General features: G+C 39.0%; 26 protein-coding genes, 2 non-coding genes and 1 pseudogene across 68 annotated transcripts in view; 17 read left to right on the top strand and 12 right to left on the bottom strand.

Annotated features, from left to right (window-relative positions):
• Positions 1–1,886: 1,886 nt before the first annotated feature.
• Positions 1,887–4,926, bottom strand: LOC135627340 (cytochrome b-c1 complex subunit 8-like). The gene is made up of 2 exons (XM_065133407.1): positions 4,690–4,926; positions 1,887–2,159 (listed from the first exon to the last, which is right to left on the bottom strand). The coding sequence occupies exons 1-2, from the start codon at positions 4,857–4,859 to the stop codon at positions 2,111–2,113; spliced, it is 219 nt and encodes a 72-aa protein (XP_064989479.1). The 5' UTR covers positions 4,860–4,926; the 3' UTR covers positions 1,887–2,110.
• A 6,432-nt stretch (positions 4,927–11,358) lies between these two features.
• On the top strand, positions 11,359–17,948 carry LOC135627030 (filament-like plant protein 3). 2 transcript variants are annotated; one of them, XM_065132971.1, is made up of 4 exons: positions 11,359–12,205; positions 13,971–14,166; positions 15,368–17,274; positions 17,469–17,948. In XM_065132971.1, exons 1-4 carry the CDS (start codon positions 12,101–12,103, stop codon positions 17,664–17,666), a joined length of 2,406 nt encoding a protein of 801 aa, XP_064989043.1. In that variant the 5' UTR covers positions 11,359–12,100; the 3' UTR covers positions 17,667–17,948. The 2 variants fall into 2 exon arrangements, with proteins under 2 accessions (XP_064989043.1, XP_064989042.1); XM_065132970.1 differs by having other exon boundaries at positions 13,968–14,166.
• A 757-nt stretch (positions 17,949–18,705) lies between these two features.
• Positions 18,706–18,777, top strand: TRNAQ-UUG (transfer RNA glutamine (anticodon UUG)). Its single transcript has one exon. It is a non-coding gene; the product is annotated as a tRNA-Gln (tRNA).
• An 861-nt stretch (positions 18,778–19,638) lies between these two features.
• Positions 19,639–47,791, top strand: LOC135627440 (sister chromatid cohesion protein PDS5 homolog B-like). Of its 3 annotated transcripts, XM_065133541.1 has the most exons (30): positions 19,639–19,830; positions 21,652–21,849; positions 22,084–22,265; positions 23,344–23,464; positions 23,964–24,080; positions 24,976–25,188; positions 25,271–25,487; positions 25,570–25,715; positions 25,784–25,941; positions 26,020–26,169; positions 26,246–26,294; positions 28,545–28,736; positions 29,609–29,791; positions 31,639–31,781; positions 32,530–32,656; positions 33,911–34,057; positions 34,206–34,268; positions 35,867–36,003; positions 38,266–38,383; positions 40,247–40,381; positions 40,532–40,737; positions 40,865–41,012; positions 41,105–41,245; positions 41,348–41,428; positions 41,755–42,231; positions 45,038–45,124; positions 45,209–45,237; positions 46,491–46,621; positions 47,443–47,528; positions 47,625–47,791. In XM_065133541.1, exons 1-30 carry the CDS (start codon positions 19,738–19,740, stop codon positions 47,652–47,654), a joined length of 4,305 nt encoding a protein of 1,434 aa, XP_064989613.1. In that variant the 5' UTR covers positions 19,639–19,737; the 3' UTR covers positions 47,655–47,791. The 3 variants fall into 3 exon arrangements, 2 of the variants coding, with proteins under 2 accessions (XP_064989613.1, XP_064989614.1); XR_010492607.1 differs by lacking the exon at positions 47,625–47,791 and having other exon boundaries at positions 46,496–46,621; positions 47,443–47,465; XM_065133542.1 differs by lacking the exon at positions 23,964–24,080.
• Positions 47,792–48,512: 721 nt separating this feature from the next.
• LOC135627029 (magnesium transporter MRS2-F-like) lies at positions 48,513–55,335 on the top strand. Of its 2 annotated transcripts, none has more exons than XM_065132968.1 (6): positions 48,513–48,997; positions 49,356–49,610; positions 50,618–50,746; positions 51,267–51,412; positions 53,333–53,468; positions 54,020–54,669. In XM_065132968.1, the coding sequence occupies exons 1-6, from the start codon at positions 48,608–48,610 to the stop codon at positions 54,296–54,298; spliced, it is 1,335 nt and encodes a 444-aa protein (XP_064989040.1). In that variant the 5' UTR covers positions 48,513–48,607; the 3' UTR covers positions 54,299–54,669. The 2 variants fall into 2 exon arrangements, with proteins under 2 accessions (XP_064989040.1, XP_064989041.1); XM_065132969.1 differs by lacking the exon at positions 54,020–54,669 and adding an exon at positions 54,743–55,335 and having other exon boundaries at positions 48,550–48,997.
• A 3,088-nt stretch (positions 55,336–58,423) lies between these two features.
• On the bottom strand, positions 58,424–69,916 carry LOC135627027 (polypyrimidine tract-binding protein homolog 3-like). Of its 5 annotated transcripts, none has more exons than XM_065132959.1 (15): positions 69,804–69,916; positions 69,363–69,496; positions 69,200–69,271; positions 69,031–69,107; positions 64,556–64,640; positions 62,107–62,239; positions 61,811–61,875; positions 61,678–61,727; positions 61,544–61,585; positions 60,482–60,533; positions 60,295–60,349; positions 60,196–60,209; positions 59,928–60,035; positions 59,706–59,849; positions 58,424–58,966 (listed from the first exon to the last, which is right to left on the bottom strand). In XM_065132959.1, the coding sequence occupies exons 2-15, from the start codon at positions 69,417–69,419 to the stop codon at positions 58,577–58,579; spliced, it is 1,344 nt and encodes a 447-aa protein (XP_064989031.1). In that variant the 5' UTR covers positions 69,420–69,496; positions 69,804–69,916; the 3' UTR covers positions 58,424–58,576. The 5 variants fall into 5 exon arrangements, with proteins under 5 accessions (XP_064989031.1, XP_064989032.1, XP_064989034.1 ...); XM_065132960.1 differs by having other exon boundaries at positions 69,363–69,485; positions 69,804–69,904; XM_065132962.1 differs by lacking the exon at positions 60,295–60,349 and having other exon boundaries at positions 60,496–60,533.
• Positions 69,917–72,752: 2,836 nt separating this feature from the next.
• On the bottom strand, positions 72,753–74,557 carry LOC135627464 (S-adenosylmethionine synthase 1-like). Its single transcript, XM_065133571.1, has 2 exons — positions 74,235–74,557; positions 72,753–74,168 (listed from the first exon to the last, which is right to left on the bottom strand). Exon 2 carries the CDS (start codon positions 74,160–74,162, stop codon positions 72,993–72,995), a length of 1,170 nt encoding a protein of 389 aa, XP_064989643.1. The 5' UTR covers positions 74,163–74,168; positions 74,235–74,557; the 3' UTR covers positions 72,753–72,992.
• A 2,464-nt stretch (positions 74,558–77,021) lies between these two features.
• Positions 77,022–78,806, top strand: LOC135627459 (chalcone synthase 2-like). Its single transcript, XM_065133566.1, has 2 exons — positions 77,022–77,229; positions 77,757–78,806. Exons 1-2 carry the CDS (start codon positions 77,052–77,054, stop codon positions 78,746–78,748), a joined length of 1,170 nt encoding a protein of 389 aa, XP_064989638.1. The 5' UTR covers positions 77,022–77,051; the 3' UTR covers positions 78,749–78,806.
• A 7,746-nt stretch (positions 78,807–86,552) lies between these two features.
• LOC135627626 (transcription repressor OFP13-like) lies at positions 86,553–87,233 on the bottom strand (annotated as a pseudogene).
• A 1,493-nt stretch (positions 87,234–88,726) lies between these two features.
• Positions 88,727–90,882, bottom strand: LOC135627025 (protein S40-7-like). 4 transcript variants are annotated; one of them, XR_010492520.1, is made up of 3 exons: positions 89,476–90,882; positions 89,111–89,187; positions 88,727–89,045 (listed from the first exon to the last, which is right to left on the bottom strand). XR_010492520.1 is itself a non-coding variant. In XM_065132955.1 (2 exons), exon 1 carries the CDS (start codon positions 90,170–90,172, stop codon positions 89,480–89,482), a length of 693 nt encoding a protein of 230 aa, XP_064989027.1. In that variant the 5' UTR covers positions 90,173–90,882; the 3' UTR covers positions 88,727–89,187; positions 89,476–89,479. The 4 variants fall into 4 exon arrangements, 2 of the variants coding, with proteins under 2 accessions (XP_064989027.1, XP_064989028.1); XR_010492521.1 differs by having other exon boundaries at positions 89,111–89,175; XM_065132955.1 differs by having other exon boundaries at positions 88,727–89,187.
• Positions 90,883–91,038: 156 nt separating this feature from the next.
• Positions 91,039–94,131, top strand: LOC135627026 (ubiquitin-ribosomal protein eL40 fusion protein-like). 2 transcript variants are annotated; one of them, XM_065132957.1, is made up of 5 exons: positions 91,039–91,202; positions 91,294–91,380; positions 91,490–91,592; positions 93,525–93,591; positions 93,715–93,935. In XM_065132957.1, the coding sequence occupies exons 1-5, from the start codon at positions 91,100–91,102 to the stop codon at positions 93,757–93,759; spliced, it is 405 nt and encodes a 134-aa protein (XP_064989029.1). In that variant the 5' UTR covers positions 91,039–91,099; the 3' UTR covers positions 93,760–93,935. The 2 variants fall into 2 exon arrangements, with proteins under 2 accessions (XP_064989029.1, XP_064989030.1); XM_065132958.1 differs by having other exon boundaries at positions 91,041–91,202; positions 93,865–94,131.
• Positions 94,132–97,343: 3,212 nt separating this feature from the next.
• On the bottom strand, positions 97,344–98,551 carry LOC103972469 (uncharacterized). The gene has a single exon (XM_065133234.1). The coding sequence runs from the start codon at positions 98,031–98,033 to the stop codon at positions 97,719–97,721; it is 315 nt and encodes a 104-aa protein (XP_064989306.1). The 5' UTR covers positions 98,034–98,551; the 3' UTR covers positions 97,344–97,718.
• A 2,504-nt stretch (positions 98,552–101,055) lies between these two features.
• Positions 101,056–102,193, top strand: LOC135627455 (uncharacterized). Its single transcript, XM_065133563.1, has one exon. The coding sequence runs from the start codon at positions 101,235–101,237 to the stop codon at positions 102,015–102,017; it is 783 nt and encodes a 260-aa protein (XP_064989635.1). The 5' UTR covers positions 101,056–101,234; the 3' UTR covers positions 102,018–102,193.
• A 2,660-nt stretch (positions 102,194–104,853) lies between these two features.
• Positions 104,854–108,666, bottom strand: LOC135627024 (glucan endo-1,3-beta-glucosidase 14-like). 2 transcript variants are annotated; one of them, XR_010492519.1, is made up of 4 exons: positions 108,508–108,666; positions 106,484–107,514; positions 105,723–105,843; positions 104,854–105,242 (listed from the first exon to the last, which is right to left on the bottom strand). XR_010492519.1 is itself a non-coding variant. In XM_065132953.1 (3 exons), the coding sequence occupies exons 1-3, from the start codon at positions 108,566–108,568 to the stop codon at positions 105,793–105,795; spliced, it is 1,143 nt and encodes a 380-aa protein (XP_064989025.1). In that variant the 5' UTR covers positions 108,569–108,666; the 3' UTR covers positions 105,355–105,792. The 2 variants fall into 2 exon arrangements, 1 of the variants encoding a protein (XP_064989025.1); XM_065132953.1 differs by lacking the exon at positions 104,854–105,242 and having other exon boundaries at positions 105,355–105,843.
• A 1,664-nt stretch (positions 108,667–110,330) lies between these two features.
• LOC135627023 (transcription factor TGAL5-like) lies at positions 110,331–124,014 on the top strand. 12 transcript variants are annotated; one of them, XM_065132942.1, is made up of 21 exons: positions 110,331–110,702; positions 112,162–113,412; positions 114,937–114,971; positions 116,988–117,156; positions 117,359–117,630; positions 117,791–117,955; positions 118,037–118,221; positions 118,334–118,441; positions 118,548–118,732; positions 118,836–119,050; positions 119,647–119,735; positions 120,036–120,109; positions 120,233–120,433; positions 120,880–120,933; positions 121,180–121,239; positions 121,334–121,411; positions 121,480–121,525; positions 121,669–121,940; positions 122,029–122,268; positions 123,045–123,187; positions 123,629–124,014. In XM_065132942.1, exons 10-21 carry the CDS (start codon positions 118,941–118,943, stop codon positions 123,717–123,719), a joined length of 1,458 nt encoding a protein of 485 aa, XP_064989014.1. In that variant the 5' UTR covers positions 110,331–110,702; positions 112,162–113,412; positions 114,937–114,971; positions 116,988–117,156; positions 117,359–117,630; positions 117,791–117,955; positions 118,037–118,221; positions 118,334–118,441; positions 118,548–118,732; positions 118,836–118,940; the 3' UTR covers positions 123,720–124,014. The 12 variants fall into 12 exon arrangements, with proteins under 12 accessions (XP_064989014.1, XP_064989018.1, XP_064989020.1 ...); XM_065132946.1 differs by having other exon boundaries at positions 110,331–110,657; positions 116,988–117,630; XM_065132948.1 differs by having other exon boundaries at positions 114,942–114,971; positions 116,988–117,630.
• A 2,003-nt stretch (positions 124,015–126,017) lies between these two features.
• Positions 126,018–130,544, bottom strand: LOC135627022 (pentatricopeptide repeat-containing protein At2g27610-like). 7 transcript variants are annotated; one of them, XM_065132937.1, is made up of 5 exons: positions 127,180–130,544; positions 126,802–126,928; positions 126,625–126,704; positions 126,386–126,549; positions 126,018–126,305 (listed from the first exon to the last, which is right to left on the bottom strand). In XM_065132937.1, exon 1 carries the CDS (start codon positions 130,450–130,452, stop codon positions 127,867–127,869), a length of 2,586 nt encoding a protein of 861 aa, XP_064989009.1. In that variant the 5' UTR covers positions 130,453–130,544; the 3' UTR covers positions 126,018–126,305; positions 126,386–126,549; positions 126,625–126,704; positions 126,802–126,928; positions 127,180–127,866. The 7 variants fall into 7 exon arrangements, with proteins under 7 accessions (XP_064989009.1, XP_064989007.1, XP_064989006.1 ...); XM_065132935.1 differs by having other exon boundaries at positions 126,625–126,945; XM_065132934.1 differs by having other exon boundaries at positions 126,625–126,928.
• Positions 130,545–138,530: 7,986 nt separating this feature from the next.
• On the top strand, positions 138,531–140,291 carry LOC135627282 (cytochrome P450 94C1-like). Its single transcript, XM_065133320.1, has one exon. It carries the CDS (start codon positions 138,614–138,616, stop codon positions 140,162–140,164), a length of 1,551 nt encoding a protein of 516 aa, XP_064989392.1. The 5' UTR covers positions 138,531–138,613; the 3' UTR covers positions 140,165–140,291.
• Positions 140,292–143,930: 3,639 nt separating this feature from the next.
• Positions 143,931–149,567, top strand: LOC135627272 (histidine-containing phosphotransfer protein 2-like). 2 transcript variants are annotated; one of them, XM_065133295.1, is made up of 6 exons: positions 143,931–144,079; positions 144,602–144,732; positions 144,823–144,891; positions 146,595–146,666; positions 146,943–147,015; positions 149,242–149,567. In XM_065133295.1, the coding sequence occupies exons 2-6, from the start codon at positions 144,635–144,637 to the stop codon at positions 149,284–149,286; spliced, it is 357 nt and encodes a 118-aa protein (XP_064989367.1). In that variant the 5' UTR covers positions 143,931–144,079; positions 144,602–144,634; the 3' UTR covers positions 149,287–149,567. The 2 variants fall into 2 exon arrangements, with proteins under 2 accessions (XP_064989367.1, XP_064989366.1); XM_065133294.1 differs by having other exon boundaries at positions 143,974–144,201.
• A 1,864-nt stretch (positions 149,568–151,431) lies between these two features.
• On the top strand, positions 151,432–153,183 carry LOC135627020 (probable glycosyltransferase 2). The gene has a single exon (XM_065132932.1). The coding sequence runs from the start codon at positions 151,501–151,503 to the stop codon at positions 152,878–152,880; it is 1,380 nt and encodes a 459-aa protein (XP_064989004.1). The 5' UTR covers positions 151,432–151,500; the 3' UTR covers positions 152,881–153,183.
• A 3,074-nt stretch (positions 153,184–156,257) lies between these two features.
• Positions 156,258–157,130, bottom strand: LOC135627625 (uncharacterized). Its single transcript, XM_065133749.1, has one exon. The coding sequence runs from the start codon at positions 157,128–157,130 to the stop codon at positions 156,258–156,260; it is 873 nt and encodes a 290-aa protein (XP_064989821.1).
• A 2,903-nt stretch (positions 157,131–160,033) lies between these two features.
• On the top strand, positions 160,034–169,804 carry LOC135627018 (polyadenylation and cleavage factor homolog 4-like). The gene is made up of 7 exons (XM_065132925.1): positions 160,034–160,596; positions 162,651–162,752; positions 162,908–163,162; positions 165,945–166,070; positions 166,181–166,765; positions 167,187–169,198; positions 169,329–169,804. The coding sequence occupies exons 1-6, from the start codon at positions 160,222–160,224 to the stop codon at positions 169,167–169,169; spliced, it is 3,426 nt and encodes a 1,141-aa protein (XP_064988997.1). The 5' UTR covers positions 160,034–160,221; the 3' UTR covers positions 169,170–169,198; positions 169,329–169,804.
• Positions 169,805–170,854: 1,050 nt separating this feature from the next.
• Positions 170,855–176,014, bottom strand: LOC135627019 (splicing factor U2af small subunit B-like). Of its 5 annotated transcripts, none has more exons than XM_065132927.1 (6): positions 175,685–176,014; positions 172,847–172,933; positions 172,682–172,763; positions 172,401–172,527; positions 171,922–172,316; positions 170,855–171,809 (listed from the first exon to the last, which is right to left on the bottom strand). In XM_065132927.1, exons 1-5 carry the CDS (start codon positions 175,922–175,924, stop codon positions 171,947–171,949), a joined length of 906 nt encoding a protein of 301 aa, XP_064988999.1. In that variant the 5' UTR covers positions 175,925–176,014; the 3' UTR covers positions 170,855–171,809; positions 171,922–171,946. The 5 variants fall into 5 exon arrangements, with proteins under 5 accessions (XP_064988999.1, XP_064989001.1, XP_064988998.1 ...); XM_065132929.1 differs by having other exon boundaries at positions 170,855–171,227; XM_065132926.1 differs by having other exon boundaries at positions 170,855–171,158.
• An 88-nt stretch (positions 176,015–176,102) lies between these two features.
• TRNAL-UAA (transfer RNA leucine (anticodon UAA)) lies at positions 176,103–176,185 on the top strand. The gene has a single exon. It is a non-coding gene; the product is annotated as a tRNA-Leu (tRNA).
• A 520-nt stretch (positions 176,186–176,705) lies between these two features.
• LOC135627016 (uncharacterized) lies at positions 176,706–188,100 on the top strand. Its single transcript, XM_065132924.1, has 5 exons — positions 176,706–177,079; positions 179,037–179,217; positions 185,783–186,248; positions 187,297–187,362; positions 187,461–188,100. The coding sequence occupies exons 1-5, from the start codon at positions 176,993–176,995 to the stop codon at positions 187,966–187,968; spliced, it is 1,308 nt and encodes a 435-aa protein (XP_064988996.1). The 5' UTR covers positions 176,706–176,992; the 3' UTR covers positions 187,969–188,100.
• A 249-nt stretch (positions 188,101–188,349) lies between these two features.
• Positions 188,350–194,687, bottom strand: LOC103972458 (uncharacterized). Of its 5 annotated transcripts, none has more exons than XM_018821011.2 (10): positions 194,512–194,687; positions 193,926–193,995; positions 193,019–193,156; positions 192,145–192,208; positions 191,993–192,068; positions 190,834–190,918; positions 190,695–190,754; positions 190,041–190,145; positions 189,389–189,459; positions 188,350–188,891 (listed from the first exon to the last, which is right to left on the bottom strand). In XM_018821011.2, exons 1-10 carry the CDS (start codon positions 194,613–194,615, stop codon positions 188,525–188,527), a joined length of 1,140 nt encoding a protein of 379 aa, XP_018676556.2. In that variant the 5' UTR covers positions 194,616–194,687; the 3' UTR covers positions 188,350–188,524. The 5 variants fall into 5 exon arrangements, with proteins under 5 accessions (XP_018676556.2, XP_009385077.2, XP_018676558.2 ...); XM_009386802.3 differs by having other exon boundaries at positions 190,695–190,751; XM_018821013.2 differs by lacking the exon at positions 190,041–190,145.
• A 3,321-nt stretch (positions 194,688–198,008) lies between these two features.
• On the top strand, positions 198,009–200,242 carry LOC135627015 (S-adenosylmethionine decarboxylase proenzyme 4-like). The gene has a single exon (XM_065132923.1). The coding sequence runs from the start codon at positions 198,509–198,511 to the stop codon at positions 199,793–199,795; it is 1,287 nt and encodes a 428-aa protein (XP_064988995.1). The 5' UTR covers positions 198,009–198,508; the 3' UTR covers positions 199,796–200,242.
• A 5,137-nt stretch (positions 200,243–205,379) lies between these two features.
• LOC135627414 (F-box/kelch-repeat protein At1g16250-like) lies at positions 205,380–206,500 on the top strand. Its single transcript, XM_065133510.1, has one exon. The coding sequence runs from the start codon at positions 205,403–205,405 to the stop codon at positions 206,498–206,500; it is 1,098 nt and encodes a 365-aa protein (XP_064989582.1). The 5' UTR covers positions 205,380–205,402.
• Positions 206,501–207,429: 929 nt separating this feature from the next.
• Positions 207,430–215,570, top strand: LOC135627013 (protein STRUBBELIG-RECEPTOR FAMILY 3-like). The gene is made up of 16 exons (XM_065132919.1): positions 207,430–208,117; positions 208,200–208,329; positions 208,403–208,474; positions 208,621–208,686; positions 208,788–208,859; positions 208,941–209,012; positions 209,088–209,159; positions 209,242–209,307; positions 210,394–210,459; positions 210,668–211,017; positions 211,107–211,384; positions 213,087–213,358; positions 213,438–213,576; positions 214,226–214,362; positions 214,461–214,617; positions 215,133–215,570. Exons 1-16 carry the CDS (start codon positions 208,039–208,041, stop codon positions 215,193–215,195), a joined length of 2,091 nt encoding a protein of 696 aa, XP_064988991.1. The 5' UTR covers positions 207,430–208,038; the 3' UTR covers positions 215,196–215,570.
• Positions 215,571–216,379: 809 nt separating this feature from the next.
• LOC135627014 (3',5'-bisphosphate nucleotidase AHL-like) overlaps positions 216,380–218,479 on the bottom strand; it is a 4,870-nt gene continuing 2,770 nt past the window's right edge. Inside the window, exons 2-5 of one of the 2 annotated variants that reach the window (XM_065132922.1) lie at positions 217,741–218,428; positions 217,036–217,393; positions 216,568–216,953; positions 216,380–216,451 (exon numbers count right to left, since the gene is read on the bottom strand). In XM_065132922.1, coding sequence (XP_064988994.1) covers positions 217,090–217,393; positions 217,741–218,428 — 992 coding nt within the window. In that variant the 3' untranslated portion in view covers positions 216,380–216,451; positions 216,568–216,953; positions 217,036–217,089. Of the gene's footprint in view, positions 216,452–216,510; positions 216,954–217,035; positions 217,394–217,740; positions 218,429–218,479 lie in introns of those variants that run through there. The other variant, XM_065132921.1, reaches the window with a different exon arrangement.

The raw sequence follows: 218,479 nt of genomic DNA, 5'->3' as shown, positions 1-218,479 counted from the left end.
TATCGCTAACAAGGCAACCAGTGAGCATGTAAGACTTTAGTAGCAGCAGTGGTTGAGAGGAACACCCAAAGATCACAAGGCATGGACTCCCACTACAGCAGATGTGACACCCACAAAAGCCCTTCTGTCCCAGCTTAAGCTGTGTTCTCCCCACCTCGTAGTAGTTTAAAAGGTTGCAGATTCCTGTCCTGAAGAGAGAAGTTGAGCTGGTCTTCTCTTTGTTATGAGCTGGTTGTAGTTGGCAGGGGCCTCCAATGCTCTGGTGCTTTGAGATCCTTTTCGTTCTTTAGTGACAGCAACAACAACGAGAAGGATTTGGATGATCTCTTCACACTTTCTTCATGTATGAGATGGATTATTAGGATGGACCAGATAAACTAAGATTCAGGGTGCTTCAAGAAGAAATCTCAGTAGTAAAGAGAGTAAAGGAATTAATGTATGTGATTCTGAATCAACCTAACTGGTGTAGGAGATATATATATACGGGACTGGTGGTGTGGTTTCTGCATGAACAACTTGAACTAGAGCAATTACAACAAAAAACAATGATCAACTTCAACTAGAGCAATTCTTTATATGACAATAGACAAGTTCCAAAACCACCTCCAGCTATCTTTTTTTTTTTTTTTTATTGATCGATGTATCACTATTTCCTGGCAGTCTGCAGGAAGAAATAGGATACAACTTCTCTATAATTCCCATCAGAGAGAGATGGTTAGATCATCAAATTATTTGTCTTACAATTAACTTGAGCAATCTTGTAAAAATTGAAGCTTCTTTCATGCTACATGTTTCTGTAAAGCTTCAACTTACTGTCCAAAGAAACAAAAAAAGCAATGCAAGGCCATCTCTGACTAAACAGGTTTTATTGATTTCATTTGAGAACATAATGCAGCCAAATGCATTAAAAGTTACAAATATCAATGAGGAATAGTGTATTAGACTCTATTCAGACTGCTTTAGGATCACATGCAGTTGTAAAACCACAACGCTTAGTGAGGAAAAAAAATCTTATCTATATATTATCAGCTACCTCAGAATAAGGGGAGATTATCCCTGAAATTTGCTTGCACCATTTTTTTGTGGCAATGGCAGAGCAGCTTCTTGTAGCACTAATGGAGGTGGAAGCAATAAAATGAACTGACAACTAACAGCTCAATTGTCCTATCCAATAGACAAGCTAAAGGAAGGAGTCGATGTTCTAAACAAACACACAGCCTTTACCTAAGACAAAGTATCAGGCTTCCAAGATCATTATTCAACAGTTAATCACCAATGTATACTTGTTGCAAGGATTATCTTCCCCCTTATCACAATCATATCCTTGAATATGGATATGGAGGATAAAAAAGCTGGTTTATCCTGCCTTGACAGATGGAAGAAGATGGCCAATAGGGCTGTCGTGCTCCTGGGCCATCTGGGCATGAACCTAGAGCAGATTGCAGTCCTAGTCAAGGCTGGATATTGTCAAGTCATCACTATCAACTCTAGATGTCCAGACAACATAACTAATAATTGTGTTCTCATAACTCGCTGAGAAATGAACTAAATTATGAAAATTGAAAAAGCCCATCCTTTCAGAGAAAGCACATGAAATGTCAAAGATATGTGACCGAACCTACATGACAATATGTACATGACAGCCAATGGAACGACCATTCTCATCAGCCAGCTGACAACCTTTAACCCAAAAGGTCTCAGACATGCTACATTGGCATTCCATCTGACCTTTCACAAAAGACTTTTAACAATAAGATACCACATAAAAGACGCTTGGTCGACAATGTTTTATCAATAACCACATCTAGTATCAAGCTGTTGGCATCCCATATGTAGGGAAACGATCAGTACATTAATAGTTGGCAAACCTACCAGCTTCCTCAATATCAAAAGAAGAAAGCTTAGTATATTGCAGAACCCCATAGTTATATCAGAAACTGTAACAATATACTAGTATAATGAATTCACATTCTCGATTATTTTAAACAAAACCAATATAAGTTCTGCAACACCAGGTGAGTTTTCTGTTTAAAAAGACGACAACTCAAGATACTGCAAAATAAATTTCAGAACTCCTTTCTGAACAAATGAACCAAAAACCATCTCGTCCTTAGTACCTGCGTTCCAGCTTCTCCTTCTCCTTAGAGTTCAGAGCATAACTGCACCAACAAATATGAGGTTGACACAAAAATTTGAACATGACAAAAGAGACATAATATACTGAAAGCATATATGTAGAATAGTTATATTATGCAAAAAAGAATACGCTTTTTATCTAATCTCCCATTTTAGAAACATAGCATATGGGCAGATCACATTGTAGGACCACATCTTAGCAAATGTTTTGAACATATCCGCTCTCTTAACCTAGACATACTGTGGCACCCCCATAGAAGGTCGGCAATTGAACAGCAACTCCTAACTGACAAGGCTGAAAGAAATATTAAACCAAATTTATCAATAAGACATGAGTTCCTGGAGGATTGGTTCTATATTGCTAGCCCAGGCAACTTTTAACAATGTGTAATACCATATTTCAAGATTTTTTATGCCTTCAATTGGCAGAGAAGAATCGTTTTCCGGAAGAAGTGAAGAGATCTGTTTAATGGAGCAAGATGTGTCGGCAAATCGACTCATATACCCATGTTCACTAGTATTTTCCTCGATTACCTACTTCAGGCTACTTAAGTACAACACTATGTTCCAATAGGAATCTTTGCTTTTTTGGGCATAAATTTTCATTGGAATGTTGGATTCCTCATCTTGGTAATACTGGAAAATTTTCTGTGAGATATTTAACCATACTTCATGGCATGAGATCAAACTCAAATGCTTTTAAGAAGTTAAAGACACTCACGGTTCACACTTCACAGTCATTCAGATGTTGCTTCAACTTATTTGCAATCTTACTCCATTTTAATTTTATTTCAGGGAAAACAATGAATAAATTATCTAGGATCTCTAAATAGCAAGTGAACCCTGTTTATCTTTAAGGTTTACATAGCTTAGTTGATCATTCCTCTTTTGAGTTGAATTCTTAACATAAAGCACTATTTCTGTTACAGGTATGATGAGAAGTCCTCTCATACACTATTTTCTGATTAATTTTGTCTCATTTTCACTACAATTTTCTTTCTAGTAATGCAAACAAGTTTATTTTAAAGATAATATGTTATGTGAAACTAGAAAGAGTTCTGAAGCCCACCTTCACAAGTGATGTAAATACTCTTATTGATGGAAATGGTTACATAACAGATTTTGCATTATATGTTAGAGAGAATAATTTGATTAGCTATGAATCAACTTTAGTTGAGAGGGAGTTGTCAAAATAGCATGAATTTGGAGACATCTAACAAGTCTTTGTATCTGGAAATATGTCGTTCTATATTGAGTTAACATAAAACAAAGTAATTTTATGTGAATTCTTCATAATAATTTTGCAAACGTTCTTGGCTAGTTAGTTAGCCATTGTTATCTCCTGTCTCTAGCTTGTTTATTTACTTGTTTTAACATGTTTCTTCCCTTCACCACATCTACCTCTTCATCGACTAAAATTGATTATGACCATTACAAGTTCCAACGATGCAGGAAATCAAGATATTCTGATAAAAGTTCACTTAAAGAAAAGGTAATAAATGAAAATCTGCCACTGGGAGTTCAGGATTCCTATCTTTACAGACACAGGATCCTTGGTTTATATCAGATTTCATACTTCTACTCTTGAAAGCAAACCAAGTGTTGTTTTACCAACAGGTTAGTAGCTACTTGAGCCATTTGATGAATATATCAAGAAAAAGCTCTCCTACAAATATAGCTCTCCGGTATTTCCTTTCCACTGGATAAAAATTTTCTCCATTCTTTTGAACATTAGAGAAACAAGAAATAATTTCCCTTAAAACAATTCATAATACAAACTCCTAAATATCATAGACATCAATATTATTTTAACACAGTATACAAATGCATATAATGCATGCATAAATACATGATATGCTGAAAAATGAACAAATGTATTCAAAAACACAAACATGTGTGCACAACATGGTCCTGATGCCCAAGTGATGAACCGAGGGTTGACGAGATGACTACCTGTGACAACAACTAATATTTCGAAACCGACAGTCCTCGGGAATTTACTTACAGCCCGTAGGTGTTATTCCAATAATGAAGAGCATATTGTTCATGCGTTTCAAATAACTCATGCAGACTGAGATACCACTTCAGATCGCTCAAGACTCGATTGAAATAGGTATCACTTATGAAAGTGATATGACAGTCACATATAGGCCTGTAAGCCAGAAGGCTGAGAACTCTCCGGTTCTGATACTCTGAGTAATCCACAAGTTTAACGGCGAAGTCAATAAAGTAGAAGGTGAAATAGAAGATCGGAAAAAATACAAAAGATTCCAGCTGCAAATCAGGTTAACAGATAATATCCTTCAACCCTGAAGTAAATTTAGGTGTTTTTCGGTAAATCTAAAGGGTAGGCATAAGACAAAAGCAATCTACAACATGGAAGCCCAACCAAATCTGTCGTCTTTACTTCGGAAAGGGAAGCCACCAAAACCTAATTTGACGCCTCCCAATTCAATCAAATGTGGAACAAAGCTGAAATTTTGCGCCATTTCCTCCAAGGCATCATCAACGGAATAAGAAAAAAAATGGAGGGGGAAGAGAAGAGAGACGTACGAGTAGGTGCCGATAACGGGGGTAAGCAATAGGGTAGCACTGAGCCAGTTCTCGGAGACCTTGTGGTGGATCTTGCCGGGGAGATCCTTCCACAGCCCGGGCATCACCTTCTGCTGGAACGGTGACAGCGCGTACACCACCGCCTTCATCCTCACCGGCGTCTTCCCCATCTTTCTCCTCTTCTTCTCTCCCCTTCCAAGCCGGCGCGCCGCCGCTCACTTTTCTATCGAAGCTCGCCAACAAATCTTAATAACGATGACAACCGGTTCATGGACCAGTCCGACCCAGCCCAATGAACCGATCCGGTAAGGCCCAATAATAATAAATGCTAACCTGATATGGTTCGGAAACCAAAGCAGATTCGCAGCTCCTGCGCGTCGCAGGTGGTCTGAAATATCACACTCGCTTGTGCCTTGGTAATTGTTTGGCTTCTGAGCTCTTTACCAAATCAAACACTGCAATAACAAAAAATGTGTTGACTTGAGAAACAATCTGTCGAGTTTTGTCCAGTTCCTTTCCTGTCTGTTTAGTTTGTACAGGTTCAATGCCCCATGCAGATCTCAATGCTTTCATCGATGGTAACTTTCTTTTGCATCTGTTGAGCTGGGAAACTGCAGATCTTAGTGTCTAAACCTTCAACTATCGTTTGATGTAAACGCAGGGAATGTACCAAGCTGATTGAGTGCCACTGCAATCTTTCTTTTCCCCAGAATGGCTTTTGGTCAATGCTGCTTGAATGCTTGCCAGAGCATTCGAGAACATGACATCACACGCTAGACTCTACTGAGCTTTGTACATGAAGGCTTCCCCATGTTCTGGTTCTCTTCCTGTTCATCTGCTGCTCCGGACTATTAATGATTCCTCTTTTTCTGAGGGGAGTTTGTCCACTGGTTTCTGACACTGCTGTAGCAGTGGCAGACTTCTCATGATCTTGGCCAGCTTTCGGGGATTTGACACTTGTGTCTTCTTTCATCTTTCCGTATGTCATACAAGATTGGACTGCAAAATTCTAATGTAATATGAACGCAAGAATTGGTGAATCCTTCGAACTGGATACAAATAAGAAGCCAAGAAATATGGAAAGATATCGGTGAGGGGGGCTGACAAAAAAGATTCTGAGCATTTATTGCGAACTACCTCTTTATTTTGCTTCGACATATGGAGCATTATCACAAATGAGGGGAGGTGGAGACAAGATGATCTAACCTTTCAGAAGCTCTGTGCTGTGCTGATCTGCAATGTGCTCTGCTGAAGTCAGACACGGAAGCAGAATGGACTACTCTACTCAGCAGGCCAAATAATTGCCTATAAAAATGAGAACATCTGGACAAGTCGATGATTCTTAATTTGATTTATAGGGAGGGAGAGTATTGGGTGAAGAAGATAGCAAGGAGTTTTGGAATATTGTTTTTGTAATTCTCTCTCTCTCTCTCTCTCTCTCTCTCTCTCTCTCTTCGGTTTAGTTGCAGCAAAGAGTGTCATTCAACTTAGTGATCAAAAATATAATTCAAGGCAGAAAAATCTGGTGCATATCTCCTAAAGTCATTCAAATTAGTGATGCAAGTAGAAGCTTATGGATCTCCGGCCGGCCAACTCACGAGTGCTGCTGTTTGTGAGGCTTCTCATCAACAATGGCTCATGCCCAGCAGTGTAAAATGATGGACTTCCTTTCTTGTCACTCGACTCTTTTCATCTTTGTAACCTGAGTGGCTTACATATCCACTGTTAGGATGCAGGATATGACTTTTCATGTGCCCGCAGGTCCCAGTTACGTTCATCCGCCATGGACACAGGTGAGAACTCAAAAGTTTAGGTGGCCTCAAGGCTCCTGTTAGCAGACGAACCTTCTCAGTGACTTGGTTCGATATAGGGCACCATGACCCATAAGCTAAGAGATAAAGAGTGGCTTTGATCACTTGGCATTATAAAGATATTTTTATGCTAGAAAAAGCGCATCTGATCAATGAAAAGAAAAACAATTAGGTCTTAAGTTCTTGGATAGTTTTAGGACCTAATATCTTGTCATCATTATAACATAATTAGTCTCACTTTCTTGTGTTTAGGATGAATGCATCATCATGGTGTAATGATCCTACATAATACATTTTTCTTGGGGGGGGTTTCGGAGTTTCCATAACGTGATATCAGCACTCTCTTCCTCACAATGTTATCCACATAAACACAGAGATTATCCACAAGAAGTGCAGTTTAATCGTCACCATTATAAGTAGTAAAAAGGTAACCCATTCGATCCTATCTCCCTATCATTGGATGCAAGTTGCATGAAGCGTGACAAGAACAAAGACACTAGTACATCGACATTGATATCTAAAAATGAGATGGTACTGAGAGAGGGAGAAAGAGAGAGAGAGGACAGCATTCACCCCCGGACGATACCACGCAGAACATACCACCAAAACATCCATTTCAATCCAAGAGGCAGTGGGGGAAACATTTGAATGCAAAGAACATGATCGAGCAAAGAGGCAACCCCCTCCCCACCACACACACGCAAAGGGTGGGGAAGCCATGCTTCTGTGGCTTGCAAGGACAGCAAGTCTTTATGGTGCCAGTTGCTACTGGTTCTGAGAGAGATGCATGCCCGAACCACCACATAAACTAGTGATGTGAATGAATGAAATCATGTGCCCCATTTTTCATATAATATATGAAATAATTGTTTGCTTGTCTTTATTCTCTCTCTCTCTCTCTCTCTCTCTTTCATATTAAACGTTGATGATAAATGCATGGTATATAACGTGTCCATAGGATTCATACAGAAAGGGAAAGTATGGGGCTATTATAACCCATTTATCCAAGGAAAGCATTAATAACTTTTGTATATATCATTTTAAATATAAGTGAAACATATATGTAAAAAGGGTGAAAGGCATCTGCTTTATATAGAGCCCCTTATCTAAAGAAGCTAATTCAACTAAGCTTGCACGGTCATGCTAAGCTGCTAAGATGTTCTTATCCTGCTTATCGAATCGGCAACATTGGCTGAGATTACATGACACTTAGTCAAATGTATTCGAATTTTTTATTCATGTGAACTTACTGAACATGAAATTAAGGATTTAATATACGTAATAAACAGAAGCACCCAATTGAATGAAGAACACAAGTTGATTCCGTGTCATGTTCTTCTTCCATACATATCATCATCCTTTGGTAGGTATGGCCGACGAGCATATGATTTGTTAAGTACAATAGCATATACAATCCTAATGACAATATAGTTAAGATCTAATGGCATGCAACATCGAAGTTTATCAACAGTGATATAGGTGCGATGGCGGCCATCAAGAATTGGAAAGCAAACAATTTATGATTATATTAACCCTAGGAGGCGTAACACATCAAGTTTGTTCCTAGTTTAAAGGTACTAATTAAGGAGATTAGATGGCATGATTATGGTTAGTATTTGGATTGGATTGGTAATGTTAGAAGAGTTTGGTGGCGTATGCATGTCATCGATCGCTATCGTGCATGGAAGCAATTGGATGGATGAAGGCATCAAACGAGAAGGCTGATAGAGAAATTGAATTGACTTATTTTGTTTGTGAAACTTTAAACTTGCGTATAAGTTTTTAATTTTTTATTTTTACTATATATATATATATAGTAGGAGGACATCAACCCGACAATGCTTGTAAGAATGCGAGCAATGCTTGTTAGAATGCGAGCAATAGAGAAAGTTAGAATAGGAGTAGTGAACAGAGGATGAGTGGGCTCATACGTGAAGACGACTATGGGCATGATCAAGTACGCAAGCTAACCCATACATGGAAGTGTAAGTAGCTAAAGACTTACGACCACTTGTGACCCCCCCCCCCCCCACTTTGTCATCATTTTTAATAGAGATAAGGTGAGGTAGATGACGATGTAAGATAAAGGTGCAAGTAGCCAAAGGCTTATGTCCACTTGTGACCCCCTCCCCCAACACCCTGTCGTCGTCCTTAGTAGAGAGGAGATGATGTAGACGACAATGTACGATGGAGGTGCAAGTAGCCAGAGACTTATGTCCACTCATGACCCTTCCCACCCTATCGTCATCCTTAGTAGAGAGGAAGTGAGGTAGACGACGATATATGATGGAGGTACAAATAGTCAGAGGTTTACGTCCACTCGTGAAGCTCCTCCCCTATTAAATCAATATTGAAATGCTAATGATATCCTGAGATAACATTAATATTTGAGGATTTCTCATGAAAGGTTAGATGCAGTTAAATTTTTTTTTTATCAAATATCAAATATTGTGTTCCTAAACACATCGTGTATTCTCTCTCTAATTATAATTGATATTATGAACCTCTATTTAAATAATCATGGAATATATTATAATGATCGTGTATATAAAGGTTCATATTGATGGAGCTTTTTTTTAATATCTTATTTGACATTTTCATGGTGTTTTTTCTTAATATAATGTATAAGATAATTAAATTTATTTTCTATTTTTTTTTCTCTCAAGCTTAATTTTCTTTTCAAGAGAGCGCTCCATTAAATTAGGTTAGGTTGATAATGTCAAGCCAATGGTTGAGCTCCATCATGCCTTTGACAAATAAGATTTTCAATTTAATTTGTTCTATTTTTTTAATTTTCCTAACACTCTAGTGACATAAGGAAATTGAATTTTAACATAACTCGTAATCTTAATGTAGTTCTGATACCAATTTAGTAAAAATAAAAGAGGACATGGAAAAGAGTGATGATCGATGGAGAGATGGTGGGGATATAATAATACATAAAAGAATCCTCATATAATTATATATTATCCATAACTATAATTTCTCCATAGATCTGAAATCATAAATGTCTATCTATTTATAGGGATTGCGTGACACATTCTAAAGGTTGTATATTAATTTAGTCAAACGTCCATACACCTTCTTGTGATGACCCTATTAAATATAATCTTCCGTTGCATCTTTTTATTCTATCTCTTCAACAATGTATAGGATAATTAAGTTTCTTTTCTAATAGATTCATCGAATTAGATTTAAATACTCTACCATCCTTCTAAAATAAACAAACAAGCTTTATATTTTGATAATAGACATAATATTTTATTTATTTTCAAAATATTTTTATTAAAAATAATAAAAGGTATGGTTACTTTTAATATAACTATTTTGTATATAAAAAATATTTTTATTTATAAACAATTAAATGTCGCTTCGATAGATATTCAAATATGAGAAAATTATTACGAGACCTTTGAATTTGAATGTGATAGTAAGAGATGAAATAATTAACGTTAGTGATATAAAGAAAGATAAAAAAAATATAAAATTTTAACAAAAATTATAAATAAAAATTTAAATACTTTAAATTTAATTGAGCATATAATATTCTACATATCTCAATAACAACAATTATTATTGACATTGTTATTATTATTATTATTATTATTATTATTATACAAAATTAGATCTAACACAATGGTCCTCAAATAATTTGAGCATTATAATTTTTTATCGTCCAACAATATTGCATGTTTCTCCATCATTCTCGCAAAAATTGGTCAAAATCGTACCCTTACAAATGTATTATAAACCCTAATTTATGGTGTCATACTATTGATGATCTACCTACTCCGAGGTGGAGTTGGCTTATTCTCCGATTGCTAGTCTTATGCTTGTGTTAAAACTAACTATAAATTCCAAAGCGAACGTGATTCTTAGTTTCTCAATCCTACCATCAATCATGCAATAAAATAAAATAGCAAAGAAGTCAATCGAGAATATTTCTTATGTTGGATTTATGATTCGATTTAGCCATTTGCATGTGGGGAAGGATTTGGTGGACAGAAGACAAGACATAAGAGGAGGAGTAAGCTACACTACTTGCACTATTTTCCCTCAACCTATCCTCCCCACCAAAGTTGTGATGACATTTTCCAGGAAGAACTCAATTTTCTCGGGTGGTGGTTTTAACGTAGAACACAAGCGATAGGGGAGGGGGATTGATAGACTTGGGTGTTACACGACAAACCCTAATCCTAAGCCTAAGCCCTGAAAGGCAATTCTAACATCCATGGAAGGAATAAAAACTATTAGAGATGTATTTCATGTCTTTTTCTTGAGCTCACAAATCTTATTTTACAAGGAAGAGGAAGATGATGTGGTTCAGTGTTACGTGTAACAAAGCTTCTATTTTAACTAATAAAGTATTAAAACTACATAAAAGTAATAATAAAATATTATCTAATAAAAAAATAAATTGGTAAAATAAGTTATCCTTTTTTTTGGGGGTATAATTTTGTTCTTTAAATCCTTGATTTATGAAAAATGATATATGGGGTTATAATGTTTGATATGAAAAGAGTATTATGATTTTTTTTAAATTTATAATAAGTGATGAATGTGAATTTTGATCCTATTATTTTGTGATAATCTTTACCCATCAGACTAGATAAGCATTTTTATTTTCTATTATTATTATTATTATTATATATTTTTAACAGCTAATTTGCCGTGGGGATTTATTTGCACACAAAAATCGAAAATTTAAAGGGCATATTCATCATTTTCTAACAAGTAAATGAAATTTCTAATGGATTTTTTTTTCTTTTGCAAATATTAAAGAATTATAATCGACTAGAGAGAGAGAGAAAGAGAGAGAGTGAGAGAGAGAGAGGCTGTTGCGTTCAAAAGTATCAAACCTTCTGTAACAAAGGAGGGGGGATATTTTGAGCGTGGTGCTTTATGAGGAACACAGACACCGACCCCCACCTGGGGCGGGAATTACGCCGACGCCCGTTCTCGGATGACAGCGAACCGGCGTCCGCCTTCTCCTCCACGAAGCAGCAGTCACTGAGCAGCGGCGCCCAGCAAAAAGCCTTGATTTGATCCCACCTTTTGTCTCCTCTCGACCACCCGATTAAGAAGACCCCTCCCCTTTTCCCCTCTCATGATCCTATACTAAGATCGATTATCTTTCTATTGTATAATCTGGACGCTGAATCATTCAACCCTAGAAAATGAGTGAGGGCACAAAAGAGTGATCTTCAATTCAAAATGCCTTCCACCTCTCTGCATGCCCGTGTTGACAACCCAGCCCACTCTTCCACTGTCTCACCGTTTCAACGCCCCAACTCCGCTTCTTTCTCTCTTCTTTTCGATGTGTTACCTTAGTTTTCTCTGATTAGCGTTTGCGTCTCACCGGGTCGGGATCTTGACCCTCAGATCGCTCTCTTTACGGGTCTCCTGATGCTGGGGGTTGATTTGCTGAATGTCTTTTGATCTGTTAGCTTTCTTCGCTGCGGAGTTCTTTGGAGAATGGTTTTGGTCATCCATGAATTCGTGGGATGGGGGGTCCTGCCTTGCTTGTTTGAAGGCGTTTGATCGTTTGGGATCTCGGCGGTGATGATCTGGGAACCCAGTTGGATTCTTCAAGTCGAGAGATGGACCGCCGGAGTTGGCTGTGGAGGCGGAAGCCGTCGGACAAGAGCCCTGGCGAGACCGAGAGCTCGGGATCGGTCTCTTCGGAGATGCACTCCGGAGAACAGGTTTGTTCGTCACCCTGTCCTGTAGGTGAGTAGAAATCTTTCTCTTGGTTCTCGAATCTTATCTATAGGCATGGCGGAGGAACCTGTGATTGGGAAAGTCAAAACATGAGTGAGGGTTCGTAGTGATCGTGCCTGGCAAAAGACGATGCTTGCAGAACCAGAAGCACCAGCGTCGGATAATTATGTCGTCTTCTTCCATGATATGCGGTTTGAACTGCCAGTGTTATCATCAACCGTTAACTAAGACTTTTCTGAGCTCTGGCTGAAACGTTCCACAACAGCAATTTTTGCGGACTCGTTTCCGTTCTCCATCTTGATGTCATTCCTAGCTGTGACTTCCCTGGCCTTTGAGAGAGCTTCTTTTAGTTTCATTTTAATACGCTAAACGGGCACCATCGTCTTACTTTCCTTGTTGCTCATGGCTTAATTTTCCAATTTAATATCAGCCTCATTTTGTATTTGGTGCAAATTTATGCTGTAAAGCTTTCCCTTTTCTCTGCTGGTTGATATTCTCGTCTTAATGAAGAAAATATGTTGCCATCTAATGATACTAATTGTATCAGTTTATTTCTCGATATTTCAAATAGTATGTTTCCATTTTTCTAGGCTGTTTATTTTTATAAATTTTCCATCAGATTATCGAAAAATATTTTTAACATTTCATCAGAATATTTTTGCGTAGCATGATTTTGGTGTTGAATATCTGTCGTAAAATCATAGATGAAGCGTTATGTGATCAAAAGTATCTCACCTTGTTTTATAAGTGCACTTCCACATCTTGTTTATCCATGCTGAAGTCATTTTAAGCAGTTTCATACGTTTTATCCATGATCAGCCCCTAGTTTCTCGTGATTGCTTGCACTTATCATTTTCTTTTTTCTAATATTGAACATCCATGTCTTTTCTGCTACCAACTTTTTGGATATGTTTTCTCTTAGCAACCATAAATTATTGGTGATGAACAAAAATTTATGGCCATGATATGCACCTCCTTTACGGTGATCAAATTCACTTAATTAAGCAAACAGCTTTATCATCCCTGATTTTAGAAAACTTCCATTGCTAAATGTAGTTGAAAACCCAGATTACCTCCTAAGGATGTGGACTTGACAGGTCCTAGATTTCCAATAATGCACAGGAAATTCTACTTCTGACCAAAATCTTTTAGGTAAAATTTTAAAAAAGATTTAGAATATGTATCGAAATTATGGCAGCTAAGCCTACACATACTTGGACCATGTGAAGGACTGACAACATTTATAAGCTTCTGCTTATCATAGGTTTCTCTTTAAGAAGTCTGACTGCTGACGTCCATATTCTTTCATTAGTTTATCAGGATCATTCTTGGAAGAGTATGTCATTATTATTTTGACTATCAGTTTTTCTGAGTCTTACATGCCGAAAAATTTTAGCCCTGTTGGTGTTTGATCATGAGATAGTATTGTATCGTTTAGTTTGCGGCACGGCAACATACTTAATACAGAACGTTCACACTTTTGTCTCTGTAAGCATAACCGACAATTTTATGATCAGACAGTCTGGAACTGCAATTTTCTCCCCTTGTGCTATCATTATTTTCTATCCATATTTATTGCTACTATTTCCATGACACTTATTGAGATAATCCATCAAATAGGCTGGGGAATGTGCTTCTGGAAGCACAAAGCTGCTTTACATTACAAGAGGCATTCTCTACGTATTTTACCTTTTTGCAATAATTATTATAAACCCATCTAAATAACTCAATTCATTTATTTTATAGCAGGAGGTACTGAAGACTTCAATTAATTCTTCTCCAAATCATGTTCAATCACCAGAGGTTTCGTCAAAGGATGTCAGCCATGAGGACAATGAAACTATAAAGCTTTTGAATGAGAAACTATCAGCTGCTCTTCTGAATGTTAGTGCTAAAGAAGATTTGGTGAAGCAACATGGAAAAATTGCAGAAGAAGCTGTTTTAGGTAAACTGCCTTGTTCAAACTTTTCTGAAGGATCCTTGTTCAAGCACCATAATTTTGTAGTGCTTTGAAACAAGGGGATATTTGACATTTATACGTGAATTTGAAGCTTCAACTCTAATATACTCCATAAATTTTCCAGAAGGATAGGTTTCGAGCAGGTTTGTGATTTAAGTGAGTAATTACTTGTTTCATTTAGTATCCTTCTTTAAGGTCCATTCCAGATAGAATTATGTTTTTTTTTTTTTTTTGCTGCTGATCTATTGAAGGCACACTCAGTCTAAATGAATGTAAAATACAGCTCTTTTTTTCTGATAGCATGCAGAGTGATTCAATATCTCTGACGATTCTGATTACTTGCAGAATTTAGTATGGCTCTTGATGATAAGGCTACCAGTATATTGCCATATCATTGACATACATTTTCAGTACTTTCTAATATCTGACACGCTTTAGTGTAACCTTTCTATAACTCACGTGTAGGTTTTTCAATCCTCCTATTGTTCTGCTATATTTTAACACTGTGATAGCTTATCTATGATTAATCACTACAACCTGTACCAATGTTTTTTAAAAAATATTAAGTTCTAAATCACTAATGTGGATGCTTTGGTGCTATTTGTTTATCTGGTGTTAGACATGTTCAATTCCAAATCTTCTGCACTTAAATATGGATATGACAGCATATTTGACACTACATGGAGCATGGTCTGGAAAGAAGAAGAAATCTATATTAGAGGAGTAAATAGAAGTTGATGTGTTTCAATGGAAGACAGAATAACTATCTGCATTGAAAGAAATTAACTTGTTTCATTATTTCCTCTTGTACTATTGCCTGTAAACCTTAAAACTTTTATATGTTCATTTTTCTTGTTACTCTCTTTTCAATTAGTTTGACGATACCTAAAACTTGTTTTGGATTTCTTTTCAAGAATTCAACCATATTGACAGATATATGGCACAAAATATGGCCTCATTTTTCAATCATCACTTATGTTCTGTGAAGTTGCTAAAAGCTAACATGTAGCTGTCAATAAACAAGAACTAAGGACAAATAATATAGTACAGAAATAGTTCAATAGGACTTCTTAACATGTAAGGCATCTCAGGCTTGGTCATTGTTCACTTATGTGAATATTCACATAATTATTTCATGCTACTGGATTGCCAGTTACATGATGGAATTATTCAACTTTCTTGCCAGGCTGGGAAAATGCAGAAAAGGAGATTTCATCTCTGAAACAGCATCTTGAAGCTGCATCAAGGGAGAACTCATCCCTTGAAGATAGAGTTGTTCATCTTGATGCTGCCCTCAAGGAATGCGTCAGGCAGTTACGGCAGACAAGAGAAGATCAAGAACAGAAGGTCCACGATGCCATCACCAAAAATACCCATGAATGGGAGTCTGAAAAATTGGAGCTCGAAATCCAGCTTACTGAGCTTCAAGCCAAGATGGAAGCTAAAGCTGAAACTACCACCTCTTTTGACTACAGGCTTCGCACAAAGATTGAAATTCTTGAGGAAGAAAATTCTGCTCTTAAAGTTGAACTTGATACGCTTACTGGGAATCTTCAAATGCAGACAATAGATTTGGAGCTCAGCACCAGAACAGCAGAAGCAACTAGCAAACAACATTTGGATAGCATAAGGAAAGTGGCCAGGCTTGAAGCTGAGTGCCGTAGGTTGCGAACTGCAGCACGTAAATTATCATTAGCTAATGAGCACAAGGTCATTTCTAACTCACATTATGTTGAATCTGTCACTGATAGCCAGTCAGATGCAGGTGAACAGTTGTTAAGTCTGGATAATGAGCAAAGTTGTTCAGATTCATGGGTATCAGCTCTAATCACAGAGCTTGATCAGTTCAAGATGGAAAAATCTAGCACGAAATGTTTCGCCACTTCCGTAGAAATTGACCTAATGGATGATTTTCTTGAGATGGAAAGGCTTGTTGCATTGCCCGAGGCTGACCATGGAAATTCTAGCACTGAGCATGATGATGATTTGGACCATGCTTCCAACAGAGACAGCTGTTCAAGAAAACAACTTGATACCGTCCATCTGCGTATGGCTGAGTTGCAAGAGAGGGTTGAGAAGATGACAACTGTAAAAGTTGAAATGGAAATGTCTTTAGCTGTAACGAACAATCAACTGAAGGATACATGCGATCAGCTGGTAGCAACTGAAGGTAAGTTGGTTGAGTTGCAAAGGCAGCTCAATTTGGTTAATGGGGAAAAACATGATCTTGAGATAGAACTAGAAGCAGCTGAGGGAAAGAAAAATGACCTGGAAATTCAACTTGAATCAGCAAATATAGAAAATGCTAAGTTACATGAGAGAATAAACATATTAGATAGGAAATTTGCAGCAGAGGAGGAGTTGTCTGCCATATTGAAAGTGAGGTGCCAAAATATAGAGGTAACAGAATCTAACAGGAAGGAAATAGAACTTCAGCTTGAGTTGGCATATGGTGAAGTTGCAGAGTTAAAAGGAAGGATTAGTTTGCTAGAAGGAAAACTTGAAGAAGAGAAAGCTTTGTCCACGGAACTGGCATCTAGGTGTTGGAAAATGGAAGTGATGAAGGGAAAGAAAGAGGAATTGGAGTGTCAGCTTGAGTCAGCAAATTTGGCAATACATGAACTACAGCAGAAGGTTAATTCACTTGAGATGAAACTTGAGGAGGGAGAGACATTTTCAGTAGAACTTTTAGCCAGGTGTCAAAGTATGGAGGCCATAAATGCAAAGAAAAAGGAACTGGAGTCTCAACTTACTGGAAAACAATTAGAAGTAGGCAAGTTACACGGGAAGGTGAATATATTGGAAGGAAAAGTTGAGGAGGAGAGAGCATTGTCATCAGAACTCGCGGCTAATATAGAGGCTGTAGAGGCAAAGAGAAAGGAATTGGTGGTGCAACTTGAGTTGGCACATGTGGAAGTCGGGATCCTACAGGAGAAGTTGATCATATTAGAAAAACAAGTTGAAGAGGAGAGGGCATTATCAGCAGATTTTGCAAGAAAGTACCACCAGTTGGAGCATGAACTGACAAGCAAACAGCAAGCAGCTGAATCGCATAGATCTACAAGCTCAAGTAGAGTGTTGAAGGCTAGACAGGTAACTGCAGTTGCTTTTTCTTTTCTTTAATTTCGTCCTTTCAGCTTAGTCTTGATGCCTGGTTCCTTGGTCATGTCGTGTCACCTAAAAATCCTTTTGACAACTCTTTTGTTGTAAACGAGGTGCAAACTTTGTTTCATTTAAGTTTCTCGCTTTTCTTGATTGTTTGCTGAGCATTATTGATTTGTTCACAGGAGAAAAATATTGCTCTTGCTGCTGGGAATTTTGCCGAGTGCCAGAAGACAATAGCCTCTCTTAACCAGCGGTTGAAATCTTTGGCAAATTTTGATGATCTCATGCTTGAAACAGAGCCAGGGTCGAATGCAGATCTATTGGGTATTAGAGCGGATTCTAGGATATTGGATCCTAGTAAAGAGAACAGCTTCCCATAGTCATCTTCATCCTCCTGGCTGGACATCCCATAAATTCCATATATCCAAGTAGAAAAAAAAATACTCATAGAAACCAGTGAAATTGTACATTACTGAGGTGGGAGAAAAACAATTTTTGTGGAGTATGTGTTGACCATGTATGTAATAGAAATTGCTCGACGAACTTGACTTCTGTGTTGAGCAGCAAAATAGAGGAAACTATATGAAGATTATAGTGTTACTGCTACTCTTTTGTATGATTCCATCTAGCTGAATCAATGGTGTGATTTGCAATTTGTATTCGTTTACCTTCACCACCCTTGCAGTGACCAGAATGGAACAACAATGAGCAGCCACAGCAAGACACGAGTAATAACTGTCTTGAGCTTACTGGTACTAGCTGCAGCTGTTCATGTTAGTTGGTGTGTGGGTTGATTTGATGAGTTGCACTTATTGCTGTAGGTCGCATTGCAAACTTCTATTAATAGTGTCGGCTTTGATGGGTCCAGGTACAACCTACACCAGACCTGTATCATTTTTGGCAACGAATGTACCCAATATATTATCCAGTTGGGTTCAGGTGAGGCCATGATTTGCAGGTTAGGGAACGGGAAGCAGCTTCCTGCACCATCTATTTTCTAAGCTATGATGGAAGAGTTTTCAGTAATAATAAGATGAAGTAATAATAATATATAAGAAGTAAGAGATATAAGAGTCAAGATGATTCATATCAAATCAAATTCGAAGATATTAGTATCGATCTTATGTAAGATGGTTTTTATCCTTGGATCATAAGAAACTTGGTTAAAGACATTTGATATATTATTGAGAATTCTGAATCATTTTTATATGTCTCATGTACATACAGAATGAAATAAGACTCTTAATTTTCTAGTAACATATATATATATATATATGTATTTAAATAGGGGAGTGGTCTTCTCAGGTTTTGTGAGCTCGTCTCGTGTTTATGTAACTTAGTTATTATAGTTTTTTGGATATACATATATATACAAATATAACATATATATAATAAAAGTTTCAGCCAAACTCCAACAACGGTTCCATGGTGTAGTGGTGAGCACTCCAGACTTTGAATCTGGCGACCTGGGTTCGAATCCCGGTGGGACCTTTTTAATAAGACTATTTTTAAACTTAATTTGTCGTTTTTATTTTTTTCGGGGAAAACATATATATATAGGTCCTGTTGCAAATTTTCTCAGGGATATGTAAATACAAACAAACAAAGAAATAAATAAATCTATATATTATATGACCATTCTCTTAGTTTTTTTTAATTTCTTTAGGAAGTATTTCTTTAATTTTTAGTTATTTAGTCATAGCTGATGCTGTTTATTCTTACTTCCAATTTTTTAATATTAATAATAAAAATGGCTATTATCATCTGGAAACAATAATATTATGACAATGAAATTTAGTATCAAGCATTTCAACTGATAAATATGAGAAATGGGGCGTCGACATAAAACAAAACTAAAAATTTAGGTCTTTTATATGGTTAGATAATAAATTTTGAATCATGAAGAAATTCAAAAAATAGTTGCAATGAATAATGCAATTTATTATTTCAAAAAAAATATTATTTTACTTTATCTATATGATATATTTTCATCGGAAATATCGATTTATTTTTGTGCTCGTTTCATCCCGGTAAGTAGATGCTTTTTATCGCGACATAAAACGAACCATTACGAAATCGATCTTTTAAAGACGCCGATATGAAACACGTCCATATTTCCAGCGACACTCATCTCACGTGCTTCACTGGGCGGGAGCACCAAATTGCCCGATTCCAATGCTCCGCCGGAATCGTTTGAACGTCATTAATCTGATTGTCTTTACACTCCTAGCGAAAGTTAATATCCTCCAGACAATAAATTTAGAGTGTGCCGAGAGTACATCCTACCATCTCGCCTTCTCCACCGTCTAAATAACCGGCATGGCTCGCCGAGCAAAGCGGAGAGAACTAGAGGAACCCCAGCAGGCCTGAACCCTAGAAACCTTGACGTTGCGATCCCTCCCCGTGGCTTCTCATTCGGCAACCTAGGGTTTCTTATCCCAATCCGTCGGCATGGCCGTGCCTCCCGAGCGCGTCGTACAAGAGGTCGGGAAGAGCCTCGTTCGTCCTCGACTCAGCAAGGACTCTCTGGTGAAGTTCCTCAAGGTAACACTAGATTTCGTGAACCATGGGCCAACCGTGGACCCCAGCCATTCCTGTGTTGCATTTTCCGCTCCTTGATTGATTTTTTGTTCGTTGTTGAAGAATCGGTTCCTTTTGTAGGATCGTTTGTGCTTTTGCTACAATCTAGGTAAAGATTTGACTGATGGTACTCGCTTGGCTGTAGAAATGTCATGTGGGCGCACAGCCTTGCTGTTTCTTTGTGGTATCTATTGGGTTATTTCATTCTATTAGTTGCTTTTTTTGCATTCTGAGAAACTGTACACGGAATTTGGCTGATGGTACCCGCATGGGTGTTGAAATTTCATGTGGGTTCACGACTGTGGTGTCTAATATTATCGTACAATGTTGGTTTTGATTTGACTGTCTTATGGGCTTGATATATGATAGAAGCCGATGCAATAGGACAGTCTTCACTGATGCCGAGTTGTCATGATGCTAACTATTTTTGTTTTAGGGTTTTGCGACTTCTATTTAAAATAGTGGAAACCAAACTTGAGGTGAGAAATGAAACATAATCTAGGGGTGATCAGTGTTCCTACGAAACAAGTCACACACAGTACGAAGTATGATAGGTTGGATGGTGATTGACCCAGATGCATGTTGAGCAATTTGTTTTAGATGTGCAGTGATCTAAGGCAAACACTTTCCGGCTTGAAGGGATGTGGATGAGTATGATTTGTGGCAGCACATGGTTAGCAAAAGAATATTCTCTAGATTTTTGACAGGTATTTTGGACGAGGTGTCAATGATTCTTCAGTGCATGTAAACTTGTAAAATGTGACAGTTAAGAGAGAGAAATAAGTACACAAAGTAACAGTAGTTCATCAAGCAACTGTCAAAAGAAAATGGCGGAGCTGAAGAATGAAGCCCATGCGGCACAGATTGATATTTTGCAGCAGACCTATCTAGTCAAACGTGGATTTGTGTTGTATCTAATGTCGGCCATCTAACATGTCATCATGTTCGAGGTCAGAAGCATTCTGTCTTTGTGGACGTTTGTGGCTAATAAGGGTTCAACCTAAGGTTAAGTGCTTTTTTAAGAACAAGCTGTTTTGACCATGGGCTAAATTGGATTTTCCTCACATGGGACATAATGCTAATTCTCTATTTGCATTATTGGCATCTAAGACATTAGACAACATAAACTACAACGATTGGATGGCTCCGTTGTGGTATGGAAAAGGAAGGGGATAAAAAATCTGATGTTGGTGCGACATCAAGGAGGCTTGTTTTTTACAAGGGTTTACCTTCCCATGTTTATAGAAATCATTTAGTAACTGGAGACAAATAAATTATCTTTATTGAATTTCTAGTTTATTATTGACCTTCTTTTTTTTTTTAAACTTCTATAAACAATCTCTAAGCCCCATTACCACTTTCTTCTGAAAGTTGAGGATGTGATAGGGTGTTACCATTACAAGGACATGCCTGTTTGAACCTGGAGGAGAGTTGTGTTGCAACATCAAATTCATGGTTGTTCATATGTAAGTCTTTTTAGACAATTAATTCCACATTCTGATGTGTCAGACTATGATGATACTTGGTGTCCTTTTCCTTTTGCTACTCCATATGTACATCTACTGGAAACATGTAGTTGACCAGAGTGCAATTATTCCTGTTTTTTATAAATTATTGCTACCTTGCTGCACTTTTCTCGATTTGGTAGTTGACAATTTAACATTAGGTGAAAGGATATTGTGTTTGTTAATTTTCCAGTTTGATGTTTTCTGATTTCACCGTAATATTTTTTGCAGAAGTTTTTAACTTTCTGATTTTTCTCTCCCTTCCCTTCTCCCTGTGCAGGAGGCTGAAGACGCTTTATCGAAGTTGAATCAGTCTTCTACTTTACAGATTGCATTAGGACCGTTAAGCCATTCTCTTTCTCAAATTAACTTACTTCAGCATAAAGACAAAGAAGTTAGGTTATTGGTTGCAGTGTGTTTCAGTGAAATCATCCGGATCCTGGCACCTGAACCACCTTTCAGTGATGAGATATTTATGGTAATGTCTCTCCCCTGGTTACTTGTTTAATTATCAATTGCTTTTACATCCAAAATTTTCTCTTTGGTTGGTTACGGTGAAAAAAAAAAGTTGCTTGTACTTCATTAAGCACTGATTATTGTGATTTTTTTAATGTGGGGATCAAAGGCATATAGGAAGATCTCTATGCAATTATTAGATTTGTAGAGTCAATGATTCTTCTAATTCTGTCTCACATGTGCATCTTATTTGCAGCACATTTTTAGGCTTATTATTGGTACTTTCATTGACCTGGCTGATACAGCGAGTCCCTATTTTACAAGGAGGACAAAGATATTGGAGAGTTTTGCTGCCTTGAGATGTTGTGTGATTATGTTGGACATGGGTTGTGAGGATTTAGTTTTGGAAATGTTCAAAGTTTTTTTCTCTGTTGTCAGGTATGTCTTTTTTGTACTTGAGAACGTTCTTTTTAAATACCATGCTCTGGAATAATTGAACTTTTAAATTTGAAGTTGTATGGCTTAATGCAAGAATTTTCATATTTTTGTGATTCTTTGTTAGTGTAAACATTAAACTTTTATCTAAACTTAGATTTCAAGTTAACATGCAAAATTTTCTTTTTGTTTATTGGAAAACTATGTCAAAACAATGATTCTGCAGTTGTTTTATAAAGGGATCCAACTACAATGCTGGAATTAAAAAATACAGTTTATAGGAATCTGATCCTATATCGCAGTTTAGAGGCTGGTACTACGACAATGAGACATTAGCTTGCTGTTGCCCAAAATTTGATCCTAGATTATTTATAAAGCAAGAACAAATTATTCTACATGCAATGCTTACTTCCATGTGTTACCTTGTGTGCCATGTTGTTTCACCTTAGAGATGCATTGATTTCGTGGCTCACAATCATTTTTTTGTTTTATGAATGAATTCTAGTTGTTTTTCTGAATCGCTTATAGATATTTGTGTCATGAGCATTCTTAAATTCTATCTTTGACAAACTATAATTCCTATTACACAGAATGGGTTGTTTGCGTCTGATAATGGTTTGCTCAAACGAGTCTTGACCCATCAGTGGGTCAAGATTTCTTGATCTGAACCTATCCTGTCTAGCAACTGGGTTTGATTGGGTTGGGCTGGTGGGTTTAAGACAAGTCTTGCTTTATTTTGTATAAAAAATGTGAGGTTGAGTCAGTTTGTACCTTAATATCAAGGGGGCATTTGTTTCACCCATGATCTAACCCAACCCGACCAGTCAATGGGTCATCATGGTGGATTGGCTGGTCAGATAACCTGATGGGCTGAGAAGGAGATTTTGACTTCTGTTGGTTTTTTACTTACTTGCAAGTGCATACATTTATCAGATTTCTTGATTGACTTTTTATTGGTGTAATAAGCACCCTCTTCTATTTTGATTCTGTCTTTAGCATGTGTGTTTTTATTATACTTTATGATTATTTAACAGATGCTTATTTTTAGCGGTTTTCTAATTAGTGTGCTTGTATCTTTTAGACAAAGTCATCAAAGAAGCTTGATCCAAGCTATGCTGTCTATTATGACACTTGTTATTGAGGAAAAAGTTACTCAGCCGCTTCTGGGCATTGTTCTGCAAAATCTAATGAAGGCAGACAAGGTTTTTATTCAAAAAAAATATTTTAATGCATTGTATCAATTGTGGTGCTATTTATTCTTAATCCAAGATTTTTTTTCATTTTAAGGTCAATTCTATGCCTTTCTAATGTCCAACTTGTTAACAAGAAGATCCTAAACAATGGTGATCCTGAAAAGATTTTGCTTGTAGAAGAAGAGAGCTTTTTACCTATTGCTTTTTTATTCAATCAATGCAATATTTTTCCATTTTCATCTTTTCTTCTCTGATTTAGTAGGTACTTGCTAGTTGCTAAACATTGTTCTATGGGAATATATTGAATATTTCAATATTATATGTCTTGCATAATGGTGTAGCATCAACATTTTAACTTTACACTGTAGAGGGTAGGTCTTGATGCAGGATATATTGCTGCTCCATTTCTGTCTATTTCACATGATAGTATATGCAAGTGCCTTGAAAAAGGGTTTAAGCATCTTGTTCTTCTTTGCTTTCATGTATATCTGACCAAGTTCTAAAACAGAGACATACATTTCTTGCTTGGCATGATGCGGAAATAAGGACCAGATTACCAATGTTTGCTTATGTTACAAAGGGTGGCGCAGTGAATGAGGCACCGACCACTGGGGTTTTATGGAAGGTCAATGCCCAGTCTTACTCTTGCAAACGGAGAGCTTGTTTACTTATGCTATAAGCGACTTCTAAATGAATAGATGTTTATCTTTGAGGACCAAATCTAACATTGCAAAGAGCATGATGGATCAAGTGAGTGCGAGTAATGATGTTAAATTAATTTTACATATACTGAAGAAGAAAACAGTAGATCTAATGTTGCCTGAGAAATTCTGTAACATGGCACCTTTTGCACAATTGAGGAGTTAACTTGCTTATGTTGGTGGCTTTTAAATGTATATATGGTAAACTGGCTTGTTCTGGTAAATTAACAGTAACCTAAAACTAAAAGTATGATGTATTTTCCGTATAAAGAGGTTTCAGTTTCTTGCTATTTAGTGTTGATCCACAAGGTTTCAATGCTAATTTTTTTTTATTCAGGTGGGTTGACTTGATAGTTGTTGTTTTGTCCCTTTCATGGGTACTGTTTCAAAAAACCTCACCCAATATTTTTTTTTCTTATAATTAAGTGTGAGGGAAGATAGATCAACAATCATGCTAGAACTTTCAGAGTAAGATGTTCTTACGTATCCTTTTTGTTTGGTATAAATAGCCTTTCTCAAGATTTACATATTCTTTTCATTGATTTTATATTTTTAGTTTTCATCTTGCATTATCGGGAACTAATAAATCTACGTTGGATAATTGTGATTGTTGATCTCTATCTATTTGTTATGGGTGGTTCATGGATGCATGTGGCTAGTAGATATCATTAAGTAGGGATTGTATCTCATTGAAATCCTAGAGAATGTTCTGGCTCACTGATCCTTTAGCCTTCTTATTGAACAGTTAAAACAACATGTAAATGTAAGATGTATTTAACAATCTACATCTACTGACTTGCCCTAACTACTTATTCACAGGGTGCAGCCTCCAAACTTGCCGTATCTCTGATCCAGAATTGTGCTGGGAAGCTGGAGTCCCCAATTCATGGTTTTTTAACTTCCTGCATTTTTGACAATGATGCCTCTGCAAATGAATTTAAAAAGTTGTACCATGAAATTATATTGAAGTTATATCAATGTGCTCCTCAGATTCTTGTAGCCGTCATCCCAAACTTGACCCATGAACTACTAGTATGTACTGAGAACCACTGTTATATTTTCGCTTGAAGTATTCTTGCATCAGATCCTATTATAACCTGTGTTTTATTGGCAGGTTGATCAGGTCGATATTCGCTTAAGGGCTGTTCACTTGGTTGGAAAGCTTCTTGCCCAATCTGAGCTCAACTTCAGTCAGAAATTCCATACAGTCTTTGTTGAGTTCTTGAAAAGATTATCTGATAAATCCCTAGAAGTTCGAATTGCTGCAATTGAGCATGCTAGAGAATGCTATTTGGCTCACCCATTTGGCAGTGAAGCACGTGATATTCTTGGTGAGATCATATATCTTGCCGTTAAATTCTTGTGCTAAATGTTGTATTGCAAATTTTTTACATCTCATATACTTGCTAGCAGCTGCACTTGAAGGAAGATTATTAGACTTTGATGATAAAGTGAGAACAGAAGCTGTGTTTGCAGTCTGTGATCTTGCTAAATCTAGCTTGACATGTTTTCCATCTGAGATAATACTACAAGCTGTAGAACGGCTTCGTGATAAAAAGGTTACTAGCTTTCAGTTCCTTCAAAATGAATCGTCTGCGCTTGTGCTTTCTCACGTATTGTTCTGCAGGTTTCTGTTAGAAAGAAAGTGATGGAAAAGCTACTAGAGTTATATCGTGTATACTGTAGTAGGTGTTCTGAGGGGGTCCTCACACTCAATGATCACTATGAACAAATTCCCTGCAAAATGTTACTTTTATGCTTCGACAAGGAATGCAAGGAATTCAGGTTTGACTATTGTCCTTTAACCCTTTTTTGATTTGCTGCTTGAATCAATTTGTGTTAAAATGTGACAAGATACCACAGGCCACAGAACATCGAACTGGTCTTTGCAGAAGATCTCTTTCCAGCATCACTTTCCATAAAAGAAAGGACAAAACATTGGATTGCTTTTTTCTCGCTTTTCAAGTTGCCTCACATAAAGGCTTTAAAATCCATCTTATATCAAAAGTGGAGGTATAAGCATGTCTGTGGTCTTTTAAGTTTTAACTTGAAAATGTGGTCTTCCATATGTGATACCAATTGTTTTCAGGTTGCAGATGGAACTGAAAGTATATTTTGCTCTGCGAGATGAAGAAAAGGTAATAACCACTTGGCAGTTGATAGGGAAGTAATGCAAACTGCATTTGCTTGAAAGTGTTAGCCTGTTAGGTAACATCTACCAATGTGCATACACATCATCTGTTTTTTGCTTTATTTTGAAATAAAGACTTGCATAAGCACTGGCTCTGCCATTACCATAGGTTAAGTTGGTTCAAATTTTTAGATTTGCCCAAACACATTTCAAAATGTCCTCAACGGTTTTAGTTTCTATTTTAAGCCTGTGTATGTTCTATCAGCACTTTCAACAGCAAGAAATATTTTCTCTACATCTCCTGAGTTGTAATGTTATGGGACATAATGTGGTGTGTTATAGAGTAATCCTTTTTGTTTTCTTACTAGTCTTGAGCACTGTGGATATTACTTGTTCTACAGTTTTGATGGCTATTCCTTGTTTACTTTCGTTCTACTATATGGCTTCACCTGTGTGTGCAACAGCATTTTGTCCTCTCTTTGATTAGATCACTAGCTTTTCATGATTGTTTTGCTCACTAGTCTGTCATTATGGAAGGTAATTAATTATCCACATAGCATATTTTATTTTTAAATTAACAGTGAAAAGCCAAAAACTGCAAGAAACTTTGCTTCAGTAGACATTTTATAAAAGAGCAAATCATCTTCTGAGTTTTCTACCCTATGTTCTCATTCCTGTGACTTTGGACTTCTAAATTACATTAGAAAGTTATAACATAAGATCTTAGCCTTTGTATTTACAGACTTGATCTTAATCCTAGAAGAAACATTTCCCAGTTGAAGATTGTGAAACTTCTGTCATCTGATGTCTACTTTAGGTGTGCTATCTAAACTAGTGACATACTTCTTACAACCAGAAAATAAAAATTTAGAGGCATGCTCTAAACAAGGCTTTTTTTTTTTGCCTTTTTTGTTAAAACAACCTTTATTTTGATAAATATTTTTGAATTAAAATCTTGATTTTTTCTTATCACTTCTGAAAATATTAGTCCATGTTTTGAGATTGAATCCCCATTCTACACATTTTTGTTGACATCTGATCCAGTTCTTAAAGGTTCAAACTACTTGCATATGGGCCTTCTTGCAAGAACCGTTAATTTTTTATGTGCACTGTTGTGTTGCATGCATTAGACCCATTAATCTTTCATCTGACTTGTGTGTGATGGGTAGTGTATACGAGGTTGTTCCTTTTCCTACTAGTAGATCATGAATTTGAATCTTTGCTCTATCCCTATTTCTTTACTATTTCATCCAGTATTTGGTTGGAACATATTAATTTTTGTACAACTCTATTATCCTTTAGCTGTAGATTGTCATCTCTCACCAAATTCTTTGGTCATTAAGTGGTAATTTTTTTTTAAGTCTTAAAATGTTAACTATCATCTTTTTTGTTGATCATGTAAAACATAAGAATAAATAGCATATATCTCTTAATCTATGTGTCAGTTCTCCTTGTTTGATTTTGTAACATCTAAAAATGCACATATCTAGCAAATTTAGTTTGTCCTCCAAAAAAGGTTTCTCGCAAGAAGGTTAACCATGCTGATGCCATCTTTTGTTTCAATTAGGGTACAAAATGATTGTTCTGGACTAGTGTGGTGTCTGTATATGGTATACTGACCCATAGCAACTGGTATGCCACCTGGTATTTTTGTAAAAAAATAATAAAAAATAATACTGGCTGGTACTGATCACTTTGTTACAAAATATTGATCTTGGAGCAAGATTTCCAGGAGGAAAAATTGCAGTATTAACACTTAGGTGGCATGCTTCCTAAGTTAATCTAGTTAAGAGGCCTGTGATGTCATCATTAGATTTTCTGTGGCTAACATCCATTTGGTGCTACTTTATTATTGTTGTACAATATAAAGAATTTTCATTTAGTATTTTTCATGAATTAGACAGTTTGTGCATGTTGTATATGATGATTGACCTGGCTTTATAAGAATACTAAGCAAAGCATTCTCTTCAGGGGCTATTTCTAGAAGTGGTACAAGTTACTTTGTATTGTCTACTTTAGGTTTTGATTACATAACATTCATCGCTTTTAAAATGTCACTCTTATTTTCGTCTTTCATCTTTCACAATCTTGCTATTTACCTACTATCTTGCGTCGTTTCTCATACTTCTTAGTTCTTTAGTTTAGAGTTAAGCATTCTTCGGATCCTGATACTAGTGTGTAATTGCAGAACAAAATTCTTGATATGTTTATTTTAAATTGAGAAGTTACTGAATTAGTAGTTAAACACAAATTTCAGGAGAATGCTTCAGAAGAAATGCATATGAGAATTTTGACATCATTTATGAAGATGTCTACCGCATTCCTAGATTCCTCTAAAGCGGTGGAGTGCTTTCAAAAATTGCATCAGATTACAGATAGCAATATTTTTAAGTCATTGCTTGAATTGGTTGATGAAGACATGTCTTCTTCTGCTGCCTACTCTACTCGGGTACGATTTTTTTAAAGCATTCTTCATTTACTTATAAGTGTTGGAAATTATGGTAGTCCTTTGATTTTCCTTTTGCTTTGTTGCGTTAATCAGGTTTTGGTTTATTGTTAAAGCTGTTAAGAATGCCTTCATTTCATTCATTCACCTTTTTATATAAACTTCTTATAGTAGCCTTCTATGTAGCCATTAGGTTTACCTTTTTTCATGCAATACTTCCTATAGTCACTCAAGGTTGGTGGTCCATATGTTGGTCTTCATAGCTTTGTATCAGTTACCTCATCAGATGTTATTGGAAGCCATATTTTTATTGGAACACAAAGGGCAATGAAGGAAATCATATAAAAAAAATAATGAGTGGACATTGATTATATCATTGCAAATAGGAATGTTATGCAAAGTCAGTGAAAATATTTTTTAATGAAATGATTAATATGATGTGTATTATAAATGAAATGATTAGTATGATATATGTATTGGACAACCAATTGATTACTTTTTTCATGTACTATTTTGCAAAAGAATAAATTTTCCATGATGGATGGCTTAGGCTTAAGAATGGTATTTAATTATATTTTATTATTTGGGTTGATGCATAGCTTTAAATTTTTAAACTAATATAAAACTTCATTTTATGATGTATCAGTCAAAAGCTCTCCAATTCGTCCATATTGAATAATAATTATTCCTGATTTGACATATAGCATGTATGTCTGGATCCTTATATATATCTTTACTTTATAGCCCTCTGTTCACAGAGGTTGTTGATAAAAAAAATCATATTGTGGTGTAAGTTCTTTTATTTGCCACTTAGTTAAGATTTAAATTACTTTATAGTGTTACTAGTCTTTTTATTCATTTGCATGGATTTATAGGTTTCATTGCTTAAGCAGCTTGGGGATAAACATCCAACTTATGATTTTCTTAGTACACTTTCCACAAAATGTTCGTATTCAATATTCAGTGCCGAGCATGTTCGTTATATTATGGAAGAAGTCATATCTGGAAACGATGATCGAACCAAGTACGCGCAAGTTTCTAAAGTAGATCTTCTTATTGTAAGTGCTTTCTTTATTTACTTCATGGGATGCAACTTTATGCATTGAAGTGATGTTTGTTGATAATTTTCACCAAAGCATGCTTACGTTTGAACAATCCATATGTATATTTCACATTTATCATGCTAAATAGAGTTAAGAGCTCTCAAGTCTCAACTTTGGAAAAATCTTGATAACAATATATATTCCTCAATATTCATGTATATGCTTGGTAGCAGGTTTTCTTATTTAAGACATTCTTGTGGGAGAAGCCAATTAGCTGCAGATAGAGAAGACTTCTTCATTTCCTTGTTATGTTAAAGTTCTTTCCTATTTTTGGTTTTTGATTGTCTTATGACAATGGATATATTTATGAGATTTTTGTCTTGCATTTTATTTTGTTATGCATTGTTTGCAACTTGCTGACAGTGATTTTTTTTGTTCACCGTTATGCTTTTAAACCTATATATTCATATGTTTACAAGTAGAAGTGATTTTTTCTAATTATATTGTAAAGTAGTGTAATTAATGCTGTTTAATTCACTCTATCTATATTTTTGAATAAAAAAGTCAAGAAGCAACAGAGTGCACTAGATGTATGTCAAGTGCAGAAAAGTTTTATATTGTAATCCTTCAAGTTACATGATTTTTAGTTATGAATTTCAATATTTGAAAAGAGCAAGTATGTAGTTTGTGTTTCATTTGATTAGTCTCTAATTGCTATCTTCTCTTAATTGGAATGCTAACTCCATCCATCTCTTTTAACATGACATGACAAATATGAAGGTTGACAAAGTCCAGAGTATAATAAAGAAATACAAAACATTACTTATTATGAGTTGGTCATCAAATCATTATAATCTTACCATCATTAGCCTGTTGTTTGGTTAACTATAATCTCTCTTTCGCTCCTTATTTCTAATAAGAAGTTGGAACTGGGGTTTTAATCTATTGTTTTCCAATTTGAAGGGTGGTGGCTTACATGGCTTTATTTGATATTCAGGTGCGGATAATTGTGTATTTGATATTTTAGGCACCTGAGCTACATCTATCCATATCTGTCATGCCTCCATGTACAACTCTGTACTGATATAATTGTATCATGCGCAATCTACCCATTTCAAAATCCATAGTTCGAGAGCTTGCTTTAAAAATAAATATAAAATAAGAATATATTAACAATTATGTTGAGTAGGAAGCTTTGAAAAATAAAAGTATTTTTTAATACTCATGAAACAATTTTAATTATTATATACTACCACCTCCCTGTGAAATGAAACTAAATCAGTTCTTTGTCATATTTTTGCATCAAATTAGAACTTATGAATCATTATAAAGAATAATAATTCTTATGTAATAAATGAAATCATGCATCAATTTCGGTGCAATATAACACAATGTAAATTTCTGTCAAGTAGCATCCACATATAACATAGTTGCACATCGGTAATCCAGTGACACTGTCAACAGCGAATGAAAATACATTACTGCACTCTGTTAACCTTTCAACAATAGATGGAGATATTTCATATCATACTTCCAACGGCAAATGAATTGATATTTCCCATCAGTCATAGTGAGGATACGTATTAGTTTTTGTCAATTCTTCTCTCGATTTTGATTTCTGTTTTTTTGTCAACACCATTTGAGTGGGAAAAAGGTTTGGAAGCCTAGTATCTTTCATACTGTTTGCATGCTCGTATTTTTAATTCATGTAACATATTGCATTTTTCAGGTCTCCTCTCAGTAGTGTTGGCTTATGTTATAATCTATAAAATACTCTGTATAGTTAGAACAATGATGATATATATATGTTATTTTACTTCTAGTTCATGCTGAGTGAAATGTGGATTCTTTGTCTGATGTAGGTTATTTTATCCATATACCCAACATTGCTAAGAGGAGGAGAAGACTGTCTGCTTAAATTGTTTTCCATGAATGCTACATTGTTAAACGAAAAGTCTCTTCAGATTTTATCAATAGCTGGTCGCCATGTTTCTATAGCACTCAGGTAACAATTTGAAGGTATTCAAGTATGTCATGGATGATCGCATTTGTTTCATGTTGTGCATATCCTTTCTTGTTTTATATTTGAATTAGATATGTAAAAAATCCTTTAAACTTGATTTATGAAAAGTGAGAATTGATCCACAGATTAATTGAAGGCTAAGTATGGTAGCTAACTAGTCAAATGAAGAACACTAGATTTTAGCAAGAGCATCAATGTTTAGAATGTCAGCTGCTGCTGACATCTTCCCAGTGTTTGCTCTAGCTTTCTATGTGCATAAGAAACATTCTGGGGCTTTCTGATTTAGTAACAATATTTAGATGTCATTGTGGCTGTCGAGTGCACTATATCTTCAGCATTTGATGAGAATTATTTCTTAATAATGTTCTGCATGATGTTGGTGTTTCTGTTGGTATACAAATACATATTACTGTTTTTTAGCCTTCTAGAAAATTTTCCTAAATAAGGATTTCAGTTATTTGTATTTCTTCAATTTATAATTTGTCAACATAAACTGAGAAAATTGATCATCCAATTACTTTGCTTATTATTTTGAAATGTCATTTCAAGATGCATGTTTCATCGAAATCTTATGTTTGCTATTGATTAACATAAGAAACAATTGTTGAAGATCTTTTAATGTACCATTTCTGTATTAACCTTCATTTGCATTCTGTAAACCCTACTCTACCTCACGACATTTATTCGAATACCAGAAAGCTAACTTCCTGTATCTTATCTTCATGTTCAGTGACATTTACTTATTTCTGGAACGGAAATGCATTGAAGGAACACGCACCGAGTCTAAATATGCTGTTTCTGCAATATCTTCTCTCATTCATGCTCCTGATGATCCTATCTTTTCCAACTTATGCGAGGTAATGTAACCAAAATAAAGAGGTAACGGATTATCGGTTATCATCCTCCGTTAAATTGAAACTTATGCAATGCTCTTTCAGTTTATTAATACTACATTCAGCTAAAAGATCCTTTTTTTCACATTCTGAGTTTTGATTGTGAATAAAAATTATCATGTCATGGCTGATTGGTAAGTCCAATGGTTGTGACATTCATCCCCCTTGTGGATTGTTGGAGTTGATTTTCTTTTATGCACAGTCAAAAAGAAAGGCAGCTATGTATTAATTGTAACACCTCTGATTAGTCCCACATCGGAAGTGGGCTAGATTGAGATTGGCTTATAAGGGTTTGATAAGTGTACTACTATTAACTTCAACTTAAGCATTTTGGTCAGTGGTTAGGACCAAACGGAGTTATAGGCCAGTTAACCCATCAGACTCGGGCCATGACATTTGGTATCAGAGCCGACCTAGTATTTGGGCATGGTGAGGGGGCTCGAGTAGGAAAGGGCTACTTATGGATGGAGTCAGAGGACTTGTCACGGTGTGGAGCCACAATTGGGCTATGTTTCATATGCATGCACTATGCTAGGGTTTGATCCGGGTTATGCTGGGCCTTGACGAGGACGTCGAGCCTTTGAGTGGGGGAGATTGTAACACCCCTGATTCGTCCCACATTGGAAGTGAGCAAGATTAAGATTGGCTTATAAGGGTTTGATAAGTGTACTACTATCAACTTCAACTTAAGCATGTTGATCAGTGGTTTAGACCAAACGAAGTTGATATGCCAGTTAGCCTATGAAGCCCGAGCCATGACATTAATTGTTTAAAAATGTAAAGTACAACAACAGAAGGGAGTGGATGAGCATCCTGGGCTCTCCATTAGATTGAAACATTAAATGTTGAGCTTGATGTTAACAGCTAGACTAGAAGATGAGATGGTGGACAGAGGGACTTAATGAATTCAGCCATGCTTGTTTCTTTACTTATTGATGTTAGCACAATCATTAACAATGGGTATTATGGTGCTCAATTCTACATAAGCTGAGTGTTGCCATTTGTTAAGTCCAAGCTTTGAAAACTGTTTCTCTTGTAAAAAATGGACACTACTCTTCGGCTAAACTTGCTTTGTGGATGAGCAATATTTGTTTTTGCAGGATTCGTGATAAGTTTGCTGGTGATTTAATTATTTCTTTAAAATACATAATAAATGATGCCCTTGTAAAGCTTGGTAGTCTGTGAGGTGACTAATTTAATTCCAATCTTTTCTTCCAGAAAGTTGTGAACTCTCTGTATCATGGACGCCATATCCCGACTCTGCTGCAGTCTTTGGGTTGCATTTCACAGTATTCCCCATCAACATATGAACTATACAAGAAGCAAATAATGCAATTCATTATCCAAAAGCTTTTATGTTCAAAGGTGGTAATCTCACGTTAATCTTGACATACTCATCCTGAGTTGCTTATTTTATTAGAACAGGATTATAGGGTCATCATTCTTGTTCACCATATTAAATTCAAAGGTTTAGCTTGAAGCTTAGGCATTATTTACCTTTGATTCTATATAGGTGGACTCAGATCAAGCATCCTCCAATGATGGCGCTTTATGTAGCTTATCCTGCAAATTGAAGGTTTGTGCAAGATTATTTAGTAGTTTGTTGAATGCATGGATTGTTTCCAATGATTGAGTAGTATATTTGGTTCCACAAACTCTCAGGGTATTTCCCGACTTGGACTAAGATGAACTGCTATTGACAATTAAACAATTATTGTGTTACATTTAATGATAAAGTTGCTCAGGAGCTGGTAGATAAACAAATGGATTAAAAAACATATGTTATCAAGTCACTCACTGTATTGCTTTTTCCCTACTTATGTTGCAATCCTTTTTAGTTATACAAATATTTCTATTCTTTGCCAAATGGCAACCTTTTCTCCTTAGATCATTGTTTTGTAAACTGTTTGGGTTGAGCAGATAAATCTACTGAACGGCTGACCTCTGGGCTAAGACTGTTTGGGTCACATTTGAACCCATCACCTAATAGAAAATCAGAATGTTCCTCAAACCCATTGATAATACCAGTTTTAGATATTATGAATCATAATTACATATGATTTTAACCATATATATTTGGTATCTATTTTGCACCATTGTAATATAAGTATTTTACTTATTGAACACTAGCATCCTTTGCAGAATAGGAAAATAAAGATGAGCATCCACAAATTTTGAAGTCGAAAACAAAGTTTGAAGTTTCTTTGAGATTAGTATTGTTGTTCGAATCGGTATGAGTTTGATACACACTAATATGTTGATTCATGGTGTGATGACTTGATGGTCAACTCAAGCCAAAGAGAAAGAGGGAGATAAGAGGGGATCAGTGTTTTCAAAAGGCGCTTAGGCGAAGCGAGACCCAAGCGCCTCGCAACACCTTGGGGCTTTGTCTCTCCTCGGTTCACCTTGGGGCTTTGTCTCTCTCTCTCTCCTCGGTTCACTGATGCAACTTCGTCTATTTATTGCTGTAGCTTTGTCTGTTGTCCTCTCCAGCTTCATCCATCATCGGTTTCCACCTTCCTCCACAACTATTTGTCGATTAACTTTTGTCACCATAAGTATTAAAGTATTTTTTGTGAGGGAGCAAATTAATACTTAATAGCTATTTAGTTGCATGCATTGCCTTCTAATTTTGGGACCTTCTTTGTGTGGCTATAACTAGATTGTTTGGGTTGTCAAGGAAAGTAATTATATGCAACATAATATTTGGCTATAACTAGATCGTCTCTCTTATCCTTGCATCTTTGTAAACCATGAGCTGGAGACTTGTCATTACCAAGTTCAATAATTATCTGTAACTTCCCAAACTTATAACTATGTTTTCATCAAAATTGATAGTCTAAATATTCCTTTAAGCTATTCTAGTATCATGGTCCCGTACTTGTTTGTTGTGTCAAGTCTCCTCGAACTTGCAAACAAACATTTTGCATTGTAGTGAATAGTAGAAAATATTGTTGCTCATCCTATGATAATAACTTTTCCATCTTCTGATCAAGTTAGTGTATGGTCAATGCCTAGAGATTATACTTTTTTATTGGTTTCTCATTGTTCTTTTTTAAGTTTATTTGAAGTATGGAATTATACTTGAACAACTAAGTCATGTTTCTATCACTAATCATATTTTACTAAATCATATAATATGAGATTTGGTTGGATCTTGTATGATTCCTTTAGATGTACGGGTTGAAATCAGTGGCCAAAAGTTTTTTGCCACATGAAGTGTCACAGATCCGGCATGAAATAAAAGAATTCTTCAACATCCTGTCAGACATGATACTTGGAATTGGAACCATCAATGAAAATATTTTAAGGTAAGAAGCAGCAGAATTCAAGTATGATTTTCCAGATTAGTTTTTGTATTCGTCATTAATTTTGTGCTTCATCAAACTTGCTGTTGTAATCCTTTTTACAGTAGTTTCTGTTTTCTCTTTGAGTGTCAGTTCTATTGAATTTTTTGGAATGTTTCTAGTGATTAACCAGCTACTGGTCTGGCCAATAGTTTTACCAAGTATGCTGTTTTAGCCCAGGGCTACACTTCATCCTCTGGACAGCTCGTCTTACCTTTTCTCTACAATGTTTGTTTTCTCAATTTTTTTGTACATAAGCATTCTTTGTATGATTTTTGGATCCTTATTGTGAACATATATTTTATATGACAGGAAATCCAACTGGAGATCAGACTCCTAGTAGTCATCACTAAATTCCTGTGTCGTTGGTTGCAGTGTATAATTTTTAGTTTGAATCAAGGATTCATACCAATCAATATTTACTAGTCCAACAATGGACTAGTATTGGACGATATGGTCCATTACAGATCATTAGTATTTTCAACATTTTTGGTACTGGGTGGTATAAGTCGGTATACTGCCTGGTACACCATTATTGTACTGGTCTAGTACATTGCCAAACTTGGTATTGAACCAAGATTTATAACATTGATTTGAATTTTTATTCATGACCATTAAGCCAAACTTTGAAGAGACACCGTCCATGAGTAAACTGAAACTAGTGGACTCAAATGAATGCCATTGCCAACCTGGAAATCTGAACTAGGCATGGCGTTCACATATTTATTGATCCAGAATCTATCATGCAGAATGATTTGTCTCCAAGTTATTAATGATGATCAATATTTTTTATACTGATCTTGTACATCAATTCTAATAAATATCAAGAATTGCAATTTCAATTCGTATATGTGTACTGAGGAGCCCTGCTCGGTACGATATGTACCGAGGTATATCGACAGTACGTCGAGGCTTATTGACAGTACGTCTAAAATCATAAAAAAATCTTCAAAAATATCTGAAAATTTAGATTAGAGTTTTTAAGTTAAAAATAAATATAAATTTAGTATAATTTTAGCAAAAATAATGTAAATTGATTCAATATCGATCAAATTTTGATTAAATCATCATTAAAATCATTAATCATTGCATTAAAAAAAACTTAATTAAACTTATTATACCATCACAAACATATGATTCAATTCTTAATATGCATAAAATATAAAGATCTGACCTATTGAGTGTCTAATTTTGAAGAAATCAATATTAAACACTAATCATTATATTAAAATTCATAATTATTCCTTAATTAACAATATTCTATCATCAAAAACATATCAAACAATATATTAGACATTAAGTCATATACCACATAGAATAGGTTTAATCATTCAATAAAAAAATAAAAAGTGGATATATATCTCTTGATTAGAGTGTTTTTCCTTTTAATTCTCCTAAATTTGATTCAATCCATAAATCATAGTTTTGTTGAGTTTAGGAGAATGAAAATGTGAGAATAAGAGAGAGATGTGAGTGAAGAAGATTATGAGAGAGTGAAATAAGTTGAATGAGAGAGAAGGAAAGAGCTTAAAAACCTTTTCTAAGCCTCAAACGGTTAAATTGATCGTTTGAAATAGGGCAATATCAGCCCTTGATCGGTAATGATCGAAATCCGACTGTTACCGACTAGTACAGATCAGTAACGATCAGATTTTGATCGTTATCGCTCGGTACAAACCTCATATCGCTCGATATGGGTCAAATAATTGGTACCTCTTGGTAGAGGGCGGTCCACGTATTAGTATCTTGTTGAACCGGTGCGTACCGCTCGTACCAATTAGTATGTATTGATCAAGGTTCGTCGTATCGTACCGTACCGGCGTTTCGACCCGTGCTCGGTACCGGTACGGTACGGTATACTGCTCGGTACACCCAGGTGTACCGAGCGGTACACTCACGTGTACCGAGCACTGTGCACTGTTATAGTGTTACTGTACACTGCTACAGTACTCGGTACGGTACGGGGCGGTCCGCGTACCGTTGGCCTGTCAGACCGGTACGTACTGCCCGTACCGGGCAGTACAGTCCGGTACGGCAAACCTTGGTATTGATACAGCAAACCCAGATAAATATTAGATATATTTCTACGTAGCTTTTTTTCTGATGAACTTGGTAGCTTTCTCTTATGTTATCCGGTGCTTATTTAACTTTCACTTTCTTCCTATATTATCGATATATTTCTATGTAGCAAACCCAGACATTTTTTTCTTTGAACTTTCTTTGCAGTCAAAGTGACAAGGTTCACCTTAGATTAGCTGCTGCAAAATGTATTCTTCGACTTGCAACAAGATGGGACTTGCATATACCACCAGACATTTTCCATTTGGTTATAATGAGTGCAAGGGTATGAACAACTTACTGTGTATTTCATGTTACAATATTGGATTCAGCAGATCTGTTACACCAAAAATTAGGCAATAGATATGGATATGCATCACACTCTCTTTGACATGTGAGATGAAAGCAACTTTACTCTCTTACGGCAAAATGCTGTTGTGATGTGATTAGTCATCTTGGAGATATTCCATATCCTTTGTGCATGGTGGAATCATATTAATTCTGCAGAAGTCTTGTCAACACAAATTGGCATAATTCAAGACAAGGATTAAAATCTCAATGTGATATTGTTTCAATAATGTATTGGTGTGGTATAACATCCGAACTGGTTGCAGTCATCCCAAAAAAATAATAAAAGTATTATTTGGTACAGGACCATGTACTCTCCATGGACCGGTAATTACTGATTGGTACATGCCATACCATGTGCTAATTGGTATCTGAAACCATGTTCAAAATAACCATCCTAGAAAGTTATTAGCACACAACACACTAACTAATGCCAGAGGTGGGCATGCTTCCCGTGACTGTATCTTAAGTGGAAAGTATTGTGATGATCCCATGCCATTGGACATCAATCCTGATTCCATATACTACTGATCAACATGTTGCTGGTTTCTGATATTACTAGTTGCAGTTCTACCATGTGATGTATCTGAATTGTACTTCATGTACCATAATTTAACATTGTGTATTTTCAAGGTTAATTTTTCAAGGATGCTTTTTTTTCCATGATAGAATTTATTTATTTTAGTAATATATCTAATACAGTGTGCAACTGCTTATTTCCTTTATTGATAGTACTGGAGTGATGTAGCTTAAAGCCTTAAAGTAATGATCATCATTGGAACTGTTGTGATTTTATTTACAATATTGTAATAGACATCGTGTTTTTTTTTTTTTTTTTTTTTTAATTTCTGGGAATTATTGGAAGTTTTGTAAACTGTACTGTCTTATGCTGGCTCAATCAAATACTGGCAAGGGTTCTGTGCAATGTCTAGGATTGTGTACTTCTATTCTTATTGTGTATCACTCTTAAGTTATGTGGACTGAGATGCTGGAACTAAATGTGCTTATTTCATCATCATCATCAAGTTGTCCATGCACTAGTTTACTGTTGCTGTTTTATTTTCTCGGTGCTTATTCTCTACAAGAGCCCCTCCTGACATCTTCTCCTTTTGCATATCTTTTAGCAGCCTTTCACTAGTCATATATCCTGACCACTGTTAACCTGTTTGGAGGTAGGATGGGTTATTTATGCAGAGTTTAATTCATGTATATGTAGCTAATTTACATAGACATATATATATTTTTCAATGAACATGGTATTAGGCCATACCAATTTTCAGAACCAGTGGTTTTGGTTCCTATTCCCCAAAACCAGGAACTGTAAGCGAACCGGAAACCGCCAATTTTTTTTATTATTATTTTTAATAAAAAATTAAAATATAAAATTCATAAATTTATTTTTAAATAATGAAAAAAATAATTTAAAATTATGGAACCAGTGGTTTGCATCGGAATCGCTGGTTTTGGAACCGACGGTTCTGATTTTCCAAACCTAGGAATCGAAATTGAGTCGCTCTATGTCGGTTCTAATTTGGTTTGGAATCGGTGAATCATTGGACTGGTTCGATTTTGGTTTCGGCCCGGTTTGGTTCCGATTCAATTTTGATTCGATCCGAACTATGGTCAGGCCTACATGGTGTACGAATTGCAAGCTTTGAAATTTGGATTTTTCTTTAAATCCTGGCATCCCTCTTCTAGATCCACCAAAACTTTCTTATTCTTGGTTGAGCCTCATCTTTATTTACTCCTTTTATGTTCTTAACCACATTTCTCATTAGATTGTGAATTCTATGGTGTCCAGGATCCTTCTTCAACTGTCCGCAAGTCATTGCTCTGTAAGATACATAAGCTACTAATGGAACAAGCTATACCGGACAGATATGCATGTGCTTTTGCATTCACTTCAGTTGATTGTATTGGAGATATCCGAAATGATGTAAGTTCTCTATTTTATGTACACTAAACATGTTCTCTCTCACTCTATCTGTGATTATAATATAGTCAGTGAAGTTCCTCACTGTAAATATATTTTCTGTCTGGCTTTATCTGTGAGTATAGTACTTCTGATATTTTTCCTTTTTTTCAGTCAGTGAAATTCTTCACTGCATTCCTGACGGCACGTAATAAGAAATTTCTTATCAACAAGAATGCTTTAGCACAGGAGACAGATGGAGTAGCAATCACAAAACATCCAGGATATATTGTGGTTTTTGTAATCCATGTTCTTGCTCATGATAAAAACTTTCCTTCTGATAATTGCCAAGATCAAGATGTTTATGCTGAGTTTTGTAGGTCATATCTATCTTCATACTTAAAATTATTTCTGTTTTGATTTTTATTTTAGAGCTATGATGTTAAAATTTAGAAATGCTGCAATTCACTTCACACCTTATTTGATGTACTTTCTTTTCCCTGGCAGTCCGCTCATTTTCATCATACGTGCTTTACTGAATTTAAATTGCGGCCGTAGCAATCAAAATGATGCCAGTTATATGGCATCATATCTACTGGGCATTTTTCTTGCCATTCAGAAAGCTGATGATGCTGTTGATGCTAAATTCACCCCTGTATGTTCATGTCTTTCTTGTAGCGAAATTATTTTCCTTGTCTCTTGTCTTTGCAGATACTGGTTTTTGGTTTAATTTGTTTCCTGTTACAGAAATTGCATATTCTCTCAAAAATATGTTTGCTTGCATTAAAAGTTCTTACTCAGCATTGCAAGTCCCCATTGGATGCTTCCCATCTCGTCTTGCTTCCATCATCATATTTCAAGGCTTGTCATGATGCAAGGAAAAAAGGAGTAAGCAGAACATGCTTGTGTCATCATATTTAATTGCAGCATTCGATAGGTTATACCAGGTGGCATTTGTTTTCTCATGAATTTGTTTGACGTAACATCCAGGCATCTCTTCACGTTGCTAATTTCGTGGATAAAAGTTTTGTGAGGAGGATCCTCTGTGCGTTTGACTCTTATATAAACCAGGTGGCTTATTGTTACCTTTCTATTTTTTCCTTTGTGTATTTTACTTCAAAAACAAGGTTTTAAATAGTGGTCTGATTCTGGTTTTGCAACTTGTTGGACTGGTAGCGTTTTGGTATATCCATATGGTATCACTTAGAAAATAGTGAAAAATAGATTTCGGTTGGTATTTATGGTTCGGTATGGACCTTGATTGGGCTGCTAAACACTGACCAGTATGTACCAAACTGACCAATATACAAAATTATGATCAGAGCAAGTTTATACAAGCATGTTGTGATAAATGATTTTAACCTGTTAAATGCATTTCGTTCTTCTCCACTTGACAGGCTTCAAACTCATGTTCTAAATGGAATCATAAGGTTCAAGATGTTGGCGATTTGGATGTTATGAAGAACATATCAAATGCTTTAACCATGGACAGACAAATTGATCAATCACTTGGTAAAATGAAGAAAGAGAAGGATAATCTTCATCCTAATACAAAGAGATCTCAGAAAGTTTGTTCTGTGAGAAGTCACATGAATTCTGTGTCACATTCTTCTTCGATGTCAACAGAATTGGTTCATGGGATAATAAATTTAGAACCAGTAAATGCTGAATATGAAGAGAGAAAAGAGCAAGTATCTTCTTCAGATTCTGTTAGTATCTGTCTGGTGATTCCAACTTCACAGGTTTCTACCAAGGCAGTTGCATTAAAAGGATTCATGCCTTCAACGACTAATGAGAGATGTGTTACAAACGGTAGCAGTACCTCTCAACCTGAAACTTCAAAAGCAGATATAGAGTGTCCTCTGGATTCACAGGTATTTGTTTCTATAAATATGTAAGTAAATATAACATTATTAATTTCACACTTTAGCTTTCTAGCTCTATTATTATAAATTGCATTTATGTCATTGTTGATAAAAGGAGCCTGTCAGTTTGGATGAAACATTTGTTAAGAACAAGATCGGACTGTGATCCCCAATTGATTTATGGCAAGCTCTCTAATTTCAGATCTGATTACTATTAGTTTTTCTTATGAAAACAATTGACAATTTCCTTTGTGTCTTGGCTTATTGCAGTTATAATATGGGTACTGTTGATTCATATGATTCTCAAAATAGTAAACGCAAGGCAGGATCTCACAATTTAAAGAGTTAGATATAAGATCAACCAGCTTCATCATGATAATATTTAAGCTTATATTATGAATTAAATATCGAGTTTCCAGTATTTTCTACTCCTTCATTCAATAATATTTTGGCCTCTGTTGTTCATATTCTCATTTCTGGCTAATTCGACTGGTCCCTAGTTTACTTACAAGTTCGTCTAGTAACAAGTCTGATTACTGACTAGATATAAGATCAATGTTTTATTGCTTGCTAACAAGTTCTGTTCTCAAAATTAAGTTTTTTTATATCGGACTGCTTAACTCATCCATCAAGAGAGGTTGGTCTCTTGACTCAATCCATTTAACACCACCACCACCAGTCTTTATTAAACTTCTTTTCCAGCAATGAGGTTTTAGAAAACAAGCCTAGTGACTGGGTGGACTAACTGTTTTAAACATGCAGAATCATGGAACGATACTCTAAATTGTAGTAATGGACATATACCATTTCCAGATTGCAAGCCATCAACTTGTACTTAGGTCTATATTTTCATAGGGTTAACATTTGGTAGTGCCAGGCTATGGTGCATCAACAAAGCCTATGTTACCTTTATGTCAGTATTCATCAACTCCATGGATATGTTGGCTTATAGGAACTCAATTGAAAATTGCTAGTGATAGTGACATGGTCCTTGGTTTGTCGTTACCAACTATAACTGATTTTTGAAGATTCCTAGTCAGAAAAAGCTTGTCTCACCTGGGTCGACTTTAGTTGTCTTGAAATATGTAATTTAGTCTGTGAAGACACCAGCATGAAATGTTATAGTTTTGCTGAATTGAACTAGCTGCAGAATAGGGGTTTCAAATATATGGTTAAACAGCCAATCTAGATAAAATTTCTTGCCAGGGAAAAGAAATTTATTTAATGGGATGTTTAAGCAGCCAATCAAGATAAAATTAAATTTTAAAAGGATGTTTTTTTGCCATTTTATTTATTTAATGGGCAACTGGAGGCTTATTAATTTATGTTTAGGTTGATTAAGTGTGATTAAGGCCTAATTGGTGGTAATTGAGGAATTTAAGCACATTGCACCATGATTTTTTTACTTTTGACATTATTTTATAGGTCATTCTAGCATGTATTAGCCAATTTTAGGCTTTTTATTGCATGATAAATTTAAATTTATCTTTATAGTTCATTCTTATTGAAATTTAACCTACCACTACATTATAGGTAATTCTTATTTAAATTTAATTTGTATACCAATAAATTAGGATAAAAAATCCCTAAAAAAATATATATTTTGCTTCTGCTGATTTTCAGCCCTTCTTCAGTTTATCTATATGTGCCAGTGTATCAAGACATGGTACACTGCTATGGATAGGTACATATTGGTCTTACGAGGGACCGCAATGCTTGGTTGGCCATGTAAGAACAGCAAACCATGGGCAGAACATGGAGAATTTGTATAGTGGTTTGTCCATGTAATTACTACTGATTGGCTTTTTGCTGATCTGGCATCATACAAGCCCAGCCTTCCTTCTGTTGCTCATTCCCACCAAAAAGGTGAATCTTCAGAAAAGAAGAAATACAAGAGAATTTGACAGACCACACTATAGCTGTCAACAATGTATTCCCACCAAAGAGAACGGCGTAGACCTCTTGCAAGAGGGGGAGTCATCTGGTTGCTTTTATTATTTATTGTCTTCAAGGAGAGAGGTCCATTTTGAGATTGTGATACTCTTGATAAATCTAGTTGGTGATAGATGCATGTCTGGTGCTTTGCTGAACTGTAGACAACTCCTATGTGTTCTGTATGATTCTTTAAGATAGAGAGAGAGAGAGAGAGATGGGGACTCCTTTATTTTACTGCTGCTTTTGGATAATAAGAAAGGCTAGTGACATCATAATGAATTATGATGATACAATTCTTTTAGAGTTTAGATAAATAAGAAAACAAATATTAGTTAAAATTCTTAGATAAACTAAATATTAGTAAAAAATCCTTGAATACATTTTATGTTCAAATGTTAACTCCTTCAGATCTACACTTCCATCACTGATCAAATGTCGTCTTCTCGATTGTTGTATTTGTATGATCTCAGTCAGAATGATACTGACAGTTTCATCTAAAGACTGTTCAAACTGATTGAACCGTGCATTTAGTTTGGTTCATTTTCTGGTTTTTTTAGAATACCTAACCAATACTTAACCAAAACATTTGGCTTTTTCATCTTTATAATTGAAACCAGTCCGGTCTACCCTCCTAAGGCATGTCACATGGTTGGCATCATGCTTTGTTGTAACACTAGGTACATACAATTAAGAAAACACATGAATGATTGTGCTTAGTGTGCAGCGAAAGGTTCTTGTTCAGATTTAGTTATTAAAATTATGTTTTTTCCTGAACTCTGATCTGTTGATAGATCTTTCTTAATTTGCATAAATTTCTTTGGATGGATTACATAAACATAGTTCTATACTGACTTGATGAAACTTACATTGAACTCGCAAGGTTGCCAATGGTAATGGTGATGTAGAGCTTTTGGACTCAGAAGATAAGACTTGGGAAGCCATCAATGAAATGCCTTTGCTGGATAAGGTTTGTGTGGGATCATTTACCTTATACCTAGCTCTTTGTGTAATTATAGTTGCTTGCTAAATTCAAATAACCGGCTTGCTGCAGGGTAGATGCAACCTTCAACCTGATGAAGGGTGAGTGAGAAACACATCCTTTTTCATCTTTTAATTAAATTATTATATTTCATTATTAGTCTTCATTATTTATAACTAGAGAACATAGTAGGAAGGAAAAAAAATGTGACAGATAGGGGATCAAATTTTATGTAATATACAAAAGTTCTAATGTCATAGAATGCGATGGACTGGAAGATAGATCATATAAAGCCACAAAATAGGGGGATTTGACTTCTGGACCATAAAATATTGTGATTTAATGATTGGTCACTGAAATTTCAACTTTGTCTTGTCTTGTTTGAAATTTTAGTTACCTATAAGCCTGAAGGGAAAACCATAAATTGGCTATAATATAGCCATGGTCAGTTAAAATTGCCAAACCAACCAGGATCAATTAGATGTGGCTAGCACTTGGCTGAAGTCTATCAGAGTTGGTCAAAAACATTTGGACTTGCTGCAATCACTTGGAGCTTGTTGGTTTTCGTAGGACTGTCTCAGCTATATTCAAGTTGAAGTTGGAATCATAAGGATTCATTTAAATTCTAGTTGATTTCAGTAGTCATGGTTAGTTTTGGTCAGACTCAGTTGAGTCTAGCTGATACTTCGAAGAAATGGGAGGTTTTGGTGTTTGGACCCTGCTAATCTTAACCTCGACACAAATAGGTTTGATGCTGCAAAGCATAATTTATTAACCCATGGTCACGAGTTCAAATAGAATGAGTGCCTAAGGCATACACCCTCAATCTTGTGTATAGAATTGAGAATCAAGAGTGATGTTGGTTTGGGTATGAGCATATAAAACTTGGTTAACAGACATGTCTTACTCATCAAACGGAGAAGTTAACCTTATCCACTTCAATACTGTTAATTTGCTTTGTTATCATAATAGCTTGTGCTAATGAGCCCAAGTTGCTTGGTGTGGATGGGTGGGATAGTGGAGTTATGCTGGTTGGCATTTCTTTCTAGAAATGAGCTGTATTTAACATTCCCAAATGTGGACATCAAGGTTTCCGCATAAACTTCCATGTCATCTTCAATGGTTCCTTACCATATATACTTCTTTGTTATCTACATAGAAGTTTGGTTTAGTAGACCATAGTTCATTCTTTAGGAAAAGGTTGCCAAAGAATGCTGTCTGATTTTGAATCTGCAAAATCACCCCATGCAGATACTTCTATTTTATGGTGAGAAGGATCTATTCGTAACCTTGTACTTTCTGTTCTGATTTTTTAATTAGAATACTTCTAATTTTTTTAATCTAATTTGTTTAGGTTAGATTCTTCTAGCTGTAGTCCTGAGGAAGTGATTCCTACTGCCGGAGATGACAGTGATAAAACAAATCCCGCTGCTTCAGATGAAAGAACAGAAAATTTGTGTGCAAGCACGAACTTGTCATCTGTTGGTAATGCCATTTTAATAATTTGCATGCTTATCTTTTTGTTTATCTTGTTGGTGTCTATGTATTCCCATGGATCAATTCTCTGGTTATCACTAGTGAAATCTGGCATTGAGAACTGACTACCCAGAAATCAATGTGTTTGCTTCATTGCTTACTCCTTTGTTGAAGGATCACACATATTCAGCTCAAGACTGTAAAAGATGGGTTATACTCAATAAAGTAAAGAGATGAGAGAGTGGTGTTAGAGTTTTGCTTGCTGCTCAGCAACTTTAATAAAAATATCCATATATCGAAGGTGTATGTTTTAAAAACTTCTAACTACAAGGTGCAGTTTTTAGCGTCAGAGATTGATATTCTGGAATTAGATAAGATGATCATGTTCTTTTCTCCTTTCGAAATGGTTTTTGTGTACCTTAATGAATGTTTGAAACGTGCTACTGATAGATTACAAAGAAGCACAAAGTTTTAAGCTAATAATGTGTTCTAGGAAGGAGAAAGAGGTAGTTATTGTGGATCCATTTTAAGGAATTACAAAATTTCAAAAGCAGTCTTCTTGTTATGAGTGGTTACTGTGTTTCTTTGAATTTTTTCTGGGGTACCATAGCAAGTTTTTACAATTTAGGAGCTACAGGGTTAAAAGCTAAAGCTCCTTTTGCTATTTAAAGGTTTGATCTACACCTCCTAGGTAAAATATTCTGTCTGGAGAAAAATATTGTTTAAACTTGTGCCTAGGAATTCTTTTTGTTTATATTGGGTAACAGAAGATAAACGACAGAAAATGTGCATTATCTAAAAAGCAATTGCTTAAGATTATTTTTCTACAGGTGCTGGCAAAGGAAACAAGAGATTGCTACCAAGAAATGCTTCAAAGAACTCTTTGTCCGATTTAATGGACGGAAACATGAGTAATGTAAGCTACTACACACCATGATCTAACTGGTTTTTTTAGTTCTTTTTATATTAATGTATTATTTTATGACTGATTTTGTTGAATTTTTTTCTCCAGTCTCGAAGGATTCAACCACGGAGGCAGTAGATATCCCCATAATAGTTGCCACGACATTTGATTCGAGATCATCAACCGTACTTTTGTGGCCATTTATTCTCTTTACAATTGCAATGAATTGTGATAAATATTTTTATATCGAGAATACTCTAATGTGTTTTTGCACAAAAAGTATGCTGTACATTTTGGTAAAGCTTTGATCAAAGAGACATTCATGTGGCTTAACCGGATACCATTCATGAGGACACTTGAATTTGAACAGGAATAGCTACTTTCCTTCGTATATAAATTTGTTGTGTAAGTTTATTTTCTTGCATGAATGGGGACATCATCTGAACTAAGGAATGAATTTTACAGAGAATCAAACAAATTTCTATTGAACACCATGGGTTGCATGCCAAAGATTCGCCATCTAGATGAAAAAGATATTTTGTTGTGTGGAAAGTAAAAAAGTGCCGATAAGATAATCTTCTGTTAATTGAATCGATCATGATTGATTCAGTTTGAGATTCCTTTTGATCGGATAACTTTGTTATGAGAACTCCTTCATAACTGCCCAATTGTCATGAGAACTTTCCGCTAATTTTCTTCTTTTAATAAGTTCATCAATTTTCTGCCTTGTTGCGTCAATCCCATGTTGCAAATTCTACGTTGTGAATGGAAACTCTTCGAATTTGCTATTTGATTCGAGACGCGTAGTGCAGTTTGGCACCATGATGATGGTAATTGTTCCTAGTGTAAACCGAACTCACTCTGCTTCGAGGACCAAGTCATCCTCTTAAGCCCACTTTATTGGCTGCCTTTGGGCCTAAGTCCTCGATGGATTGAGGAATTTTAGTGGGCCCTCGATTTTTAGTGGGCTCTATACGGCGAGGCGGTTAAGCCGCCGACGTGCGTCTTCGACTCCATCCCTGTGGCGGACAAGTTATAAGATGATCGGGCGCTCTCTTTTTCTTCTTCTTTAGGTCCTTCTCCCTCGATCGATGGTGAGGTCGCCGAAGCCAACGCCGGAGGACGACGTCCACCACCGGGCGGCCCCGGCCGCGGCAGGGAGACGGAAGGGTACCGTCAACCGGGCGTGGCTGGTTTTGTCGGACTCCGGACGGTCGTACCACGAGGAGGTGGGGAAGCACTCCATCATGCGGCGAACGGGGCTCCCCGCCCGCGACCTGCGGGTCCTCGATCCTTTGCTCTCCTACCCGTCTACGATACTCGGACGGGAGCGGGCCATCGTCATCAACCTGGAGCACATCAAGGCCGTCGTCACCGCCACCGAGGTGCTCATCCCCAACTCAAGTGACCCCTTGGTCGCCCCTTTCGTCCAGGACCTTCAATCCAGGGTCTCCAGTTCCTACGGCGCCCCTCAGCAGGAGGTGATTGCGTTCTTCCCTTCTTTCAATACCATTATGTTGTTCCTGTTTGCTTTTTTGTTACCACTCTCGCGGGAAGATTTCGTTCCTTTTAGCAGTAATTTTAACAGCGAGATTCCTGTTTTCTATTAGTTCGCCACAGTGATCGTTGAGATTTCTCATTGAACTATTGGATCCAGTTTTTTATCAATTGCTTTGGTTCATGTAGCGCATAAACTTGGAAAAGTTATATGTTTCTGATGCTTGCTGACTGTTCAATTATAAGTACCTTTAGCTACATCTAGCTCTTTGATTTTGATTCTATTTGATCGATGTCTATGTTAAAACATAAATCTGACTTAGATTGTTGTTATTCCTAAAGGCTCAAGACACTGGCGATTTAGATGGGGAGGTTATGGGAAAGTCTACATCATGCTGGCCTTCCTTTCCTGGTCAGGAAATGAGACATGGATCTGGAGTCTCTAAAGAGCATGGTTCCTTATCTGGTGATGTGTCACGAGGCAGCCCAAGTCCTGAATTAGATGTCACCGATGATGGGAGTACCAAGGTGGCACCTTTTGAGTTCAGAGTTCTTGAAGTCTGTCTTGAGTCTGCTTGCAGGTGCCTTGAGTCCGAGGTGTGTTTTCTGCACTGAAGTGCTTGGAGCTTTCGTGTTCTGTTATCTTCTTTTAAAATTTATATCATGTCAACTGAGGATAAAATGAGGGAGAATCATCCAAGATGGTTTAAACATATTAAAAAGGAAACTTAAGATGTTGTTCTTAGATGAGTTGATTTGATTAGTTTTAGTAGTGTGAAGAGAAGTGAAGGAGATCTAAGAAGATTTTACTAGAAACAATAAAAATATTATTTAGGTGATTTTGTTTTAACTAGAAACTTAATATTGTACATATCTCAATAGTGGAAGAAGATCCATGCAGTTGATCCCGAATAGTTGGGGCATCAGCCTTATTTAATCTTATGCGCATTGCGCCTTGTTATTTTGTCACTTCTCCTGTATCTTTCCTGCCTTCTGTTTGTAGTTGTTCTTGTCTCCCTGTAGATACCTGTTGTCCCAACCAACTGAACTAGAATAACTGCAACCTAGCTCACTTTACTTTGGAACTATTTGCTACCTATCCACTTTTTTTATAATGCTATTTATGGTGTCTGGCTCTTTTTTAATGCTTGAGCCATTTCTCTCATATCCATTTTTTAAAAAATTCACCTAATATTGATTTTAATATTGTTATAATCTTTGGGCTTTTCATGCATCATTCTACTTTTCTTTAACTTTTTTTTTCTTTTCTTTCTGACTCAGTTTGTCAAATTTAAGGGTATATCTTTGCCTTTTATTGGAGCAAATCACATATAAGGACCTTTCTGTTCCTGTATCGCATACCAGTTTATTCTCTAGGATAATAGACCATGCGCACACAATATTTTAATGCCTATAGTTAAAGTGATTCAGTTACTTCTACTAGCAAACTTTATGAGAGGAAAGCATTTTCTGCCATTGATAGTGAGTCCAGTATAAAAGTGATGTAAACTACCTTGTATGTTCATGTTCACAAATTCACTTTTATTGCTGATGAGATGCATTTTTTTCTTTTTCTTATCTTTTCTTTTATTTTTGATGTTCAGACACTAGCCCTAGAACAAGAGGCATATCCAGCTTTGGATGAATTGACTTCGAAAATAAGCACACTTAACCTTGAGCGTGTAAGACAAATCAAGTCTCGCTTGGTGGCAATATCTGGGCGCGTCCAGAGGGTAAAGACCTGATTACACAAAGCTGAAATGTATAGTGGCGTATGTACATTTATTAAAGCTACTCTGTTACTCATCCAGTTTATTATTTCTATACTATACATCTATTCTACTTTAAGTTTGTAAACCTCCTGAAACATGTATCATCCATCTCTGAAGATTGCCAGATTTGACTTAAGACCATCCCTCATTGTTGTCCTGTGCATGACAAGAAATTTGTTTCCTTCACCAGTGTCTCAGGGAGGCATTTCTCTTTTTCCCAGTGAAAGAGTGTGAAGGAGCAGTTACTCAAAATCTTGGGATATCTTTCTTTGGTTTACTGACACAATCTAGAATAAAAAATTACCATAATTAAAATTCTTCTCTTTTTCTTTTTGGTGAATATCTTGACATGTTTAGATTCAAATCCAATTAAGTTGACTATGTGCATATCATGTCATGTTATGGTGTAGCTCACTTGGTCCCCTAGACAGCACTTGTGTCATGTTATAGCGTTGTCCTCAGTGTCACTACATGATCACAGGTGAGGGATGAACTTGAACATTTACTGGATGATGACATGGACATGGCTGAGATGTACCTAACAGATAAGCTTGCTAGTCAGCGAGTTGGTGAATCTTCATCTAGAATTAACTTGGATAATGATGCATCTGAGCAGGCGGATGATGGGTAAGCTATTGTTGGTTTAATAAATAGTGAGAAAGAGAATCAACTATATTTCATTGCTATTTGCCTTCAACGTGCACACTAATCAGATAACTTCGATAGAAGTTGATAACATGGCACTCTTTTTTCTTCTGCACAATTATACACTTTAAAGTAGCTGTGTAGTTTCTGATGAATGGTGTATCATTGCCCTTGTTTTCTTCTGCATTGTTGCATGCATCAAAGAAGCTGTATGGTTTCTGATGCATGGTGCAATGCATATTAGTAAATTAAGGGTCATCCTAGTCACATTAGTTATGCTTCAAATCTTGTGTTAGCTTTCACAGCATTTTATTTTTTAAACGGAACTTGTGAATCACATACAAATAGTTTACTTGGAGGAATGGTAACTTCTGAAGCATTTATGACTAGGCTTTTAATTATCCTGCTTCCATGGCTTCTGATCACCACAATGACTTCTGATTACCACATTGGTTATAATATCATGATTATATTTTGACATGTTAAGAAGCTTTATATAACTGGCTGGTCTTATTGATGCCACTTGCTCTAACAATGAGCTCTAACAAGCAACAACTACTGGTTGCATCATAATGAGGTCCTATAAATAAAAAAGATCACAAGATGTTGAATCCTTAACTGAGATTTAAGACATTGCTGAGATAAATCAATCCGAAGAATATGGGAATTTAGATGATAAGGTACATTATTGTGCTATTTCACAGGACCTGATCATTTATAAAAGCTGGTTGTGATTTATATAGAACCGCAAAAGGGTGAGAGAGAGTTTTATAGTATGGATTCTTGAGTTTCTCACTTTTTTTCAATATTATAGTATGGATTCTATGTGGTGTAAAATGAAAGAAAAAGAGTATTATTTATGTCGTTTAAAGTCTTGGTCTGGTACCAATGCTGGTTGGTGATTGGACCAGTGCAGTATTGGTATCAGACGACATATCGACACTCTAAACAGGTTGGGCAATGGAACATGAAAGTATGAGAAGGCAACACAGACGAGGAGGTGGTAATCACTCAGACAAGGACGAGAAGGTGTGGGAGGAGAGAGAGAGAGAGAGAGAGAGAGAGAAGACCAAAAAAAGATAAAGTTGTTCAGCTTTTAAACTGAAAAAAATTGAGAAATACAGTTTTTCATTCAGTTCATTTTTGTGTATTTTTTAAACCGAAATGAAGCATATGCCATTTTGCATATATTACATTTATTTTTTGCATTAATAAATAGTTATAATTTGGCCTTTGTATAAGGCTTTGGTCGAAAGCACTGAGAGTTTAGTCAAAATGCATTTGGTCCAAATTGTATTAGAAACCAGATTGTGAACACTCTGATTTCATTCAAATTGGTTTATATGGTGAGACAAATTGTTCTGTTGAACTTTTCATCAATGGTTTGGATATATACATAGAACAAGCTGAACCAGACAATGCACACCCCTAGCCCTGGAACTATGAAGTGTCTTAGCATTGTGATGCCTTTTCGCATGCTGGAAAAGTTGTGGTCAAGTTCAGCCCCACTGGGCATATTTTGCAGTAAAACCTCACACAAGTGTGAATTGAGTAGTGCTTAGTGCTTTCTAGATATTGATGTATGTTCTTTCTTGTATTTATATTGAATGGCCACACAACAACATGTCTAACTTCTTGATAATTGCAGTCTTGTTATGATAACATATTTCAGCTTTTAATGTGAGCTTGAATGGCTGCTCTAATTAATTATGGATAGCATAATCAAGGGCCAAAAGCTAAAACTAACTGTTAGCTATTTCTGTAGTTTACTTGGTTATTCATTAGAGCATTTGCATAAGACCTCTATTCTTACATAATGTCTTATATATTGTGTTTAACACGCCATGAAACTTCATGTTTAATCTTACTAAGTTCTTTGCATGAAATTTTATGCATGTTCAGGGATGATGAGTTCAGAGTTGAGACAGAGAGCTGCCGTGAAAGTTTTGGAGCCTTAAAGCCTAATATTGAGGAGCTGGAGATGCTTTTGGAGGCTTACTTTGTGCAGATTGATGGCACTCTTAACAAGCTATATCATGTATGTGTTTTCCCTTCCCATTGTAATCACCAACAAGATCATGAACACACACACACACACGTATATAAAATCTTTGATATCGGTGACCGTGATGAATCTTGAATTATAATTGTGAGTATAATGGACTCATGAACTGTCACCACTGGATAAACTATTGGTGCACGAGTTACTATGCAAATGAACCAAACTGAACATTACTTCCAATGAACAAATATAATCCATAATCAGACAGTTTCTAGGCATTTCTATTTGGGTTTGTCTTCATGATATTAAGATCATCCTTGTGGCTGTTCAACAGATGTTTGGGATGTTGATAGCCTAAACTCAAAACTTAGCCAAATAGGCATTTTAGGCTCATTTGTCAGTCTTTGGAGCATGCACGTCTTGATGAAATGCTGAACTATGCCTGATAAACTAGATGATCATGAACATGCTCCAGCTTATTACTTGTGAAAATATCTTCTTACCATATTACTATTCTTTTCTTTCTTCTTTTTTTTTTTTCCTGCACTGCTAACTCACCAGATTATTTATTTGCCACCTCTGCAAAGTTGAGGGAGTATGTGGATGACACTGAAGACTACATAAACATTATGCTGGATGAGAAACAGAATCAACTGCTGCAGATGGGGGTCATGCTGAGCACTGCAACGGTGGTGACTACTGCTGGTGTAGTGCTTGTAGGTCTATTTGGTATGAACATTGGCATCGATCTCTATAATGCTCCATATCACAAATTCTGGGAGACCACCTGGGGCACCATTGTTGGCTGTGTGATTCTCTATGTTCTAGCAATTGGGTTTGGAAAGAAAAGTGGGCTGCTGCAGTGACCACACTAATTCTTCTCATTTTATGACCGAGAAGGTGCTGAATGATTCCAGTCCTGAATGGTAACTCCGTGCTAGCTTATAAATCAGGAAAGGACTGCTGGAAAAATAATTTCATGACACTGGGTAACTCAACAAGAGAGCTTTTCGACCTTGGGGAAGTCTCTTATTTTTTCTATTACCTAATTTTCGTATACTTTTTAAGAGTTAACTTAGTCTTGCTAGTTATTTGATATTGTGCAGTTGTTTAAATTGTTATGAGAACTCTAGGAATGGTGTCTGTATGGTTTTTAATAATGTTTCATATTGTTATAAAACTCTTATTGTTTTCATTTTTTCAAAAAAAAAATCTGTCAATTCAATGATTGAGATCATATGTTATGCATTTTTGGTCGCTGGAAAATGTATCAGTTGTTGTCTTTGACATGATTATAATGCATGTGACAGGTCGTATCAAGTCGAGAAAATGTATCAGTTCTTCTGGGTGAAGATGCCGTGGGCTTTGAGAGCTCATCTTTGAGGAACGGTGAGCTGTTTCCCAGACATCGATGTATTCCTTTTCAGTTAAAGCAGGGGATGGTCGCTGGTGTTTCTGAGGGAGAAAGCAGTTAATGATGATGGCGTAGATGAAGCGAGACTCGACGCCGAGAAGACCAAGGCAAGTGGATTGATCAAAAATGAACTCTTGGAGAGAGATGATGGAGATGGTAAGATGTAGCAAGTGGATCGATCAAAAAGACGCAATCAGTGCAGCAGTTGGAAATATGCAGCTGCTGAAGTGGATCTCATGCTGGCAGTTTCTTCTTGGGGTCTCCAAAACATCTAGCAGCTCTCCAAGACATAACCTTTTACGATGCAATAGTGCAGGAGTTAAAAATAGGATTAATTTAGATTAATTTAATGATATTAGTCTAAATTTAGATTAATTTAGACTAATATCGTTAAAATAAATAGATCTAGATGTTTCACTTTCATAGTTATAAAAATATCAATATAATTTTTAAAATATAAAAACTAAAATACTAAGTTCAACGTTTCAATTGGTGGTGGCGGGTGATGACGTGATTAGCATCGACGTTGATGTAGTGGTTGAGTGTTTCTTTTGTTTCTTTGTATCTGTATTTGCGTTTCATCATCACGAAATCGAAGTCGTTATTAAAGCCATCGTAGAGATTCGTTGCTTATCAAAGCAAGACCCGAAGATGTGTACTCCCCTCATCGATGTCAACATTATGCCCCTCCTTGCAATGTGCTCCTCAACCACCTCCACCACCACTCGTCTATGATCGAGGCCTAAGAGAACGTCGTCGCTGACCTCCTCAATCTCCCTATCTCCACTTGCAAGACACTTGTGTGCACCCTTGGCATCCTTAATGCCTCCATCATCGGCCAGCATGCCATCGCAACCTTTTATAGCTTCCCATTCGCCCGTCCACTAGTGCAGCATGTCATCATAATCCTATATAGCCTCCCCTTCGCTCATCCTTCACCACCAGCATGAAGAGGAGTGGCACAATGCGCAACTCGACGAGGGCATTGCGGTTAAGTAGGTAAAGGGCAAGGCTAAAAAGGGCCTTGAGCGTGCCCTTGATGGACCTAGTCAATGTGTTGGGGGCGTCGAGGAGGCTTATAAGGGTGACAATGTGGGGTTTCTTTGACCCAATGATGGAGTGATATGCTTCAATGAAGAGGAGACTATAAAGGGTTACGGTGGCATGTTAGGCGGTAGTGAGAAAGAGGAGGTGGAGGATGAGGGCATCAAAGATGCCTAGATGCACATGAGCACCTCGCAAGCATAAATGAAAAGGTTGAGGAAGTTAGCGACAACGTTCTCTTGGGCTTCAACCATAGACGAGTGGTGGTGGTGGTTGAGGAGGGGCACGACATCAACAAGGGGGGGGGGGGGGCACACATCTCTGAGTCTTGCTTCAATAGGTGATAGATCTAAGTGATGGCTTTGGCAATGGACTTCGATTCCATGACGATAGAGCGCTAACGTAGATGCAGAGTGGCGAAAGTATCACTCGACAATTATATCGGCATCGATGCTAGTGGCATTATTGTTCGCCACCACCGACATCCACCACTATTGACATCGTCAGCCACCATCAACTAAAATATTAAATTTATTTATTTACATTTTATTTTCATATTTTCGTTAGTAAAATTGGCGTCATCATGGTAATAGATCCAGATATTTTACTTTCATAATTATAGAGCTACCAATGTAATTTTTTTTAAAGTGTACGGACAAAAAAGCTAAATATAGCTAACTACAGGGGTATAATTAACCCTTGAAAATATGCATCAATTGCCTCATCATCATTTTTCTCTTGAATTTCATGTTTTAAATTTGAATTATCAAAATCGATGGAAAGGAGGGAGAGAAGAATGGATAAGAGAGGAAAGGAGACACTAAAATAGGAAGAAGAGGAATAATACGTGTTCGAAAACAGAGTAGGAGCACTGAAAGGGCTTCGACGAGGACTCAAACAGAGCAGAGTACCCAAGGGCTTTGACAAGGACTCGACTCTAGGTGAGAAGGAGAAGAAAATGGAGGCAACGGGTAGGGAGGAAAAGAGAAAAGAAGAGTGGAAAAAGAAATTAGAGGTGACGAAAGGAGAAGTAGAGATGGGAGGAGAGCAGAACAAATGAATGGGAGAATAAAAGAAGAGATGATCGAAAGAGAGGGTTCGAGAGGAGAGGAGAGGAGAGGTCAAACAGTACCTGCATGTCTCCTCGTCGTTTCTACTAGCTACGAAAGAGAAGCAGCTGCGATTCCTCGTTCTAATTAGGAATTAACCCTTGTAGTTAATTATCTTTAGTAGCACAGTCCTTATATTTTATAAAAATTATATTGATATCATTATAGTTAGAAAAGTGAAACATCTAGATTCATTTATCCGATATCAATTTTACTGATAGAAACACAAAAATAAAAGATAAAAAGGTAATTCTAACATTCAATGGCAGATAAGCATCGTTGGCATCAACACCGATGCAATTGCTTGCCCACCCCCGACGATAAGGTATGCTCTCACTGTGATGCCACCCGCCCGTGTCACTCCACATTTGCGATGACAATGACGCAATTGTCGAGTGAGAACTATGTCGGCGTCAACATAGATGGTAGAGGTCATCATCACATCTACAGTGAATATGGTGGTGATTTTACTGTTGACCCATCATGCGAATCTCAACCTCGATTCGAAGCTAGGATCATCAAGCTCTTGCCCTCCCCTCGCTGTCGCATCAGTTTCGGTACCACCTCTTACTAAGCGACCCTTTCATCGCTCTACATCTGAATCGATGTCGATACAATTGTCGAGCGACGAAATCGACTTAGATGTTTTACTTTCGTAACTATAGGAATACTAATATAACTTTTTAATATGTAGAGACCGAAACACCAAGGCTAACTAACTATAAGGTACAATCTATAATTAGCTCGACTCCACGTCACACGTCGGTTCGCGGTGTATTTTTGTTCCTTTCTTTTTCTATATAGTAAATTGAGTAGACATAGTAAATGCGTGTCGACTCACTCGAGTCTATCGATCTTACCGAATCAACTCGTGTAAGTCAAGCGAAACACGCCCCATTTATATTTAACACTTGTTACGTCGACCCGACTTGCCAACTCGAAAAGCCTGATCAATATGGCACAATCACACGATCCTACTATAGCCCACTTCGCGAGCTAAAAAATATTGATTTGTACGACGATCAAACCGCTCCCCGCTTAAGGGCAGGGGAGGAACAGCACATGCGACCACGCTAGTTACAATAATTAGCCATTATGGATTTGTCGCCGATTAGGCCCACTGTAGCAAACAATGACAGCTCCATAATTATCGGAGCTCAGTACGATCTACGAATTAAGACTCATCTTAGACTAAAGTTGAACCAGATATCGATTAAGCCGTGTTGAAAACACTGAAAGGGAAGGGAATATCAACTTTCTAAAGCAGCAACTTGGCAGAATGGATTAGAACCCAATCATTAAATGTTATAGCTTCGTAGATAAACTCTAGTACATGATCTTGCCAAACTACTGGAGCTCCCTCCCTTCCAAGGAAGAAAAATCAATCGGTGGACAACCCTCCGGAATGAAATAACTACTCGCCATTGACGAACTCCAAAAAAACTAAGATTAAATAATCCTTCAGATTAAAGATACAGATCTAAAATGTGCTGAAGCCATTATGGGATATCAATATTTGGCAATGTCACATACAAGAAAAATGATGAAGCAAGGCCACAAAGATGGAACAAAGTCTCTTAAATACTCTGTAGCTGGGAGAAGGAAATACGGATGACTGACCGGTCGATGGTGTTTGCATGCTTGCACACGAGAGCTTCGGTGGCCTGTTCCTCGTCCTCAAACAGGACGAGAGCCTGCTTCTTTCCATTCACCTCGAAAAGCTTTACATTCACAATCGTGCCATGCTCCTCCAGATGGGTCACAATATCCTCCTCCGAGACATCTTGTGGAAGAGATGACAAATGAATCATCTTTGTCGGGGAACAACAATACTTGTAGTTTTTAACTGCATTGTTGTTGAAGCGGTTGAGACTGGACCCAGCATATTCATGGGTGTCAGCTGCTGGAGTTATGTTCGGATATTTGGAGAAATTTAACTCCAACCTCTTCCCGAACAACAATGCTCCCTGCACGTTTAGAATTATCAGAATTTATTGCAAGTGCGTCCAAGAGTGGTAACTCGACCAAAGCAAAATTGTCAACAGCACTTTCCGGGTAATATGAACATATGACCAGGTCGACAATAGAATATTCTAGGGAATAACCAAACCATAATTTTGTTGATGGAAGCATATACAGCAGGAGCAAAATGGATAAAAACATTCTTATTAAGGACATTGTAAGAATCAGCAAAAGAACCAAGGAATTTGCGTCTAGCTACTTAAGCAGGGGTTTGAGGCTTTGAGCACTATGTGATGCAACATACTCAACCAAGACCAAACATACTGACAAACAAAGTCAGAAATCATCCAATATAATGCTGTACTTAATAAATATAAAGAAGGGGGCCTCTTAAGAATATAAATCAGATGCATGAGAATTTTAATCTGCCATGTTTAAGAGAAAACAATAATAAATATAATGAAAGCATTCAGCCAAAACTGTGGAAGTTTGATCTGCCAGGACTCTTATGCAGAATAACATTTTAAAGAAATCTTAACCATATATAGTGATGTTTCCATTTACACATTTGGAAAGGAGTCACAAGTCATATTCATTGTCTCAGAAAATATTTATGTGTATGCATGTGTCTGGAGAGCCTCATAAAATATTTGCATTGCAAGCAATTCAATGTACATTTAAAAGCGTCAACATGAAGAAAATGATGCAACACAATAGAAACTAAGCAACAAAAGACAAGCAAACCTTCAAGAAGTGTACAGCCAATTCTGCCTGAAAGCCATCCCCCATCTGAACAAGTGCATGATCCGGTTTATTGCGCAGCAGTTTTATTCTTACAATATTCCCATATATGGAGAACAAATTAAAAAGCTTATCTTCATCAATTTTCTGCAGTGAAAGTAGCACTAATGGATTACATATGATTCATTTTAGGAGGAAACATCGAGCAAGGAGGGCGGAACTTACATCAGGATTCAAGTTAGTTGCTAAGAGTGTGCACCTATCATTGGTACCGGTTACTCCAGGAGGCAGACCACTGCTAAATGCAGCTGCAATTGCTGCAGCATTGCCCATCTAATCAAATAAAGTATTAGAGTGAGTGTAAGTATTAGCACACAAATATAATTCCATCAAACTGTGATAGCAATTACAAGATCATTCAAATATGAATGAAAATGTTGACAAAATTAAATTGGACAAAAAACCTTTATGGGCAAAACATCATAGCACTCACCTGAGCAAATGCAACTGAAACAAATGAAAAGAAAAAAAGAGTTGATCAGCAAACAGATGGTAATTTGTGGAGCTAAGAGAGAGTCAGAGTAAGATGGACCTCTGGCACCAGATGCTTGAAGTGCATAGAGACTTCCAGCATCACCATAACTATGCTGTTGCACGTAAGGTAGGCAAAGAAAAGAAACAATGATATCAGGAAATCATTCTTTGGAAGTGGACATTGCCCTGTTATTACAAACATTTCACATGGATAAATACAAAGCAAGCCAAGGAAGGCAACTCACTTGTGAAGATTTACCTCTTTGTTCGGTGGGCAAAGATGGATTTGTAAAATCTCTGAAACACAAGCAATGGATAACTCTCAGAAAAAAATATTCAAAAAAAGGTAATGTCAGTTTGGGCAGTTATTACCAATCTCAGCTTGTATAATCTCTAATGCCAATAGGTTAGTCTGAAGTCATGGGATCAAGATGTATGCTATTTTCACGGTACAGTTGCCCATCTCCAGTTACAAAGTGCACATTGCACAAGAAAGACTTGAAGTGGGAAAAGGATGATAAGACACAACTAAAGCTTCATAGGAGACAAATTATGGTTCTTCAAAATTAGTTTAAGTCTTGATCACCTAACCCATGTCACTGAATCTGGCATGCCCAATATTTAAGGATGACTTGATCTTTAGGCAACAAGGTGACACTTTCATGGACTGGAGTTCCGAACATTCTCCAGATATTCTTTTATATGAAAAATGTGCCTTGAAAAGTAAAGAAACAGATGAAATGGCCAGGAGAGGGAATTGTGTCCATTGTTTCCAAATAAGAATAAACCTTGTCCTGAGAAACCAGGATAAGAGCTGGAAAGATGAATAACAAATTTCGTACAAAAGTGTCACTGTTTCTGTTAGTGTATACCTATAGCTGTATATTACAAACTAATCAAGAAAAATATTAGCCTTTTCAACATTCATGTTTCACTGGGTCAAGATTCAAGCTGACTGGTCTTAAAAATGATGTTGGGCAAAGCATAATCATACTGGAATGTTGCCCGTTGAAATCCTTTCTAAACAAAGTTATCTACATAGCCGGTTACCCTTTCAATTTAGTCTTCTGTTCCTACCTCTGTCTCAACACTCATTAGAATGTTATACATAATTTGCTTTTATCCACTCATACACTAAAAAAAATGATTAATATTAGTTAGCCAACAAATCAGCTGTTACTGAATTTTTTCATTCAGTTGGCTAGCTCACCAAGCTATTTTCTGTTAGGTGCAACTTGGAATCAACTAAGTGAAATAACACAACACTTTTGTCAGCAACAGATACAATAGAAGGTGCGATAACATACCTAGACCTCTCATTGTTGTAATTCACTTGCAACTCATTAAGACTGGTTTTAACAGAAAAAATGAACAAGTAAGACATTAAATATAAAAGACAGGAAAAAAACCAAATCAATACAACATTGTGCCAGAAGCTTACTTCGAGAATTGGATATCTAGCTGGCAGCAGCCATCATAAATATTGCGTCCCTAGAGAGGTGACAAAACAATAGCAAAATCAGCATATACAAAGACTAAACATCAGAAAACTTAAGTGAATACAAGTTACATACTTGCAGAGAACTTCTTGCTTGCAAGGCACTCTGACGTGACTGATACTGGATAAGGGCCTGAAAACCTACAAAACAAGAAACTGGTATGTTATTTAAATTTATCGAAGCATTCTTTATGTGACAAGAAATTGTGACTAGTTCAATCATGCAAGTTGTACAAGAAAAAGACAATAATTATCCTGAAAATGAAATCAGATGACAATTCAAAGAGAAGAAAAGGATTTCTAAGAACTCAAAACAATGAGAATCAATTATTAGAATCTGAAAGACAAATTGAGAGAGTTAAAAAAGCTGACCAGCTGACTTTTGGAACGTGACAATTTTCTCCACAAATCCATAAGGAGAAAACACTTGATGCAGCACTTCAACTGTGATAGGATAGAGCATGTGATGAATTGTAACTAAGAGGATTCGATTGGGTTGTGAATCCTGAGCGCCCAACAGCAAGCCATCAAAGACAGTCGAAAGAGAGAAAAGAAGGGAAATAAGCAGAAAAAATGCATAGTCTAACGAGAGACAAAAAAATAAAAATACAGACGGTTATAGTACCATGAATATAGGTATAAGTAACATGTAATTAAGATGCAGAAAGTGAAAAGGACAAATTATTTTAGTAAGTTACATTTACTCCATGCACAAGTTCATATAAGTTTCGTATCCCTTCATGCAATTAACCTTCGATCACTATCCCTCAACATGAACAGTCCTCGAAACACTTTGTATAGAGGTTAGGCAACACAATGATACAAAATACAGCAAAGAACCAGTCACTTCTTCCAAATATAATTGTCCTAGTTAGTTCAGACGGTGGTGAATTAGCTTCCCTTCAAAGGCCAAAAAGACTCGAAAGTATATCACATTTGAGTTATTAAATGTAAAAAGAATCACATAATCCCAATAAAGTTCCAGAAAATTGAAAAGAGCAACCAATCTTGAAACACCAGTCGACCTAAACATTCATGTAACTCAATTTTGACCTAATTTGACTCAACACACTGACCCAGCCTGCATCAAACTTCTAATGTATATATCTTGACCTCAAAATATTCTGCATATCTATAAACCTTGAGATGTGAAGATGACAATTTCATCAAGAGAGACAGATAGGCTTTCCTTAAGACTTTAATTGCTTGCTCCAGTTTATATTTGATCCTTCACAGTGAATGACTGCCTAACTTCAATCACTAGGTCCAGCTTTCCACAATGGATTTTGAAAATTGATAGCTAATTATAATCTTCATATTAGATGGATATCTGTAATATGTAATTAGATTTCAATAGACAAATCTTTTAAAGTCAGAACACCTTCAAATACCGCAAAGTTTTTGATCTGATCCAGATCAGTTTTCACCAAGGTGTCATTTTAACCTTTGATAGACAAATTATTACCAGTAAACTATTTAAGCAGCAATTTTTCAATGTCGCATCTCTTATGTAATCTTGCATTGATTTCTCCATCAATTGCAAGTGCCCATGCAATAGATTGGCCAGGATTAACTTAAGCTAACAATAAATGAACATTAGGTTCCATCAAGTTGACATAGCTATGAACAAGGTTTTAAATACTGGACTAATAACAATTACGGTAACCAATTGAACTAATAAGGTACCAAGATACCAGGCTAAACACCTTGTACCACCCAAAATCATTGAATAAAATATAATATAAGAATGAGGTTCATCTGGATGGTAGCAAGCTATACATTCAGATACCGGTATCTAGTTGGACTGGTAAATAGCAGTAAGTACTCATAGGTCTGCAAGGTATTTAAAACCTTGTTATGAAAACGATGATCTATGGCCGACCTTGGTGTCTTTGATGGACGAAAAGCACATGATTGGATATGTTGTTCTGGTAAAAAGCTGACACAGGACTCTTAGGGTATTAACCCAAAAAAGCAATCAACTCCAAATAAAATTAGCTAATGGATTGAATTTTTCTAAGAGCATACAGCAGCTACCTCGATTTAGAATGGGGATACAATGGGAATTAAGAGTAGAGAAAAAACAGAAGAAAACAAGAAGAGGGCTTGTGCCCTGCAAAGAAATATTCCAATTTCAATGAAATACAATGTGTACAACTTCACTATAATCAGCTTAAAGCTCTACATTAAATATAGTTAGACTAATCCTTACCACTAAATGTGGGACTCACAAGATTATAGTATTAGAAAATAATTAGAACTCCACTTCCTAATTTTCCTGCTCAGCCATCATGAAAAGACAAAACTTAAAGCTGTTATAGGACTATTCTGACATCAATAAATGCTGCTGACATAAGCAATAAGACAACTGGACTACAGCAAATCAACATAATAGAACATAAACTTAGTACAGACCAAATTAATTTAGTAGGACAACTAAGCAATAAATGATACCTAAAGTTTGATCAACATAAATATCTAACAAGAGAAACATAATTTAGTAAACGAAGTGACACCAAGATGGTTCTGAGCTCAACATGAATGATCAATTATGACAATTATAGCATCATTGAATTTTGCTTTAGTTACATAATTTTCTGATGCCCTAAAAGTCATGATAATTACAGGATCTTAGGGTGCAGTTTCAAGTGGCTAAATTCTAGCTTCAAAGAACTGTCGACGGAAGTCAAAACTCAGAAGTATATTTAGAATGATCAGCAGGCAGAGCAATATGCAAACTTGATTCAGAATTTTGAAATATCAAGTCACGACAAACCTCTCCATACACAGGCAATGACAATCTAATTATCCATTTATATACCTGATCACCTTTCCTCCCTTGAGAGTTCTGGTCTGCTGTTGTCAGTTCCTGATGTGAAGAAAATTGTATATAAACATTTCTTCCCCTGAAATGATACAATCAAAATTTAGGTAAGATCAGATAAAATAAGTTACAACTGAATTCAGAGCAGAGGGCTTCTTGCAGTGAGAATTAGTGTAGTCATTTTCATTTAATATTTTTAAAAGGTAGGCCTTTATGAAATATGAATATTTTCCAACTTCTCCAGTTGAGGGCTTAACAATATTACATATTCAATTTCTGATATGCATAATCAGCACAGAACGTCAGAGGAAAAAAGGTACAACAGATCACAGATTCTGCATTTGGCTTCAAGCCAACAAAAAAATGCAACAGCATTTCTTCCCACATTATGGGATTGCTAAAATAGATTTTCCATACAGCTAACTATATTAAAGGTTTCATCCCTGAACAATATAAGGAACATTTGTTGTTTTAAAATTGAATCTTTTTGGTCTTCTCTACCTCTGTTAGCACAAATGATCTGAATTCATTCACCTTGAAGGGTCTTCTAAGGATATTTAAATAACCTTGAATAAGTGGATTTCCTGTATATTATCCTTAAATGGTTCTATCTCTTATGTTTAAGGGATGCACCATTTCAAAGTTTTAGAAGGTTTGAGGCACCAAATCACAAGCTGAGCAGACCCCTCATTGGAGCAAGGCTCACTTGAAAATTTACAAAATATAAACATATAAGAATCAATACTACCCTTACAATTCAACAATATACAAACAGATAGACATTTGTACATTACAGTTTAGCATGGAATAGAAAAGGAACAGCACCTAATGTAAAAAAGAAAAGGGGAGAGGAAACAACAACAGTGGGGTATGGTGCCTGTAGGGTAAAAACAGATGTGCCAGGAAAGGGAAGATAAGTGGGAAAAAATTCTTCTGTTCAGTCTCCCCTTTCAAAAAAAAAAAAATCTTAATGAGATAAATCAAGCAATATCACTTAAATTAGATTATTAGAAGAAACTGTAGACCAAAACAAAAATTTTGTAATGCACATGGCTTTTAACATGGCACTTCTAATGAAACCCTGGACTCTTAATTGAGGCATTTAATCAGTAAGCAAGAACCACAACAATCTCCTCTTCCAATGATTTGACAAATAGAATTTACATAATTTTTTATTTTTGGAAATTTCTTGCCTATCGATTTTGACTTTACATGTATAAGCTTTCTCTTTTATGTTGTTGAAATTGTGTTATATGTTCGATCTTGGCACTGAATCTAAAACCATGGCTTTCCATGACCTTTTATATATAACACTAATTCATAGTTTAACCTATTCTACTCTCATAAAGGAATTGATGTCATAAGTAATAACACATACCAAATTTTATCTTGAATGTGTCTACATCACAAGAGTGCTACTAGATAAGAACGTTAACCCTTGATGGCTTTATGCAACCATATAATGAGTAATAACTCACTTGTTGCACCTCCTTTTCTTGATCAAAAACTATTCTATAAATCTCTAATCATATACGTCATTTTGTGGTAACCATTGGTTACACTCAAATGTAATTTAAGACTTCTAAGTAACAATGAAAAACCTCTTACTTCTAAGATACATCACATTATATCTCTAGACCCATATATTTGCTCCATTGATTGTCCTAAAAGTAAATAGATTCTATATTCTATAATTTGCTTGATTCATAGATACGAAGAATGGAGAACAATGCAGGATGTGATATAGATGTGAGTACAGGATAAGCCACTGGCTACGTGGTAAGCAGGGGTTAAGATTGTTTCCTTCATTAGTTTATACTGTCATGTACATTGGGTCACATAACTAAGTTGCTAGCCACATTATTGAATAATTAACTAAGCTTCTAACTAGATCAATAACACTAGCAGTGAAAACACTTGAAAAACTCATTGAATTTTTTCCTTTTCCATTTCATAATTTTGTTCTTTAAAGCTTTTCTTGAGGAGTCTTCTATCTAGAACTAATTTGTCACACCATTCTATCAATTGTTATCAAAATGCTTTGACATGCTTTTAAATTTTTATCTACAACAATATCCGCTCTGCAAACTCCAACAAGTTGTATTGCTCCAACCGTTTTGAAAATGAAATTTGTTAACACGATAAGAAAAGGCATATATCAATACCAGCTCTATTCCTTTGTTTCTATTGTGTATGTAAGTTTGTAACTTTATATCCAATAGTTACAATTTCTCCAAGTTTTCCCAATTGAATCAGTACAAACAACTTATGTTGATTTCCATTCCGATCACATATCTAGCGACACCAATATCTTGCTTAAAAAAGTCTCGTCATTTGATTTTCTAGATAGGTGATGTTTCAACTGTCATGGAAATTTTGGGTCGTGAGCACCAATGTTTCAAAAAAGGCGCCCGGGCGCTCAAGCGAAGTGAGGCGAGGCAAGGCCTAAGCGCCTCGCACAATTGTTGGCCAACACACTTCAATTGAACTAACCCTTATGTCACGGACTTAACTGGTTTTGCCTAAATCGTGTGGCACCCTTGCATATCCGTCGGCAACGGATCAACCTCCCTGAAACCTCTTATGGTCCATTAAGGACCTACAAAAGAGAAGACGAGTTAGAAAAAGCGTTTAACTCGAAATCCACAAGCAACCATTTCAACAAACATTTGATAGGTAATGTAAATTACAAACGTAGACTTCACAACTCTGAACGGTCACGTAGCAAAAGTTCCAAGTCGTTCGCCATGACCCAAAGGCCCCACAAGTGCCTACATGACACTGTTGTGGAACAAGATAGCGAACCAACCCTAGACACTACCTGAAAGGCCCATCTAGTCATGTGCCACCTGGGTAGCTCCTGGGTATTGTACTAGCTGACACTTCGCACCACTCTACCGAGCTAGAAAGCCTCCAAAATGATTGCCTGGATGGCTTATTTTTTGACAGTTTTGCCTCTGCGCAATGACTACACACAACTTGTGTTTATAAGCCTGAAACGACCATAAAATCCAACCAAACTTGGGCTGTCAAACCTATCGCAAGCCCTCTGCATGTTGTGCAAAGTATGAACAAAACCCAAAAACACAGGCATACATGAGCATTGCATCAAACACCCCGTTTACAGCTTTATTTGTGACACTTAGTCGATTCAATCGAACCAACTAAGAATAATAGTAAAACACCCCCACCCTCCCCAACCGCATGACCCCTATGTACTTCGTCGCCGCGACTCACCTCTGGTCCTACCATTGCCTTCGTGCACAACCGCTACGTCCGGTGCTGACGCACAGGTTCGACGCTTCCTTTGTCATCGACGGATGAGTCTGAAGGTCCCGCTATTGTAGCTTTTGTGCATAGTTCCCTCAGCCATCGCTGCTTTCGTATGCAGCTCCTTCCACCGCTAAGGGACAGGACTACAGCTTCCTCTGTCACTAACGGACACATCTGAGGCTTCCTTCGTCGTTGCTACCGTTGTCACCATGCACAACTTTCTCTGTCGCTGTTGCAACCATCCACAACTTCCTCCACAGCTGCCCTGTGACGGTTCCTCCATCATCGTCGCCGCCATCCGAAGGTTCGTCTGTCATCATCGCCCTCTCATTCCCCATATTCCATCGTCGGAAACTCCTTTTCTCCCCCTTTACTGTTATGACTATTGTTAACAGTGAACTAAATACTATTAATAGTATATTGTTAATCATTAACTGATATTAAAACTACTGATAAGTGTTAACTATTCTTATTATATAATAAACTAAACCTGGTATTAATGCTTAGAACTATAAATCTATTTAGAACTAATTCCTATTTAGAATTACTAATCCTTATTTAGCACTATTAATCACTATTTAGAGTTGTTATTACTCTCTATTTAGCACTATTAATCTCTATTTATTTAGAACTATTATTAGGGTTCCAGGATTAATGACAAATGTACAAAGCAATTCAAAAGATTCATCAAAAAATTCAAGAATCTTGCTTTGAAATACAATTATCTAAAGGATCCTAAAGATTGTAATGCAATTACTTACATCTTTTGTGATAAGATTACTAGAGATGACATTTTCCATGCAAAGCAGCATCAAGTAGGGAACTTCAAGAATGCATCAGCATGCAAGAAGTGTCCACCTGATGTAAAAGAAGAGTTGTTATCTTATGGGATTTTACCCGACGATGAAGTTCTACATATTAGAGATGATGAAAAATAATATTATTCCACTCCTTTGTTGGAGACAGTTACATAGTGAACATTGCCCAATTTTTCTAATTATTTCACATAGATCTTATAGGACATACTTAAATTTCTGTAAGTGAATAAATCAATCTTATGAAAGTCTCAGCGGAGAGAAAGGCCACAACATTGTCATAGGAAAAAAATGGACTCGTTAGTTTTCATAATGCAGCATCTTTAAGAGGTGTTGACAAGAACCCAGAAATGAAAAGAAAAGAAAAAGCACTCAGGAGCGCACCGGACACTTGGTTGAACACTGGTGTAGTATTGCAGAACATTAACGGCAGAAGTCAAATCGTGCATCTGGAGAAGCGCCTATTGGACAAAAGCGAGAGAAGAAATCACTGGAAGTGGTGTAACAACAGAAGGTGAAAAGCCTGGCCACTAAAAAAGAGGGAAAACGAAACCTGGTTTTTGGCTCGTAACATCACAAGCTTGGTGACAACTCCAAACGGCTGCACTAACTGAAGAAGATCATTCTGTAGAAAGAATGTATCTCAGACTCAACCACAGAAAATAATTCCCTTTCCATCAAGGCCCTAAAAACGAAAATTTATAGAAGAAACCCACCTCAGATATCTCATGTCCAACATTGCGGATGTGAATTACTTTGGAGGGTTCCGTCATTGTCGAACTTCACCCTCTAATTTCAAACACGAAGCGGAACAGCCTCAAAAACTACTCCTCGACTTCCTTGTAGAATACTATCAACAGAAAATTAGATCTTTATTGTTCCAATTCCATACGAAAATGCAAAAAAGAAAAACAAAAATCAATCACGGAGGATAGGCGGGCATCTAACGAAATTCAATCTTTGATGTTTCAATTCCACATAGAAATGCAAAAAATAAAATGAAGACCAAAAACAATCGAGGAGGCGAGCCGGAAGCCCTAACCATCCGCGAAACAGATAGTTAAGACCACCGTCGGGGAGAAAACACTGAAGTCCGAATCTAACCCGAAAAGAGAGAGGACGCGACGAAGAAACGAGAGGTATGGCCAGAGCTTTACCTCGACCGACGGGAAGGAGGATCGCGGCGTAGGGTTCTTGGTCGCAAGAGGCCCGAGCAAATGAGATCGATTACGTAGGAGAAGGCAGGCTCCGATTAGGTTTTGGTACCGGCTCTCCTTCGGATGAGACAGTAATCTTTATCGTAGTCCGGGACCCGCAGTAAGTCTTACAGCGCTCCTCCGGAACACCGAAACCAAATAATGCCCTCGCAATCGACGGCCTTTGACTGATTGTTGATCCATCGTGCGCTGTTACTTCACCGTCTGATCAGATCGTTCGGCGTCTCAAATTTTAACTTGCGAGGTAGGTTATCAGGCAGCGACGTATAGGTCTCCATTCTCCATTCTCCAATTCGTAACTGCTTTCCCCGAGGAAGAAAAGATCCGTCGGTGGCACGTGACCGCTTCATTGTTATTAATGTGCACGCAGGGGATCGGTATGGCGGGAATTGGAAGGGAGCGTTATATGGTTTCGCGACAGGTCTAAATTCGGGTGCACAAACTGTGTAAGATTACGTTAAATCTCAATGACGAAAAATAGAATACTAAGATATCGATATCTTAGTTAACTCACTTATTTAATAAAATTATAATATTCAGAAATATATTTAATAAATAAATAAATAAAAATTAGTACTGATTTATAAGAATAAGAAAGGCATATAAAATTATTTAAATTATAGAAAAATAAAATCATTAGTCATATTATAAAATTTTAGAAAAAAATTAAAAATAGAATAAGGATTGAAACAAATATATTATTTAGTTATATGCTTGAAAGATTGATCATAAAAGTTATTTATTTATTAAGATAATTAATAAAAAATAAGGGAGAGAAATAATATTTGTATATGTTTTTATTAAACTAGAGAAAGTCATTTCGAGAGATTTATTATAGTGATTTTAAAATAAAAAGTATATCTATTGATTATATTAATTTTATTAAATATATGTATGATGATGTGGTATTAGAATTATAAAGAATATATCTAATAAGTTTTCTGTTAGCATAGATTTATATCAGGAATATGTTTTGTTTTTTTATTAATAATTAATGAACTTACTAGTTATTTAATATGATGGGTTGGTTAATGATAAAATTATTTTGGTTGCAAGGGTCCAAATGAAATTAATTATAAGTTTGAGATGGTAAGTCTAAATGTTTTAGATCAAGTAGGACTAAAAAAAAATTTAATAAAAATTTGAAGTATCTTGGATTAACTATTTAACAAGACAAAGTAAAAGCGAAATGGTTAAAATAATGAAAAAGTCTTGTTTGATTATTTGATATATTTAAAATCAAAATAAAAATTTGTAAGACAATTGTGACACTAATAATACTTTTATAAATCTGAGTGTTGGGTAATTAAGAAATAATATATACAAAAAAAATATATTATCAAGATAAAATATTGAGATGGATGTGTGAAGTTATCAAGAAAGATAAAGAAAGAAATATTAAGCATCGACGATAGAGAATAAGATAAAGTAAATTATCTAAGATAATATAAACATATGTTTAGGAGACATTCGGATACGAGAAGAGATAAAGAAAGACCAAAGAAAATTTTAATAGAAATTATGAATAAAGAATTAAGTAATCTCAACTTAACTAAATATATAATAGTTTAAAAATATTAAATATTTTGAATAAAGATTATAATAGAAATTATGATAATAAATATATTCATACAACTAATCTCAAATAATTGGGACATTCAATTTTAGTTTTATAGTAGTAGTAGTAGTCGTGGCTTTATAAACTTTTACAAAATTGAAGTTGGCTTCGAATTTTTTAAGAACAAATACTATCATGTTTTTTAGTTCTTTTCAAACTTGACACGAACATCTATTTATATTTATCCATGAATTGTAACATCAATTACGCACATTAACTGGTCTTTTTTTATTTAAATGTTATGTTTTTACCTATAACATGTTGATGCATGACAATGTCATCAGATCCAAACTCAAGGATGACTTATTAGTATCAAAATTGATCATCAATTTATGTTGCTAGATCGATGAGACTTGACCTATTTTTTTAGAATTATATATATATATATATATATATATATATATATATATAATTGTTCAAGGCGGATATATAGTGCTAAGGAGAAACTTTGGCTAGTCCAATGATAACAGCAAACACTCTCGATGCATTGTTTGGTTATGACACATCAGCCACTTGATATTGTGTCAAGTGCATAGAGAGCGAGCTTTGGTGTATCGCATTAGACACGTCACACATACACATGTTGCTCGATTGGAATGCATCAAATACAATGAAACACTTTAACCAGCCACAATGGACAGTATCGAGAGAGTATGAAGATCTCTAATCGACAAGGAAACATTTTGCCGAATGAGAATGCAACAAGCACAAGAATTTATTTTGGCGATAAAGGTTGCATCAGATGCTTCTTGAGAGGGCTTTTCTTTTGTATATTAGGTAGCATCAAGCGCCAGTGAATCTTTTGATGGTGAAGAATACCTTTTTGTATACTCCACTCTGGTTACATCAAATATTTCGTATGCTATACTTGAGATTAAGATGCATCAAATGCAATGAGATTGCATCGAACAACGCTTTGGATCGACTCCTAAGGCACTGGGCAGAGTTGAAGTGACCTGCCACTGTTCTTCGACAAGGATGATGCTCTTTCCGACTGAAAACCCAAAGCAGCAGCACCAGTAGGGCACAGCCAAAGCAGTGCGCAGAGTTTTAAGTGACCTGCTTCTGTTCTTCAGGAACTCAAAATCCAAAGCAGCAGCGACGATAGGCACACTCATTTTGAACCACGAAATGTTTCGAGACGAATAAAAGGTGTGCAATCTAAATCACTAATGGCGCACTCATTCTCATGCCTACAGGCACACATGATGGATTCAGATGAAAGGTGCTTCCGATCATGGATGGGAGGACAAAACTGGAGCGAGTTGGTGGGACGCATCAGGTGCTTCATTCTGCACATTCAAATGAACGGGAGAATGCTTTCATCCTGGTGCAGAATGATAACAAAGACAAAAGCGACGTCCTCGACATCGATGGAAGCAGAGGCAATGGATCACAGAGAGAAGAAGACTAAAAGCAACAACATGGTCTGCTAGAGCTCGTAACTGGGAAGAATCCAGACTGGTGGAGTTGAAATGCGAGCATCAGATTGATGCTTGGTGGCTCGAGCCTTAGTTCGCTTTCAGAACCTTGACTTTCTCCCATGTGAAGTCAGGATCGTCGCGGCCAAAATGGCCATAGGCTGCAGTTTTCTGGTACCTCAAGTTGCCGCCCCTCTTCAAGTCGAGGTTGATCGCGATCATCCCCGGCCTGAAATCGAAGCTTTCTTTGATCAACGCCAGTATCTCTTTGTCAGGTATCTTCCCCGTTCTGTAACTGTCCACGAACACCGACAGCGGCTCCGGCACGCCGATGGCGTAGGAAATCTGAACGATGCACCTCCGAGCAAGTCCAGAAGCCACCACGCTCTTCGCGGCCTGCCTCGCGATGTAAGCGCCGCTGCGGTCCACCTTGGTCGGATCCTTCCCTGAGAAGGCGCCGCCGCCATGGGCTCCCCAGCCGCCGTAGGTGTCGATTATGATCTTCCTGCCGGTCAGCCCTGCGTCGCCTTGAGGCCCGCCGATGACGAAGCGACCCGACGGGTTCAAGTGGAATATGGTCCTGTCGTCGATGTACTTGGCGGGGATGACCGGCTTGATGACATGCTCTTTCAGGTCCATGGCGATCTGCTCGTTGGTCACAGACTCGTCGTGCTGGGTGGAGATGAGCACGGTGTGCACCCGCACGGGCACCATCGCGCCGCCTTCTTTCCGGTACTCGACGGTCACCTGAGTCTTCCCGTCGGGCCTGACCCACGGACACGTCTGGTTCTTGCGCACCTCCGTGAGCTTGGCGCCGAGCTTGGTGGCCAGGACGTGGGTGAGGGGCATCAGCTCCGGCGTCTCGTCCGTGGCGTAGCCGAACATGTGGCCTTGGTCGCCGGCGCCGATTTCCTCGGGCTTCTTCGTGAAGTGCCCGTGCACTCCCTGGGCTATGTCGGGGCTCTGCTCCTCGATGTTAACAAGGACCTTGCAGCGGTCGGCGTCGAGGCCAACGTCGGCGGTGACGAAACCGATGTCTCGGCAAGTGTCACGAACAATCTTCTCGTAGTTTACCTGGGCCTTGGTGGTGATCTCGCCAAACACCATCACCATGTTGGTCTTGGTGCAGGTCTCACAAGCGACCTTGCTTTCAGGGTCCTGTTCCAAGCAGGCATCAAGTATGGCATCGGAGACCTGGTCGCAGAGCTTGTCGGGGTGGCCCTCGTTGACAGACTCCGAAGTGAAGAGGAAGCTATCCATCCGTAACTAAAACATACCGATCCATCAAGAACAAGGCGAACATCGAAGTGACAGAGAAAGGAACTGCCGTACCTGAGAGAGACAGAGAGAAAGGTTCGCTTTCCTCGGCGTTGGAGAAGGAGGAAGAGGGCAGGAGCGGAAGCAGGAAGAAGCAGTCCCCGCCACAAGAAAGGAAGTCCGCTTAAAACCGTGCACGGCGTCGCGTGTGACTCACTCACCCCTTACCTCTTCTTGCCGAAGAGTGACCGGAGTCCGGAAGAGAGTGGATTGGGTGCGGCCCGTGGCCGCTACCGCTGGTGGCTGATAACGTTCCGTTGGTTTGGATCAGCGGCTGACACGTTATCCTCTGGTTCGGCAAGAGCGAGTTTTGGGCGATGACGGGCTGCCTTGTTCTTGTTTGGTAACAGAGGGAATAAGAATATATTTTTTAAATAAAAGAAAATAAAATCCTCAAATTTATACTATTAAAATTATTTATATGAAGCTATACATATGTTTTAAATTGGATAAAAATCTTTTTCTAAAGCTCATCGAGATCCGATTTCAAGATCTTACTATCTACATTGAAAATTATAATCGATATTATAAAATTTATGTATCTAACTCTCAATCCCGACAAATGGATCACTAATTTTCTAAGCATTAAAATTGATCTAATGATATTTCTAATCTCAAATTTTTCTTTTTATCAAAATTTTTTTTGTATCAATTTGATAAAAAGCTGATCAAATAGTTTAAGTCCGATCAATTATGATAATTACATTTTTTTATTCTTAAGTATGCAAATAGTTAATTTTAATTATATTTTAGATAAAAAAAATAAAAAATATATATATATACTCTATTATTAATTAATAGATAATCGGATGATATATATTTGAGTTTAACTCGTAATCTAACGACTTAAGCCTTTGTGTTAAATTAGTGTCTCATTATTAATGTTCTATCAGAATAACCTTGCGATTGTGAATATTACTAATCATCATTAATGGAGTTAGATATATTGATATAGAATGAGTTTGTGAATATTAATGACTTCTCCAAACTGAGCATTAGAACAGTCGTGCTTGGAATTCCGGGGGAGAAAGACGATAAGATCATTGCAGTTTGTGCTGATGATCCTAAGTTTCGTCACTTCAATGACCTTGACCTTAATGAGCTATCTCTTCGTCGTCTTTAGATCCGGAGCTTCTTTGAAGAGTACTGCATCCTGCCAGATCCATCTTTTAACATAACAATCGAGCTTCTGGTCTTTTTCGGTTTAATTTTTTTTTCTGCAGCAGGAAGAAATGCCAGAATCCTTGACAGGTTCTCGATTAATTCTCGCCTGCTAGTACTGCTCTTATGATCTATCTTTGCGGCCCGAGCAAACTCGTATCTCCTCTTTCCCAAATTAGTCCTTTTTTTTTTTCGAATTAATTTTTCGGAAACTGGATGGTTATTACGGTGATGATCATACTTCTTTTTGCTCTCTACTTTAACTTTTGTTATCTGTTGGATAGATGCTCGTTATTTAGCTCGTGGTGGGTTTTAATTACCTACGGTTCACTTTAGTTTTAACCATTTCTCGTTTAATCTAAATCTTAATTCTTTTAACTAAAAGATGTGATGACTATCACATGAAAAGGGCCAACGATGACTGTGAAAAAAAGGGAGAAACAACAGTGATAGTTGAGAGTAAAAAATAAAGAGAAGAAAGAAAATACAATACAGAATCATCTAGTGTCCTCGTATCAAATTAGATTAGATTTACAGTGAATTTTTGCTATTATTACTCGGGAAGATTTTGAATATTGTGCACGGTAACATAATTCTTGTATCTCAATTATTCTTTTATGATTATTACTTAGATTTTGAGCATGAGATTTTTGTATTCATTATTTTTATAGCAAATTTTCTCCATGATATTTATTATATCTTAATGTTCTATTTGATTATAATTTTTATTTAATTCTATCATGTATTAAGACGTGCTTATATTTGTTTGTATACAAATTTTTTTCTTATCAAGTTTATGCAGATGTAATTATAGTTTCATGTGGAGGTAAGACACAAGATGGCAACAGTTCATTCAGTGTAGATACACAACTTGCTTAAAAAGTAATTAAAATACAAGATGTCTGAGTAGGTAAGAAAGGTCCTTTATAGTTTTTAAAAATGAGAATTTGTAGGTGTACCCGATCGATAATCCATCTATAATCATTTTATTCACATTTTTTTCAAAGGCGTTTTTATGGCAATTGATTGGTATTCACAATATATACTCAGTTTTCTTAAATCACAATGTACGTCAAAGAGTAGAGATCGTTATCTTCTTGGAGAACGTATCTGGTGAACTTACCCGTAGGCAATGCTCTGTTAGGTTGACTTTTCTTGTATTCTAAATGATGAACACCAGATGAAATGAAATAAGCAAGATTCCCGAGTTCACGGTCAAAGAAATCAAACCCGCCCACCAATGACTCTTCGATGCTGACTGCAAAACCGAAATAAAAGAAGCATCATTGCGTGCTTAACGAATTATATCCCTAGTTAGAACTCAGATCTATATCACACCCCTAAAAAAGAATTCATAGCGATCCACTGTTCTCGTGAGATGTGCAGGTGATAGATAGTTGTGTCACCTACCACATGATCTTATCTTAGTGGGAGACTCGTTGATCGATCTCCATCAAAAATCGTTGAGCCATCAGCGACACTGGGATTGTAATCTTTCCAAGACGTGAAGAGTTTAGCGTGGTATCGATTAGTCGTGCTATCTATCACCCGTCTCTTCTACTTGACTTGGTGTATGTGAACTCGTCGGTATATATAGACGAGAATAGCAGGTCTGAGGTGCATAGCAGAAAGCGTTTCCTGGGCAGCAGCACAGCTCAGTCGACGTCTAAAATGGCGAGCTTCCGTGCCAGTCGCAAGGCTCAGAGCTCTGATGGCCCCGCAACCGTCTTGGCCATCGGAACTGCGAACCCTCGCAACGTAGTGGATCAGCTCGCATACCCTGACTTCTACTTCCGAGTCACCAACGCGGACGACAAACAAGAACTCAAAGACAAGTTTAAGCGCATCTGTAAGACCTCGTCTTCCTCCCCACCCCTTACACCATCTTGTCTCACCAGCTCTCTATCGCTTCAGCTGCAGCAAATACGCCACTAACGTTTGCGTGCAGCATTTTTGGCTTCTTGGTGGTTCGAGTATGATAACGAGACAGTAAGAACGAGCTAATTAACCTCATAACTATTACATAGTTATGTAAATGTTAGAAACTTCCATGTGTGCATGCATGGCTGGTTTCTGGATCTCAAAGCACTCGTGTCCTTGATGACCATGTCTTGACACAGACTTACGTGTCTTGTTGCTGACCTGTCGAGACGTGGTTAGTCGAATCATGATGTTGTAGCACATCTAACTGTTGCAATTAATACACACAACATAGAGAGAGAGAGAGAGAGAGAGAGAGAGAGAGAGAGAGAGAGAGAATGTATGGATTATTCTTAGGTGATAGGTTTGAGGTTTCAGAGCTTCTTCTATGATACCGTTGACGAATCTAAGAGAATCGTCGTAACATACATCATGTGTTTTGGCATTTGTGTGAAGGTGACAAGAGCACGGTGAAGAGGCGGTTTATCCACCTCAACGAGGAGATCTTGAAGGCCAACCCCACCATCTGCACGCCGGGGGCGCCTTCCCTGGAAGCTCGGCAGGACATCTTGATCGAGGAGTTACCCAAACTGGGGAAGGAAGCGGCTGAGAGAGCCATCAAGGAATGGGGTCGTCCCAAATCCATGATCACCCACGTCATCTTTTGCTCCACCGCGGGGTTCGACATGCCCGGAGCCGATTACCAGCTCATCAAGCTCCTCGGCCTCTCTCCCTCCGTCAGGCGAGTCATGCTGTACCACGTGGGCTGCTTCGCCGGCGCGTCGGCCCTCCGCATCGCAAAGGACCTCGCCGAGAACAACCACGGCGCTCGCGTGCTGGTGGTGTGTGCCGAGACCACCGCCATCACCTTCCAAGCTCCGGACGACCACAACATATATAACCTCGTCAGCCAAGCTCTCTTCGGCGATGGTGCGGCAGCGATGGTCGTCGGAGCTGACCCGGTCCAAGATGTCGAGAGGCCAGTCTTCGAGATAGCGTCGGCGGCGCAGACTCTGCTGCCGGAGAGCGAGGGCACGATCAAAGGCCACCTCAGGGACGTGGGACTCGACTTGCACTTGCGCAGGGACGTCCCCAAGCTCATCGCGGAGAACATCGAGGAGACTCTGGTGAAGGCGTTCGAACCTCTAGGCATCTCGGACTGGAACTCCCTGTTCTGGATAGCGCACCCCGGCGGGCCGGCGATACTCGACCAAATCGAGTCCACTCTGGGGCTGAAGCCGGAGAAGCTCCGGGCGACGAGAAGCGTGCTCCGCGATTACGGGAACATGTCGAGCGCCACGGTCATCTTCATCATGGATGAGATGAGGAAGCAGTCGGCCAAGGAGGAGCGGGAGAGCAGCGGCGAGGGGCTGGAGTGGGGGGTGCTCTACGGGTTCGGGCCGGGGCTCACCGTGGAGTCCGTCGTCCTCCACAGCGTGCCTCTGTGACTCCTTACGACTACTGCTGCGGTGGGCTCGCATCAAAGATCGGAGTGGAGTTGGTGTTCCTGATTGGGTGTGTTTGACTATGATTACAGTAAGTTTTATGTCGTGTTGTTCTGCTTGCAGTTGTTGATTGATGTTTGAATAAAGATGCACGTTAAAGCTGAAACATGAACAGCACCATCATCTCTCCAGCACCAATCTATGATGAATTAAGTGGCATGATATGTGCAGGCAGTACTTGAGCCTTACTCTTCATCAAATTAATATGATTTTTAATGCTAAATGATGCAAGGGGCAGTGCCAAAGTAGGAAGATAAGTTGCTTTTTAGAAACAGAAAAGAGAAAGAAGAAGAGATTCATATTAATATGTTTTGCGATTACAAGTAATCGGGAGGAGAGGAGAAGAAAGGAGATGAGGAAAGAGGGCAGGAGAGGAGGAAAGATGGCAGAAGATGGGAGGTGACGGGAAGAGAGGGTATACATAGGAGAGACAGGAACAGTTCCTGTGGGCTGCGAGATAGGAAATGTAGATCGGCGTCATCTTGATCGGCCGGCAGTGTTGGCATCAGGTCCTCGTCGCTAGCAGTACCCTCACCTCCTCATCACGAGCGGTCTTGGGCTCCCCTTTCCCCCCGCCCGAACCATGCAGCATCGCACGGCGCCTCGGAGACTAGCCGAGAACGAAGTAAACTCGAGTCGACTCGCGAGTCAGGCCGATTCCACCATTCCAACGTTTCGACGACGGGCCTGCCTCGCTAGGCCTGATCTGGGCCGTAAGATCTCAAGATTCTACGGCCCGGATTGCGAGTTTAACAACATTGGGTGGGACCAAATACCAAATCAGCACAACAATAGATCCGAAACTATGCTATAACGACCACAAAATTTGAAGGTATTATGATTCCGAAATGCATGAGGTCTTAATTAATGGCTTACCCAGCAAGCATACATAATTCGAGGAAAGGATAAGTTAAGCCTACATAATTCGAGGAAAGGATAAGTTTCGCTGCCAATATCATATGTAAATCTACGATAAGACTCAGGTTGATGTCAACTGTCCTAGATGATGTTTCGGTTGTTCTAACACTACCTGGTCAAACAGATCGGATCGTCGACCGAAGCACATTAACATCCTGTTCAGGTTCGATCCTGCTCCCTGCAAGCAGGCACATGAAGAAATAGTAAATTTCCCTATAAAAATCCTCGTGTTCTAAACGGGAATAGAGGAGGAAAAAATACAAAAACCCCCAAGATCATCCATTGATTTGATCATCGGAGAGATCGGGAGGGGTCGGGCGATCGACCGTCAATGGAATTCACCGTAGGTGGGTAACTCGATCTCCCTCTTCCTCTTTTGATGCCATGATGCTTTGATGTCGTACGACCAGGTGCGGATCTCGCCGCGCCGATTGCATCGGCACCGGGAGTCGCTGCTCACCACGGAGCAGTGCGATGTGGAGAGAAGGGGGAGCCGTTTCTCCTCGCCGTCTCGGTCTTCTCGGTAGGTACCGAAGCTGCATGATCACGGTCGATGTGCAGACGACTGCACCGATTTGTTTTGAGCGCGCAAGAACGTATGGTTCTTCTCCCCTTTCTTCTTCTTTCTTCCTCCTCGGGTGGGCGCACGTACGCAACGGTGGCAGCGACGTTTTCACCCGTGGAAGCAGTACCTAAAGATAGGAGATGTGGCCCGGCAGTTTGCCTACGAGGTCCTGCTTGCATACGCCACCAAAGCCGAGACACGGGTATCTAAATTACCACGCCCGATTTAAAATCGAAATAATAAAAGACTAATCGTGATTCTCTCATATTTTATTTTGTGATCCAACTTAATCTTGGAGCAAACAGAACCCTGATAACAGATAAGATTTTACCAAACCCTGATAACAGATAAGATTTTATCAAAAAAAATTTGTTTTATTGAGAGAAATCCTTATGTGAGGAAAATCCTCCCTCCAGTTATTGAAATATTTTTTTTTTATATTTTATTCTTTCCAATATGGTATTATGAGACGAGCGAACTTCACGGTCATTGAAATATGTCATTCACTTCCTATCAGACTCTCTTCTTCATCCGCTGTACAGCGTGTGACACCTTCGCTGCTACCCAACCGTTGCCGTGACCACACCCAGCGTTGCTATCACACAATAACGAGGGCATGTTTTGGTGCGGCGCTCGCCCTTGGTAGTGGATCCCTCTTCAACCCTTGCTCGCTCCTTCCCTCTTCTCCTCCATGCGACCTTCTTCTTTACCAACGTCGCCTGCATTGACCCCAAGCTCGGGTTGTCCGTCGTCGTAGCATCATCTTCATCTGATCTATATTAACTTTATCCTTTGCCTAACTTTCTCCTCTACTACACCTCTGCTACAGTTTTCTCCTCTACTACAACTTTCTCCTTAGAAAAATCCTTTTATTATGTTAAAGAGAATTCTACAATCTAATCTGTATAAATAAGAGACATTAATGTATTCGAGCTTCTTCAATAATTCTTTTTATCTTTGATTCTTTCCATAAACCCACCTCAATTATCGTTAAATAAACAGCACCCAACAATGAGCTAATCAGTTTGGTTCCTCTCGATTATGTCCGTAGACACCAATCGAAGAAGAGATACAGCGAAAGATCAGCGTTGCATGCACGGAGCTCACGTCGGAGTCCGGAGACGTGACGAAGGAGAACAAAGGGCTTATTCTCCTTGTTTTTTCTTTATTGTTACCGAGAAAAAAGGGAGAGGCAAAAATTATCTGACTGATATCCGTAACCTAAAAAAAATGATTTTTCTTTCCTATAGAAACTAATTCCCTATCACACAATTTATTTGTTCAAATAAGTTAATATATTAAATTAATTAGAAATACTTATGATATTTCAGATTTATTGAAACAAGATAAAAGAAAAAATATTTTTTTTTTATTGGAGGAATATGATAAGTAAATTTTGTGTTTTCCACTCACAATCCTCAACGAATCAAAAACATGCAGTTAAAAGTATATCACCAATTTAATAGATAAAAGTAATTTGATAAAGCAATTTCTTTTTCTTTTTTTAATATCCTATTGGAACCTAACCTATTTCCAATAGAACCACAACGAACTTGACTTCTAATCAAACTCCGCTAGTCCAAACCCCTCATATATATATATATATATACACCCCACCGGGCTCTCAAAACCGCTGCTTCGATTCCTAAATCGCCTCCGATCTCGCCGGTGACATGGCGACGGAATTGTTGGGATCGGCGGACGCCGTCGCTTATTTCCCCGTCGTGTACATCAATGACGATCACGAGATTGAGGTGGGATCTGTTCTGGTGCACCCGTCGCTCGGCTTTGATACGTTCCAGGAGACCATCAGCCAGATGATCGGCGTCGCTCGTCACCGGCTCTCCATGACCCTCGTCCGCTCCAATAATATCCGGGCCTTGGGGGAAACCATGCGCATGGTGGCTATCGACGAGGCGTCCGATTTCGCCGCAATCGCCTGCGAGCGGGACTGCTTCGTCCACGCCGTCCGCCTGTCGCGCCGGAAGAGGCGGGGCCGATCCAAGAGGAAGAATCGCGATCCAGGACCGGGGGAGAACGCGGGGCCGAATATTACGATCCTGAGGCGGAACCCGGCGGAATCCGACGTCCTGTACACGGTGGCGGACGGCGTGATGGTGCCTGGTACGGTGGCCGGGCTTGGGCTGTGGGATTACGAGGCTCCGCTCCGGGTCCTCGAGCGGCAGCGGGAGAGGTTCCCGTTATCGACTCCCGCGGCGAGGCCGTCCTGCTACCGGTTCGCGGAATTCGCTCCTCAGCCGGCGCCGCTCCTGTGGTGCGATAATTGCGAGGTGGCCAAGGCGGAGGGCCTTCCGCCGTGTTTTCACCGGTGCGTCCGCGACGCCATCACCGTCTGCTTCCGCTCGGCGGCGGGCCCCATCCAGCGCCCGTCAACGAAGCAAGTCGAAGCTTCCTCTTAGTTATATATATATATATATATATATATATATATATATATATATATATATATATATATATATATATATATATATATATATATATATATATATATACACACACACTCTCTCTTAAAAAAAAAAGACACTTAGGTAGAATTCCATTAGTGATGAAAGGGTTTAGTTTTGTTAGTAATCACAGAGGATTCTTAGTTCTTTCCATTCTTTGTTAGTAAGAAAATGAATAGTATAATTTAATTGATGTCATAATTTGAATTTGATACTTGATCCCTTGGTCTCTTATCTTTAAATCATATCTATAACATATAATTTATATGAACAATTATGGGTAAATTTTCTTTAAAAAAATTAAAAATATATATTTTTATCCTTTTTAATTTGTTTTTATATAACGTGTTGTATTTCCTAAGAGATAATATTATATTTTCCTATCACCTTTCGGCATGCAACCGTCCCTACCACTCATCGTTAGTCCATTGGTGTGATTAATTTTAGTTGGGACAGATACAAGAGACACAAGCCTCGTAGTAGCACATAAGTAATACCTCAATAATAACAAATGAGAAGAGAGCGTAATTAGTAAATGACGATGAAGATGATGACGAGAGATGGAGACGATAAGTAATGGATGTGACGATCAACAAGATGGAGATGAGGGGTAATTATATCAGTTAGAAGATAAGAAAAGCGAAACTAAAAAAACACTTTATAGAAAAATGTGAAATAATTACTTATGATTTAATTCTTATTATTAATGTTTTAAGTCAGGTCAAATCAAATTATATATATATAATTCAGGTCAATTTAATTATTAATATTTATTTTTTATCCAAAAACCATAGAATGTTAAAAAAAATAGCTACTCCGACCAAGATCGCTCGACTTACCACACCCCACCCTCTCTCTCTCTCTCTTTCAAATCTCAATATTATATTTATTTTATCATATATATATATATATATATATATATATATGATAAAAAGAATTATTAAACGAAGCAAGTTAAAGGATAAATGATGGAAACTGTTGGAAAGAATAGAAGATAAAAAGAATTCTTAAAGCCGGTGACGACGGTGGCTACGACGATGATGATAGCTACTGCGACGACGACGACGGCGATGACTGTAGTAGAAGAGAAAGCCATAGCAATGCCGCAGTAGAAGAGAAAAGCTACAGTGATGTTACAGTAAATGAGGAGGAAGCTACAACAGATGATGAAATTATAGCGATATTGCAGTGAAGCTACAACATAGGAGGAAGCTGCAGCGATGTTATAGTAGAGATGCAGCAGAAGAGAAAGCTGTAGCAGAGAAAAAAGCTACAATAGAGGAACAGTAATGAAGCTACAACAAAGCATAGGAGGTAGCTATAGCATAGGAGGTAATTACAACGATGCTACAATAGAGGAGAAAGCTGCAGCGATTTCGTAGAGAAACCTATAGCGATTTGGTCTTAGCAGGACTACACCGGTGAAGAATAAGGCCGCATGGAGGAGAAAAGAAAAAGAGCGAGCAGAGGTTGGAGAGGGATCCACTTCCGAGGGCAAGCAACCAACCGCACCAAAACAGGCCCCATTGTTGTGGCCACACCTGATGGCGACGCCGAGTGTGGTCACAACAGCGACTAGGGTAACAGCGAAGGCATCACACATTGTACAACGGTAATTACAACAGAGGAGGTAGCTATAGCATAGGAGGTAATTACAACGATACTACAATAGAAGAGAAAGCTACAATAGAGGAGGAAGCTGCAGCGATTTCGTAGAGAAACCTATAGCGACTTGGTCTTAGCAGGACTGCACCGATGAAGAAGAAGGCCGCATTGAGGAGAAAAGAAAAAGAGTGGGCAGAGGCCCCCATTGTTGTGGCCACACCTGATGGCGATGCCGAGTGTGGTCACGACAGCGACTGGGGTAACAACGAAGGCATCACGCATCGTACAACGGACGGAGCGAATGAAGAGGGGAGTCCGACGAGGAAGTGAGTCCAGCGAGAAAGATTTCCCAAGCTTCGATGGTCGTAGAATCTCGCCCGTCTCACCTGCTTTGATACCACGTTGAAAAAAATAAAAAATAAAAAAAATTATTGAAAATACTTGAATATATTAACATGTCCCTCTACTATTTATACAGATTAGTAGGATGGATTTTTCTCAACAGAATAAAGGATTTCCCTCGACAGAATAGAGAGATTTTCTCAAAAAATCTTATCAGCTATCATAAACGAGTTTTGGTTTTAGATGGTTTTAGAATAGAATCTGACATTATTTATTTACGAGTTTTGATCTTCAATTTTGATCCGCCCAACAGAAGCATTTACGATTCAAAATATAATTTAATAAAATTATTAATGTTCATTTGCAAGCGACCAACGTGGGCCGAAGAAGGTTGTCTTCTTCCGATGCCTATAATCTTTAGGATAAAGACGATGAGCTTTGATCGTAGAATCTAATCTTACGGTCGTCCTCTGAAGAAAATCCAATTCTTTACCAGCTGCTGAGTCATCGTCTTCGATTCTTGATCTGATGATAATAAAACATTATTAATGTTTGATTTGGACGGCATCGCAAGGGAAGCAACCAACGTGGGCTCAGGACCGGCTTCCTATTCATCAATAGTTCCTCGGGTGTGTCCACCGAAGCAGCGATACTGTGGCTGCTGTCGCCAACCCACCGAGCTGCAGGTTCTTCAGCGCACAGTTGGTGCTCAGAGCCCCAACCCACCCACCGCTGCAGGCTCTTCACCTGCGTCCGACCAAAACGCCACATGAGATCTCTGCATCATAAGCTACTCCACTCTACAGCATCGAGCCAGCATTCCAAGTACGTAACTACTGCTTCGTCGCTGCTACAGTGTGAGGTACGCAACGTGTCGACGATTGCATTCCGGCACACCAGCTTGCTCTACGGGCCGGTAGGAAGAGGCCGGTGGAGAATTTTGTTGGCAGCGTGGTCTGCCCATCGCACCGGAACAAGGGCAATACATCGCTGCCGCTTGTTGCTGTGGAGAAGCTACAGGCGGAAGGAACATTTGATGTTTTCTGATGCCAGTCGCTTGTAGCACTCACTGTTCATCTATAGTTTCATGTTGCAGACCACAGTATCGTTTGGCTCACTCGTAGCATCTACAGCTCTGCTGAAGGTATCTCCCTGTCTTTTCTCCTTGGAGCCGTCTGCTGCTCTGCGATCCTCGAGCACGCCGATCGTTCGATCGAATAACTAAGAGGCATGTCCTCCGACCATGCATTCGATTTCCACTTTATCTGGACCGACTATTCCTCAAGAATTTGTTTCTATTCGTCGAAAAATAATAATAACAAAGAGTGTGGTGTTTCATTTTGTATGATCTTCCAATGTTGCATTCGCTGCTCCTTTATTTTCAGATTTTAATTATGATGCAAATTCACTGCTTATGTATGTGTATTATCATCCTGTTTAAACTTACGAGCAATTCTTATTTCCTATTATCTGACATTAAGCTACGATCTTTTCTCATAGCTATTATTTGTCGTACACACCTATCGATTCAATTCAATGGAATGCCTCGAAATACTTGTCTATGCAAGACTCGTTTGGTGGAGAACTTCATGTCTTTGAAGTCTCTCTAAATATTGAATGCTTGCTATAGCAAATCGTCAACGCATGCGAAAACAGCAGGATCATTGCAGCAAGACGAATGGAAGTTTAAACAGCATATAATTCTTTTTTTACATATATATACATATATAATCATTTTCTTCTCTATTTTGTGTTCCCTCGAGAAGCTCAGATTGGCAACTCTATGTTGGAGTGTTGTTTCGATGGCTACAGCATTCACTGATGGAATAGAGAGGAAGTCAAACGCGTCACTTTATATGTTCTCTTCCTCCATCTCGGTGGCTCAAGAAGAATCGGAAGAAGATGGAGGAGAAGAAGAAGAAGACGAAGAAGAAGCAAGGCTTACAAGCAAGTCCACAAAGGCTCCTATTATGAGCTCGTGCGTCTTCTTTCCATTAGCTGTCAAGTACCAAACCAACATCTCCTCGAGCCACGCCCAGTCTATGACTCCATGAGCCGTCAGCATCTCCTCCATCGACTGCTTGAAGTCACGATAAGGGTCCTCCGACTCCACCGCCATGGCGATGCTCCCCTCGAACGGAACGGCCCCGACGTCCGCCGCCTCCACTATGGAGCTGGTCGCGCCTGGCTCGAAGAACAGCCTGTCCGACCGCAGCCCGCGGATGACCGCCTCGACGGCGTCGCCGCATGACGACTCACTACTCTTCGTGCCTACGTAGTCTACTACGCCACCGTCTTTCTCCCTGAAGGAGCGGGTCCTTGGGTGGCTGCAGGAAGGCCACGGCCATGGAAGAGGAGTAGGGGGAGAAGAGGCGTGGCTCGTGTACCTCGTGGCGGAGAAGAGAGAGAAGAAGCCTGGTTTCCTGCCCATATCGGATGTCCTTTTTATGTATGCGAAGAAGAGGAACAGGAGAATGGAATGCGGTGCAGTGCGGTGCAGTGCAGCACGAGATGTTGTTAATGGCGAGGGAAATAGCGGTGGCCTTCTTGAGGCATTTGAAGGCAGGGATTTGCAGGGCGAGTCACCGTGAGCGAGCCATAAATAATAGTTGGAGGAGGATAACAGTGACCTTCACTGCTCGCACTCAAATATGGATCGCTTCTGCTGTTGCGATTACCGCTTTTTGTTCGCTAGCTGCAACAAGGTGCAGCATTTCTTCTCACGAGAAGCTGCAACCTTCAACTCGGGCAGCTAACCGCTCCCTTGTCTTGCCTTGTTTTCCTCATGCTTGTGTATTTTGAGACTTATTATTCTGCCCATCGAATGGAATACAAGGCAAAGTGGAAAGCTGTGTGCGCCTGCTATCCAACAACAACAGCAGCGAGCAGCAATGAAATCTGAGATACCAAAAATAAATCCTTTTTTTTTTTTCTTTTCTTTTACCGGAGAAAAATATATTAAATAATTTGCACCCTTAAAGAAGGAGAGTGTGAAGTATAGTTTGATATAAAATAAACAATGATGAAAAGCTGAAGGCAATGCATTTATTTGTCTCGTTTGAATACATTATTATTTAAAAGTCATTCATGAGATGGACAATCAAACACAAGTCTCGGTAATGATAATGCCATCCATATGAAAGGTTCAAAGTATGCTATTACAAACCCATGATAGACATGAAGGCAAGGAAAATACAAAGAGTAGGTGATCGGAAGGAAACATTTCTATGCCCAACAAAAGTATCCAAGTTTCTGGGTTCATTTCATGATCCTCACTCTCACATGGCAGAACAATGGATTTAAAGGTTCCACTCTTGCTTGTCTTTGTCCGATGTGCTTGCATTCACCTAGCGAGCATCGAAAGATGACTCCTTCCCAGGAGAATCGATCTTATCAAGATCGAGAGGCCAATAATTCAAACATCAATGTCTCGTGTCCCTGCCTTCCATGGGAACATGTCAGCTAGCGAACGCTTAATGGCAGCCATCGTGTCTTCCCGTTCCAAACATGCTCTCTTGACTCCTCCTCCGCCTCCTCCCCAATTAGAGAGCTTTAATAGCCGGATTCTGAGAGGCATGTTTGTCCTCGTAATTAAACAAGGAGGTCAGTACGCAAGCAAAGCAACGAAGGAGACAAGAAGAAGACAGCATTCCTCTTCGACTCGCTTGTAGGTGTTAGGGTAGGGGATGCTTCCGTGCTTTATATTCTAATGGGCTAATGCAAGTCAACCACTGCCTTAAAACATGGCTTCGTGGTCCACCCGGGATTACATTTGCATTAATTGCTGATATCAAAATGTATATCTCAGAAATAGTGCAATAAATTTTAATTTTTATGTTTTATCATCTCGTGATATGTCAGTCAAATATATCGATCGACCGATATATATTTGAGTTAGGACGTGCTGGCTAATCAAAAGTAAACTTAAGGAAACAAAATATTAATTAAGTCGAATAGCAACGAGAAAGATTCTCGTAGTTAAGCTAATATACCGACTTAGATCACCAGATCCACCATAACAAGATATCCAATAAAAGTATTTGGATCGATGCGATTTCAACACACCATGACATCAAAATACTTGCATTTTACAGGAAATTTATCAGCTTTGTGCGAATATCAAAATTAGTAACTCGCATGAGTCGTCATTTCCGTGACAAAGGGAGGTTGATGATCCCCTTGCTCTACATAGTGGTTCGGTCTTCTCGACCTACGTACTTAGAACCACTAAAATGAAATGCTGTTGTCCTCCAAGATCTTCCTTCGCACATAAAATTTGGACTTGATAAAAAGAGCCAGAGAGTCTACGGCAATGCCCACATTCTTACTTGATCAATTGCATCAACTGCCATACGAAAATTTGTCTTGATCATTAGTCAGTCACGGATCAAAACACCATTTTCCGCTTACCAATTGCATGATGCTTTCTTGTTTCGATTTTGTCACTCTACTTTGGGCATCGTTCCAAGCTAAGACTGCACACACAACTGTTAGCAGAGACAAAACTCCTTTCAAGCATTTGGCAGAGATTAAAATCATAGTTTTCGAAGATGGGAAATCTAAAAGAATGTGGTTTTGCACGACAACCGTTAACGACATGCAGCAAGCAGTTCTATGACCCTCTGGCTTATGAACCCGTAGTGAAACTAAACAACAACAGACGACCGATCAAACGCCGATCGAAGACTTCCAACCGTTCATTCCCATCAAATTTATCGATTGCGGGAAAATGATCCAAACAAATCATAGACTGCTAACAAAAGCAAACAGCTTACCGTATCAATCCACAAATCCCGTCTGCCTCAACACTACGTCACGGACGCGCCGCAGATCCCTTCCTTTCAGCGTCCTCCCTGCCCCTTCCAGCACCGAGAAGGTTGTCATCCTCGATCCCTTCCCGTGAGTCCTCGCCACGATCTCGTGAGGCGGCATCATCATCTCGTGCTCGTCCCCGCCTCCGTCGTCTGCCCCATCGGCGCCCTCCACCCCGAGCCCCGTCGTTCTCCGGGGCACGACAGGCACATTGATCGGAAGCGACTGCGGTCGGTGCACTTTCCCCACCGGCACCGAGAGCGAGTACTCCGGCTTCGCTCTGGGGATCGCGGGGATCATCCGCGCCGCGGTGGTGGACGAGGAAGACGGGGAGTTGGAGGAGGCGGAAATTGATGGCTTCCGCTGGAGGAGAGGGGGAGCAGCGGCGGGGACGCAGCCCCCGTCGTCCTCCGGTAGGGCGGCGAGGATTCCGAAGCTCCGGTCCCTCGGGCCGCGGGGAGCGCCACGGGAGGAGAGGGAGAGGAAGGTGCTAGGGCTAGGCTTCGCCGTCTCCGGCAGAGACGGCGCCGGGTCGAGTGAGGTCCACAGCACATCGGACTCGTGGAGCTCGACCCCGGCGGGTTGGTCGGGCGGGGGCGGAGAGAAGAGGCCGAGGAAGCGGTCAGAGCCGGGGGATCGCTGATGGCGGAGACCCTCCATGGAACGAAGAGTCTATCGAGGCAGAGGGTGGCCGGGGGATCGGGCGGGGGCGGCGGCGGCGGCGATAAGGGAAGCAAAGCGGGACTCGGAGCGCAGCCGGAGAGCTGTGGTGGGAGAAAGGACGCCACTTGTCGTGGTCGTTGTCGTAGTCACTGTCGTTTATGGGCCTTCGCACGAATCAACCGATCGCGTCACATCACTTGGTAAACAGCACAACCGCGGTGAGAGGATTCGTGTCATATGCTCTATGGCAGAGATCTTGGAGGCGTCGCAGACGACACATCATTCACTACCTCCCCAACGAATGCAGCATGCACCAGTCACACGACTTAAGTCACGGCACAAGCATCGACAAATCGACGTGACGCGCGTCAAGGGAGCGTGAGACGCATGAGTAAAAAGGTCGCCATATGCATCACATCATTAAAAATATTAAGTTCGTGTCCTACTTGATATTGGAATAACGGTGCATAATTAAAATTTACATCGTTAGTGTCATATTCACTTTTGTTTCTACTAGAAAGGGATGGGAAAACAAAAGGAGGTGGATCGCTGCTATCGAGTTGGAATCGATTAGACTCGATCAACCCTGACAAATCACATATTCTCTGAGGGCGTTGTTGCGTCCGCGAGACGGGCCAGCACCTCGGGTTCTTTCGGTGCTGATTCAGCCCGGCTGACAAGTATGGTGGAGGCCAGCTACTACAAGACCGAACATGGTCCGCTGTTGGCCGACGCGGTCCGACTCGACCCAAGCGAGCTGTGGACAGGATTGGGTAAAACGACTGACATCGAAGGGCAACTTCGTCAGTATGGAACTGCAACATGGTAACCCTAAGATAAAAGTACTCCCGAACGGTGGTAGGGTTTCGTTTACGGGAGAGGGAGGGGAGGCGCGGGAAGAGGGAGCAAGAACGAGTGACAAAGATGCAGATCTTCGTGAAAACCCTCACGGGGAAGACCATCACCCTCGAGGTCGAGAGCAGCGACACCATCGACAACGTCAAGACCAAGATCCAGGACAAAGAAGGTACTTTCTCGTGGTTCGTCGATTTTGACTCGGTGGGATCTCGCATGTGGTTTCTGATCGTTTTGTGGGCCTTTTCACCCAACAAAATTAGGGATTCCGCCGGACCAGCAGCGACTGATCTTTGCCGGGAAGCAGCTCGAGGATGGACGGACACTCGCCGACTACAACATTCAGAAAGGTGATATCTTGTGATCATATTAGATTTCTCTTTTTTGTTTCATTTGTGTTTCTTGTTGATTGGTTATCAAGAGTTGACAAGAGTTGTGTTTTTTTTTGTGGTGATGCAGAGTCGACGCTGCATTTGGTGCTGAGGCTGAGGGGCGGTATCATTGAGCCCTCTCTGATGGCTCTAGCCAGGAAATATAATCAGGAAAAGATGATCTGCAGAAAGTTAGATATCGTCTAACCTTATTACTTAAGTCTTTATGATCTTTAAGTCTGTGAAAATTTTTGTTTCTGATCTGCGTACCATGCATAATTGCTTTCAGCAAAAGGTACTAAAAAATGACTTGTAGGTGTAAATATATTAAACACTAATTCGTTATTCGTTATATTAAACTTGTAGGTGTAAATATATTAAACACTAATAACTTTCAGCAAAAGTTAGATATCTGCACTATTTGAGTATAAAGTAGAATTTTTGAATGTTCATGGAGATGTGTCGTCGCAATGCCATCATTTTGCTAGAGTTCGCAACATATCTAAAATTGTACCACCCTTTGTGTTGTCCTACATGGATCAATTTTCTGCCTTAGGGCTTTGTACCCTTATTGTTGTCAACAGATGCAGTTTATTAGTTTGAAGCTCATATCATGGATGGGATAATAGGTGAGAATCTTGCGTTCTATAAGAAGTAAAGTTTTTTCCAATGGAAAATGCATAAAGAACTCTTACATGTGTAATATTTATTTTGTATTGTGATTAGTTAATTTGGTTTCTTTTAACTTCTGGGCTGCTGGTTTTCTTTGTGTTATTCTATTAGGCAACCTCTTCATGTCTTATTTGTCAGGCTTATCTTCTCTTTAATTGCTAGTAAAGCAACACAAATGCCTGCAATTCTTTTTCTAGGTACTTTTAATTGGTTATTTTGTTCAGCTGGATTTCTTTTAAATACTTGGTTTGAGTTTTCTACTAGCAACAAGAGCTAATTATCTATGAAGAAACAAAGATTTAATGAGGCTAATGGGCTATGCATAAACAAAGATATCTCCAGGGAGTTAGTAACCTATTAATAATTTTGACTTTCATGTTTCAATTCAGCAATGTTAGGCTGTCCCAAAAATGTCATCAGTAATTGTTCCGAGTATTGAAGCATTTTAAGGACACGTTATTAGATAGATTCCCAAATGATACAAGGTGTGCAATTTCCTTTCATAGCTTCAATTTTGCATTTGAGTGTTTTTAAATATAAATCATATAGATGATTTGCTATCTTGTGAAAATATTGCTAGCGATCCTGTGTGTTCTTGCCGATAACTTGGTAACCATTTGCTTTTGGTTGAATTATTATCATTCGGTATCTCAGTCTGTGTACTTTTTTTTTTGTTGATAATCAGTTTCTTATTCTGTGTTCTTTTTATTATTCGGTATCTTATTCTGTGTACTTTTTTTCTTATTCTGTGTTCTTATCCTGTGTTCTTATTCGGTATCTCATTCATGAAGTTTATAATTGTTGCTGATGTGGTTTTAAGCAAGACTGTTGTTTTCATACTGCAGGCAATAAAAGTTCTTGGAAGCTTAGTTTTTGTCTCATGATTAATTGTTACTCCAGGCTTATGACATCTGCGCGGATTTTTTGCTTTCATTGTGACGTTTCCTTTGCTGTTGCATCTACATGTAAAAATGGCTATAGTTTCTCATTTTCTGTTATGGATTTCCTTGTGTATGCAGTGCTCCACATAGTTGCTCTTCTATTTGCAGTGCCTGTTGTTGATCCTTTTCTTGTACTAGTCTCATAACACTGAATGAATTTGTGGTAATGGTTCTGGTGCTTCAAGCTCCTTGCATTAATGTCATGCTTATCTAGTGTACCCGATGCGCACTAAACAAAATTTCAGTTGACTGATATTTTTTTTTTTGCTGTGGATATAATTTGTGGATGTCTATATGGCTGCAAATTTGTGTTGGCTTGTTTGATAAGTGAAAAATGCTTTGAGAGTAGAGTACTATATTGTATATATGTTCTTTTGCATGCCTAAGTCCTTGAAAGGATATAGACATGGAGCAATCTACGTGCATTGCATCTGCTGGTTTTCTTATTTTGTTTAGTTTTACATAACCATTTGAGACTATGCGATAACCATCCTCGTTTTCTCCGTCCAGATGCTATGCAAGATTGCATCCAAGGGCTGTTAATTGCCGTAAAAAGAAGTGCGGCCACAGCAACCAGGTACCTCTTTATCTCCGTATTGGTTAGTTTGATTGGTTTTGTGGAAATACAGTGAATATTCATTCTTGCAAAATTCTAAACAATTTTGTGAGTTATTTAATTTTAATCTGTCTTGTTCCACAGAGGTTCCAAGTATTCTTCCCGTATATTACACCACCCCCTTACTAACTAATGCTGGTTTCCTCAAGGCAACATTGTTTCTTATTTTAAAAAACATGGGAAACAGAGATGATTTCAAACTGCTAGTAATCTCCCGCTTGTTTTGGTTTGCAGCTGAGGCCCAAGAAGAAGATCAAGTAAGCTGTTGGTTTGAGTTGCTTGATGCGTGTTCTGAGAAGCCAAAATGATGTCCCATCTAGATTAGCTGTCATCGGCTGTTTTCATTTTTCACATGAAGCTTATTTTTATTGCTTTGTTGCTGCAAACAAACGTGTTGGCACGTAAAAGGACCATGTTGTTTTCTGAATGTTTTGAAGTATCTTTAGCAATTAATATTTCTATTGATTGTTCTCAATCAAATAATATCTATCGATTTTGCCACCTGAAATTTGTATTAAAAAGCTACAGCCAAATTGCAGAAAAGGCAGTTGAGCTGCGCGAGGATCTTTCTTTCAGCAATTATCGATGCCAACCGAATTATTTAATGTGAACAATCTTGCTATCTCGGTCGTGTGCTGTAGTATGTGGTCTTCGATGTTAGATGACCACAGCGAGCTCTATATCTGTTTCATGTTAATTCACTTGGTTCGTTGTGTTATATGTTTAATGTATCAGAAAAGGAATATTATTAATTTACATGCTTACAAGAAATGGCTGTTCTTTCTTGTTCAGCATGAGAAATGGTGGTGAGGTACAAGAAGAAGGTGGCTGAGCAGCCCATCAGGAACGACAACCGAGATATTCCCGAATTGCGTTCTCTGTTTTCTCGTTGTGCTTCAAGAAAACAATGACTGCACCGACTTGTGCTGCCTTAACAATAGTTAACTTTGGTTCCATATTTTTTGGATGTCATATTTCTTTTTAATCCTTGCACCGGATAAGATGACGACGAGTGAGATCCGTTAGTGTAGACATGTGTTGAAAAGATTGATTTCTGGATATGATTGATCGATAGTAAAAAAATATAAAATAATTAATATTAATGATACGAAAAAAGATATAAATAATAATAATTATTATAAATACAAATTTAAATATTTCGAACTTAACTAACCATATGATTTTGACATAAGATTCATATAATCGATCCAAAATAATAATTGAGACTTACAACCTTATTGTTATTATTGTTGTATAACAATATATATATATATATATATATATATATATATATATATATATATATATATATATATATATATATATATATATATATATGTGAAATGCAACTATATTATATTTGAAAATCAGATATTTGATGACCAAAAACTAAAATATTAAACTCAAATAAGTTGGTGGCGGAGGAAAAATAAGTGAATAACAAGACTTGTTGTTTTGATATGAAAAGGAAAAATAAAAATAAAATGAATGATTGTAAAACAAAATAAAAAGGGAGCAAAAACTCAGTGATGAGAGAGCCAAATGAAGGAGGAAGTTGAAAAAAAAAGATAAAGAGAAGACTATATTTGAAAAACATCCCAATTTAGTATCACACTAGAGGTGAAAGAAATTTCAATATTAATAGCATGCGTTTGTTTCCATACACCTTTATCCTAATCCGTAACTACAAACAAGCTTATACCCATCAAAAAAATCCAACTGTTATTCATCATCCTACTTCGAATACATATCCATATCAAATATTCTCTCAATGTTATCTAAAAATTTCCAGTATTTGATCCATATACAGTGTGTTTTCACCTACTCCCAACGCATAAAGATCTGCTATATATTCTTCTTGCTTCTTGAAAGACCGAAATCAGATCCATGAAATTTTCTCTCTTCCCACAATATTTTGTTGGAGAATAATAGCATGTAAAAAGCGGCAACTGAGAAAGCTCAACTTAGAAGTTTAATTAACCGTAGCAGTTCTAACTACTACGGTCACACTGTGCCATTAGCTGTTCTAAATTCAAGGATTGGAACTCAAAGGAGCCATCTAATTAGAAAACAGCAAAAGTTATTCTTGTAGAAGCATGATAGATAATAGACAAAAAAATAAAAATTGAGGACTCGAGTTCCTTGCCTACACCAAATCAAACATGTACAGACAGCAAATGCAGAGTTGAAAGCCACTTTTCATCCCTAACTTAATAATCTTACCAGAAAACTGCATGATTATTGTTATAAGCAAATGCTTTACTGAAATAAAATAACAACAGATAAGTATCAGAGAAGCATTTGTTACTCTTAGGAATCTCTCCTCTGCCTATGGTGAACCTTATTATCTATTAAGATCCATGGAGGTGTTAACTGTGTTGTCTAAACTGCTAATCTAAACGGAACAGCACCATAACATGTGGTTTGACTGGGTTTAAACTAAATAAAAATGATAGATTAAAAAGAATTATGAGGAAAAGAGATTACATGTTGGTTTTATTATATACCAATAATATTTGTTCTCATACTAAATCTATATTGCATTTGCATTCAAAGTCCTAACAGTGATCATAACCAGAGCCTGTTTATTTGTTTATCTAGTCTGTTCTCATCTCACCACAAATCATAACTTTGAGAAATTAGAGAATTCCTAAGGATATATGCTGTAGGTTGGCTTATATAAATATGGAAGTTAAATAAAACTGAGCCAAACAATAATATGCCAGTTTGGTTTGGTTTCTACAATGAAATGTTTTGGTTTTGAAATTCTCAAACAGCAATTTATCTGGTTCATAGTCCCGTATATAGTAGTATACACCAGACAAGACCAGATCAAGCAGCTTGAAACTAATGTGAAGAGGACTTATACCTACGATGATGCCTCAGCACCGATCCTGTTTCACCAGCTTTTGAAACTTGCCTTGCCCAGCCAAATTTGACTACAAATATCTGTCATCCATCCATATCTTTTTTGGCTGTGAACTCATCTTGCAACAACAAATATTCCATTAGAGGGACAATCCTGCTTTTGCCATATCCAGAATTTCCCCATGTCAACAAACTATTGTTGACTAGGTTTGCAACTCATTCGTAAATGTAGGTTATAGTAATGCCTAAACTATGTTTGCGCCTCCATTAAAACTCTCAAGTAGTCCACAAAGTCATGCAACTATATAGATAACTTAACTTGCCCTGTCCAGTCTACTCCAATTATCAAACTTATTACCGGTGTCAACATGTAGCACGCTTTGAGATAGAAGAAGACAACAGGACACCTTGGTACAGACATTCTGCCGATGCAGCACTAGCATGACAGGGCTAAGATTTCATTGCTCCAGTCTGCACCACTGACCATGCTAATACAGTTCTAGCCTTGAAATTGCAGAACTCGTTCAAATATCTAGCCAATATATACAATATAATATCAAAAAAGTGCATCTGCAGTAAAATTCCTAGGAGTTGGACCTTAGCCTGATATCTCTTTATCTATTAATTTTAGAAGATATAGGCACAATACACTCCTTCAAAAAAAAAAAAAAACTCAGCTTGCTCTGTCGATTCTACTCCACTTATGTCTCAAGAATTAGAGCTCAAATCAATTACAAACATAGTGCAAATCAAATCATTAGTTAAGCTGAATACGTTGCAGATAACCCTTGTGGATTAAGAAATGAATTTGAAAATGGCATGTGATCTCAAGAAATGCAACAAGCTTAAAAATCACTAATAAAAATATGGATTAGACTGATAGGAAGGGCACATTACGGTCTCACACTATACGTTCCTCAACAGAACCGTCTAACCCCAGCATTACAAACCCTGTTCACGGAAGTTCATCAAATAAGAGCCTCCTTTAGTTCAATATAAGAGATGCAGTAGTAAAAAAGTTGTTGCGATGGCAAGAGAAAATTACAGAAGTTGCAATTTTGATCCCTTTTACTGCGTAATGTAGCAGAACTGAGGATTCTTCGGCCCAAAATGCTAAGCAGCTAAAACCCTAAATTCCAGAATATCACATAACAAGACCCAATAAAAACTCAAAGGAGCGGTTCAGATCGGTACTAACCGATTTCGAGGACACAAAATCCTTAAGAAGGCCCACGCGACTTGTTCGGCATCGAAGGGGCGGCCGATCCGGCGGTGCCTGCAGCCGCCGCCGAACCCTCAGCCTCGACGAGCGTTCGGAGGCGTTCTCGGAGGGTTCGGACGCGGTCCTCCGTCCGCCGTAGCTTCCGCCATCGGTAGGCGAGGTAGGCGCTGAGGCTGCCGTAGACTAGGATGTACGAACCCCACACGTACGGGTACGTCTCGGCGTGCTCCTTGATCCTCCGCCATTCATCCTCTACTCTCCCTTGCCATCCAAGCGTCCGATCGCTCGCCTCCCCTTCTCCCTCACCGGGCATTAGCCTCGCTCTCGTGCGTTTTTAGGGCAGAGAGGGGCTGTGGTGGACACATATATATATCATCACGGATAAGGCCAACATCGTCATGTAAAATATGAGGGCATTTATGTAAATCAGAAGAAGTCTAGACGGCAAGGGCACGCTGAGACGTCCTCCCAAAGGTATCCATGGATTTACTGAGATCGATCGATGAAGCAAAGAAGTGTTGGATTCTGAAACGCCTGCTGCTAAATGTTTCGATTCCTCTTCCGGCATCAGCTTTCGATACTCCAATTCTCTCGGCCGGCAGATGATATAAGTTGGCGCCGGAGACCAAAGGTGGATGGATTTACTGAGATCGATCGATGAAGCAAAGTAGTGTTGGATTCTGAAACGCCTACTGCTCGATGTTTCGATTCCTCTTCCGGCATCAGCTTTCGATACTCCAATTCTCTCGGCCGGCAGATGATATAAGTTGGCGCCGGAGACCCACTGAGCGGTGGTGACTTAATGCTCCATCCGAAAGCTTTAGCAAACCACTGAGCGGCGACTAAAGATTGGTGGCAACAAAGGCAAACATTATTAGCTTCTCCATGAAAGACTTCCTCACACCACCGACAACTCTTTGTTAAGGTTACACATCTAATCTTATTATTATTAATGATTATAGTCCAAATAATATTAATATTATTTCTATTTAAGTTTTAAGTCACTTTCCTTTTCATCTTATTCTTAAAAGGGTTTATATTGTTATCTTTAAAATTTCACTATCTAGTAATCATAATTTTTTTCTTCTTTCATTTTTTATGATAAAGATCTAATATCATAATTCGTCAAGTATTCACTAGGTATAAGTTTATAATTCTTATAAATAATATTATTTATATTTCTAGTAAGAAAAAAATCTATATGACTATAATTTATAAGTAATTAAATATTTATATCTTCTTTTAAAATGAGTGTTTATAATTATAAGATCATATAAAGTTGTAAAATTTAAAACCATACCATCATCTTTATTTCTCTCTCCATACCATAACTAAAGTTGCTATGCATCCTTTTATATTAACCATTTGTTTTTCCTAAATGATGATTTAAATATTCTTAAATTATTAAATTTTTTATTATAAGCATTCCTCGAATGATGTTACTTAAGCTTTCTCAATTTTTTTTTTTCGGTTGGATCATCTAATCTAATCTGAGAGGCATAAGTACTAATCACATTCAAAATATCATATCCTTTCGTAAGTTTTAAAATTATGATTTTATCTATAAATATTTTTATATTGATAACATTATTCATAATATCTTTATCAACAATAATTTTTAAACTATTTCTATGTTTAATTTTTCAGTATATCAAAATTTAAATTTAGCACTATTAACCTCTTCATAGTTTTTTTTCCCTTTGTTTTGCCTCTCGTAAGTAAATAATATTTATTCTTCTTTTGATCATTAGTATCTATTATTTTTGATATGTTTTTATATATTCCAAGTTACTAATTTAATTCTTAATTCTTGGACTAACTTATTTAGGTCCAAAATAAATAGATAACCCTTGTCTATTTTGCATCACATTTGGGTACTGATGTGATAGATTATTTCTGAGCGACATTTTAGCCCATCATTTATAATTTAGGACACTTAGATGGGAAAGTGTCTCGCGTTACTTTCCGGTGACAACGTAATTCTATACTGGAATTGATTAAAATCCATGTTTATAAGTTCTAACATTGTTTTATATTAGTTGTTAGTGACTTAACGTAACTCTTCATATTTTTCATCCAGGCTTGGGACCAATATTAACAGTATTATGCATCTTTTTTGTTATAAGTTTTTAAATATATTTTTACTATAAATTTTTTTTTATGTTATATAATATATAAATATAATTAAAATTTTAAGTATATTTTTAATTTAATATTATTTTGGGGATAATTACATATTATCTTATGTAATTAGACCTCATTTGCATCTCAATCTCTAGTTTTAAAAAATTTACATTAGAATCCATAAAGTTTTGAAAGTGAAATATCTATCTACAAAAGCATAAAAACAATGGGTAAAAAGATAATTTTATTGTTTCAGTTAATAGTGACGGACGACGTTGGTGGTGACGGATGACGACGTCATTGGGGGCTATTGTTGATGAGAAGAGTGATCCTCACCTCTCATTGTCGTTCTCCTCGTCTACGATAGTCATCCGCGACCTCTAGTAACAACATCATCCGCTATCATCAATTCAAATATTAAAATTATTATTTTTATTTATTATTTTCATACTTTCGATAAAATTGATGGAATTAGTGTAAATAAAATTAGTTATTTCACTTTTATAAGATTGTAATATAAATTTTTTAAATCTAACAATCGAAATATTAGAAGTTTTAACTATTAGCCATTTGTTTTGTCACCTGATTCGCTCGTCATCCAATCGGTGTACCAGTGACACAAGGTTTGTGGGGCCGGATAACGATGCACTCGTTGAATGGTTCCTCGGTTCAGCGAGTGGTGGTGAGCGTCCCTCCCCTTCATCCAACGTCTAAGCTTAAGCTCAAGATGGGCCTCCCAAACATCGGAAGAGGCGAATGTGATGGCCGTGTCCTACGAATCTAGCTTTGAATCTCTAACGTAGCACCGTGAATATGCCGTATCCTCGCTGTCTCCATGTTTGCTGATTCACTTATATACTGTGTTGAATTTGTCATGGTCAGGGTCAAAGTCACTAATGCAATGCCGTCACCCATGATGTCATGGATCCATCTTTAAATTATGCTTGAATTGGATTATTAGTGTCAAATCTTTTGACACCACAAAAGTCAAACAAACAAAGAAATAGTTGGTTTTGTGTCGTGTTTGTGTGGGTCGAAGCGCCAACTTGTTCCGACTTCTCATACCGCATATCTTTGCTTGACTTGACACAACAAATCGGACTCCTCATTGGCAGTAACTCCCGATATATATATATATATATATATATATATATATATCGGGAAAACGTTATTCTGCATCACCGATCTACATTGTAAGATGAGGGCGTCGTGTAGCGTAACAGACGGGGGCGGGGGACGGGGCGGTGGTGGAGCCCGCGACGGAAGATGGCGTCCATTTCCATCCCTAGCAATGCTTCTTCTTCCTCTTTAAAGCTCTCATCCACACTCCTCGGCTCTCTTCACGGATTCTCCTCTCAATTCCCTCTCCTCTCTCTCTTACTCTCATCCGATGCCCCAGGTCGACTGCGATACACGAACCCCACCGCCGCCGGAGGAGAAGGAGGAGGAGGAGCATGATCCTCACCTCCCGCGAGTGTCATTCGAGGTTCCCGTCGGGAGGAGTGGCGGTGGCCTCGGATACCGCATCTACGATCGCGAGGAGTCCACCAAGGGGCTCACCAACCCCAAGTCCGGCCAGGCCAACTCCAAGTCCCGGTCCAGCTCCGAGCGCTTCTCCGTCCCCCGGAAGCCGCCCATCATCGGCCTCCCCGCCAAGGTCCAGACCTCCGGCTACGGCGGGCGGTGCACCCGGCGGTCCACCCAAGGCCGGATCTTCCCCAAGAAGGGCGGCCGCGGGGGAGGGCGGAAGTCGGCGGTGCCGGAGAGGGAGCCGGGGTCCCCGAAGGTGTCCTGCTTCGGTAAGGTCGGGTCGGAGAGGGCGCGGGCGCGGCGCCAGCTGGAGCAGCAGCGCGACCCGGTGGTGGAGCCGGAGGTGACGGGCTGTTGTGCGGGTTTCATGGCCATCCTCGGGCTGGGCGGCGGCGGACGCCGCCAGCCGGAGGTGCCGGTCGAGAAGAACTCATCGCCGCCGCGGAGGAGCATCTTGGAGAAGACAGTGAAGAAGGCGTCGAGGGAAGCAACAACGGCGCCATATCCTGCGGGTCCGGGGTCGGGTCTGGGAGGAGGGATGAGGCGGTTCTCGTCGGGGCGGCGAGCGGCGTCGTGGGGAGAGGAAGCGGAGCTGGAGGCGAGGAACCGGGAAGGGGCGGCGACGGTTGAGAAGGACGACTAAGCGGGGCCCGCAACCCTTGGGAGTAGCTTCTTTGTTGCTGACTTTTATGTTTCTCGCGTGTGGAAAATTTTGGAGAGCGGTGCGTGAGGTGAGGTGAGGTGAGGGAAGTATTTGTTTGTACAGTGGAAGTCAATAAATAAATAAATAAATAAACAAACAAAACGTGATGGTTAGGATGTCGGTGGCTTCACTGTCAAAGCTTGTCATAGGGAGGAATCGATTTAGAATTGAAATATAATGGAATCATAATCGAATTCTATTTAGGATCTGAAATCGAAATCGAAATCGAAACCCGTCGTTTCAAATAGATTTCGAATCGATCATAAAAATAAAGCCCACCACCCCTCGAGCTTCCAACAACTTCATACCAGACCGAGCATGTCAAACCACGAGAGAAGGGTAATTAAATGCATGATAATCTTAAAATTTTATTTCGTATCGTTGAATCCAAAAATTAAACCTGATCGATGGTGATTATGTTTGTGTGTGATCCAAATCAATCAAAAGATGATTTTTTTTTCTTCTCCCTTTGATATCATGTTAATTGCATCTTAAGGCTTGTGATCACTATGTGGGCCTCTGCGGAGGCAAATTTCAGGCCCAAATAACGAGATCCATGGAACAATTGAGCCTCGTCTTGTAGGATAAATTGTCTATTGTGTGATGCAGCCCCATCCGATTTTAATAACGTGCACTTAGTTCTTCTTGTTTGTTTGCTGAAGTTTTCCGATAACGGTAGATTGAATCTATTCTATAATCAAATTAAAAATATTTATCATGGTATCACATTAGATAATAGCAATATTATGAGTTTCTTTTTGTAACTCCTTCGTGCCGATCTCCTATCGCAACTCCTCTATAGCATATTTACCAACATCTTCGATCGATGATCTTCCATCGTTGTGCAATCTTGCATAGTGGGTGTTCCCTTTGCTCCTACCTACTACCTTGCATCTTCACCAATATTCTCGTCCCCTTCACGTCAACCTCTCGGCGATAATTTATTGCCTTCCACTATCCTTTGGACTATGCTATGAACACTCGTGATCGAAAGAATGACTCAAGAAAAGAAAAAAAAGGAGCGCTCTCTTCTACACATCTCAGATTATATTCTCCCATGTCTCTTCCGTTAGATTATATTATTCCCTATGCACTTCTCTATCATCTGCACATCCAAACCAGATCACCAGTTAGTTTTGAATTTTTCTTATCCAAACCAGATCACCAGTTAGTTCTGAATTTTTCTTATTGGATCACAACATCTTCTCAATATATCATTCGCTTCTATTTTAAACTCCAATTATTGTTTCCTCATAATATAATAATTTATCTCAATCTAGAGAACTTATATATATTAATTGAGTAACTCTAATTCACTTCAAGCACTCCAAAGGTGGCAACTATGCATCTTGAGACGAGCATAATTCACCATTCTCTTCTTTGGATATGATATATTACGTTACATTGATAGCTCTCTTAGTTGTCCATCAGAAAATATTCAAATATTAGGAGAACCCATCCCATTGATAAATCTTGATCACAAGTTATGGTTATGATAAAATCCTCTTATTCGATAAGTTATTCAAGCCTCAGTTGTAAGTTTCATAGCATCATTAATCCCTTCGTGTAACACCACAACGGAAGTATAGTCTAAGTTATAAATCACCATCGCTAATCGCTCTTGCACTTACATGCTAAGTCTTTTATATAATCTAATAAACATAACATAAGAGAAAAATACTATTATTGATTATATGTAAAATCTAAACATTATTATAGATACTTTAGTTTTAATAGGTGAGTAATGATCAAGTCATTGTTCGTACTCTCACTAGCATAAAATGTATCTGAAATGAATATAAGGAATTAGCGATAACAATGTGACTCATCAATATTATTTAAAAAATTATATGATAAATTGATTGTTCATAACACTTATTTGAAACAAGAAAAGAAGAAGATAAGACTAACTATCATAATTTAATTCAATCAAAAATTTAAAAAAAATGATAATCAAAGTAATTAAAATGTTAATAAAGGATTGAATAAGATGTTTCTCGATTCAACAACCCCGTGACTTCATCCACTCCCAATATCCAAACATTCTTTATAAACTATAAAAAAATATTTATAGACTTTATCGAGCTACAAGAGCTAAGTATTTTTTAAGCAAGGCTTAGCATTTGAAAAGTCTTCTTCCATAGCGAAACAATCACGTGACATCACACGCAGGGAAAAAATCACTGAAACAATCTCACTTTCGCATGCCATAAGTTGATTTACCTATGACGCCAAAGCATCAATCATTTAAGCATTGTGGAACCTTTGGATGGTATAAACCAATTGGAGCTTCAGCTATACATCTAATAATAGATCTCATGACTCGATCATACATACAGTCGATGGTACAAAGGGCACTTTTTGCGTAATTTTATCTTTGATCATTTACAATTTATAAAGTTTATCAATTTTATTTTATAACATTCTATAAAGTATTTGCTTCAATATCTTCATATATAATATTAAGTTTCACTCCCATTAATCCCTCACTGCATATTTCATAATACCTAAAAAATAATATTTACTTGAACGTCGACTTATATGATTTTATACAATCACAAGACTTACTTCCACTAATTCTCACAAAATGTTAATTCATCTGGATAAACATATAGGTTATAGGTTCCACAAAATCAACTAAATTAAGAAAAATAAAATCCAAGAACACACAATTATTGTCGAACCGATTTCTTACGATTGTTCCATGTGTAAGTCAATATTCTTACGTCTAATAACATGCTTGAGACTAAACTAATAGCGTCTAAACCAATTCAAACTTCCCTTTCCAATGAATCCGAGGTTGCGATTGCTCTTTCAATTTGTCTTAACTCGGAAACAGATCCAATTAGATGAAGGTCCGAAAAATCCAGCGTCCACGTTTACACATTAAGCAGCAGAGACACCAAAAGAAAAGGTAGTGACTGACTTTGGAACACTATAACTCCCACCAAATTGTCTATACAATAATGAATCAGATTATATATATATATATATATATATATATATATATACTAAGCTCATCCAATTAAGCTCATCTATCTAATACTCTCTCTCTCTCTCTCTATCTGTATATAAGTAATCTATTCGAAAACAAAGCATAAGCACCGGGAGATCGTCCATAATACGCACCCATGAACAGCCACAAGCCGTATCAATGTCTGATATCTGCATCACAAACAACCATAAAAGCTCAGAGAGAATAAATTGCCCAGCACATCAGAAGAGCATCAACCTTTAATCACGGGGGATCTTTCACGAGATATGAAAGGCAAAAACGAAACATCAGAAGAAAAGCTTGGGCCGTGGACTACAAAAGGTGCAGCTTTCGTGTGGCCGCAGACAACAAGAATATGTGGCTTTCAGCAAGCCAAAATGATGCATTCACAGTTCGGCAGCTTGCCAAACTTTGCTTATACTCTGGTCGAATATTAACAAAGAGGTTCAGACATCAACGTCGAACCTCATTTTTGCTGAATGGATATCTACAAAGCAAAGAAAGGGACAAGGATATGATCAAAGGAAGATAGCATCTTCCCCAAATGATTGCTGCAAGTCAAATGTGACAAAAAAAAAAAGGGCCTTACTCTAATATTCATGTATGAACAGGTCAAGAAAGCTGTAACACAAGAAGAATATCTTCTTTACCTCCAGGTCAGGATAAATTTATGATCAATCAATGCTCGCAACTACCGACTATTGTAAGGAAGAGAACAACTTATATCATCATGACCATTGCGAAGATAAGGATGCCGAACCGAGACCATGCCTGCAACATAAAGAAACTATCAGTTTGCATTCTTTGCAAATGAATGTTTCCATTTTGCACATGAAGCATGAGCATTCATTTTGTTACAGAAAAAGGCAAGAATAGGTTTTCTACCAAAAAGACACCATTCCTGAATTTTCAAGACAAGTGAAAATCTATGTCAACTCTGGAAACACATTCTCAACCAACATTTTGCCCACATGCAATCACTACTTCTTGCCCATCTTGGTACATCAAACAGAGCTAGCAACTTTGGAAAACCCCCCTTCTTAGAAATTCCACACGGGAAGAACAAAAGAAAGTGTTCCTACTTTCTACCATTTCCACACCTGCATGTTCTTGGGCTTTGCATTAAGCATTAAACCTAGTCGATAGACACAATTATCCTAAGGCTAGATGAGCATGAAGTCATGGTGAATATTAATTGTTTCGATGTTGAAGCCCGTCACAAGCAACAATATCTCTTTCATAATATTCCCGAGGGAAATTTCTTTTGACACATTGTGCAAATATTCATTATCTACAAAATAGCAAAGTGAGAAAGATGAAAAGATGTATCATCAGTCATATGAACTTTTAGGTAAAGCACTGAAATAGAACAAAAAATCAATCATGAATTGCAAATAATTTTTTTCCTCACCATCAGTGTTGCAGAAGATGGCGAAGATAGCAGGGCGTGATCTTGAAAGCCGATATCATAAACAGGAGTTCCATCAGGATAAAAGAGCCCATAGTTCCTCTCTGACGTTGCACCTGGTTTTAAATCTTCATTAAACAGAGCAAAAACATGTACGTTAATGGGCACCGTAGGCTTCATCGGCGTGCCTTGGTTCATTGCAATTCTCCTCAGCAGATTCCTATTGTACTTTGCAGCATTCTCCAGTGTTGCCCCAGTCTCATCGGGGTCTCCTTTGGAAGGCCATCCAGTTTCAGATATTGCAACATCAATGTCTGTGTGACCCATTGCTTTGATTGCAGCATAGACTGAATCGATCTGAGCAAACAGCATATTATCATAGGTTAAATTCGTGTTTGGATCAGTGACTCCTGGGTTGTCCTGAAATAGTACATACTCCAGGGAAATACGGTCGGGGTTCCCTTTGTAAGCAAAGAAAGGGTAGGCATTGATGAGGAAGGGAGAGTTGATTTCAGAATGGAAGTTGACCAGCGGATGTATGTACTCCGCAAGATCTTCGCGAAAATAACCAGAGGAAGGAGGATATGAATTCCCTAAGATGGCAACGGAATGTGCTGACGAAATGTTCACTTGCTTGTCCAATCCGAGGGCAACAAGAGCTTGATGTACAGACTGCATCGCTGGGAGAAGGTTTTCCATCAACACAGTGTCACTGGTGGTCAGAACTTCATTTCCAACGGTCACGCAAGTTATTTGAGTTTGGTGAAGGTAAGGCTGGACATTCTGTTTAAGCCATTCCTGGGCTTTCGTCTGGTCGGTCATGTTCAGGATGTTCTCGTTGCCGATTGCAATGATAAAGTCGATGCTGGAGTTGCCGAAGGCAGTCAACACTTTAGGGTCAGCATCGTAGAGTTTTACTCTGCTGATGTTGATGGACTGGAGAAGCTTAACAACACTGGTGGGAGATGGTAGGTTGTTGGCTATCTGCCCATAGTTGATTCCAACGCCGACGCCAAGGGTCTGGAGAATTTGCCCTGCAGAAGAGTCTCCTTTAGTCGAATTACAATGGAATTAAAACACACAAGCTATGCTCTTGAAGGAAGAACTACTTTGTTTTAATGGACTCGATGATAATACTATATCTTATGCTCCAAATTGAAGCAGCGTTTATCTTAAGCAGCAATTGAATGCCCTTTCTCTAGATTAGATTTCAATGGAACAAATTCAGGATGATGGCTGCCAGACGAAACATGCTACTCTTATTGCCCCTTGAATATTTAAGAATTTAACGATGAAGAAACCAATCTTAACGACAAAACTTAGCCAATGATGAATGGGCTTAGCACCACATACTTACAGGACATGAACTAGACGATGTTTGATTATATATCTTCATGGCAAACAATTCGATCACAAGCACGTAACAAATTTCATACTGAAGGAGACTATTAATTGAAAAAGAGAATTCTGATCGAGTCAATACACACAACACTAATAATCCGACTTTGTGCTTCAAGATATGAAAACACCAAGAAGAAACGTTAAGAGTATATCCTAGAACCGTAAGGAGAGGTCCCTGGTGGCGTATCGCAGGTTAGATCAAGAAAACCCACAGAACAGAGCTTCGCAAATGACTTAATTACCACATGAATCCAAGAACCGGTCACAAAAATGTTATGAATCGATAGTATAGGAGACTGAATCCATATTTTAGATTGGTTATCTACAAGGATAACACCAGATCTGTGTGGAAAAAGGAGAAGGCATGACCGCGCCTTGCAATATGAACCCCAAGATCTCACCTTTAACCGAGGAATTACTGATGGAGCCAGGACAAAGACACTCACGACAAAAATCAAGGGATTTCCAAGGGAATCAGCGAAAGAAAACGAGGGTTCTATGAGAAAACATACATAAATTTCCCAACAATGACAAACGGCTGCAAGTGTGCAGAAAAACGGCGAGAAGAAGAGATCGGTGCTTGCTGACGTCCATGGTGGAAAGAAGAGGGAGAGGAAGGTTCGAACCTGAGAAGAGCACGCCGAGCGCAAGGCAGCAACCGAAGCGAGAGAAGACAGCCACGGCCATTCTCTCCGCCCGACAGTAGAGGCAGCCACTGCGGTTGCCCTTCCTCTATTCCGGTTTCGGCTCCCGCGCCCATAAATAGCCTTCGACGGCAGTGATGACGACCGCAAGCCGCCAGCTGACACGTGGACGCAGCTGTCGTGTTGCCCTCCTAGTCCGATTTCTCCTCTCTCTCTCTCTCTGTCTCGGTCGCTCCCGTCAGGGTGGGCGAGCGGTCGCGGACTCGCAGTAGAATTCGACCGTCGTGGCGTGCAGATTCTTCCTCCGCCCAACGCGACAATTCACCTACGCCATGTTTTTATTAGGGTTAGGGCTGCTAATGCGACCGGTTTACAATTCACACTAACATGGCTCGAGTAACGGGGTCGGGCAGATTCAATACGTGGCATGGATTGAGGGGAGCGGAGGTGACGTCATGCCGGCAGAAAGGACGGCTTGTAACCCGCATGATTACTTCTGTCACGGAGAAAGGGTGGGCCCACAGATGCGAGGCGAACCTCATAGGTGTATGGGAGGCGAACGTCGTTTCTGTCGACGAGTCCAAATGGGGATCGGGTCCCACAGAAGCGGTGCCGTGTGGGGGTGCGTGATCGCCGTCCAATCCCGTTGGTCAAATCCGACAGCCGGCCAGCGGGACCGACAGCTTCAAGCATCCGCAGCAGTCTCACGAATGCGATCGTTCTCTGTTCCTCGAGAGGCTCGTGTCGCTTGTTTTGACTCCGCCAGACCGCCTCGCGTGTGATCACTCTCAATAAAGGCAGGTAGGTTTGACCGCGTGATGATATGATGATTTTTAAGTGACGAGATAGCGAAGAATTCAAGTATGGGAGCAGCTCAACAATAATATAAAATAAAGTACGTGATGTGTTTGATCTTCTCACCCATTTGGTTGAATAGAAATAGGGTCATCTTCTCACCGGGTGCAGTCAGTAGGTATAATTAATCGACGATAGATATAGACATATAATTTTATCTAACATGTGAGTTTAAAAAAACATCTATAAGGATAAAAGAGACTTGATAAATTTATGAACCATCGATTCTCATATATCTTAATCAATGTGAGACTGAATGATTTTATCACAAAATAAATAAGTAGGATATGATAACATTCGAATAATGATATTCTCGAATTGATATTATCGAGAACCTAGTGATTCAATTTTATAAGAATTGATAATTCTTAAGTTAATCAAAGTCAGATCAATATCAAAAAGAGAATCTCAATTAGCATAGACCCAATTTTCAGACAATTTATTTTTGACTTAATAGTTTACTTGTATCTCTAAATAATTATATTTATCTCTTTCAATATTCTTGGATCAGAGAATTGGACTCGATCATCAATTCAGTACGAAAATATCCAGGACAAACTTTTTATATCCCACTTAACAGGACCTCTCACTTCTATGTTTAAACACACGATCGATCTAATTTCAAACGATCACAAACAAACCATCAATATGAATCTTAAAATTTTGATATTTTATCAACGTTTCATTTATTACTGTGACACTCATCATCGATCGAGTGAGATGCTTTCGGGTCAGAACAGCGTGGTTAGGACCACGTAGGATTCAAGTCCAAACCCGATAACTTCAGCCGTACATCCACGTTATTTAAACGGATTCAAAACCTAAAAATCCGTATCCTGAAAACCCCCGTTTGAATGATTACGAGAAGATGGCAATTCACTGTTACCACGTGAGATTCACGCGCCGCTAACAACCGACAATTCCTTCCCTTCCCTTAATTCTTTGCCCACGAACGGCATTTGACGCAAGCGCTCGGCGATAAGCCCCTACAAAAGCATCCTTTTCCTCGCTTGTCTCTCGGCTCCGGTGCGAGAGCATGTCTTCTAAAACCCTAGTTCCTCCCAGGGTCGGAATTCTCTTCCAGGACTACACCTCTCCTCCGTCGTCGTCGGCGATCCCGTTCGATCGCTTCCCACGGTCGGTGATGGAGTTCTTGGACGGGGACTTGGAACTCCGGGAGACGTAAGGCCACATTCGATCGGGTCTGGAGCCTTGCGTGGAACCCCGTGGACGTTGGCGTTCCCGGGATGCTCGCCTCTTGCAGCGGAGATAAGATGGTTAGGATCTGGCAGAAGGGGCCTTCCCGTTCCTGGGATCGCTCGGTTTGTGTTCCCATCTACAATTCATCTCCCTTGTTTGCTTCCATGGTTTACTGGATGTTTAGAATATCCGTATTATGGGAGGGTAACGAGAACTGTTATCGGCTCTTAACCCTTTTATGGTCTTGAAATTTGAGAGGAAGCGACTTGAAATTGTTTGTGTTAGAATTGATTTATTTACTATGTCGTAATTATCTCATGTGTGTGGTCACCACTTCATTGTTATGATTTAAATATGGGTTATGCAAATCATCTGCTAATCAAATCTGTCATCGTAGCTCATAGCCATATCCCTTTTTTCGTTCCTGAAAATAGTAATAGTTGTCGGTTATAGAAAATATATATTAATTGAGCTTACAAGTAGAACTTGAAACTCATTTAAATAAAAAGTACTCTGCCATTGTTTCTCTTCTTCACATGTCTTATCAACCACAGAAGGAGAGAGTATATTTCTTGAAGTTGTTAAAATATTTGAGTTAAAAATGTAATGGACTGCTTGATGTGTACTGGAAGCTACGACTGAGAACAACCTAATTCAAACTAATTTGGACTTCCAATTCCAGACATCAAGCTAATATGGTGTTATACATTTTTTTTTTAATATCTTATTGGTTCAAGTTATCAATGGATAGTTTGGTTTACTGGTTTCTTGAACAAAATCTCAAAATCTATAATATTGTTTGGTGATTGTATAAGAAGCTTCAGGTTTCTATCTATTAGAAGATAAGAGATATTTGTTGTTTCTCAAATTATAGGGGATTTTTCATTCTATACAAATTTGACCAATGGTGATTCAGGTCACACAATCTGAGTCAGGGTCATTTATAGCTGACCTGTAACTGCTCATAAAAATCAGCGCTGGATGATCCTGACCTATCTTGACAAAAAGAAACGACAAATACAAAAGAGGAGTAGAGGGCAGAACTATAAAAAGTTTATCTTGCGGGAGACATCAACTATCTTGGCATAGGAATGGCCTAGGGTGGCAGATTAAAGTTATTGGAGGGTCATTCAATTTTTGATACGGTGAAAGGGCATTTGGACTCCAATGGTGACTCCTTAAGATGTTCTTGATACTCGAATAACAAATTCCTCGAGGAGTCTATTTGTTTTAACTATTTTTAGAATACAATGTTTAGAACTTTATAGATGAAACCAATGTCTCAGATTGTAATGGAATTTAAAATTTTTCATTGCAGATTTTAGTATGTTGCTTTCTGTAAATGATTTTAAGGGCCAGTGAGTCATCCAATTCCCATCAGTTTCTTTGGATTGAGATAACGGCTATTAAGATTTTCCAGTCTCTATATTGCTAATTCAGTATTGTTGTATGTTATATTGATGCTTCTATTTTGCTTGATTCTCTCTTTGTTTTATGTCAACTTTTAATCGTGGCACACTTTATGGTGTATTTGATAATCTAATATTTGTCATGATTTAATAATTTGTATAGCTGTTGCAGGAATTGTAATTTTGTGGGAATACATTCTGCGTGCGGCCACTAGGTATTCTAAGTACAGATCTGTTCGGTCAATTTCCTAATATTCTAAGTACATAGGATGGCTGGGTTAGCCAAGTCCCAATGTAACAAATTCTTCTTTGGGACAGATTAGTTAGCAGCTGTCTTGCTTGTTCTAACCAATCTGCAGTAATGAATACCTCTATGTTTCAAAAAAAAAAGGAAAAAGGAAAAAATCATGATTGTAGAGAATGGGATTAACTCCTGAAGGCTAACATGCCACTTCAACTCTGCCTTCTCTTGTGTTATATACAAATAGAAGGCCTTTCACATTCTGAGGCCCGTACAAATTATTGCTTCTTCCACTTACCAAAAATGGAAGGAAGCACACAGGAAACACCTTAATGCGTTTTCTTTTAATGCTGATGACTGGTTCTGTGAACTCACCCAGCATTTGGGGAACCTCAATACAGATCACTTTTAAGTACTGTCATTTTTAGTGTCTTTCAATTCAGTAACATTGCCCAGAAGTTTTCAGCTGCTCACAGCAATTTCTTGGCTTATATGCTAGAGGAACAATACAGAATTTATCATGCATTGTTTGCACAACACTTAGTTGAACATGATGGATCAATGTGGTTGGCAGAACCTGGACATGATGGATTTGACCATAATTCTTTTAGTGGTGTTGAACCAACTTAACAGAGGTTTACATGATTGAATCTCTTCTCCTTAAGATGTGTCACTTCTGCAGCTGCCCGTCTAAAGACATTTGATGCTCTAGAAGTTGTAACATCAAATTCACAATCTACAGTGGCATTGAACAGTCAAATATTGAAGAGTTTATTTGCAAATCAGTGGGCATGGATAAGATCATTTTGGAAGCAGATAACCTTAAAAAATTATCAAGATTACACAGGCTAGAAAGACTACATCTTTGGAGGTGTTATTTTTTACAACGAAGATGAGATTATTGATTCAGAATATATTGCAGTTTTATTCCTTCAGCTTAGACATCTTTCTTTGAGTTACAAGTTAAGAGATGGATTGATCCATGATGGTCTGAAAGGATCATTACCACCCGAAAACTTGGCTGTCATGGAGCTGGGTTGGAAGTGGTAATTTAGCACTTGGGCATGGGCTTGGAGATGATTTTAAAGAAGTTCTCTATTCATGGTGTTCTCTTTGAGACAAACTTGTGAAGAATGTCATACGATACCAAATTTTTATCTCATCCATCTTTCATGCCATGAGGTAATATATTTATGTCAATGCGAAAATTTTCCCATCTAGCTTCACTTCTGAGTCTACCTGCAGTTTGTACAAATTAGATCAGGCTGCAGTTTTAGTGCCATAAGTTCTGGCTATTTTTTAAGCATTTACCTCTTGTGATATATATGTATGCTTTCATTGTGATCAAGGTGCTGACCAATGCACTTGATGATAATGATTGATACACCTGATACACATTCGTGATGAGCCCTAGATAGACAAAGTCGAACCTAGTATAAGTTTAGAGCACTTACATGTTCTTATAAGCTTTACTACTAGAGTAAGTATCAAAATGAGATATTTACTAAATCTATCTTTGTGTGTGTGTGTGTGTGTGTGTGTGTGTCAAAGGTATTAATAGAACTAAGATGGGACATATGAAATGTAATTTTAATTATACTAAGAGAAGAACTGAAGATATTAAGATGAATCTACAAGTTCTCTTAAATAGAAGTTTTGACATTAATAGAACTAAGATGGGACATATGAAATGTAATTTTAATTATACTAAGAGAAGAACTGAAGTTATTAAGATGATCTACAAGAAGTTCTCATAAATAGAAGTTCTCTAATATTTTAGATTTATTATTTGATGAGGAGATTGATGAAGATATTGTTTATAAAGTAAAAGTTCGATGGTTAAAGTGAAGAGAGATGTGGGAGATTTTGTGTGATCATCATGTGTCTATTATATTAAAAAAATTGAGACAATTGCAAGTCAACTATGTTTTATATGTCTAAGTGTTGTACAGATAAAACAACAACATATATAGAAAACAATGACTAAGATGAGGTTGTTGAGTTGGATGTGTAGGAATAATTAGAAAAGATAAAATAAAAAATGTCACTTATGAAGAATTATATTTAAGCTTTGATAAAGGATGTAATGAAATAAATCGTCTACTATGATTAAAAACATATTTCAAGAAGAATCAAAGATGTTGTAGTTGGATGAACTGAGGTGATTAATATTGATGGTGCAAGAAGACGTAGAGAAAGACTTTAAAGTTTTTACTAAGAACAATTTAAACAGAGATATTGAGCCCAAGGATGGGAAATGATCCATGTAACCAACCCCAACTAGTTGAGAAATTATGCCTTCTTGTTGTACAATATTATTTTCTTCTTACGATCGCATCCTGTTTAACATGTAATAATAAAAGGCTTCTAAGGTTTAACAACACTTTTCAGTTCAGTGTATGGATTTCAATTGATAGTCCTTATGCCATACATGAGTGGTCCTCTCCACCTAAAAGAACAGGCAAAAATATTACTGAAATGTAAACATCAGTTTAATGTGCACTTGCTATTTCTATCTTGTGGTCTGTTAGATTCTTTCATTAATATCTTGAGTTATTAAACAATTGATTTCTTAGATTTTTATAAATGTTTGGTTGATTTTTTGAGTTAGGAGGGTGTCTAATCTATCATTTAATTCATTTCTTAGGACTTTGTCACTCAAATCTACTATTATAATTTGTTTTTCATTGCTTTTTCATTTTGTAGGACAGAAGCATCTAAACCAGGGATCAATCTCATTGGTAAGTGCTATTCTTTAGGACGATCAGGTGATGTGTTTAGTCATTGGTATCATTTGCTCTTCTACATTAATCGCAAGCTTGCAAAGTTAACTTCTTTAAGTGACAAAGATATTATGGCATTATGTCAAAATTTGGCTAGTAAGTTATTTTGCAGTTCTGGAATCAATGATGTTTGAAAGAAGTACTCTTACAGAGCACTTAGATAACACAGCAGAAGAGTCCTTAAATAGCTAGGTTATTTACATGAGTTGATTGAATCAACACCCACTTTCAACAAACAATGTTGTTGATCTGATGAGGGAATTAATAAACAACTGGTGCTTGACAGATAAGTGTGCATTCATTGGTAAAGGATCTTATATCTGGTTCAGGATTTCTGGCATAACAATTTTGTGTGTTTTTTTTAAATGTCCATAGAGTCCAGAAGATCGTAGAATAATGCTTTCTGAACCTATGGTTCATCTTATCTACATGGTTTTATCTGTTCTGTAATATTTTATAAAAGTAGTTTTAGTGACTCTATAAGCTTTTGTCGATGCTAGGTTTCATCTTCATAACCACATAATATATCTCTGACCCACTAGTATATATTTTATCTGGAAAGTAAACTTCTGCCAACTGTTCCCACAATTCTTTTGGCAAGATTGTTGACCCTGTTAATGTTTCCTCCATTTGGAAGCTCCAATTTAAAAATTTTGGATCAGCGGATCAGCGCTCAGTGTTTCCGTTATGTTTGCTAGAATTTATCTGCTACTGTTCATAATAGAGTTCTCATGGGAACGGGGTGAGAGAGGCTGTGACATGCAATGGTGGAATTGGTCTGAGAATCTTTTCTTCCAAGGTTACTGAAACATCCGGCTAGTGAGTTTCTCAATGGAAAAATCTGTTTCTCTTCAGGGAAGTGTCAGAATCATGATAGTTAATGCCACGAAGCTGCTCCATCACCACCTTTTGATTTTTCAATCTGAAAAACAAGTTCACAAGATAATTATATAAGTACTTAACCTCAGATTAATTTCTAGTATACATCCATTAGTTTGCATCATGAACAGCCACTTGTAATATTGTCATGCTTTGTTTCCCAATCAGACTGAACATTTATCCATTTCAATGCCATGAAGGCAGCAACTATTTTGTTGAACATGTGAATAACTATTTTCCTGCATATTCTAAGAAGGTATATTTGACATATTGTGCATGAAAAATTTATCAAATCAGAATATTTTATGTTTTATGAACTTCTAAGGAAATGGTATTGTGCTTCATTTTCTTTGTTCTCCATTTCTGTTCTATCAGCTTGTCCCGTTGTGAATCGTCAGAACTAGGGTTTGAATTCCAACACCTAGCTTGCTACTTCGCCTTCCCCACCCCCCAATTGCTAATTACCCTATCTCTGTTGGTGGCAGTGGCAGTGGTTAGCGGCAGCAGATGTGGTTGGATAGCTTATTACCTCTTAGATAAGTTCATAATGACTGATGTCATATGAGCCACATATAAATGATAAATACATACCTGGCTGTGGGTAAATAAGAGGCCCAATTTTTTGTTATGGCATGACTGGATAATGCACAGCATACCATGACACCTGTCCGAAAATAATCATAGGTTACTTCCTGGTTCGCTTCAAGACAGTCTTCTTATTTGGAACTAGAAAGCTTGGTCCTTAATTTTATAGGAATACAAACAAATTAAAGAGCTATATATGAATACAAAATATAGTTTCATGACAACAGTTGATCTTTTATTTAAGGGATTGATATATTTAGTTGTGTTTAGAAGTTTTGGTTGGAGTGAGATTATTGGATGACAATCATTGTGGGTTGTCCTATACTTTGGCTTCTTGAATGATTTTCCGTGAACAATTTCCGTTTCTATAGTATGCTAATTACTTGCTGAATATTATATTAGACTTGTCTGGTGGCAATTTATCTGTTCCTTCCAGCTTTTCTATGTTTTCATTTGGTTAGAGACATGCCGGTGATGCCTGTGCTGATAGATGTTCCTTTTCTTTTCCAGGCCATGCAGGAAGTTTGGGGCCAATTTGTTGCATGTATCACTGCAAGTTTCCCATGCCTTGGTTAGGAAAAATATACAAACCATGTTATTCCTGCACATGGGATGCTTGCAAATTAACGGTGCGAATATGTGGACATACCACATTCATCTCAAATTCCACAGGCATCATGTGAGAAATTGTTGGCTTTGCCCTATGTATTCAAAGTGATATCTTTGCAGAATCTGCACTCAATTGCCATATATATATATATATATATATATATATATATATATATGTCAATTATCTAATGCTTGGAAGTGTAGTTGTTTGACTTTGTCGGAGGTTTATCAAGGTGTTTGTTTGACCCACGAAGCATTTCCAATTCTTGTAGTCGGTTATGTTCCGTCCCTGTGGTGGCATACTTGAAAACAATGCAAATTGGGAATGGACGAAGGATGAGTTAACAAGATGGTTTCTTCTAATCAAGGGGCCGCATGGTTTGTGGTGATTCCATCAGCTTGTCATGCAGATTTTGTAACATGAGATGCGGATACTGTGTTATGAAACCAATTTTAGCATGTTGAGGTTTACAAGGAAAGGGAAGCTCTAATGGATGCCATTACTTGGTATTGTCTGGAAGGAGTATCTGATTGCTATTCTTAGGTAACTGGCTCGTATGGATTGGGTATCCAGGGAGGGAGGATTTGTAACAAATTCTCCTTGGTTTTCCGTATAAGAAAGAATGTTCTTCTCAAGTTTGCTTGTCTAATAGATTATTTTGTCCACTGCTTTTCTGCTAATGCTCGCAACAATTTTCTTGCAGAAAGGAAAGGAACAGGTGTCCCTAACGTAATAATTTATCGTACAAGTGGAGGACGCGACCGGCGTTAATTATCCACCTTCCACAGCTGAAAGTGACTCTTCTCTTTTTTAAGCAAATAGCTTCGTTAGGCACGGCAGAGTTGGAACCCCTCAAATGTGTGCCCAAGTAAACTTCCTTATATTTTATAGGTGGAATCCTGTTGAGACCAGGTTTTTTTATTTTGATTTTGTTTTTTTTTGGTTTTAGACATGGCATGGATGCTGCTAACCCATGAGGAAAAAGATAATCTCAAACAAATCCATTTAAACCGGCAGGAATATTAAGAAAAGCGAGTCTGCTTGGTGGCTGATTACATTAGTGGTTTGCTTGGGATCGGCATGAGGCACATCGCAGTGTGTGCTTATCAACAAAATGCTATTTCTTTTGTCAAAGTAAACTCACACCCGCGTAAAGCATATAGCAGGGAATAAGACAAATCTTTTCTTGCCTTTTTTTTTTCTTTCTCTATTGTATTGAGTCTTGTCTGTTTCCTATGCAATGCAGGTTGATCGACTACTTCTTATCTCTCAAGTGGCAATGGGGTACCAGAGTCTGTTACAGGGACTGGCGTTGGAGACAAAGCTACTTCCTGCCGAAAAGATACCACCATTGGTTCTCTCTCTCTCTCTCTCTCTCTCTCTCTCTCTCTGGGGTCCCAAAAATTCGCAGACAATCCCACAAGGACAAGATCTTCTAAACACTACTATGGTTGAACTAGGGTGTTGATACAAGTACCAGTCCCAGGAGCAGAGAAGAGACGAGGCTCAAGGTCCACCAGATGATTCAGCTATATAAAAAGCACTAAAACCCTCTGGCTTCTTCTGAAGAACACTTGCACACTTTTTTTCCCTGTTTCTCTGTCTCTATAGTTGGAAGAACTTATGTTCAAGAAACCTGGGCTAGGTATATGGTACCATTTGACGCTACTGGATTTTCTCTCTGAATTCGAGCTAGGATCTCCTTTTCCTAAATCTGTTCTCAGTTTTCGTCCTGTCAATCACTGCAGAAGGGAAGAGACCATGGTAAAGACATGGAGCAGCACCACGCAAAGCTCGAGAGGTCAGCACATGGAGCATCATTAATGGTTCAGGAGGGAGAAGAATAGAGTTGGATGGCAAATCATAGAGTTGGCGAAACTGGCCTTCCTGATTCTGGACCTTCAACTCGGTCTCTTATTAACGGGGGGACTATCGGCAACACTCCATCTGCGACCAATTTCTTGTACTGGTTCCTCAATTACTTTTCTTTTTTAGTCTATGTTCAATCATCTTCTTCGAAACTCTTTTAACTTTGAGATTCATATTTAGCCTGATCGTATCCTTTGGCTCCAATATCAGGTGAGCTTCACAGACTGCATAGGTTTAGTTAATCATTCCTTTTTCTTCTTTCACTAAAAGACTGCCTCTAAATGACTAATCACCTCTTTCTGCATGTACCAATTTTCAAATAGATCAGTGGGCTCTTTATTCTGTTCTATCTGCTGCTTTTCCTCCTCAACTTCATAACAACCTATATGTTATGCCCCATTCTTTATTATACTGCACATCTGCCCATCAATTTCATAAAGTTTTGGCCTAATCCATTTACGTTTTCCTCTCAGAGTCTTCTATCCAGCCTTCCTCCTCGTTCTTCGACTTTATTTTTCTGGTTCCTTGTATCTATTGTCATGAAGGATGGAGGATCCATCCTACCTTAATTCTTTGAGTCATTCAAATATCGGCCTGGATATAACCCGGGGGTAAAAACAATTTCCTTTTGCTTTCTTCTTATTCTATGTTTGTATTTGATGATAAGATGGACTTTTATTGCCCACTCAGTGATCAGGAAGGAGCTGCTTACTTTGGAGAGTTGGAGGAGGCTCTCATGCAGGGAGTCGACGGCCTAAGAGAAACAGAAGACAGAAAGTGTAGGCCTCTCTCTCTCTCTCTCTCTCATTCTCTCTCATTTGGTTACTTTTCCACATCTAGACACATCAACAACAGATCACCACAATGATCATATGATGCCTTGAAACTAATTGACTCCCCACCCCCACAGATAGAACACCATCTCTCTTCTCAATTTTATTGTAGTATTTTATTAACTCTTTGCAAGTCCTAAAAGAGGAAGGAATAAAGTTCCTTTTGTAGCACCAACAACTGTTTCCTCATTTCTTTCTCATTTTTAGATATCTTTTTTGATCTTCTGCATCTCCTGTTTCTTGCAGCTTTTATCGCAACCAGCCCCGCAACACTAGAGATCTTCCCATCGTGGCCAATGAGATTTCAGCAAACTCCCAGTGTAAGGCCTTACCTGTTTGACTTGGGTTTCTGCCGTCGTAGTAAGTGTAAAACTGACCGCCAAAGGAGAAGATGGTTTGCCGCAACATTTAGGCTTTATGGCGCCTACTTTTGTTTCCAACAGGTGAATACGCAGTCAGCAAGAAGCACTGATTCCGGCGCAGCTCAAAACTCTCTATCTCATCTGGAATCGGACTTTCCAAATAGCAGGAAGGCCTCCTCGGACCAGTCGACTAACCACAAGCGGTCGCAAGAGATGATGATGGCAAGTGGTGCTTCCAGGACAGAAGCAGCAAGAAATCCTCATCCCTCTTCCCAAGAAGAGGTACTGTTTGATTGCTTTGTCATACACCATCTGTAGCTCAATTTTCCCAGATAACAAATTCTAAATCTGGATCATTTAACCCCCACTACAGGGACCCTATTCTTAAGCACTTTGTTTCGTGTCCGAGTCTCATAATACAGTAATTGTAGCTTTTGCATCTTTCAACAGTCAGATTATCGATCTATCTAAGGGGTTTCCTTCTGTGAGAGAAAAAGTTTGGATACTAGTATTCGCATCCACTTTAAACATGCCATTATCTTTTGTTTATTCTTGGGCTTTTGAACTTGCAACAATGGTAAATGTGCGTGCTGATATCTGTTGTTATCTGACCTTCACCGATAAAATTCTTCTCCTGTACATGCTTTCATAATGCTGTCAAGATAATAGAAAGATACGAATATTGACTCCAAGCTAAACAACCAATTTTTCGTTGCATGATGTTTCAGAGAAAGATGACAGGTTCAACTGCAGCAAGGGACGGAAAAGTAATTGATGCCAAGGTACTCTCTCTCTCTCTCTCTCTCTCTCTCTCTCTCTCTCTTTATATATATATATATATATTTATATATAAAGATAAAACATATAAAATTTGCCGAAAACAAAAAAGAGTGATTGTGGATCTATAAGGAAAAATCCTAATTAAAAATCCCCATCAACATTAATGGAGTTGGGCTGTGGATTCCAGATATAACAGCATGTTTGTTTCGTTAACGAGATTAGCTCATTTCCTTGAATGTTTTTACAAGACATTAAGGCGCCTAGCTCAAAATCGAGAGGCAGCCAAAAAGAGTCGGCTGAAGAAAAAGGTACGCTGTCCGAATCTTTAATAAGAAACAACCTGGCTGCAATTTATTATGTTTGTTTAATATTTGAGTCAACCAATTTATCCCAAATAAACAGGCTTACGTGCAACAATTAGAGTCCAGTAGGATTAAGCTTCAGCAGCTAGAGCAAGATCTCCAGAGAGCAAGATCACAGGTGTGGATTTATCTGTTCTTCTGATGCCAACAGTGTGTGGATTTATCTGATTATTTATTCCGTGTTAGGGCCTTCTCTTGGGAGTCGCAGGCGGTAATGCGGCTATCAGTTCCGGTAATGAGCCACACTTCCACCCATCGATTTCAACACGCCTTTCGTAGTAGTAGTAGAAGAAAAAAGTTGTCATTTCAGTGGCGGCTATAAGGGGGATCGCCACTTCCCTTTGTTTGCTGTTACCCAAAGCTTGTGCGCTGCAGGCGCTGCGATTTTTGACATGGAGTACGGTCGATGGTTGGATGATAACTGCAAGATCATGTCGGACCTCCGAGCTGCACTTGAGGCTCACCTTCCTGACGACAATCTTGGTGTGGTCGTAGATCACTGCATCAGGCACTATGATGATCTCTTCCGGCTGAAAGCCATCGTTGCTCAATCGGATGTATTCCACCTCTTGAATGGAATATGGAAGACCCCAGCGGAGCGCTGTTTCCTGTGGATGGGTGGGTTTAGGCCCTCCGAGCTCATCAAGGTAAGAGAGAGTTGAGCTCCTCCTCCTCATCTGCGCCAACTTTACGGAAGCATAACACTAGTTTAATTGCTGATGAGTGGAAGCGCAGATCCTGATACGTCAGCTGGATCCATTGACGGACCAACAGTGGATGGGGATGCGCGGCTTCCAGCATTCATCGCAGCAGGCGGAGGAGGCTCTCTCCCGGGGCCTGGAGCAAGTCCACCAGTCTTTGGCACAAACTGTTGCTGGCGGTTCTCTCAGCGACGGAATCGATGTTGGAAATTATGTGGGCCACGCAGCCATTGCTATGGGGAAGCTTGCCGACCTCGAAGGATTCATCGGCCAGGTTTGAACTATTATCATCTTCTTGCCTAGAGTTTCAACGAGGAAAACATCCAACTAATCTACTCCATCGAAATTCCAATCTAATAGAATACAAGTTAGATCATGTTCAAACCAAATCTACTAGAATACCTCAAAAAGAGTTCCCTTATTTTGTTCTTCTCTTTCCTTGTGATAATAATGACCTTTATATATTCTTTCTTTCTTTCTTTCTTTCTTTTTTTGATTTTTAGGTAATCAACTTATCCAACCCCCAATAATACAAAGCTATTTGAATTATACACACTGTTTCATCCGAACAGAAACGGACCAAAACTTGCTCGTCTTTCATTTCCATGGACAATGCGATTAGTTTGTCTGTATGGTCCAGTACAGTACAGTACAATACAATACAATACAAACATGCATGCTACTCATCTCATATTCCCAACTGATAGATATCCAACTAATGTCTGCTGTGTCAAAAGTAAACTTGGTCGATGTTATTATTTTGTTGCATGAGAATACCCTTAGAAAAGATCCTCTTTTGTTGTTTAATGTGACCATGAGGTGGAGTCCTTCTTCGTCGAAGGAGATACTAAAAATAAAAGACCGAAAGATAGATAAGATAGCCTTTTTGAACCATTACAATCCTCTTGAACAAGTCGTCAGATATATATCTTTGCTCCAACTCATGCTTCTTCTTTTTAACCTCCTCCCGCTGTGTTTTTTGCATGTCTATTCATCATGTCAAACAAGGTAAGAAGATAGAACAAGCTTCTACCCTTTTACCTGATGCAGGCTGACAACTTGAGACAACAAACCATGCACCAGTTGCGTCAACAGTTGACGACCAAACAAACAGCAAGATGTTTCCTGGCGATCGGAGAGTACTTCACCCGCCTACGTGCTCTGAGCTCCCTATGGGCTTCTCGCCCTCAAGAGTAAGCTGCTCATGCATGCATGCATTCTAGTTTCTTCTTGTAATATGCATGCATGCATGATGAATAGAACTAATCCGATCATATTTTGCTAGCTAGAACTAATCCGATCATAGTGCCAACCAAGTGGAGCTTCGTAAAATAGTCTGTTCCACGATGCGCAGAAGCATCCATCCAATTATATTATCAAAGGCTGTGCGCTAGCTAGTCACTTCGTGATCATCTTTTCTTTTTAGTGCTACAGATGCCTTGTCAATCATTGGGCGAATCCTAAATGGTTGACCGTTAGCTTCTTCTCCATTGTTTAACCTGTGATGATAGATTTGGCATATCTAAACATGTTCTGCTTTGCTTTGCTTTTCTTTTTCTCATGTTGTGAATTGGCTATATATCCTCCTCCCTACATCCACATGACTGTCTGCGTGTATATTTTACTCACTGCAGGAGCTTGGTTGCCAATGACAGTGTCGTCCCTGCCACAGCGGACCCGCATATAATTCATCAACCACTGCACAATCATTTTTCAGCCTTCTGATTGATATATCTGCGCATGGACGTGGAAGAGACAGAGAAAGGAGAAATATGTTGTATGCATTGTGATCGAGATCTTATAATAAAGAGATGGTGCCCCGCGAAAGCAAAAGGAGGTAGGAGAGTTGAAGGCATTTCCGATCGTGGCTGTTCGACAAGACCAAGGGTTAGCAGCAGCAGCAGCAGCAGCAGATCATGAAAGTAGAGACAAGAAAGAGATGTGCATATATATTTTTTTAGAGCAAAATAATACAACTAGACCTAACTTTTATAAGATATTAAAAGAATTGCGTGTGGTAGCTGCATAACTTACTTGCATTGGAACACGACAGATTTGACAAGTTATGATTTTAACAAATACCGAATTAATCATTTACCTGCAACGATATACCTTCAATATCGTGTATATGACTCTTCCCTTCGAACTTTACTTTACAACCCCACGCATGACCCATCCTCGATCCTTCGGATTCGATGCGACACACTTACACTTAACGTCGGAGAAGAAGATACATAATTGTTCCCAATATTAAACCATGATATCAAGTGCAACAATCCAAGAACCCTTAAGTATATTCTTTCAAAAGTCATTCTCTAGTACATTGACACCACTAACTCGAGAGCTAACTTAAGCTTTAAAGAGATTTTATCGAGTACGTCTCCGACATAATTTTAATTTTACAGGATTCAATGCATCCCAAATCAAATGATCTCAAAACTATTTAATTCTTTGACACCATCCCGAGACGGATGGATGCAGTATAAGATCTCAATTAACTCTGAATTAATATTATAATTAAACAATCAAAATTTATCTTAATAAATACTGATAATTATTAATATACAATAAGCATTGGTTTAGTGGTAATATCATGCCACAAAAAATATTCCAAGAAAATAAGTGAAGAAGAGTCGGCAGCGAGGTGACAAATATGACAACCGCGGTGGGCGATCTCCAATACAATTTTGGCAGGAAAATTTTGATTTTGGATCACAACATAAGAGACAAGCACTACTTGCTATCATATCTCTCAGTGGTGTCGGAGTCCAAATGTAGCCTATCATCACAAAAGGATATCAGGTAACGCGTGAAAGCAGCTCAAGATCTGACTAAACTACACAAAGATAACAAAGAAGCAGTTTGTTATTAATAGTCTTGTCGAGAAGCATGCATAAGTCACCAATAAGATCGAATCTCATCATATTTTACTTACACGAACAAAGGTTGACCCTTTGTTAAATGGAAGGCCGCTAAACCAAAGATCAATCCAGATGTTCCTTCAAGACCAAGAAACATTCTTCACAGGACCATTAGACTAAGCATATAGTTGATCATATTTTTCCATATAGATTTCAAATCAAAGGAGGTCTTCATTGTCACTTAAGGGAAGAAATAGGTGCAGCACAAACGGTTAAGCTTGCCTAACTATGCCAAGGTCATTGATCCAGAGACCCTGAGGTACACCGTACCTACTTACGACGAGTTAGTTTGTCGAAATCATCATCTGATAATTTTTTCAAAATGTTAACTAGTCTAGCCGGTAAAGAACTTGATAATTTTATCCACTCAGCTTTATAAAAGAAATATATGACTTGCATTTTTCTCATTTATTTCTCTTGCATGACCTTCGCTCCGGCTACATATGTAACCAAAACATTAAGAATTCAGTGATTGCATATGTATAACCAAGACACTAAGAATTCAGTGATCGAGGCAAAGAGCCAATCGTAGATTTTTGTATAGGGAGGCTTATGACCTAATCCTCCATATATCTCAATGGATTCAATGAATTTGGTGAACATCCCCCAACTGAAACAGCAGCAAGGGCTACAACAATAGTTCTTTCCAAGTGTATTAAATCTTAATTCTACTAGAAGGGCGTAAGTAACACAAAACATTTTTCGTAAAAAAATACGATAACAAAAAAACTTACCCGAAATAGAAAAGTTTGTGCAATTTCTTGCACCAACTTAAAAAAGCATAACATTTCTGCTTTCCACAATAATGCAACACCAAAGAAACCGTACAGACGTTAAGACTCGTTTGATACAAGAAAGTTCGTTCCATGATTTCATGCACTAGTTCAAAAACTTTAGTACTCGATAAAACTTGGGCATTAGAAAGAAATTTATCTAGATTATCTCTTTTAAATAGGATAGAAATAAGGAGCAAAGGCTAAATTCCAATTTGTAGAGATATACACCATTTTGGTCTCTGTTAGCTAAAGCCAACACAGGATTATCACTGGTTTAGATATCCTACGGATTCTGACACACTGAGAACCACAGGCAGTTGCAAATCTGAGAAACCATTACAGATTTAGATTCGATGTCACATTGTATATCGGTCTCTACACATGCTGTTGGGTATAGGTTGAATGATCACATCCAACAAAATAAGTTTGTTGATACATTTTATGCATAAACATGTTAAAGCATTAGATCAAGATCAAGTAAGAACAACGTGAATGACAGCCATAAAGTTTAAACATCAAGCACCATAAGTATGGGAGCAAACTCACCTGCTACTCTCTCTTTGAATGGACTTGAAGGGCCCCTCTGTTCCAAACAAGCCATGTCGTATGTCCTGCTGCAGAAGAAAATATACAAACACTTGTTAGAGCTCACACAAACAGTATTATGTGTTCCATATCTAACCCTGATACTAACCTAGTGATTGTATGCTATCGTCAAGTTATGCTTTTCCTTCCTCTCAGCACCAGCAAAACAGGGGATATCTGAAGCCTGTACAAGGATATGCATAGTGCAGGAAAGAAGATAGCTAAGAAGGTTTATCTTCTGATATGTGCAAAGCTTTCTACATCTTCATTCTCCTGCCAACAAAAATTCACTTAACCATCATCCAAAATTCCGGTCACAGAATTCCAGTTGACAGCAGGTACAGGTACCTCCAGGCCCTTGCTAGAGCTCGTTTGAGGTTGCTGCTGTTGAGTCTGTCAGATGCCCAGGATTGGCTATGTAACTTCAACTGAAATAAGGACCATAAAGACTTAAAGACTCCTGATGGTGAAGATCTGTCTGGTGTTGAACCACACACTAAGATGGCAAGTACTAACATGTACTACCATGAAATTGAGAACGCCCAAGCAGCCTTTAGACAGTACAAAGAGTGAATAGCCTTATTTATGCAAAATTCTAAATAATGAGAAAAGTTCCTTCATGCTGAATTGTATTCCTCAAATAACCAGCAACCTGAGAGATCAATAAAACTGAAAGATCATGTTGCCAATGAAATAATCAGTTCTAAGTTTATGAATATAAAAGAACAAACTTGTGAGCATATAGGTTTTCTTCAAGGATAAAGGACTGAATTAAGATAGATTTAGTTACTAGATACAAACATTGATATCAGTGTGGAACAAGAATAGGTCAATTATTGATATGTTAAAATTACCACATACGTTGCATAGACAAAATAACACAATTGGCACTGAGACAAGTACCTGAGCAAAACCCTCATAAGAAGTCTGGAAGTTTTCATGGAGGAGAACAAATGACGTTGCAGACTATTGAGGTACAGAACTCTGAGAAGAATGCATATAGACCAATGAGGTCTATTGAGCACCAGCATGTCTAGGACCAAATGGGTGCCACCATGCCTGCTGGAGGAGCATTGTTCATTATGGTAACTCTCCACTCAGTTACTTTATGTAAATGAACATAAAATTACTGATTTAATGCAGGAACTTTCCACTCGATTTCTGGAGAGCATAGCTCAATCATCGATAAAGTTCCTTTGTGTAAGCAATTCCTATGAATTACTTCTACCAGTGAACTGTTTTGCAAAAACAAGGTTTCAACATAGCAATTTTTGCCATCTCAGTTATGATTCTTGTGTAAATGTCCACCTATTCATATTTTGTGTCTCTGTGGCTCTTATGTTCAAACCCAACAAAAGTACCATTTTTTATGGCTAGTCACCACATCTTTGGCTACCATGTATTTAATACTATGTTTGTAGTTGAGATAATCTGACAAAGAATTCAATTGGCTGTATGATTGTAGTTCAGTTAGCAAGGTAATCCAAAAGATGTAAGCTCTTCAAATATGAATCAGTTGGCCCTACGATTTGCATTCTGTGCCTCCTCCAAGTAACCATAACATAGAATTTGGAAGATACTGAAGTCCAGTCACCAATAATCACCACAAGAGCAAGAGCCTCTATTAAAGTGGTGGAATCGGCTTGAGTCCCTGATAACAATCTCCCTCTGCTCTATTTCTGATATTAACTTAATCACGGTGTGGCAATCCCCACACACTCTAAGGTTCTTTACAATTTGGAGGGGTGTCCCAGGAAGCGTAGCTATCAGCCCAAAAGAAATGGCCAGTCTCTCACTGTGCTGAGCTAGCATGACCTCCTTATGCTCCTCTTCCATATCATGAAGCACATAATCTGTATTTGGTTGATACCCTTTCTCCTTCAATCGAATTGTAATGTCTTTAAGCTTTGTATATATCTTATCTGACATAGGATGAGTTCTATCAGAAGCTAAGAACGAATGCACTTTGTTCTTAATTTGAATCCAGCTGCATCCAGCTTCTTTCTTTACTTTTCTGGCATCCATCAGCTTCCTTATCTTGGCCCTCTCTGCCCATCTCCCAGCAGCTGCATACATATTAGATAAGAGCACATATGCAGCAGAATGTGAAGGTTCAAGTGACATTAACTTCTCTGCAGCGAGCTCTCCGAGTTCCACATTCCGATGAAGCCTACAGGCACCCAACAGCGTACGCCACACAGTTGCAGATGCTGGAAAAGGCATCTCCTTGATCAGACTCATTGCTTCTTCGAGTTTACCAGCACGACTATAAAGATCAACCATGCAGGCATAATGTTCCACAGTTGGACTGATATGGTGATTATGTACCATTGACTCAAAGTGCTTCTTGCCTTCTTCTACGAGCTCTGTGTGTGTACATGCTATGATAACACCAATAAAGGTGATTCCATCCATTTCAATGCCTCTAGATTCTATGCCTCTAAATAATTCAAGGGCCTTCTTAGAATAGCCATGCTGAGCATAACCCATCAACATAGAATTCCAGGAAACCTGATCCCTCACTGACTGCCTGTCAAAGACTCCCTGAGCACTCTCTATGCTCCCCCTCCTTGCGTACATAGTGACGAGAGCTGTGCTCACGCACAATGTGTTTTCATATTTAAGCTTGATAGAAATGGCATGAAACTGCTTCCCCTGATCTGCTGAAGCTGTTGGACTTGCACATGCATCGATCGCACTGGAGAGGGTGAACTCATTTGCTCCGATACTCTTCCTAGCCATCTCTGTGAACAGCTTCACTGCCCCTTCAGAATCACCTGCTTGGGCATAGCATGCTAGCATTGCAGACCATGCCACAATGTCCTTCTCTTTAATCCCCCTGAAGACACAGAAGGCTTCGCAAGTGTTTCCTAGCTTAGTATATGCTGCGAGCAGAGCAGTGCCTACAGAAGGGACTTGCTGGAATTTGGTTTTGATGACCTGGGCATGGATTTGGAAGGGAGATATCTGAGGAGAAGCCGTCAATAGAATAGAGTAGGTGAAATCATTCGGTTCAATAGCATCTAACCTCATCTGACTAAAGAGAAGTGCAGCTCGACTGACATGTCCATTCTGTATATACCCATTGATCATAGCAGTCCATGAGACCACGGATCGAGCTCCCAGCATGGAAAAAAGTTCAAATGCGTCATCCATTTCGCTGCATTTACTGTAAACCACCATCAGTGCTGTAATTACATTGGCATCCAGGTCGAACCTTTCTTTCACTACACAGCAATGGAGCTGTCGAGCAAACGCGAGCTGTTTAAGATTAGCGCACAACTTGATCATGGTAGCGAAGCTCGACTGTGTCGGTTTCAGGCCGGCAGCTCTCATGTGACGAAACTCTTGCACTGCTTCAGACTCGTACCCATTCAACACAAGGCCTGCAACCATCGCATTACAAGAAACAGCATCCCGGTTCACCATGCGGTTGAAGACTGCTCGAGCCTCTTCGACTAGACCACACCTGGAGTACATGTTGATCAGAGGATTGCACACAAACACTGTACCCTGGTATCCAAATTTGATCAATTGGCCGTGCATTTGCCTTCCGTTCTCAAGTACTCCCTGAGCCGCGGCCGATGCAAGAACAGTGGCAAAAGTGAAAGGATTTGGCTTAATTCCCTCGGATTGCATCCGGGAAAAGAGCTCAAATGCATCATCATGGAGTCCCTTCTGAGAATACCCGGTGAGCAAAGAGGTCCAACTCACCACATTTCTCTCAGGCATTGAATCGAACACTCTCACTCCATCATCCACGCCATCACACCTGAGGTACATATCAAGCAGCGAGGTGCCAACGCCGACCCCCGATCCGTGCCCACATTTCACACAGAGGCCATGCAGTTGCCTGCCAAGGTTTCGATCCCATAAACATCCGCAAGCCTTGAGAACGCACGAGAGCGAGGAATCGTCGAGGGGCTGCCCAGACCTCCGAGCTTCCAGGAAGAAACTCAGAGGTTCTCTGTTAAGATTGTTCCTCGAGTGCCGGAAGAGCAGGCGGTTCCACGGGGAAGGGCTCTCAAGAGGGCTTCCGTCGAACAGTTGGCGATGAGAGCAGAGACCGCGGGGACTCGGCTCGTTGGGAGGGTCGAGAAGGTGTTTGACGGCGGTCCCTAGTGTTCGATCGCTGTTTACGCTGCCTCTTGACCTCGCGAGAGGCCTGGGAATCATGAGAGCTTGTAACGTCTGCAGAGGTAGATGGAATCAGAACTGGTGGGCGAGGGAAATGGTGATGATGGTGATCGCGTTACCCACAAAGCTGAATCATGTATCATCGAGGATGCAATAAAATGGACGGTCGTGATCCTGAGATGATAGCGATGGAATAGAGAGGTGATAAGCGTGCAGATTCCAGAGAGGACATGTGAATGGCACGTGTTTGTTCATCCGGATCTGGATCCAACTCAATAATTAGATACACCAACTCAAACCTTAGTCCGACTCCATTATCCGCCGTTGATTACATGAGCTGGTAAGAGTCATACTTAAGAAATCAGACTTTGTGTCTTTGTTGAGAGAAATGATTAGTATATCATTATATAACCAATAGGTCTTAAATATCTCTCTTTTAAAAGTGATATATGACTTGATTAAATATAATGAGAGAGACAAATATTGAACGATAGGTTTTGTATTTCTTATTTATTCTAGTTCTCAATTAATTTATAATTTAAGAATCAAATTATATATATATATATATATATATATATATATGATTAAAGCAATGAAAATCTCTCGTTCAAACTTATATATAAATATGTATTACTTCAAATGAAATCATCCTCTTTCACAATCTTTATTATAACTCTCGCTATAATTGATTTGGTTCTTACTCTAAGGTGTCACCCTCTCCTTTCTCGTATCATCTCTTCCTATCATCTAACAACCTTTTCTAACTTTAATACTCTTATGATTATTCGAAATAATAGTTCTTCAGACACGTATCTAACTTAACTTTGATCCTTTTTAAATTTTTTTAAAGACAGTAATTATATATTTTGGTGAACTTAGTTCACGACATTCTCTTTGGATATGATTTACTAAGCTATGTTAATGGCTCTCTCAATTATCCATCCGAAAATATTCAAATATCAGTATAATAAACCTTAATATTAAATTATAATTATAAATTATGATTACGTTAAGATTATTTTATTTTATAAATTATTTAAGTCTTAATTATTGGCTCTATAGCATCATTAATTTCTTCATGCAACACTGTAATAGAAGCTTGGTCTAAATTACAAACCATCTTTATCAATCGTTCTCGCACTCATATATTAAATTATTTATCTATAATGATAAAAATAACCTAAAAGAGAGTTCTATTATTGATTATATATAAAATCTAAAAAATTTATAGATGACTTAGCTTTAATAGGTTATCCACTGAGTGATGAAGAAGTCATTGTTCATACTCTTAACAACCTAAGAGATGAATACAAGGAACTAGTGGTAATAATTCAAGCACGTGACTCACCAAGAAATATACGATAAGTTAATTAATTAAGAAATATATCTGAAACGAGAAAAGAGGAAGATATGACTATCTATCACATCTTAGTTTAGTCAAAAATCTAAAAAAAAAGATAATTAAAGTAATAATGTGTTCGATAGAGGATCGAATAAGATATCTCCCAAACTCAAATAATCCAGGAAATAACTTCAACAATAATCACTAGAATTATCAGTGGTTATAGCGTCCCAACAATAATAATTATGAAAAAAATCATCTGTTAGCTCTGTAATAAAATTAGATACATAGCAAAAGTTTATTAGTCTTGACCTAAGCTTATGACTATTCCCAACTGGCCTCAAGCAAACATTAAGACTACTTTGACCGCTCATCGAAGCAATTAGATTATTAACTCTATTGTTTCTTATCATATTATTTTTTATTTATAGAATTTATTCATCCACATCGGCCATGGAGGCAATGAAAAAAAATCATCGGCAATGGTAATGAAATCTCTAATACTCGTTCCACAATATTTAATTCATACTGCATTTTACACTTGATAGTGTTTTGTGTGCACTTGATAGTAAAAGGAACCTTATTTATATCTTTTAATTCTATAAATAAAATAATATTTCTATTGAGTTCTTTCTTGATTTGTATCTTATAGAGGATCTAAGCACAAGAGTATTATTGGTCTAGGGCCAAAATAAAGATAATATCTACGAGTGGTCGTTAGCTTTACAAATCATTTAGTTAATTATTTTTGCTTTAGTTACTACTCCAATCAATATATGGTATCGCTACCTTAGCCATATATCTATTTTTTTTTAATAATAGTTAATTTCTCGTTACTCCTTTATAACTTAATGTTTGCCTAATTAATAAAAAGCATAGAATATCTTTTAGAATATTTTTCACATTATGCGCCAAACCACTTCAAATTATTTATATTTTTGTTTAGAGTCCTACCCCAACTAATTCCTTTAATAATTTTATATTTTATGTTATTTTTATAGATTACTTCACTAAATATATAGGGTTCTATCATCTCAAACATAAATATAGAGTTACTCTAATTTTGACTCGTTTTAGAAAGGTGTTCGAAAACTTCTTTCAATCTATCATTAAAATAGTTTACTCTAATGGAGGAGATGAATACCAATCTCTAACAACTTATCTCTTACTATGTGATATACAATATCTCAAGTTACTAATGCACACATCTCAACTAGTTGGCTTTATCATATGAAAGCACTGATATATAATTAAAACTCCCTCCTACACCAAGCCTCCATACCACTAACCTTTTGATCAACAATATTTTAAATTACAATCTACCTCGTTAACAGTATGTTCACCCAATCCTACAATAATAGTTATAATTTAAAAAATTATTTTATAAAATCTTAAAATATTTGGTTATTTATATTATCGCTGGCTATACCCTTACATTTCACACAAATTAACACTAAGATCCAAGTCTTGCATTTTAATCAGGCACTCCCTTCAACACTAAGATCCAATTCAAAAGTTCTTTCTATTATGTTAGTTGAGTCCATTTTTTTCTTTTTAAGATCTTGCTCATTTAGCAATGTCAAAACCATCCATCAATATGTTCACAAGAGTACATCTCAAATCTCTCAAACGTATTTCTCTCACATCAATTAGTAGTTCTCATCAAGACCTATACTCTTTTATTACTTTGGTTCATCAGCACCTCACACCCTCTACAACTTCTCTATCTATGTTTTTACTAATTCACTCTACAATGTCTAATGAAACAATACCCTTGACATCACGAATGATGTCTTCATCTTTTACTCAACCAAGTGACATTAAGGTACATCAACTTAATCAAGTACGTGACACTAACTCTTCACCAATTCTCATACCTTTAACACAACTCAATAATACCACCAAGCTTGAACATCATATGACAACAACTCTAAAAATAGCATCTTCAAACCATGCTAGATCTTTGTTCTTCACACTATAATAAGTTCTCCACCAGACTATTGAATCACAAGCATTGCCCAAGCTAAAAAATTTTCATACTGACGTAAGGCTATGTGTGAGAAATATGATACGTACTCCAAACGTCACATGCACCCTTGTACTATCTCACCTCACATAGAATATCATCGAATGAAAGTGGATCTTTTAAATTAAGTACAAAAACCTTTAATCCAGTAATTAAATCGATGATAATTTGACTTATCTTGAGTTCGACTATCACTTAAAGTTAACAATATTTTTTTATAAGAAATCTTAATTGAAGATACCTTTATGCAGTAATCTTAACTGAAGATACCTTTGTTTTAATCCACTTTATACCGTAATCTTTTATTTTAATCTTTTGTTTTATAAACTACAAAAAACTATTTATAAATTTTACCAAGTTCAAAGAACCCAATATATCGAACTTGGCTCATTTTTATGTTACTTGATTTCATTAATTTTAAATCTAAACAAAAGAGATGTATTATAAAATTATTGGTCTATATATGGAAGATATTACCATAAAGATCAAGCAATTCATCAAATATTTGATAGATCAATTTTCCATCAAAGACTTAGGAATTAAGTTATTTTGTAGGAGTAGAAGCAACGTTCATATCTTTTGAACTTTTTCTATCTAAAAAGAAATGCAATCGAGATTTATTACCAAAAACTAATATACATAATAAGAAAGAAGTCAGTTACTCGAATTATATGATGACTGTCCTGTTACAAATCCTATACAGTATAAATAGTACTTGGTTCCTTATAATATTTATCTCTTACATATCTAGGTATTTTATTTATAATTAATAATTTATTATAATTAATGCATCAATCTTTTACTATGCATTGGTCTATACTAAAACATATCTTATGATATGTTGAAGTGACTTTAAATCATGAATTTCTTCATAAACCGTCATCACTTTATCTTAATGTCTTTGTTAATGCTGATTAGACAGATAATATTGATGATAAGATATTACATCAGTTTACATTATCTTCCTTGGAGTCAATATAATCAGTTAGAGGTTATAACAAAATAATATGCAATCGTAAGATTCACGGTTCAAATTAAATATCGACCCATTATCACTACCATTATATAATTCAATTGAGTTACTAATCAACTATATGAACTTAGCATCACTACACGATCCACTTCTATAATTTTCTATGATGATATCGGTACCACCTACCAATGTTTTAACTCGGTGTTTCACTCTCGTAAGAAATACATTGTCAACTTTCATTTTTTTAGAGATCAAGTTGTTATACATCAATTACGTAATTCTCATGTTTATATTTATAGTTTTGATTAACTAGCTAACTCTTCTACATGGCCTCTCACTCGTAGGGTATTTTAGTTAAATTAATCCAAGATTGATATTCTTGACGAAAGCTGAATGGTATAAGGACAAAATTAAAGATCACGATAAAAGTAAATATGAAATGATAATTTTATATTATTTATACGTCAAAATTCTCAATTGATTTATAATTTAAAAATCAATCATTATATATATATATATATATATATATATATATATATATATATATATATAATGAGAATATGATTGAAAACTTTTTTTTCTTAAATTTAATAAATATATATTATCTTAATAAATAAAAAGAAAAGAATGAAAGAGACAGGTTGGGAGGAAGCGGGAAGGAGTCATGCGCCTTTCGAGAGATGCCGCGGCTGCGCCTGTGGATGTCGTTCTCACCTGGTTCTGTCTGCGTTCGGAACAAGAAAACACCGGTGGGCGGCACAAGATTCCTTGGAACCATTGAAGAACGTCCAAGTCTCTCGAGGGATATTTTATGTGATGGTTTCTTCTCATGCATGTGGCTTTGCCATTCGTGCAGAAAGGCTTCATGTAAGTAAGAATGGCCGGATCACTACTGGTTATCAGGTTTCATCTTTTACTCTCGTTTTTTTCATGAGCTCGTCCTATAGCAATATCATAATAAATTCATGGGTCGTGCGTAATATTTGTCAAACAAACGAAGAAACTTACTGTAGTCCAACTTTTTTGGCTGATGATCCTTAACATAATGGCGTTGAAATTTAAAATTATCATCACCCCAAAAAACAAAACAAAAAAATCAAAATAGAAATCTCATATTGGTTTTCCTTTTTACTTGGAACTTTTATAGTATATATACATAATAGCTTCCTGCATTAACTTGGAACAAATGCATAAAAGATTCTTATTCTACTATAATCACCCATTGTCACTTCGCTTTCGATTGGATAATCCCTCTCGTAGTTCCCGTCTTCCATACCATTCAATTCTTAGCCTTAACATGTAAATTTTTTAAATGACAAAAGTGTTTCGTGTGGCCTCCAAATGCCCATACTACATTTTTCTCATAAAAATTGACAAACTGATACATTTGAGGTGTTCTCAATGGTATCAATAGTCACTGCTTCCTGAACTGAATGTAGGCAGTGACACCAACTGGTATGCTTAACTTGAGTTTATAGTAATAGTTCAAAACAATGCATGTTTGTTGATTTATTTTTTCCAGTGAATGATTCAGGTCATAGTGAGACTAGCTAGAATTAACATACATGTAGATCCATCTGACAACGATAATTCAGAATGACTCGAGAGCTTCGATTTTTAAGTTAAGGTTTATTAGGCTAATATATTTCTTCCATCTTTTTCAGACTACATCAAACTATTTTTTCGTTGATCTATCTATCTATCTATCTATTTCTAATTTCATTTTGCATATATGAATATTTCTAGCATCTTTCCTTTTTCATTTATGGATTATCCGTCGTTCATCTTTTTCTTACATACTTTTTGAGAGTTCATCACATCGTTTCTGATAATTCACCGATGGCTCACTATATATCATGATATGACTCGTTCTCATTCGACCAAACTCGGTTTTTCATTTAATTAAAACAAATATTGTCTGTCTATTGATTCTGATATTGTATTGGAAAAATAATAATAGATATTTCAGGACTGAGGCTATCCTAGATTCACCATGCTGCTTGCAGTTCTCTCTCCCAGCTCCACCCACCTCGCTAGCTGCTGTAACGAGGTTGTGCGGTGAAATCCAAGTTTCATGTGGGAATCAAGTCACATGCTTAATGAGTTTGTGGCGTCACAAAACAAAGGTCATGTCCTCTCAGCACAACTCACTCATCTGATCAGATACACACCAAACGATTCTCCACATCTGACATCGATCCATACGTCTTGCCTGTCGCTGCACCTGAGGGCTATACGCCGCCGGTGCTCTCCGTGCTCGTTCACCTGATTCGTCACCCCGTAACATCAGTTCAAGAACCCTCTAAGCTCTATGATGCAACTGTAAACCGCAGCAGCCATGGATAGAACTGCACAAAACACAAAAGGTAAGGAGACCTCACGGAAACGTAAAGAATCAAAGCTTAGATCTAAAGAAATGCATCATCAATCAATCCATATATATATATATGTATGTATACATAGATATCGTGCATGAAGTCGCCGATCAAAAGGCATCTTAAACAACAGGATAACCCATGAATATATTAGTGTGTTGCAGGTGGCATGGCCACCAAAAGCAACAGTGACAGCCCCCAAACACTTCGACAGCCCACCTCCTTTCCATTTAAGAATCCGGAGAGACGGAAGGAGGTGGCGGTCCCGGCGAGATTTACGGGCCTCATGACTCGCACAGGTACGATTGGCTGTATGCATGCATAAAATATACGCGCACTGTTAGCAGCATGAATGCATATTGTACCGCCTGTGTGCGTTCATGATGAAGGGAATCGTTTCGGTATGTCATCACCGAGCACATATTCAAACTGCTGGTGATGGAATCGAATTCACATGAGCGGTGGACATGGTTGTTTGGGCATGTAGGTACGTATGTATAAAATAGTAATAATAGTAGCGTACGTGTAGCTCATAGAGACACACACACACGCATGAACTAGGAGACACCAACGGAGCGATAAGGATCGATCGCTGCTGCTGCTGCTGCTGCTGCTGCTGCATACGAATGGATGTTACGTGAGCGTTCTCATAAACTACCACTTCCAGCCAGCAGCTACCTCGAACGACACGTTATGTCGTTAATATACTACTGAGAGGAGCAGCTAATTAGACCTACCGTTTTATGCAGCCAAATTTGGTGTATGCGAACCGGGATCCATATTAACCCGCATACGACAACACGAGCCAGGAAGCGACGACGACAATTTCGTCACGAGCGCGGCTGTCATCTATAATAATATGCATTAAATAGCTTCAATACTCCTCTAATATAGCTTAGATGATTTATTGACTCGTTTTATCTTGATAAATAAATATATACATCTGAGGTCCTTGGGGACAGATGATTTAAGTTGTGGGGACCGCAGCCTGAAACCAATGGGTGGCGGTGGTGGTTCGGCCGAGACAAAGAAGCTCTCGTCTTTGCTTGGGCGAGTAAACGTAACCATTTGGTCGTCCGTGTAAATGGTGTCTCTGTCAGAATTGGAGACGAGGATCGGTGAACGAAGACGAAGATAAAGACAAGAGTAACATACAAAAGATGTGAAGGAATTACTCGTAAGTAATCGAATAGTTGGATGTGAAATGATCTATTGGGATCAGTTAAGCTTTGTGCAATGTAGACCATTTACGAATGAGATGAGGAGTGACGCCCGATGACTTGCGAATGCACTATTATGGATTATACTATTGCACCATCATCCTACGCCATTTATGTCTTGTTTCCCCCACAAGATAAGTCTGGATCGTGGATCGACCATAAGAATGGCCATGGAATCCCCACTATAATAACGCTCCCGAACCGTCTCTCTCCTCTCACTTGATTCTTATCCTTCCACACTCTTGACTTCACAAGGAGGAGGAGATGGAGGAAACAGTGGAAGCCTTTCGGTCTCTGTTCTCCCTCCTCTTCCTCTCCTTCGCCGCCGCCTTCTTCCTCCTCGCGCTGGTGCTCAAGGCGCTGAGGTCCATGCCCTGGTGGTGCAGTTGCCCCGTGTGCGAGGCGTACGTGACCAAGTCGTGGACCGCCCACTTCGACAACCTCTGCGACTGGTACGCGCACCTCCTCCGGGAGTCGCCCACGCGCACCATCCACATCCACGTGCTCGGGAACACCGTCACGGCCAACCCCAACAACGTCGAGCACATGCTTCGTGCCCGCTTCGACAACTACCCCAAGGGGAAAACCTTCTCCGCCATCCTCGGCGACCTCCTCGGCCGCGGCATCTTCAACGTCGACGGCCATCTCTGGCGCTTCCAGCGCAAGATGGCCGGCGCCGAGCTCGGCAGCAGCGCCGTCCGCTTCTTCGCCTCTTGCATCGTGGCCGACGAGGTCCGCGGTCGCTTCCTCCCCCTCCTCGACGTCTCCAGCGCGGACGATAAGATCCTCGACCTGCAGGACGTGTTCCGGAGGTTCGCGTTCGATAACATATGTAAGATCTCGTTCGGGATCGACCCTGGCTGCCTGGAGCTGTCGCTGCCTATGTCCGAGTTCGCGGCGGCCTTCGACAAGGCCTCCAGGCTATCGGCCTCGCGGGCGACCTCGACGATGCCCATGGTATGGAAAGCCAAGCGGCTTCTCAACAGGGGATCGGAAAGGGAGCTCCGGGAGGCGATCGGCATGGTGAACCTCCTCGCGAACGAGCTCATTCGCCAGAGACGGAAGCTCGGTTTCTCTTCGAACCACGATCTCCTCTCTCGATTCATGGCCTGCGTCGATGACGAAAAGTACCTGCGAGACATCATAATTAGCTTCATGCTGGCCGGACGCGACACGGTGGCGTCGGCCCTGACTTGCTTCTTCCTCCTGCTGTCTCGCCACCCGGACGTCCGTTCCGCCATACGCGACGAGATCGACCGCGTCGTGGGATGCGGCGCGGCGACCGCCGGCTACGATCGCTTGCGAGACCTGCACTATCTGCATGCGGCCATCTACGAGAGCATGCGGCTGTACCCGCCGGTGCAGTTCGATTCCAAGTTCTGCCTCGAGGACGACGTGCTGCCCGACGGAACCTTCGTCAGCAAGGGGACGCGGGTCACGTACCACGCCTACGCCATGGGGAGGATGGAAGAGCTGTGGGGGAGCGATTGCCACGAGTTCCGACCGCAGCGGTGGCTGACCAACGGAGCGTTCACGCCCGAGAGCCCCTACAAGTACCCGGTGTTCCAAGGCGGCCTCCGGGTGTGCCTCGGCAAGGACATGGCGCTAATGGAGATGAAGACGGTGATCGTGGCGGTGGTCCGGCGGTTCGACATCCACGTCGTAGACGACGGCAGCAGCCTGCCGCCCAAGTTTACGCCCGGCCTCACCGCCTCACTGGAGGGCGGCCTTCCGGTCCGAGTTCAGCGGAGGGATACGAGCTTCCCTACGCAACAGCTCGGCGCATGTTCGGCGCAGTGCAGCTCGATCTGCTAAGGAGCTCCGGATCAGAGTCCCTTCCTTTTGCTCATCATCCTCTGTACAGAATCAGTCAAGCCATACACCGTTACTCGTGCTCCTGTATCGGGATTTGGGGAAGATATGTTATGATTATGATTCATCACAGGGAGTACGTGGGCATGAAATGGCATCGATCGTTGCTGTTCTTCGTTTCTGTGTATGACCTCCAAATCCACACACACGCACACACAGGTGGACTCGATGTAACCTGAGGTGGGAACTACGTACTCTGTGCTTCGGTTGCAGGGCCGTAGCGTTGTTGTACACGACATGAAGCACACGTCTGCGACGGCCAAGGTCAAGGGGTCCGACGATTTGGAGGAAGCAGAGTCTATTAGGAAAATGTTCTTCCGTATGTTCATCTTGATCAGTGTTTGAACCTCTCAACTGTGTATTGTGCCATCTTCTACTCTTTCACTCGACCTCTGGCTTAGAAAGGAAGCCTATATCGTGGTACGAGGATCACTTTTGTAGGTTACTCTGATGAGGCGGAATAAGTTTCAGAGAAGAGATAATAATGACCAAACTAAATTGGCACGCCTCTTCATTCCTTAATGCAGATGACATTAGTCCCGATGCAACAGGAATGTTGATATGTCTGATAACCACACATGACTTGTATCTGCTTGTTGTTGGCTGGTGAAAGTGAAAGGCGGATCCTGTGGTTCAGTGATGATCCGCTCGTCACCTTCTTCCTTGTAGAGTTCAGCAGGAAGGGGTGCTTCATCTCAGCCATACATATCTTTCCTTTTGAGTCGTGCTCGCTGGTACTGTAACAATAGCAGGGGAAGCATGCGGTGGTTGCCCGAGGGGAAGCCATACATATCTTTCCTTTTGCACCAACCGGTATAGCTTTAGGAAGACGAGGGTGTGGTTGCCCGAGGGGTTTCGTCTCCATCGTACAGATCTGGTGGCAGCCATCTCTTCGTTCGGTTTGACATGGTAATCAAATGGGGCGTGCCTCGAGAGGATGCGTGCGGCTCTCGTGCCTCGGCGGATCGACCGTAGCTCTCAGCCACGAGGCCTGCAAGTGCCGTCGTCTTCGCACCTCGGCACCGTAGCGACAGGGATCACCGTGACAGGCGACGCTGGCAAGCCGAGACACACGAGTGGCGCCCTCGTCATAACAGATGCCTTCCAATATTTGATGGAGAAATATAGCTGGGGACTACAAACTTGGTGCTCAAAAGATGAGAATCCATGGCCAAAGAGAGTCAGCAAGAAAGCTAGTTTTGTCTCCAAAGAAGATTGATTCCTGGAGATGAAACCTTTTCGTTCTCGTAAAACGTCCATGAACCAACATGCAATACTCGTCGGTAGTATATGCATTTAATGTTTCTAATTATTCATGTTTAAAGCTAATAAATAGATCAACTTATGCTTCACTCAGAACGTGTAAATTTGGTGAAGCCATCAGATTAAACTGTACAAGAATCCAAAAAGTAATTGCTACAAAAATGAGGCGACATGTTCTATCAAAAAAAGAATGGTGCAACATAATGATCATGGGCTTCGAAAGGAAATATGGATGTAGACGGGGTGACATCAACATAGTCAAACGATAACCATAGGTTGACAGGCAAACATACAAACATCATTAAGTGCCGAGAAGAACATCTCCATTAAGAATGTCCTGATGAGAACATGTGTTCCACAAAAGGCGCATATGGACCTCTCCCAACTCTGGTACATTGAGATACATACAGGTATGGGAACTGCCAATGTTTGGTGCAGACATCGCCCAACGTTTTAAGCTCATTTTTCTCATAAGAAAAAAGGAGCAACATGATCATGGCCTTTGACAGGGAAATCTGGATGTGGATGGGGTGACAGTAACATAGTAAAATAATAGCCATAGGTGTTTGACAAGAACATCTCCATTAAGAATGTCCTGACAAGAACACATGTTCCAAAGAAGGGAGATGGACCACTCCAAACTCTAGTGCATTGAGATACATACATACAGGTATGGGAACTGCCAACGGAAGAATACACATGTTTGGTGCAGACATTGTTTGGAGGAGTTTTCTCTTAGCAAAAAACATGCTCGAACTCTCCTTTTCTCAAAGGTAGACATTGTTTGAAGCTCCTTTTCTCAAAAGTAAGAACATGCTCCAACTCTCCTGCATGATGAACAAGCACACAGGTGTGCACCATCGCCATTCTTATTCCTATTCCGATGGGGTATATTATTCTTTAGGTTTCGTAATTTAATTCCATGGTGGCTCAACACAGTCCTCACGATTATGCATTAATTGCACCAAAATTTCATTGTCAAAGCTGTTCTTTCTCTTGTGGTCATGAAACTGACTGTGCCTATCATTAGAGACTACGGTTTTGAAGACTAAGTATGAACATAGTCATGACAATACCATGTACCATTTCACAAGAAAAGGTCTTGCTTGATCCTTTTCTTTTTGGCCCAGTGGATATTATAGGAGGGTTTTGGAATCCAAGACTAAAAGGAAGCAAGGGTGATACATCAATATCATGTATATATTTTAGAATGGCTGTCAAACTGTAGAGGAATAAGTAAAATAATGTGAAGTTCATTTGGCCATGTAATGTTAGTAGGGAGGCTATTGATTTTTTTATGAACTTTTGCACCCATAATTATTTCAGAGAAAATTCTCAGGAAAAAGAAAACACTGGTTTTGGCTCTTTCTCAAAGAACATCTAATTTTCATTTTTTTTTGGACTTTTCAGTTTTATTCCTCAGAAGGTGAGGGGTCACTATTCAATCTTTTTATCATTTTATTTGATGTGGTTTAGGTTTGGTTCAACAAACTGGTTCAATAAATATAAATACAGAAATATTAAGACTTTATAGAATATTTCATAATACAGAAATATCAACATAAATTTCAGATATTTATATTTTAGTATAATATTTTAAGACAATATATCAATTCAATATTCAGTATCTTTTTAAAAATTATTAAAAATAATCATAAGATAAATGAAAATATTTCTGAAAAATGGGCACAATTTATGACCAAGAATTTCTAGTTTGAAACAGTTATATAAGTTTCCATCACGCATGTCTATACCTTCTCTCTCCCCTTGTACTTATATATATATATATATATATATATATATATATATATATATATATATATATATATATATATATTTTGTGCGGGTTTACTTGGAGAAGGCGGCAAAGAGGATGAAGAAGTGGGTCGACTTGGGAAGGCGACCGCAAGAGTTCAAAGTTGACGATTTGGTGTTGGTAAAGCTCCAACCAGCATTACTCAAATTCTTTAGGAACATAGTCCACAACGGATTGGTGCACAAGTATGAAGGGTCCTTCCCAATTATCAGCAGGGTAGGTAACGTCTCTTACAAGTTGCAACTGCCGCGCGTGGTTCAAAATTCACAACGTTCTTCACACCAGCAACCTAAAAGCCTACCACTCAGATCCGTAAGATGCTTCCCGAAGTATTCCAACTCGGCTACCTCCCATTATTATCTCCTACGAGAAGCGAGTGGAAACCATTCTGATGGACCGTAAGATAAAACTACCTAATGGAATTGAGCAGACAGAGTACTTTATAAAGTGGTGAAAGCTTCACCGAACTAAAACCAGTTTGGGAGTCTCAAAGACACCCAGCAACACGAAGAAGAAGCATTGATGCAAGCAAAGTTGTTTGGAGGAGCAGAAGGAATCGAACCTTTATTTTATCAGATGCCCTGCGTTTATAATATTATTAACATCACATGCATTAAAAACACACAAAGACAGAAAACGTAGGCATCGCGCATGCATCATCTCGGTGCTGTTACACATATTTTAATGGCCGTCTCCGTTTTGCTCTCTTTGTCGGCCTTTGTTTGTTTGGGAAGTTACAAGACGATTCCCCACGATCGCGAGCGGCAAATGCGCTCCAGGTTCTAACTCCTCTCCTCCTCCTCGCCCTAGGGTTTTGCTTTCTCCTCTTTTCTTTGTCTCGATGTCTCTGATGGCGCTGAGGGAGCAGCTCAACGGTTTGGTGAATTCCATGTTCCTCGAGGTACTCCAAAATCGCCCCTAGTGCTTTCGGTTCGTTCTTCTCTCGGAAAGGGGGGAAATCCCATTTCTGTTGTGATATCTGCTTTCTTGTATAAAATCTGTCGTTTCCGTGTCGGATCTCGCGCAAGGGTTTGGTTTCATGATGCATTTTAGTGTGCCGTCCGAAGTACTCTCCGTCCGGACCTTTGTACTTTGTTCTTGTTGATCAGTGTCGTGGTCTCCGTTGTTCTGGATCTCCAGATCGACTTGAAGTTGACTTCCGAGTTGTTTGTTTCCCTAACCAAGATTTTGTGTCAAGGTTAGGATTTGGTTTATTACGCTTTCTCGTCTATTGTCTGAGGATTTGTAGTCGCGTGACATTCAAGAGCCGCTTTAATCTGTACAATGTCTCTTCTTTGCAGGGCTTGTTGGATGACCAGTTCGAACAGCTTCAGATGCTACAGGATGAGAGTAGTCCTGGCTTCATTGCTGAATTGATCACCTTGTTCTGTGGAGATTCAGAAAGAATACTGGCAGAGCTGACGAAACTGCTGTATGTTCTAGCGACGATGATTTTTTCTCAGGTTTTGTATAACTTATTTTAAAGTTCACCGATGCTTAGATGTGCTTTTTCATTCTATAGGGATCAAGCTGTTGTTGATTATCAAAAGGTAGATGCTTTTGTTCACCAGCTTAAAGGAAGCAGCTCGAGGTGATTGTACTTTTCCTTATATTGTGTGTTTCTTTGACTGTTTGCATTCCAGAATGATGTAATTTGCAACTTGAGGATGTTTCTTTCTTCAGCCATTGACTTGATCACTCATAGCAGCTATAATTGTTTACCTGCTAATTAGAGACTCAGTAGACATTAATACGTCGAGCGGTTGAGGAATAACCATAAAGAAAAGTTGCTGTTAAACACTAGTACACTATCTTTGTGTAACTAGATAGTACGCAAGTTAGATCCGTGGAAGATGAAGATTGAATGAGGAGAGATTTTGAAGGAGTTAAGGGGATTTTCAGTGAGATATTGGTTTTTGCAAACTAAATGGTTCCTTTCTATATTGGATGTAACTTCTAATTGTAATTCTGTAAGTTATGAATTTAAATTCCAACCATTGGAAATTTGGACATGAAACTGTTGGAAGTCTGAAATCAACCATTGATTTATTTATTTTTTAACTTCACTTATTACATGTCCAAACAGGAAAAGTGAAATAAATCCGATCTGACTCGCACACAGGACAATCATGTGATGTTCTAGTACTTGGCCTACTAATGTGTCACCAGCACCATACAACACATGCCATGTGCATCAGCACATGCACAGCCCCGCTGATGAACTTCCCTATAAAGCTTTGCATGTCAAGTTTCCCCATGTCATACATGCAGAAAGAACTGTAGGAGTTTTCCTTTATTCTTCTCTCCCATATGGGACTAAAATTCCCTTAAATAAATTATGTTGCCTCTTTATCCTTGTGATTTTAGAACAAAAGAAACCAAAACCCTATTTAAATATTTTGAAAAGTATCAACTTATAGTTGGTACCTGAGCTTTGTTTTCAAGATGGTTAATCAAACTTCATAAGCTTTCGGTGTAGTGAACTTAGAAAGATAGTTATCAAACGAGAGCTGATTACCGGGAATTATTTCAGAAATATAACCTATTCTTAGCATGCATGAAAGAAATATGGGAACAAGTATTTTAAAATAATTTGTCTTGTGATGTCCATGTTGAACAGTGATACCTGATCCATCATGACATGTTCCTAATGCTGAAAATGCACTAGGATAAATGCTTGACTTCCTTTATCATAATTCATGGTTTCTCTGTGTTTAAATATTGACAACATGTATGCATCTTGGAATTATTTTGAGTTATCATGAATGCAAAAATCCTCAATATTTAGTATAAGTTCTTCAAGTATTTTCTGTGAATGACTGTTCTTTGTCTGATTCCTTGTGCGCCTCATAAGTTACATATATTATGATTAAGGATTGTCTAAATTGCACAGAATATATCTCCATATACAAAGTTATACATCGCAAGTATGGTGAGACCATATCGTAATGTCCTACTTTTCTAAGATTTGCAATGTAGGCATCCTCATATTGTATCATGACCATGCCAATGCTTCTTGGTTAGAGAACCTTGACATACAAACATGTTACTTTACATAAAGAGTTCACCTGCATATTTGAATTGTAAAATGGTTTACTTTGCCATGTTCAATTGTTCATGAATCATGATAATCTTCGTAAGGAATATTGTACTTATTGCACTGCAATAAATTTCTAGGAACTGTGTACCTCTAATTTGAAGTAAACAGTTACCTAATATAGGAAACTATTGGGACTTTTGCCTCTTTTGAGAACCTCATTTATTTCTTTCTTTGATGGGTCTCTTGTTTTGCAGTGTTGGTGCACAACATGTGAAATTGGCCTGTGTTCAATTTCGACAATTTTGCGAGGAGCATAACAAAGAAGGGTTAGTATTCTTGCTCAAAATATGCATTCACAAATGTCTAAATCATTTAGAAGTCACCTGTATTCATGCTTTTTATTGATGTCCGCAATCCTCTTCTCAAAAAGAGTTATAAACACTGACATACTTTAAAGGCAATGAATATTAGTTTAATCATTGATTTGAGTGCAACTATTGTCTTTCTTCTTTTCCGTATACTATTTGAAGGTTTTGTCATAGGTCTCCCGTGGCCCGTGTTTGACTTGTACCTAATGGTGAGAAAGGTATTTATTTTTTCAGGTGTCTCCGCGCCTTAAATGTGGTCAAGCATGAATACTATCTTCTGCGGGGCAAATTTGACACCATGTTGCAGGTAGATTTCTTTTTGTTTGATTGAAAATGCTATGGAAATAGTTCTCTGGATCTTGTGGAACTTGGCTTGATTATTTGTTTATTGCAATATCTTCCTCTTAGTTGATCAAATGGTGAATCACCTTAAGCAGGGTACCATATCACTTGTCTCAAAACACTCTTTAAGTTCTGCTGAATCCATACATATTCAACTGAGACTTTCATATCTTCTTAAAGTTCTGATCATAGATATTCTGCTGAAAGCTCTAACTGATATTCTTAACACTTGCATGTGGAAGATAGATTGACTCATACCCAAGACATGTGAATTGAATTGATTGGGGACATATCATGTTTTATAAGTGTGGCATGAATAAGTGTTGAATAATGGACCTTTCGCTCATACCATATTTATTAAATTTTTTGTCAGTGTCGTTCCATCTAAAAGATTTATATACTTATATTCTTAAGATATCAGAAGAACAAAACTATGATGCTAAAATTAAAATATTGACGTTTTTTCTACTAATGAAGTGATACTTAATCATAAAATGTCTGATGAAGATGGTTAGAAGCTCTAATCTGATCTCTATTGCATAATGATATATGATGTCTATTTAAATTCATGAGAGGGTGATCCTTGATACCATGGTGAATATATGACAAACAGAAACATGCATTTGTTTATCAGGAAACAAAATTTGCATATGAATGATTTTGCTGCTAAACATTTATTCCACATTAGCTTCAGTTTTTTAATTTCTTTGGCACTTCACCGGGAGATTATCCTGTCAAATGCCTGAATAAAATAGGACATCTTCTTAGCTACTTTTGCTTTTTCTTTTTTCCTAACAAATGGTAAGTTGTGAGCATGGGATTGGATCCTTAGACCTTGTTATCAACAGTCGAAGTATTAACCTGCTATAGGCTAGCCGACATTCTCTATATGTTCTTTAACCAGCTAACCTACTTTTGCATAATCTTCTATATGTTGCCTCAGTTACTGGATGTGAATCCTCACACTGTAGAGGGTCAAACAAAGGGGCAGGTTGCTGGTCAGTGTGGGTGTATGATGACTCCAAGGGAGCCAAAAAAAGGGAGGGTGGATGGGGAGAAAGGGTCTATATAGAGGAAGGGAAAAAGGCATAATGACCATTCTCAATTAAAATTCATAAAGAATCATAAGTCTGAGAAAATTATAAAGTATATATAACTCAAATCATAGAATGCTGAGTTAATTTTAATAATTTGGGATCATTTTTGTCTAAACCCCCAATGCGGTCTGTTAGAGCTTAAATTAGCGCATATTAAATTGGTTTTATGAAATTGAACCTGCAAGTGGTTGATTTCCATATTACTTGGTTTAATATGGTGCAATAAATCAAAGTTAATTAGACTAGAAATCACCCAAAATAAATCCTACTTGATTACTGAAAGTGTTGAAATATCATAAAGTTGGATGTAATCATGCAATTAATTTAGGGAAGTAGATGACTTAATTATATAGAACTAAATCTGTTAGCTTGGGTTGGATCAGATTAATATGATTTGTCGGTGTATCCGTAATAGTGATGTTACTTGATGTGACTTTGAGGTTGTTCAATTAGTTGCTGTTGGCATGCTGCTTGCCTATTTGTGGTGGGCTACCATGAGTAGTGATCATTGGATAGATGGTCCAGATGATTTGCTAGTTGTGACCTTACTCCTGTGTGTTGTATGAGGGTCTCATTTGACCACAAGTTAAATCCATATATGATGACCGTGGCCTGTCTTGTGATTCCTATTTCACATTCACAGTGTAAGGTGGTTTTGTGAATCTGTCATCTTCATGAGCTTACTGCTTTACTAGATTTTTTAGACAAGTTGGAGGAATAGGTTAATCAAGCCAATGAAAAGTTATTCTTCGTATCTGTTTTATAAGCTAGTATCATTGAGGACACACTTTATGATAGAGTAACCATGATCTTCCATCAAGAGAATGTTGTTTATTGTTATTGCAATTGCTGCTGCACAAATTAAGTAACTAAGATGTAACAGGATGTTCCAAATATTGTTATCAATGCCATCCTACATTGTTTGGAACATTAAAATTTTAGGTGATAGTGCTATTTACCATCCTAGATCGTTTGGAACATAAAAAGTTGAGGCGATAGTGGTATTTGTAATTGCTGTCAACATTAGAAATCAGATGATGTTAAAGCATGCCATTTGTAGAGCCAGCAAACTTACTCATGTATTTCTTGTGCAGCTTGAGCAGAGAATTCAAGCCTATGAGTGCAAACAGCAAATCTGATAAAAGTCCGCAGAGGTCTCTATCATGTGGTCTAGTTTTCATGATCAAGTTATGGGTTGTCTGTGCCTTCTAAAGTTATTGGTTGTCCATAGATTACTGACTGTCCTCATACATTGTGTTAAACATTTCTTTGAAATGAATTTGAAACTTTGTCAGGCCAGTCATGGCTATAAATATCACTGGTAGTGTACTAGTGTAAACTTCCTCAAACTTCCAATTGACTGTTTATGTAACCGGAGTAATCGCAGCTAATATCTGGACTCAAAAGAATATTTGTGTTATATCATCTTATTGAGAGGCTGCTGCCACCCAAGATAATCTTAATCTGTGTGATCTATAGCAAATGAAAGTTCAGGCCTGCCAATTAAAACTTTGCTGAATTCTCTCATTGTAAGGTTCAACATCTGCATGATCCATACCAACAGAAAGGAGTGAAGTTGTATGGCATGCCTGTGACTGGTAATATTGTGCTTTTGTTTCTATATTAATACTCCATGATTCTGCTGATAGATTTCTGGAAACCTGCTAGTCTCATCACTTACATTTTTCATTGTATCTCCTATTTTTGTGGGTGAAATTTGGATTATGTATTTCTTGACATCAACGACAAGACATCTTCTGCATTTCTTATTTATGTAGGTGAAATGTGGATCCTGTAGCTCTTGATACCAAAGACAACAGTATGATGGGACTACCCTTAACATACTTGGTAAGCACTTGATTCTTTTTAGATGATTGCTTAATGGTAGAAGGCAGGGTTTGTTGATCGAGTCTGCTCACCGACCGTGAATCTGAATCCTATGGGGTCTCGAACTTGGGACATCCACAACTTACCAAAAATTTTATCCTGGTAGGAACTTTAGAGGCCGTGAATCCTTCCTAAGGGGCCTCGAACTTGAGACATTCACAACTTACCAAAAACATCATCCACCTAGAAACTTGCCGGCCGTGAATCCCAAGGGGGCTCGAACTTGGACATCCACAACTTACAAAAAAAAAGAAAAAAAATTTTTAGCCTGACATGTAAAAGTGTTTATATTTCTTTCTTTCTTTTTTTATTAGAGGATGCAAAAAAATTGTCGTCCAAGGCATCATCGTCGTATCTATCTTTCTAGTTTGTCCTTAAGACACCTGACTCCTATTATCCCAGATGATCGATCGGTCAACACATGACCGATGACGATGACTCGGAAATGTGGATCCCCGTTTCGGACGAGGCCTTTGTTCCAGTTGGATGAAGCCTTTTGAGCTTCAATGGTCCCGACCGATAGTGGTTCCTCGATGTGGAGTTGCTCCCTCAATGTTATGCTCCAAAGCTTGGTTAGAATATTCGAGGTTGAGAGGTTAATCCGCCAACACTTTGGCTTCTTGGTTTGGGTGGTGGTGTAGAGCATTACTTTGTGCGATCCTCCAAATCCAATCCTCTTCCGTACCCAATTTGTCCTCAAACCTCAACCGACCTTTTCTTTGATGTAGTAGATAGATAGAATTAGAAACATAACTTGATTCTCTAGCCTACCCAACACTTGGTTGAAGAACCAATTTGTCCGACGAGGACGTATATTAGTCCTTTTGCCGGATGGGGAATGAGGCTTCCTTAGGCAATAACATCTCAACTATAGTGACAAAAGGGTATCAGAAATTGAGTCGATTATAACTCATACGCTAACTAAAACATAGCCTGCATTTGAGGTTGACCAATGTCAAATGTGGATGCTACAATCCATGATGATGCCTCAAGAACTAACTACCACTGACCGTCTAAAAGACATGTTCGTCATTGTCGATAGTTTACTTGGTCCGCCACTGTTCGTTCAAGCTGTCAGCCAATAAACTATACACTCCTCTGTTTCTACTGCTTCGCACGATGTATTTCTCACCCAACAGCTTTGTCGACTGATCCATGCATCCTCCGTCGTGGGAGACCACAAGGGAAGTCAAGCAAGAATGTCGAATCGGATCCATCATCTGTCCGTGCCGACGCACCAGCCAAGGAATATGACGTCGTGACTGGTCAGGATCTGTGGGACCCGTTAACAGTCCCCACTAGTAATCGTCGTTCTATGTTCGGTGCATTGGCCGACGCATAGGATCTGCGCCGGTGATCGTAATTACAAATACATCCCTCACGCGGAGTCTTTCGCTCTCCGACAAAAGGCGAGCGGAGACGAGTCTGAAAGCGGAGTCCCCCTTCCGACCGTAAGAGTTGCCGTGATGGGCCAGGAGGCGGCCGGCCTCAAACCGACGTCGGCGAGGGACCGCCCCGACGCCGCCACCCGCTCCCGCCTCCCCCGTCGCCGCCAGATCCGCAAGACCTTCAACAACCTCAAGATCACCGTCTTCTGCGGCGTCGTCACCATCCTCGTCCTCCGCGGCACCGTCGGCATCGGAAGCCTCGCGGGCGCCGGCGGAGACGCGGCCGCCGCCGACCAGAAGGTCGTCGAGGATATCGACCGCATCCTCCGCGAGATCCGCTCCGACTCCGACCCCGACGACGCGGACCAGATCCCCTTCGGCTTCAACTCCACCGCCGCCTCCCTGAACTACACCTCCGCTTCCGTCCTCGCGGCCGCCGAGAATTACACCCTCGGCCCCAGGATCTCCGACTGGGACGATCAGCGGCGGCGGTGGCTGGGCGAGAACCCGGGGTTCCCGAGTCGGATCCCCGGAGGCAAGCCGCGGATCCTCCTCGTAACCGGCTCGCCGCCCAACCCCTGCGACAGCTCCATCGGCGATCACTACCTCCTGAAGGCGACCAAGAACAAGATCGACTACTGCCGCCTCCACGGGATCGAGATCGTCTACAACATGGCGCACCTAGACCGGGAGCTCGCCGGGTACTGGGCGAAGCTCCCGCTTATCCGGCGGCTGATGCTGTCGCACCCGGAGGTGGAGTGGATCTGGTGGATGGACAGCGATGCGCTCTTCACGGACATGGCCTTCGAGATCCCTCTCGACCGCTACGCCGCCCATAATCTCGTCGTCCACGGCTATCCAGATCTCATTTTCGAGAAGCACTCCTGGATCGGCCTCAACACCGGGAGCTTCCTGCTGCGCAATTGCCAGTGGATCCTTGATCTGCTCGATGCTTGGGCGCCGATGGGGCCTAAAGGTCGCATTCGCGACGAGGCCGGCAAGATACTGACGGCGAACCTGAAGGGCCGGCCCGCATTCGAGGCGGATGATCAGTCGGCGCTCATATACTTGCTGTTGTCGCAGCAGGACAAGTGGGGCGACAAGGTCTACATTGAGAACTCGTATTACCTCCATGGTTACTGGGCTGGATTGGTGGACAGGTACGAGGAGATGATGGAGAAGCACCATCCGGGCCTCGGGGACGAGAGGTGGCCATTCGTGACGCACTTCGTCGGCTGCAAGCCGTGTGGTAGCTATGGGGACTATCCTGTGGAGAGGTGCTTGAGTAGCATGGAGAGAGCTTTCAATTTTGCGGACAACCAGGTCCTGAGGATGTATGGGTTTGCTCATGGGAGCTTGGCTAGCCCCAACATTAGGAGGACCAAGAAGCAAACAGCAAAGCCACTGGAATTCTTGGATCAGCTTAATCTCAAAGCCGGGATAGAAACCAGAGGGTGAGGGAGGCCATCCATGGAACCATCACTCCATCAAATCTCAGGTCCGCTGCACTTCCTGTTGTTTCAATTGATGATGTTTAAACTTGTTGTAGTGTAAGTTTCAGCTTCAGATCCCAGACGCAATGTTTCATGATAAATTGAAGTTTTTAGTTTCCATTCTGTTTAGGGTTTCTTTTGGAAAGGTACATGGGCAGGAAGTTATTCTTTTGTAACACCTTACAAGGTTTTCCCTTATGTTCTGTTCGATGATGATGAAGGGCATGTTTCAGCAACTACATCTTTGCTGAAACATGATTTATACTTAGGACTATGTAACTCAATCTTCTTTCATTGTGTTAATCTGCCAAAGATGACAATGAACTTCTTGCAGCTGATCACATGAGAAATTTATGTGGGAGAGAAACAAATTCTTTTTAATATATATCTTCGTGTGGAAAGATTGATTAATCATCTGCTATCTTAGTTCTTCTGGAGGACAATTATAAGTCAGTTTTTGCTTCTCGGCTCTCTAAATAATCTTAAATAGTTGAAAACCAATAATTACGGAAAAGGAAATCAACTTTGACATCAACAAGATAGCTTGGAAACCGGATGTCTTTTCTGGAATACTATGTAAGAGCACATTTTTGTTACTTCTCAAAGTGCTTGTTACTCTCTGATTAAAGCTGGTGTCTTTCATGTACGATAATGATGATCACATTTATGAAGTAGATTTTATGATGATCATAACCTTTCCTTACCTCTCCTTCATGATGCTCGAGGGATCACAACTTTTTATGCCAATATTTGTCTGCTGTAATTTTAAATTATCACAATCTGATCTCACACAACTACTAGAATAGTAACATAAATAGAATATGCTTTGCTTATGTGGTCCAATCTCACGAAGCCAAAATAATTTATGGTGACTCCTCTAATCTAATGGACTAATCTAATCTACTGAATGTGGAACCATAAGGGCATCATGGTCTTTCCCGGCCAATGGAAAGATTTTTCTGGCTTGAAGGAATGAGGTGACTTATTCATTTTAAGATGTTGGATAGGTTGGACAGATTTTTGTTCTTGTTCTCGACTCGTATATGAAGCCATACCTAATGCATTTTAGAGTAAAGATGCATCACCATGGGACGACATCCTATAAAAGAAAATTATATTTGTTTGCTCATGTTGTCTGTCATTGTTTTTTTTCTCTTTTTCCGTCTTACATTAACCATGACGATTTTATCATTTACTCTTAGTTGTCTACACACAGTTACCCATTACTCCATCCTTGCATCTCTTTGTGTTATAACTGCATGTTAAATCGCAGTATCAAAGTATTAGTATTAATCTTCTCTATGGTGGATCTTGAGATGCCTCTGAAGGTAGATGGTAGATGTGCAACATCCAGAGACAAAACTGCAAAATGCATTGATATTCTTGTTGCAAATAATTGTCAAAAGTAATTATTATATCTACTTGAAAAATGTGGATGCTTTATTTTGCTTTAGTTCACCAAGCCGTAAGCTGCGTGCGTCAACATGCTGAGCTTGAGCTATATATTTGTACCTCTCTACATGATACTTGCAATTTTTGTATTGATCAAAATGTTTCATTTCCTTTAATGCAAATGTTTTGTGTCATGATATTTTTTCTTTCTGAGTGAAATATTTGACATCGCTGTTCTAAGTGAATCAAAGAGTAATGCAATTCTTTTTTGTTCAATATAGATGTCAAAATTCGATGAACAGCCAAATTCTGTTGCTATGTTTCTGTTCTTTCTTGTTCTTATGGGTAATTACACAGTGTAGTTTATCAGAAGGGGCAAACCAAGCAAAAGAGTAATGGCTATCTACTTTGTACAAAGAGCTGGTTTGCATGTCCTTTTTCCAGTCTGCCCTTATCATGCATAATCAAGTCATGTTTGTACGAATTCTTGTATGGGCCTGCCATCTATCAAGGCATTCTCTATTCTGTTGAGTTGTCATATTTAGAGGAACGCTGAGATATTTACATTTTGTGTCCTAAGGCTGGAAAAAGTACCAAATTAGAGTCAATGCGGAGGCCAAAAGCTAAAATGCTGGAAAGTCTTATTTCTGTTTAGAAGAATGTGTAGAAGGCTTTTTCTCCATGAATAGCCTAACATAATTTTGCCTCTTAGATATTTTTGGCCAATTTGACATTCCTACCCTTTTTGAATAAAATAGTTCTTGTGCACCATAGATGGATCCACCGAATGACACATCTTCATTCTTCCTTGTGCCTGTTAATCTTACACTGCTTATCGGATTTAAAATTAGCTGATACAGATGGTGCCTGGATTTGCACAGCTGATATAAGGTTATTAATCATCATCATAATATCATGTTGAAAAGATGAAATTTGGCAATCTTTTATGGGAAGTGCTTTGTTTGTAACATGATGCTTAACATTTTTAATTATCCTCGATAGCTTTTCGTATTTCTACAGAAATAGTTTAGTCAATCTTATTGTAGTTTATTCATTTCTATGACATTGAATTGTATGTTTATGACGAGATCCATTTGGTTCCAAGAAATACGGTGGAAAAGGAGTTTCATGGAAAAATTAATTCCATGAAAACTAAACAACAATTTGTGAAAGGGAAATGGTTTCCCATTTTGTTTTCTGCTGTATGAGATGTGAGAAAACTAGAAAGCGATCTCTGTTTTAGTAGAAGAGTTAGCAAATAATGGGAAGAAATGTTTGTAGAAGTTTTCTAAGGAAAACTTTTTGTCCATAACTTACACATACTAGGACAGTATTATACTGGTGAAGTTGCAACATGATCACAGCAAATGAATCTGTCACATGGCTCTCTCTGTGGTATTATATCTCATGTTTCTCAATGGTTTGGAATGGGATGTGCTTGCCCTGTTGTCATTGTAATGCACAAGTGTGCACCAGAAGTAATAGTTCCACAAAACTCTGGGTGATGATATTTTGTTGAGCTTGGGAGTAATGCTAGTTTTTGTGTTGAAATTTTTGTTCATGCTGGAGTAATGCTAGATTTAGAGAGGTTTCTTTAGATTCGATACAAATCTTGATGGATTCATTTTTCTAGTTTTGATTCGATGTCCAGACTGTGGCTGGTGGTTTTCAGGAGCTCCAATTTTATTATCATTGACACTACACTTATCAAGATTTCTTCCAAATTCTCAATGTCAAGACAATTGCTTCCAATCAGCCTATCAAAGAACACAAAGACACGATCGAGATTGTGGTTGCAAATACATTTTAACTCTTTGGTTATGTTTTATCCTTCGAAACATATTAAATCTCGACGGAGCAGCGAGTGCTCCGAGGCAAGACTGAAAGGAATAGGAGGAGGACATATTACATGGACGGAGAAGCGATCGGCCAAATCACTCGTCAGCTTCTTCACTGGCTCTTGAAGGCTTGGATCAGTAGAGAGAACCCAGACATCGTCCCCTGCGCCAGTTCTTCCTCCGACCACAGCCTGCGCTGCGGCGAGTTCCTCGTCCGGAACATGAACAGCGCGCAGTGGGAGGAGTCGCAGAACCACCAGCCATGAACGTCCCACATCACGTCGATGGTCGACCCGTCCACGAATATCGTCTGGTTCCCCCGGAAGTTCCACTTCAGCCTCTTCACGCTCACCAATATCTTCTTGTCCACCGCGACGTGCAGCTCCGAGTCGTCCCCGTCCAACTCGTCTCCTTTGCATCGGATCAAGATCTCGTGCTTCTTCCCGTCGCCCCCGAACTGCGCCCTGGTCGAGTAGAGAGTGGCGCCGCGCACTTGCTCCCTCCTGCTCACCACCGAGAACTCCGCCACCGGCAGTGCGCCCTCGTCCTTCTTCATGAACTCCCCGCACATGTCCCCGAGCAACAGGGCGAACTCGGCGTCGGCGATCATGACGACGTAGAAATCCTTGGCAGGCTCAGGCCCCATCTCGTACTTGGCGGCGGAGATATCCCAGTGAAGGCCGATGACCGAGTCGCCGGCGACGAAGCACCGGCTGCCTTTCGTCTTCTGCGGGAGCTGGGATTCCACGGCATTCGACGTGGAGTCCTGGATCGTGACGGAGAGGGAAGCGGCGGCTTGATGATGCTTGGACCAGACCACCCTGGTGAGCAGCTCCTTGTGGGTGGAGAGCACGGTTCTGTAGAAACAAGTGACGGCATTTTGAATCGGCCGCTCCGCGACCGACGACGAGTTCCGGTTGGCAGAGCATGAAGCTTCCGCGACTCTGGCAGCTTGGCTCGCAAAGCAACCGGCAAGATCTCTCATCGTAACGAGAAGAACCAGAGGAAAAGGGGATGTCGCTCCTCTCCACCTCCAACCAAGAGCAGAAGAGGAGGTTGAAATAGCTAGCTATATATGGGCGGGGCCTTGGAAGACAGCCAACGCCACATGTTACAGTGGACTGCTGCGGTTTTATCTTGCAGGAATCATGGTCCTTGTTATCTCTGCTCCTCAAAGGCTGTGTTGTAGAAGCAAGGAAAACAAATGAAGTTGGTGCATGCAAACACAACATGGAAGAGAATTATCCTCGTCCATTTCCTCGCGTTATAGTCTTGAGACTCGCATGAACCAATCAAGCCCCGACCACATAATATACATATGGTTGGCAGTACTCCGGTGCTAAGTTGTAGATTCCTTCCTTGTTCAAGTGGTGTGTCTTAACATAGGAGACAAATACCTGTATGGTTTATTGTCATGGGTAATGTAATACTTGTGCAGAAGAGAGAGAGAGAGAGAGAGAGAGGGCCACCCGATGCTGCATATAAGCATTCAATAATTGTACATCTTGGTTGCTGCACAAGGGGACAACACGCTGCAAGTATTGAGGCACTGTTTATGTGGCCGAAATGATTGGTGGCATTCCTCTGTCCTCATATCAACTGCAACATCCAGTATTCCTGTCATGCTGCTAATTTAGTACCGGAATTTGGACGCTTAATCTCATACTTTACTGTCGTACTACTTAATAAAAGCACATCATCCGGTGGAGGATCGGAAGGGATCTGTACAAGTCCACATCCCCTCTTCGTTAACGACTCATCACCAAGCTGGCGAGACCGTGGGAAGGAAGGTGAATGCAGGCAGAGGAAGGAATGTAGGTGGAGCCAAGTTGCAGGCATCATCATAAGATGAAGACGCACATCTTGTCTCTTGGATCCCTCGTCGGCTTTCATGATCACCAGGCACGCGAAGCTTTTGTGCGAATCCAAGTTGCGGGGTCGGTCCCTTTCTGCATGTGCTTGCTTCGATGTAGTTTGTCTCTAACTGATGGCCACTGAATGGTCGGCAGAACAGTGAAAGCTGCTGCATTCCTCCTTGTTCTCTTACGACTTCACTGTAAGATCACCAAGTCAACGACTGCTCGGTGTTTTTGGCTATCTGATATCACCTTGCGGAATATAATGCAGAAAAGCCTGGAGTGTAAGCTAAAGTGGAGTCGACAAGGTTTCAGGTGATCTTGTTCGTTCTCCTCTTCAGCTTGAATAGGAGAACAGAAGCAAGCCGAGGCATGAAGAACAGAAGCTAAGGTGGAGTCGACAAGGTATCATCATCACCTTGCTTCTGTTGTTGATTCGGACAAGAACAGAAGCAAGCCGAGGCACGAAGAAACCCCATGGCATCATCAAATGCGGCTTACCATTTAATCCTTCTCCTCTTCAGCTTGAAGCCATTCTGGATTCCGCGTCCTCATGATCCTCCTCCACTGCAGAGTGTAAACTTGTGGTGGAGAGGAGATGAAGGAAATTGTCATACGTGCTTCACACGAATAGAGCACTATCGTTTATATATAGATCACAAGAGTGCATGGAGTTCAAAGCTTTGATCCCCACCCTAATCGTAGCTTGTTTTCATCCACTGTGCTAATTCTTTAGGATATCCTGCCAAAGAGATTGAAGTTATCGTCTTGCAAGACTTGCAACTCCATGTGTTGACGTCTCATGATAGCTTACCTTCGAATAAATGGATCTCCGGGATATCTTTCGACATGCGTTGTGGCCTAATTTCGATTGACTTAGTCATCACAATAAAATATATTGTCTCAACTAATTTAGCCAAAAAAACAAAAGGAGATTTGTTTTTGTTTCCTTCGATTAACTTAGTCGCTGTTGACTTTCTCATGAGCTACCAACTCGATTTTATAGCTAAATTAGACGTAAAGGTATGGTTCTAATGCTATTTACTCACATCTGATTTATAACATCCGGATAAAATTAATATTACTCGTAAGGGTCGGGTGATTATGCTAGAAATATAATAATGTAAACAATATACTCTTCGTTTTCGTTCGTGACCGTCATTTGGATGATGATATGTGTGAAAGAACTCGCGCCCCTCCTCCCTTACGACAGGAACATGATCCTCTGCCCCTGTCCATCTCAATCTTTGAGAGGGTCACATGAGCCAACTGCATGGTGCATTAATCCTTAGCAACGAGGTTGATCCCCTCAATTTCCCTCTTCGTTTGGGTCATTTATCACAAACGACCTGTCATCCCCCCAAATCATGATTTTGAGAAGGCTCACACACTAGACTACAAAGGGCATTAATCTCAAGACGTGGCCTAGTTTTCCTTTTCAAATGCCTGGCATAGGGGAGCAAATTCCTTTTCACGGTCAACAACATTAAGGAAATAACACTATTATTAACTTCAACCTAAGTATTTTTAACTGGTGGTTTAGGTCAAACAAAATAAATGGGTCAGTTAATCTATCCGAGTCACGATATATAGTCTCCTTGTAAGGGAGAAAGAGATATTTTCTTAGCATCGGTACCATCTGAGAAGCATATCGAGACAAAAGTAAAAAGATAAAACCAAAGAAAAATTAAGAAAAAACTCTTCGATCGTAAGGTCGAAGAGAGACAAAGATAACCATCAGGAAATTATATGGATCCATTCAGTTAGTCTCGACGATTCAGTGCATCAATCCCAAATAAAAGAAAGAAAGAAAAATATTTTAAAGTAAAATCTTAAATATTGATCTAATGAAATTATATTAAAAAAAAATAAGATTTAAAATAATATTTGATATATTTGTATATCTAAAACATCGATGCAAAGTGGAAGTCTGTCGTCCAACATATATTTCCGCTTCTATTCTCGAAAGTCGAAACTACCCTCCACCCTTCCGGTGCAATTACAAATTAACCACGACTCATGCGAGCCGCACCTGCTGCTGTCGCGCCCTCCCGCGGCCCTTTTGCCAACTCCAGCTCTCGATCGATCTAGGGTTTCGTTTCCGCCCCAATTCTCTTAATTGTAGGTCTCTTGCATTCCTGAATCGCGCGGCCCAGCTCCTTCCTTGGAGTACCGCGAGCACTAAGCGATAAGGATACGGCTGCCGGAATCTCCCGGGGGATGGAGATGGAGAGCTCCCGCAGATCCGCCATGGATCGCTCCCGAGAGCCTGGCTCGAAGCGGCCTCGATTGGTGGCGGAGGACGCGGTGGTGAGGGACCGCGTCGCCTTCGACCGGGACCGCCTGATCCCTCCAGCCAGGGCCGGCAACCAGCCGTTGGTTTCTAGGTTGCCTAGGGCTCGCGAGAGGCAGGAAAGGGACGATGCTGCTGCGCCAGTAGGATCGCATCAAGAGCTCGTGGCACAGTACAGGACGGCCCTTGCCGAACTAACTTTCAATTCCAAGCCTATCATCACCAATCTGACCATTATTGCCGGAGAGAGTCTTCACGCCGCGAAGGAAATTGCCGCTGTCATCTGCGCCAATGTCCTCGAGGTGACCTGATGTACTTGAACTCATATAAATCACAAGGTTTTGATCTTTTCTGTGAAATAGATTGTCAAAAGACAAGTTTCTTGATCCTATCATGTGGCGTAGGAGGATGTTGTCCTGTTATGGTGACGCAGTATGATTGTGATCTAGTAAGTGCTTGCAAAAACAGTATTTGGGCCGAGAGACGTTCCCATTACTCAATCCCACCGATGATGACACGATTTCTGTGTAAAAGAAGACCGATCCTCTGACGTCTTCTGATCAAGGCTACTTGTCCACCCAATTAAATAAAGTTGATGTAAATGTTTCCTTGAACCAATTAATCTCGAGGTTATGATCTGCATGCGCAGGTGAAACAAACAAGTGACGCTATTACCCAGCACACTTCTGAGTGAGCAATTGGTTTACTAGGTTGATCGTGATTATGGTTTGTGGTCCACTGAATCGCCAATAAAAATGCAACAATTTCATCAAATGGTTATGTACTTCTTGAGGGACTTACATTTGTTGATGATTTAGTATTGTCTGATGTGGGGTCGTGTTGATGATTTTTACCAACAAAATGGTTTATCAGACGTCCTCGACGGGGTCTGAAGTTGTTGCTTATTTTATCAATACATGCACATGCATTTCTCATATAATAAGCGACCTTGTTGGTTATATTGATGCAGCTTTAGGATTAAAGCTGCAAAAGGATAGGTCTGGAAAATCTAGTTAAAAGATATTTTTATCAATTAAATTCCAATCGGTTTCTTCTCCATCTGGCTTCTCCAATGTGCATATCATGGTCCCTTGTACCTGTTAGATTTGTCCAGCTCGTAAAATGGTTTCACATGGAATCCTACCATGATATGTAACGGATGAGAAGTGCATTTTTTGCTGATGGCTGGTGGGGCACCTTTTCGTTATCATTAAATTTTATTGGTGCGATCTTCTCAAGCGTCAATCAAAATGAATCATCATGAGACTGGGAATCTGTGTGGTTGAGATCGGTTGGGCCAATGGTCTCTGGTGAAATCTCCTGGAATTGATTCAAGCTTAGGATTGGTTGTAATCGACTGGAATCAACTAGGATATGCAACGCCAAACTCCTTGACAGTTCCAAATGATCTTTGAGTTAGAATCACTTTGCCTCAAAAGCTGAAGGTTTGGGGTCAAATTGGCTAATCTTGGACACTATTGGCTGGGATGGCAGATTTTAAACCATTGTATACAGGTTATTTTGGACTGGCTAGGCTTTCAATGAAATCCTTGTGAAGTTTGATCCGATTAATGGCTTAAATATTTTGATCAAGTTTTGCTGTCAGGATTTTGAATCTTGATCAAACTTATCTAAAGGGCTTAGGCTTGAGCAGGCCACACGCTTCATGCTCTGGTCAATGTTGAAGCTGTTGTGCATAGATGTAGTAAAAGTGTATTCTCAATTTAATATGTTCTCGATTACTACTATCTGTGAACAGCACTTGTTCTGATAGATTTAGCAGCATCAGAGTGAATGAGAAAGAAGAATTGGGAGCATCGTAAAAGTTAGTAGATGATAGTAAGCCCATTGTTCTGAGATATTCCATTTTAAATTCTCAATTTATACTCACTAAAAAATGTGAAAACATTGGTTGTTCTAGTTAATTGAAATTAGTCCATATTGATAAAATATGATTTATATGTAACAAATTTGAGGCTCAGACCCATCTTTCATCGAAACACCAATTATGTGCAACATTTCCAGAGTAGGTAAGCAAAGTGTGAATCAGGAAGCATGCCATCCTCGATAACTTGAATTATGTTCCTTTTGTTCTCTCTACCTTATCGTTATCAAAATGTCAATCTCTGTAATCCACATTATTCCCTTAACAATTATCAATATAAATAAATGGCTTCTGTAAACTTTTTTATTTTAGATAGTCATAATTGCTTGTAAAATTCTTCTCCATTTCTTTTCTGTAGTTTTTTATGATCTCCCTGTGTCTTCAGTTCCTTGTCCCTTCTTTACTTATGTATTGTTTTCTTTTCATTATGAAGGAATAACAATGATATATAGTTCCTATGATGATATGCAGGTGGCCACTGAACAAAAGTTACCTTCCCTGTATCTCCTAGATAGTATCGTGAAGAATATTGGAAGAGATTATATCAGATATTTCGCTTCAAGGCTACCTGAGGTGGATTCTGCTGTTGGATTAATATATCCGAAGCTTGCATCATTATTTGCTGTTGTGCATATTTTGGCTTCTGTTCCTTTCACCCTCTCCTTTTTGTCTTGTGTCATTTCATCTTCGAGTTCTTGATCTGTGATCTATGTATTTTTTATTTATAGGTATTCTGCAAGGCCTATAAACAGGTTGATTCTTCTATTCGTCCTAGTATGAGACATCTTTTTGGGACATGGAGAGGAGTGTTCCCCCATGCCTCACTTCAGTTAATTGAAAAAGAACTTGGTTTCCCACCGGTTATCAATGTTTCATCTGGATCTGTATCATCAAAACTTGATTCCCAACCACAACGTCCAGCCCACAGCATTCATGTAAATCCAAAATACTTGGAGGCAAGGCAGAAACTGCATTCCTCAAGGGTAAGCCAGCCACTTATGATTTCAGATATCATGGTTATTGGCTTCCTTCGGCTTTGTACTCTTGTGTTGTTTTAGTGTGTTAATGGTTTCACAATTTATGTTCTGGTCAATGTAAATGTCACTACGATACCATTACACTGTCCATCTGACATGGTTATGTTTGTTGATCAGTGTTCTTGCATTGAGATGTCCAAAATTGTGGAAATTTTCATGGAAATTGCTTAAACTAGTAGGTTACATCGAAAACGAGACTGCAGAAAGTGGTACATGAACTGGTAAAGGATCCTGTGATTTAAATGAATAAAATATGGGTAGTGATTCTTGGATAAATGGGCTATAAATTGTCAATATTAGTTCATAATTTTACTTGTACTAATTGAAAAATGATGTTTCCTTACTGGAAAAAGGAAAAGATATTTATCAAATTAGTTCATGTTGACCTGAGTTAGCCAGATGATTAAGGATCAAAAGAGGTTAAGAAGAAATATTTTCTTGAATTTTACACATGTACTTGTATTGACTATCCATTTTTAGTATCTACTGATCCAAGTTGTACTGTGAGTTTCTGGATATGAACTCATGCATTGTCATTAATGTCCTGCGTCAAAGACGCATGAAAGCTTTTTGAAGATACATCTTTATGTAGGCAGTGTATTGTACCAAAGTGTTCTGCAAATGGACATAGAGATATGCCTCCTACTATGAAAGAGACAAAAGTCTATGTGATACAAAATGCAATAAAGGTTCGACTCTTTTGGTATTGGATCTGGCTGCTTGTTTAGAAGGCTGGGATTAATGGAAAGAATGATCTGATCAATTACTTCTGGGAGAATTGAGAAAGAAAACTAAAATATTATGCTATATTTTGTTAGTCAAGCTTGCTGTACTTGCAATGTTTTGGTATTTAATCAGCCCTATAGAGCTTTCTGGTTTCCATAGCCTTGGACTGTGCTTTTGAGCTTCCTTGACAGTTTAGGAATGAGGCAAAAAAATTGATGTTTATACCTTTGCACCATGCTTAAGATTTCCTGTCCTTTCTTTAGTCATAAACTGCTGTTCTGCGAGTTTATTTTCTCATTATAAGGATTTACGGGTGTTTTCAGACTTTAAAAAGCACATCCAAAGTTTTCGAAATAGATTTTTCTTTACTTTTGAACATGGTATGATCTTTGATCTGGGAATTTGCTCGTCCTTTCTCTTATCTTAGCGTCCCCTTCTCCAAGCAAATACAGGAAAATTAGTCTACTGGGATTTTTTTTTCAGTTCTTAATTAACCTGGTAGACCTGTTAAGCAAGGTTGGAAAACTTGATGAATAGCTTGGTGACTTGGCTGAGCCACATGGTTTTGGGCCAAATAAGTCAAAAAACCAAAATATATGACATAGGTATAAAGATAGAACCCAACTTGGTCCTGGTTTTTCAAGTTATTGCATGACTTGTTGACTGGCCAGGTCAGTGTCAATCGGTGGAGTTGGCACTACCTCTTTTTTTTTTCCCTTTGGTCTCACAACTTCTTTGTCCCTTTCTTTTCCTTGTTTTCTCCTTGTTCACTTTTTCTTAGGAATTTGTTTTTAATTTCTTGTGATGTTCTGGAAACTGATGCATATAGATGCCATTGGCGGTTCGTATTGTTGTTTTGCTTTTTTTTTCTTTCCATTTCCTTTTGTTTTGGTTTTTGACGTTGATGCTACCCCGATCCCCCCCCACACACCCCCCCTTCCTCTTGCCCGTACCGTTTTGATGTTTCATAGTTGGCCTTTTGTTTGACCACACAACAGGATGATTTGTTAACCTCCAGATTTCATTTCAGTTTCTTGCTTTTGTAGTTTGATTTAACAAAGGCTAAGTCTGCAGTATCAATTTTGTGATATATATGTCCTCTTTCTTTCTTTTTTGTCATTTTCAGAGTTTTTCTAGAAAAAGTTATTGAGTTACATTATTATAGGACACCAAATGCTATCTTAAAGTCCCATGCTTTTTCTTTACTTGCTATATGTCCATCATAGGATCACGCATTTTGTATAAGCTTAGTATTCACACGTTTTTATAATAAAGACGGGATTTTGTTTACTTCTTGGACTTAGGCCACATAATAGCTTTTTCTGTTCGTGAACATTTTGTTAGTGAAAAATGAAACACTTTTCACTCAATAATTCAGATATAGCACATGAAATACCGTAACCTCATGGTTGCAAAATGTTAGGCAAATGGCTTATAATTCCTGATTATTTTGATTACAAATAGATTCCTGTATCCTGCACTCTTATATCTGTAACCATCAACTTATAGTTTGAGGTTTTTAGTACTGTTTATTCCTAATGGTGTCCCATTGCATGAGGCTTGCACATCAGATTTTAGATGTTTTGAAGATTGTGTAATTTGGAATGATGCTAATGTTGCATGTTGCATGTTGCATGATGGAGGCGATGAGGGGGAAAATGAGGGAGAGAGAAAGAATTGGGGGTTGTGTTGTCTTGTTCTCCTTTAAAATGTGATGTCTCTACCATTACAGGTTTAATGGACTTGGTCAACATAAGTAAACATGTATGCATATGTGTGCTACGGTTATCATGTAACTTATGGCATGTGAAGATATTTATCATGTTGTTTACTCTTGTCCTAAATAGATGAACGAGCACTAAAAGAATTCTTCTCCATTATATATTTATTGTATTTTCTTGAAGAATTTTTTGTCTATCTACAATCTGAAACTTTTTATTACTCAGTTCTTAGTACCTTCACATATTTTTTGTTATGTTGATATCCGTTTTGTTTGGTGAAGGCCAAGGACATAAGCAATGATGAGGTCAGTGGTGTGGTTAGTACTTTTGATGATGCAGAGAGTTCTGACAAAATTGTTATGGCAGGAAAATCAAGGCAAAGGACAAATCTGCCGACTAAGATGCCTGTATGTTGTTTCTCATAAAGATGCTCGTAAAGCTTTCACATTCTAGAAGTAACTTTGTCTTCTAGTTAAAGATCTATATCTTTTATGCTAATTTAAGTTCTATTTTGCAGAATATGCAACATTCACAACGGGTAACAGTAAACAATGTGATTAATGAGAAAAAAGGACTTAAAGATGCTAGAGATCATGAATATTCTTCTGATATTTCACGAGAGGCAGACCTTGGCATTCTAAGGGTCAGCGAGAGGCTCAAAGACCAAGATGGGCATGGCAAACCATATTATGGCGTTGGTATTACTGCTACTCAGGCACAATTAAGCGAAAGGAATGGTTTTGATGTCAATCATTCTTATGGAACCTATGGGAAATCTGGACCTATGCGAGCTAATAGCCAGCAAACTTCAGTTTGTGACACAGATAGAATGAAATTGGAATCATCTAGAAGTTGGAAGAACTCTGAGGAGGAAGAATATATGTGGGATGCCATAAAAACCCGACCAACAGATTATGGAGGTACCAACAACTCAATCAAAGGTGGAAGGACTAGTAGCAATGCTGACAAGTCCGCTAGCCTGCAAAGAGGAAAGTGGATCCCTCTGGAGACTGAACATGCAAAAACTAACTTGAACACAGTTGATGCCTTCTCTCACTTAGTGGAGATGTCTAAAACCGAAAGCAGAATTCCACTTTTTAAGGTATTCATTGTTTTAATGACTTCAATATTTTCCCTTGGTGCTTGAACTTATTAGTGCATGCTTGCATATTCTTCTTTGCAAAGTGAAACAGTTCCTTTCAGCTTGGCAGGATGCTAGAAGTTTATGCACTATTTATATCTTATATTAGATACCGCATGTAGTTTTGTTGATGTTATGGTCTGCAACTTGAATGTTTCTTTTAGAATATGGATCCTTTGTAATTCTGAGCTGTTCCAAATTGAATGTTCAGTGTGTTATCAGGTAAGAAATCTTAGTTGGAACTTATTTATGTTCTTGCTAATGGTGATATGTTCACTTTTATTGAAATACTTGTATTTGTCAGATAGATTCAACTTCAAGCTTGTCAAATAAATGCTTACACCATTGAAATGTATAGGCTAATGATATTCATATTATGCAGGACCTTGGTGAGCACATTTTGCCATCTCGTGCCAAGCATGAGACTGATTCGGTGTTAAAGACCTCTTCAAATTCACTATTACAACAAAGGGCTTCATCAGAAAATTCCTCATCCTTCTGGTCTCGCCGTGATGTACCAGCATCAGAGGTTGGAATAAATGACAAAAGCTCAAGAGTTGGTCAACAATTAATCCCTTCTGGTGGTGGTTTATCTACACATGATAATTCATCTTTGCCTCTGCCTGGGCTGCAATCTTCTGTGCTATCTTCAAGATTGAGCCCTCATGCTAATACCCCAGTGCCAGGTGCAACTTCTGAACAGCAAAGGCAGCATCTTTCACAGCCTCCTCTATCGCTGTCTTCTCATTTACCTCCTCCAGAACCCATTCAACATCTAAAGCCACACAACATAACGGATCAAAATCATCTGTTGTTTAATTCATTATCTCAAGTGGGTCGGAAGCCTTTACAGCCGGTAGGGTCCCTGGATATCTTTCCAGTGAAGAATCGTGCTCAGCCATTTGATAGTTTATCAGGCTCAATAGAGTCCCAATCAGATACTTCTCGGCAGCTTGAAGGCTTACTTGATTCTGCTACTTCAGCATCCTTAAATCATCTTCCTTTGATAAAGCAATCACGACATAATCTATCCCAACAACAGGCAGAAACTCAGCCTTTGTCTCGAACTGAAGCCCAGACCCAACCTTCCCTTAAGATCAAAACCCAGTCTCAACCTTCCCATCAAACTGAGAAACTGCCACCTCTGCCCATGGATCTTGGAATTCATCAGACTGGAAAAGACTCTGGCAGAAGCATGAGCCATGCAAATAATCCTGTTGTGGAAGCCTCAAGTCAGCCTAGCACAAGTAGTTTGTTGGCTGCTATCATGAAGAGCGGTCTATTTTCGAATAATTCAGTCAGCAACTTTCAGAAGATGAGTGTACAACCTCCTTTGCCATTTGGACCTCCTCCTATCCAGGTTTTCACATCAGCTGTTCCTTTAAGTACTCCCTTAACATTTACACCTGCTTTTGCCCTTGGGAGCATACCAGATTTAAAACCACCACATTCAGGAGATGTGATACCTCCTCTACCACCTGGGCCTCCGCCTTCCTCATCCTCGGTTGATGTTAATTCAGAGAACTCCAAGACGTCTGGGCCCACCCTGAGTCCACTTTCTGGTATTCTGAGTTCATTAGTTGCAAAAGGTTTAATAGCCTCACCACCAACCGTGTTGACAACTACATCCGCAGCTCAGCTGCCTGATAAGGTCCGAGATCAATGCACTAACAATAGTTTTGAGCAAGTTTCTTTAAGCTTGACTACTCCAGGTGTTGCTCCACCTTTGGAAGACCAGCCTGCTGCATCAGTATCCACTGCAAGTGCTGCACTAGTACAATCCAGTGCAACTGAATTGAAGGAGCATTTAGGCACTGAGTTCAAATCTGAAATCATTCGTGGATCTCATCCTTCAGTTGTCAGAAGCCTATTTGATGACCTAAAGCTTCAATGCCACAAATGTGGTCTAAGGTTCAGACTCCAAGAGCAGCTCCAATGGCATTTAGATTGGCATGTCTCCAAGGAGTCTGAAACAAGTAATTTTAACCAAAGGTCTAGAAAATGGTTTTCAGACATGAGATATCAGCAATCTTCCTCAGAGGTGGCAATATCGCTGGAGGAAGTTGGTTCATCTGAAAAGGATTCTGAACTGATGGTTCCTGCTGATGAGAGCCAAAGCATATGTGCATTATGCGGAGAACCATTTGAAGATATTTACTCTGAAGTACGGGATGAATGGATGTATAAAGGGACTGTTTATTTGGATCTATCAAAGAAGCAAGACGATGCAAGCAACACGAACGGCACTCCTGGCCAGCTTCTGATTGTGCATGCTCACTGTATGTCACAGAGGTTTTGCCATAACATGGATGTCGCCGAGCATGATAAAGTGGACCAAACACATGTGCCAATTGGACTATTTTGAACTCAAATTGGTTGTTCTTGGTTCTGTTGGTAAGCTGCTTTCTCTGGCCTGTCATTTCTGAATATTCTGCATTAGATCTGCAAATACTATGACCGTATGTAAGCAAATTGCTTATTCGACTTAAAATGTGGATTAACTTTGTCCTGAACGTTGTTCCAGATATTGCCGCATTTGCTCTTTCTGCTCGGGCATATACTTCAGCAGTTACGACAATGCTAACAGGATGACATGCTGCATTCTTCATGCTAGAATCGCTCCCTCGGTGTTGCACTGATTGGAAAAGCTCTCCAACAGCAGAGGTGGTGGTGCCGATACAGACGTATAAAGGGAAAAACAAATACCAGCTTCACGCTTCATTTGCAAGTCACGGGAAGCAGATCGTCCCCATTTGAGGGATCATGCCAAACACCATCCTCGTGCCGTCACAGCTCTTGTTATAGTGCATTAAAATTAGCAATTCACGGTATTTCTATTCGTCTGTAATCAATCCCTGTCTTACCGAGAATTTTGACGAGAGAATGGGAATTTTCTGTCCCTTGTGTGTTGGTGGCCTGTTTGCCTCTCTGCATGTAAATCTCCTTCAAGCGGATTACACTTACGATTGCGTTCATCAGTATACTATGCTTTGTCACGCAGTGCTGGATGTGTCTTCTCTTGCACGTTCCCACCGCTTGCACTGTTATCACACTGCTGTTATGCCAATATTTGCAAACGACGTCAGTTATTTTAGGAATATCTCACAAGTGAATGACAACGCCCGTATCAATTTCTTGCATTCCTGTCGTCAGTTCATATAAAGTTTTAAGTACTACTCCCTGCGTTGCTTTAATTTACTGACCAATAGTATCTTAACCCAAACATCATTGGTTTAATCGAAGATAACTCTGTTAATTTACTGACCGACCGACCGACAGTATCTTATCTTAACCCGGTCTGCCACGACAAACATCATCATTGGTTTAATCAATGATAACTCCGCCACATCATATGTTGTTCGTCTCAAAAAAAAAAAAAAAAAACAGAACTACATGTTCTTACAATCTAATTCAGCAGTATGATCAAATTGAAAAGGTCGAAACTGTGACGTGATATCAATGAAAGGAGTGTTTCTTCTGAGGCCGGCGGTTGTTGACGGTTGGCAGTTGGATGGTGCATTCACCACGCAAGAGACCACCTGATCGAACACATAAAAAACCCATTTAGGATTGAAGATACAAAACTTCATCCAACAAATTTTAATAACTAAAATTTTAAATCCTGCTTAATAAATATTAAGGGTTTGAAACCTAAACCTCACTCCAAAATTTTGAAGGTGTCAATTACAATAAAAAGAAAAAAAAGAAAAAGAAGAAGCATCCCACACAACCATTGGAAGAGCAGCTTAAACAGGGATCTGCTCTCAAGAACCATTTTATCAATAAAAAGAAGATACTGCCTCTGTATACACACTCAATTAACAAACATCAAACCATCATGTACGATCCTAAACAGCAAGCATGAATGACTGATCACCTTCGATCACAATATTGTAATATACTGTGATATCGATAGGCAATCATATTCGACCAACCACCGTCATTATCAGATGTACCACAACATCATAATATACTGTGACATCGATAGATAGGCAATCAATCGTATTGACCAAACACCATCATTATCAGACGTACCACAATATCATAATATACTGTGCTATCGATGGGCAAATCATATTCGACCAACCACCATCATTATCAGATGTACCACAATATCGTAATATACTGTGATGTCGATAGGCAATCATATTCGACCAACCACCTTCATACTACAAGTTCCAAACGCTACATGGCAGCTTTTACATACTGTTAAACACCACAACTAAGCTAACAAGGTTCCATTAGATTCTGAAAAGTAGAAGGCACCCTAGACTGAAACTCGAGAAACTTTATTTGGACACCCTGCCTCTGATGCAGACTCTGGTGAATTCACTGGCATGTTATCGCCCCTGTCCTGAAAATGAAGTTCATATAAGCAACAAAGTGATGAATTGAAGCCCACAAGGAGCAGGAACACCTGGACCTGCAAAACTTGTCGAAAAGATAAGCTCATTGAATCTTAAAGATAAATTAAACCAGCCAAAAGGAGAAAAGCAACATGGTATAAAACCAAGTGCTCGTTACTCAATCAAGTAGCAAAGCAAGCATGTAAAAGAAAAAAAATTCTACCTGACAAAAAATCCTTTGATTATTCGAGTATCATGATAAAGGATGCTTGTTAGTCCAAAGGTTCTCAGAAGCCTGGTGTTTATAAAAAAAATAATTGCAATTTTTTGTTTTACCTCAATTGCTGAAATCAATTGATGGTTAGAACTGGTTTTTGGTTTTGCGTTTACTTCTATCTTAACAGGACTTATAGGCCATATGCTGCTAAACTTAATATATGAGTGAATGCTTAAATGATAAGTAAAATATGGGATGAATGCTTAAATGATGAGTACTATCCTGGGTATCCCCTGCCATAGCCATAATACCTAAAAGACACATTTAGTCAAATAAAAATCGATAATGCAGGCAAGCAGGTGATTGTGTTGTGAAATTCTCTAGACACAAGGTTTTTAGTTTTTTATATTCCACTGAACAGGACTTTGAACCTGCACACCACCTGCACAGTGGAAAATGGACTGTGAGCTTTACTTTTTGTGAATAAGTAGCTATCCAAAGACGCATCTTTCTCTACGACTGAATGAACAAAGCCAAAGAAGCAAAGTACGAACCAGAAAACCATAGATATCAATGACCTCATTCTTCTTGATCATGCTGCTGCTGACCATTCTGTGTGTATTCATTGTTCTTTCTAGCAGCATCTGCCTGCTCCCTTTCCCTGTTCCACTGCTCAATTTTGGCCCTTCGCTCGGCGCTTCCTTCTCTGACAGGACTTCTATTCCTTCTTCCTGCAGGGCTCCTGCTGCGGTTCCTCTTACGACCTGGGCTTCGGCTTCGAGGTTTTCTGCCTCGTTCTTCAATATACTGATCCCTGTCACCATGACGCTTGCCATGGCTACGGTTTACATGACGGTCTTCAAAGTTTCGCTGTCGATAGGGGCTTCGGCTTCTACTACGGCTTCTTTGCCTCCTCCTATATCTCCCAAATAATTTTCGTCTCAACTCCCTGGCAATAATTGAAAATTTTGTTAGAAAAGCAACTCAAAATAATAAAAGTACAAAGATGTCAGACAATAATAATAGAATATACCTGCTAATTTGTTTCAAATGCATAAAATTGCAGTATCCACCTCGGTTGCAGGTGTTCTCTTCATACTGCCTACATGTAGCCTCACGAAAATCGGTAACTGGAGAGAAATCGACAATAATTGGACGTCCTGCAAATACAACTCCATTTAAGAACTAAAAACAGGAATTAGACAACAGAAACAATAGCAACTAAGTTATGAACCAAGAACTTTATCAAAGATAAACCTTAATGTCACAAAAAGGCCTAGCATACAATGGAACACCAAAGCAAACAAACACAACCTGCATAAAACCTTCCTGTCAAGTTGCGAAGCGCATTTGCAGCATGCTCTTCCTCCCTGAACTGAACATAAACATTACCAACCTGTAAATGAAACAAAGAGGTGTGAGATAATGGTTTAAATATAGCATAAATTAAAACAATCATCATATTCAGATGTTGAGTACCATGTGATCAGCCAGATTGTCACAAACATTCAGGCTTTCAATCTCTCCATATTTGCTTAACTCCTCAAAAAGATCCTCATAAAAATTCTGTCAACACAGCTTCATTAAAATCACATATTGCAACTAAATGACACAAATAACTGAAATCATTAACAATAACATCAAAAGTAACAAAATATGTCATTAAACAACTTTATTTAATCTCTAGAGATGCCTTTTTTTTCTTTCTCGAAATATCATAACATGCAAACCAATGCTTGAAATGTTAAGACATGCTTGCTTATTCAAACTTCTATGATAAGGCTACAAAAACCAGCTCAATGAAACTGTAAAAACATGCAAGAAAATACAAGATTAAGCTATTTACTTATTTGGTAGGATAAGCCCCATTTAAGATTTTATACATGGAGTTATTTTCACAGCCCAACCTAATGGATAACTGACTGGTTACTTTCATTGAGCCTAAACTACTAGCCCAAAATGCTTAGGCCAAAATTAATAGTAGTACACCTATCACCATTATAAGTCAGCCTTTGTCTTTTGTCCACTTCAATATGGGACTAGATCAAAGTGTTGTAATCTCCCCCTAGTTAAAGGCTTGACGCCCTTATCAACGCCCAACATAGTATAGAATCAAACCCCATAAGAGGGCACATGAGACTTAGCCCAATGGTGGCTCCACATCATGACATACTCCCCAGCCCTGTCCACGAATAGACCTTTCCTACTCGAGCCTCTCATCATTGTCTGAGCCCAACCTAACGGGATAACAAGCCTATTAGCTTCATTGGGCCTAAACCATTGGCTCAAAATACTTAAACCCAAGTTTCAATGGCTAAATGAGAATGTTATAATCTCTCTAATATGAAGCTTAGCCCAATGATGGCTTCACATCATGACGTGCTCTCCGACCACATCTATGGCCTGACGAGATAACTAATATATTAACTTCAGTGAGCCTAAACTGCTAGCTCATATAAGTCAATCTTAATCTTTACCCACTTTCGATGTGGGACTAAATCAAGATGTTACAATTGTGAAAAGTAAAATTTAACACAAAAAATCGAACATCTAAATCTAATCTCTACATATAAATCCTCAATGTTTATTCATGAGAAGAACTAGATAATATCCAGGATGATATAGGAAGTGATGGTTGCTAACCTTCTGAAGCCAATTACTAACCATCTAATCTTTTCATCAAAAGAATTTTAAAAAGTCAAAGCAAGGGAAGCCAAGCCGGTGAGTAAGAAGGGCAATTGATGATGTGCTAGGGTTCAATCGGGATAGGTGGTATTTAACATCGAAATCCTCCCTATAACCATGAGGAAGACGGATTCCGAAGGTTCCTAATACCCTGACAAGCGAACACCGGGTTAAATTCCAGAGGTTCCCTGACACCTTCGCACGTGACCACTTAATCCAACATGCGAATGGTATATCCGACGAATTAAAAAAAAAAAAAACACATGTTCGATCGTGTAGAGATGAATCCATGTCCGACACATGTTGGACCCGGGTACATCACCCAAATTACCGTGTCTGTGCTTCCCAGCATTGAAGTAGTCATAACACTTATCACATCTATCTGTAACATTTAAATGTCACTTCTTGTCTAAGTTTTATCTTAAAATATTTGCTACTGTAACTACTAACTTCAACATCACTGCCTTATTTTTAAAATTTTTTATTTAGTACTATTCCCCTTTCCTCCTAATTTTGCACATGTATTCCTCTTGTTAGGTGATTAGAGATAACATAATATCTATTGTTGTGACTGAACATATGAGGAAACAGATATGACAGGGAAATCTAAGACCACTTCCATTATTACAATGCAACCTAGACAGAAACATAATCCAACTGGACACCAATCAAAACCAGCCAAGATCTATCCTGAATTGTTCCGAAATCAGCCTGCTTTGGCCATGAATTAGGCTGGTAACATCTAACATCGATTCAGAATGTAATATGCTGAGCCAGCTTATGAGTCTCCAATGGATGACGTGGCAATCCATGTGCATCTTGTGGGTGACTCAAACAATACAGGCAGAAGATTTTATGTATAGAGAGATCAGTAATCATATACAAAAAGGAGTTATAAATGTAAGGCGTGAAAAAGACAATTTACCTTGTTCACAAGAGGACTCCTATGGCACTTGGGAGAAGGGAAAGTAAGTTCTATTTTAGTTGAGAAGGAATATACTATTGAACTTCAATAAGTATCTTCATAATGCAAACATGAGAGGAGAGGGGGCGGTGTTCCATGGTAGTACATACCCATGATTGTATGCTATTTTCATGTGTTATATAACGAGCAAAAGTTACTAAAGAAGTTCAAAATCCAAGTGAAAGATTTTGAGACTAGTATCCCTAAAGATAAACAGAAGTCTAAGTGCTAAAGCTCATGCTTCAACTATTGCTCTCTCTCATTTGCAATAACAAAAATAATTAATTAGTGATACACCTAGTTGTTATTTCTATTCGGCAGCTTCTCCCCTCCCTGAATTGAGGTAATGCTGAGAGGCACAACTCCAACATTCATAAGATAGTTGCAGCAAGTAAGTTTGGAGAACACGATCAGTCTTTTCGAGGTATATGGAATAGCATCGCTTCGTGAAACATATACCTGATAACTACGAGATTAGAAAGACCCCAACGAATATTACTACCACAAAGAAATCAACATAAACAAGTTTATTTTTTGAAATCGGATAATATTTTTGGACACGCCTGCCTGGACCTACATAAATCATAGCCAATATCTAAGAAGAAGAAGAAGAAGAAGAAGAAGAAGAAGAAGAAGAAAATGATGATGATGATGATAATGTTTAGGACCTCGAAGTGCTCCTGGATCTGGCGGGGGTCCATAGGCTGGCCCTGAGAGTCAAGTCCGGGGGTGATAGCGTTGTCAAGGCGCTGGTACATGTTCGAGAGGAGGAGGGTGGGGCTGATGCTGGGCTTCGTGTGTAGTCGCGAGCACCGGTCGCCGTGCCTACACGCTCCGATCTTGAAGTAGAAGGGGCAATTCACCCGGTCCTTCTCCGTCCCAAAGATCGAAGCCAGGTGCTCCGCCATCGCCTCAAGACCACTCCACTCTGAGAAAAGAAGAAGAGGCAGGGAGGCAACCCTAGCGATCGGCGACGAGAAGAGACGAGCGGAATCGATTTAGGGCATCCAAAGGAAAATTTATAGTATGGCCGGGAGAATAATTTGTTTAAATCTAATAAAAAGTTTGGAAAACTAAATCACAGTCGCTGGTTTGCCCGAGTGGTTAAGGGGGAAGACTTAAGATCTTCTGCACATAAGTGCGCATGGGTTCGAACCCCATAGCCAGCAAGTTTCCTACGTTTTTTATTGCGCAGCTTCTTACAATAATAAGAATTTGATCAACGTTATTTACGATTAAATATAATCCATCATCACCTTCTGGATTGAGTTTATTTGGATATTATAATATATATATATATATATATATATATATATATATATATATATATATATATGGCATCATCCATTTATCATTTAAAGTAATTATGTTGTTGGACAACTTATTTGGTAAAAGATTTGACTGTCAAACAAAATTATTACATAAATATTTGTTTTGATAATTTATTAGCTATTAAACACCAATAATAAGTTTTATTGAATAAAATTTAAAATATTAATTTTAAAAAACCTTTAAATTTTATTTTGATCGGTAAATAAAAATTTTGAAATAATTTACTCATAATAAAAAATAAATAAACGTTTACTGACTGAGATGCAATGAGATGCGACGTTCGTGTCATCTGACGTCAGCCGTCGTGCCTAAAGCCACCTCGGGCTGGGTCACGTCACACCTCACGACCAACGCCGTCACACCACGCGACGGAACTATTGGCTCTGTGAGAATCCAAGTGGAGTCCGAAAGAGGAGACCGCACACGGCCGTGGACTCGCCTTCCTCGACGCCACCGGTTCTTGCGGCTCCAATCCAAGCCCTCGCCTTACCCTCTTCCTCCCCCTCTAGTTTTGATCTGGGGTTTTTGTGAGGCCGGGGATCCGCGTTGATCCCCTCTGGCCTCAAATTGCTCCGACGCCTTTACCTCATCTCCCGCAAATCCCGTCGTCATTGGTGCTGCGTTCTTCTTCCCGGAGCCGAAGGATGGTGGAACTCTCCCTTGTTGCTTCTGCTGCCTTCCCGCGAGCCATAATCCACCCGGAGCATCTGGGTCCGTATAAGGCCCCCAAGGTAGAGAGAACAATCGAAATCCTATGCTCCCGTTTACAATTCTGTGGTGATTTTGCCAATCCGTTTGATGTGTTCGATATGGTATAGGAAGATTTTTCTGGTTTAAAAACATTCGAAGAAAGTCCATTTCCAACCATATTATTTGCGACTCATCTTTTTTACCGATTGACAAGGGAATATAGGAAGATGCCTTACATTGTGGTTTCTTTTCTTTCACGCAAAGCTTATTTTTGTTTCCCTTCAATTCCTTTAGGCCTATGGGCCTTTATGCTGTAATGGATTGTGCTAAGCTAATATGCGTTCCGCATGAGAACTACCGGTGGTAATTGTTCCATTGAAAAGAAAGAAGGGTTTGGTGTCGCTTATTTTATTTTATTGTAGCAGTAGTATCTCTTTTCTATAATAATCTAGCTAGTTTCTATAATTCACTAGGGCAAACTAATGTTTTCAACAGATCTTCATGGGGACCTCTTGAATTTTATTTTATTTTATTTGCTTTGTGGCATATTGTTGAATGTTGTGATCAAACATCATAGTTTTTTGTTTTTCTAACTACAAGGATTTCAGATAACCTTGTTTTTAGATCATAGAAGGATTTTATTTTAATGGTAAGCTTTTGTTGTAAGTATGTGCACCACTGCAATTCTGTCATGGGCACAGGACATTCTGAGTAGCTTCAATCTTGACTTTAACATCATCATGTGTGAGCCAAGTTTACATTCAGACATTTGTTGGATTCTTAAAACGTAACGAGTCTATTAGAAAGAAGTGGATTGTCTAAAAGTATGCATATGCCCCAAAATTGACAAGGGATATTGCCATAAAGTATAATTGAACTTCTCAAGAGAATAGTTGACAATTGTTTAACTTAATTTTCAATTTCTGACTTAAGGTCAATTTTTTTAGATATCTCTGAAAAACAATTAGAAGACGAGAAAACAACACAACCAAAATAGAGTGAGCATGTCTTGTTGTTTCACGGACTTTTAATTGGTTTATATCCATCTACTATTTTGGACTGAATACTTCTCCTACATTGCCATCTAGCTGTCTCATATCTGTTGATCGGATCTTGCTGCATTTCCTGTCTTTGCAATTATGCTCATGCAACACTACCTCTCTGAATGAAGTTACCCATCTTGCTCTGTAGTAGCTTTTTATGGTAAAACACTTTGTTTTTATATGTTCGATATAATCTGTATTGCATTGTCTGACATCAATTAATTTCCTACATAATTTATGATTTTGTGAATATATATCTCACATTTGTCTGAGCGTATACTAGTTCATCTGCAGGCATGCGTGTCATATATACAACCTCTGCTGGTGTATGCCTGTTGATCTTCTATGAATATACTGGAACACAAGTATGAGTGTGCATGTGTCACCACACACACGTGTTTCATTTGAATGCATATCTTTGTTGTCCCAGTTTATGTGCAAATTCCTGAATGTGGGTCCATAGGTTTGCTTGTGTGCAGATTTGTGGATGTGTGGGCTAATATGCATGCATTCATATTTTTTTTATTAGAAACATGAAACAAGATAGAGATTTTATTATGGATTTTTCCTGAATCAAAGAACAATGTTTTTGCCCAATAACTTGCGAAAAATGCAAAAAAATTATAAACTTCACTTATACCAGTATAATTTTTTTATATCTAATTATCACTAGCTTGAAAGTTAACTATTACTTTGGCTAATCTGGCGTGCCATCCCTTTTTGTTCTTTGGCCTAGCAGTATACCAAGTTTGCCACAAATTGTTATTTTTGGATGTCAAAGTTTAGTTCTAGTTGTTAAATATATGGATTATCTACATCATCTCCACTTTCTGTTGAAATTTGAATACTAGGGTAGCTGCTCTATTGTGGAGTTGCATCCTAATACTTTTTGTGTACATGTTAAGTACCGTTCTGTTCTTGTCAAATATTTTAGATTCTACTTTTTATGGTTCAGGAGTTTCAGATTTTGCTGCCAGTTCATGGTAGGAAGCAAGATGCATTAAGATTTGGTTCTGTTCAGTTTAATGCACAGCATATACAGGGTGTGGGGCGACCGATGCATCTATTGCCAGAGAATAACCAATCAGCTAGCCTATCTCCGATGATTGAAAAACCTGTGCTTATTGACATGCAAGGTCTGAAGCTTAGTTGTTGCTTAGAATGAAGTTATTGTTCTTAAGAAATCTTATTATTTATACTTCTGTTTATATTTGTTGCTATTAGTTGATAAATATAAATCCTTTGTTTCTATGGGGTTCTTTAATAAGTCTTATCATTGACTTTATTGTTTTACATATGTGGGCTCCAGTTGATAAACATAAATCCTTTGTTTCTACTGGGATTTATCTTTCTAGGTTGCTTGTCATATGGAAATATCATTTTTTTGAATAACCTTGCGTATGTGGAAACATCATTTCTGAAATCATGACAATCATTGTTGGATAAATGAAAGACTGTTGCTAACTGGTAGTAGAAGTAAAAGTCTTTAAGTGTTGATGGGTGTGTTAGATCTTAGTATTAGAAAATTTATAGTTTCCCATAGTTAAGTTTTTCTTGAACGAGGATGCTTGTTTGTTGCTGGAACAGTATGTGCGGAACAGTATGTGCTGGCATACTAAGCCATGCGGCTGACAGTACCCACAAATTAGAAATGCAAAAAAATAAATAGGACTCGTAATTCACACATTGTGTGTGTCTGTGTGTTGCGTGCGCTTGCGCGTTGGAGGGGGCAAAGGTTTACTTATCTATCAAAACAAACAAAATGAAAACAAAAATTAGGTATCCGATGAAGGAAATTTAGACATTGTCAGAGAGCAATGCTGATTGTTGCGTCCCTCTCCAGCCATGCTCATTTAGTTGGTTAATAATTAGAGAAGCGTTATGGATAACAAAATAAATGGCATATACTGATGCATGAATAACTTTCATTGTTGTGTATCATACATGGTGTATGGAACTATATCGTTTTAATGTGAAGATCTAGGAACAATATTTGTTAAATACTTGGCTCATTTGTACTCACAGTGATGAAAAGCTACCATGTTATTTTGCAGACCTTAAAGTTCAATTTTCGTTCATTCATCTTTTTTATTTTCTCTAACTCTTTCAAGCATTTGTTTAAATATAATGTTTAGCTAACTCCACATATTAAACCAAAAATACACTGATGGCCGATACATTATTTGTACCAGTTGAAACACTCCATATTGTTCAAGGAAAATGGGCTTGAACACCTTCGACTCTTTAATATCATCCTGCACCTCTCACTAGCAGTGCCAGAAAACTTCATCAGGATGAACTGAAACATAAAATCATTATCCTTTGAGCATAGGTTGTCATAATTTGGAGCATGTTTGAGTCTCGAGGAGGGAACATTATCAACAAAAAGAAAATCATGAAAATTCAGTGTACTTAAATTATATGTAGTTAAATGGCACCATGTAGTATATATGTTGTACTAGATTCAACTAATTATTCTTTAAATGTGATCACCGGTAGAGTGAAGGGAGTATCGGTTCATTATAGTAATAAAATAATGCATGTATCAGGCTTTTTTTCTTTGACATATATTGCATGGATAAGATCATAAGACTCCATGCTATTATACTCTAAAAGCACTATGTGGTTATCTTTTTTTATTGACTTATATATATGTCTATTGCTCCCCTCAAGTGAAATAAAAGTTTTTCTTTCAGCAACTCAACTAGTAAATGAGATAGTCCTAAAGATTGGGAAATAGTTAGATTACTTATGAGCAAGGTTCGCCGAACCGTACCGTACCGGCGTTTCGACGCCGGCTCGGTACGGTACGGTACGGCGTACCGAGCGGTATACCGAGGTGTACCGCTCGGTACACTTGATTTTACCGATTTAGCCCTCCGAAAATACCTGAAAATTAAAAAAAAAAGTTAGGATAGAGTTTTCAAGTTATAAATAAATATAGTAATAGTATAAGTTTAGCAAAATCAATGTAAATTAGATAAAAATAGCATCACATATCTTTTTCGGGCTTTGAGGTAGTCTTGTTCGAGGTTCGTATTTCAGCTCGTTATAGATTGAAATATCTATAGAAAAATCAGTTGAATTGTTAGACTATTTTGTTACAATATAAACTCTAAAATTCAAATGAATTAAATAATCATATATCTAGATATACCTGATTGTTAATTCTACCACCAAAACGAACGACGAGCCTCCACGGGTGGTGGATCGGGGTCCTCGATCCGATACATATCAATATGATACGTTTGTTGGACCCAATCATGAAATTGATCCCATGACATAGTGTATTGATACACCGTATGCCATTGATGCATCAATGTGGTACTGATCGTAGATTGATCGTCATAAATCATATTTGTCTGAGGCAGCTCTTGAGGCATATATTGGTGTTGTTCTGTATCATGCTGTTGCTCAGAGAAGGATGACCAACTATCACCATACTGTTGTTGCCCATATGATTCTTCATAATACGATGGCTGTGAATACGATGAGTCTCTTTCTGTGTCTATATCATGTATGCTTTGTCGCATTTGTTCATATTCATCCACTGCCTTCCCCTTCCCCTTCTCCTTTCCCTTCCGCGCATAAACTTGACCAGTACCTTGTCGAGTTCCATGATCTGAATCTTGAGTGGCATGTGTAAAATATTGCTCCTCAGTCCATTCACCACCCTCAAGTTGTGCAGACGAGACCAACGACTGCCCGGTATCACCGCCATCATCTGTTGAGGCACTGCTGTCCGTGTTGCTGTCATGTCTCTGGACCGAACGAGAAAGAGAATGTGATTGTGAAGGTGTCTCGTCGCCCGACTCGATTCTTTCCAACGATGCAACTGATGCTATTGCCTTCCCCTTTGCCTTTGCACGTTGGGCGGACGAGTGTGACCGTTGGGTATCGGTAGTTCCTCGAGCAGTTTGACTCATACCATGTTGTAATCGAGGGGGATTTTCTACCTGTTGGGGTTGTGCTTCTTCTTCTTCTATTGCCTCGGTGATAAAACGTGAAGGACGCTGAGGATCTCCCGCCTCATCAAGTAGAGGATCCTCTTGGTTCTCTGCTGCTTCAACCCAATCTAACATTGGCTCTGAATCTTCGTTGTAGAATTGGAGGTCAATGGGATCAATATCTGGTTCCTCTGGCTCCTTATCCAACTCAGCACATCGCAATTTTAGCCGCATATTATAATGGACATATACTAGTTTCTCTAACCGTCTGTAGGAGAGTCTGTTGCGGACTTTCGTATGAATCAACGCAAACGTTGACCAATTACGTTCGCAACCACTAGATGTTGTTGTCTGTGAAAGTACACGAACGGCAACCTTCCTTAAATGTGGTGCATCGCCTCCAAATTGTAACCACCACTCGACTGCAAAAAGATATAAATAAGATTTTATTAGCATAACAAATAATTAACATTAAATATAATTGATAATCAATATGCATAACTTTTCCTCACCAGGATCCATAGTGTAACGGCATGATATAGCTACAACGTCGGAGAATGAACCAACTGTTTCTCGAAATAATCGACCCTCCATAAGAGCATCGGCTGCCTCGGTAGTGTTTGGCAAAAGTCGATATATAACATTTCGTAGTGTCGTTAGGAAATTATTTTGCGTTCCGAGAGCATATCGATATTGAATTGCCGGGTTTAGATAATACGCTGCAAAACATAATTTTGTTAGTATGATAATTTATTATCTAAATAATAATAAATTAAGTATTTTTGAATATGAATTTACCTGCATTATGGATATCTTGATCCATATGAACTTCGGTCCGACGATCAATGATTCGTACGTATTGGTCGGCCTTAAAATCATCTTTGAATGCTTTCCTGACCTCCTCTCTTGCTGAAATCAGCATATATTTAAGATACGGCATTTGTGGACGCTTGTCCATATCGACCTTACGGAGGACAATATAAAGTGGTTCCACACCTTTTATGATTTCTGCTATAGTCTCCCAAAATCTAGATGAAAGAATGGCCTTTTCTATCTTCTTTCCATCACTCAATTTCGAATATCTGGATTCAGACCACTCTTGTGAGCTAGCCATTGCCTTCAAGCCATGTCTTTTTTGCTGTAATGATTTTAATGCAATAAAATTTGTAGCAAACCGAGTAATTCCAGGTCGAAGTATCTCACCATTTACATACTTTTGCATTAATGCGTGGACCCAATGATGATTATATATAAACTTTGTAATTGATTGTGCTCGAGCTACACATTTCTTGACCGCATCCAACTCACCAATATCCTTTAGCATTAGATCTATGCAATGAGCTGCACATGGAGTCCAAAACAAAGTTTTTCTTTTTTCCATCAATTGCAAACCGGCTTTTTTGAAATTCGCTCCATTGTCGGTTATTATTTGGACAACATACTGTGGTCCAATCTCCTCTACCATAGTGTCCATCAAGCTCTCAATGTAGTTTGCATCTTGGATCTTTTCAGAAACATTAACGGACTTATGAAACACCACTCTTCTATTGCAATAAACAAGAAAGTTGATGATACTCATTCTTGTTGGTCCTGTCCAACTGTCACACATCAATGTCACCCCATATTCATCCCATTGCCTCTTGAAGGATTTGATCCAATCCTTTAGTTCTGCCACCTCCTCATCTAAGTACACGCCGTGAATCTCCTTCGGTGTTGGAGGTTGGATCCCCGTGCCAGACTTTTGAATAGAGGAGATCATGCTCTGATAATATGGACCTTGGGCTGTGTTGGCTGGAATCCTATGAAAGTTAAACCATTTTGAGATTGCCTTCCCAATATCCCGTTTTTTTTCTTTTGTATATGCATCGTCAATCCGTGTCTGTTTCGCTGTTTGTGGGGGATAGGCTTGCGGATCAATATCAACAATATCTGGTGCGGACCTCCTGCCAAGACCTCTCATAAAACCACGGAGTCCACCATACCTCATGCTACTAGTTCGGCCTAACTGAGAAGGAGCAGTTGGTTGCCTCATGCTGGTTGACCTCTGGATTCCACTACCACTACCATGCTCTAATTGTGAGTCAGGTCGTCGATGCCTCATTGCTTCATCGACCGTATGCTGATGCTCCAATGATGCACGAATCCCAGCTGTGAGATCCGGGTCGACTTCATCGCCGCAACCCTCATACTGATCATAAACTGGTTCCTGTGTAGCCCTATGATATTCTTCCTCAACTCTTGCCTTCTTTTTTAATGCATCTTCCTTTGCTTGTTTCATCTTGCTTTGAAATAATTTACGGATCTCCGTTGGAACCTTCTTGCATTTTGCAACGTCAGGATACCCACCAGCCAAATGCATTTTTACTCGAGTTATTCCTCCACCTTTACCAATGTAGTCACAATAAATACATTGCCAATGATGACGGTTTCCATCTAGCTTTCGGGCATGAACCCATGCATCATCGTGTGACTGTTCCTTTGGTGCCATGATCCTATCAAATTTAAATTAAATAAACTATAAAGTATAAACATATTAAATTGACCAAATATCGATCATAAATCACTAATCACAATATTAAGTAATTTTATTAAAACATAACTAATCATATTTTATTATCATAAATATGTTACGTGCATAAAAGAAGTATTAAAATCATTAGATACACTAATTATGTGATTAATATAGTTAATTTTTCACTAATTATTTCTCTTTCAACATTATAAACATGGCAAATACTCTAATAGATATTAAAGATATTGGATTCACATAAAATCGAATAAATTTTGATTAAATCATCGTAAAAATAACTAATTACAGTATTAAATAACTTTAATAAAACATAATTAAACTTATTTTACCATCATATATATGTTAAACACATAAAAGAAACATTAAATATGTAATTTTAATTCAATATGATTCAAAATTCAAATTATGATAAACTTATCATTTATCTACACTAATCATTTACTTCTCTTTCACCACTATAAACATGACAAATACCCTAATAGGTATTAAAGACATTAAATTGATATAAAATCAAACAAATTTCGATTAAATCATCATTAAAATAACTAATCACAGCATTAAATAACTTAATTACTCTCTAATTAAAGAAAACGAATACATACCTCTTGATTAGAAAGTTCTTCCTCTTAATCTTCCCAAATTTACCTCGATTGAATTCACAAATCGTTGTTTTATAGAGTTTATGAGAGAAAAGAAATGTTTGAGAGAGAGTTTAAGAGAGTATAATGAAATAGGGGAGAGAAGATTAGTTTAAATAGGAGGAGAAAGGGCTCCAACGGTCAATTTGACCGTTGGAGCACTGTAGCACTGCTACAGTGTGGTAACGGTCGATTTCGACCGTTACCGAGTGGTACCGGTCGATTTCGACCGTTACCGAGTGGTATCGGGCGGTAACGGTCGAAATCGACCGTTACCGAATGGTACCGGGCGGTAACGGTCGAAATTTCGACCGTTACCGCCCGATATATACTGAATTCGGTGTACCGCCCGGTATAGGGCGGTCCGCGTACCGGTCGCCTCTCGGACCGGTACGTACCGCCCGTACCGGGCGGTACGCATCGGTATGGCGAACCTTGCTTATGAGCAACATATATATGTAAAAGAAATAATTTAGCACTTTGAAATGGTCTATATCTATTTTATTTGGTTTGTGCAAAATTAGGCTTCCCTTTTCCTCCTTCCAAATACTATCTTTTCAACAACTCACACCTCTTTTTGAAACAGATTCATGCTCGAACTCGGTGCTTTTTAGCTTTAGAATTGCCGAGAAGTGCCTAAGAAATGAGAAAATCTTGAAGTTGCTTATGTCTGGATCAAAGTTGGCAGAGGGTGAAGGCATAGATGCTTCTTTACTTTCAGAAGTTATGGGGTTCGAAGAAGTGACAATTGACATGTTGCCTTCACCGCATGTACTTGTGGATGATAAGTCCTCTCTCTATGAGGCTGAAATGGATGATTGTCAGCATTCTCTACATTTACAAAAGCAAAATTTTGTCCCGGAGCCTCAGTTGGATTTTGTTGGGAACTTATCTGATACTTCATACTTCACAGTATATCCAGATGGCAGGCTGTTATTTGCAGACAGTGCATCTCAAACGGAAGATCTACTATCAATTGTTGCGGATTTTAATCTACCAAAAAGAACAATAATTGGCAGTAAACAATCATTGCTAGTCCCATACTTCACAAGGTAGATCTTTACCTCCTTTTACTGTTACTGAAATGATCAGAAACTTGGAATTACTTTCTCGTTTGTGACAATTACTTGCACATCAATTTAGTTTTGTTTTTGCATAATTGAACATTATTTAACTGTATTCATGTCTACATTTTCTCTTCTTTTTTAATTCATATATCATTTGAGGTTTCTAGTTATGTAACTATACACCTCCTTAGAGCAATCTTTTGCTTTTCTGTTTAGAAAAATGACTAATGAATTAAAGATCTTGTTGATTGGTGTTCTCCCGAGTCAACTTCCCTCACAAAATGAACATTTGATCTCCAAAGGGCTAGTTAAATTCTGGAAAAAGAGCTAAGCTTCCAGGCAACTGAAAATGTTGTTCAAGATTCCAGTAACTTATTTTCTTCCACAATTTAGGTTCATCATTCTTTTGTCTAATGTGGGATGGACTTGGAGTAAGCCATGATCTCCAGACTTGGTCCAAGATATTCCTTGAGGCAAAACAAAAGCTAGAACCACATATGGATTAGCGGATTAGGATGATCATTTGATCATGTTTTCATAGATAATTATCGGTCAGCTTGGATAGAAAAGTAATTAAGTTAGAAACTCATCCTACTTAAATTGTGTCAAGTTTCTGACTTTTTAAGCTAATTGCTACTCCCAAAATTCTTACAGCATTGAACTTACCAACTTAATTCTAACGCACATAATCAACTAATGTCTCAAATGAACCCATGGCTGGTATACAAATTTTAGAATTCAAGCTTATCAAGAAACCTTTAGACAGATGATAATTGATTTTAATTTGAACATATGGCATAACACAAAAGTTCGTTCAGCATAAATATTTATGTGATAAATGTATCCTAAGAAATCATAAGATCGCCAGACTTCCATAAGACATAAGTTGGAATGAAACACAAAATCTGCCGATATGCACCATCTTTTTCAGTTGACATATTGGGTTGCCAAGACATAGTGTTGTGTTAATTCCATTTCTTTTCCTTTTAAAATAACTGTTGCTCATGGGTACGTGCATCTGCTTTACGAGCAGAAGGGGTCGTCGACGATCACAAGCTCACAAACAGGCATCTTCTCCAACAGTTGCTACTCTGAAGAGGTATACCCTAATACATGGATCTATGGTTATGTTAATTAGTGTTATGTTTTTTCTATATCCTTTTTCTGTGTACCTAACTAACCTTTATGAATGGTCAGCTCTGATAATGCTAAGCTGAAAACGCTGCCTAAGAAGAAAAAGAACAAAAAACTGGGAAGAGAGCAGGACCTTTACCCGAGGACCTATTTGCATGCCTGCGAAAGCCTTCTTTCTGCCCTAATAGACAAAGAGAGCAATGTAACAATCCCCTCGCTGAAGAAATCAAGCCCTGAGATTAGCAAATTCCTTGCCCAATTTTCTGCTGGGGTAGCTGGTACTGGCCTCGCTGTTTTTTTCTCTGTTCTATGCAAACTGGTATGTGGAAGGGTACCTTTGTCTGCTACCAGGCTGTTGAATACCGGATTTGGATTTGGATTTGGATTTGGGATTTTCTGGCTTTCATGGGCCATCAATGGGTTGAGAGATACCATCATATATGTCAGTAAAAACTCGAGCAAGCTAAATCTTACAGAGGAGGAGATAGCTAGCAAGGTTAAGAGAAGCACGAAAGAAATTTTCTTCAGAGCTGCTGCATTGGTAGCTGTGGCAATACTCCGATTTGCGTAATGTCACTGTTGATTTTTGATTTGCTAAACACTAAATCTGTTATTAGGGTTATCGTTTTAGGTCATGTAAAAAATACTCGTCCATGTAGTACTTCTATTAAGTGTTTACAAAGTGTGCAGGTTTTCCATGAAAGTTTTTGCTGCTGCAGTAGTGATGCCGTTTTTGGTGGGGATTTAAATTCAAAGATCGCTACATTTCTTTTTCTCTGTGGGAGACAGCGGATGGAGTAATAGGATCACTACGTCTGCTGGAAGAACCAGCGGCAGCAAAAATTAAGTGAAGGAAGCAGTCTAAAAAGCGTGATATCACATCTGAGTCTTAACAATAAGGTCAGCATCTCAATTGCACAGAAATGATACCTTCAAAAGATGAACACAAAAATTAAGTGAAGGAAGCAGTCTAAAAAGAGTGATATCACATCTGAGTCTTAACAATAAGGTCAGCATCTCAATTGCACAGAAATGATACCTTCAAAAGATGAACACAAAAATTAAGTGAAGGAAGCAGTCTAAAAAGAGTGATATCACATCTGAGTCTTAACAATAAGGTCAGCATCTCAATTGCACAGAAATGATACCTTCAAAAGATGAACACTTGATCGATCGTATGATAGCATGTAAGGAAGCAGACTCATTGGTTTCATCATCTCTGTAACATCAAGAACAGAGAGGGGACTTTCCGTGGCTACTCTGAGGAAATAATCAAAAGTCTTCTGATTCCGGATGACCGTAGCGATATATGCAACAGGAGCTTCCTCTTCCTTGTTCTGTAGAAGTTTATCCGCATCGTCAGTATCCTGAGTTGGTCCACAGCAATTTGCTCCATTTCCTTTTGGTTCAGATGAGGTGGGACTCAAAAGTGCCGAAAGAACTCGAACAAGATGAGGTATGCAATGTGGGTCATAGATTACATCTGCACCCAAGCTGCACAAACGAAATAAGAGAGTGATGATACAAAGATTGAGGTTCCCATCCTCGTTCTACAAATTTTTTCATCTAAAACATCGGTAATGTATCGCAGTCGCTCACCCGAGGTTTAGGGTTTCAAGATCCCCTCTTACAAATTTTTATAAATTTCATCTTTGCTATTTATCTTTGCAGAAAAAGAAAAAAAAACTGCATTGCAAGATTGTGCCAACGGATTTTTCATCGTTATTGATGTAATGATGACAATTGGCCACTAGGGAGAAAAATTATTAAGTAGAAGAAATCCGGTAACAAGTAACTGTCAACCACTAAAACATAAAATTGCCAACTTAAGGTGGCACTCAGATTGTTATGTTAAAACAGCATCAGAGGTCAGATCACCCACGAACTATTTAAATAACATCAAATATTTTCAGGCAAGTCATCGTTGATAATGATGGATCTATAACAGAATTAAGTGGCACTTGTATAGAGTAAGGTAATGAGTCACTCACATTATCTCGGGTTCGTAATCTTGTAGCTCCCTCTTAGATGCAGACTCCCATGGTAGATATTTGCACTCAACCTGCAACTCATAGCTCAGGAAGTCAGAACAGGACATCTTAAGTTCATCAGTTATATGCCTCTTAAGGAAATTCTGCTCGACTTAAATAGACTAGGAGGAAAACCGCCTTGAAAATTTGTTGCAACAGCTCATGCTAAAGCTATCAGCAATATTGTTTTAAAGCACTAGACATTCATATTGCATTGCCCGGATTCAAGCCGCTTAGGCTTTAAATTTCAATATCTAAGAGAGGAAGCAGCCAACTGCAAACCTGCGCTCTGCTTAATATATCGATCCTATATTGAATGTTACACTTCAAATTACTAAAATAATTTTTCTTAAAAGCATGTACACAGTTAACGGGCTTAGTAATATGCATATGAGTAAGCAAATCTATGGAAAGATATACCAAGCAGTGAAAGAACCTAAAAGTATCATCTTACTGCAAGTAAAGTATCTCTAACATATAGGTATAGCTCGTCCCAATAGAAACAATCCAAGGTACAAAAAGAGCAGGGTTTATAATAAAAATATAAGATTGCAAGGAACATGCAGTAATTTACCAGTCATATATTTGTAAAAAGGCCAAAATTGTGACTAACCATAGGCTTTGCACTTGTCCTCTCTGATGGCAACTCTAGATGGTTCAGTTCTATATTACTCTTCATATTTGCTAAAGTTGATATGTCACCATCAGTAAGAACTACCTGCAAAATTTTTTATATGATCATGTATGCTGTTGCACTTAATACAAAGATGGAATTTGTGAAGCACGTGAATGAATCACCATGAGGTGCCATTAATCTCATTGACAACCAAGTTCATCGAAAATGTTATGCCAACAAAACCCACTGCATTTCCCACCACCATATCTAGATGGAACTTGTAATTCTAACCATCCAGTCCAAGAATCTTTTACTCAACAAATAGAATAACCCCATTAGTCAACAAAGTTGACAATACTTTGAATATAAATACATGTCAAGTTGAATATTATTACTCTGAATACTAGCATGCATCATGAAATTCCATGATTATCAATTCATACAATGATACTTGAAAAAAGGTAAGATACATGCATACAAATACAATATGTCAACCAAGTTTGACTAAATTTTGTGCTGCAATAGACAAACACAATAAACTAAAGACAAGCATGCCCTAGAGACAAAAGAATAAGCAATATTTGAGCAAAAAAATCTTAAACCTTACCAAAAGTATACACTCTATAAAAAAATATTTTGAAAAAATCATACCCTGGAAGCTCCAACATGGAGAAGAGCAATCCCAACTAAACCAACACCAGAACCAATCTGCTAGTTTAAGATATATTGCAAATATTTCAACATGAATTTTAAGTCAGCACTGGAATAGGAAATTCAGAATTATTATTACCTCAAAGCAAAACTTTTTTGAAAACACCTCTTGGTAAGAAAGGATAAATTCAGATAAGAATAGACTTGAGGGCCAAAGGGCACACCTAACAAAACCAAGCATTAAAATTGTTGTGCAAGATGAATCCTTAAAAAAATTAAGCAACCAAAATTTTCAACCATATATGGGTAAATGAATGGATTCAAATCAGCAGAATGAGTACATGGTAAAGAAAGAACAATCACACAATAAATTGTAGAAAATGAGTCAGATTGATTCTGACTTTGGCTGTTCTAAACTTGCAAATCTAAGTTTATATTTTTTGAATTAAAACCGATTAAGACACATTAAAATTCATTATGTTCGACCTCCAGACATGATAATTGGGTCCAGCATATTGACTACTGTGAGTAGTGGGCTTGTTTCTTTATACCTAACCTGTTATGGTAAATGTAACTGCCATTAAGTCCCATTAAAACCATTCAAAGGCCACTTTTAGGCTTTATTACTATTCAAGGAATTGCAAATTCTGAATCAATTTAGTAATTGCCAAATGGCTTATTTTAATAGATATTGATTTCTCTAATTCATTATCCAGTAACAACCATGAAAGTTTGTCATTGTTTGTTATGAAATCATCATGATGGTTACATAATGGTTCAATATTATACAGTCAAGAAGATGATTTCAGTTGCTACACTGGCTGGTAAGGGTTCATGGAGGTGGCTGTTATATTCTTATTGAATGGTTTCCAAAACATAGGTATTATACAAATTCAAAGAGAGAGATTGCCATGAAATGTTATTACTATAATGAAAAAAAGGGTAAAATCCAGCTTCCACTGTCCTTTGTGCATGTCATTGTACAAAACTTAGCAAGTAATGAGGTCCAAATGGCATACACAAAATCAAATACGTATCTGCTGTAAAACATTTTCAAATTAGCTTGTATCATGGTATAAGTACCATGGTTTGTACTTTGTACAAGAAGTATCTCTCTTCTTATAGATATTATTACTAAAAGAAAGCAGCCGCAAACAAAACATCTTGGTACTCCACGAGGAAAATTATCACAAAATATGCTTAATATACATTATGAAATTATGATAGTAATGAATAATGATATCCTTTTTTGCCAATTATAAGAAAATTGACATAAACTATGAAAGAGTAATAGATACCCTGTGTCTCCTTCAAGCATGTTAAGAGAACATTGCAGTGGAACTTTTAGATCCATTGCACTTGAACATTTCTGGCCTATAAAATATTTGAAAATTATGTGTATAACCAGGCAGGTAGAAGACATAAAAACCAAAACTGACTTATTTCTTACCAAGAGACAAAAGAAAAGTAATCTGCTTGTAGATCCTATTGTTCTCTTCTAGCAATTGATCATCCTAAACATGGGAAAAAAATAACCTTTATTACAAATTTGTTAATAAGAAAAAAAAAATTTGTCACACTACAATTTGATTATGATGTCATGCATAAATTCAAACACATAACCAATAAAAATAGCTCAATCTTCATCACTTTTGGAAATAGTTTGATAGGAAAAAAACAACACTAGAAAATTTCACATATGAAATTTGTATATCTTGTTATGTAACCGACCTTTGTTTGGGGTGTCTGAATCAGTTAAAATTACACTAAAATATGGCTTCCCCCTCTTTTTTCTTGTGGCAGTGGATGGCAAATAGGTGAAGTTTAGCAGATAGTGAGCAATTCTATAGAACGGTAAAAGTTAATTTGCACGAAAAATATAAGTTTACTACATTATGCAAAGATCTTTGTTCAATAAGAGAGTGATGACTTGCACGTAAATTGACAACCAACTTGTGCCAAGCATTGCTGTGGTGACTATTACTGAGTCTACTTTGCTATACTTTCACCACAAAATAACTTTAGACCTGTAAATTAGTCAAACTGTTGTGATAATTAGAAAATTAGAGTACTTCAAGAAATCCAACATTGTAAATCTTTGGAATCTTATAGTTGTGTTTATAATTTTTTCTTGGCTAATGTATCACTGATGACTTTGCTTTCTCGGAAAAAGTTCATCTTGATCTCTGGGCTCGGCATTATCTACAAGAAACTAACAAAATACTGCTATCAACTTCTTCATTGAGGTATTTAAAAAGAAAAGGTACTTTAGTTTATAAATGAATTGCAGATGGTAAGAAACTAGCAGAAGAGGCACTAGTTACCAATTGGATTGTCAGATAATAGGCAAATTTTTCATACAAGTCCTCGACCACGATGTCGGAAGTTGATTCAACAGAAACAATGAGCTTTTGGAGAATGTTCTTGATGTATTTGTGGTTCAACTCTGTGCCTTTGCCCACCTGCATAACTTGACTTTTGAATTCTGAAGTAACGGACAAGGAATAACTACCATATTCTTGTGCTACCACAGAGATCACATGCATTGGAAACAAAAGGAAAATTGATGTATCCAAAGCACAATAGTGTTTAATATTACTTAATCGCAATTTTTTCTTCATTTTTCATGATCATAATCAAAACTAATCCTTTATCCAATGGAACATGTGGATGCATCTTAATCAGAATTTTTCATGTAACTTACATGGAAAAACTGGTTTTAAAGTATAATTAAATAACCATCTTTGTAGCTAATATTCAACCATTGAATAGGAAGGAATGATTGTTGAAGTTATCATCACAGCAAAATTAATAAGGTTGAGAAAGTGATGTCAATATGATGTTCTAATTGTTGGTAGTTAATCTTACCATTCAGTCCGATAGGGGAAGTTAAAATGATAGCTAAAATACAAATCATGCTTTATGGATGAAAACTCAGGAAGCTACATCTACAAATTTTTGTACTACAAAAATGAAGTCCTAGGAAGGTCAAAATTAGGTAAAACAAGCAAGATTGTTCATACACATGCACAGTGACTCATTTAACACACCAGTGAACAACAATCGAATAAATTATTACAATATAAAGCCGTGGTATACACTTCATATGCCAAACACGTAAAACTAAACTTGTAGAAAGATCTACGTATCATGGCGTAATACACAAACATCCAAGTACACTTTCACCAACTTATATAATGAAGAAAAAAGAATCCTTCCATGGGCACTTACAATATCCTTTATACAATCTTCCAAAATGAAAGTCTGAACCTTTGTTGTAATAGAACCTCCACCAGCTTGTCTACAGAGAACAAAACACACTCGGTAAGAGAACTTAGCAGTACAAGTAACTGCAGAGAAACATGATAGCCAAATCGGGTTCGTCGAAATAAGCACAAACCGAAGCCCAAGATCAACGCAACATATTCTGTGTTCATCTTGGTCGGGTTCCGATGATCGGTTAGGACTTGGGGGTCAGGCATGAACTGAACAAGGGTTAGGCCTACTCGGTACTAGGTTGTGGTCGGGTTCTGGAGATAAGGCTCTATGAGCTAGAGCTCGGGCTGCCCGATCCTTAGACGAGGCCCTACACGAATTGAGGTCCGGCCAATCTGTTGGCTTTCCAACCAAAAGCTGCTATCAACCATTGTTATGATAATTGCTTCCTGTCAGATCACACGTTATAGCGCTAAAACACGCTGTGCTCCTGAAATGATGCGACTAACACTAGTTGCCTCATTTCTTCAAACAGCTGGTGACCAGCGAGGCGCAGATGCGACGTGGATGGATGAAGCAAGAGGAGGAGGGAAGAGGGGACCTGGCTAAGGAGATCAAGAAATGGGCGGGTTCCATGGCCAAGAAGGCGGACTTCAAATAGAGGAAGCTGGTGACGTCGCTGCAAGGCTCGGCACCTGCATCCATGTCGTCAGCCCAAACCTTCGCGGCTCCGTGCCTTTGTGTCGTCTCCCTAACGTCGGCCGGGGTGGGTTGGCTTTGCCGAGGACGGACCGGGCCGGGCCGGTTTGGCATTTTTAAATATAAAACAATATAATTATATTTTTTATTATTTTATTATTATAGTTTACGAAATTATAAATAAAATATATCAGAATTATAATTTCTTCAGCCGTAATCGTATTTATTGCTCAAGTTTAAATCACTATAATGACAAATAGGATCAAAATTAGATTGGATGTTAGATTCCAAAGGATCTCGTGTACTAGCAGGACGGTAAGAATCTGATCTGATCATTGGACGATGTCGATTCGAATCAGATTACAGATAGATGTAGATCACACTATCATAAAAATAAAGGAACTTAAATCCGTCAATAATGAATTATAAGCTTTCTTTAAACAAATGTGAAACGTATAAAATGGATTCAAAAAACATATACATAAAACAAACTTTCCATAGGTTAATTTAGGTTCATTTATAATCGTACACGTAGGCGTATGTAGAAGCAATTGTGTATATATATATATATATATATATATATATATATATATATATATATATATAAAGGTTTCCCTCGTGGAATGATAAGCGCAACACACGATAAAGAAAGCGAGGGGTAGGCAGAGAGTACAAAAGCAAGTGGGTGGGAGTTCGGGCCGTATCAGCCTGGGCGTATCGTCCTCTGGCTCTGCAGCGCCCACCATCATTCCCCGGGCGACCACCCTCCTCAATCCCTCTCCGCCCCCGCGCAGCGCCCGCCCATCATTTCGCTCCGGCGTGCGTGCCGCCGTGTGCGCCACAGTGCCCTCGACACCCACATCTCAATCCCCCCATCATTCTCCTCCCTGTTCCAACTCCCTCTGCACCATGATCATCGCCATGGCTCTGCCCAGCTTGCATCAATGTACGCATGCAGTCTTCTGTGTGACCATGTGATGGCCACTCCCCAGTACACATGCACTGCCGCAGGTGTACAGGAAAGGCCCGGGAAAGCAGTGTGAGAGTTCCGAGAGATTCATCCTCTCGCCTTTCAGCGCTGCAATGAGCTGCTGCGAGCATGGAGGCCATCATGTCCCCTCTGCCCCGGACTCGCTTTGCTCTCCATAGCTTGGACTTGTTTAAGCTTCACGGAGGCCTTCCCCCATCTCGAAGCATCCAGCTTACCCAAACTAGATAAAGAGACCTCCTTCGCATCATGCTTCAGCCCACACTTACATGCTTAGATTCATGAACCGTATCTTTTCCGGGCTCATTACACAAAGGACGACATAAAAGTGTCTTTGAAGCAAACAAATCCAGGGCCAATTAGAAAGCTTTCCTGCAACAGGGTACGGTTCGAAAACCTCGGAGAATTATGCTTACATGTGTTGGGTAGGTGGGGCATACATATATGATCTAATAAAAGAGTAAATGGGATCCTCCTGCCGTTGGATTTGTTTGACTACAGCCACTGAATTAATGATGGTATGAACTGCGTCCGTGGAACACTCTAATTAATTGTGTAATGCATTGTGAAATGGCATTCTCAGACAACTTGAGAATACTAAACCTAGTGAACGTCGAATGCAGATCGGTGATTCAAGGACAAAAGGTAGTGCTTGAGATCGACAGTCCAAAGACAACACAAAATGCATAGGATTCTTCAGAACTACAACGTGTCTTTGCATAGGATTCTTCAGGAATAGGACGTGAAAGCTTTGCAGTGTATCTATGGAACCTTTTCCTAAAGCAATGCGTATGATCAAAGAAGCACCAATAGAACAGTAGAAGAAAACCTGTAAGCTAGCATATTGATCAGTAAAGGAGACACAAAATTATTGTGTGTGCACATATAGCAGGTAACCTTGAATCATGACGTACGGTGGTTGGTAATCGCGTGTGCATCTATCTTATTTTCTAGGGAAGCAGCAGTACAACGGCGAGGAAGAAACAGCAAACAAGAGTACTGCATGCAGGCTCGAGATGCGCACGAAACCCGACGTGTACAAGCTGGAATACGTTCGTAGATACTCGAGAACCAGTTCGTATGTACGTATGGTCCCCCTTGAATCATGAGGCATGACCACATAAAATCCTTTGATTCTCTCTAGGGTTTCGTAGGAAAACAAGAAATCAATACTGTGAGTGAAGCGTGAATCACTAGCGATGATCCTCGTATAAAGAGCAATATAGGACACAAAACTAGAGGAATCTATCGCGTGCACCGTATCTTATCTCGCAAAGAAACTTGTGGCCTATTTCTACCATGGATCGTGATCTATTTATTAAGATCTTGCAAGAATCATAGACAGAAGAATCACTCTGTCTCATAGAACGCATCTTCTTCATTGTGGTAACAGTGAAAGGACAAAAAGTGGATGAGGATAAAACACTGAGAAAGTGGGTATTATTTCACAGGCGCAAAGTGCAGAGTACGTATAGTTGAGAGGCATGGCAGGTGGTATGGGAGAAGAAGAAGAAAAAGACAATACAGAAGAGAGAGAGAGAGAGAGAGAGAAAAGGAGGGGCATTATTTGTAACAGTGACGCTAGGGTTGATCATATGCGCGCGCGTGCGGAGGGTGAGTGCGGACGCATGGGCCATGCCACCTCGCATTGGCTCACCCGCACTTAGCACCGCAGGAGACCACCACCTCCGAGGCGCTCGTCTGCGGATGTGGGCTCCACGGGCGTGAGATACACCGCTTCTCGCGCGTGCATGCATGGGTGCGCCCGTGGGCCCGCTGAAGTGGCAGGCACAATTTTTACCATTATTATTATTGTATTTTGTTTTTCCTATACCATCCAATATGATATCGATGGAGTGACGTACGAAACATCTTCCACTACACTTCATTAGATATATCAACTGTGTAATTGTACTTCATTAGATTTATCATGCAATTGTGCTTATTATTATTAAAATAAAAAAGCAATTCAAAATATGTTAAAGAGTTTATGTCAGTCTCTTTCCTAATAGATTAATCTTTATTGGTCATCAAATCGAAATATTATCATGGTATCAAGTCACTCGATTTTTATCACACTCATAACTGGAGATCTACGATCCAACCTATTCACAATCCGAGACATTATAGATTCAATTCAATTATATATATATATATATATATATATATATATATATATAGCTGAATTCAATAAATATTCAAAACCTCGACTGGACTGGACTCGGAAACCACCCGAGTTGAGTCGACTCAAACTCGTCCGAGTTCAACCTCAGAAGCATATTAATTATATATAAAGCCGTTTATTAATTATATATGGCTTGATAAAAATTTGGTGGAAGCTCTCTTAATCATCGGAATTCTTCAAGAGGAGACTCCATTGGAGTCAGTCGTCGAACACATTCGAGTATTCCACCAAAGCATATGACCTTTTCGTACGTACTTGGCATCAGAGGTCGAGCAACAGGATTTACCCCATGTTTTGCGCTCTCTATCTCTCTCTCTCTCGCTCGCTCGCTCCGCTATTTCTTCCAGGTTTGGAATCCACCTGGGGGACTGCTAATGTTGTGGTCACTCGACCCCCACGGTGTCTCCCGGTGGATCAAAGAGAGCATGACGAGTGCGGGTCATTTGGCCTTGGCCAGAAGAAGATGGTCCTGCGTCTCTTTGACCTCGTTCATGTTTGCCAACACTACATCCACAATCCCCAGCAAATCCTCCGATTCCAACTTTTCATCGAACGCTGATCCATCTCTCTCTTTATCTCGCCTGTCGACGGTCGACATTTTCACTCCATCTTGTTATGTGCAAGTAAATATCGCGCGCACGCACAGGCTTTTCCTTCTTTTCTGTGCTGAGTATGAACTCTCTCCACTACGCCGTGCGCGTGGGCTGAATCCCCGTTCCCCGTTGGATGTCTTCTTCTCGTGAGGATCTCCTTCTTCCTCTCCTCCTCCTCCTCCTCCTCCTCCTCCATTTGGCTTCATTATGCCTGCAATCATTATCCTTGGTTGCCTCGCACGCATGCCACCCTCCTCCATTCTCCCACCTCATCCCCTCTGCTCACCAGAACTCTATAAATCCCCCTCCATCCCCTCTGTCCTCCCACGTGCATGCCTTGGTGTCCCCAACACCATCCACCCTATTTCGCTGCTTCTACCACCGCCGCGGCATGGCTGTCTCCGGCTTCGAAGGCTTCGAGAAGCGCCTGGAGCTCCACTTCTCGGGCCACGACTCGCTCGGCCTCCGCCGGCTGCGGTGCGATGCCCTCGCGCAGGTCCTCGACGCCGTGCAGTGCACCGTCGTCTCTGCCGTCGGTAACCGCTACTTCGACGCGTACATCCTCTCCGAGTCCAGCCTCTTTGTTTATCCTTATAAGATGGTTCTCAAGACCTGCGGCACTACTCAGCTGCTGCGATCCGTCCCTTGTCTACTTCGCCACACCGCGGAGCTCGGCCTTCGTCTCCGAGCCTGCCGCTACTCCCGCGGCAGCTTCATCTTCCCTCGGGCCCAGCCGTTCCCTCACACCAGCTTCGCGGAGGAGGCGCTCTACTTGGAAGAGCGCCTCCCGCCGAGCCTAGCCTTTAGAAAAGCTTGCGTCCTTCCGTCGAGCAGCTCGCACTCCTGGCACGTCTACTCTGCTTCCGCCGACGACGACGACGACCGCTTGGCGGCAGGTTCGTGGAGCACTTTTACGGTTGAAGTGTGCATGACGGAGCTGGACCGGTCGCTGGCGCGGCGTTTCTTCCGGAAGAAAGGCGACGAGAGGTCGGGCGACGCTGTGGGCGCAGACATGACGGACCTGACCGAGGTCGGTAGCATCAACCCACGCACGCTCGTCTGCGGCTTCGCGTTCGACCCATGTGGATACTCGATGAATGGTCTCGACCGCGACAGCTATTCCACGATACACGTCACGCCGGAGGAGGGCCACAGCTACGCCAGCTTCGAGTGCACAGGCCGATGGGCGGGAGGCAGAGCCGAAGTGCTGGATTCGCTGAGAAAGGCCATCGGGGTGTTCCGGCCGGGCGCGGTGTCGGTATCGTTCTGCATGGCACCCAACGTCGACGAGAACCAAGTGCGATCGGCCGTGGGGGACGCACTCGAGCCGCTCGGACTGAGCTGCCGAAGCCAGGCGGTGGAGGAGTTTCCAGGCGCAGGCATCGTCACGTACCAAACTTTCACGCCCCGCCGGGAGTGAAGCCGACACGAGGTGGCGCAGGCCACAACAGGAAGCAGTGGTCATCACCGAGGTGATGCTCTTGGCTTGTTGCAAGTTGCTGGCCTCAGAGGAAACATTAAAGGGAGGGAATAGTGTGGCCTTTTGTGGGAGAGGGAGATGATGGAGTGCATTGTAACTTGGATTAGGGTGGTGTGGTTGACATTAGGAATTGGGAGTGAAAAGGTTGGAAAGCTTAGGATGGGTGGGAGCTCCATGATATAGCACCCCACTTCAGAGTGTCACGCCTGATCATGGATGGATATACTTGGGACGATGTAGTGGGATATATGGAAGCAGTACTACACTACTGAGTTGAGCTGAATGAGGCCATAGTGTTGGGGGAGGAGACTTCCACCCTCCCTCCTTTTTGTTTGTGATCTCCTTTGCTACTGCCAAAAGGAAGAAGTACACCTTTTTTGCTCGGCAGATAGTTTGATCTCTTCTTACTAGGATCATATTCTTCCCCTCACTTTTCCTTCCCTCTGGACCACTTCACTTTCTGCTCAACCACCATGGTTGATCTTGTCTCTCGGTGCTACAAATCTGATGTGGTGATCAGAGAACAAGGCAAGGCAAGATTGTGAGGTTCGAACCAGATGACAAACGTTTGGTGCGGAATATTATTGGTCTTGATCTTGGTTTTCTTGCATCAGACATGGATGAAGGGTTCCTCTGGGGCTGTGATAGATATGATTGGAATGTGAATGGGTTAAGGGGCAAAGCTTTAGTTAGCTAAGCTTGTACTTACAGGCTATTATGAGGTGGATGCCAACTACGATAGAAGAAGATCACAGTACCTGCATTTGTACTCCACACACTGCTTTTGTACGCCAAGCATTGTAGCTTTCAAACATCATGAACTCGTGAAGAAATCCCTTCGACCATATTATGAGTTTGCATTTGCTTTTACTTCGGAGCAAAACTGAAATCAATCACAAAATTTACTCGAATACATCCAAAAACAGAGCCAAACTTCACTCGACCTGAACCGACTCAAGCGATCGATCTATTAAAACTAGAATCTAACTCAAAAACAAACATAAATCTGAACCTTGAAAACAGTGATGCGACATTTTGAGGAGGTAAATCTTGCGTCTGCAGTGCCACCTTCTGTTGCAGAATAAACCCCAAGTCGTGATAGAAACTTCCAAGCATATTTGTCATGAGAGAACTTTCCAGTTTGAGGAGTTCCAAAGTAGATATCAATGATGTCATAGAGTCTACTCTATCTGACTATTGGGACAAATTAGATGTCCTTAGTGAGTGTTATTAAATGATCAGTGTAGACTGTATTGAGAATCTAGTGGTGGTCGATCTACATATGAAAGAACAGCCATTTCTTTGCACAGTAGATTCCTACTTGGGCAGGGAGGTAGATTGACATTGTATCTGGCAGATGATGGCGCCCATTTTCACACGTCTTAGTTAATTAATTTTATGAAATTGCAAAACATCTCACATCTATTTTTCTTGTCCTTCGAAAGAAAGGCCAAAGTAGCTTCTCACATACAACACAAAGTTAGTCGGATTCGCCTTCCACAGCAATTCAAGAGATGACCGGAGGTAGAATGGTGAAGGAAAGTACTTTCAGAAGAGACGTCGATGTCGGATTTATCGATCCAAGTTAGTTAATGTTCAAGACAGAGAGGATAGAGAGAAAGCTACAGAGTCCAACCCTTGCCATCATCCAAGGCACGAATGCATGAAAGACAGATGAAATATTTCATCACATGCTTTGAAGAGAAGAGAAATGATAGAGAAGATGGAGGGGTTGAATTCTCTGAAGCAAGAAACTGAAACAGATCTCTCTCTCTCTCTCTCTAATGCCCTCTCAAAATGGTTGTGCGTGAGGGATGCAAGGTAAAGCGAAGATATTTGGCAGAAACTTCAAGTGATCTCTTCTTCCTCCTCTTAATATTAACGGGATTGGAATAAAAAAACCTCTTTTATTTCTGTGCAAATGGTGTCTCGGTCTATTTGTTATTGAATTCACAACTAGTAATCCCTCGAGTTCTTCACGACCAACATCGTGCAGCAGCATGAGAAAGCAAAGTGATGCAACTAAAATGCAGGGAGCAGATGTGTTTTAGCAGCTCAAGTTCAAATCTCCTTTACATGATTCATAAACACTAACATCTTGTACTTCAGGGAACAGACTGAAACAAGCACATACAGATTATAGTTAAAAGGATGAGGTGGTGGCAACCGGAAGCACATAGTTTGCGGTGGTTGGATCAGCATGTAGAGCTTAAGGCCAGCTCTAATTTCATCCACATTGCAGATTTCGGATATCTCGGAAGTCGGTGATCGCTTCGTTCAAACCATACGAGCCATCATCGAAGTTGAGGGCATACTCGAAAGGATCATACTGGAGCCTCACTTTTGGTCCGCTTCCCTTCCTAATGGCGTTTCTAATCCTTGTTCTGATTCTCCAGAGAAGGCTCCTCTGATGCCTCGTACCGCAGTTGGTCACACATGCCACTCTCCCTGCCCTACTCATTCCTAATGCTCAACCGCACGAGTTGGAGATCCGAAGCTTTTCCCACGAACCTGAAGAACGATGCGGTAGATCTTCTCTGAAGAACGATGCGGTAGATCTTCTCGCTTACGTTTGAGCTGAGTCTCTGCTGCTTCACGCTCGTTAAGAGTGGGGTGATGAAAGAAATGGCTGCAGGTTAAAGCCAGGGTTGAATTGGAACGTATGAATCTTGCTATCGTTCTCGGTAGTCCGAAACATGAAAGACGGTCAAGGAGCAGTTTTCTTTGTCAGATGGCCTGCAGCCATTAGGACACAGGATGTTAGCCACAAACCATCTCTTTGCTTCTCTCTAATCCGGAAAGCTGCTTCCTGTTGATTACATTCTATGATGGATCAAATCATCCACCGCTGTCTTGTGTCCGATTCAAGGGGAAGCAGCAGAGAGGAAAACAGTGTCCTTATCATTAAAGGCATGTAAAAAGTAAGAGCTTTCTCATGACATATATGGATTTCCCTGCGAGAGTTGGGTTTCGATCCGGATACAGCATGTCTCATTCTCTTTGGTGCGACGCGCCTGAGGAAAGAATCCTTCTCTCTGATTCCCAGCCGCACGCCATGACTCTGCTCTTCGTTGCAACCTCTTCCCTATCATCTGCACATGGTTTACAGCAGATACATAGAGAGTGGTGTCGATTGTTAAGGATCGTCCATTTGAATGACACCCTGAGTCAAATTCGCCTCGTTCTGCTCTGTACTCGAAGGGAGGCCTCCAGTCGATCTGATGTCAGATAATGAATCCACAGCCTTTGCCTTTTGAGGATGTATTGGCTAGATGTGTTTGTCACTTGTAGGTCGGGAGAATCTAATCTAAAGGGAGACAAAATATTTGCCTTGTTCCTGCAGGAAATTTTTGCTCTATGACAACGATGGAAAGAGAAAACAAGAAAGAAAGATTCAAAATCAAAGGAGAAGCCATCATAATATGATCGATATTTTCGTTTAATCCGGACGAAGTCATCTTTCTCCGCATGCCTTCGATGATAGTGTAGTCCTGCAAGGATCACTTCACCACCTTGAACGAAGATCTTCTTCTCAAGCATGACAGTTTCCTAAAGGAAAACGACTCAAATCAGATCGATAACGTGATGACGTGACATTAAAAACATCATGGGCAATTTATCCGGCAAAAAACTTGTCTTGAGTTTTGTTGGTATAAACAACTTTAAGCCGTGGTCTCGGGACCGACGCGGCTTGGTTCGAGTCCGAATGGTGGAGGATCTTCCTGGGACGACCCTTGAGTCTGTTGAGGTGGCTGACTGCGGTGGTCCGATCGGGACGGGGCCACCGTTTCCTCCGAGAGGGGCTCCTCGCTTGGGCGTTTAGTGGGAGGTCTCCGTCTTCGCACTTGCACACAAGTCTAGTCGGGAGAGCGCGGCCCGACCCCTCCGACGATCAAGTTAGTGAATAGTCACAGGGGATTTTTTTGTTGTCCTCCTCCTCCTCCTTTTTTCAGAGCGCGAGTGTTTTTATAGTGAAGGTTATCGTTGCTTGATGTACCCGCTCGTAGGGAGCAGGATCGTACTTCCGATAACGTCTGACATCGACGTTGGCAAGCGTGAAGGGTCGAGCTTGAGCAGGATGTTAATGTGCCTCGGTCAGTATTCCGGTCCGTATTGATTAGGTGTTGTCAGGTTAACAGAGGCGCGAGACGTCATCTAGGGCAGCTGACGTCAACCCGAGTCTTATCGCCATTATTACCCTCATCAAGTTTTTATTTTGATAATGCATTTGAATAAGAGTTTTCAAGCTATAGAACTTAGTTTGGTTCGATTTGAGCATTACTATTTAGGTCCAATTGATTCGGATCTAATCTCTTTGGATTGGGTCGAGACTAATCTTAACGAATTAGATCAAACTTTGTTGAACCTACGAACGAACGAATGTAATCCGAGTGTAACTAAGATATTTTCATCAAATCAATTTAAATATCTCTAAAACTAACAGCACATGATTCTAAGCTATTTAGTGTCATTTTTTTTTATGAGTTTAGAATGAATAAATTTTTAAATAAGATATTTTTGGGTTGAATCGGTGATTGATTATCATTCATTAAATTTTCATCAAATATATCTAAATATTTTTGGAACTATTAGGGTAAGATGATAATATGTTTAGTATCATTTTTTTTATTTTTATATGAATTTAGGATAATGAATTTTTTAAATATGATTATTTTTTGGATTGAATCCGAATGTAACTTTTGAATTTTCATCATTTCCATCTAAATCTAAATTTCTCTAGAACTAATAAGTTTAGTAATTTTTCTTTTATTTTTTATGAATTTAAGATGATTAATTTTTAAAATATGATATTTTTTTATTGAATCCATAATGGAATGTGACTCGAATATAATCCGAGTTAATTTTCATCAAACCAATCTAAATTTCTTTAAAATTATTAGCATATGATCGTAAGATATATAAAATTATTTTTTTAATTTTTTTATGAGTTTAGGATGATTATATTTTTAACTAAAATATTTTTGGATTGAATATACAATAGAATGTAACTCATTTATACTCATGTTAATTTCCAATAAACCAATCTAAAGAACTACCTTTTGTTTTGGCCAAATATTTAATTAAACAATTTAAACAAAATATTTGGCCACACTTTTTCTATTCAAAGTTATTAGCATGGGTTATAAATAAAAAAAATACAAATACTAATCTACTATGAATATTAAACTCTCCATCGTAAAAAGCTCCTTCCGGGGATATTCCAGTGATATCCGACCTCGCCGTAGAACAAGGATTGCTTGTCCATTACAAAGACAACGCTAGAGACGGTCTTGATCCTTAGAGCCTCCTTATTCTATTCCTAATCCCTCTGCAGAACACAGTTTTATCTCCTCCATCGCTCACCTTTTGATTAGCTAGCTCTACAAGGACATCTTTTGTCTCGAGTGTGGCTCAGAGAAACTGGAAACCATCGCCCCTTGATCCTTCCGTCACTTGTGCTCTATATCTTCGGTTCTCTTCTACCTCTCCAATTCCCCCACTTCCAGCGTGATCTTCACCCATCTTAGCTTTTGTGGTCCTCTTTGGATGGGCTCCTTATCTCCTCCTCCTCCTCCGCCGCCGGTGCCGCCGGAGAACCAGGCGAGCGGCTTCAGAATCTGCGTCTCGTTTTGCCGACGAGACGAGACGACTGGCACCACCGTATCCAACTGGCTGGATTCCTATAACCCGGCCGACAACACGTTGGGTCACGTCGGAGCGATTCCCGGGCTCCCCAGGAACCACATACTGAAGGGCTTCGCCATGGTGTGTCTCGGCGGCTTCGTTTACGTCATCGGCGGTAGGCTCTGCCTTAATGTGCTCGATGCCGAGGGCTCGGTGGAAAGGGACGTCGCTGTGAGATCCGACGTGCTCCGGTGCAACGTCGCGACCGGAGAATGGGCGCCGTGCTCGCCGCTCGCCCTCCAGCGATTCGACTTCGCGTGCACGCCCTGCAATGGGAGGATCTACGTAGCGGGTGGCCAGTTCACGGTCTCGGTCGCCCGGGGCACGTCGGCGGCCGAGGTGTACGACCCCGAGCGCGACCAGTGGACGCCGCTCCCAGGCATGAGCGCCCTGAGGTACAAGTGCGTCGGCATGGCGTGGGAGGGCAGGTTCCACGTGGTGGGGGGGTTCGCCGAGCGGGAGGGCTGCAGCCGAACGGTGCCGTCGGTGGTGGAGAGAAGCTCCGCGGAGGTGTTCGACGAGGAGCGGGGGGAGTGGGACCTCGTGCCGGGGATGTGGCAGCTGGACGTGCCACCCAACCAGATCGTGGCGGTGGACGGCCGGCTGTACAGCTCCGGCGATTGCCTCAACAATTGGAAGGGGCACATCGAGACCTACGATGGGAAGCTCAACATATGGAGCGTCATCGAGCGGTCGCAGCTGCACGACATGTCGTCGCTCGTCGCCGGCCCGCGTGAGCGCTCGCTGGAGAGGCTGTACCTCACCATGGCTCCGGTCGGGGGTCACCTCTACTTCTTGGCCGGATATCGCGAGGCGGGAGACGAGCTGAGGTCGATGACGGTGGCTCATGCCTTCGACACGGAACCAGGGGCCGCGGAGGCATGGGCGAGCTTTGAGCCCTTAATGGCCGATGGGAACAAGGAGTTGTGCAGCCACTGCTGCGTCGTGCAACTCTCCTAAACCCAAACAATGACTTTGGTTCTTCGGTGGCTAATTCATGTTCTTCGCTCGAGTAATCTCATGCCAATACTCCGATAATGTATGTAACAAAGGATCCGAAGCTCCATACAACATAATCACGAACATGAATTGGTGGAATAAGATGCACTGCACTCTTTGTTCCACACCCTTGTTTCCCTTTTGTTCCAGAGTGCAGACATATATCATACTATATATGTACATAGGTTCGTCCGACATATTAAGAGAATGTATCGAATCAAACAAACGATGGAACTAATTTAGCGCAATCAATTATAAATAAAGGCTGGATTTTTGGTTCGTTTCCTTATAAATATTTATATTGTTTCGTGTTCTTGATTTTAGCAATATTATTATTATTATTATAATTGTGTGTGTATATACTACACGCGTTTAATTAGCATCAATACTATATTTATAAGACAGCAAAAGCCGGTCCGATCAAACCAGACTCAATCGAATCCATGGTCCCCGTAAACGGGGCGGGCGGATCCCCGTAAGTGCGATCCGTGTGCGCCACGTCATGATCCGTATCGCATGACGAGTTCGACATGACGCCACGTCATGATCCGTATCGATTGATTTCCCCTGCGTGGAATCATCAGCTGTGCACAAAGCGGAAAAAGAAAAAAGAAAAAGAAAAAAAGGAAAGAAAATTCAAAAGCCTTCCATATTCCATTCTCTCTCACATCCTACGATCCTTTCGCTTTCCTCTTTATCACCGACCCTTTATTTTTATTTATTTATTTATTTATTTATTTATTATTATTATTATTATTATTATTATTCATGATCATCTTAGGGGGTACGTATTCCGTTGGGTTCGTCTCGTCTCTATTGCTCTCACTCGGGTAATCTTTTCTTGGCACACCATTGTTTTTTGTTATCGGCGTTTGTTGGCACTGCGTTTCCGGCTTAGTGGTTGTTTGTTTTGGGCGGGCTGTTTCGATAGTTTGTCCACTCGCGAAGGATTTGATTTCGTCCGATTCTTTCAGGCTTTTCTTGTAAGGCTTTCTTGATCGGGTTCTGGGGGATTTGTGGGTTTCTTGGAATTTGTTCCCGCGTTGCTTCGTTTCTTTGCTTCTGTGGGGGCTTTTTCTTCGATTCTTGGGAAGTATTTGCTGCGCTACGTGAACTCCGTGGGATCGAATATGTTGGTTTATCGGTGAAGTTTGTTTTGGTTCAGTGTGAAGTGAGGAGAAGGTCGCGGGTAGGCGAACTATCTTGCTTCCGAAACGGAGTGATTGCAATCTGTAGGAAAGAGGTTTGGGTGTCCTGCAAAAAATATTTGTTTAAGCTGATTGGGTGGAAGCCCTTCATAAGCATGAATGGCCGAGAAAAGGATTTAGAAACTCTTTTTAGATTGTATCGACGAGGTTCTGTTAGAATTTTTCTTTTTCGTAATTTTCGCCAAGAATTCACTCCTAGTTTCCTTAAAATTGAACTCATTTCTGTTTGATTTATGACTACAGGAGATGCGATTTTGGTGAAAAGATATACTAGGAACTACGGATTCAAGGATGTTCCCTCGGTTCGCTCTGGTTCTGACTCTGCTGTTTTATGTGACATTTTCCCATGGTTACACATACGAACAAGATGGTATGCTTTATTTCTCGTGTCTTATGAGCCTATCAAATCTATGTAATGTTTTTATGTGCTTACAACTTGATTTTGCTTCCAGTGTATGCCATAAATTACCTGTATTTAGCACTGGGCTTCCCTCTTCTTCCTGGATGGACTGCATTTGGTGGAGACCCTTGCAATGATAACTGGCAAGGTGTTCAGTGTGTCAACTCGAACATATCTGCAATGTAAAGTTCCAAGAGCTGTCACTATGCTCATTTCTACTTGTTTGCCTCATCTAATAGATTTCTGCACTGATAGAATACTCAATGGCGCAAATTTGGGAGGAGAATTGGGTGATAAATTAGGAAATTTTACTTCACTGATCACAATGTAAGTGTTAACTCTAGTTTCATAACAGCAAGATTCATCTGTTTCTTTTCTCTTTTTTGCTAGAAAAAATCACATTCCTTACCTGTTATGCGTAATCATCATGCTTACTGATGGCTGACCATTTAATATCTTATGTATCATTTCAGGGACCTGAGTGATAACCAAATCGGTGGCAGGATACCAGAGAGCTTACCCATTACGATAAGGAAGTTGTATGTTGTTAATCTCCTAGCCTTTTGGATTTTCTTAGATGCTTTATTTCAGAGCAATGATTGTTTAGATGAATCTTTCATGGTTTATTTGCATGTGACAGTTTTCTTTCAGCCAATAAGTTCACAGGAAGCATCCCAGGTTCATTATCAGGACTGACACTTCTATCAGACATGTGAGTTCACCCAGTGCTGTGAAGCTTCAGCGAGGAGCGTTGTTGGTGTGATTTTTCATTCTTTCATTTTTGTTACTTCAGGTCACTGAATAACAATCTCTTGTCTGGTGAACTGCCTGATGCTTTCCAGACTCTCACTGGACTCATAAACTTGTAGGAGTCTCTCACTTCATCATAGAACTCTGTGCCATCTGTATACTAATTTTTCACAAACTTCTGCTGATGCAGGGATCTCTCTGATAACAATTTTAGTGGCCCACTTCCACCATCTATGGAGAGTTTGTCTTCTCTCACCACATTGTAAATTTTCACTCTTTTGTAACTGAAAACTACTCCACATGTTTTAAGAACTTTAGTTTACAGCTTCTCTTTTCTGGTGCAGGCACATCCAAAATAATCAACTATCTGGCACTCTTGATGTCCTACAAGATCTTCCTCTCCAAGATTTGTATTTTCTGCCTGCACCTCTCTTTTATTTTCTGTCATAAGTGAATTAAAACAGAGAAAGTACATTGCAGATAAATAGTCAAGTTAAGTTAGTAAAGAAATTATATTGATTTTGTATGCAATAAAACCTAGGTAGATATTAACAGGTTATGAAGAATTGGATCCGAGTTGTTAAATCATTGTTTGTCACTGTAGCTGTGCACTTACCCTTTTTGCTGGAACAAAATTTAGTTGAGAATGATACTTGTCTATTCTTATTGAACCTATGGTAATTGCAGAAGGGCTTGCATTTTTGATAACTTCAGTCGAAAATATAAAGCTATCGTCCACTAGCCTTTTGGATTTTCTAGAAATTCTCTTTACTAACAAGATTTGATTTCTTAGGAATAGTGAAGTAGCTGGCCGTAAACTTTGTCTAGTATTCTTTTTTTCTTTTTACTTGTTTTATCCAGTCCCCACTTGATTGGAAAATATTTAGATAATGATGAAAAACAGTGTGGATTTGATTGTGGCCACTAACTAGTTATTGGACCTAGTACATGAGTTTCTCACCAACGCAGGCTTTAGGGAGGGTTGACATAAGAAGCCTTAGCCTTAGAAGTAGAGAGGCTATTTCTGTGGCTGCTAACTGGTGTTGTAGGTGAAATCATTACATATTGAATCGAATAAAGAACCCTTGTCATGCTATACCTTTGATTAATTGAAGGGTATCATAACAGTAAAAGAAGCACAACATTTCCATAATGGGTAAGTAACATTTGGCTTTGCCTATACTGTCCCAAGAATGGTGATCATAAACTGCAGGCATTTTTCTTATGTTAAATTGGTCAAAGATCTCAAGGTTTGTGTCATTTATTTGACTATTATAATCTTAGGAAGTTTAGAACTTGATGTGTAAAGCTTTGTCAAAAGGCATAATGCCTAATTCCCTCTACACTTTCAGTGTCCTTGTGCTCACAGCTTGAATATCCTTCATGATGTTTTTTTAAAAGCCTAAGTCTTCGATGACCTGTAGATAATAATGCAAATGAAAGTTACTGTTGTGTCAGTATCTCGTATAAACCTCTCTTACTTTCATCTTTGACAGGAATGTAGAAAATAATATGTTCTCAGGACCAATCCCGGCAAAGCTTCTTAATATTCCTAATTTCAAGTAAGTGCATCATAATGATGACCTACCTTTACTTGCTAACTGAATATTATCTTTTGAAGGGAAGCAAAGGTGCAAATGCCTCTGTTGCTTTGTCCATGGTTTTTATCTATTATTTCACCAATTCTTTTATCACATGAATTTCATTTTCTTGTGCCTGAGAGTTGGTAGTTTTGTGTTAACAAATGCTTAACTCAGTTCCTCACTGCAGGAAGGGAGGCAACCCATTCAATGCCAGCATTGCTCCTTCACCACTGCCACCCCCTCCTACAACATTTCCTTTTTCTCATGCTCCTGCACCTGCCAACTCTTTCAAGGGTCCTACTCAAAATGGTGGCCTATCTTCTGAAAATAACAAAATTTCGATTATAAAAGCTGTTGAATATGTATGTCCTGGTGTGATTATACTAGCCATTGTAACATTAATGGTAATACTTAATGTATCAAAGTGGCAACAAAAGAAATTGAAGGATGAAGGAATCCACAGAGGCCAGGATGTCAGGAAAGATGAAAGACCAGAGCAGCCTTATATAAGTATTGACTTTATCAAAGGTGACGAAGGTAAAGATTATCGTTCCATGTTGAAGTATGTTTCATGCATTGGCTCTTATATTCATGCTCTATAATTACTTTGTTACTCCTGTCGGCAGTTCTTGGAGAGTCAACTCTAAGGCAGGAATATAATTTTAATATTCAAAGGACTATAGCACATCCGATGCCACAATTGTTTGAAAAAGACACTGTGAACCCCGTTGTTACAGGTAAAAAGATCCTAAGAGATCCAGCTGAAATTCTGAATCCTTCAACTTCAGCGACACCTTTTTCTGTTGCTTCACTTCAACAACACACAAATAGTTTTAGTGAAGAGAACTTGATCCAAGATGGCACTCTTGGCCCAGTATATCTAGCAGAATTCCCACAGGGGAAGGTATATTTTTTTAGCCTCATGCTGAATTGCACTTTTTGACGGCAAATCTAGATCACTTCATATGATTATTGAAGGTGTTTACGAGGCTTAAAAAGATACCGATGTTAGTGTTTTAATTGCACTTCATCAAAAGATTAATTCAGTGCCCCTGCTTCAATTTGAATCTCAGAATATGCTGCATAGTAAATGCACCACAAAAAAGTTCGTTAGGTGTGCCCTGTAATCTTCATTATTATTATTGTTATCATCATTTTTTTGCTCCATTGATTCTGTTAAGTTCTAGAGCTATTCAGTGTATTGGTGTTTTGAACATAAAAAAATCGTATCTTTTTTCAATTCCCTCCTATTGATAATGACTGCTTTATTGTACCCTAAAATGGTTGGATTTCTTCATCTTATCTTATTTTTTGTGATGGTAAACACATGTCATATATCTTTAATGATATTGTGGTTTGTAACTATTTGAATGTGGAATTTGCTGTTATACATCATACGATTTTTTCAGATGTAAAAATCTTCCACAATTAATTTTTGATCAATTTTATTCCTTAATTGATATTGTTCTATTTTTAGTTCATTCTCTATGTAATTGGATTAATTATGCTTTAATTAGCAATAAACTGTTATCTGATGCTTCCAATCTGCATTTTATTTCTATTCTGGTGAGATACAAATTTGGTATTTAAGCAAATTCTTTGAATTAGCTCATTATGTTTATATATGATTGATTAAATTATCTATAAATTTGAAGCCCCAGATAGTCCCACTAGAGAAGCCTCTACTACCATTATCATGGGTTTAAGAATTTTGAGTCATATAATTTTGGGTTTATCGTGTTAATGAGTCAATTTTTTCATAGGGTCATGGTACTGGTGGATTGGTCTATAGTTAGGTGTTGTGTGAGATGTTGAAATGGGAAGGAACTATCTATACATGATTCTTAAAGTGCATTATGATGTGGAGCCAGTAATCGGTTGGGTCTCTTATGCCACCATTAGGACATGATTCTTGAGTATGCATTGGTTTTGATTCCTCTTGAGGATATTAAACTTTAGGTCGAAGATCATGGTACTCCAAATAGTCCCACATTGGAGGACAATTAAGATGATATATATAAGGATAAATATGTCTAGTACTAACAACTTGGGCTTAAGTATATTTTGATTCACATGATCTCAACCAGAAATCTTAAACAACATAAGGAAAATGAAGGGATTATCTTGCTGTGACAATGCAGTATGCACAAACCATTTCTCCTTAGTGATTACAAACTAAAACTTTCTGAATGCTTTTACCTGTTCATTCTCTTATAATTTATGTATATTTGGAATATCAAGTTCTTTTTTGGCTGGATATTCCATGCTTCTCTTTGACCTAACTCTTTGAAGGATCTGGGATAAGGTTTTTCTCATATTGTTTTTGGTTTAAATATGTTTCAACCTTATTTTGTGCTATTCTTCACTGTTCATACTATAATTTTGTTTGCAGTGAATTTTTTTTTCTTCTCTTATTTGGATCTAACTATCATCTCTTTTTGACAAATTATATTCCTCTTATTGAAAACTGGAATGTGCTTGTTCTAGTGTTGGAGTTATAAGGAAAATCTTCTTACAGCTTTCTTCATCAGAATATGCATGTACAATGTGTAGATGATATAATTGTCATGTTGTGACATACCTCTAACTAGTTTTCTGATCTACAGCTATTGGAAGTAGTGAAGCTTGACAATAAGAATTCAGATCTTCCTGGCGATGAATTTTTGAAGTTGGTTAAGATCATCTTAGAGATTCAACATCCGAATATTGTTGAGCTTGTTGGTTACTGTATGGACTTTGGCCAACGATTACTAGTTTATAAATATTTCAGCAGAAAAACCCTATTTGATGTACTCCACAGTGATGATGTTGGTGTCAAAGAAAAGTTATCATGGAATGCCCGTATCCAGATAGCCCTTGAAGCCGCAAAAGCTCTAGAGTAAGTTGATTCTACTCTCTATTTAGCTTGATCAAAGCAAATGTCTCGACATGAAGACATCTTTGACTTTATGCTGAAGGTATCTCCACGAGGGTTGTCGACCACCTATAGTGCATCAAAGATTTGAGTCAAGCAACATTCTCATCGATGATGATCTATCTGTTCGGGTTTCTGAATGTGGCCTGACTTCACTACTACCATCAAGTTTTGTAACTCAGGTAAGAAAAGTTGTATATGACAGTTTGGATGCCATTTCATTTTTACATTACAGCTTTGCATAACTGAATATGAAGAATCTCATCTTTTATGGCAGGAGCACAATTAGGTCATTAAGTAGGTTTCCTTTGAAACTAGCTCGTCATTTGATACATATTCTTGAGCCACATTTAGTAGCTGTTTAATAGATCTGAGGTTCCAAAAGCAAGCTATTATTTCTGGTGATCCCCATTGAGTAGCATCAAACCCTGATGGAAGATCTCCCCCTATTAGCAACAGGTAATAATTTGAAAGCCACAAGAAGGGATCTCCTACTGAACTTAAGGAAAGTGACTTCTTCCTGTTGGCATTCATTAGTCCGGTTGGGTAGGAGCACCTGGTTGATCGCCCAACAAAATAGTTGTTTAGTGAATGACTCAACCTATGAATTCAGACAAAAAAAGCAGAGAGTAAAGTAGCTGCAACGGCTAGTTTACTGGTTGAGTAATATCCTTGATGTCCTGCGAGTAAGTTCAGAATTTTCTATAGGTGCCTGACAACTCTAAAGATATAGAGAAAATGCTGCCTTTGAATTTTTTGCTTTTCCTTGAGAACAAAATGCAATTAATTGAGTTTGATATGGTATGGAAGTAATGTTTGGTTTTCTTTCAGTTGTCAGGCATGAGACCTTTTTTCAGTTATGATGCTCCAGAAGTCAGTGACTCTGGGTCTTATAGTGAGAAGAGTGATGTTTACAGCTTTGGAATTGTCATGTTAGAACTCCTTACTGGGCGTAAGCCCTTTGACAGGTATGCTTGTGAGTTAATTACTATCATTTTATAGAAATTGTGTTGCTGTTGCCGATTTGTAGGAAGACCACGAGTCTTGAATTTTCTTTTGTGTGCAGCTCACTTCCTTGGGCAGAGCAACATCTTGTGCGGTGGGCTAGTTCACAGCTTCATGACATCGATGCATTGATAAGAATGATGGATCCTTGTGTTGATCGGCAGTTACATGTAAAATCACTCTCCAGATTCGCTGACATTATTAGTCGTTGTATACAGGTAAAGATTTCTGTGTGTATTCACATTGAAGTTGGCATACAGATTCTCAGATCATATCATTACATTATTCCTATTTCTCAGCATGGGTTGCTTGATGTAGATGTTTTCTCATATATGAGAGAGAAAAAAAGATCAATCTTACATCATAGGTCACCTGATAGGATACCAGTTATTTCTTTGCTTACTGAATGGAGATAATTTACCCAAGACTCAACTAGAAAAAGACAAACACAACAATTAGGTAGTCGGTAGTATTTTTTTTCAAAAGCATTTAGTAGTTTATTAAAGAGGAAATGTTATGTTAGTTAAATCGGGTATTGAGATTGAAATTTATCGAAAATTTACCCTTCATGAATCCCTTCACTTATGAGATTTATCCTCGAGGAAGTGTGACAAGGGTATAATAACTGTTGTTTACATGAGAAACTTGGTTCTTATTTGTGTTTGTTTGTTTGTTTGTGTGCAAAACAATTGAGTTTATTGATGTCTCAACATTTGTTCTTTGTGTTTTGCAGCAAGGGTCAGAGTTCCGGCCACCGATGTCTGAGGTTGTCCAAGACCTTGCCCGTGTTATTTGAAATGGTAATTACGAGTACAAATGGTATCATTTTGGAAGCGATGATGTCGGTTCATTCAACAAGACAAACAAATATAGCTCAGGAAGAGTTGCATGGGTTTTAAGCTGGAGTGCCACTTCCCCTCCTATCGAGCCGTCACTAGCAGCTAATATATGGTGTCCACTGATGTTGTCTCAGTAATTGCATAGAGGTTTCTTCTGTTATTATTGTGACTTTGTTACATTTCATTTGTTAAATGTTAATGGTATCATACTGTTTGATAGGTTCATTTGTACAAAACTTATCTGGCGGGAAGCAAATCAAAAAATCGCGGTAATCAGATCGGTGCATCACATTTATCGACCGTTTTTTATGACTGCCATCGCGTGTGACACTATAATACTTTTTTTTTATTTTTCCTTTTTTCATCTATCTTTTCTCTCTGTCGTTGCCATTATCTTCGCGAGCTTCTCTGTTCATTCTTTTCAATCTCCTTCACCTTGTGTTTGATTAAAAAATTACTATTAAAAAAGATTTTGTCTAATCTGTTGTCTATATTAGATTGTAGATCATGATGATGATTAAACATCAACTTTGGCATGATTGATCATACCATCGTCATGAACTCTATTGGTGCCTAAATCCAAATTAGTACGTTACGAATCTCTCAAAGTTGTTAGGTTATCCTTGCTTCTTGTGCTTTTAAGCTGTTGTTGGGGTTGATATTATCCTTGCTTCTTGTGCTTTTAAGCTGTTGTTAGGGTTGATATTCCTCTATCATTATTGTTGAGATTATTGCCATTACCTCCATCATCAAGGTTATCATTGAAATTACGACTACGTTATCTCTTCTTTCTTTATTTCTCTCAATCAAATCTCGCGTGGAATATGCGTGTCTGAGATCTGCGTGGTACTAAGACGATGACAAGAAAAATATGGTAACCGCCGCTGATATATGCAAAAGATGTAACCCAGATTTGTAACTTCGTCAACAGGACTAAAAAGCTTCTGCACACATTATTAGAAACACACCCAAATGGTTTTAAGCAGGTAGAGAGACGAGCATACCTGAATCACTCGTTTCCCTCACCATACATTCTCCGCTCAGTAGGATAACTGGTAGAACAAGAAGGTGCTCTCAAAGCCTCCTGGCTAACTGGTACCATTATTCACAGATCATGTTGCTCATCCACACCTCAATCGAATGATTGGAGAAATATGATTCAATTTAAACCAGTGCCAAACCAAGGTATCGGAGGAAGCCGCAACAAAAAACTCTAAAACATTCATCAACAGAAACTCAAGATGATGTGGGCGACAGAATGCACAGCAAAAATCTATAATATGAAACATTTTTATTCGATCTTGAAATGAGACAGGCAACAGAACTCACCTCCCTTTTACTTTCACCTGGGGTGAGGTACAAGTGTTGCACAACTGGTAGTTTCTGGCTTTCTGATACTGATGCATGGATCCAGAACTTCGATTAAACCAACTGTAAACAAGACACAAGTATTCAAAGTAAGATTGAACTGTCGTGTGGTATATTTTGCCGAATATATTTTATAAGGTTGAGATATCCAAAATGGGAGGCAAATTTCCCCCATCCCAGAGGAATTTCCTTTCTTCCTTTGCCTGAAATGTTCCAAATTGGAAGCTAACCAATTCGGAACTTATTTGGTACCGTCACGATCAAGATTGGGACAGCACCATCTGAGCTTGGGTCAAAAGAGACATGGTGTCGTCACATTATTATCAAACACTTGAAAAGCCCTGCAACTGTCCAAGGAAAGGAAATTTCGGTCAGAAATAATTGTTTAAATGGGCATCAAAAGTTCTTGAAGATCTTTGTCATACTTACCGTGCTGGAACAGCATAATTACTCCATATAGGAAAGAAACTACACAAGTAATTCTTATAAATTTGATGAGTCCCAGCTGGCATCAACAGCTTTTATTATCTTCTCATGCAGCAACGGCCCAGAGCAAGCAATTATGCCACGATCTAGACCTTCAAGATATAAGCCCTTGGAGAAGTCCAATGGACATCCTCTGGCATCTGTGACCACTCCACCTGCTTCTTGTATGATCACCAACCCTGCAGCATGGTCCCATATCTTTTCCTTATACCCGGCTCTGGCAAACTTCATAAAGATCTCTGCATCCCCTCGAGCTATGGCAGCATATTTTACCATACTATACACTCGCAGTGGTTGCTTTCTACATGTGAAGAAGCAAAACTAAATATGACAACTGAATTGGCTGCTTTATACATCTAAACAAACAAAACCAAAAATAATAGCCGAGGGCAAATTCAGTAGTAGTCTTTGATAAAGGAGCAATTAATGGCATGAGTTTCTTTTGAGGTGCCTGTAAAAGGGTAAGACCATCCAACCATTTGTAAAACGTGTTGAAAGAATTCTTTGGAGAGAAATATCAATTTGCATAATGGGTACAAAAGAAGGCCAGGTTGCAAAGCCAAAAATATAGAGCTTAGATGAAAAATGTAGTAGAAACTACAAAAATCTGCATGATTGAGTAAAATGCAATTACTTCCTTGAACTTACCTTAAACCAACACTGTGAGCTAATCCAGCTGTAAAGGAGTGGCTTGAGTTTGCTTTCTCAACAGGTTCACAAAAAGTTGCAAAAGCAGGATCAGTAATGGATGATACCCGAATGATCCTTGAAGAACTCTGCCAATCAAACTCAGCAAAGTCATGAACCAGTGGTTGCATCCAAGCTACACCGCTACCTTTACGAGCATACATTACACAGCCTTTATGCCAGGATCTATGTGCAGGAGGAGATAACATGGTCATGAGCCTGTAGTAGCGCTGATGATAGTTGAGCCATTCCTTCCTCATCGGGTAGTTAGGGCAACCTAGAACACCGAGGACAACTTCTCCATCCACTATCAAAGCAAGCGCAATAGCATACTGGTCTCCACGTACAAAACCAAGAGTACCATCCACAGGATCAAGGACCCAAAATTTTCCCTTGGAACCTCCGCTAGAGTTACAGTTGTGAATAGCATCAAGAATTTCCTGAGCACCCAAAGGTTTAGAAGGACCTTCCAATCCATACTTTGGAGCTTCAGACAAGCATTCATTCACAACACTTATCACAGATTCCAGCAAGGTTGTGGCATCTTTTCTGGAAAGAGTATAAGCATCTTCCTCAGCAACAATTGATGCATTTTCATTGCCAAAGCATTCTGAAAGGAGCCAACTAACAACAGCTTGAACACCCCAATCTATCCACAAAATTAAACCATAAAACTAATGAGAAGCAAGATATACTAGCG

This window comes from Musa acuminata, chromosome BXJ2-11, assembly GCF_036884655.1.
Source record: "Musa acuminata AAA Group cultivar baxijiao chromosome BXJ2-11, Cavendish_Baxijiao_AAA, whole genome shotgun sequence".
In the NCBI taxonomy this organism is placed as follows: Eukaryota; Viridiplantae; Streptophyta; class Magnoliopsida; order Zingiberales; family Musaceae; genus Musa; species Musa acuminata.
The sequence above is the reverse complement of the archived record's forward strand: the minus strand, read 5'-3'. Positions and strand labels throughout refer to the sequence as shown.

Coding starts and splice junctions, on each gene's coding strand:
- LOC135627282 (XM_065133320.1), top strand. CDS start 138,614: ATGGAGGAAACAGTGGAAGCCTTTCGGTCTCTGTTCTCCCTCCTCTTC.
- LOC135627030 (XM_065132970.1), top strand. CDS start 12,101: ATGGACCGCCGGAGTTGGCTGTGGAGGCGGAAGCCGTCGGACAAGAGC. Junction 12,206..13,967: donor AGATGCACTCCGGAGAACAG/GTTTGTTCGTCA, acceptor TTTATTTTATAG/CAGGAGGTACTGAAGACTTC. Junction 14,167..15,367: donor TGCAGAAGAAGCTGTTTTAG/GTAAACTGCCTT, acceptor CTTTCTTGCCAG/GCTGGGAAAATGCAGAAAAG.
- LOC135627020 (XM_065132932.1), top strand. CDS start 151,501: ATGGGCCAGGAGGCGGCCGGCCTCAAACCGACGTCGGCGAGGGACCGC.
- LOC135627027 (XM_065132959.1), bottom strand. CDS start 69,419: ATGACGGAACCCTCCAAAGTAATTCACATCCGCAATGTTGGACATGAG. Junction 62,240..64,555: donor AAGGGAGGAAAGGTGATCAG/GTATATAAATGG, acceptor TTGGGCGCTCAG/GATTCACAACCCAATCGAAT. Junction 59,850..59,927: donor CAACTAACTTGAATCCTGAT/GTAAGTTCCGCC, acceptor CTTTCACTGCAG/AAAATTGATGAAGATAAGCT.
- LOC135627026 (XM_065132957.1), top strand. CDS start 91,100: ATGCAGATCTTCGTGAAAACCCTCACGGGGAAGACCATCACCCTCGAG. Junction 91,203..91,293: donor CAAGATCCAGGACAAAGAAG/GTACTTTCTCGT, acceptor CAACAAAATTAG/GGATTCCGCCGGACCAGCAG. Junction 91,381..91,489: donor CGACTACAACATTCAGAAAG/GTGATATCTTGT, acceptor GTGGTGATGCAG/AGTCGACGCTGCATTTGGTG.
- LOC135627440 (XM_065133541.1), top strand. CDS start 19,738: ATGGCCGTGCCTCCCGAGCGCGTCGTACAAGAGGTCGGGAAGAGCCTC. Junction 23,465..23,963: donor ATCTAATGAAGGCAGACAAG/GTTTTTATTCAA, acceptor GTTCTAAAACAG/AGACATACATTTCTTGCTTG. Junction 41,013..41,104: donor TTGATGCTAAATTCACCCCT/GTATGTTCATGT, acceptor TTCCTGTTACAG/AAATTGCATATTCTCTCAAA.
- LOC135627018 (XM_065132925.1), top strand. CDS start 160,222: ATGGAGATGGAGAGCTCCCGCAGATCCGCCATGGATCGCTCCCGAGAG. Junction 160,597..162,650: donor TCTGCGCCAATGTCCTCGAG/GTGACCTGATGT, acceptor GATGATATGCAG/GTGGCCACTGAACAAAAGTT. Junction 166,071..166,180: donor ATCTGCCGACTAAGATGCCT/GTATGTTGTTTC, acceptor TCTATTTTGCAG/AATATGCAACATTCACAACG.
- LOC135627272 (XM_065133294.1), top strand. CDS start 144,142: ATGTCTCTGATGGCGCTGAGGGAGCAGCTCAACGGTTTGGTGAATTCC. Junction 146,667..146,942: donor GAGGAGCATAACAAAGAAGG/GTTAGTATTCTT, acceptor TTATTTTTTCAG/GTGTCTCCGCGCCTTAAATG. Junction 147,016..149,241: donor AATTTGACACCATGTTGCAG/GTAGATTTCTTT, acceptor TTTCTTGTGCAG/CTTGAGCAGAGAATTCAAGC.
- LOC135627455 (XM_065133563.1), top strand. CDS start 101,235: ATGCCCCAGGTCGACTGCGATACACGAACCCCACCGCCGCCGGAGGAG.
- LOC135627464 (XM_065133571.1), bottom strand. CDS start 74,162: ATGGATAGCTTCCTCTTCACTTCGGAGTCTGTCAACGAGGGCCACCCC.
- LOC135627016 (XM_065132924.1), top strand. CDS start 176,993: ATGGTGGAACTCTCCCTTGTTGCTTCTGCTGCCTTCCCGCGAGCCATA. Junction 177,080..179,036: donor GTCCGTATAAGGCCCCCAAG/GTAGAGAGAACA, acceptor TTTATGGTTCAG/GAGTTTCAGATTTTGCTGCC. Junction 179,218..185,782: donor TGTGCTTATTGACATGCAAG/GTCTGAAGCTTA, acceptor TTTTTGAAACAG/ATTCATGCTCGAACTCGGTG.
- LOC135627013 (XM_065132919.1), top strand. CDS start 208,039: ATGTTCCCTCGGTTCGCTCTGGTTCTGACTCTGCTGTTTTATGTGACA. Junction 210,460..210,667: donor CTTAATATTCCTAATTTCAA/GTAAGTGCATCA, acceptor TCCTCACTGCAG/GAAGGGAGGCAACCCATTCA. Junction 211,385..213,086: donor CAGAATTCCCACAGGGGAAG/GTATATTTTTTT, acceptor TCTGATCTACAG/CTATTGGAAGTAGTGAAGCT.
- LOC135627340 (XM_065133407.1), bottom strand. CDS start 4,859: ATGGGGAAGACGCCGGTGAGGATGAAGGCGGTGGTGTACGCGCTGTCA. Junction 2,160..4,689: donor CCCGTTATCGGCACCTACTC/GTACGTCTCTCT, acceptor TTGTTGGTGCAG/TTATGCTCTGAACTCTAAGG.
- LOC135627459 (XM_065133566.1), top strand. CDS start 77,052: ATGGCGAGCTTCCGTGCCAGTCGCAAGGCTCAGAGCTCTGATGGCCCC. Junction 77,230..77,756: donor AGACAAGTTTAAGCGCATCT/GTAAGACCTCGT, acceptor ATTTGTGTGAAG/GTGACAAGAGCACGGTGAAG.
- LOC135627024 (XM_065132953.1), bottom strand. CDS start 108,568: ATGGCCGTGGCTGTCTTCTCTCGCTTCGGTTGCTGCCTTGCGCTCGGC. Junction 107,515..108,507: donor GCTCGGCGTGCTCTTCTCAG/GTTCGAACCTTC, acceptor ACTCTTCTGCAG/GGCAAATTCTCCAGACCCTT. Junction 105,844..106,483: donor CATCTTCTGCAACACTGATG/GTGAGGAAAAAA, acceptor TTTATGTTGCAG/GCATGGTCTCGGTTCGGCAT.
- LOC103972469 (XM_065133234.1), bottom strand. CDS start 98,033: ATGCCCGGTGAGGGAGAAGGGGAGGCGAGCGATCGGACGCTTGGATGG.
- LOC135627019 (XM_065132927.1), bottom strand. CDS start 175,924: ATGGCGGAGCACCTGGCTTCGATCTTTGGGACGGAGAAGGACCGGGTG. Junction 172,528..172,681: donor GACAGGAAGGTTTTATGCAG/GTTGTGTTTGTT, acceptor TTGTATTTGCAG/GACGTCCAATTATTGTCGAT. Junction 172,317..172,400: donor CATTTGAAACAAATTAGCAG/GTATATTCTATT, acceptor AATTATTGCCAG/GGAGTTGAGACGAAAATTAT.
- LOC135627023 (XM_065132950.1), top strand. CDS start 118,941: ATGGCAAATCATAGAGTTGGCGAAACTGGCCTTCCTGATTCTGGACCT. Junction 120,110..120,232: donor GATTTCAGCAAACTCCCAGT/GTAAGGCCTTAC, acceptor TGTTTCCAACAG/GTGAATACGCAGTCAGCAAG. Junction 122,269..123,044: donor TCGAAGGATTCATCGGCCAG/GTTTGAACTATT, acceptor TACCTGATGCAG/GCTGACAACTTGAGACAACA.
- LOC135627015 (XM_065132923.1), top strand. CDS start 198,509: ATGTCTTCTTCTCGTGAGGATCTCCTTCTTCCTCTCCTCCTCCTCCTC.
- LOC135627025 (XM_065132955.1), bottom strand. CDS start 90,172: ATGGAGGGTCTCCGCCATCAGCGATCCCCCGGCTCTGACCGCTTCCTC.
- LOC135627022 (XM_065132935.1), bottom strand. CDS start 130,452: ATGATTCCCAGGCCTCTCGCGAGGTCAAGAGGCAGCGTAAACAGCGAT.
- LOC103972458 (XM_018821011.2), bottom strand. CDS start 194,615: ATGGATGCAGGTGCCGAGCCTTGCAGCGACGTCACCAGCTTCCTCTAT. Junction 193,996..194,511: donor TTCTTGATCTCCTTAGCCAG/GTCCCCTCTTCC, acceptor TGTTCTCTGTAG/ACAAGCTGGTGGAGGTTCTA. Junction 193,157..193,925: donor AAGATTGTATAAAGGATATT/GTAAGTGCCCAT, acceptor CAAGTTATGCAG/GTGGGCAAAGGCACAGAGTT.
- LOC135627625 (XM_065133749.1), bottom strand. CDS start 157,130: ATGAGAGATCTTGCCGGTTGCTTTGCGAGCCAAGCTGCCAGAGTCGCG.
- LOC135627029 (XM_065132968.1), top strand. CDS start 48,608: ATGGTGAGGTCGCCGAAGCCAACGCCGGAGGACGACGTCCACCACCGG. Junction 48,998..49,355: donor ACGGCGCCCCTCAGCAGGAG/GTGATTGCGTTC, acceptor TTATTCCTAAAG/GCTCAAGACACTGGCGATTT. Junction 51,413..53,332: donor TCTGAGCAGGCGGATGATGG/GTAAGCTATTGT, acceptor ATGCATGTTCAG/GGATGATGAGTTCAGAGTTG.
- LOC135627414 (XM_065133510.1), top strand. CDS start 205,403: ATGGGCTCCTTATCTCCTCCTCCTCCTCCGCCGCCGGTGCCGCCGGAG.